Genomic DNA, 288,358 nt, shown 5'->3' with positions numbered 1-288,358 from the left:
AGATTGACAGACCAACAGGATCATCATAGAAACATCTTAAATCATGGCATTTGGGGAAAACTTATCAGGTATTCCGATCATGTGACAAAACTCAAGAAAAACTTCATTGAAATACTCTCTCTTTGATAGCCTCCAACTCTAGGGGTCATCACCAGCTTAGGCTCCGCTCAAATGAGGAAATGAAACCATGAAGGGAAAGTAATAATGCAAGCTCTAATTTAAACATCACTATCAAGATCATCTAGGGTTATTTCTTAAGCTTCAGGCATTAACAACTAGATGAAACGAAGATTAACCCATCATAACATGGCACCATTTTTTGCTATTTCAGGTTCTTACATCATAAACCTCAATGAACTTTGAATGATGCAACATATTTTATGAACAAAATAATGCACTCTAATTCTTTCACAACCAACCAACAATTATAAAGAGAAGTGCATGTTAGTGATTTGTTTTTCAATGATTGAAAGCAAGACCTTTGAGAACTCAAAATATGACATTTTATATAATTGTAGATACCAAGGACTGTAGCTGAATGATCCTATGTTATTTTCTCCTTGAAAGACTGAATTTATCCTTTATAATCATAAAAAAACACATATAAATAAAATCAAGTAAAAATATTATAACAATATTTTTTGTCTATATTATTTTAGTTTTTTTTTTAATTTCTTGATTTTAACTCAATTGAGTTTAAAATATATGTGATTAGGTTATAAATTATATTAATATAAAAAATAATTTAAATTAAAACTTGACCAAGTCAGACTCTAGATCATTAGATCAACCTTTTAGATAGAGCTCGATTTCACAAATAAACAAAAACTCCATTGTCATAGAAAAATGATGTGAATTCACATGATTTCAAGGATCATGAATCAATAAAACAAAATTTCAGGAAAAAGATAAAAAAAAAACTCACCAGAAACCACTGGCTGCTGATTGGCTATGAATCGACACATCAGGGAAAAAAAAACCACAATGAATGGTCACCAAATCATCAATTAATCGACGTAATATGGAGAATCAATTGCAAGAAAACAAATAATCGTCGAAAGATCGCCAAATCCTGTGACCTGAACGTTCAAAATGGCAATTAATCAACCGAGGCGGTAATTAGTTGGTGAAAGATGGAATGATCGGCATCCGTACCAGTACCTAAGAGTTCGCCATTAATCGTGAAAACATCGGAAATGCTCCCGAAGCTACTGCAATTAATCGGGAAAAGATAGGCAATTAATCCACTATTGATCGGCAAAACAGCGCCATCAAATTAATCAGCGGCAGTTAAATGATCGTCAACAAATAGGAATGAACTAGTTATTTGACAAGTGTGTGTTGGTTGGATAATTATTTCTAGTATATAAAAACCCGCACACAAACATTTCAGATGTGTTTTTTAATTTTAATTATAAATTATATATTATATGCATGCATTAAATTAAATACGTCGAGAATTTTTTATGTCAATAAATACATAAAACAAAATATTAACGCGTCTATTTAATTTACTTTATTGTAGTCTAAAAATAACCAAAATCAACTAGTGTGAATATTTGAAACATATGCCCATGGTTAGAATTGACCGCATAGAAGGCAAAAAAAAAAAAAAAAAATGAAGCAATTTTTTTATTTAAGGGTTGATTTGTAGATTTTTATTCTTTTTACGCTTTAGTTTTTCACTATTTTTTTTTGTCTATCATATCATCAACATGCATTCTTTTTATGCTTTAATTTTCTTCATATATTGCACATGCATTTATATATTAGATATGAATTAATGCCCCATCTATCACTAGCTCTAATTTTTGAAAGCACAAGCAAGCTTCTAGATTAGGTGGGAGATTAAAGATCTGTCCTATGGTTATTGGTTAAGTTTCAGAGACGTGAAATACCCAACTTATATTTGAGTGTTGCTTAGTAATAGTAGGCATACATACCTTAACCATTCCTTGCAACTCTTCTATACTATCTTTAGAAGACTATCATTGGGTATATCTGAGACTCTTTGAGATCAGGTAAAAAATTTACATCAAGGCAAGCTGGACCATGCCAATCCTATAATACAGGATTCTAAAATAAAATCATGAGTTCCATAAAATATCCATTATTTCAAGAGTTTGGACAAGAATATGAGTTGACACAATTAGCTAAGGGAAATTGTCAGAATCGATGCTCGTGGATTGCCATGCATTACAAAGATAAATCACTTGGTAAATGACTTGGAAAAACTGCTACCTATTATGGGGTACATTGACAAGACTATCTTTGAGAGGCAATATGGAAGGATTGAATAGCTAATGAGACTTTTAGTACAAGTAATAGCTATAAAAGCCCTACTAAATTTTTAGGATCCCAATTATAGGTGTTTTACTTTCAGGAACATCGATATGAAACTTATATTGGAGGAGTATATGAGGATCCTAGATTTCCTAAATAACAACTATAAGAATCACACCCTATACTAGGGCAGTTAAAAATTTCAAAAGTCAAATGTTGGTCCTAACTAGGATTGCACACCAGGAGGTAAGCATAATCTTAAGGTCAAAACCAAAAAGAGGTTATGAAAAAAGCCAAAGAGCCTAGAAATCCAGATACCAGGAGATATGCCTAAAAAAAAGACGATCAAGTCAAGGTCAAAACAAAATTAGGATGCCCCACCAAAGAAATTTAATAGGGAAAATCAAAGAAGCATGATGAAAGAAAAGAAAGACAAAATGAGAAGAGAAAAAAGAAAGTAGTGACTCTAAGCGAGTAAAACCTTGAAATACTCTTTGAGCCTATGAATCCCTTTTTTACGTAACCAAAAGCCGCAACTTGCATTACATGTCTTTATAAGTCCTTTTTGATCAATTAAACAAGCAATTTGGATTGATAAATGGCATCCTCAGCATGGTAAAGATTTCACACAATTATGGCATAGTGGGCAAAACTATTTGTTATTATTCATAAAGATAAAATGAGCATGAAAAAAAAAAACAAGCTTTTACCATACTAGATTTTTGGTAGCCACACTATATACCTTTGTCAATTTTCTTAAAACCCTTTAAAATATGATGAAAACAAACCTCTCCTTTCCAAGAACTCAGGGAATTGTGCAATTTAAGGCATGTTTGGGATTGTGGTAGCGGTAATGATTTAAAGTGCTTTTCGCTTAAAAATATATCAAAATAAAGTTTTTTTATTTTTAAAAAATTATTTTTGATATCAACACATCAAAACGATTTAAAAACATAAAAGAACTTTCATTTTAAGGAAAAAAATTCAAAATTTTTAGGAACGCGGTTTGCACCGCGTTCCTAAACACACCCTTAAAAATGTTTTTTTAAAACGCACATCAAAATCACTTAAGTTTTCAAAAAAAAAAAAAAGTAAAAAATCTAACAACCATTACAAATAGGGTTTATCCCCAAGAAATCAATAAGATAAATTAGGGCTTTTAAAAAATATCATTTACTTAAACAACCAACATAAATCTAAAAAGAAGAAATCAACAAGATAAGCACACTTGAAAGAAGTAAAGTTCTTCTCATGACAATCAAGAAGGTAAGGGGCAATTTTGTGTCAAACCCTTTCAAACAACTATTTTTTTTTAAGCATGAAGTGATTTTCCCATAGCTTTAAGGTCAGAAATTCTCAAAAAATCACTAAAGGCATAATGAAAATCGTGCAAATGCCCACACGTTAGCTCAAGTAGGTTAGAAGCCAAACAACTAGAAAGACTCAAGAAGTTGATAAAAATAGGGCATGTATTTCAAAATAGGTAAAATAGGTATATAAACATCATAAGCATATTAGTAAGAGTTTTGAAGAAGATTCCTCGAAAGCAATTGGAAAGATTCAAGAAATTCAAACCATCAAGAATTTAGTTTAGGGATGACTAAAAGTGTATGGACAAAGAAAATTAAAAGATAGATCATCTTGGAAGAGGGAGGCCAAAACTCCTTATAAAAAGATCTAAGACACTATAATTTGTGAAAAATCTTAAATTTTTTTTACATCATGGGCACGTCACCTAATTAGAGATCACGAGTAGGCTACCCGAACACAAGTCATGGGCAGGTCACCCAAACAAAAGCCATGGGCAGGCTACCCAAACACAAGCCAATGATAGGTTACTAGAACACATGCCATAGGCAGGTAATTGAATAAGAGACCACAAATAGGTTACCCAATCATGAACCATAGGCTAGTCGCCTCACCCAAACCTGGAAAGATTTTCTTTTCTTTACAAACTTACTTTCTAAAATCTTTTTAAAGACTTTAAACTATAAGAATTTTAAAAAGAGGACAATTGTCATAACCTAATTTTAGATCTCCCAAAATTATTTTATAAAAAATATATACATATTTTTATCCAAAAATAAAAAAAATAAAAAAATAGAAAATCCAATAATATTTTTAGGACACTAGGAGATAAGCTTTTGAGCTAAAAAGATCAAATACTAGAAGAATAGCTAGATTGGGAGAATTCAACAAGATGAGATGAAGAAAGAAATAAGATTGACGTTGAAATCCAAATTTGATGAAATTTGAAAGAATTAATTATGTTTAAGGACTTAATTAAACTTCTAAAAGGCATAGTTGACTTATTTAAAGAATTAATTAAAGTGAGAAAGTTAATTGAGAAAACAATTCGAAGAAATATTTAAGTTTAAGGACTTAATTAAACTTTTAAAGGGTTTTATAGATTTAATCAAGAGCTTAATAAAAAAAATAAGTTTTTAGGCCTAATTTAGATAAATTTGCAAAGATTAGAAGATCAGGGATATATTTGAAACTTTGAAATGGTCAAATTGGTGCAATCAGGAGTTCAAATACAAGAAATGTGAAGTTTGAAGGCTAATTAGGGGCCAAAAGGTGTGCAATATTGGGGGCTATAGTGAGTTTTTTCAAGTACTAATTTGAAGAAAATCAAAGTTTAAGGTTTAATTGGGGGCTAATTTGAACAAATTGAAAACCAAAGGCTACTTTGAAAAGAAGTCAGACTTGAGGTATCTCATTTGATTTTTGGCAAAGATTTAATTGCACAAAATTAGCCAATTTTGTCTCGATTAAGGATGTTTGAGCTTAAATTAAAACAACATGTCATTCATTTTTAATAAAGATATTGAGTGACATGCCGTCCATCCCTGTTTTATTGTCTTTTTTAGTTGAAAAGGCTGACCACATTGCCATGTTCAGGCGAATGAATGTGGCATCTCCGACTACTTTAGGGACTTCAACCACTACCATTCAATAAAAGAGGTTCTCCTCTTCAAGTTTATGCCACCCTTGTTTGATGTTTATGCTTTGCCTACCACGTGGAAGGCCTCAACATCTTGTCCCTGATCAACCACTTTGCATTGATAGATTGAAGTTAATCAAGGGCCAATCTTCCAAACAATGAATGTGGAGTTCTAAACCTCCAAATCGAGGGTGGTTTGTTTCTAAAGGTAATAAGCATCCCAATTTTTATGTAGGCCAAAGGTATGATTATCTCCTAATTTTTATGATGACTTCATCAAAATAGCACACACAGTCAACCATGACTAAAGGAAAAAAAACTCCCTTGATTGACTAACTTTGTGGCTGCCTTCTCTTGATTAAATTGAACCTACAAAATAATAAAAAGAATGAGAACCCTTTTTTCTAAGGAGGCTAAGAAAGGATGGGCATGAATCTTCTAGAAACCAACCTTTTTTGTGCAAAACCATCATGGTTTTGCAACTAATGGTTTTAATTTGATTATAAAAGAGCAGTTTCTCTTTGAGGAAAAGGGTTTTTTTTTGGAAAGGAAAAGAGTAGAGAAAAATAAATAAAACACCTAAAGAGTTGAAAAGAAATCCTATAAGTGATTTAAGAGAAACCAGAGAGTTAGTGTACCAAACTGAGAGAAATAGAATCCAGATCAGTTAGAGATGAAAAAAGGAGCTAAAAATCAAAGGGAAAGAAACCAAGGATCTAAAGGAGAAAGCTATATCTTCTTCATAAGGTATACCTTCAAGCTTTGATGGGGGATGTAGCTCATTGAGCACACCTATCCTTTTTTTGGATTCATTCAGCTTATCAATCCATGTTTATATCATTGTTTTTAAATATGTGTTGCTGTTGTTGTTGCTAACATTAGATGTAATAGAGTTTTGTGCTTAAGATATCACTATTCCATGACTCAATATATATATATAAGTTCATTATAATTTATGCATAATTTGATGTGTTATGAATGTTAATATAATGATATATTTTAGCTTAAGAGATTTTATCAAGTTTTTAACTAGTTTTATTACTTGCTTTATTGGTTAAATCATTTAGGAAGTTTAATTTTAGGTTTGCATTTTTTAGGTGTATTTCTGAGTCACAACAAGTATAGGTTTGTGTTTTCAAAATTTAAAAGATGTGGCAAATTAATGTTCTTAGATTATTATATTTCAAAAATATGTTCACTATGAAACTTGATCTAGTTACTCTTCTTTTTTTTTTTATTGATGCTTTTTTATGTTTGTGGAAGTGTACATGAGTGTGCTTGAGTGAGGGCTACTATAGTTAGGTCTCATTTCTGGGTTATATTGTATTTTTCTAGGTTTATGTTTTGTTCTTGACTTTTCGGGTTTGCAGAGTTGATGTTCATCCATTGAACATTGACTTAGGTACCTATTTTTCATGCTTTCTTGGTCGATTGATGGTTCCTACATGTGCATACATACTAGTTGCTATTTAATATATGGTTTTCATGGTTTAAAAACATTGTTTTTATGGCTTTTGATCTTTGTTTCTATCTTTTCTTCTTCTTCTTGTTTTTTTTTTTGCATGAAATTGAATAATCGTGGCTTTTGTTGGTTTATTGTGATAATTTAGTCCCAAAACCTTGTTTGAATGATGTTTGTGTATGATTCTATACCTTTAATTTTGTGTAATCTAGTATGAAATTAAATTAATGTTTTCTAGGTTTATTTTTTGTGTTCATTGTGTTCTTTGTCAAAATCAAGAAAAAAACCTGTTTGATCTATAATTTTTCTCCTTCTTGTTTTCAAACCTTATTTGTGGTATTGGGGTTTTGGGCTAGGAAGCCCAGCCTACGTGGCTGGGCTAAGCCCATTTCCTCTATAAGACAGTGTTTGGCAAGTTCAGTTTTTATAAAGGAAAAATGTTTTTTTTGTCCTTAAAACAAGTTTGCCAAACACAACCTTAAGATATTTTTTAGCTTTTGATTTTTAGTTAAGGGCATGTATGACAAACATGCCCCAACTGATTCTCAGCCAACATCTATTTTCTCAATTTTTATGTTTTCACAAAAGACCCATAAATAATTTAAAAAAAATAAAAAAATAATGGACTATTTTTAATTTATTTATGGGTCCCTCACATATTTTTCCAACCATTTTACTTAATATTGGAGCTGTAGACTTATACTGTAAGATAATGATTCTATATTTAAAATACTCGCTTTTCTTTAAAATTTTCAAACAAAAATACAAAAAAGAGTAAGAAATTCCTTATTTGAAAAAATACAAAAAATATGTTTTAATTGTGTGCATATGATGAAATATCTTAAAAATAAAAAATAAAAAAATAAAATCATATTTGGATAAATAATAAAAACAAAAAAAATATCAAGACATGATTTAACATCTTTAAAAATTATAAAAAAAATATTTTTTCTTATATTTTTACATTTATTTTTGGATTTAATAATCAGTTTATTAAAGTCATGAGAACTTGACCTACATTTCAAAAATATAAAAAAACATTTTGTTTTCTTTTAATATACGTGATTATAAACTTATTTGTAAGACTTATTCATGATATTAAATAAAAAGATGCTTTTATTTTTTTTTAATTTTATTTGACATTAGGGCAGTTAGGTTTTAACCTAATAAAATAAAAACTTCATTATTAAGAAGAACTTTTCTTAAATATTAGATAGATCAACGGTTAGAAAACATAACAACACCTTAATTTATCAAACAAATAAATAATATAGCTTACCTTATGTAAGTTGTACTGGGGGTTATATATCCTCCATACACACAACCAATTCTTTTATCCAGACTTTAAGACTAGTCAGGATTCCAAATAACCAAAATACTATGTGACGACTTCATCCTTTTTTTAATTGATAAGAAATCAGAATTCCTTGTTCTTTCCCCCAAAACCACGAAGATGCTAACCCGATAGAACGATCACTGCGACGCTGCACACGTATGACAATTTGCATCAATAACTATTGTTTATGAGCTTTAATCCTAGGGTTTTGATTTTCAACTAAAACCTTATATGACCAAATCGTGATGATTAATTGATAATCGAAGTGAGTGGACAGAAGATTATTGATCCTTGCATGATTTTCAACATGTCTATGTCTTTTTTTTCCATAGCTGGTTTGGTTTGAGAGCCACATTGTTGGATTCACGTTGAATGTTCTTCCTAAGAATAATGCCTTAGTTATGTAATTTTGACCTTTTTGTGACCAAATTATAAAGATTTAATGATAATCAAAGTGAATGAGCCCTTAATTATCGATCCTTTAATGATTTCCAACCTTTATGTGCTTTTGATGTCATGAAATCTGTTCTAGATTAGTGTTCATGTTGCTGGGTTTGAGTTGAATGTCTTCCGTGTTCTTCGTATTATTTGTTTTTCCTGTTTTGATTGAAAAATTATGAGTTTTAGTGTTTTTGGCAAGTTTAATCTGTTTTGGGTTTTGGTTTTGGTTTGTTTTCAAGTCAAACTGATGATCTTTGTATCGGTTTATGGTCGAACCAAAGATTTTTGATAAAAATCAGGTTAGAGGAGGCAAAGCCCTGTTTGGTTTGCAATCTTTTTGCTTAACTAATTTTTGGCTTAAAGATGTGTTTGACAAACATGCCTTTAGGCCTGTTTTGATAGTTTATTTCAAGAAAAAATGAGTTTTTTGCTAAAAAAAGCCAAAAATTAAAAAAAATTAAAAATATTTTCTTGTTTTTCTTCGTTGCATACAGCTAAAAATCCTAAATATTATTTGAATATTTTTTTGAAGAAAAATAAATACTTTGGAATGTTTTAAAAAAATGCTGCATGGATTTTATAACAAGTTCGTAAAATTTCAATGGATTTTGGCTTATATTTTTTTTAAAAAAAACTATTTTTAGCGAGAAAATATATTATTAACTTTTAATTTAATATAAGGAAAAAAAACCCTATATGAGGTTAATATCCAAAATATTATTTGGAATAGTACAATTCATTCACTTCCAATATAAGGATACAATAAAACTAAAGAGAATTTTATCTTAAATATTATTTGAAATGACACAAGAGCTAAAATTCCAAGTTAATCCCAAAAGAACTCTCAATGATAATTGAAGACATTTCAACCTTTTATACCAAGTTCTTGACCCAGGAAACTAGGGTTTGTTCATCGTAGCAAACCTACTATAGTAGGCTAATGAAATAGAAACATCATCAGACCATAGCAAACAAAGAAAATCAATGCAGCTTACTTCAGGTAAGGCATACTATGGGTGCCAATACCTTCCCTTTACGCAATCAGTCCATTACTTAGAATCTCTAAAAGACCAGTGATGATTCCTAGTAAATATAATACTAGGTGACGACTCATAAATCAACCAAAAACTTCTAAACTTGCTCGGGAAGGGTCGCCGTGATGTCATGCTCTCACTAGTAGGTACTATAGGATAACAACTCCTCTGCGGATCCTTGTACTGGCATTCTCTTTACATCATGTCATGCATAATATTTTAGATATGGATGAAAAGCATTCATGCATCACTAATATTATTTATAAGGGCACATATTATGAAGTTTTAGGTTAGGTGAGGGACTAGTAGCTTACTTTATGACTTTTAGTTAAGGTATATGTTTATGTAAACTCAACTCTTTGTTGAGTGCTTTGATTGACAATGATTAATACATGTACCATCCCATTCCCTACTAAGCTCTTATATTGCTTTCACAAGAGTGATCACTGGGAAAATAAGAGATATTTGTTTGAAGACCAAGTAATAAACCTACCCTTTGTCTCATGCAAAAGAATTAGAACCAGCCTTTATTTAGAAAATGGTGATCACTTACAAAGATTAGCATGGGATATTGTCATTTTCCCTTCATGCATATTTCACTACAGTTAAAACTTCAACGGGAGCTACCTGTATTCTTTAATATATAGAATGGAGGTTGTGATGTCTTTAGAAGTAGAAATCCCATCTTTGAGAGTTTTGATAGATTTTGAGTTAGAAGAGACCGAGTGGGCCAAAGTGAGAGATGGACAACTAAACTTGATAAGTGAGAAAATGGTAGCTATGATTTATCATCACCAACTTTACCAGAAAAAAAAAATGGCTAAGGCATATGACAAAAAGGTTCAACCTCAAGTGTTCTAGGAAGGAGATCTAATGGTGAAAAAAATATTGCCCTTACCAAAAAAAGACTAGAGTAAATGAGTGGCAAACTAGCCTATCTAAAATGTATGAAGAAAATCTAGCTAGACTTGTGAATTCCAATTCTATAAAGAAATACAACATACCATGTATCCATTTTCTTTCCAAATCAATAAAGTGAAGTTTGGCTATGTATTCTTTGTGTAAAAAACCTTTCTTTATAAATTGCATGATCTCACAATATTTGAAATCCTTTTCCTAAAAAAGATCTTGAAAGAACTAGCTTTGTAAATGATTACAATGAATAAATCATAATATTCTCAAGATGAGGTTTAAGTAATTCCTGATTGGTAGGTGACCAAACCAAACAAACCAAAGCTAATTATAAGATAAAAACATGTATCTAAATGGCATTTTAAATTGCGTAGATAAATTATTTGTAATGAATCTATAATCACCTGCAAGTTCTTTTAGAAAAAGACAAAGTTTGTCGTTATTAACAATGTGTGTTTGAAATAAGAAAAGAATATACCCTTGTGGTCTTTATTTTGAGCTTGAATAAGTTGTTCTTCATCAAAACCCTGACTAGGATCACACTCCATACTAGGGTAAAAAAGAAATGTGAGTAAACTGCTGAAATGTATACATGGATCTATAAAAGTCAAAACCCAACACTAGGGGGCATCATCATAACAAGGAAAAAAAAAGGACCTAAAAAAGGAAGCAAAAAAAGAAAAGCAAAGAAAAGAAAAAAAAGAAGCGAAAAAAAAAGATAAGAAAAAAAATGATACTCCAAGACTAAAGCAAGGATTCTAAAGTGAGACTATTTATTAAGAAAGAAATTATATCTAAATAAAGCCCATGAGATGACCTCATAAAAGAAAAGAGGCTAAAGAAAAGTTATCCTAAGTAATCAAACCTTTAAACACTTTTTTTAGCCTAAAAAACATCTATTTCTTTCATAGCCCATAGTCTTAAGCCTGCATTTAATGCCTTTAAAAGTCTTTTCTAATCAAGCACACACAACCTGGGTTGATAAACAATGATCTTACATTTCACACGAAGTGATAAAGGAGTAGGGACTTGCTCTTATTCAAGCAAGACAAATATAAATTCTAACACGAGGCAGACTTAATTGCTTGAAGACTAAAGTAGAAGGTCACCTCTAGTAAGAACCCCACCAAAAGATAACCCACACTCTAAAACTGATAAAACACTTGGGGAATTGCTTGAAGAACTGTTTTAATGCATACATTGAAAGTTTCAGTTTTCATGAACAAAACCAACTTTTTTAAAGATTTCTTCTTGAAAAATAATAATAATGTGATGAAACAAAACCGAAAAGCCTTTAAAATGGAAAAAGGCAAGTAAAGTGTTGACAAAAGCATGATGGAAAGCAATGTTAAATTACATGGTCAGTGGAGCAAGAAAAGGCCCCACAAGAAACAAAGCTGGAGACTTCTTTCTAAGAATGAAGTGGGTAAAAGATAGCATAAGAAACAAATCATTGGTCAAGCATACAAATTCAAACAAATAAACAAGCTCACACTAGAAAGAGGAGTTCATATGAAACTAAAGAAAGGAGGACCAATGTTTCCAAACCAGGTAAGTATGCATGCATTTAACCTTAAAACATTGCACAATGTTTTATTTTACTGGAAAAATCTTCAAAATTAGACCCTGATAAGTCGAAGGTTGATAAAGAGAGATTCTGTGAGCTGGGAAATCAAGAAGGAGGAAGTTAACCCTACAATCAGTAAAGGAACTTACTTTGTAATCAAAATGTTTTGGATTAAAAAAGAACAATTAAGACGCCCTTGGAAAGTTCTAGTTAAAGGGGATTGCTGAGACTCAGGATTTCATGTCAACTAAGCTGGAAAAAAAAAGACAGTCATGCAGAAGAATAGTTGTGAGAATACGTTTCTCCTAATAGATAGAGATTTTGGTTCTGGTTAATGGAAATTGCCAGATTGAGATTTCAAGTTAACTGAGTTGTAGATAGAGATTTTGGTTCTGATTAAAGGGAATCATCATATTAGGATTGTAGGCTAACCAAGCTGTAGACAGAGATTTTGATTTTAGTTAAAGGTAATTGTCAGATTAGAATTTAAGGTTAACCAAGCTATAGATAAAGATTTAAGTTCTAGTTAAAGAAAATTATCATATTGGGATTTCAGGTTAATTGAATTGTAGATAGAGATTTTTGTTATGGTTAAAGGGAATCACTGGATTAGGATTTCAAGTTAACTAAGCAGCAGATAGAGATTTTGGTTCTGGTTAAAAGAAATCACTAGATTAGGATTTCAGGTTAACTTAGTTGTAGACAGAGATTTTGGTTTTAGATTAAAGAGGATAGTCAGATTTAGAGTTTCAGGTCAACCAAACTAAAAGCTTTGAGAAGATTAGGTTTGAAGAACAATACATTTGTCTTTACAAACTTACTACATAAATCACTTGACAAGTTTTTACTCTGTAAGTATTGTAAAAAGAGGGTAGTTGTTTTTACCCATTTTGGAGTCTCATATAAATATACAAAAAAAATAAAAAAATAAAAGTATATATCATAATGCCCAGGAAACTGTTAAAGACTAGTTTAGGAAGATCAAAATATACAAGGTTGGAAAAATTAATAGCTCACTTTTGATGGATGAAGGCCCTATTGGTAAGGAAAATTCAATTTAAGAAGAAAAATTCAAAATTGGACATTTAAGGACTCAATTGGAATTTCTCAGGGTTTAATTGAATTTATAAAGGGCTTAATTGCAAGGAAAATTGATTTTTGAAGTCAATTTGAGCTTTAATTGAATGAAATTTAAGTGTGAGGATTGAATTTCAATTATGAAGAGCTAATTTGGTTAAATTAAGGGTATAATCATATAAATATTAAAGTTTAATGGGCAATTGGGGACTTGATTGAAGAAATTCAAAACCAATTATGAAATTAAAAAAGGCGTGTAAATGCAGGGGTTGAAATTAATGAAATCAGGGGCTAAATTAAAGAAATTAGAAGTTTGTTGATCAATTGATGGTGAAAATACACAAATTCAAAATCATGGACTAAAAATGAAACCGACACTCAACTTTGGGGTTGAAGCAGGGGTGAAATTGCATGAAATTAAAACTTGGGAGGCAATTACTGGTGCAATTAAAAGAAATTGGAAGAACAAGAACTAAACTAAAATTTGCTCTTAATTTTTAGGGATTTATCTAGACGACAAGTCTCTCAAACTTAATAAAGAAAATGAGTGACACGTTGTTCGTGAACTGGACATTTTTTATTTGACCGTGTTGGCTGATCGAGTTAAAAATATCAAATGAATGAATGTGAACTATAGACCTTCAAAAAGATCAAGGTTGGATCCAAACGACAGATGTGCACCCCCTCAACTAAATTCAGGTGGTTTCAAGTGATGATGATGTCAGAGTCGCTCCGACGAGGCTTCAAAAATGAGCAACTTAATTAGTCATGACTGCAATACCCATTATGCAGAAATTGCCCTTCTTTCCATGTGTTCACACTTAAAAGCTTCTCAATAGGTTCTTATCAAGGGATTATAACGTTTCTCTCAAGATCAAGAAGTCAGAAATGGATTTTTACCCTATAAAACCTAACAAAACCATATAAATACCCTTGACGATCAGAGCTGAAAATAAAAGGAGAAAGGGCAGGAAAATCCTAATAAGAAAGCTAAGTGTGAAGGTTCAAGAGCTTAACACAAATATTTCTTAAGCTTTGAAAAGCTAGCAAGTTTGTTAGAGGCAAAACCTTACATAGGAAGTAGTGTTGTGTTTGCCTTTTTTGTTGTTGTGATGGTTCAATGTTGTTTATGAAGCTTTTTTTATGCATTTAATGTTTTCGTTGTAATAAAGGTTTGTTAGTTTAGTTGTTTTTGATAAAATAGTTTTGTTTTAGTTTTTGTTAGCTTGAGTATACATGTTGAAGCAAGGTTGTTTACCTTGGGCTTACAAGGTCTGTCCATGACCAAAATAAGTTTAGAAAACCAATTTTAAATCCAAATTTCATGAATATATAGGCTACTTAATTTTTGTAGGTTTTGAAATAGAAACATCTTGCATGATTTTGATGATTTGAAATTGTTTGTTAGTTCTTTCGATTCATATATATATATATATATATATATATATATATATATATATATATATATATATATATTAATGGTAGTATGACTTGTTGGAATGAAGAAAGCATGTTTTAGATGTCAAAAATGTCAGTTCCAAGGCTTAACAGTGCTATGATTTGGACCAAGTTTGGTCAATTTCTTTGCATTATACACTTTTTTGGACTTGATTAGTCAATAATCTAGGGTTATTTTGCATCTACAACTGTTGTTTATGTGTTTTAATTCTAAGGTTTCAGTTTTGAACCGAAACCATCTATGACTGAATCATGATGATTAATTGATAATCGAAGTGAATGGATACCAAATTATTGATCAATGTATGATTTCTAACAAGTATGTGTCCTTTTTTTTAATCCATAACTAGTCTAGTTTAAGAGGCACGATGTTGGGTTCACTTTAAATGTTATTCGTGTTATTCCTAAGAACATAGCCTTAGCTATGTGATTTTGATTCGTTTTATTTCGTTTCTTTACATTTGCATCTTTGCATGACATTGTTAGCCAATAATCTAAGGTTAGTTTGTATTTATAACGAGTATTTCAACATTTTAATCTTAGGGTTTTGGGTTTCGGATCGAATTTTTTTATGATCAAATTGTGAAGATTTAATGATAATCAAAGTGAATGAACCCTTAATTATCAATCCTTTAAGTGCTTTTGATGTCATGAAATTTAGTCTGGATTAGTATTCATATTGCTGGGTTTGAGTTGAAATTTTTTCAGTGTTCGTCATGTTCTTCATTTTTCCTGGGTTTTGGTCCGTTTTGACCAAAATATTTTAAATTTTTGTATTTTTGACAAGTTTAATTTTTTTTGGGTTTTGGTTTTGGTTTGTTTTTAGGTCAAATTAATGATCTTTGGTTTGGTTTATGAACCAAAGGTTTTGGGTCAACTTGGTCAGGTCAAAATCAGGTCAGAGGGGGCAAGGCCCTATTTGGTTTGCAATCTTTTTGCTTAAGTAGTTTTTGGCTTAAGAGTGTGTTTGACAAGTACACACTCTTAGACTTGTTTTAGCAGTTTTATTTCAAGAAAAAAAGAGTTTTTGCCAAACAAAGCCAAAAATTAAAAATTAAAAATTAAAAATGTTTTCTTGTTTTTCTTCATTGCATAAAGCCAAAAATCCTAAAAATTATTTTAGTATTTGTTTTAAGAAAAATAAGTACTTTGGTATGTTTTAAAAATTAATGTTGCATGGATTTTACAAGTTTGTAAAATTTCAAAGGATTTTGGCTTATTTTTTTTTTTAAAAAATTGGCAATAAAATATATTATTCACTTTTAATATAAGAATAAAAAAACCTAAAAGTGGTTGATATCCAAAATATTATTAGGGATAATAATTTATTATTACTCATTTTAATATAAAGATAAAAAACCTATATAGGTTAATATCCAAAATATTATTGGAAATAATACAACTCATTCACTTCTAATATAAGGATTAAAAAACTGAAAAGAATTTTATCTGAAATATTGTTTGGAATGATGTAGCAGCCAAAATTCCAAGTTTATAAAAAAAGCCTCGATGATAATTAATGATATTTCAACCTTTTAGATCAAGTTCTTGATCCAGGAAACTAGGGTTTATTCATCATAGCAAACCCGTCATAGTAAGCTGATAGAAATGAAAACATCATCAGACCATAGCAAACAAAGAAAAAAAATGTAAGTTACTTCATGTAAGGCGTACTAGGGGTGTTAATACCTTTCTTTTACGTAACTAGCCTCTTGCCTGGAATATCTAAAAGATCAGTGAGGGTTACTAGTAACTATAATACTAAGTGACGACTTCTAAATGAACTAATGACCTCTATACCCACTTGAGAACGGTTTTCGTGATGTCGCGCTCTTGCGAGAAGGTATGGCATTCTACTTCTTACTTTCGTATCAACAAAATCATCACTACTATCTCTCATATTTTTCACAACTTACAATATAATAATCATCATCATTACTACTAATATTCCATTCATGTTTTTTTTGTCTAAAGCACCATATACAGTTTTCCTAGTAGAACCATCCCTTAACAAGTTGTCAATCCAGTCATCTTCAAGTTCATTTACAAAATCAATCCTTTCTTATCAGAAGGGATATAATCTTGATCTTCTTTCTCTTCATCATTCATATTATCACTGCACATATTAATAACAATATCACCCATAACACCATCCACATCTGCACACGTTTCAACTCTGACACAATCAACATCAACAACAGAACCACCCATATCAACATCTATTTCATGTCCAACACCATTATCATTTTCTTCAATATTATAACCTACATCAAAACCAATATCATCACCATCATAAAAAATAGAACATCAAACATCAACACATATTTGACCACCAAAACTAACACCATCACCATTACTAACATTATAACCACTCACAACGTAACCCAATTTAGACTCAATATCTACATCATCAAAATCCAAATGTTATATCCAAAAAACAACATAGCCTTATTAATTTTTTCACCTTTATCATCGTAAAAATAATATTTAGTACTGGCTGGCCTACCATTAATAGGCTTGCCTGAATAACACCTAGGAATTCTCTATGCTAGAGGCGAGAATCAATATCCTTTTCAATATACAAATGAATTTCTTCTTCTCTTTCTTCTTTATACATACTAATTACCTCTGACAAAGAGATATCATTCATAATCATATTCCCTTTTTATGTGGCATGTGGCCTAAAAAATTCTTTGATTTGACACCAACAATTGACTGTTTTTTTTTCTCTCTCTCTTCATTTTGAATTTCACATCAGCTTCTTCAAAAATTCAGACCAACCCTTGAAATTTATTTTTCCTTCACATTTGATCCATGTCCATTTGATTAATATTTTTTTTAATTTTTGAATTATCTATAAAATTACAAATGTTTTTCAATTTCTTTCTACCATTTTTTAATCTATAAATTATTTATCAAATTACAAATGTTTTTCAATTTTACCCCCTTATGGTTTTTTAATCTTTCAAATTTGATCTCAATTTTTTTATTGCTATTTGTTTTGTTTGGGATCATTTTTTTAAATTATAGTTTCTTCCTTAGATTGTTTTCTATCAAATTTTATCCTCTTTCTTTTTGTTGCTATCTTTTTTGCTTTTGCAAGTTTATTTATTTATTTTTTCTTTATGATTTTATTCTTTAAAATTAAATTGATTGGAAATTCAGTTTCTTAATTGAATCCAAGTTCAGGATTTCACAGTTTTGGATTTTATAGATTAGACTAAATTTTGGAGGTTTATTCGGGTATGCTTGTTTCCCTTCTTTTTTCAAGCTAATGTTTTCTTATTTTTTTTAATCTTTTTTTAAGTTTTTATTTTTTATTTTTTATGGTTTTCTTTTTATGGAGTTAGCCTTGGGTTTATAACTATGATAATCGGTTTTAAAGGTTAATGCTGGTTCACATTTGTTTTTTTTTAAATTGATTTAATTTAATTTCCTCATTCAAACTTTTTTTTTTAATTTTTTTCTATGAAATTATCTTAATCTTATGTTTATGGTCACGGAGTTTGTGAGTTCACATGATTTAATAGGGTTTTTTTGTTTAAATTGTTCTTTTTTTTACATTTTCACCCTTCAATATCGACTTGTTTGATAATATTGATGGGGTGAGGTTTGGTTCCATTTATTTTTGTTTCATTGTTATTTTTTTGTTAGTTTATTTTTTGTTGTTCTATTTATTTCATATTATTTAATCATCAATTGATCCATTGGCTCAAGTCTCAGTTCTTTTTACCCTAGCATTTTTTCACGTCAATTTTTTTTTCCAGCCTGCATTAGAGTGCGGGCAACAAATATAGTGAAAACTAAAACTAAAGGAATGAAATTGGTAAAATAAAATAATATATTGAAAGTAGATAGATGTTTTAATTAAAAAAAAAACAATACTACAAGAAATCCCACAAGAATCAACCCTATAATTAACTATTGACATAAAATCATAGAAGTGGTAATAATAATTTGCAGTGAATTCCTGAAATAATGATACAAAAAATAGAATAATATCCAAGGGACTGTAAGATTTACCGCTTTTGTTGACATCTTAAATTACTATTGATTTTAATTTGTTTCAATTCTTGATGGGCTCAAATTTGAATGATTTCGTAGACAAAATATTTCAGTTTGCCCAACTTCTAAGTTAAGCTGTGCCAACCTAGTTCATGTCATGGAATATCGAATGAGGCAATTACTTATCCAAAAATATTAGACATGTGTTGAGGAGTAGGAGAAATATTGTCAAGCATAGACAAATAAGAATATTTGAAAGGGTGCATGTGTTTGGAAACTCGGTGCAAACCGTGTTCCTAAAAATTTTGTTCTTTTTACTTAAAATAATGTTTTTATATATTTTCAGATTGTTTTAATGTATTAATATCAAAAATAATTTTTTTAAAATGAAAAATTTCATTTCGATACATTTTTAAGTGAAAAACACTTTAAAACATCATCGCTACCACAATTCCAAACAGTTCTTAAAGTAAGCAAAGAAGGAATTTATACCTTCAGAAGCTGCAGCTTGGCATTAGATGGAGCTGTTTTCCCAGGAGAAGGTAAGTGAAAAGCTAATATATAGACAAGCATGGCCCTCCAAAAACTAGAAATTTTGTGATGGTTAGCAATGAAAAAACAACATGGCTCGAAGCAATTTATGGCCAGAAGAAATCTAATCAGTATGGATGCAGCAACATGTCCTTTCTGCAGCAGACATTGCTCCTGGTGTTTCTGGTCTAAAATAAATCAATGGTGAGAAATCTCAACCAGTTTTTTAGAATCTCTTGAAGATTTCTACAATCTTCAAGAGATTCTTTGCATGGAAGTTAGTTTTCTTTGCAATTTTGTGGACTATTTGGTTGGCAAGGAATAACCTAGTGTTCAATGATGTGCAGCCGAATTAGCCATCTCTCTTTCAATTGTTAATGCATAGAATTTCAGTATGGATTAACAAGATAGAAGGAAATTTTAGATATATAGGAATTTCAGTATCTCTTTGCATTTTTACATATATAGGATCAGAAGGTATTAGATTATGGACCAACCTTGCCAAGAAATGGTAAGATTTCTAGCCTCAGTAAATGCAATTTTTTAGCTTCTTGTCCTGGACTTCATCTTGTTAGCCACCATCTATATGGTTAAATTTCGTCAATTAATATTAATCCCTCTCGTTAATATATATAAAAAAAAGAGTAGAAATATTGTCAAAGCTTGTTGGTTATTTTTTTATTCATGATAAAACCAATGATGCTAAATCGGTCAAAATAGATAATAATTCGTGTGATGTGGTCGAGAATCGCTTTACTTAGGTCACACCCATGCGAACTTGAAAAAAAAATTGATGCATCCATTTCGAATTGTCAAATTTGACTAATTAATCATTTGTACTCAATCCTTAACAAATTTTACTATTTATAAGTCATTGATGCTTATTTACATTTACAATAATTAATGTAGAGTGTTCACCCTAACAAAAAAAAAATTTATAACTTTTAATTTGATGAGATCGTACTTAGATTATTTCAAGAGGTTCCGAAGTCCCAATTTAAAAGAGAATAGCTGAGGTCTAGAAGGCCTTCAAATCATTCCAAGAAGGTGTTGTTCGGCCTACTTTTGTTATTTTTTCTTGTCAAAAGGTTCCAAAGACCGAGTTCAAGAAAGAAATCGAGGTCTAGAAGGTTTCCAATTATTACTAGAAGGTTCTATTCAAGCTGCTTTTGTTATCTCACAACCAAATAGCAAAACAGTACTGATGAAATATTTCATTGGTGTGTAAAACATAATTCCATTGGATGTATCGAAAAACATATTATCAATGATTTTTTATTCTATTGATAATATAATCACTTATGGATTTATAGCGCCAAACAAATAAAATTGTTAGCAATAATTCTATCAATAAATTTATTGGTAATTATGAAAAATTACATATGGATTTGATTTGTCATAGAATTACATTTATATGTATGTTACCAGAGGCAATTCATGTAATTTTTTTCAACTCTCTAGAACTCTTTAAGGGACTTAATCCGTCGGTAATTTCATTGATATTTCATATTCTGCCAGTAACTCTATTGATATTATATGTAATATTTTTTTAAAAAATAAAATAAACAATACAATTAAAAAATTAAAACAATTTTTTTAAAAAGAAAATTTGTATTATTAATTTGAAAAACATTATTAAATACAATTTATCTATTTAGTGGATAAAAGCTAGAGAAAGAGGCGAAGACGGATCTTCACCGGAACTAGGAGGGCGACGAGGTGGAGCATATGTACTAGTGAGGGTTATCAACAGCTGCTCAAAGACATTCACTTTATCCCTCAATTCTGTCATCTCAATCCTAAGTTGGGTTGTCTTAGCTTGAACATGTTCTCCTATGATTGCATGGACAACCAGTGATTATTAGCTCAATCTGAATTTTATGGTCCAAACGCACTCCTAAAAATGTAGTAATTAGCAACTAACTATTCCATTGCAAATAATACTAAAATCCGTTGTTAAAACAATTTAGCAACGGAATCAATAACGGCAAATATCGGATGCAGATTTGTCGTTGCTGATTTTTTAGCAACGGATTTATCCGTTTCTGATTTCGTAGCAATGGAAATTCCGTTGCTTACAATTAGCAACGGATAAACTGATGCTAACAAACAAGCAACGAATTTTCCGTTGCTAATTTTGTTAATCAGCATCGGATTGTTCGTTGCTGATTGATGAATTATTTACAATCAGCAACGGAGAATCCGTTGCTGATTATATTATTTTTATTAAATTAATTATTTTTATTTATTAAAATGACTTTTAATTTGTTTAATTAATTAGTTATGGATATTTTAAAAGTCGTAGAATATATATAACCAACATAAATTAATATTAAAAATAATTGTATCACTAATAAAAAATGGAATAAAAATAATATTTCATTTTATTTTTATTAATCAGCAACGGATTGTTCGTTGCTGATTGATGAATTATTTACAATCAGCAACGGAGAATCCGTTGCTGATTATATTATTTTTATTAAATTAATTATTTTTATTTATTAAAATGACTTTTAATTTGTTTAATTAATTAGTTATGGATATTTTAAAAGTCGTAGAATATATATAACCAACATAAATTAATATTAAAAATAATTGTATCACTAATAAAAAATGGAATAAAAATAATATTCATATTATAAAAATTTAGTTAAATTTGCATTAATACAAATAAGTTAAAATACAACAAAAAGAAACAACAAAAGATACAATCATGGTGCTGGTTGCGAAGACGAACCATGATATTGTAGATCGACACAAGATGGATCAGGATATAGTGGTCGAGGTGTAGGTCGATAAATTGGTTGAGATGTGGGACCCATAGGTGTCATTATCTGGGGAGCCATAGGTGGCGGCATTGATGGGGTCAAAGCTGGTGGTATACCTTGGCCAATATTTGATGTCCCACTATGGTATCCAAGATTGTTCACAAGATATTCTTTCATGGAATCCATTTGCCATTTCATTTCAAGAATAAAATCATCTTTTTTCTTTATCTCCTTTTGCAATGCTCGATACAATGAACTGGGATATGATGACTCCACCGAATAGGAATGTGATGAAGAGCTTGTACTAACTATAGATTTTGGCGTACGAGGTGCACCATATACCCTACCCTTTGTAACTTGATTAGTACTTAAAAATCTATTTTTATCAAGGTTTTATATGATGACTCTTGAGACGCATCTTAGTAAACATTTTCTAATGGTTATTTGCAATAATCATAACAAGGCCTATTAGAATACTTCTTGAAATATTCAGGTTTACAAACTCTCGCATTGTTATCACTTAATTCTGCTCATATACTCATTTAACAAGTATTCTTAAACCTTCATTTTCACACACACACTTTAACATATGATTGTGGGTTGCACATTGGATTATTACATTATTTATGTTCTTTTGTTAAAGGTAACAACTAAGGGATAGAGATAGTCTATAATTTGCAAAAAAAATAAAAAATAAAAAAAAAAGAAAAAGAAAAAGAAAATGATGATAATAAAAACGTAGATAAGTTTGATTTCGTAGCCTCCCTGACTTGGGAGCTATTGGCCCAAAGCTTGTTACATGGGTTAAGGAGAAAAGCTTAAGGGAATCAAACATTGCACTATCTACGTATCAGTATCTACAACCCGAGTTACTAAGCTCATAGGGGTGTCTCAACACCTAATACCCTAAGATCAACTGGTCTGGGAGCCATTAGCCGAAAGCTCGTTACATGGGTTAAAGATGCATTGTGTTTTAAGTTATATGTATAGATATTAAAAAAAAAGAGTAAAATAAAATAAAATAATCCCAACCCAAGGAAGTTAACCTTAAACATTAGAACAAAATATTGTTTTCTTCCAATAAAAGCCCCATCATCTATGTTTCATACATTGAGCATATAACAAGGAAGGTTTATTAATTTTTTCTTTAAGAGATATTGAGCAGATATATAAATTTAATGAGAGTTTGTTTATCTGGATAGATTAATGGAAGTTGAATGATGAATGCCTTGCTTTGTGGAATTTGCAAATTGTTTTTCTATCTTAACGCTTTAATTACTAGGGACTAGTAATAAGCTGGTTGGGGGGTGTGATTAGTACTTAAAAGTGCATTTTTATCAAGGTTTTATATCATCATTTTGCACTTGAAGTATCAATAACTCCTTAACTAAAGCATGTTTTATAATAACATATCTAATTATATAAGATACCTTTAATTTATGGTAAATGTTCATCTTAAATGCAGGCCTATCACATAAATGAAAGAATTGATTGATGAGTTGAAGTACTGAAATTGAAAGGATAAAGATATGGCCAAACTTAGAAAAGAGATGCTGGTGCAGTCCAAACTAGAACACTGTTCGGTAATTAGGTCATATCTAGAGCTGTAGATCTTGAATTTAGGTCCATTTTATATGGATGGAAAGATAAGACATAGGCCTACAACGTTCATGTGGAGCCCAAGATTTAACAAGGCTGTTTTCAAGTCCAAATTGTAGCAACAAAGAAGAAGTCTGAATCTGTCCTGCAGCCCAGACACTGTTCAGTGTTCAGCCCATATCTCAAGTTCTAGAAGTCCAAATGATCTCAAATTTTTACCCTGGAAATATGAGACAATTTCCTAGAACTTTCATGATTTAAGTTTGTTCAAATTATGACGTCATCAATGACGTTGTTTGCAGACAAGAAGATAAGAATTGTCACCAAGTCAAGATGTGGCCACCCACTCATCAATTAGTCAACAAATCAATAGTTCCGAATTTTGGCCTATAAAAGGAGGCATTTGCCATGTATTTAGGCATCTTGGTTTTCAGATCAAGATCATGCTCTTGCTCTCTATTTATATTTTGTAATGCTTAAATTTTGCTTATATTAATCTCTTGCTTATGCTTTTCATTTCCTTTCCTTGTTTATTTATGTTTCTTTCTTTCATTATGTCTAGCTAAATTAATTATGTCAAGGTGAAAAGGGTACACTAATGGTGTAAGAATAAGTATAATATAAACTTAACATGGACCTTAATGTTGGATACTAACATGCTTTATATTTGTTATCTTGTTCACTTTTAATACTTTGCTTGCTAAATGGTTAATCTAGATTTATGTTGTATAACACTTGGTACAACAAATACTTGGCACTTTCATAGCCCATACTGTATGGTATAACCGACACCTGAGCTATGAAAGGAACTTGATTTGTTGTTAACATAAGTTATAATCATGAATGCCTGAAAAATTTACAAGTATTAGCATTATTCGAATAAGATAGCTAATGTAATCATGTTAACAATTTATAATCTGATTGGAACCTCCTTGTGTGTGGTTTCCAATTGAATAATAAGGGTTTATACTATACTTGTTTGAAATACCATTAGTGGATCCTCTAACCTTGACATTTGTTGTTATCATTGTTTAATCCTTACGTTAATCTTTCATCTCAAAGTTCTCATCAACTTCTTCCTCTTCTTCTTCACTATTATTATTATCACTATTATTATTATTATTATTATTATTATTGTTACTATTGTTGTAGTATTATTGTTGCTTATAATTTATATAAGTAACCTCCCTGTGGTTCGACCCCGGTCTTGCCGGGTTATTTATTACTTCGACACTCCTGCACTTGGGAGAAGACATCAATCTTTTGGTCGTGTCATAACTCCTCATGAAGCCACACACCAAGCTGCTCCATCAAATGAAGGATGATTTTCCCGATTAGTTCCATACTTTGAAATCATCTCTATTTTATAATTTTCCTACAAATAAAATACATGCAATAATAAATTCATTTGAATGTTAAATAATATTTAAGTTATATAAAAAAATAATCAAATAAAAATACATATAACCACTTTTTTAGACTTGTTGTCGACGAAGCTACTAGATTGCTTAGTACTTTAATGCAAAGCTAAAAAGACATCATCCTATGAAGATTCTTTTCCATCAGCTTCCTTTTGCTTTCAAGATTAATAAATATTATAAAAGATAAATATAAAATTTTAATTCATTATCTTAAGCATAAAAAAAAATAATCCTTACTATGTTAGCTCGATATGATGCAAATGACACTGTTTCTTCAGAAAGAGTGCTTATTTTGCCATCTATTTTGGTTAATCGATTCCTCCTAGCAGATTCAGACCTCCTTTGAAATTCAGGGGTGGACCAAACATCTTTGATCATTTGATTCCAGTTGTCATTGTTTATCCAAGCAGGACCTTTATCAACGCAATCTATAATATTTGTAGTGTTTTCTTTTGACATGGCTTTCTTGCGAGCTCGTGTCAATTGTTGATTCAAAGCTATCCTAGCCTTATCTTCCCAAATATTACGAACAATCGACTCATCTTCCTCAGGAAATGAATATTTTTTCTACCAAATAATATATATACGAAGTAAAAAGAGTGAATAAAATTTCAAAGTATAGAAATAATTAATCATATTGTGTTATCTTGTTCAGAATTTGCAAGATGATGTAATAACTAAAGAAATTAAATGATATTAAAGAGTAAACAAGAAATAAGAACAAATTATAACACAAATCAGTCCCTGCTATTTAGTTGATAATTTATGGTTACAAATAACAAGGAAATTACAAGCACACTTCTATAGCTATTCAGTTGATAATTTTCATAATGCTACATTAAAGTGATCAAAATTGAAAAGAATATGGCAATTAGTGTTGGTTCTTACCTTAAACTCTTTAAAGAGTTCATCCCTGCATATTGAATCTACTTTTTTCCAAGAGTGCCATGCTCCCTTAAAATTGAACCTCAAAATATCTCCGATTGCACGTCCATATGATGCGTTATTGAACCTGAAAATATATAATAACAAAATTTTATTAAACAAATAATTACACAATAATAAGTAATTTTTTTCATACCTGAAAATATAACCTTAATAAGTTAGTTTTTAAAAGTTTCAACTTACTCTGTTGTTCCATACAAACAAAACTCTTTTTTTTTCTTGTAATTGGATCTATTGGTGTGTCAAATCCTTTTCTTTTAACACTTTGATCATAATTGTATGGAGAAGATGTTGAACCGTGGTTTGATGGAACACCATCTTGATCCTCATCACATACACCTCTCTCATTACTACCAGCTCTCTCATTACATACACCTATCTCATTACTACCGTCTCCCTTATCTTCATCTCTAATGTTCACATCATCATCATCACCATCATCACTATCAACTCTCTTATAACTTCTATATGAATTATGTCCTCCATAAACAAGTTGGTTATCTCGAGAGAAAACTCCTTGAGTTTGAAGCAAATCTTGGAAGCGAAAGCCCTCACAATATTGATATGCTTCAACCCTCCCATAATCATGCTGAGGAAGATGTGTACTCCCCAAAGTAGGTATATAATACTCATTTGTGTTCTGATACACAGGTTGATGAAATGTGGATCCTTTGTTATTATGCCTTGATGTCGTTTGAAATGATTTGGATGAAGTAGACCTGTCACTCCTTGAAGTGGACCTGTCACTCCTAGAATCTAATATGGATCCTCATCGAGGCATGCTAAAAACCAGAAAAAATATATACATTATCATATGAATATATACAACATAACAATAAATTAGCCATAGTTAAAGTATCAGGAACAAAAAATTCACAGATATTTTCCCAAGACTGCCATAACTAGAATGAAAACAAACAGTTAAATCTCTGTTTTTTTTTCCAATTCAAATACATGTCTTTCAATTACTGGTGATCAATTTTTTTAAACTAACTTTATCAAAAAGATCCCCAAGTCCAATTTTGAGATGTATTTTTGTAAGTGCAGCTTCATTACAAAAAATATCCAGTTTATGATGTTCAAAATCAGTGTGGATTGTCCACTTAATAGCCATCACTTCCAAAAATATTATACATCAAATAAAGTAATTACTGTAACAAAAAAAAAATATAAATAACATCAAGACCTTAAACAGTTTATTTGATTCACCAGGTTGAAAAAAAAATCAGCCATGAAGTTTAAATTGTCAAAAGCCAATTAACACAAACAATAATAATAATAAAAATTTGAATAATTAATTAAGCAGAAATCAAAATTATGAGTATGCTTACCTTAATGTTTGTTCCTATAAATAAAAACATTGAGTAGGAAGAACCCTTTTATTCATGCCTCAGCATCTATCAACAAGAAGACGAATCACAAAATAAACTATAACATCAGAATCACAATTTAAAGATTGATACTTGAAAGGTTAGAAATGGTTTCAAAGGTCAATGAAAATGATATATGTAATGTGATCCATAACACACATTTGAATAAAATAATAAAGAAATAACATTGAAAGCCTAAACTTGTCAAGTAATATGAGGAAATAATATGAAATCATCTATACATACAATAAAGATAATTCATTACATATATTATGAAATATAATTAACTTGTGCTACTCATTATTATCATCGCTCTAAACCATGTTATCATCATCACACAAAACCATGTTGTCGTCGTCACCACCACCACCACCACAACAATCATCCTCATCCTCACCACCACCAGCACCACCAGCACCATCATCAGCTTCTTCTTCTTCTTCCGCAACCTTTTCATCTTCATTTCCCCAATTTATGTCAAGTTAAAGCAATTCATGTTGATCGATTTCTTCATAATAAGATGATTCAACAAGTATATTTGGATCATCAAGTGTTTGAATAGGAAGGACACGACATGGTTGAGAAATCTCATCTGATTGATCAACATCAAATGATCTCACATTGTTGGCATCTTCAATAAATGCACCCATGTCAACATTATAACGACTTCTAGCAGTTGTCTTAATAATCGTCCACCATTTGGAGGATTTATAACTAGGTGGATATGTATAGTAGACTTGTTGACATTGTTGTGCTAACACAAAATCTTCATTTCCATGTAGTCGAGATGCATGCTTGATTTCAACCATACCATTCGAACGATGCACTCTAATCCCTCGTTTTGTATCATACCAATTACATTTAAACATAAATAACTTGCACTTGTTCCCCAAGTATTTTAGCCGAACAACTTCTTTAAGCATTCCATAATAATCATGTTCATTATCATCATAGCAACTTCCTTTCACACAAACTCCATTATTCATTGTCTTTTTAAAACGACCATAACTTTGAGTATGAAATTTAAAACCATTTTCATAATACCCATTATAACATTTCACTGAAGTTGAAGGGCCTATAGCAAGTCCAAAGAGTTGATTTTCAATTCCGTTAGATTGGTATTCCACCTAGCATAATAGTTAACTCCATAAGAAATAGTGATTTAAAAGAGATTAATAATTTTTTTTGTAACTAATTGACATAAAATATAAATTAAATTTATTAAAATACTTACATTATTTTTTAACCAATTTGAAAAGATCTCTTCGCATAATTTTTCAATTTCAACATCACTCGCATGTGGTTGTTGTGACTTTAGCTCTTGACGACATTGCCTAAAATTTTAAAATGTTAAAGTTAAGAATAAATTATTATAAATTAAGTACAAATAATATTTCATACTTACTCTAAATAAAGCTTCAGTTCTTGATAATTGAATATCATATAGTTATGCGCAATTTGCATTTCAGCATGTGACAATTGTCTTATATAAAATCATTTGGATAATTTTTTCCCTAGATAGGAAAAAATAGAGAGACGTCCATCTAGACTTTTAAGGCCACCATCATCATTCCGTGGAACTCGATTCCAAATTGTTTGCACATCATCCCTAAAATAAAGAGATGCAAAATTGGTAATTTCATCAATCAAGTATGCTTCACATATGAAACCCTCAACTTTAGCTTTATTGGTCACTTTCTTCTTCAAATAAAACATATACCTATATCATTTCTGTCAATTAGTTTATTTTTAAAATAAAAAAGGAATAAAATTAACATAGTATGAAAACATACTGTTCAAATGGATACATCCATCGATATTGAACTGGTCCACCAACTTTTGCCTTGTAAGGTAGATGTATCGTCAAGTTTTTCATGGAGTCAAAGAAGGATGGAGGAAAAATCCTTTCAAGTTTGCAAATTATTTCAATTATATTCATCTGCATTAACTCCATGTGTTGGGCATTTAAATTTGTTGTACAAATATCTCGAAAAAAAACGGATAGTTCAGTTAATGCCTCCCACAGTGACCTAGGTAAGTAAGGTCGGAAAGCGGTTGGATGAAGTCTTTGAATGAAGACAAGACAATCATGACTCTTTATCCCCGAAACCTTACATTGTGCCTCTTTCACACATCGTGAAATGCTTGAAGCATAACCATCAGGAAATGATAATTCCTTCATCCATGACAAAACTTCTTGTTGTTATTTCTTGTGTAGACAATAAGTGCCTTTAGGTTTGTAAACCCAACCACTCGTATTTTGTTGCAAATGTAAATTTGACTTCTTACAATACAATTGAATATCCAACCTAACCTTTAAATTGTCCTTGCTTCTATTAGGACAATCCATTACTATATAAAAAATATTGTCAAAGACATTTTGCTCAATATGCATGACATCAAGATTATGACGAATCAAATTAATTTGTATGCCAATATGGAATCTCCCAGAAAATACTCTTCTTCACCCAATTGTGTTTAACACCAAATCCAGGAATTTTATCATTATATGATGAACTTCCATTATGTCCCTCAGTATACTTGGACACTTCGTTTAACATTTTCAAACCAGATGGACGAGGTAAAGGAGGGAGCCTTTCGATTACTCCTTTAAAAAACTTATCAGATTGACATCTATATGAGTGGTTTATGGGTAGGAACCGTTGATGACAATAAAAAAATATAGTTTTCCCTCCATTTTTTAATCTAAAAGCCTTGCTATGCTCCATACAATAAGGACAAAACAGATTGCCATGAGTACTCCAACCCGATAACATGCCATATGCTAGAAAGTCACTAATGGTCCACATCAAAGCTGCCCTTAATTGAAAATTTTCCTTTCTATATACATCATATGTTTCAACACCAACAAACCACAAATTCTTTAACTCATCAATCAAAGGTCTTAGGAAAACATCAAGCTTTTTCCCTGGATTCTTTGGCCCAGGAATCATCATTGTCAAAAACATGAACGGTCTAGTCATGCACTTCCACAGAGGCAAATTATAAACAATCATAATTACTAGCCAATAAGAGTATGTATTTGAAGACATGTCAAAGGGACAAAACCCATCAGTGCATAACCCTAACCAAATATTTCTCGGATCTAATGCAAAGCTTAAGTGGACACGATTAAACTCCTTCCATGCCTCCTCATCAGATGGGTGCACCATAACCCCATTATCTGACTTATAAAAATGATACCATGTCATATCTTTGGCATGATACGGAGACATTAACAGTCTCTGAAGCCTTGGTATCAAGGGAAAGTATTGGAGTTACTTCTCCACCTTATTGGAACCTTTACTAGTTGGATTTCTAGGTTTGTATCGAGAACTTCCACAAAAATTGTGTCCACTTATTGGAAAATTTTCATTTAATTTATAACAAGGAACTAACTTACAGTTTTCAAAAACATAAAAACTAACTTATAAAATCATAAAAAATACATAGAATAAATTATAATTTACTCTAATTATTATCTCTTAAAACCTATAATTTAATAGGAGTTTTTATGGTTAGGACATAATTTTTCTACAAAACCAAGCCTTTGCATAAAAGGAAATTCCAATGAGATGTTTTTAGTTCAAAGAGCAAAACAACAAGGTACAAAAAGCATAGCATAAATAACTTTGCTGTAAATAAACCTAGCTAACCAAAAGTCAAATCAATAGAAAGGCAATATAGGGCCAAGAATTCACAACAAGGAGCTACTGACTTCCCAGCAACAATCAGAATAAATTTGCAATTAATTGATATATTATTCAGCCACCTCCAAGTTTCATTTTGGTCTCATAATTTCCATCCAAAAGAAACTCAATATCAGATTTATTGAAAGAAAATCATTCAATTAGTTTTCTTATACAAACTGTCATTGAATAAGGAAAGAAAAAAGACAGTTCTATGCCCAGAAAAGTTAATTGAATATAACCAGCATCATGTTCACATAAACCTCCAAAACTAGGATCTACAAGGAAAATAAATTTAAATATGCATTATCTTGTCCCAATGAAAGGCAGAGTTCCAATTAATTGAAAAGATTAGGATAAGAATGCCCAACAGACAAATTAAGCATGGTGTAATTAAGCAACCATCTAAAATTAGAGCAAAATACATGACACGACCAAAAAATTGATGTCTTCTCCCAAGTGCAGGAGTATCGAAGTAATAAATAACCCGGCAAGACCGGGGTCGAACCACAGGGAGGTTACTTGTATAAATTATAAACAACAATAATACAACAACAATAGTAACAACAACAACAATAATAATAGTAATAGTAATAGTAATAGTAATAGTAATAGTAGTAGTAGTAGTAGTAGTAGTAGTAGTAGTAGTAGTAGTAGTAGTAGTAATACCAATAATACTATTAATAATGATAATAATAAAGATGCAGAAGAAGAAGTTGATGAGAACTTTTAGATAGAAGATTAACGTAAGGATTAAACAATGATAACAACAAATGTCAAGGTTAGAGGATCCACTAATGATACTTCAAACAAGTATAGTATAAACTCTTATTATTCAATTGGAAACCACACACAAAGAAGGTTCCAATCAGATTATAAATTGTTAACATGATTACATTAGTTATCTTATTTGAATAATGCTAATACTTGTAAATGTTGTCAGGCATTCATGATTATAACTTATGTTAACAACAAATCAAGTTCCTTTCATAGCTCAGGTGTCGGTTATACCATACAGTATGGGCTATGAAAGTGCCAAGTATTTGTTGTACCAAGTGTTATACAACATAAATCTAGATTAACCATTTAACAAGCAAAGTATTAAAAGTGAACAAGAAAACAAATATAAAGCATGTTAGTATCCAACATTAAGGTCCATGTTAAGTTTATATTATACTTATTCTTACACCATTAGTGTACCCTTTTCACCTTGACATAATTAATTTAGCTAGACATAATGAAAGAAAGAAACATAAATAAACAAGATAAGAACATAAATGAGAAAGAAGTTAACTAAGTAAAGAAAAGGAAATGAAATGCATAAACAAGAGATTAATATAAAACTTAAGTATTACAAAAGAGAGAGCAAGAGCATGATCTTGATCTGAACACCAAGATACCTAAATACATGGCAAATGCCTCCTTTTATAGGCCAAAATTTGGAACTATTGATTTGTTGATTAATTGATGAGTGGGTGGCTACCTCTTGACTTGGTGACAATTCTTATCTTCTTGTCTGCCAAAAAAATCATTGATAACTTCATAATTTGAACAGACTTCAATCCTAAAAGTTCTAGGAAATTGTCTCATCTTTCCAGGGTAAAAATTTGAGATCATTTAGACTTCTAGAACTCGAGATATAGGATGAACACTGAACAGTGTCTAGGCTGCAGGACATATTCAGACTTCTTCTTTGTTGCTACAATTTGGACTTGAAAACGGCTTTTTTAAATCTTGGGCTCCACATGAAAGTTATAGGCCTATGTCTTATCTTTCCATCCATATAAAATGGACCTAAATCCAAGATCTACAGCTCCAGATATGACCCAATTACCGAACTGTGTTTCAGTTTGGACTGCACCAGCATCTCTTTGGCCATCTCTTTGGCCATCTCTTTGTCCTTTCAATTTCAGTACTTCAACTCATCAATCAATTCTTTCATTTATGTGATAGGCCTGCATTTAAGATGAACATTTACCATAAATTAAAGGTATCTTATATAATTAGATATGTTATTATAAAACATGCTTTAGTTAAGGAGTTATTGATACTTCAAGTGCAAAATGATGATATAAAACCTTGATAAAAATGCACTTTTAAGTACTAATCACACCCCCCAACCAGCTTATTACTAGTCCCTAGTAATTAAAGCGTTAAGATAGAAAAACAATTTGCAAATTCCACAAAGCAAGGCATTCATCATTCAACTTCCATTAATCTATCCAGATAAACAAACTCTCATTAAATTTATATATCTGCTCAATATCTCTTAAAGAAAAAATTAATAAACCTTCCTTGTTATATGCTCAATGTATGAAACATAGATGATGGGGCTTTTATTGGAAGAAAACAATATTTTGTTCTAATGTTTAAGGTTAACTTCCTTGGGTTGGGATTATTTTATTTTATTTTACTCTTTTTTTTTAATATCTATACATATAACTTAAAACACAATGCATCTTTAACCCATGTAACGAGCTTTCGGCTAATGGCTCCCAGACCAGTTGATCTTAGGGTATTAGGTGTTGAGACACCCCTATGAGCTTAGTAACTCGGGTTGTAGATACTGATACGTAGATAGTGCAATGTTTGATTCCCTTAAGCTTTTCTCCTTAACCCATGTAACAAGCTTTGGGCCAATAGCTCCCACGTTAGTTGACTTTAGGGTATTAGGTGTTAAAACACCCCTTCGGGCTTAATTGCTTAGGTTAGGGAGGCTACGAAACCAAACTTATCTATGTTTTTATTATCATCATTTTTATATATATATATATATATATATATTTTTCTCTCTTTTTTTTTTGAAAATTATATACTATCCCTATCCCTTAGTTGTTACCTTTAACAAAAGAACATAAATAATGTAATAATCCAATACGCAACCCACAATCATATGTTAAAGTGTGTGTGTGAAAATAAAGGTTTAAGAATACTTATTAAATGAGTATATGAGCAGAATTAAGTGATAACAATGCGAGAGTTTGTAAACCTGAATATTTCAAGAAGTATTATAATAGGCCTTGTTATGAATATTGCAAATAACCATTAGAAAATGTTTACTAAGATGCGTCTTAAGACTCATTCCCCCTTACTCTGCCATCCTAGTAATAACAGTTTTGCCAAATGGTTTTTAAAAACAAAAACAGTTAGTTGGTTAGTTTTTTTTTTTAATTACTACTACCCTCTCCCCCCAACCAACACGAGACATTGTCCTCAATGTTCTAAGGTAGAAAGATAGAGTACAGAAGACATCACCTGAAACAACGAACACTGACAAACCTGAAACACACTTAAACAAATATAAGAAATAACAGAACAAAATATTATGCTAGAAATAAAACCAAAAGACACAAGGATTCACAAACGAAGGCTCAAATCCAATCTAAGCTTTTTACGGCTTTCTGTAGTTGACCAATTTATGCGACTCATGGAAGGATCAATTACAGGGGTGAAAGATTGTAGTTTGTCGATCAACTGTTCAGCAGTAGCAGCAGAGATTATGATTTGTCGTGTCGAAGATGTTAGAAATTCCTGTTCCACAGCTTGATCAAGAAAAGACAACAAATTATCATAAAAACCATTAACATTGAGCAAACCGATAGGTTTATGGTGAATGTGAAGTTGGGCCCAAGAGGAAATATGAAAGATCTCTTCCAATGTGCCCAGACCACCTGGTAAGGCAATGAAGGCATCAGCATGGTTAAACATTGTATTCATTCGATCAAACATTGTGGAGACCTGTAGTTCCTCTCCAATTGTTCTTCCAATGATGTCCCCTTTTGTTAAAGCTTCGGGGACGACCCCCAAAACTTGACTACCTCCTAAAAATGCAGCTATTGCCACACCCCCCATTAACCCAAGGCTGCCTCCCCCATATACTAAATGAATCTTTTTCTCAGCTAGTACCTGACCAAGATGATTTGCTGCTTCTAAAAAAGCTATTTCCTTCCCAGGACTGGATCCACCGAAAACACAAATATTTTTTATGTGATAACTTGAGGAACCTGCCATTTCTACACGCTTCTATATCTGTCTAATGTAAGGGTTGAGTAGAAATGAGGGGAAGGAAGAGAAGATTTTATAGATGCGGAATTGAAAATGCAATCATATCATCTATATGTAGGCCAGCTGGAGTCTCACACTCTCTCTCTCTCTCTCTTTATTTATTTATTTTGAAAAAGCATGTGTATGTACAGGTAGTTGTGATTGTGGCTCACATCTTCCCTTGGTTTTACGTCCAAGAACGGCTTAAACACCCTCTATGGGTCGGGGATAGGCTTCCCATCCAGTTTTCTTAAAAACTGACAAACAGGGTCTTTTTTAGTTAGATTCCCAAGACTAAGTCTATCATGTTCTTTATGAAAATGGGGCCATAAATCATGAATTGCACGATGCACATCTCCACTAGGATGCGTCTCAAGGGTCAACAAAAGATTATCTAAGGACCCCTTACTCAGACCATCCTTAATAAATTGTATTTTATCTTCACGGTTTATAGATACCATTCCTAAAGAACGACATGTTGCATTGCAAGTCCATCTGACACATTTGTGACAGACTTTCAGTCGTTTTGCACGATGTTTCTTTGCAAAAGTGCTTTTACCTGTTCCAGGCATGTGTGAAATGAAAGAATTGGAGGACTCACCTGATAATTGGACCTTTGCTTCAATCAGCCAGCGAATATCTTCAGGAATTCCATGATTCATTAACAACTTCAATCTTGCACACCTAGCACGGTAAATTTTTGTAATCGCATTCTGAGGCAGAGCGGGAAAGTACTTTTTTAATTTTTCAAGAGTGGTGTCCATTTTCAAATGAGAATTGGAGAACAGAGTCAAAGAAGGGAGAAAGAGCAAAGAAGTGCACAAATATATACAGATATCAGTTATTATGGGAAACTGAAAGAACCGACTTAAGTCACAGAGTACCGTTATCCGCCTTTTGACCGGGGTGAGAGAAACTAGCAAAAGGAAACACAAAACAATGTGAGAAAATGAATCAATCTTTATATACAGGATCACTCAATTCAATAGAGTCATTTTCAACTGAAAAATTATCAAAGTAGACTTTCAAACGATGTCCATTTACCTTGAAAACATTGCCATTCTTTGGATTCTCGATATCACAGGCCCAATATGGATACACATGTTTCACAATGAAAGGACCACTCCATCTTGATCTTAGTTTTCCAGGAAATAAATGGAGTCGAGAATTATAAAGCAAGACTTTTTGACCAACATTGAATGTTTTTCTCAATATTTTCTTGTTATGAAACTCTTTGATTCTTGCTTTATGAATTCTTGAACTTTCATATGCATCATTTCTTATTTCCTCAAGCTCATTTATTTGTAATATTCGCAGTTGACCAGCATCATCAAGGTTTGAATTAAAAGCTTTAATAGCCTAATAAGCTTTATGTTCAAGTTCCACATGCAAGTGACAAGGTTTTCCATAGACTACTATATAAGGTGACATACCTAATGATGTTTTATAAGCAGTTCGATAAGCCCAAAGTGCATCATTAAGTCTTAAAGACCAGTCTTTCCTATTAGGGTTCACTGTTTTCTCCAAGATTTGTTTGATCTCCCTATTAGAAAGCTCTACCTGTCCACTAGTCTGAGGGTGATAAGGGGTGACAACTTTGTGAGTGATTCCATATTTCTTCATTAAAGACTCAAATGGCTTGTTGCAGAAATGTGTTCCACCATCACTTATCATGGCTCGAGGGATTCCAATTCGACTCAAAATATTTTCTTTCAAAAATTTTATCACTGTTTTGTGATCATTGTTTCGACTTGGAATTGCCTCTATCCATTTTGAAACATAATCTACTGCGACTAATATGTACACGAAACCAAATGATGAAGGAAATGGACCCATGAAATCTATACCCCAACAATCAAAGATCTCAATGACAAGAATAGGATTTAAAGGCATCATGTGACGTTTTGAAATAGATCCCAACTTTTGACAATTTTCACAAATCTTACAGAATGCATGTGAGTCCTTGAACATGGTGGGCCAGTAAAATCTGCATTGTAAGATTTTTGCAGTTGTCTTTCTTGATGAGAAATGGCCCTCACATGCCTCAGAATGACAAAATTTAATGACACTACTTACCTCATTGTCAGGAATGCATCTTCGAAATATTTGATCAGGACAATATTTGAATAAATAAGGGTCATCCCAATAAAAGTTCTTTACTTCATTCAAGAACTTTCTTTTACCTTGGGTACTCCAATGAGCTGGCAATTGTCCTGAAACAAGAAAATTAACAATATTAGCAAACCAAGGCATCGTAGAGACAGAAAATAAAGATTCATCAGGAAAGTAGTCATCGATTGGTGTGATGTCAGATTTTGAATCTGTTGTCAATCTTGACAAATGATCGGCGACAACATTTTCAGTGCCTTTCTTGTCTTTGATTGTGATATCAAATTCTTGAAGTAACAAAATCCACCGCACCAATCTAGCCTTAGAATCTTTCTTAGAAAGAAGATATTTCAATGCTGCATGATCACTAAAAACAACAACAGGTGAGCCAACAAGATAAGACCTGAATTTTTCACATGCAAATACTACTGCAAGTAATTCTTTTTCAGTGGTGGTGTAATTCATTTGAGCACTATTTAAAGTTTTACTTGCATAGTAAATCACATAAGGTTTCTTATCTTTTCTCTGTCCCAAGAAAGCACCCACGACGTAGTCACTAGCGTCACACATTATTTCAAAAGGTAAAGACCAATCAGGAGGTTGAATGACTGGAGCAGAAGTAAGCTGGTTTTTAAGTTTAACAAAGGCTTCTTCACAATGTTCAGTCCATTCAAAGATATTATCCTTTGTTAGAAGGTTACTTAGGGGCTTAAATATTACGCTAAAATCCTTGATGAACCTTCTATAAAAACTAGCATGTCTTAAGAATGATCTAACATCTTTAATAGATTTTGGTGTTGGCAAGTTAGCAATTAACTCGATTTTAGATTTGTTAACCTCAATTCCTTTTGATGAAACAATGTGACCAAGTACAATGCCGTCAGTTACCATAAAGTGACATTTTTTCCAATTCAGTACAAGATTCTTCTCTTCATACCTGCTCAAAACCTTTTCTAAGTTAGTCAAACAATCATCAAATGAATCACCAAAAACAGAAAAATCATCCATAAAAATCTCAAGAAAACATTCAACCATATCACTGAATATACTAAGCATGCATCTTTGAAACGTGGCTGGTGCATTACATAATCCGAAAGGCATTCTTCGATATGCAAAGGTACCAAATGGACATGTGAAAGTAGTTTTCTCTTGATCTTCCAATGCAATTTCAATTTGGTTGTAGCCTGAATAGCCATCTAGGAAACAATAAAATTCATGACTTGCAACTCTTTCTAGAATTTGATCCATGAAAGGTAAAGGAAAATGATCTTTTCTAGTTATTGAATTAAGTTTCCTATAATCAATGCACATGCGCCAACCAGTAATAGTCCTAGTTGGAATTAACTCATTTTTTTCATTTGTTATCACAGTGACTCCAGACTTCATAGGTACCACTTGAGTAGGACTTACCCATTTGCTGTCAGAAACAGGATAAATGATTCCATTATCTAGAAGCTTAATGACTTCATTTTTCACTACTTCTTTCATATTAGGATTAAACCTTCATTACATTTCTCTAGAGGGTTTAGCATTTTCCTCCAAATAAATCCTGTGAGTGCAAATCAAAGGACTAATTCCTTTTATGTCAGTTATGGTCCATCCTAATACATTTTTGTGCATTTTCAGAGTTTGTAATAACTTACCTTCTTGCTGTGCATTAAGTTTGGAAGAGATTATTACCAGAAAAGTTTCATTTTCTCCTAAAAATGAGTATTTGAGATTGAGGGGTAACGGCTTCAAATCAGGTTTTGGTGGTTGAACACTTGAAGGTATTGGCTCAATTGATCGTGGCGGAAATTCCTCAATTTGTGGTCTCCAATTACTTGCCTTTGATTCTTCCTGAAAATAGACCATTTGCAAATCATCAGATTCATCAATCTCAATTTCATTGGAAGTGGTTTGAAATTGATCATGAATTAATTTTTCAGTAAAGTCCACTTCCTGTAAATCATCATCATCTCCAGGTTGCTTACAAATGTTGAAAATATTCATCTCCAATGTCATGTTTCCAAAAGATAGCTTCATCAGTCCATTCCTACAATTAATCAATGCATTAGAAGTTGCAAGAAATGGACGCCCTAAAATAACAGGAAATGAATTACATGCTTCAACAGGTTGTGTGTCCATGACAATAAAATTCACAGGATAAATGAATTTATCAACTTGTACTAACACATCTTCAACTATTCCTCTAGGCACTTTTACAGATCTATCGACAAGTAAAAGAGTTACAGAAGTTGGTTTTAACTCACCTAGATTGAGACTTTGAAAAACTGAATATGGAAGTAAATTCACACTAGCTCCAAGATCAAGTAACGCTCTTTCAATTTTATGTTCTCCAATAAAGCATGAAATTGTAGGACAACCAGGGTCTTTATATTTCAATGCATTATTGTTCTGAAGAATGGCACTTACTTGTTCGGCTAAAAAGGCTTTCTTTTTCACATTCAGTTTTCTCTTCACAGTGCACAGATCTTTCAAAAATTTAGCATAAGAAGGAACCTGTTTAATAGCATCCAGCAAAGGTATATTGATCTTTACCTATTTGAAGGTTTCAAAGATTTCAGAGTTGTGATTGACTTTCCTTTGTTTCGTCATGACATGAGGAAATGGAAGTGCTGGCGTAGAATTAGTCTTTTCTTTGCAATGATCAGATTCAACCCCTTTCTTACCCTCAGAGATTGACTCATCATCATTCTCACAAGATTCAAGAATGGTTTTTTTAATAACCTTACCACTACGAAGAGTGATGACTGATTTGGCTTGATCCATGTGTTGGCTTCCAGAACTACTTGCATTCACATTGTATTGCCCCTTTGGATTTTGTTGTGGTTGAGATGGAAACTTACCTTTCTCTTGGAAACTGAGAGCAGATGTCAATTTTGCAAGAGTATCTTTAAAATCTGTCATGCTTTGAGCAAGTTGAGTGTTAATTGCCTCTTGCTTTTCCATAAATAAATGCAATGTTTCCTCAAGATTTCTTCTAGGAGGTGGAGCATAAGGAGGTGCGTATCCATGAGAATTTTGGAAATTATGATATGCTTGAAACGATGGCTGTGAAGTTTGAGCATTATTGTTCTCACTCTTCGAACTAAAATTTGGATGATTTCTCCAACCAGGGTTTCGAGATATAGGCTGAACACTGAACAGTGTTTGGGCTGCAGGACAGATTCAGACTTCTTCTTTGTTGCTACAATTTGGACTTGAAAATGACCTTGTTAAATCTTGGGCTCCACATGAAAGTTGTAGGCCTATGTCTTATCTTTCCATCCATATAAAATGGACCTAAATCCAAGATCTACAGCTCCAGATATGACCCAATTACCGAACTGTGTTCCAGTTTGGACTGCACCAGCATCTCTTTGGCCATCTTTTTGTCCTTTCAATTTCAGTACTTCAACTCATCAATCAATTCTTTCATTTATGTGACAGGCCTGCATTTAAGATGAACATTTATCATAAATTAAAGGTATCTTATATAATTAGATATGTTATTATAAAACATGCTTTAGTTAAGGAGTTATTGATACTTCAAGTGCAAAATGAAGATATAAAACCTTGATAAAAATACACTTTTAAGTACTAATCAATACACTTACCTACGCCCCAAAAATCAATGGCCCAAGGTAGAGGTTTTCTTATTGCAACCCAATCAGCCTTAGCCAACTCTATTGGATTATATTGTGATCCAATAAGCCATTCATATTGTTGGAAAAATAAAAAACATAAATAGTATGTTAAACCCATCCAGCTATAACCATTGCTAGCCTTTAAAACAAATCCAAGTTAAACTCAGAAAGCATATCCAAGTTAAACTATTAATTTTTAATATTTTTTTGGCACTTGTCTTCTCATAACAATTTTTTTCTTCTAAGATCTAACCTAAAAAATTTTAATCTTGAACATGATTCATTTTGAAATTTTAAAATAGCTAACATTAAATTTATAACAAGGAACTAACTTATGGTTTTAAAAAACATAATGGCTAATTTATAAAATCATAAAAAATGCATAGACTAAATTATAATTAACTCTAATTAACAATGGTAGCAGATACAGAAAATAGTAGCAGTTTGTATAAAAACAGTAAATGACATGTAGAAAAATTACATGAACAAAGGAAGTTGGATGCACGCCCAATATTCCATGTAAATGACATGTAGTATAAGAGCACAAGACCTCAAAAGGACAAAGCATTAAGGAGACCATATTAAATAATAGTAAGAACGCAACACACCGCTTTCGTGCCAAGAAGAACCCAAAGGCTGATTAATTATTGAGGAAGATAACTTGATGCCATGTTTAAAAACCTAAGCCATCATATTGAACAAAGTCATGTTAGGACCCAGAAAGTTTTTTTTAAAAAGCCAAATAACAAAGCAAGCATTAGGTACTGTAACAACAAAAGTAAATATTACAGATTTTTATCCGAAATTCAATAGCTGAAGCACACATGTAGATGAATTATATAGCCAGTTCCAAACTCCTTATTATATCTAGAATGCCTTTGAGTTGAAAAAAAATAAAATAAGAAAATAGTTAAATTAAGGGAAATTTTAAAAACAGAGAAAGAATATTAAAAAAATAAATGAAATTAAATAGTGAAATTACTATATTTCATGTACTAAAAAATCATGTCCCATTTCTTACATTATTTCTCTAACTTTTTTAAATTCTCAATGTGACAATCATATTAAAAATAATTAAGAGTATTTTAGATAAAAAAAAATTAGTTAGGGTTTGGGATCCTGCATCCTTACGGGTGGGTTGCTGGTCTAGCTAGGCAATGTGAGAATAATGGACATTAATTAGGGGGAAGGAAGGATTAAAAAGAAAAATTAGATACCATCTAATATTTTTAGCTAAACTGAATTAAAAGTCTGCCACCTAAATCATTTGGTGATCAATAACGTTTTCAAATCATGCATGTTGACCTCAAGACAGGACAATCAAGTGAAAACAGATAACATATTTAGCTAATGTGGGAAATTAACTGATCACCATGCAAGGAGGCAACCATGAATTCTAACCTCTTTCACTATCCAATTCTGCTACTTATATATATAACAAGTAAAATAGCAAGAAAAAAAAGAATGAATGAAGATACAAAAATAAATCAGCAATCTTAATAACGAAACACAACATCAACAAGCAAGTTTCCTTATATATATATATATATAAGCATATGAATACATGCAAAACACCTAGGTGTCGGCGCACAGAAGGACAAAGAGACTTGCAGACATCAAAGAACATCCAACATCAATAAGACTACTTAATAAAAATTAAATTGAGGGTTTTGATAAATTTTCAATTAAACATGCATAATTTCCATCAATCACTCTCTTCTAGACATATGAATTGCCAGCATTGGTCCAGTTGCCTAAAATCATTTAATTTATGAACTGTAACCCTAAAAATTAAATTGGGGGTTTTGATAAATTTTTAATTAAACATGCATAATTAGGTTATAAATCATGGTAAAAACATTTCATAAACCTTATATAATCGAATTAATAGCCTAAAGCTAGTATTCAAAGTATCGATAAAAAAAATTTGTTACCTGTGTTCTTGAGTTATAGGTGAGCGAGTGTAGATTATAGGTGAGCGAGATGAATCTACACGACAGAATAAAACCTGAGATTGAGAAAGTTAGGTTCAAACTTTTTCGTGTAAGTTAAATTGCCACAGAGAAAAACATAAATCCGAAATTAATTACCTGATTTGTTGAAGAAAAGAGTGCAAAACCCAACCCATTTACAAAGAGAAGGGGTAAATCAGGATGTTCGATGGTGATAATGATGGGTTTGGTGCAAAGTTGCCATGGGTTTGTGTTTTTGGTGGTTTACAGAGAAAGGTTGAAACTGTTAAGATGAAGGAGAAGAAGATGAAGAAAAAAAATTAGCGATGTTGAAGACGAATGAGACGAAGATGAAAAGTTTGGGACAAACAAAAATCAAATCGATGAAGAGAGGGTGATTTTTCTACATTTATGAATGTTATTAGGGGCGAAGAAGACTGGAAGTTAATTAATTTTTAGCTATTGGTTTCGTTGTTCTTGTTTACGTTTCTAAGGGTGTGGGGAGAGAGTACTGCAGGTGTAGGATTAACAACGACAACGAAATTAAACGGTTGAGATTTTATCATATCAAAAGTAATCAACGGTCTATATCTTAATTTTGGTTTTATATTAAGATTTAAATAATTATTTTTACAATTAGCAACGGATAATCCGTTGCAAACTTTACGTTGCTAAATCCGGTTGCTATTATTAAAAAAATAATATATGTGTAATCCGTTGCAAATCCGTTACTGAATTTAGCAATGGAATTATCCGTTGCTAAATTAAGATGCTAATACCCCTTGTTTTTAGTAGTGACGGTCAAGACATTACGGCTTGCCCGTATATCCTCGACTATAGTGTTGGAGATATAGTAAATTTGATTTCTATTGGGTCCACTGGTAGATCCAGTCTCCAAACATAAATCAAGATTGAGTTCCAGATGGGTCAAAAGATCATCCTCGTATATCTAAAGCAATTGAGTGCTATATGTTTCGGTTGGTAGTGGAAAAAATAGTTATTTTTTGTCTGTAAATGTAACCCTAATATACCAGCATAATTTTTTATCGGTATTTTTGTTTGTATTTTACAGTTTTCTGGTAGTGCTTTTACTTTCTTATTTTCAGATTTCCTAGTATTTTTTAGGATTTTTTTTTCTTTTTCATTATCTTTTAAATTTGTTAATTTCTTTAGGTTGGTTTTGGGGTTTACTTAAGGAGTTGTAAACCTTTTAAAGAGATAAATTACTTAAAAAGAAAATATTAGTGATAAAATTTTAAATTAAGATTTATGTGTGATGATCATATTTGACATGATTTTATGTAATTTGTTTTTATTATTTTTCTTGTATTGTTTTCGTCGATGTCATGTACTTATGTTTGGATTTGTAGTTTATTACAACTGTTTAACACTACATTTATTGAGTGAATTTTTCTAGATTAACAGGCCAATAACAACAATGATGTGTTTTCAATATTATAAAAAAAGCATGGATTTCATTTCCGAAGTCATTTGTTTTTTTTTTAAAAAATATTACATGAGGAAAATTAATTTCCTAAACCCAAAGAAATTAATTTTCCTGTTTATTTGTACCCGAAATTGATGGCAGTAATTGGATTTAACAAAATATAAACAGGGGCTTGATTCTAAAATGTTGGTAGGAAACACAAAAAATCATGAAATTAACACAACAGAAAAATCCTACTTGAATCTTTCCTGATCCTGCCAGGTTAGGAAAATCTAACCTGAAGAGAACCTGACAGGGACCCATTTTCTTGCTCCTAAACCCTAGCATTCCACCAAACACAATGTATTAACTTGCCACGTCAGGCTGTCATCCTGTCCAGTAGCCAATGAGACAGTGAACATTTACCTGGCAGTATCCCATCAAATGCCACAGATTCAGTGTGCCAAACAAAACCCCATGTCATACATGTATAGATTCAGAGATCTGCTCTTCTGATCATAATCTATCATCTATTTCGTTATATATCAATACAGATTTGATATATAACATCCAATTGTGGGTTCTCTTTATTTCTTTGTATATATATTTTTAAAATTTTAGTTTGTATGCGTTAGGTACAAATTCAAATGGTTTTTTCCCAAAAAAAAAATTGAGCTTAAATATATTTTGATTGGTGTTGATTTTCCAGATAATGATGATCGTAGTTTCATTTCTAGTTTTTGTGTTCTATAGCTTTCATTTTTTTATACAATTTGAAGATTACTAAGGTAGAAGACTTGTGAAAACTAATTAATATAGGGAGATATGTTTGTACCAAAAATTTAACCTATTCAAACTAACATGAAAATGAATATATTCCAGATGGACATGTCCGAGTCGGAGGAGATCAGTCAAGATCAGGAGATAAGCAGTGATGAAGAAATGATGCGTCCTGATATCACTGATGCGAGCTCAGTCAATGGTGATGGTTATAGTACTGATAGTGGTTATAGTACTGATAGTGATTATAGTGAAATTGATGATACTGAAAATACGGAGAGGTGAGTTGTTAATGGAGATGTTGCTACCTGCAATTTGATCATTTTATTTTGATGGTGAAGAGTTTTTTCTTCTTCTTCTTCTTTTTGATCAGTTCGGTTGAAGGGATAGAGGAGATGAAGGGTACGACTGAAGAGGAATTAGGGTTTGATCATGAAAAAAATCCACAGGTAACTAGTCTTGCAAGATATATATATGTGATTAATAACCTATCTGGAGATATTCATTATGACTAATTAAGATTTGCATGACATTTTCTAAAGTAACAGAAGAAAGGGTATGGCATTTTTAATGAAAAGCCCTAAAAAATCAAGCAAGTGCAATACCATTCTAAGATGAAAAACATATATATAAAGGCATCTTGTGCTGGCACTGTCATTGATTTTTCTTGTGGGGATTAATTTCTATAACATTCAATGATAGTAAATCTTGATCTCTAGCATATTTTGATGTTTTCCCCCCTTTCCTTCAAGCCCTTTCTTGGGTTGGGAGGGTTCATAAAAAGAGATGTTTTTAGGATTTCTTTAGGGTTTATATATGATGTCAAAGCTTAATTTTGTACTTTATTGATGATTTTTTTGGAGATTGATTTTAGCTTTGACTTACAGGATGATAACATGATCCAAAATAATGGATATGTTCCATTCAATTCAGATAATTGTCAGCCCCCTCAGCTTTCTCCTCGAAGTGAGGTTGAGTCCGTGTCATCCACAAACATGCCTTTGGAAATAAATGATCGAGCTAGTGACCTTTTAATGGCAGTCTCAGTTGGTTCTGATGCAAACAAGAAAAAAATCAATGAGATGGCTGTTTCAGCCATGGACGAGCTAGTAAGAAAGTGCCTTGCAGGAGAACCTCTATGGCAGCACCGACAAGATTGTGACCTTGAGATTCTAAATGAAGGAGAATATATAAGAGAATTCCGTCCATTTGATGCAAGTCTAGGAGAGCTAATGAGAATAATTGAGATGGAAGATCCTCAAAATCTTGCAAACTTATATGAGAGCAATGCAAGCACTAATGGAACTCAACACAAACCTATGTTTCAGCGAGATGCTGAAAAAGATTTCCTTCAAACTGAAGCTTCAAGACATATAGGGTTTCTTCGTATGGATGCTACCAGCCTTGTCGAGTGCCTCATGGATGTGGTAGGGTTTCTTTCCTCTCTCTCTGTTTAAGTATTTAAGCATTAACTCATTTAATCTAATGATATTGTTAACAACTTTGGAACACAAAGGATAATTGTTTTTCTTATTTTGATAAACAGAAGCAGTGGTCATCAGTTTTTTCTAGTATCGTCTCAAGAACAACTGTACTTGGAGTCTTGTCAAGAGGGGTAGCTGGGAACTACAATGAAACGTTACAAGTGGTAATTTAGTTAATCAAGCTGTTTGAGTATCATCATCATCTCCTTCGTTTTATGAAGATATTAGTGAAATGGATTCTAAATGCCAATGGAATGCAATATTGTTGATTTCATTAGTTAGAATTGAGTTCATACTTGCAATGGGAGCTTCTATACATCACCATGAAACGTAAATAATCGCAAGGAGTCTTCAAGTATCATGTCATTGGATGTTCGATGAAACTAGTAAACTATCTGGAAATTATCCTGATAGATTCAACCAAAAAAAAAAAATGTTTACAGGTACCCTTGGATGCTTTAATGTTTTTTTTAGGAATCTCAAGTAACTCAAGCATTGATTGCGAATAATACCTATATGATCTGTTTCATTGCAATTATATGTATTGGTATGTGGGGGACAGTGTAATTCTTCCAACCAACAAAATGTGCATATGAATAATCGATTTCATAAGATGTTCTCAATGCAATGCTTTACAGATGAAGGCAGAGTTTCATATGCCTACACCACTTGTTAATATTCGAGAGAGTCAGTTTGCAAGGTATTGTAAGCAGATAGGGCCTGGAACTTGGGGAGTTGTTGATGTATCCTTGGACAGTCTATTCCCTTATCCACTAGTAATTTTTCGGAGAAGACCATCAGGGTGTTTAATCGTAGAAATGCCGGATGGATACTCTAAGGTGATTACATGTGCCAATTGGAAAAGCATCCCTTCTGTAGTTTACTTGAATTAAGCCTCATATTATATTTCCATGTTCTTGTCTTCATCAAATTCTGCAGGTTATTTGGGTTGAGCATGTGGAAGTGGACAATAAATTTGTCCATAGAATGTTTTGGCCAATTGTTCTCCCTGGTTTTGCATTTAGCGCTATGCGTTGGGTTGCCAGCATAGTCCGACATTGTGAGCCAGTTGGGAATATAATCTCTACTTCCCTTGACAGTGGTAAAAACATTTCATTTTCTTCTGACTTTAAGCAACATATATATTGGTTAACCTGTTAGAGTTTTGGTTTGATATTGCACAGCAACAATACCCCAAAATGGGAAAACAAGTGTGCTGAGGCTGGCTCGTAGAATGATGAGAAGCTTTTATCATGACAACAGTGCTTCTACTGACAATTTTTGGGTCCGAATACATCTATGTCATGGTGAAGATTTTAGGTTAATGACTAAGACTATTTATGCCCTCAATGGAAGCCCTAGTTCGACTTTAGTTTTCACAACATCTCTTTGGGTTCCAGCTCCACCAAAGAGAGTCTTTGATTTTCTTCGCCATGGGGATTCTAGAAACAAGGTATCCATGATGCTTAAAATTTGAAGCATCGTTTCCCTTTGATGATGATTGTTCAATTTCTGCTTCTTTCCTTGTAAAATAAACGTATCCAAGTTAAACAAGCAGGGACTGCTATGAAATAATTAATTAGAGGAAGTTTCGAACGAGGATTCATTTATGGATACCTCTTTAGCGTGTCCGTCGATTCGTTTCTGTATTTGTTCTTTCTGAATTAGGACACTAAACAAGCACAACCTCAAAGAACATTTGAACATCACCTATGTATCTTACATAAATATTATAGTTCATGCTGAATAGCAGGAATGGTTTTTTGACATTGAATGTCTTACAGCAATGCATTCATGCTATGGCATTAGTATCTTGTTTCCTCCTCAAGTATGCTATATTTGCAAGTAGAATTGTTATCTTCGCTGGCTTTTCATGCAGTGGGATTTGCTTGCCCGTGGATACGCAGTTCAAGAGATTATGCATATCATCAAGGGAGAAAGTCCGGAAAACCGTGTGTCTATCATGCAAGTGAATGTAAGTAGCCACTTTTTTTCTTTCTTATTCAAATATGCTATAAACATATCCAAAAGTTCAACTATATGAACCACACATTAACAAAGAAAAGATTTCTTGATTATGCAGTCTGCTCCGAACCAGATAGAAATCTTGTACTTGCAAGAAAGTTACAGCCATCCAACTGGATCCTATGTTGTTTATGCTCCAATAGACATTCTTACTATGGGCACCATGCTGGGTGGTGGAAATTCAGATCTTGTTAATATTTTGCCATCAGGTTTTGTGATACATCCTGATGGGCCACTAAGGAATGGAGAGGAAACTAGAGGAAGTCTTCTCACCCTTGCTTTTCACATTATGGATGGTTCATCCACTGAGGACTATCTTCCTGCAGCTGATTCTGTTAATACCATTCAGAAAATCCTCACAGAAACTGCAACTTTGATCACGACAGCTCTTTTATCTGACCATCTATAAAACAGTTCACCATCCGGCCGGCATACATAAATCGAAATGCGTAACTATCCACACTGTTGGTAAGGCTTAATATCGCTGAGTTTTGGATAATTAACTGATCATCCAAATTTTTAATGTTTCAAGTTCTTTAAACCCCTCTTAGTGCCTAGGATGTTATGAAACTATCTATATATGGCTAGCTAGGGTTCGTCGTAATTGCAATTCTGATTCCCTAAGGATTTGCACTAATGATTAAACTGTCTAAAGAAATACATGAGGTTAAACGGCTACTGATTCTGAAAGAATATATGAACTAGGGTTTATCAAAGCAACCAAATATGATTTGGAACAGCAATGATCAGTGCACAGTTGGATTTGAATTCATGATCATTCCTCCCTTCTTGCCATTATACTGTTTCACTTGGAACAGTCAACAAATTCCTTTATGTTCGGCTTCTTTAGTGCACTTGATTGGTAATTTTCCACTACAAAGGGCATAGTTCATGGGCATATAAAAGGAACTTGTCATAAAATACGAACATCTGATGGAGTTTACAGAAAACTAGCCATGATTCTTAATCTTTGGTGCCGTTTTGCTGACCTTTCTTAGCAATTGCCACGGTGACTTTGACCGACATCGATTCTATATGCATTTGAATCAGTGTCAAAAAGTACTGAGTAACATTCTACGCATGCTACCAAAACACATTATATTCTGTTGAAATCATTCATGTCATGGTGGATGATCGATCCTAGTATATTTTCCTTCTGCCCGTTCCAACTTATTGACAAAAATGAAAATTTGATTTCTAGTATTTATACTAATTATCGTGCTCCTGTTGCAGTGGAAAAGAAAGGGAGAAAAATGTACAAGGAAAAAACACAACAGAAACGAAATGAAGGATGTGATGACATCTGCTTATGGCGGGGGATTAGGCTGTACGATATCCCCATGTATGTTGAATAAAAAGTGGGGAGTGAACATTGATGCTTTCTGAAATTTGTGTCTGTGGACCTTGATTTTGTATTGCCTAGTGTAACTCTTGGTTTTAGAACTGGAACCTGTTTTCACAATCTGCGATTTTGGAGACACTGTCTTCTGCTATTGGATGCGGTTTTCTTTAAACATGTTCATGCATTTGGTTTAGGGTTTAGGTATATTATCATAATGAAAGAAATGCTGTCCGAAACCACTGATCACTCATTAATTGCTTTAAACACATGGGAATAGACATTTATACACTAAAATGGTGTGCAAATGTAGCACTAAACCTAGGGAATATGCAGTTGCAATAATCACTCATCTTCTAGGAAGGATATCTGAAAAAGAACATTCATGGAAAGGTGGACCTGCAACACAGAGCAATGCATGAGTTAAATGACTTTGCATTTCAAAAGAGTTGTCACATGTATGGAAACTGCAACACTCCATAAATAATCCCAAAGGATATCTCTGACCACGTTATTTTAAAGCAACAGAATCGTAATTTGAAACTTTGTAAATTGGGTCCTGTTTCCATAAACTTTTCAATACATAATGGCCATTTTGACGCCTCTTGCAAAGGCAATTGATAGCTTGCCCTGAACATCTATACGGAAATTTCATTTGTAACCAATATAAGCTTCAAGGATTTACCTACAGAAGAGTAATAAAATTTGGAGATCACTGAAATGTAGTAAGCATGAACTCTACGAGCCTCTTACAAACCTGCATATATGATGATATTTTTATTATTCATTTAATTTGGTCATAAATTAATATTTCATCAATCTAAGGTATAAACTACATATGCATTTCCAGGAACAAACAAATCCTCTTTCCATCCAACATCATGATGGAAAGAGATTTTTTTGGAAGATGGATATTTTTCCTAATTAATTTTCTTTCTTTTTATTTTTTATTTTTCTATTCTTTAGTATGATATTTTTCTATTTAAATAGAATATTTCTTTTCCTAGTTTACTTTTCCTATTTAGTGTTATTAGGGTTTTCTATAAAAATTATATAGAGTTGTAATTTATCCTTTTGGCAAGTGGATACATTAAGAAATAAAATTAAATATTTTGAGAATATTTCCATATTTATATTGTTTTTGGTCTATCAAAATTTTAACATAATGAATCCTTCATACAAATATAAAAATACCAAATTATCCCTGATTAATCTTATAGGTAGCATTTGGTTACTATCCTAAAACAAAATAGACAAAGACAATGATAATAAAGGAAACAAAACAGAAAAGGAGACTGAAACATAACAATGTTTAGTAGTGATGTACAAAACAAAGTGATTGTCTTTGTATCACGTTTGTTTATGGTGGACAAGATATAATAAAATATATATAAAAAATCTATTTTATCATTAATATGTATTATTGTCAAACTTACATATTTGAAAAAAGAACTAGATATTAATTTTTTTACTTAGTTTATATTGAGTTTTGAAATTAATAATTTTATAATAATCATAGTTATAAAATTGAGATTTACCTAGCAGGTCGACCCGATACCCGGCTGACTCGAGGCTTGAATCAGTCTAAGCTTAAGGAAAAACTAGAGGAATGATTAACCCGATCTAACTCAATCAAAAACCTTGGTCGACTCGCAACCCGTTAGACTTTGGTTAAAACAAAGTCAATCAAAAACACGTTTACTTTTCTTCGAGATATTTCAGGTCAAAACAAGGTTGTCTTGATTATTTGTTTTTTGGGTAAACCCATGTTGACCCTCCTGACTTATACTTTGCCCAAATCGACTCTTAAGTTGGGTTTTAAAACTATGATAATAATCATTTTTATTCATACATTGACTCGGATCAACCCAGGTTGACCCTTCCAATCTGTGATATCAGTCTTGCTCCTAATTGACCCTCTCAACCTGTGATATCGGTCTTGCTCTTGATTGACCCTCAAGTCGGGTTTTAAAACTATAATAATAATAATAAATGTTATCTTGCTTTGACCCGGTCAACTGGGTTAACCCTCCCGACCCATGATCAAGGCTTTATCCCGGGTCAACCTCCGAATTAAGTTTTTAAACTATGATAATAATAACTTTTATCTTTATATTAACATGGGTTGATGGTTAGCACAACCAATGACACAGACCTTGACACAAGTCGACCCTTAAATCAGGTTTTAAAACTATTATAATAATTGTTTTTATCCCTCCCTACTAGTGACCTGGATGTTGTCATGGATCGACTCTCAAGTTGATTTTTAAAACTATAATAATAACATATTTTATCAATACATATCTTAGTTGAACAATTTTATAAATGAGAATTTTTTACAATGATAATTTAAGAGTAAAAAATAATAAATATTGTCTACGTAGGCATGTTTCTTTTATACCGTATATTTTAAATGTACAAAAATCACTTCAAATTATCTAGAAATAAATTTATTTTTATATTTTCTATGTTTACAACCAAATATATTTTTATTTCTATTATTTCTGTCTCTTTTGTGGCATGACATTTTGTCACATGACACTATATTATCCCCAATAGCGAATAGCAAGTTAATTGATTTATTGTTTGTCAAAATGTTAATTACACTATTGCGGTGTGATTTGTGTCTAAAGATAAAGTGAAGGAATCCTCCATGTCAATCAGGTTTTTTTTTTTTTTTAATGTACCTCATCAGGAAACATTGCGTCATTTCTTGACATAAGCAGGGGAATCAATGAACAGATTAGAGTTGCAAAGAAAAGGAACAATCTTAGATAGCACGTGCTTAATTAGAAGTAAAACTATAACCTCCTTTCCAAAAGCTAAAAGCTAATCCACAAGAAAGAAGAGTATTAACATACAATCACTGACATCACGCAATGATACAGTGAAATACACATTGAGAAGCCACGATGCCATCTTGAGTATTTGCTTTAACCTATCAGACTGAGGGGTGTTAATTGCAGCCTGTAAAGCGGCAACCATCGCAGGAGAAGTCCAGTGCTGATCCTGAAATTCAGCATTTATTATAACAAAAGCTTGTATGGGAAAATCACCAGATTTAAATAATTATTTTATTTCTAATTTTTATCTTTTCATAAGAGCATAAATGTTCTTTTTGCTTTTTTTTTTCTTTTTTAGCGAATAGGCGGCACCCGCACTATTAAAGAGACACGTATTGTCAAAGAACCATCTCAACCCAAAAGTTTAACCTGTTAAGTGAGGTCTTAGGATATGATTTATATTATTCTCTAAGACACCCCCTTAAGTGAAAGCCCTTTGGACTTGAAATTTGCACAGGCCCACATTATATTGTGCTTAATTTTTATCAAATAAATGAGGATGATGAGATTCGAACTCGTGACCGTTTGGTCATCAAGGCTCTGATACCATGTAAAAGAATCATCTCAACTCAATAGTTTAAGCTGTTAAGTGAGGTCTCAGGATATGATTTATATTATTCTCTAACACGTATGACGCTTCCCGATGGTCAAATTTGGCTATCCACCATTGAACTAGATGCGCAGCGATGCTCTCTTCCACATATTGTGGAGCATGTAGACAGATAATGGTTAGATTGCCGCCGATGATTGATTATTTGTGTTTTTTCTTTCTCTCTTCTAACAACTAAAGTGCACAATTATTCTCTTTATTTATTGTTTGTCAAATCATGCAAGGTTGTTAGGCCTAAAAACCTTCGGTCTGGCAACCATGTGCAAGTGTAGTGTGGACTAAGACACAGTTCATTGTAGACTTGCACAATGAATTTTCCAAGCTCTAAAGGCTTGAGATGGGGCTAATATTGTCTTTTCACATAAAGTTAAATTATTATTTTATCCTTTGGTTGAAAAAATGAAATCCTTGGTTGTGGGGGTACTCAGGGGTTTTTTTGACCTTTCACAAACTATTATATAGTTAAAATATATCGTTAGCCTTAGAAAGGAAAAAAAATAAGCTTTGCATATACAAGTATTTTTGTTGATATTATTTTATTATTTCTAAAGTTAAAAAGCTATGCCGGACCCACGTTTACTTAGGTCTGGCAAACATACTAAACCCAACTTACATGGGTGCCAGACCTAAGTGCCTTGGGTCTAGCAACCCTGTGCATGTGTACTATGGACCAAGACACGGTCCACTTTAGACTTTCACTGTGGATTTTTCAAGCTCTGAAGGCATGGGATGGGGCTAATGTTGTCTTTTCACATAAAGTTTAATTATCATTTTGCTCCTTGGTTGAAAAAATTAAGGCCTTGTTGTGAGGGTATTTCAATATTTTATTCTTTCGCACTATTTTTTGTTTAATTTTTTGTAATCATGGGGGACATTTTGGTATTTTTGATATTGTTTTATTATCCAAACCTAAGTAGCATAGGCCTTGCACGCTTATGAAAACCAAGATGCTTGGGCCTGACATTCACAACCTGTTAAATAGTTAAAATACATCTTTAGCCTTGAAAAAGACAAAAAATAAGCTTTGCATATCCAAGTATTTTTGTTCTTTCACACTGTTCTTTATGTAATTTTATATAATTATATGAGGCATTTTGGTATTTTCATATTGTTTTATTATTTTTAAAATAAAAAAGTTGTGTCGGACCCACGTTTACGTGGGTATAACAAACATGTCAACCCCAACTTACTTAGGTAACAGACCCAAGACGATTGGGTTTGCGCTTGGGTCTGACAAAGAGTTGATTAGAGGTTTAAAAATTAACTCATTTGGTTAAGTTTAATAACACTATTAAAATATTTTCCACACTCAATATTTTTTTATATTTAAAAAAAAAATTAATATTAACCCGCTGCAAATAATGTGCCATGCTAGAAAAGAAAAACTTAAGCAATGGCTTACACAAGGATGTCCCAAACCCTTGAACCTTTTCATGTATCAAGCCTCACATTTCAGGATGAATTATCCACCCAGTGACTGTTCTCAGGTTGCACTTTTTTGCAAAAGTTATTTTATACTGTTGTAGATTGAAGAACGTTAAGAAGATCCACATTTCTTTCCCTACTCTAAGGAAATTTTCTAATTATTATGATCCATTTTTCCCTGAATTTAGTAGATTGTGAGGTCAACGTTAGTGCAGTGGATCTCATATCCATGGAGTGCACAATTTTAGTGCAGTAGATCACTGATGGACCTCTTGCAAAAATCACAAAATCTAGAATGTCTCGAGTCTTGGCATTTTCAGCTAGGAATCTAAAGCATGAATTTAACAGATTTTCTACTTCTTATTGCAATTTTAGATTGGGAGGAAAATAAAATTTATATCTTTGTCTGATCCACGTTACATTGGACTTGATTGATTGTCAAGTTCAAGTTCTTTGAGTCTAACACGCTTGATAGATCCATGTTGCATTAGGCTTAGCTGTCTGCCAAATCCAAGTTCTTTGAGTGTGGCATGCTTGCTAGACCTAGGTTACCTTGGGCTTAGCTGACTGCCAAGCCCAAGTACTTTGAGTCTAGTATGTTTATCAGATCCACGTTACCTTGGACTTATCAGGCTTTCAAGTGCAAGTTCATTGTGTCTGGCATGGTTTCCAGACTCATGTTACCTTGAACTTGACTGACTACCAACTCTACCAGATTTAACAGTTTTACCGACAAATTTCTTTTGGTATTTACACTAGCAGTCCATCGATACTCGTATCAACGAACTCATGGATGGAAACAGTCCATCATAAAAAATCTTGTCGGTTGTCGAACGTGTGCGGCGTCGCGGCAATCATCCACCCTAAAAAAAAATTGTAAAGGTCTATCTGGGCAAAATATGGTAAGATAAGGAATTCTTATCTTTTCCATGGAAAAGAGGAATGGGAGTTGCCACCTACTATTTTAGTCACTAAGAACCCTAACTAGTCTCAAAGATGGGGTACGGAGACTGGTTGCGTAAAGTGAAGGTATTATCACCCCAAATACGACCAACCTAAGGTAAGCTGCATTGTTTTGTTGTCTGATAAAAAACTATGGTCTTATTGTATCTTCTAATTGTTGGTTTGTCTAAGGTTCAAGAAAAGCCCTCCTTAATAAGGAGGTTCTTATCTTAATGGGGTAAAACCTAACCATTCTAGAATCCGAAAAAAAAATAATTTAATATCCGGAATACGTATTACTTATAATGTCGTACCCCGGATACTAAAAGACAAACAAAATAAAATTTTTGTTGTTTTTGAAACTTTAGCCAATGTTCTCTTGACTTTAATAAACTGGTTATTAAAGCCAAAATGCATGCTAAAACATTGGTTTTTTTTTTTATGAAAAACACAAAATGATTTTTTAGCTTTGAGACACTTGGTCGTATGCACAAAAATATTTTTTTCTTTTTTCAATTTTTTTTTGTATTTTTCAAAAGTTGACAAAAATTGGGTATTTTAATACTGGATTTGTACTTTTTTAGTATAAAAATACCAACCAAATACTAAGCAAAAATTAGTAAAAAAACACTTTGAAATGGGTCAGCGCTGCCAACCCATTAAACAGTGGGCCTCTCCACTGTTCATATGCAACGTGAATGGTGGAGAAAAAGACGCAGAGGAAGAAGAAGGAGGAGGTGGAGGAGGAGAGGGAAGAAGACTGACCTGCGGTGGCTCACGCTGCTGCTGGCGGCGGTGGAGGTGGCAGGACGTAGTTGCTGGCGACGGTGGAGATGTCAGCGATGACGGTTCTCATCGTTTCTTCCCTGTTTTTTCTTCTCGTCTTATTCTTTTTTTTCCTCTCTCGGTTCTCTCCTCTCTATCCCTATTCTGCTCCTCTCTTCTTTCTCTCTATTCCTCTTTGTTGTTTTTTTTTCTTTTTTTTCAGTTTTCCTTCTCTTCTTCCTCTGTTTTTTCTTTTCTTTCTCTTTCAGTTTTTTGTTCTCTTCTCTACTTTTTACTCTTTTTTTCCGGTCCTCTACCCTTCCTTTTTTCCTGCTCTCTCTTCCCCTGTTTTTATAGGAAAAACAGGGGAGAGAGAGGCAGGGGCAACCACTATGCATCCGCCCCAAAAACAGCCCAAGGGGCACATTCCCTCCTTTTTTCACCGCCCCTTGGTAGGCCACGGGTCAGAGGTTATACAAGTGGGGTTATGGTCGGTGTCTTTTTTTTGCTTTTTGGAGAAAAAGGGAGAGAAAAGTTGGTGAAAAAATCTCCTTCTTCCCCTGCCTCGCATGTCCAGAGGAAGAAGAAGACCCACAGTGCCGTTCAAAACGACACCATTTGGGTTGTTTTTTACGTGAATAGTGCATGAAACGGCGCGCCATTTTGGACAAAACGCCGTTTCATTTAAAAGGAAAAGGAGGCAAAAAGGTGTCAGAGTTCACATTGGTCCTTAATTTGTGATTTGTTCAATCGAGTCCTTGGTTGCAATTTTGATTGTAAAAATCAATTCAAATGCATCCCTGCCAAATTCAATTGTCAGCCCTAAAGTTGGCTGCTTTTTCCACATTAGTCCTTTGTCTTGAATTTATGCAATTTGACCATCAATTTATCAATAAACTTCTAATTTCTTCAATTTGACCCTTGATTTGGTTTAATTGCAGCCCTTCTATTTACACGCGTTTTTCATTTTGGTCCTTGATTTTAAAATTAATTTTTCTTGCAATCGAACCCTCCATAAATTCAATTAAACCTTCAATAAAATATAATTGAGTCCATGAACATCTGATTTTGAACTTTTCTGCCTCAAATTGCATTTTTTTTGTCAACATGGCTCTCATCAATCAACAAAATACTGTCAAATTTTAATTTTTGTATTTTTAAACCTCTTCAACCAATTTTTAGTCATTTTCTGGGCGCTCTGGCATCCTCTTTTCACTATTATATTTTTTCATTTTATTTTTGATTTTTTTGTATTTTTTTGAAGAGAGAAAAAAATATGAATTGGGGAATAACCCAAAAATAGGTTATGACATCGGTAATTTATGGATTGTCGGTGAGTCTGTCGGTAATAAATATATCAATGGATGTACAAACAGATAAATCATTCAAAAAAAAATTACCCGCTTTATTTCGTCGGTATATCCATCAGTAAAATATAACATATCACGACAGATCAATGTGCGTTAACAATAACAATGACATATACAGTAACCCCAATAGTAATAGTGGCACTTGCAATAATTATTTTCTAACTCTCTAGAATATACCTATGGAGTTGTGTTGTCGGTAACCCCGTCAGTAATATTTTAAAATATTTTTTTAAAATATTAAACATTAGACCTTCCATTGAAAGGTCATCCTTTCATTGGGCCTTGTACTTCCAGGTAAATAGATCCTACGGTGAAGGGACCCCCCCTCGATGTTGCAGCATCTCACTTGACAAGCCTACATCGTGAGTCGATCCATATGCCTTAGGTGCCTGTTCTTGGTCGGCACCTAACGACTAATGATTGTCAGCATCGCTGCTAGAACAACTAGCAGTGATCCTATCCTCATGATGTGCAATAGACTTTTCCCTATGCATCTACACAAATTAACAGTTAAAAATATTAAACAATTCCTATTTTTTTTATAAAAAAAACATTCGACTGCATCTCTCATATATGGAAGACTACCCAAAAATTTTAAACCTGCAAATACAAAACATATATGTCACAAACTAGTTCATTTTATTCAATTTCTTCTAACAATTTAGCATAATTCAATTTCATAGAAAATTTTCATTTTCTACATAACAATATTTTTAAACATAAATTTACAACACAATTATTCTAAATTTACAAAAATTCAAAATAGTAATTAAAATTAATCGTACACATTTAATTGAAATTGTATAGCAAAATTGAAAAAAACAACTAAAAATAAACAAAATAATGGAAAAAAAACTAAAAGCCTCAATTTATCATGATTTTAGTCTTTTATTTTAGTTTTTACCGACGGGCAATTAAATATTAATATTTTTATTGGTGATTTCGTCTGTAAAGTCAAATGGAAATTTTCAACTTGCATGAGAATTTTCAGAAAGCCCCTCCAAATATTTTGTTGGTATACCTATATGTAATGAACACCGTGAATAGTGCCATGGTGAAGGAAAACTGTTTCCATGGTCTCTAGAAAATACCGACGGATATATTTTATCGATATAACCGTATTTAATATGCCACAATTTAGATTTTAAATAAAAAATTTGTGATGAAATCTCCAAATCTGAATATATGTCATGTATTGCCTCCCACACATCTTTGGCAATTGGTAAAAAAAGATGTGGTTTTCCAATAGCTGGCTGTATTGAGTTGATAAGCCAAGCAATTAACAACGAGTTATTTGACCTCCATGTTTTAAGATTAAGGTCATCTACTGCTAGTTTGCTCACTTCTCCATTTAAATGACCGAGCTTGCTTCTACCATCTATTGCTAGCTTCACAGACTGGGCCCACCCTAGGTAATTTTTTCCATTCAATTTATGAATGGTAAGTTGAAAGGAAGAATGTGATGTTGAAAAATTTGTACCACTGTTTACTATAGTAGTTTCAGACTACACATTCTCTGTAATTGCTTATGAGGAAGATGAAGTCTTGTTTGCCCCGGTCATGACAGTTTTTGCCATTAAAGCTTAAATGATAATGAACCAAAGCTCTGATACCATGTAAGTTCTTAAGAAGGAAAAGAACTTCCGTCTTATTTCTTAAAAATAATAGAAGTTGCAGGAGTTTTTTATACCTAAAGTAGTGCTGGTAGAAGTCTATCCTAATCAACCAAATTACATAAAAATAGGAAATGCCAAGAGAATAGGAACCACTAACAGACTAACTCCCTTAACAAACTTGTTCAAATCTAAATTTGAATTTGAAATAGAAACTAATTATCCTTATCTTCAACAAATATTATGAATAAATCAGGAAGATTTGAATATTGACTCAGGATGTTATATTGAAATGTAGGAGAAGTATTTGACGGGGGACCCAACTTTTCAGCAGCTTGTATAACAAGAGCTTAAGGAGGGACCACAGGAGGGGCACAACAACAACCAGGGAGCGCAAGCCGAGCTTTTACAGTAGGTAGGTGTTTTGTACCTATACTTTATACATAATGTTAATTTTGCTAACTTGTTAAATTCTTAGACCTTGCATCTATGGGTGAAACCATAAAGAGAAATGATAAAGTGAAATAAATGAGAAATTAAAATGGATTTCAGTACTTGATTGATTTAAGAATATGAATTACATTAATGGACTTCGTTGATGATCGTTCCTCGAACTTGATTAGCCGGTCCTGAATACAGAGGCTAATGATGTTAGTAAGATTTACTAACATCGGCATGATCATCTCTGAAAATGAGAGATATCGAACTTGATTAACTATTCAGGTGAGAATAGTTAATGATATCGACTAGTGACGTCTATATCGTCAATCACATGAAACTTAATTAGCTATCCCTAAAGTGAAAGTTAATAATGTCAAAAATCTTGACATTGGCATTTCCAGAAATATTCAAAGGTATTATGGAAAGAAAAATCTAATTGGCTATTTCGGATTGGAAATAATCAATGACATCAATTAGTGACATTAATGTTGGCATTTACAACGAACTTGATCAGTTGATCTTGATATAGGCGACTAATAATTCATTAGCGTCGGCATTTCCTTTCAAGTTTTGGGGGAGAGATGTTATAATGGTAGTCCCGATAGGGAATGATTAAAAGTGTTAATGAAATGAGGTTTGACATCTTGAAAGGATTAGTCATTTGGCCTAAACAATGTGGATATTGATTGGAAATTATGGAATAAGATGGGTGGAGGAACTAGTTACCCGGTAATGGGCTAGTTGCATCACTTTTTCTAATGATTGGAATATGTAAGTAGAGTTAAATTGACTTATGTGGTGTTAACATTGTCGGGATAACTGATTTGTCGGACTATAAATGGAATGTTGGATGAAACCTAATTGTTAAACAAAAGTGGTAAATTGTGTTTATGTTATGGATTATTGAAGAAATAAAAAAAATTAAAATGATGAAGATCTAATTTGTTCTGTGTATAAATAATTTATTTAAAATAAAAATAATAATATATTAAAAATAAATAAAATTAGAAGTTAACACCAACCTCAAATCTTTAAAACCATGCATCGATATAAGGTCTCTAATCAGGATGTCTGGAAACGTGACTCCATTGAAATAATGAAATCTCCATCAACGATTTAAACATCGATGTTATTACTCAGGCAACCTCAATGTTTGTGAACCTAAAAATAAATAAAATTAATGAAATATTAATTAGTTGTTCACAAATTATGTTATAATTAAAAAAAACTAAAACCAAAATATACTTACATTGAAAGGTCGTCCTTCCAATGTGCCTCGTACTTGCGGATGAATTGACCCCGCTGTGAAGGCACACTACCTCTGCATTGTGGAACCACGCTGGAAGAGGCAGCATCGTGAGTCAGCGCAGGTTTGATTGGCACGTAAGGACAAGTCATTATCGCCGCTAGAAGAATATTCTTTGAAACCATGCATTGATATAAGGTCTCTAATCAGGATGTCTGGAAACGTGACTCCATTAAAATAATGAAATCTCTATCAACGATTTAAACATCGATGTTATTACTCGGGCGGCCTCAATGTTTGTGAACCTAAAAATAAATAAAAATAAATAAATATTAATTAGTTGTTCACAAATTATGTTATAATTAAAAAAAACTAAAACCAAAATATACTTACATTGAAAGGTCGTCCTTCCAATGTGCCTCGTACTTGCAGATGAATTGACCCCGCTGTGAAGGTACACCACCTCTGCATTGTGGAACCACGCTGGAAGAGGCAGCATCGCGAGTCAGAGCAAGTGCCTCTTCTTGATTGGCACCTAAGGACAAGTCATCCTCGCCGCTAGAAAAATATGCTCAAGACGTGCTGTTGATTTCGTTCTACGTATCTACACAAATTAAACGAATAATTACATAATCAAATTCAATTATTTTAAAAAAAAATTGGCAGCACCTCCCTATACTGGAGATTACCTAAATTTTTGAAATCTCTAAATATTAACAATATATGCGATAAACCAGTTGATTTTATTTTATTTATACTTGAAATTTCATATTTTTCAATTTCATCTCATTTTCAAAATGATAATAAAATGTTTCTAACCATAAAATAAAGAAAAAAAATAAAATTTAATTCTATATATTCAACTAACATCTATATAAATTTAACAATAACAATTAAAATTCATGAAAACAATCAATAATATAGTAAAATTGAGATAAAACAATTTAATTTAATCATATATATTTACTTAACATTTACAAGGCAAATTCAATAAATTATTATGGCAATAAAAACAATAACATAGGTGAAGATAAAGATATAACTATAGATAGAGATTACAAGAAAAAAACAAGAGATGTTTTGAAACGAAGGAGAGAGAGAAAACCAATGAAACGAATGAGAGAAAAAAATGTTGAGAAGGAGTTATTGTATTTTTGCATATTCAAGTTATGGCTAACATCCATAACCAAGCTAACATCCTCTCCAAATACTCCCAATAATTGAGAGGATCTCTTACTTTAAGTATTTGGAGCTTTTTGAGACCTGAAGTCATGGCTACTGGGAAGAGACTCTTCAACTTGTTGCATTCTTTGATTTAAATTCGACACAAATTGGGGAAGCATGAAGATTGGAGATCACTTTCTGACAATATCTGATCCTTTTCATCATCATAATCCTTAGCAATGATTTGCTCCAATTCATCACAAGTTGAAATCTCTAGAACTTCTAGTTGAACTAGACTAGCAATCACGTTGTCTATGAATACATATACTAGTCTCTTACACACATACACCACCAAAGAAGTCAAATGGCTTAGCACGAGACCCTTCCATATACACCTCATGTTAGACACAGGCAGGGAGTACAAATGTAATGTTTCCAAACTTGTTAACCCCTGCATCAAAAAAAAATAAGAGCATCAATTTGTTAGATATGATTCCTAGTAATTTATGTGCACTTTTGAACTATTATATAATTTTGGTAAATAGATGAACCAATTTTCCCCAATACTTCAGCCAAATACTTGTCAGCAAAAAGATATAAATAGATAGGGCAATAGGGCATGGGAATATGAAATCATAAGTTGCAGCACTGAAACAGACAACTTAATATTCTCATGTGGAGCTTTATCGTCCTGTCCAGATACTTCCATTAATTGGCGGAAGAGCCTCAATTTCACTCAAATTGGGAAAGCATAATGATTGAAATCATAGGTCTCATTTCATAACAATTATTATTTTCTAACTTTTTAATCCCTGCATCAAGAGACAGAGAATGATATACTGAGACGACTACTTTTAAATTCAATGAATATCTAAAGTATTTAATAGCATTTATCAATTGCTTTAGTTTTAGAAATTTGGTGGAAGAAAGAAGAAATTATCACAATGTATTGAAGTTGACAATTTAAATTAGAAAAGGAAAAAAATTAGTGTAGAAATATACAGGATGTACTTGGAGCAGTGCCAACAAATTATCAAATTCTTTCGTGGCCATAGATTCTTAGATTTTACAAAGAAGGCAATTGGGCAGCAAAATTCTTTGGAACAAAGAAGCAGCAATTTGATCTGGAAAAAAAGAGACAATTTTCTTAGCTGAGGGAAGTTGATGATGTCATCTATGGTGAGTGCATCTCCTTTTCCACTGTAATATTTGCTTTAAATTGCCAGCATCTCTAATCATTATCTGTTCCAGGTTCACAAAACTTGGAGACACACAGACAGGGAAGACATTGTTCTATCTGTAGTGTTTCTAGATGAAAAAGACTTTGAGCGAGGGACGGTGTCAAGATAAATGTCAGTTTGTGAAGAGACCACAACTCCAGATGAATAAGATTTTTAAGGCTGACATGTTTGGTGGGCTCCTTCCATATACATTTGAGCTCAGGTAACCATTGCAGATGTAACCTTGTTAAAGATGACAGCAACGGCAGCTCCTTCTCGTTAATTCCTTCATCAGCCACACCCAATTCAAATACCTCTTCCAATGATTGGCAGTCTTCAATTTCCCTCTCCTTAGATTTTTCAAAGCTCGCTGCCATTTTGCGGGAAACAAAGTGCGAATATCCCCACATCCATTCACTTCTACATGTTCTAATTTTTTTAACAATTGCTCAAATGTCTTTGTATTTAAGGATGAGGCGCTTGTCTTATCCAAATATAATACTGTCAAGGTTGGGTATATTTGTACGTTTACTTTCTCACTAATATAAAATCCTTAGTTTCATCCTTACAAGCTGTTAAGAACAACGTATGGCTTCGTTACCTTCATTAATTTCCTCTTATTTCATTATCTTTTTAACAAATCCATCCAAGTTAGTACAAACAAATATTTTTTATACTAAAATTATACTATCATAAAGGCTATATATGCATATTATCATAGTAATGGTCACATCACTGTTTCGACGTCGTTATGAATTCTAAACTAAAATTTATTTTATGAAGGTTATCCTCTCTATTATACATCACATTATTGTTATTATCATAATTTATATATTTTTTTCTTTTATCCGTCTCCATCACTCATCGAGATCTAACTACTTTCAGTCTTATATTTATACGGGAGTGTACAATTACCATTATTATTATTCCTACTATTATTATTATTATTGACGCGGAGTGGGCCACAACATCGTCGTCGGCGACAAGGTTTTATCATGCCTTTTGAGGAGGTAGGGGTGTGTGTTTGGAAGAGCTTTTTGATATAATCATAAAATTATGATTAAGGTTCAGGAGTCGCCACCTAATATTATGATCACTAAGAATCTATAGTCTGCGAAAGTCTGAGTAAGGGACTGGTTGTGCAAGGGGAAGACACATCACCTCTAGTGCACCCTACCTAAGGTAAGTTGCATTGTTGTTTGATTGTTTTTCTATTTCGGGTTTTTATTCATTGATCTTTTCTAAAGTTCAAGGTAGACCTACCTTATCGGGTTTAATTCTAACCATTCTAAAGTCAAAATTTAGCATCGTATTTTTACACCTTATATCTTTAATACCTGAAGATGTACTTTATCATGTAATTTTACACCCCACATATATTAAAGTCTATATCCGGACCCTCAAAAAAGATTGGAAAAAGGTTTTTGACATTTTGATCAAACCCTAATAGATGACCAAAAACTAGTTATGATATTTATTTTTCTTGGATTTTCAAAACATGAGAAAGATGTAATTTTTTTAATTAAAATATGATTGGAAAAATTTTAAGATTTAGTCGTATGCATGAAAAAAAAATTTTCTTTCTTTTAAAAGGGGAAACAAATTTAAAAATTTTGAGTTTTTTTTTTAAAAACAATTTCGGAGATAACTGGGTATTTTAATATTGGGTTTGTATCTTACAGTGTAAAAATACAACTCAATATTAAGAATAATTAATAGAAAAACATGGAAGAAAATCACAATTTTTTTGAAAGGATTTTTAATTTTTTTTGAATTTTTCTTTAATATATAAATATATATATAATATTATAATTAAATATTATAAAATATATGGGTTGGGCCAGCCGTAGCCCAAGAATGATTGGGTTGGGCCGAAATCTTTTTTCTTTTTCTAGGGTTGGGCCAAATCAGCCTAGCCATTTCATCTGGGATGGGCCAAGTTCGGCCTGACCTAAAGCAGAGGTAATTATTTGCAGGACGTGAACTGTTCACGTCCTGCATGCAACCGAAATGGTTGCAAAAAATGGAGGTTGATGAAGGAGCGGCTCACTCAAAGCAGGAGTCTCGACAATGATCAGGAGGCTTAGTTGGTGGCTCGAGTGGCGTCACTATGAAGAATGGTGGCCGGAGTCATTCATGAGGGAGAGAAGAAGGATTTTACAGAAGTGAGAGAGAGGAAGAAATGACGGTTGTTCCAAGCATTGAGGAGGCTAGCTGGCATTTGGGGTAGCTACTTGTGGTGGAGCTGGTGGCGGACAAGCTAGTAGTAGCATCCTTCTTCTCTCAGGCCTTGACGGTGGAGAGAGAGAGGGAGAGGGTAATTTTGTCTTCACAAGGAAAACATTTTGGCCATTGATTCAACTGGGAAGGATCCCAACCGTTAGCTTAAAGTAGGCATCATGAACTGTCAAATTTGATAGTTCAAGGCTGCCTGAGTTGGTCTCTTTGGGCTGATGCCATGTCCGTTGTGGTTTTAATAAGCCAGTAAGGACCATATCGGGGCATATAGGGATGTCAGGTGATTAGTTTCATACAAGTTTTGCCAAATTTGGTGAAGGTTAGATACATTAAATACACCTGCAAAGTAGATAACCTGATTAGCTTTTCTGTGTAAAAAATGAGAAGATAATGAATAGTGACCAAACAAAACGTCGTCTTGTCTTTTTTTTTAACGCAAAACGGCGCCGTTTAGGGTTATATTTGGGATTTTTGTCAAACATTAATGTATTCCTCCAGCTTTTAATTGTGTTCACTTGCACCCCTAATTGACCTCAAACTTTTGATTTAATGCAATTAAGCCCTTGTCGAATTACAATTTCAACCTCGGATTTAAACGCCTTTTGCACCTTGATCCTTGATCTCGGATTTATACAATTTATGCCCTAATCGACCCCAAAACTCTAATTTACTTGCAATATTTCCCCTTATTTCAATTAATTAACTTGGTAAAAATTAAATTTGATCTCTTAAAATTTCAATCTTCTCAATTAAGCCCAAATTGGGCTCCCAAACTTAATTTTCCACCAAATAAAATTAATTTGACCCTTTAAAAGTATAATTAAGGACTTGCAGTTAATTAAATCCTTCAATTGGACTCAAATTAATTCTTAAACATAATTAAAATTTAATTTGGCCCATAATTAAATCAAATTGACCTACTAAAAATTTAAATATGTTCTTGGACTTAATGTTTATGCAAATTCATCCAATAACCATTTAATCTGACCTGGAATTTGCATTGTTTCTCTATTTTTTGGCATAATAGGGTACAATTAGGTCTTGAATTTTCTTCAAAATTACAATTTGATTTTTTTGTATTTTTTAAAATTCTTCCCAACCTGCTTTCTCCACGTTGTTAGCCCTTATTTTATTTTTTTATTTTGATTTTGAAAAAAAATGAATTTTGAGGGATAACCCAGAATTGGGTTATGACAATTATTATTGAAATAACAAAAATCTCAAACTTATTTCGAATGATAAAATCAAAAACCATAAAAAATTTGACAAAAGAGCAAATGAAATAAATAAGAAATCAAACGAAAAAGGACCTAACCAAAATAAGAACATCAAAACTAACACCAACTAAAAATAGGGATGAATTTAGGAGAATTGAATATAAAAGAAATAAAAATAAAATAAGATATTAAAAGAATAAGGAGGACTAAAATGGAAAACACAACATATGAGAAATTATAATTAAAGGACAAAATTGAAAACAAAAAAAAACTTCTAGAAAAGGAATAAGAACAAAATAAGAAACTCAAAAAATGACGACTGAAATTAAAAAAAAATAAACAAAGAGGACAATTATGTACTTTAATTGTTAAGAGAGAGAAAAAAAAAACAAAAACAATCTATCACTAACTGACGGCAATTCAACCACCATAAGTCTATGTGCGTGACCCATATAGAAAAGAACATGACTGTGTTTCTAAGGAGATCGAGAATAGCTAGAATTAGCTATAAGGTGGTGTCACATATAATTATAAAGTTATTTGGTGATAAGTGGTCTTAAAATGTTTATTTTTTGCATTGAGAAATACTCAAAAACATCATTTTGATTATTGATTTCCAACAAATTTTAAAAAAGCTTTTCCAATTTTACCAAGCATTTTTTTTCATTCATTTTTAGTAACAAAACATCAATTTTATTATAACGTTGTGCATGTTTAGTATCTAAAAACATTGTCCATAATAAACTTCTCCAGTAATTAACTGCCATTTATGAGTTTGCACTTTCTTTTTCTTAGGAAAACTGTAAATAAAAAAAACAAAACAAAACAAAAAAAAAAAGTTGAATGTTTCGAAACTAGCAAGTCGTAGAGCCAATAATTTGAGCAAAAAGGAGAATGCAAATCCACACATTAAACAATAAGCACCCACATGATTAAACTTTATGCCCTTGTTTTTAAAGGTTGAAGTTTCAGACACTTAAAAAGAAACGCAAATGGGCAAACAAACAGACGCCTTTGTTTATGGAAGTTCACTCATCAAACACAGATACACAAGTCAATATCTTTCTTTTGGGAGTTCTATAGCAGTTAAGACTGTTACAATGTGAAGCCAAATTGAATCTCATTGTCAATGAAACAATTGATATTACTTCCATCAATTAAAAAATATTCACAGCACCACAGCTCAAAGACATGAATCTCCATGAAATCGCCTAATGTTGAGATGATCATGTAATAGGCATATCGCATATGTTGATTTAATTCAACCATTTAGAGTTCAAGGAGAAGGAGAGAACATAAAAAACTATAGCCATATTACTTTGGTTGGGAAAAAAAATGAATTATTAGCATGTTTTTCAAATTCCAAAGCCAAACTAATCTTCTTACCCATCATCATCACCAATCCAACCATCTTCCTCTTTCGTCTACCCACCCACCTCGGGCTCACATTCTCCAAGTGCTGGTTGGCAGGGAGAAACCAGTGCTTGAATCGTCCGCTACTTGAGATACCTGGAAACCAATTTGCGGGAGAAGTTGCTTTAGTGGATACATCCTGTTATAGGCCACTTGCTTTGGGTTCCGATTTTGATTTAATTATGGGCCTAGCGGATGATGTTATAGTCTAAATTTACTGGACAAGCTCTTGCACTGCGACAAAAAGATGCTTTGTCGACTTAATCTAGTTCGTTCAGGTTTACATAGCCCAAATAGAAAGGAAGTTTCTTTTTCATTAATGCTTTTGATTTGTTATTTTATATTCAGTATAATTCTTCATTCTATTAAATTTTTTGATCCTTCTCATCATTGTTTTGAGAGAGTTCGTTTATAAATTCTAGTTGTTGTTTATTCTCATTTGTGTTACCAAAAATAAGATATTTAATAGACTTGAGAAAAAAAAAATACTACAATCAACTACAAGCTCTTAAATGGCAGACACTAATTTTTTCAATGCTAGAGGATTTATCCTTCACTCATTCACATTGTAAGTTGATTTTTTTATATACTCATTCACATATATTTATATATCTATGTAGAAACCAGATTATTGCACGGTACCAAGTTAACCAAGTGACTTGCTATATATAAAATACAAACTTCAAAAGAAAATTATTTGTTATTTTTTCCACAAAAACTTAAACTTGAGATTTAAATATACGCACACACTTGTATAAGTAAAATTAGGGGTGTTCAAAAAAACCTATAAACCGAGTAAACCGATAAAACCGACAAAAAATTAACTGAAAAAACCGAACCGAAAAATAAAACCGATTAAACCGATTAGATTATGTAGAAAAAACCCCGGTTCAGTTCGGTTTTCGGTTTTGTAGTGCAGAAACCGGGTTAACCGGACCGGACTGGTTCAAAAAAGGGTTCCTAGGCTAGGCTAGTATAAATAGAAAAAGTTGCGCTGTGCCCCTCTCTTCTCGCCAGTTTACTCTCCGCTAACCCTAAACCTTTCAATTTCAATTTTCAAACAATCTCTCCTCTCACTACTCAGAGCCACTCGCCGTCCCCCTCGCCTCCCGCCCTCTCCGACCTCCGCTAAGGCCGCCTCCGTACCAGAGCACCCGCAACGCGTCCCTTCTCGCCTCTTCGCCTCTCCCTCTCCACTCTCCTTAGACTAAGAAAACATAAACACAGATCGACCATCGACGTTTTCTCAGTCTCAACTGGACCAAAATAGTATGTGTTTTCATCAGACCGACGTTTCCTCAACATCTCAAAACCAGTGAGTTTTAATTTTTTTTCTCATTTCTAATTAATTAATTAATTCAGTTAAGGTTATTGTTATTTTTAATACAGTTAAGCTTATTGTTTATATGTTTCTTCCTCAGTCTCCACTGGATCAACAGTACTGTCGGTGACTCCGTGTTTCCATCAGACCGACGTTTCCTGATTTCCTCAACCTCTCAAAACCAGTGAGTTTTAATTTTTTTTCTCCTTTCTAATTAATTCATACAGTTAATTTTATTGTTATTTTTAAATAATTTTGTTGGGTGATGAATTTTTGTTTAGGTTTAAATTAGAATTTAGAGTTATTTGGGTGATTAAAGTGAATTTTTTTCCCTTTGTTTGAATAGAAGGGATTTAGCAGTTTAGGATGATGATTATTTTTAATCAAAATTGTCGCTCTTACTTCTTACAATGGTTTGCAGTTTAGGATTAGAGATGTCTTGTACATGTAATTTTATAGTTTATTTTGTTGTTTTGTAAATGTAATTTCAATATCTGCTACTGTAAACTTGTGTTGATTCTGTTACTGTAGCCTGTTGCTGTGTTGATTTTGTTGCTTTGTTAGTTGATTACTAAAAATAGATGAATTGTTGATTTTGTTGCTGTGTTGGTTGATTTATAAGGTCACACCAAGTAGTTTGATTAAAATCATGTTTATAAGCCTGTGTTAATTGACTTGATTCTGCAAATTAGTTTTGTTTTGATGAGTTTTTTTTATTCGGTTTTGTTTTGTCATTCTATAAAATGTATTCATTATTCTATTTTGGATGATCTTGATTGGCATTTTGTATTCATTAAAATCATGTTATTCTTGTATTCATTGTTCTGTTACTTCTGTAATTATTTTTCCTCCATTGATAGATTTTCTAAGCTTGTTTTTACACATTTTCTAAGCTTGTTTTCACATGTTACTTCTGTAATATTTGTTTCATTTTAATTTTTAAACATGATTTTAATCTTTATGTTTATTAAGTACTGAAAAGAATTGTGCAAGTGATAATGAACATATTTGCATTTGGTAATTACAGATGGAAAACCTTTAAAATCAAAATGCTTCATCCACTGGCACTACCCCAACATCAACCAATGCCCCAGCTTTAAACACTAACCCAACATCAACTATTGCAGTATCCACCACGGAAAATAAAGGTAAACAACTTCAAGTCCTTGCATCTAGGAAAAGAAATGTTGATGATAAAAAAAAGTCACAAATTTAGGATCATTTTACAAAACTTGATGGTGATCCTACAACCTCTAGAGCTGAATGTAATTATTGTGGAAAGGATTATGCATGTCATACTATTATTAATGGGACAAGTAATATGTGGAGTCATTTGAAAGTATGCAAAAAGTTTCCTTTTGTGGTTGATAAGAAGCAAAAATTTTTGGTATTAGAACCTAATAAAGTAGGGGGTGAATCAGGTGATCGAAGTGTGGGAACTCTTAAAGCAATAGGTTATGATTATGATGAATGCAGAAAGGCACTAGTAAAAATGGTTATAATTGACGAGTTGTCTTTTAATTTTGTGGAAGGTAAGGGATTTAGATTATTTTCTAGGACCTTGCAGCCTAGATTTGACATTCCTTCTCGTTTCACTGTTATGAGAGATTGTTTGAAACTTTATGTTGAAGAGAAGGAAAGATTAAAGAGAGATCTTAAGGGTCAACGATTATGCTTAACAACAGATACATGGACATCAATCCAAAACATTAACTATATGTTCTTAACGGCTCATTGGATTGATAATGAATGGAATTTGTATAAAAGAATTCTGAATTTTTGTCAAGTTTCCAATCATATGGGTGAGACAATTGGTCAAGTTATTGAGAATTGTTTGTTAGATTGGGGGATTGATAAAATTTTAACTATTACAGTAGACAATGCAAGCTCTAATAGTGTTACTATTTCATATTTAACGAATGCGATGAAAGATTGGCCAACTAATATATTGTCAAATGAACATTTGCATGTTAGATGTTGTGCACACATTGTAAATCTCATTGTATGTAATGGTTTGAAAGAGATGAATGTTTCAGTTGTTAAGATTCGAAATCCAATTAGGTTTATGAGATCTTCACCCTCTAGGCTACTTGCATTTAAGAAGTGTGCAGAAAAGTTGCATATCGAGTGTAAGAAATCATTGTGTTTGGATGTTGCAACTCGATGGAATTCAACTTATCTTATGTTAGAAGTTGCTGAAAAGTTTAAAAAGGTATTTGTGAGGTTAGGTCAAAGTGAACCTAGGTATATGAGTTACTTTTTGGAGGTTGATTCAAAGGGGAATAAAAAAAAACATAGGGCCACCTAGTTTGGAGGATTGGGAAAATGCTAGAACTTTGCTGAAGACATGGTTACATTGAAATTTTTTGGCTCATTGCATGTTACATCAAATTCTTTCTTCAATGAATTGATTTACATGCATACAAACTTGTTGCAATTGTGTAAAAGTAGAGATAATCTTTTGAGTGGAATGACGATGAACATGATGAGTAAGTTTGAGAAGTATTGGGTTTGTGGAGCAAATCAGAATTTTTTATTGTATGTGGCTAATGTTTTGGATCCACGTCTTAAGTTGAAATATGTGAAATTTTGTTTTAGTGAGTTGTATGATTATGACAAAGCATAATTGCTAACAAAAAAAGTGAGAGATAATTTGGTGAGCTTGTATAAGTTTTATTTGAAAGCTGATGAAGTGGTGGATGATAATAGGCATAAACAAGATGTTAATGATGCTATTGATGACCTGGAGGTAGATGTTAACACTTTAGCTCGGTTCAAAAGGCACTTACTAGAAGAAGATAGTGTGGAAAATAGAAATGAGGTTGAGAGGTATTTGGTTGATGGTTGTGAGGATCCTAATGATGATAAATTAGATATTTTGGGTTGGTGGAAGATTAATGCTTCAAAATATAAGATACTTTTGAAAGTTGCACAACATGTTCTGGCTATTCCTATATCCACAGTGGCTTCCGAATCAGCCTTTAGCACAGGTGGTCGTATACTCGACCAATTTCAAAGTTCTCTATCTCCAGCAACAGTTCAAGCACTTATTTGTTGTCAAAATTGGTTGCATCATGGTCCAATTCCAACTGATAATACAACCTTGATGAATGATTTTGAAACCTACGAAAACCTTGAATCAGGTAATGTTTCTTAAAAACTTACACCTTTTATTTTATGATTTATTGATTAACACATTTTTATTCTAATGTTTAATATTTTATTTTGTAGAATTTGGTGGAAAGTTGCATTTAGCAACGGATGATAATTAGTTCACAAATTGTGATGCATTTATTGAAAACATATGGTATAAATATCTTTTCTTATTTTTATATCTTCTGATTTAATTTATCATGTTATAATTCTAGATTATGAATTTCAGGAATCAAAGTGTAATGCTCTTGAAGTGCTTTTCTATTGAGACGATGTGCACTTGAAGATTAATTTTTTGTGGCTTGGAGTGTTTTATGATAATGTTATTTGTTGTTTTTTTGTTAAGCCCTTTGAAGGCAATGGTTTGTAATTTGGATTTTAACTTATTGGTGTGTGATTGTGAGAGTATGTTATTTATTTAAACTTTTCGGAAGTAGAAAAATATTAGCAAGTTAAAAAATATATTGAACACAAGATTGACATTAATAATGTCATATAAATGAATATTCATTGGCCAAAAAATTTAATAAACATAAGATTGATAATAATAATTTAATACAATTGAATATTTAGGGGTAAAAAAATTAAATATATTTGGAATCTTCAAAGAAAATGAGACAATATCAACATTAATTGTAAGCCCAATAGAAATCCATTAGAAGCCCATTAAAAAGCCTATTAAAAGCCCAAAATAAGCCTATAGGTTTGTCTGGTTTTTTATCCAAAAAACAGGACCGAAACCAGACCGGAATCGGCCGGTTTGGGCCGGTTCTATTTCAGTTTCGGGTCTCTTTTTTTTCGGTTTGGCTGTTTTTTTCGGGTGAAAACCGAACCGAACCGAAAATGATAACCCATAAGTAAAATGGGTATTGTAAACCATCTAGTAGGTGACTTAGTGGTAAGAGTTTAAGACTAAAGGGTTTGCTCCCGTTGTGGTCTCAAGTTCGAGCCTTGTGGTTGCTAATATGATGGTCATTGAAGGCTTACATGGTCGTTAACTTCAGGGCTTGTGGGATTAGTCGAGGTGCACACAAACTAACTTGAACACCCACATTAATCGGGTATTATAAGAACATAAATAGTGTTTTACAGTAACATTCATTCCAGATCTCAAGTAGCATTGCTAGGCCTATTTGAAAACCACATAAAGAATTGTAATAGAAATAGAACATCAAAATGACGGGGAAAACTTCTTTTTTTTTTTGACGGGGAAAACATGTTGATGAGGCAAATACACAAGTCGTAGAGCCATTAGTTTGAGCAGAAAGGAGAACGAAAATCCACACATTAAACAATATGCACACAAATGAGTAATATTATGCCCTTGTTTTTGAAGGTTCAGACACTTGAAAAGAAACACAAATGGGCAAGCAAACATACGCCCTTATTTCTTGAGGTTCGCACAAATAATGACTAAAGACGCAACATGACATGCATGGTTAAACAACACACATAGAAAGAGAAATCAATATCCCTCTTTTAGAAGTTCTATAAAATTACAATACAAAGCCAAAGCCAGATTGTATGCCATTGCCAATGAAACAGTTGAAATCACTTCCACAAATTAAAAAACATACGCAGCACCAACCAACCAACCTGATGCAAACATGAAGAACAATTATTAGCCATATTACCTCTATGCCTGGATATTGCATATGTTGATTTAATTTAACCATTTAAAGATAATTAATTGCAGCTATTTTACCTGCAAGAATGAATTGTTAGCATGTTTTTCAAATTCCAATGCCAAACTTATCTTCTGACTTAATTATCATGACCACCTCCATCCTCGTCTTCCTCCTCCTCCTCCTCCTCCTCCTCCTCCCATTCCTCTTCCTCTTCCCACCACCCATTATTTCGGGTCCACATTCTACTAGTGGTGGTTGGCACGGAGCAACCAGTGCTTGAATCCTCCCCTACTTGAGATACCTGCAAAACCAATTCAAGCAAGTCATACGCATTCTAACTTATAAGTTCTTATTATTGAGTGAAACAAGAAACAAAAACACTAAAAGAAAGGCAAGAAATCAGGTCCAACAAGCAGCACCTCTGATTGAGCCCGCACTGAACCATTTGATGTAGTACCAAATTTTGTGGTCAATTTTGGACGTTGACGCACCTTCAACGTCTCCAAATGAGGGAATAAGAAATCATAACATCCAAGACTGAAGCAGACAATACTCGGTAATTGTTCTAGAGACAGCTCTTGCAGATCGGGGAGTACTATCTCCTTCTCAACATTGATAGGTAAAGCATGATCATCCTGTCCAAATACTCCCAATATTTGAGAGGATTCTCTTACTTCAAGTTTTTGGAGCTTTTTGAGACTTGAAGCCATGGCTACTGGGAAGAGACTCTTCAACTTGTTGCATCCTCTGATCTTAAGTTGACACAAATTAGGAAAGCATGAAGATTGAAGATCACTCCCTAATGATAATATCTGATCCTTTTCATCATCATTATTCTTAGCAATTATTTGCTCCAATTCCTCACAAGTTAATATCTCTAGAACTTTCAGTTGAACTAGACTAGTAATCATGACGTTTGTGCATACATGTGTTAGTCTTTTACAATTCCTCACCACCAAAGAAGTCAAATGGCTTAGCACAAGACCTTTCCATATACACCTCATGTCAGGCACAGGCAGGGAGTATAAATGTAATGTTTCCAAACTTGTTAACCCCTGCATCAAAAGAAAACAAGGGTCCAAATTTGTTAGATATAATTCCTATTAACTTTTGTGCACTTTGTAACTATTATATAATGTTTCCAAACTTTTGTGCACTTTGTAACTATTAAAAAAAAAACAAATTATAACATTAACCAAAAATAAAAAAAATACAAAAGAAAATAATTTTAACTACAAATTAAATGCTTTATTGTTGATCATTTTAATCATTTTTTTCACACGAAAAGGTGAAAAAAATGTAAAGAAAAAACATGAAAAATATATAATAAATAACAAGTTTTTTAAACTAAATACAGATTTTTTATTAACTTTTTCAACTGTTTTTAATTTTTGTCATAAGTTGCAGCACTGAAACAAACAACTCGGTATTCTTAAATGAAGCTTTACCGTCCTGTCCAAATACTTCCACTAATTGACGGAAAAGCCTCAATTTCACTCAAATTAGGAAAGCATAATGACGATTGAAAATATAAGTATTGACAATTAAATTATCAATTAAATTCAGTTTTAGAAATTTGGAGGAAGAAAGAAGAAATTATTACAGTTTATTAAAGTTGACAATTTAAATTAGAAAAGAAAAAAAATTATGGAGAAATATAAAGGACGTACTTGGAGCTGTGCCAACAAATTACCCAATTCTTCGTGGCCATGAATGGTTAACGCTTGCAAAGAAGGCAACTGGGCAGCAGAATTCTTTGGACCAAAAAAACTGCAATTTGAAAGAATCAATTTTCTTAGCTGAGGGAAGTTGATGATGCCATCTCTGGTGAGTGCATCTCCTTCTCCACTGTAAAATATTTGCTTTAAATTGTCAGCTAATGTAATCTTCATCTGTTCGAGGTTCAGAAGACTTGGAGACACGGAGACAGGGAAGACATGTTCCAGTTTATCACAGCCACTTATAGAAATAATTTTTAATTTTGGGAAGCCAAGAGACTTTGGAATTATTTCCCTTTCACCATCCTGTTCTTTGATAAGACGCTTCAATTCATCGCATTGTTCTATCTGCAGTGTTTCCAGATGAATAAGACTTTGAGCGAGGGACGGTGTGAAGATAAATGTCAGTTTGTCAAGAAACAACAACTCCAGATGAATAAGACTTTGAAGGCTGACATGTCTGGTGGGCCCCTTCCATATACATTTGAGCTCGGGTAACCATTGCAGATGTAACTTTGTTAAAGATGACAGCAGCCGCAACTCCTTCTCCTCGTTAATTCCTTCATCAGCCTCACCCAATTCAAATACCTCTTCCAATGAGTCGCATAATTCAATTTCCACACTTAATAGATTTTTCAAAGCTTGCCGCCATTTTGCTTGAAACAGAGTGCGAATATCCCCACATGCAGTCACTTGTACATGTTCTAATCTTTGTAAGAAGTCCTTTTGCGACCCATGGTCATGGGTGATCATCTGATCAGAGGACAATACTATATTTTTTAAACCCTCAATGTTGCTAAAACCAATTTGAGACACAGTAGGAAACAACTGCTCAAATGTCTTTGCATTTAAGGATGTGGCGCTGATATCACCCAAATATAACCTTGTCGAGGTTGGGTATGTTTTATCGAGTGAATACCAATCCCCAAATAGTATATCATATTTGAGCAACCTGGGAAAAACAAAATCTCTGGGAATGCATTCAACCTCCGGTATCATCAATGATAATACAGCTAAATGGGACAGCGAATCGAGTTCTGTTAGGCTCGCATTCATTCCTTCTGTGCTGTCACATCCAACAACACCCCATCCCTTGAAGCTCTCATCCCCGATCAACAGTTCTTCTAACTTCTTCAAACTTCCAATCAAATTCACGGGAATCCTTCCTAGATTTCTACAACCTGTCACATCCAACAACCTCAACTCCTTGAGCTCCCCCATTTCACTAGGTAATTCTTCAACGGAAGAGAACCTCATAAAACCAAGAATCTTAAGTCTTTGCAGCTTTCTCAACCAAATGAGGCCCTTGCATTTACACCTGATCAACAACAACGATTGAAGGTTCGTTGAGAATTCAAGTGATTGCAATGACAAACACCCTCCTTCAAGAGACAAAACTTCAATTGCTTTCATCCCTTCAAAAAACCTCTCTGGAACATTCAAACCACCATCCAGTCCTAACAATAGGACTTTGAGCTGTGGACACACCAATCCTTCAGGAAGTTCTGTGAGTTTATTGCCCATTAAGGAAATTACTGTACAACCTTCAAAGCTTTTATTGCTCATTGGCCACTCCTCCAACCCAATGCTAGCCTTTACCATGAATCCGTATTTTTCTGATGATGCTATCTGAATAGCAACATCACGAACCAAGTCATGCATTTTCACATATTCTTCCCTTTTAGTTCCTAACAGCATACAACAAGCTTTGAGGTTTTTGATTGCCACATAAACTCGTTCCCTTGCATCTTCAATGGACTCCACATCTTGATGTAACCCATAGCCAACTGCGTATCTCGTCAAGTACTCAATTGGAATGTTGTAATCTTCTGGAAATAAACAGCATAGCAAGAAACATAACTTGGTTTTCTCGTGCTTCAAATAATCATAACTCAACTTAAGACATGCATATGCATTTTTTTGTTCATCAATTTGTTCCATGTGCAAACATTGAGAGTTTTTGAGCTCTTTAAACGCTACTTCCCACTCAACAGCAGATTTATCTCTTAGAGCCCTTCCCACTGTCACAAGCGCTATAGGCAATCCTTTACATTCTCTCGCAACCTTCTTTGCCACTGTGTTCAAGGTAGAGTCCTCATCATGTAAACCAGCATTGATTTTGAATAAAGCCCATGCTTCATTTTCAGATAAGAGACTTAACAACACTGTTGGCTGGCACTCCATAAAAGAACATATATCCTTAAGACGTGTTGTCAGAAGAATTTTACAACCCCTGTGAGCATCACCAAATGGGATCCCTATCTCTTCCATGTTAATAACTTTCCAGACATCATCTAGGATTATAAGCATCTTCTTTCCCTGCAGTCTCTGCCATAATCGATCTGCTCTCCCTTTTTTACTTTTCTCGTCAAAACGCAGACCTAAACTATCTGCCATTTGATCTTGAATGTCTGTGACATTTGGATTCTGGGACACCGTGGCTATCAAAACTTCATCAAAAAGATGAAACTCTTTTGCTCTCCTGCCTACTTCTTTCACTAGGGTGGTTTTACCCACCCCTCCCATGCCGTACAGTCCAATCATATCGATACTGTCATCTTTGAGAGCTTCCATAATTTGTTCAAAAGCTTTTTTTGACGATTCTGAGGGTGTGAATCCCTTTGATGGAAGAAATTCTATGTCTTGAAGAGGTGCTTTGTGGGACACTGTTGGAAACTTTTTGCTATTTTCTTCAAGGTTTCTCAAAGTCTCCGTCTTCTTTGCTAGTGCCTTGCTTAACTTGAATTGTTGTATCCAATTTGGACACCAAGTAAAGCATTTGCCATGTTTTCCTGTTTCATTTTCCAATGGATTCACAGTTTTAATTTCGTTGTTTGCATCCTCCAGCCATTTGTTGACATCTTTCTCAATTTCTTCAGCATTTCTTTCAGCAACTTCGACAGCCTTTTGCAAACGATCTAGTGTCAAAGCCAGGTTCTTCTTTTGTTCATTGAATTCTTGAACAAAATTGTTGAAACAGAACATGTAACGAAATTGCCTTATTGTTGGTTCCACCAAGAGTTCTGCTATCTTAGATACAATGGATTCACCAACACTTTCGATAGCCATTTTCCACCAGTCTGAAAATCAGAGAAATAAGGATACCGACTATAAGAGTGAGACATTACAAGTAAAATAGGAATTGAGAGAATGACAATAGGAATTTTATTACCTTAATTTTGGAAAATATGTGCGAAAAGCAATAAAATAGCGGGAGGAACAAAAGGAGAAGGCCTTTAGTATGGAATCCAGCTTCAAAAGCAACAAGGCATGGTATAAGTATACCAATGTGCAATTAATTCCTTGTACCCTCATCTATAATATCTTTAAATTAATTTGTTATTAATTTTAAATTGTCATAATGTTGTTAATAAAATATAGAATATTAATATGGTTGTATTGTCAATCAAAAAACTCCTCTCGCTCACAAAATATAGAATAGAATATTAATATTAAATTTAATTTTAATTTTAATGTAATATTAATATTTCATCAAAAGTTAAGATATAGAATATTAATATATCTTAGTTCTATTTCACTAGTTGTATATGCCACTAACTTTATTCATGCAATCAATATATTTAATATTCATTTGAGTTTGATTAATGAATCTATAAGATTATTAGGAAAAAAGATGCTTATAAAAGAAAATTATGAAGTTGTGATAATTATAAAGTTTTTTATTATATCAAGACATTGTTCATAGTGCTCCTAGTTAATGTTTTATTAATACTAGAAATTAATCAAAGTTATTGTAATGGATACATATTTTATTTTTTTTTCTTTATAAAATGAAGCAATTGTTCTACAAGGTTAAGGTGTAAAGGATACCTAAAATTAATATGTAGGTATTTATTTAATGAAAAACACACTAAATCCAATTGTAATAGGACTGTAAAGAGAATTTATTCTTGAAAGGAGTGGTGAGAGGAAAATAGAATTTGAAGAAGTTCAAGAACCATAAACTAACATCCAATTAGAACCTGAGCTCGAATATATAGCACTAGATACTCAGCTTAAAGATCAAGAAACACAATAATTCCATAGATTTAATAAGAGATGTCATACACCAATGAAATATGAATTTTTCATAGAAGCTAAAAATGATGAGGTGCTCATACCTAATAAGCCTACCAATTACATGAAAGCCAATATCTAATATTTATTCCATGAAATGACTCAAGGATATAAAATTGTAAATGGATTAAATGTAACTTGGTTGATTAACCTAAAGGAGTACAATTTATTGGATGTATGTAGATCTTTAAGAAATAGATTAGTATTAATGGCAATGTATAGATGTATAAAGCCAGACTAGTTGCCAATGGTTACAAGAAAAGACAAGAATTGGCTTTGATGAAACCTTCTTGTTGGTAGCTATGTAAAAACCTTCTTGTTATAGCTACATGCTAATATTAATAATTCTAGCAAATAGATGTTAAAAATGCATTCTTGTATAGGAATATTCATAAAGATATGTATATTACACTACCTAAAGGTTTTGAATCTAAATAATTTCCCAAAAAAGTATGCAAGTTGTAAAAATTCATTTATAGACTTAAACAAGATTTATAGACACTAATAATATGCAAATATATTTCATATGAATATCACATCCATTAAGCATGAAGAATTTCATGAAAAATCAATCAAAAAGTCAAAGAAGAAAGCAAAGTGAAGACTTAGTTTAATTTTTCATTTTAGTTCTTAATTTGTAAATCTTTATATCTTACTTCATGGTACAATTAAAATGAACACACACACATTACTCTACATGCATTAAAGGATTGATATATCAGATGATTTAAGATAGATAATTCTAAGAATTCACTTAGATTAAAATTGTTGAATATGGAATTCTACATGAGCTGGATGATCGCTTGTTCATCAGTGATAAACAATTGGAAATTCTGCATTAACCAAACAACCGCTTGTTCATTAGTGATGAACACTTAGGAATTCTACAAGAATCGATTGATTGATTGGCTTGACCAGTTTGAATTGGTCGACTGCTTTACTCATTAGTGGGCTTCCAATAGCTAGTTTTTCTTATAAACATTTATATAGCTTGTCTAATCGTAAAATTAGCAATGAATTCCAAACATATATGATAAAAAATCCACTCTAAAATCAATATAACAACAAAATTATCAATCTTTGATCATACTCTAATTAGTGCTTTTAAACTTTCATATTATAACACAAAAGAGTATATATTTTCATTCTCACTACACTTACTTTTAAATCCTAGAAGTACTACTTAGTGAGTTATAAAGATAGAACTTCATTTGTATCATCCATTATGTTGAAAGAGTTTGTTGTAAAAAAAATCATACTTGTAAAACCATAAAAGTTAGGTAAAAACTCTTGGTATTAGTAAGGGAATATCATCAGTAAAAGGCTTGGTGTGGATTCATCAGGTGGCTATTGTACTCTTGAACTTAAACTAATAAAAAAATATAATACTCAAGTACGGTTTGATATTTGAGGTGTGAATATAGCAAGTTTGCAAATTCTCTCTCTTAACTCTTTACTTTAAGTACTTTAATTATATTGTTGGTTATTATGTTTACTACAAATAATTTGAATTATTTGATATTATTAGTTGTCTTAATGCTGGAACAACAATTGGTTTCAGAGTTTAGCTCTCATATATAAGTTTACTTAGACTTTGAGTAGAATAACAACCACTAGTTAAAATCTTCAAAATAAAGGATCATCCACATCTAGAGTATCTTTTATTAATGGTAATGATTATGAATATTGAAAATGTAAGGCCTAAACTTTTGGTCTAAGCTCAAGTCAACCCAAACCCAACCTAAGTTAACCTAGAAAAAGTTGTAAGAGAATTATTTTTTTTTCTTGTGGTTGTTGTGACCCTACCCTCATCAAACCAATGATTTATTTTAGGGATCTGCATAATTGAAGACTATTAGATTAGGATTCTTGGAATCCTAATCAATCAATCAACGAGCTGGTCTAGACCAACCAACTGGTTGGTATATGATAGCAGTTAACTAGTTGGTAAATCTAATCGACCAGTTGGCCTTACAGTAGGTTTTTATCGAGTTTGTTAGGTTCAATCAGTTTAGGTTATGCACGGATTCAATTGGGTGAAACAGTTCAATGTTATATTTATGTTTTGGTCTTTAAACTTAAAGTTTTTAATCTTTTATGATACTTTGTGTTGTTACTCATTTTTTAGCCCCACGAGCTGGAGATGGTGTGTATCTCTCTTGAACCGAATGCATGAGTTTAGCTCATGGTTGCTAGAAGATTGAAAAAAACAGAGAATAAAAAAATATTTTTTGAACCCTTTTTTCTGCTCTCTTTATCCTCCCCCTTTGCTACCAAAATTGTTAGGATTCTTAAGCTAATTAGGAGTCTTCATAATGTTAAATTCATTCCTTCTTTATCTGGTCTTTAAGGTTAGATAAATCCTTCAGAATTTGTACTGAAAACTGATTCTGGTGCTATCACAATTATGTTGTAAACCAATTCTGTTTAAGCTTTATCCTTGATTCTAACTTGGTTTCGTGCAATATCTGACCATCCCAGCTATATTATTTCATTCATGACATGTTAAAGAATTGATTTACACCTTTATTAGGTCCTACGGATCACTGTTCTTATGTCAGACTCTCATTTATATTGGGATGCTCGACATAGTCAGTTTCTGAATCAGATCAGGAGACCCATTTTGACCAGCCAGTTTGTAGCCAGATTCTGTTCTTCAAAATGATTTTATCTGAATTTAAATCCCTCACTAAAGTTGTATTCCTATACGTGTAGATGAATTTGGGTTTTTGAATCATCTGATTTCGATATCAGAAGCTCAAGATATTCTCATTTGAATATTTAGTGTAAAAGTAGAGAATCTTGTCATGAGAAGGATTTTTTGGGTCGAGTTTGCAAGACACAATTGCAAGATGTTTAAAGTTTGAAAGCCAATTGCGGACCAATTTGAAGGACTTTTTTTAGACCAAAGACTGAATTGAAAAGGTGCTAAAATAACGGAGTTGATTGAAGATGAAAATAGAAGAAATTCTGCCGGATTTGAAGAAATTAAAGAATGGGGATTAGATCAAAAAATGAAAATTAGCACACGCTGGATTACATTGCTGTTTCTTTGTTTGTTTTTGCCTTTCAGTTAAAAAAACAAAACAACGTCATCCATCTATTGGACATAACTCACATTTTTCTCTCGTTTTCAAACAAAGACGACGTCGTGCAACCTTGGTCTTGACACAAACCGCACAGCCCCGTCATGGAAATATAATTAACATTGAACTTTTCATTTATATTTTGAGAATAGTACCTCCCCGTCTACAACTGCAACCGTTCCTGCTAGCTTTTAAATTCACTCGTCCTTGCATCCTCCGCAACCTGGTGTGTACCACACAGCTCCCCCTTTCATGCCATTTTTTTTAGCCACTAGTCACGATTTTGCAAGGGAAACCGTTTTGCACCTCCTCTATGCCAGCTGTGAAATGACATAAAGAGAGGAACATCACCATCATCTAATAGATGGGATTTTATCCCTAACACTGACAGCTGGGATAAAAGTGTTAATGTGAAGAATAATTATTGGAATCACAAAATAGAAATCACATAATATTTTAGTTTTCTATTTTGCTTTATTTGATTGTAAATATATATATATATATATATATATATATATATATATATATATATATAAGCCTCCTCTGCTGACCTAGATGGAGGAGAAAAGGAAAAACAGAAAAGAGAGGAAGAAAAAGAGAGGAGTGGAAAAAAACACAGAGAACATAGGAGAACAGGGGAGCTAAAAAAAACAGGAGAAGAAGAGAAAAAAAAAATAGAGAGGGTTGGATGCAAAAGAAAATGGATACAAAGTTAAGAACAGAAAAACAAAAACATGGAGGAGGCATATAAGAATACCCAGACAGAAAAACCAGTAGAGAGAGAGGGACAAAGACACAGAGATAAAACTCAAGAGACGAACGATGATAGGGAATAGAGGGGAAAAGCTAAAATAGACTAAAGCGTTGATAGACCAGCCAGCACGCCTTTGACCCCTCGTTTCAGCCTCCAGGTTTGTTCTCCTTGTCTCTGTGCATGCATTTTCATTTGTGTTTTACTGTTCAAGTGACTTATAATTCCCTTGAACAGTAACTAAGCATGCACGCGTGAGGAAACTCACACGTGCCTCTTGTTTGCTCAGCCGGGTCTAGCGTATTTATTTTAAGGTTTGTATTTTGATGTTGTCAAAATACAAATCTGGTATTAGATACTCAGTTTTCAACGAAATGTCGTGTGTGTGTGTATTTGAAAAAACAAAAAAAAATGTTTTCATACATACGACCAATATCGTAAAAAATATTTTGAAATTTTTTTAGGGAAAAAAACAAATATTCAAAGTTTTAAAAATGTGTTTTAGCATGGATTTCTTTAACATAAAAAATATTTTGTTGCATTTTGGATTTTACAACATGTTTGTAAATTCCAAAGGGTATTGACCAATATTTTAAAAATATAAAAATCTTATTTTTTTGGGAATTCGTCTTTATTCACTATTAATATTTGGAAAAAGAAACCCCAAATGGGTTAATATCCAACATATTATTGGAAATAATTTATTATTATTCACTGTTAATATGTTGGATATTAACCCAATTGGGGTTTCTTTATTCAAAATATTTTTTATATGAATAATAAGTCATTATCCCTTAATAATATAAGGGCAAAGAAACCTATGAAAGGTAAATGTCCAAAATATTATTGAGAGTAATACAACTTGTTTATGTTTAACATAAAGGTAGATTTATGCCCAAAAATGTTATTTAGAACAATTTAATTACACATCCTTGAAAAAAGCCTCAATTATAATTGGGAACATTTTAATTTTTGATTCCACGTTTTATGAGACGTGAAAGCATGAAATACTAAGGCAAAATTGAGCTTTTAAATCACTTTGAATTTCCTTAGATTTTTAATTTAGTAGTTTTTCTTCTTCTCTTTCTCCTTGTGATAACAAGTCAAGAACACTTGCTATACCAAGGAAAAAGTGAGCTTTTAAGCATATTGAATCTCCTTGAATTTTTATTTTAGCTGTCTCCTAATTCACGAGTTGCCAGAGACTCATGAGATTACCATGGAATAACAAGAACAAGAGGAAAAGTAAAAAAAAAAGTTTATCATTTAAAATCATTCATCATATTAAGGATAATGATGATGATGATAATCAAGAAAGCATTGAAGAGGATATTGCCTTAATTACAAGGCAATTCTGAGCTTTCTAAGGAAGAAACAAGGAGATAAAAGATTCTTAAATTTAAAGAAAGATGGGAATAAGGAAAAGTCTAGCAAATAACTTCTAAGGTGTTTTAAATGCAACAAGACAGGACACATCAAAGTAGATTGTTCACTTCTTCAATACAAGATGAGAAATCATCATCATAATAAGGCAATGACAACTACTGGGAGTGACAATTCTGACTCAAGTTTAAATGATGAAGAAAAGCATTTGGCAAACATGTGCTTCATGCCTATCGAAAATGAAAATGAGGTACAATCTTTAGATGATGAATCTGACCCTAACTATGAGTTGCATGATGCTCTTGAATCCTTATATGATGAATTTTAAAAATTAGGTTTAAAATATAGTTTATTGAAAAAGAATTATGCATGCTTATTTGAAGAAAAAGAAACTCTAGAAAATAAAACTTGTATTGTTATTTATGAAAATAAAAAGGTTAATCAACTTGAAAAAGAAAATAAACTTAAAAGAAAAGGTTGAAAAGTTGAATACAACATTAGCTAAATTCATACAAGGCTCCAAGATTTTAGAAAATATGCTTTCATGTCAAAGGTGTGTTTTTAACAAAAAAAAAAAAAGTTTAAGTAACCTAAAAGGAACAAAAAGTATTTGAAAAATTACATCGTTAAAGCCAAACAATCCTATAACCCTAACCATAAATGCAATTATTGTAAAGTTAGAGGTCATATTATTTATGCATGTTCTATTGAGAAGGACAAAGCTTAATATAACTTAGGTTCTAAAAGGAACCACCACTAACAATAAAGGAATGGAAAAAAAACCAACCAAGCTCAAGCAATAATCAAGAAATGGTAAGTAACTCCTTCATACCACTAAAAGAGCTAAGGTATGTAAGCTCCCATCCTCCCGGATTAATTATCGGCAATCTATTTAAAGGAACTAGAATTAGAGCTTCTCTTAGAAACATTAGAGGGCATTTTGCATTTGTTTCTCAAATAGAATCCAAGTCCTTTCTAAAAGCTGAAAATGATGAAAAATGGATTTTGGCCATACAAGATGAATTAAAGTAATTTAAAAGAAATGATATTTAGGAACTACCCCTTAAACCTAACAATCAATCCACAATAGAAACAAAATGGGTTTCTAAAAACAAAGTTGATGAATATGGGACAATAATTAGAACCAAAACTAGACTAGTTGTCACATGTTATAATCAATAAGAAGGTATTGATTATAGAGAATCATTTACATTGGTAGCTGGACTATAATCAATAAAGATACTTTTAGTCTATGCTTATCATGCTAACTTTACACTTTTTTTAAATGGATGTTAAAAATACATTTTTTTAAAAAAGGTTTTATTATGGAAGAAGTGTATGTTAAGCAATCAGAAGGTTTTGAAAACTTTCATTTTCTCAATCATATTTTCAAACATAAAAGGACCTTGTATAGTTTAAAAGAAGCACCAAGAGCATGGTATGATAGATTAAAATCCTTTCTTTTTTATAATGGTTTTAACATTGACAAAATTATCTCTTTGTAAGAATTTTACAAAATGCATGCAAGATGAATTTGAAATGAGCAAGATGGAAAAATTGAACTTCTTCCTTGTATTGAAAATCAAATACCATCTTCATTAAACAAAGCAAGTACATCAAAGATCTTCTACAAAGATTTATGATTAAACAAGTTAAAGTTGTCGATAACTCATGGGAACATCAATTAAGCTTAATATGATCAAAAATGGTAAGAATGTAAACATCACTAGATATCAAGGTATGATCAGATCTCTTTTATAATTAACTACAAGTAAACATGATATCATATTTTGTGTATGTTTATGTGCATGTTTTCAAGCTTGCCTAAAAAATCACATGTAAGTGTTATAAAACGTAGTTTTTTTCTTTTTGCATGGTACTGTAGATTTAGAGTTATGGTATCTAAAAGGAAACTAGTTAAACTTGATCAGATATTCAAATACATACTTTGTCAGATGCAAGGTTGATAGAAAAAATACTAGTGGAACATGTCATTTTTTAGGATTCTTACTAGTATCTTGGGCCAATAACAAGCAAAACTTAGTAGCCCTATCAATCACTAAAGCAGAATATATAGTGGCATATAGTTGTTGTGTAAAAAGCTTATGGATGAAATAAATCCTAGAAGACTATTGACTTAATTTTGATCGTATACTCATTAAGTGTGATAACACTAGTGCTATAAGTCTTTATAAAAATTCAATCCAACACTCACGTACAAAACATATAAAAGTAAGACTTCACTTCCCAAGGAAACACATTGTAAAAAGAGATATGATACTTAAGCTTATAAGCACAAAACACCAATTAGTAGATTTCACAAAGCCACTAAGTAAAGATCAATTTTGCAAAATACAAGGAATTTGAGTCTAAAGGTTAGACAAACTGGTTTATCATTATCATAAAATATATTTGGATGATAAAATTTTAAAAATATAGGTTTTTATGTGAACCATTCGATCGACTCATATAACTAGATTAACTGGCTGATCGGTTGAGTCAGATGATTGATAACAAGGCTATTATTCATATTTTCAATTTTTAGCTCTCGATTTCTCTGTCTTTTGGATATAATTTTTATATGGAAATGATTTATTTTTAGTGCAAAGAAAGGATATGAAGAGAATTTTAGGAAATTCTCAACTTGGAATTAATTGGCCGACCAGATGAGCTTAACACAAAACAATTAGTTGGTCGATTGCTTGGCAATATATATATTTGTTATTTCTCAAACAAAATTAGAAAATAAAACAAACCCTAAACCCGACTCTCTCTCTCAAAAACTCACCAAAATACATCCTCTTGATCATATTTTTAGCTTATTTCTTGAAGATTCAAGTATAATAGCAAGCAAGAAAAGCTCAAAAGATGTGGAATCAAAGAGCAAAAGGGCAAATGATTGAACCTCTTACCGGGTGATGATATTCAAAGATTTCAAAATTCTTCTGCAAATAGGTTTGTTGCTATAAAAAGAGGCTTGGGAAATGATCTCAATGCTTTTGATAGAGACATTATGTTTTAGGAAATGGTTGGAGCATAATATATTATTTAAAGAAACTTAGTTATCCTAAGTTAATGAAAATGTTTTTTTTGTTAATATGAGGATAACAATGGAACCAAGGATTATAAAGTCAAGATTTGATGTTAAGAACTAGATTGCTACATAGGATTATAGCACATAATATATTTCCAAAGAAAAAGTATTTTGATGAGGTAACTTTGATGGATATGTGCTTAATCGATTACATAATTAGGAGATGGCTAATAAATCTTCTGTATATTATGATTAGGAATACGATCATGCCATATGATCAAAAGCAAAAGTCTATTTCATATGGTCAAGCATTAATTTCTATTTTTTAGCATTTTAGGATTATTTTGACAGGTATGGATAGGAATCCATATTTAAAGCTCATGGAAATAGATAATAAGACCCTAACCAAAATGAAATGTCTTAAATAAGGACGATGTTTGGGTTCATGAGACTAGTAATGATGACAGAATTGAAGCTGTGTTTAGGTCACCACCACCTACTTTCTCGCCTGAAGAGGCTACATCTAGTACATGGAATTCAAGGATGAAAAGTCACCTAATGCATTGCAAAAGATAGGGGGAGACATATTTTTATATTTAAGTTAAAATATTTATTGTCATCGTAAACAAATAGGAGACTGTTTACCTTTAGATTCTTTTATAAAAGAAAATAGTTGTTCTCATAGGCTAGGATATAAGGTATATTTGAAAGTAATATGTAGGTGTTTATTTAATGATAAGTATATTGATTGCACAATGATTAAGAGATTACCTATATATATGAAAAGACTCTTTTGAGAATTTGGTAGGTGATCCTTAGACTTGAGATAACTAAATTATCTTATATAGAAAAAATTATATTTCGATCTTGACTACTCGTTTCTTAAATCAAATGTAAAAAATGATCAGGAATTGGATATAATAAAAAATTTATGAAGGTATTTAAGTGATCAAAAAATGATTCGTCACCATAGAAACTATAAAATATTTCATGTATTCTCAAATAGAATTGATTATGAAATCCTTATATAAGGTAGAATGATATTTGAAAAACATTTTAAATCTTATTCAAATAATCAATGGCTATCGTGTGGAAAATTGATATAATTTGACCACATAAACACACTTTATGATCAAATGTCTGCATCAAAACAATACAAATGAAAGAATATTAATTATATTGATATACTAGTTGTTGAAAGATTAACTCAAACTATAAATAATGTTTTTAATATGTTAAAAATCATGATAAGTTGTAATGCATTGTACATAACCTTCAAATATATATTAATCAATTATTAGATTGATGATAAATTAAGTTATTTAATATATCTAATCATATTTTAATTAGGATTATAGTTTATAATTGGGTTAATATATTAGAAACAACAAGAAATTAAAATCAAGTTTTACTTGACTATAAATAAGTTTTTAAAAATTGAGGTACTAATGTAATTCATATAAAGGATTACAATTGCAGACCTATAAAAATCAAGTAGAAACTTAATTGAATATATTTTTAATAGTTGTGCTGAAATAAAACATGTGATATTTTTTAGGGAGCAAAGTGATATTTTATTATAGTTAGAGTTATGTTTTTCCTATAAAGACAATGATATTACTCATAACTCTAATGAAGATATTTATTAAAGAGTTAATAAAGAGTTAGAAAAAAACTAGCCCTCGAGATTTAACAATCCTTCAATCCTAAAAGAGTTTAAGAGATTTTTAATTTTGTAATTCATGTGGATTATGATTAAAGATTAGATAATTGAATAACTAGTGATTTGTGACAATCTAGCCATAAAGAGTCTATCAAAAAAAAGAACTATTCTTTAACTAATCTTCACTCAAAATCTAAATGACATTTAACTGTGTAATGAGATTTATGGGACTTTGAAAAAAATCTGAAATTACAATTTTTATTGTGTTCATGCTTTATGAGAAACCTAGAAGTTCATCTATATGAACACATGGAGGGGTGTCGTTTTAAACAAAAGTATGGATAGATTTTGTAAATATTCATAAAAACTAGGTAGAAGCATAAGACCATAATACTTCTCAATTTAGTGAATCTCTCGAAGAATGTAGTTTTATATGTGAATCTCTCTCGGTTAAACATCAACCAGCCATGGTTTAAAACTTAGGCTATCACTAATTTAGTTCAAGTATTAAAAACGTAACGTAATTGAAAGTTTAAATTGAAAGATATCCTTAAAGTCAAAACTATATATGAATCTCTTAAAATAGAAATGTAGCTTAACATTATAGTCTAGATGTATTTAAAATTTTTTCCATTTGAACATGAATCATTACAATCCTACAAATAAATACAAGAGGAAAATTAAAACATTATAGTCTAGATGTATTTAAATATTAGCATCACAAAGACTTGTGAGTTAAAGAGGTAATTTCTACGAAAAATGCAATTCCATGACATATAAATTAAGGTAGCATGTGTAATATAAAGACATTAATAAACAAATAAAAGAAGAATCTGTACAAGAAATTACTTGATGGTAAGGAGATAAACGAATGAGAAATTCACGATGATTAGTTAAACACCTGCATAGATGACACAAATATAATTAATCTAATAATTTTATGCATGTAACTATATCTATGGAAGATTCACGATCACTTAGACACCCACAACCTCTCTATCAATCGATTGCAGCCACAAATATAATCCTTAATGTATGTAGTGTTACTATAATTATGATCCCTCAAGGTTTTTTTTTTTCTTTTTTTGAAAATGATGATTAGGGGAAGAAAACGAAAGGACCTGAAAATTAAGAAGACAACAATTAATTAAATGAAGAACACTCTCTGCCACTTCCAAGGATGAAACTCGAGCTATATGATTGTCCCTATATCCCACTCAAGGAATATGATTTGTCCATAAAGAAAAGAGAGGAAAAAAAAGGCATTCCTTGCTTTAAATTTGGTTTACTTATGAAGTAAGCTAATGACATCAACATTTGCAGGCTAAAGAGAGATTCTCATTTCAATTTTTTTTTTATTTTTTTGGGTGCATGCAGGCCCATGGCTTAATGGGTAAGCGAAAACATTACTGCTGCATGTACAAAACCAATTTAAGGCCTTCAATTTTCTATATTACCCTATAAAGTTTTAGATACAATAAAAAACATTTTTTTTTATGAATAAATAACAGTATTATAAAATATGACCCGGCTTGATCGATCAATTAGATAACTCATCAACTAAAAAATGATTTGTCTCTTACTATAACAATCTGGGACCAAAATAATAATAATAATAATAAAAAACATACCACAGGCTGATTAATTTTTGTGTTCCTTCATATCATTGTTTTGAGAGGGTTACATTTATAAATTTAATTTATTGTTTATTTATCAAAAATAAAAGATTTAATAGACTTAAGGGGAAAAAAACAGTACAATCCTTTACTCATTAACTTTCTATCAATAAATTTGTAAGTTGATTTTTTTTTACATATACTCATTCACATATATTTATATATCCATGTAGAAACCATAATTTTGCACGGTAACAAACACACACACAAGAAGTTAACCACGTGACTTTCTATATATAAAAATATGAACTTTAAAAAAAGATCATTTGTTATTTTTTCTCTAAAAATTAAACTTGAGATCTAAATGAACGCACATACTCGCATAAGTAGAATAGGTATTATATGATCTTAAGGGGTATAGCTCAACAAGTTAGGCCCTGAGTTTGCTTTCCAGAGAACACTAATTCGAGTCGCATAAATCTCAAGGTCACTAGAGGCTTACATGGTCGTTAACTTCAGGGCCTCGGGGGATTAGTCGAGATGCACGTAAGCTCGTCCGAACACCCACGGTTACAAAAAAAAAACAGAGAGAATGAGTATTATAAGTACATGTGTTTGTAAGAACATATATATTATTTTACAATAACATTCATTCCAGATTTCAAGCAGCATTGCTAAGGCCTATTTCAAAACCTCATAAAGAATCATAATAGAAACAGAACATCAAAATAACAGAGAAAACATGTTGACAAGGCAAATGCACAAGTCGTAGAGCCATTAGTGTGAGCAGAAGGGAGAATGAGAATCCACGCATTAAACAATAAGCACACACATGAGTAACATTATGCCCTTCACTTGTTTTTGAAGGTTCACACACTTGAAAAGAAACACAAATGGGCAAGCAAACATACGCCCTTATTTCCTGAGGTTCGCACAATAAATGACTAAAGACACAACGTGGCATACGCCCTTATTTTCTAGAAGTTCAGTATCCTTCTTTTAGGAGTTGTATGGTAAATATGACTGTTACAATGTAAAGCCAAATTGTATCTCATTGCCAATGAAACAGTTGAAATTACTTCCACGAATTAAAAGAATACTCGCAGCACCACCGCTCAAAGACATGATTCTCCGTGAAATCATCGCATGAAGAGGTAACCAGCCAACCTGATGCAAAAATGAAGAACAACGACCATTCAGGCATATCGCATATGTTAATTTATTTCAACCAGTAAGAGTTGAAGGAGAAGGATAAACATAAATAACTGCAGCCATATTACTTGGTTGGGGAAATATTGAATTATTAGCATGTTTTTCAAATCCCAATGCCAAACTAATCTTCTTACCTATCACCATCATGAAAAAAACCAATTAATCTTATTATACCCTCTTCCTCCTCCTCTTCATCTTCCTCCTCCTCTTCCTCCCACCCATTATTTCGGGTCCACATTCTACGAGTGTTGGTTGGCACGGAGCGACCAATGCTTGAAGCCCCAGCTACTTGAGATACCTGCAAAGCCAATTCAAGCATGGCATACACATTCTAACTTGTAAGTCTTATTATCGAGTGAAAACAAGAAACAAAAACACTAAAAGAGAGGCAAGAAATCATGTCAAACAAGCAGCACCTCTGATTGAGCACTCATCGAACCATTTGTTGTAGTAGCAAATTTTGTGGTCAGTTTTGGACATTGACGCACTTTCAACGTCTCCAGTCGAGGGAATAAGAATTCATAACATCCAGGACTGAAGTAGACAATCCTCGGTAATTGTTCTAGATACAGCTCCTGCAGATCAGGGAGCACCATCTCCTTCTCAACATTGACAGGTAAAGCATGATCATCATGCCCAAATACTCCCAGTAGTTGAAAGGATTGGCTTACTCTAAGTATTTGGAGCTTGGGGAGACCTGAAGCCATGGCTACTGGGAAGAGACTCGTTAACTTGTTGCATTCATTGATCTCAATTCGACACAAATTGGGGAAGCATAAAGATTGGAGATAACTTCCTGACAATATTTGATCATTTCCATCATCAATATCCTTAGCTATGATTTGCTCCAGTTCATCACAAGTTGATATCTCTAGAACTTCTAGTTGAACCAGACTAGCAATCATGTTGCCTGTAAATACATGCGTCAGTCTCTCACATTTCCTCACCACCAAAGTAGTCAAATGCCTCGGCTCGAGACCCTTCCATATACACCTCATGTCAGGCACAGGCAGGGAGGACAACTGTAATTCTTCCAAACTTGTTAAGCCCTGCATAAAAAAAAATAATAAAGGTGCCAATTTGTTAGATATAATTCCTCGTAACGTTTGTGCACTTTGGAACTATCCCCAATACTTCAGCAAAATACTTAATCAACAAAAAAGATATAAATAGAGAGGGCAATGGGTCATCGGATTATGAAATCATAATTTTTCATATTTATGATAATCTAAATATAAATTATTATTTTATATTAGTTAAATTAAAAGCAATCACGAAAAGATTACACTTATTAACTAAAAAATAGTTTTTTTAATATTTGATTTATAAAAAAAAATTATGACATTAACCAAAAAAAATATATAAGAAAAAATAATTTTAATTTTACATATTAGTAAGATTTCTTGCATATAAAGTAAAAATGCTTTATTATTGATCACTTTTTTTCTTGTATATAAATTCAGTGCATAAGAGCTTATCAATTACTTTAGTTTTAGAAATTTGGAGGAAGAAAGAAGAAATTATCACAGTGTATTGAAGCAGACAATTTAAATTAGAAAAGAAAAAAAATCATGGAGAAGTATAAAGGACGTACTTGGAGCTGTGCCAACAAATTACCCGATTCTTCTTGGCCATCAATGGTTAACTCTTGCAAAGAAGGCAACTGGGCAGCAAAATCCTTTGGACCGAAGAAGCTGCAATTTGAAAGAGACAATTTTCTTAGCCGAGGGAAGTTGATGATGCCATCTCTGGTGAGAGCATCTCCTTCTCCACTGTAAAATATTTGCTTTAAATTGCTGGTAACTATAGTCATCTGTTCCAGGTTCAGAAGACTCGGAGACACAGAGACAGGGAAGACGTATTCCAGTTGACCACAGTATTCTATATGGAGAGTTTTTAACTTTGGGAAGCTAAGAGACTCTGGAATTATTTCACTTTCATCATCATTTTCTCTGATAAGATGCTTCAATCCACGACAACTTCTTATCTTGAGTGTTTCTAGCTGTGGTAGACTTTGAGCGAGGGACGGTGTGAAGATAAATGTCAGCTTGTCTAGAGAATCCAAATTCAGATGAGCAAGACTTTGGTGGCTGACATGCCCGGTGAGCCCCTTCCATATACATCTGAGCTCAGGCAAGCAGGACAGTTGTAACTCTGTTAAAGATGACAACAACGACAGCTCCTTCTCCTCACTGCTTCCTTCATCAGCCTCACCCAATTCAAAAACCTCTTCCAATGATTTACAGTCTTTAATTTCCACACCCCTTAGATTTTTCAAAGCTTGCCGCCATTTAGCTGGAAACAGAGTGCGAATATCCCCACATCCATTCACTTTGACATGTTCTAATCTTTGCAAGAAGTCCTTTTGCGACCCATGGCCATGGGTGGTCATCTGATCAGAGGACAATACTATATTTTCTAAACCCTCCACTCTACGAAAACTAATTTGAGACACAGTAGGAAACAACTGCTCAAATGTCTTCGCATTTAAGGATGTGGCGCTGATTTCACCCAAATTTAATCTTGTCTTTGCAGTTGGGTATTCATTATCAAGTTCTGAATACCCATTCCCTAACACCCAAATATCATATTTGAGCAACCTGGGAAAAACAAAATCTCTGGGAATGCATTCAGCCTTCGGTATCCTCAATGATAATACAGCTAAATGAGACAGCGAGTTTAGTTCTGTTAGGCTCGCATTCACTCCTCCCCTGCTTGTCCCAACGACATCCCATTCCTTAAAGCTGTAACACCCGATTAGCAGTTCTTCTAACCTCTTCAAACTTCCAATCAAATTCACGGGAATCCTTCCTAGATTTCTACAACCTGTCACGTCCAACAACCTCAACTCCTTGAGCTCCCCCATTTCACCAGGTAATTCTTCAATGGAGTCGCACCCTATAAAACCAAGAATCTTAAGTCTTTGCAGCTTTCTCAACCAAATGAGGTCCTTGCATTTACACTCCATCAACAGCAACGATTGAACGTTCGTTGAGAATTGAAGTGACTGCAATGACAAACACCCTCCCTTTAGAGACAAAACTTCAATTTCTTTCATCCCTTCAAAAAACCTCTCTGGAACATTCAAACCACGATCCAGTTCTAATAATACAACTTTGAGCTGTGGACATACCAATCCTTCGGGAAGTTCTGCTACTTTATTGCCCATTAACGAAATTGCTGTGCAACCTTCAAAGCTCTTACTGCACATTGGCCACTCCTTCAACCCAATGCCTGCCTTTACCATGAATCCATATTCTTTAGATGATGCTATCTGAATAGCAACATCACGAACCAAGTCATGCATTTTCACATGCTCTTCAGTTTCAGTGCCTAACAGCATAAAACAATCTTTAAGGGTTTTTATTTCCGCATGAACTTTTTCCCTTGCATCTTCAATGGACTCCACATCTTGATGTAACCCGTAGCCAACTGCATATCTCGTCAAGTCCTCAATTGGAATGTTGTAGTCTTCTGGAAATAAACAGCATAGCAAGAAACATAACTTGGTTTTCTCGTGCTTCAAATAATCATAGCTCAACTTAAGACATGAATATGCATTTTTTTGTTCACCAATTTGTTCCATGTGCCGAAATTGAGAGTTTCTGAGCTCTTTGGACGCTACTTCCCACTCAACAGCAGATTTATCTCTTAGAGCCCTTCCCACTGTCACAAGTGCTATAGGCAGCCCTTGACATTCTCTCGCAACCTTCTTTGCCACTGTGTTCAAGGTAGAGTCCGCGTCACGTAAACCTGCATTGATTTTGAACAAAGCCCATGCTTCATTTTCTGATAAGAGACTTAAGAACACTTTTGGCCGGCACTCCATATAAGAACATATGTCTTGAAGACGTGTTGTTAGAAGAATTTTACAGCCCCTGTGAGCATCACCAAATGGGATCCCTATCTCTTTCAAGTTAATAACTTTCCAAACATCATCCAGGATTATAAGCATCTTCTTCTCTGTCTTCAGTCTCTGCCATAATCGATCTGCTCTCCCTTCTTTAGTCTTTTCGTCAAGATGCAGACCTAAACTATCTGCCATTCGATCCTGAATGTCTATGACATTTGGATTCTGGGACAGTGTAGCCATCAAAACTTCATCAAACAGCTGCGACTCTTTGGCTCTCCTGCCTACTTCTTTCACCAGGGTGGTTTTACCCACCCCTCCCATGCCGTACAGTCCAATCATATTGACGTTGTCATCTTCGAGAGCTTTCATAATCTGTTCGAAAGCTTCTTTTGACGATTCCGAGGGTGTGAGTCCCTCTGATGGAAGAAATTCTGTGTCTTGAAGAGGTGCTTTGTGGGACACTTTGGGAAACTTTTTGCTATTTTCTTCAAGGTTTCTCAAAGTCTCCGTCTTCTTTGCCAGTGCCTTGCTTAACTTGAATTGTCGTGTCCAATTTGGACACCAAGTAAAGCATTTGCCATTTTTTCCTGTTTCATTTTCCAATGGATTCACACCTTTAATTTCGTTGTTTGCATCCTCCAACCATTTGTTGACATCTTTCTCAATTTCTTCAGCATTTCTTTCAGCAACTTCGACAGCCTTTTGCAAACGATCTAGTGTCAAAGCCAGGTTCTGCTTTTGTTCATTGAATTCTTGAACAAAATTGTTGAAACAGAACATGTAACGAAATTGCCTTATTGTTGGTTCCACCAAGACTTCTGCTATCTTAGATACAATGGATCCACCAGCACTTTCGATAGCCATTTTCCACCAGTCTGAAAAATCAGAGAAATGAGAATAGTAATTTTATCACCTTAATTTGTGAAGATAAGCGGAAAGCAATCAAATAGCGGGAGGAACAAAAGGATATCAATATCTATCTATGCCAGCGAGCAATTAATCCCTTGTCCCCTCATCTAAATCTCTATTCATGCCATCTACAAAAGTTATCTTTTCTTGAACACTATAATATCTTCAAATTAATTTGTCATTAATCTTAATTGTCATAATGTTGTTAATAAAATATAGAATGTTAATATGGTTGTATTGTCAATCAAAAAAACTCTATACATTAAAAATTAAGAAATAGAATATTAATATCTTTCACTCCTTAGTTCTTTAAGATTTTTTATTCCCTTGATATCTTTAGACAGTTCTAGGAGTGTTAAGACTTTTTATGCAATGAAAAAATAAGAAAAATTACACTAGACTGGACTTGATGATAAAAGCTATCATGATTAGACTAAATATTGGGGCATGTAAATCTAAATTTTAGAGTTCATTAATAGGTTATTATTAGTGAATATGCTTTGTAGTCATTCGGTTGGTTAAATGTAGCATTGATTTTATTCATGTAAAACATATTTGTTATTAATAAAAATTTTTTTATCTTTAATATTCATTTATATTTAATTAATGAATCTATTGTTTAATTAATAAATCTAGAGTAAAGATAAAATTCATGAGACAAAAAAGCTTTGCAAAAAAATCATAAAGTTGTTATAATTATGAGATTCATATTGCATCAAAATATTGTTTTTAAATGTTCTAGGTCAATATTTTATTAAGACTGAACATTAATTAGAGCTATTGAGACTGGTGCATATTATTTTCTTTTTTTATAAAAAGAAAGATTACTTATGTCTATGGAAAGGCTCACGTATTAGTTGTGTAAGTGATCCATAAACTTGAGATAACTAAATATTATTGATTGTGAAATGATTGGCCCAAGTGGAACGAGTTTTGAAAAAGAATCAATGACTATAATGTTGAGAACGAAATGATTTAACAAAGCAAACATACTTCATGCTATAATATCTAAATCATAACATTCTTGATGAAGGGATAATAATTACACTGAGAAACTAGTCGCTAAAAGGTTAAGTCAAGTCACTTATGATTTTTATAATATTTAGGAGATCATGACAAATTGTTAGACATTATACTTCATCTTCAAATACAAATCAATCAATTATTGAATTGATAAAAAAAATTATATAATTTATTTAATCTTATTTTATTTAGAATTGTGATTTATATTTCGACCAACTTCTATAGAAACCTAATGGGTCACACACATAAGAACCATTGATCAGAAATTAAAATAGAATGATTAATCAAGTGTGACTTGATTGTAAATAAATTTTCAAAATTAAGGACTAGAATGTAATTAATACAGGGGATTATCATTCTAGACCTAGAAAAATCAAGTAGGGAATTTATTCAATAAATTTATAAAATTATCCTAAAATAATATATGCGATATTATTTAAAGAGCAAATTGATGTTTTTCTATTTATAGGGTTTTCAAGTTTTCCTATAAATAGAATGGTATGCCTATTATTTCATAAGAGAATGTGAGAAAAGTATGATATGTAAACATCTAAAACACAAAAAAGAAAGAGCTAGCACTATAAGATATATCAATATCTCTCTCCTAAAAGGGTTTGGGAGATTTCTCACTGGTCACTTGTGTGGATTACTATTAGAGATCGAATATTTGGCCAACTTATGATTTGCAACAACCCAACATTGAAGCAAATTTTCAAAGCCGAAAAGAATATATGCTCTTCAATTAATTTTTACATAAACCCTAAACAACTTTAGATTTGTCTAACGGGATCGTTAAGACCCCTAAAAATTATTAAATTTACCGTTTATACTGCGTTTATGTATTTCAAGATACCCAACAGTTATAGGTAAAGCCTAATGTTCTTATTGGAGCTTAAATATCCAGTTATGAATATGTGCTTGTAGTACTTAGAAAAGAGCATGAAGTTCATATTAGTGTGTATGCCCAACAATTATAACTTTATTTCTTTTCTAATTAGGTGGTTGTATATGCCACTAACTTTATTCATGCAATCAATATATTTAATAGTCATTTGAGTCTGATTAATAAATGTAAAGTAGAGATAAAGTTCTTAAGAAAAATGATGCCTAGAAAAGAAAGTTATAAAGTTGTGATAATTACGAGGTTTCTTAATATATCAAGACATTGTTCACAGTGCTCCTAGTTAATGCTTTATTAATAGTAGAAATTAATCAAAGTTTTTTGTCACACTCGATATCGCGGCGGCCTTCAAATTTCTAGGATAAAGAACAGATATCTAACATCTTGTTCTTAAAGAGGAAAAAGATCCGGTTTAAAAAGTCATTCTTTACTATTATGATCACCAGAAACCCTAACCGGTCAACAGAGATTTTATGATACGAGACTGGTTAAGTAAAATAAAAGATAGTATCACCTCTAAAATATCTTGCCTAAGATAGGTTGCATTGTTGGTTTTGTCTTAAATTGTTAAAGTTAAAGATTTAAGATAGGTTGCATTGTTGGTTTTGTCTTAAATTGTTAAAGTTAAAGATTTGTTGTATTATGTTTTTTATATCTACCTATAATATTCCTGATTCTAGCACCAATAAATATTCAACTACAAATACTTCCAACACTGGTGTTGATAAAAATTATGCAACAAAAGAGTATGGTATTGTTGACTTTGGTGTCATTGAATATTGGGGATTCAAAATAATTCTCAATCTTATTGTCAATATTCCTAACTCTGATGTTAGCAAACATCGAGAATATTTCTAATTCTGACATTAGTGAATACAAATATTCATGTCTCTAACTCCAATGAATAAACCAGTAAAATTTGAATTGAAAGCAAAACACATATTTTTGTTATTTTTTTAGAGAAAAAAAAGATAGATATGTATTATATACTAGGATTGCATTTCACTTATATACTAGGATTGCATTTCACACTATATGTCTACAACTCAATACTAAGTAAAGTGGTTAAAAAAACATACAGGGGATCCACAAATAAATTTAAAAGGGTCCCCGAATTTTTTTTAGAAACTTTTTATATCTTAAAAGACCTGTTTGGCTAGATATCAAAAATAAATAAGACTAAAAAAGGGAAAAGGACATAAGGGTGTGTTTTTTCAAATACACCCTTAACAGAAAGAAAATTAGGCCTGCTGAGCCTGAGGCCCAGGTCCAGCCCTATCTCAACAGCCTATGTCTCTCTTTTTTTATAGGCTAGATCTAGCCCACCCATATGGGCTGGGCTTCATCCACCGGCCCTGCTTGGTCATTGAGGATGAACAGTCCTCCTTGGAACGACGTCGCTTCTTCAACTGAAATGAGCATCTTCATTTTGCCCCCTAAATTGGAAATATCTTCTTCTTCTTTTTTCATTTCACCCCTAGATCAATGCAATTGGACCCTGGATTTTAACGTCATTTACAAAATAGTCCTTAGTTTTAAATTTAATCAATTCGGCCCTTAATTGACTCTTTAACTTCTAATTCTTTCAAAATTACCCCTGGAAAAATCAATTAACCCTCTTATAGTATCAATGCCTATTCACTTCGGTCTCTAGAATTTAATTACTTGAAATTTTAACCCAAATTGACCCTGAATTTTGATATTTCTTCAATTAAGCCCCTGGTTTCATTAACTAAACTAATTCAAAGTTTAATTAAGTCCCTAAACTTATCAATTCTCCTAAGTTTTGACCAAATTGACATCCAATACTTTCCTCCTTATCAGTCCCTTGACCTATAATTTGTGTTGTCTTGACCCAATTCTCAAATTATTTTTTCATTTATTATTATTATTTTGGAAATTCAAAAATTGAGTTATGACATTGTTGATATTGATACATATTTTGTTTTTTTCTTTATAAAATAAAACAATTGTTCTCATAAGTTGAGGTGTAAAGAATATCTAAAATTAATATGTAAGTGTTTATTTAATGAAAAACACGTTGAATTGACTTGTAAGAGGATTGTAAAGAGAATTTATTCTTGAAATGAGTAGTGAGAGGAGAATTTATTACTAGGGTTCCAACGGCTAGTTTTTCTTAGAAACATTTATATAACTTGTCTAATTACAAAATTAGCAAGGGATTCCAAACATATATGATAAACAATCTACTCTAAGATAAAAATAAACAAAATTATCAGTCATTGATCATACTCTAACTAGTTCATGGATATTTGAATACTAGATTTGTTGAAGAAAAGAATGTTTATTTTGGGGATTTACATAATTGAAGACTTGTAGATCGAGACTCTTGGAATCCTGATCAACCGATTAGCCAGTTTGGTCTAAGTTGTTTGACCGGTTTGCTTACTATTGCCAATCAACTAGTTGGTCTAAAAAGATTTGGGATCAAGAAAGTATGGGTACCAAAAACCTTATCTTGATTTTTTGTATATAGGAATCAAAATAGTATAGGAAAAGGTTTTTGGATAATGCTCAAATCATATAACTAGAGGTGACTCTTTATTTTCAAGCATTACCAAAATCAATGGTGGAAAGGTCACTTTTAGTTAAAGGTCTTCCTCATATAGCTTCTTAAAAAGAAACGTTATGTGATGAATATGGAACAATAATTAGAAACAAAACTAGACTAGTTGCCATATGTTATAATCAATAAGGATACTTTCAGTTTATAATCAAGAAGAATGTGTTGATTATGAAGAAACTTTTACACTAGTAGCTAGACTATAATCAATAAGGATACTTTTAGTCTATACTTGCCATGCTAAGTATATACTTTTTCAAATGAATGTTAAAAATGCATTTTTAAATGATTTTATCATGAAAGAAGTGTATGTTGAGCAACCTAGTTTTGAAAACTTTTATTTTTTCAATCATGTTTCCAAACTCAAAAAAACCGTGTATGGTTAAAAAGAAGCACCAAGAGCATATCCTTTCTTATTGATAATGGTTTTAACTTTGGCAAAATTATCTCTTTGTAAGAATTTTGCAAAATGCATGCAAGATGAATTTAAAATGAGCATGATGGAAACATTGAACTTCTTCTTTGTATTGAAAATGAAATAAATAAGGGATGGCAACTTCATCAACCAAAACAAGTACATCAAAGATCTTCTAGAGATTTCGGATGGAACATGTTAAAGTTGTCAATAACTTATAGGAACATCAATTAATCTTGATATAGATAAAAATGGTAAGAATGTAGATATCACTAAATATCAAGGTATGATCAGAGATCTTTTATATTAACTGCAAGTAGACCTGATATCATGTTTTGTGTATGTTTATACGCAAGTTTTCAAGCTTTCCCAAAAAAATCACATTTAAGTGTTGTAAAACAATTTTTTTTTTTTTACTTTTTGCATGGTACTGTAGATTTAGAGTTGTGGTATCTGAAAGGAAATGAGTTAACTTGATCACCTATTCGAACACAGACTTTGCTGGATACAAGGTTGATAGAAAAAATACTAGTAAAACATGTTACTTTTTAGGATTCTTACTAGTATCTTAAGCTAATAACTACAGCCATAACTTAGATATAAAAAAAAGCATGGTGATGCGGAAGAAGAGCAAGAGACTAGTAGTGATGATGAATTTAAAGTTATGTCTAGTACATGGAATTCAGGGATGAAGAATCGCCTAATACATTACAAAAGATAGGGGGAGACATATTTTTATATCTAAGTTACATATTTATTGTTATCATAAACAAATAAGAGATTGTTGACCTTTAGATTCTTTTATAAAAGAAAATAGTTATTCTTATAGGTTGTGATATAAGGTATATTTGAAACTAATATTTAGGTGTTTGTTTAATGATAAGTATATTGATTGCACAAAGATTCCATATAAAGAGATTACTTGTGTATATGAAAAGACTCTTTTGACAATTTTGAAAGTGATTTTTAGTGATGCGAACCCTAGCGGAATTGAATGGAATTCACGAACCCAATATCTATCTAATTCAAGTTTTTGCTCAAAATAGGATGAGTTTATCACAATGGAAGACCTGCTTCAAGGCAACAGGCTATAAACTAACTCAATCACAACGCCTAGACCTGGAGACGAGCAAAAGGAGTATAAATTTACAACAAAGATTTGTCAATTCTTTGAAGAGTTGAAAGTTTAATCAAGAACCAAGATTGACAACTAAAGGTAGGCAAAAACCAGAATATTATTAGCCAAAAAAAAGTTTGCTGAAAATTATTCTCAAGAGTATTTATACCCCAAGTCAAAAACCTTAGTTTCCCTAATGAGTCACATATAAACTCAATTTAAATAATAATCAACCCAAGCTAAAACTAGCCCAAACTAATTAAAATAAATAAAATAAACAAGTCCGAAACTCAAACAAGTGTTTCCTCATAAAATAAAGAAAGTCTAATAGCTCAACTAGTTTAATAAGAAAAGTTCGGTTATTCCCGCATTCTGTCTGGCAACAGCAAATCCCAACTTCACATGGGTGGTTCTCTCTCATCTTAAAGAATTAAAAGGCGTATCATGAACAGTTGGAAAGGTATGGAACATCCCAACTAGAATCACCTAAACATTCGACCTGTAGCTCCATTTATGATAAACAAAGGGTAGTGAAAGGTCAAACTGGCCGAATCTAGTCTTCTTCTCCCAATCCTTGTGTAATGGTCTTGGTTCCACCAACAAACCCTTCTTGTTAATCATGGCTTGCTCCTCATTATTTAATATCCTCTTGAAGTCCACCTTAACTCACATATCTTGAAGAAGTCCATTGAAAGCCTTTTTGAAGCTCTTAACTCTAAGCCTTGTAAGTGGACCAACTGGAACCACCTCCAATGGATCCCATGGTGCTTGGATCACATCACTTAGACTTGAGATAACTAAATTATTTTATATAGAAAATACTAAATTTCAATCTTCACTATACGTTTCTTTAATCAAATGTAAAAAATGATCAGGTATTGGATATAATAGAAACTTTATGAAGGTATTTGAGTGATCAAGAAAGGATTCATCACCATAAAAACTATAAAATATTACATGTGTTCTCAAATAGTATTGGTTTTGAAATCCTTATATAAGGTAGAATGATATTTGGAAAAAATTTCAAATCTTATTTAAATAATCAATAACTATCGTGATGAAAATTGATATGATTTATCAGTACAAACGCACTTTATGGTCAAATGTCTATATCAAAACAATACAAATGAAAGAATATTAGTTATATTGATAAACAAGTTGTTGAAAGGTCAACTCAAACCACAAATAATGTTTTTTAATATGTTGAAGGTCATGATAGATTGCATCTTCAAATATATTTTAATCAATTATTACGATTATAATTTATAATTGGGTTAACATATTAGGAACAACTAGAAATTAAAATCAAGTTTGACTTGACTATGAATAAGTTTCTAAAAATTAAGGGATTGGAATGTAATTTATATAAGGGATTGCAATTACGGGCCTGAAAAAATCAAGTAGTGACTTAATTGTAAAAAAAATTAAAAGTTGTGTTGAAATAAAACATGTGATATTTTTTAGGAAGAAAAGTGATATTTTAACATAGTTAGAGTTAGGTTTTTCCTATAAATACAATGATGTTACTCATAACTCTGATAATGATATTTATTAAAGAGTTAATAGAGAGTTAGAAAAGAGTTAGCACTCAAGGTTTACCAATCCTTCAATCTTGAAAGGGTTTATGAGATTTTTAATTTGGTAATTCATATGGATTATGGTTAAAGATCGAATAATTGAACAACTAGTGATTTGTGACAACCTAGCCACAAAGAGCTTATTAAATCCTAAAAGAAGAATTATTCTTCAAGTAATCTTCACTCAAAACCTAAATAACCCTAAAACATTATAGTCTAGATGTATTTATATTAGCATCACAAAGACTTGTGAGTTAAAGAGGCAATTTCTATGAATAACGCAATTTCATGACATATAAATTAAGGTTGTATGCGTATCATGAAAACATTAATAAACAAATAAAAGAAGAATATGTACAAGAACTTACTCGATAGTAAAGAGATAAACGAATGAGAAATTCACGATGATCAATTAAACACCTGCATAGATGACATAAATATAATTAATCTAATGAGTTGAGTTATGCATGAAACTATATCTATGGTCTCTCAAAAAAAAAATTATAGAATAAAAAGAAAAGTCTTCAAAATAAGTAAATAATTAATTGAAGTAAGGAACCTCTCTCCCACTTGCAACGACCAAACTCGAGCTAGCATCTAATTGTAACTTCCGTTTGATCAAGTTTAATTTTTTTTTCTTATATTATCATATAAGGTTAAAGGCTTCATGAATGGATGAGCAAAAACAAATATCATCATATATAAAACATATTTATAACAAAAAGAAATCAACCTTTCAAATCAAACATGAAATTTATAATAATAGTAATAAATTGTTGCAACTTGAGTAGAATAACTCCAACCTAGAAGTGTATTTGGTAAACTAGATAGAAGAACACTAAACAAGACATAATAAATAGTTATTCTATATGGATTTGACTTGAGTTTTTTTTGTTCTTTCTTAATTGAATATTTTTTTATTTCATCCTTCAATATTAGATTTATTGGAAATTTGACTTCATAATTTATTTTTTTTTATCGATTTATCTCAGTCTTAAAACTTAGGTTTGATAGGTTGACCCGAGATTTTTTTTTAATTGAATTTTTTCATTTTATTCCTTCAATATTGGATTGAATGGGAATTGAGCTTTATAATTTTTTTTATTTGCTTTCTATGGATTTATTACGGTCTCATGATTCTGGTCGATGGTTAGCCCAGTTGCCTCAGGGTTTTTTTATCCTTTTTCAATTGAATGTTTGTTTTTCAATTTTATCCTTCAATATTGGGTTGACTAAAAATTAAGCTTTATAATTTATTTCGTTTTGCTTTCTTTGAGATTATCTCGGCCTTATTGCCATAACCCATTTTTATTCACATTTTCTCTTCCAAAACAAAAAATATATATATATATATTCAAAAGAAATCCAAAAAAAATATTATTGCAGTGAGAAGAAGATGTTAGAGCGCCTAGAAAATGGCTGAAAATTGGTTAAGGAAGTTCATAAATACAAAGATTGAAATTTGACAGTATATTTGTTACTGACGAGAGCCCTCTTGACAAAGAAAATTCAATTTAAAAAAAAAATCCAAAATCAGATATTTATGAACTCAATTAAATTTTATTGAAGGTTTAATTGAATTTATGGAGGGTTCGATTGCAATAAAAATTGTTTTTTAAGTCAATTTGGACTTTAATTGGAAGAAATTAAATTCAAAATCAGATGTTTATGGACTCAATTAAATTTTATTGAAGGTTTAATTGAATTTATAGAGGGCTTGATTGCAATAACAATTAATTTTTAAGTCAATTTGGGTTTTAAATGGAAGAAATTAAAGTTCAGAAGTCAAATTATAATTTTTAAGAGTTGATTTGGTCAAATCAGAGACTTAATTGCATAAATATTGAAGTTAGATGGTCAATTAGAAACTTGATTGAAGAAATCTAAAATCAAGGACCAAACTAGAAAAGGCTCGTAAATAGAGGGACTGAAATTGTTTGAATCAAGGGCCAAATTAAAGAAATTAAAAGTTTATTGATTAATTGAGGGTCAAATTGCATAAATCAAAGACCAAGGACCGAAATAAAAAAGACATCCAACTTTAGGGCTGACATCCGATTTTTGGCAGGGACGCAATTGAATTGTTTCTTAAAATCAAAATTGCAATTGAGGACTTGATTGAACAAATCACAAACTGAGGACTGATTTGGAATTTGACATGTTTTTGGTGCCATTTCCTTTTAAATGAAACACCGTGTTTTGTACAAAACGACGTCGTTTCATACACTATTCATTAAAAAAACACAAAAATAGTGTTGTTTTGAACGACACTATGCTTCTTCTTCCCCTAGACGCGCAGCAGGGGAAGAAGAAGTTTTGTTCCCCTACCTTTTCCCTCTCCCTCTCTCTCCCTACTTGCCCAAACCCTGACATAAACCCACGCCCCTCATGGCCTGCCACCATCATGGAAGGGGCATGGGAGCCATGCCCTACGGATGGCTCTGGGAGACTGCACAAAGGCCGCCTCAACCACCCTGCCCTATCCTCGTGACTGTACAGGGTAGGGTAGCTCCTACTCCCCCTACCCCTATAAATACCTCGTTCAACAGGCGGTGAGAGGGAGGGAAAAAAACAAGTAAGGTTATAGAGAGGGGAATGAACAAGACAGTTTTGGAGGAGGAAACAGAGGAGGGGAAGGGAGGTGAAAGAAGGTGAATAGAGAGGAAAACAACAGAGACGAACATAAAGGTGAAAATTGATGGGAGATAGAAAAAAAGAATGGAGCCAAGAAGAACAAAATAAAACAGACATAGAGAGGAGAGTGAAAGAAGAACATAAGAAAAACCAAAGCAAAAACAAAATGAAACAGATAAAGGAAAACAGAAAGAAGAAAAAACACCGAGAAACAGAAGAGGGAAAAGGGAGGAACCACCGCCTGACACCACAACATCGCCACTTTGAGCCACCAGCAACGACAACGCCCCCACCGCCATGTCAGCCTCATCCTCCTCCTCCTTCTTCTGCGTCATTTGTCGCAATCTCCACTGTTTTGTAAAGTGAACAATGGAGAGTTTTCTCACTTTTCACTGGGCTGGACCAAATCAAAATGGTTGGGCCGGGTCCGGCCCTGTCCAAAAAAATATATAATTTTTTTTTCAAAAATCCTTTCAAAATTTATGATTTTCCTGCGTATTTTTCTATCAACTTTGCTTAATAGTGGTTTGTATTTTTATACTGTAAAGATACGAATCTGGTATTAAAATACCCAATTTTCTCCGAAATATTGTGAAAACTTTAAGAAAATGTCTTCTTTACATGCATACGACCAAGTCTCTCAAAGAAAAAAAAAATTATATCGTATTTTTATACAATAAAAATTCAAAAAATATGTTTTAGCATGCATTATGGACTTTAATAACCATTTTATTAAAGTCATGAGAACTATGCTAATAAGTCAAAAATACTAAAAAAACTTATTTTGTTTTCTTTTAATATCTAGGATTATGAATTTATACGTAAGATGTATTTCCAATATTAAAAAAGTAGTTCTTTTATGTATAGATATTAGAACGGTCAAGTTTTACCCAATAAAATAAGAATCTCCTTATTGAGAAGGAATTATCTTAAACTTTAGACGGACCAACAATTAGAAAACACAATAATACCTTACCATTTATCAGACAATTAAACAATATAGCTTACCTTAAGTAAAGCGTATTTGGGGTGCTAATACCTTCCCTTTACGCAACCAGTCCACGAGCCCGATCTCTGAGATCAGTTAGGGTTTCTAGCGACCAAAATTCTAGGTGACGACTACTATTCTCTCTTTACACTAATAAAAGACAAGAAATTCATGTCTCCCTCGTTTTCCAGTATCATACGAGAGTGGACACATATTCGTTGAGATGCCGCAAATGTTAAAAGGGAAGGTCTAGTGTTGGCAAAAGTGAGGGTCTGTTATTACTATGAAATTCGCGGATTATTGGGCTTTCCAGTAAAAAAAAAAACCACAAGTGATATAATAATAATAATAATAATAATAAGGAATGATGGTGTCAAGATCAAATTATGGTGGTGGAAGCTGGCCATGCACCATTAAATCCAAACATTATAGTTAATTAGAATGTTCATTATAATAAAAATCTAAACATTTTTATTTTTATTATAATAGAAAAATAAGGTTAAAAATTTAAGGGGCCGGGTCCAACTTTTAACCCTACAACGAGATAGACTTCGATATAAAATTAATTGCATACAGAAATTGAGTGAGTCTGGTAGGAGAAAATGGGGATTAAATTGAACAAATATTTCACTTTCTTTCTCCATGGATCATACTTGCAAAAATGTATGAACACATAATAATATAATATAAAGACAATAACAAATAACACAAGAATTAGTAGAAATACACACCTTGTTTGTAGTACGTATAAGAGACAGGAACGAATGGAAGATTCACGATCACTTAGACACCCACAACCTCTCTATCAATCGATTGCAGCCACAAATATAATCCTTAATGTATGTAGTGTTACTATAATTATGATCTCTCAAGGTTTTTTTAATTTTTTTGAAAATGATGATTAGGGGAAGAAAACGAAAGGACCTGAAAATTAAGAAGACAACAATTAATTAAATGAAGAACACTCTCTGCCACTTCCAAGGATGAAACTCGAGCTATATGATTGTCCCTATATCCCACTCAAGGAATATGATTTGTCCATAAAGAAAAGAGAGGAAAAAAAAGGCATTCCTTGCTTTAAATTTGGTTTACTTATGAAGTAAGCTAATGACATCAACATTTGCAGGCTAAAGAGAGATTCTCATTTCAATTTTTTTTTTATTTTTTTGGGTGCATGCAGGCCCATGGCTTAATGGGTAAGCGAAAACATTACTGCTGCATGTACAAAACCAATTTAAGGCCTTCAATTTTCTATATTACCCTATAAAGTTTTAGATACAATAAAAAACATTTTTTTTTATGAATAAATAACAGTATTATAAAATATGACCCGGCTTGATCGATCAATTAGATAACTCATCAACTAAAAAATGATTTGTCTCTTACTATAACAATCTGGGACCAAAATAATAATAATAATAAAAAAAAAAAACATACCACAGGCTGATTAATTTTTGTGTTCCTTCATATCATTGTTTTGAGAGGGTTACATTTATAAATTTAATTTATTGTTTATTTATCAAAAATAAAAGATTTAATAGACTTAAGGGGAAAAAAACAGTACAATCCTTTACTCATTAACTTTCTATCAATAAATTTGTAAGTTGATTTTTTTTTACATATACTCATTCACATATATTTATATATCCATGTAGAAACCATATTTTTGCACGTTAACAAACACACACACAAGAAGTTAACCACGTGACTTTCTATATATAAAAATATGAACTTTAAAAAAAGATCATTTGTTATTTTTTCTCTAAAAATTAAACTTGAGATCTAAATGAACGCACATACTCGCATAAGTAGAATAGGTATTATATGATCTTAAGGGGTATAGCTCAACAAGTTAGGCCCTGAGTTTGCTTTCCAGAGAACACTAATTCGAGTCGCATAAATCTCAAGGTCACTAGAGGCTTACATGGTCGTTAACTTCAGGGCCTCGGGGGATTAGTCGAGATGCACGTAAGCTCGTCCGAACACCCACGGTTACAAAAAAAAAACAGAGAGAATGAGTATTATAAGTACATGTGTTTGTAAGAACATATATATTATTTTACAATAACATTCATTCCAGATTTCAAGCAGCATTGCTAAGGCCTATTTCAAAACCTCATAAAGAATCATAATAGAAACAGAACATCAAAATAACAGAGAAAACATGTTGACAAGGCAAATGCACAAGTCGTAGAGCCATTAGTGTGAGCAGAAGGGAGAATGAGAATCCACGCATTAAACAATAAGCACACACATGAGTAACATTATGCCCTTCACTTGTTTTTGAAGGTTCACACACTTGAAAAGAAACACAAATGGGCAAGCAAACATACGCCCTTATTTCCTGAGGTTCGCACAATAAATGACTAAAGACACAACATGGCATACGCCCTTATTTTCTAGAAGTTCAGTATCCTTCTTTTAGGAGTTGTATGGTAAATATGACTGTTACAATGTAAAGCCAAATTGCATCTCATTGCCAATGAAACAGTTGAAATTACTTCCACGAATTAAAAGAATACTCGCAGCACCACCGCTCAAAGACATGATTCTCCGTGAAATCATCGCATGAAGAGGTAACCAGCCAACCTGATGCAAAAATGAAGAACAACGACCATTCAGGCATATCGCATATGTTAATTTATTTCAACCAGTAAGAGTTGAAGGAGAAGGATAAACATAAATAACTGCAGCCATATTACTTGGTTGGGGAAATATTGAATTATTAGCATGTTTTTCAAATCCCAATGCCAAACTAATCTTCTTACCTATCACCATCATGAAAAAAACCAATTAATCTTATTATACCCTCTTCCTCCACCTCTTCATCTTCCTCCTCCTCTTCCTCCCACCCATTATTTCGGGTCCACATTCTACGAGTGTTGGTTGGCACGGAGCGACCAATGCTTGAAGCCCCAGCTACTTGAGATACCTGCAAAGCCAATTCAAGCATGGCATACACATTCTAACTTGTAAGTCTTATTATCGAGTGAAAACAAGAAACAAAAACACTAAAAGAGAGGCAAGAAATCATGTCAAACAAGCAGCACCTCTGATTGAGCACTCATCGAACCATTTGTTGTAGTAGCAAATTTTGTGGTCAGTTTTGGACATTGACGCACGTTCAACGTCTCCAGTCGAGGGAATAAGAATTCATAACATCCAGGACTGAAGTAGACAATCCTCGGTAATTGTTCTAGATACAGCTCCTGCAGATCAGGGAGCACCATCTCCTTCTCAACATTGACAGGTAAAGCATGATCATCATGCCCAAATACTCCCAGTAGTTGAAAGGATTGGCTTACTCTAAGTATTTGGAGCTTGGGGAGACCTGAAGCCATGGCTACTGGGAAGAGACTCGTTAACTTGTTGCATTCATTGATCTCAATTCGACACAAATTGGGGAAGCATAAAGATTGGAGATAACTTCCTGACAATATTTGATCATTTCCATCATCAATATCCTTAGCTATGATTTGCTCCAGTTCATCACAAGTTGATATCTCTAGAACTTCTAGTTGAACCAGACTAGCAATCATGTTGCCTGTAAATACATGCGTCAGTCTCTCACATTTCCTCACCACCAAAGTAGTCAAATGCCTCGGCTCGAGACCCTTCCATATACACCTCATGTCAGGCACAGGCAGGGAGGACAACTGTAATTCTTCCAAACTTGTTAAGCCCTGCATAAAAAAAAATAATAAAGGTGCCAATTTGTTAGATATAATTCCTCGTAACGTTTGTGCACTTTGGAACTATCCCCAATACTTCAGCAAAATACTTAATCAACAAAAAAGATATAAATAGAGAGGGCAATGGGTCATCGGATTATGAAATCATAATTTTTCATATTTATGATAATCTAAATATAAATTATTATTTTATATTAGTTAAATTAAAAGCAATCACGAAAAGATTACACTTATTAACTAAAAAATAGTTTTTTAATATTTGATTTATAAAAAAAAAATTATGACATTAACCAAAAAAATATATATATAAGATAAAATAATTTTAATTTTACATATTAGTAAGATTTCTTGCATATAAAGTAAAAATGCTTTATTATTGATCACTTTTTTTCTTGTATATAAATTCAGTGCATAAGAGCTTATCAATTACTTTAGTTTTAGAAATTTGGAGGAAGAAAGAAGAAATTATCACAGTGTATTGAAGCAGACAATTTAAATTAGAAAAGAAAAAAAATCATGGAGAAGTATAGAGGACGTACTTGGAGCTGTGCCAACAAATTACCCGATTCTTCTTGGCCATCAATGGTTAACTCTTGCAAAGAAGGCAACTGGGCAGCAAAATCCTTTGGACCGAAGAAGCTGCAATTTGAAAGAGACAATTTTCTTAGCCGAGGGAAGTTGATGATGCCATCTCTGGTGAGAGCATCTCCTTCTCCACTGTAAAATATTTGCTTTAAATTGCTGGTAACTATAGTCATCTGTTCCAGGTTCAGAAGACTCGGAGACACAGAGACAGGGAAGACGTATTCCAGTTGACCACAGTATTCTACAAGGAGAGTTTTTAACTTTGGGAAGCTAAGAGACTCTGGAATTATTTCACTTTCATCATCATTTTCTCTGATAAGATGCTTCAATCCACGACAACTTCTTATCTTGAGTGTTTCTAGCTGTGGTAGACTTTGAGCGAGGGACGGTGTGAAGATAAATGTCAGCTTGTCTAGAGAATCCAAATTCAGATGAGCAAGACTTTGGTGGCTGACATGCCCGGTGAGCCCCTTCCATATACATCTGAGCTCAGGCAAGCAGGACAGTTGTAACTCTGTTAAAGATGACAACAACGACAGCTCCTTCTCCTCACTGCTTCCTTCATCAGCCTCACCCAATTCAAAAACCTCTTCCAATGATTTACAGTCTTTAATTTCCACACCCCTTAGATTTTTCAAAGCTTGCCGCCATTTAGCTGGAAACAGAGTGCGAATATCCCCACATCCATTCACTTTGACATGTTCTAATCTTTGCAAGAAGTCCTTTTGCGACCCATGGCCATGGGTGGTCATCTGATCAGAGGACAATACTATATTTTCTAAACCCTCCACTCTACGAAAACTAATTTGAGACACAGTAGGAAACAACTGCTCAAATGTCTTCGCATTTAAGGATGTGGCGCTGATTTCACCCAAATTTAATCTTGTCTTTGCAGTTGGGTATTCATTATCAAGTTCTGAATACCCATTCCCTAACACCCAAATATCATATTTGAGCAACCTGGGAAAAACAAAATCTCTGGGAATGCATTCAGCCTTCGGTATCCTCAATGATAAGACAGCTAAATGAGACAGCGAGTTCAGTTCTGTTAGGCTCGCATTCACTCCTCCCCTGCTTGTCCCAACGACATCCCATTCCTTAAAGCTGTAACACCCGATTAGCAGTTCTTCTAACCTCTTCAAACTTCCAATCAAATTCACGGGAATCCTTCCTAGATTTCTACAACCTGTCACGTCCAACAACCTCAACTCCTTGAGCTCCCCCATTTCACCAGGTAATTCTTCAATGGAGTCGCACCCTATAAAACCAAGAATCTTAAGTCTTTGCAGCTTTCTCAACCAAATGAGGTCCTTGCATTTACACTCCATCAACAGCAACGATTGAACGTTCGTTGAGAATTGAAGTGACTGCAATGACAAACACCCTCCCTTTAGAGACAAAACTTCAATTTCTTTCATCCCTTCAAAAAACCTCTCTGGAACATTCAAACCACGATCCAGTTCTAATAATACAACTTTGAGCTGTGGACATACCAATCCTTCGGGAAGTTCTGCTACTTTATTGCCCATTAACGAAATTGCTGTGCAACCTTCAAAGCTCTTACTGCACATTGGCCACTCCTTCAACCCAATGCCTGCCTTTACCATGAATCCATATTCTTTAGATGATGCTATCTGAATAGCAACATCACGAACCAAGTCATGCATTTTCACATGCTCTTCAGTTTCAGTGCCTAACAGCATAAAACAATCTTTAAGGGTTTTTATTTCCGCATGAACTTTTTCCCTTGCATCTTCAATGGACTCCACATCTTGATGTAACCCGTAGCCAACTGCATATCTCGTCAAGTCCTCAATTGGAATGTTGTAGTCTTCTGGAAATAAACAGCATAGCAAGAAACATAACTTGGTTTTCTCGTGCTTCAAATAATCATAGCTCAACTTAAGACATGAATATGCATTTTTTTGTTCACCAATTTGTTCCATGTGCCGAAATTGAGAGTTTCTGAGCTCTTTGGACGCTACTTCCCACTCAACAGCAGATTTATCTCTTAGAGCCCTTCCCACTGTCACAAGTGCTATAGGCAGCCCTTGACATTCTCTCGCAACCTTCTTTGCCACTGTGTTCAAGGTAGAGTCCGCGTCACGTAAACCTGCATTGATTTTGAACAAAGCCCATGCTTCATTTTCTGGTAAGAGACTTAAGAACACTTTTGGCTGGCACTCCATATAAGAACATATGTCTTGAAGACGTGTTGTTAGAAGAATTTTACAGCCCCTGTGAGCATCACCAAATGGGATCCCTATCTCTTTCAAGTTAATAACTTTCCAAACATCATCCAGGATTATAAGCATCTTCTTCTCTGTCTTCAGTCTCTGCCATAATCGATCTGCTCTCCCTTCTTTAGTCTTTTCGTCAAGATGCAGACCTAAACTATCTGCCATTCGATCCTGAATGTCTATGACATTTGGATTCTGGGACAGTGTAGCCATCAAAACTTCATCAAACAGCTGCGACTCTTTGGCTCTCCTGCCTACTTCTTTCACCAGGGTGGTTTTACCCACCCCTCCCATGCCGTACAGTCCAATCATATTGACGTTGTCATCTTCGAGAGCTTTCATAATCTGTTCGAAAGCTTCTTTTGACGATTCCGAGGGTGTGAGTCCCTCTGATGGAAGAAATTCTGTGTCTTGAAGAGGTGCTTTGTGGGACACTTTGGGAAACTTTTTGCTATTTTCTTCAAGGTTTCTCAAAGTCTCCGTCTTCTTTGCCAGTGCCTTGCTTAACTTGAATTGTCGTATCCAATTTGGACACCAAGTAAAGCATTTGCCATTTTTTCCTGTTTCATTTTCCAATGGATTCACACCTTTAATTTCGTTGTTTGCATCCTCCAACCATTTGTTGACATCTTTCTCAATTTCTTCAGCATTTCTTTCAGCAACTTCGACAGCCTTTTGCAAACGATCTAGTGTCAAAGCCAGGTTGTGCTTTTGTTCATTGAATTCTTGAACAAAATTGTTGAAACAGAACATGTAACGAAATTGCCTTATTGTTGGTTCCACCAAGACTTCTGCTATCTTAGATACAATGGATCCACCAGCAGTTTCGATAGCCATTTTCCACCAGTCTGAAAAATCAGAGAAATGAGAAAAGTAATTTTATCACCTTAATTTGTGAAGGTAAGCGGAAAGCAATAAAATAGCGGGAGGAACAAAAGGATATCAATATCTATCTATGCCAGCGAGCAATTAATCCCTTGTCCCCTCATCTAAATCTCTATTCATGCCATCTACAAAAGTTATCTTTTCTTGAACACTATAATATCTTCAAATTAATTTGTCATTAATCTTAATTGTCATAATGTTGTTAATAAAATATAGAATGTTAATATGGTTGTATTGTCAATCAAAAAAACTCTATACATTAAAAATTAAGAAATAGAATATTAATATCTTTCACTCCTTAGTTCTTTAAGATTTTTTATTCCCTTGATATCTTTATACAGTTCTAGGAGTGTTAAGACTTTTTATGCAATGAAAAAATAAGCAAAATTACACTAGACTGGACTTGATGATAAAAACTATCATGATTAGACTAAATATTAGGGCATGTAAATCTAAATTTTAGAGTTCATTAATAAGGTTATTATTAGTGAATATGCTTTGTAGTCATTCGGTTGGTTAAATGTAGCATTGGTTTTATTCATGTAAAACATATTTGTTATTAATAAAAGTTTTTTTATCTTTAATATTCATTTATATTTAATTAATGAATCTATTGTTTAATTAATGAATCTAGAGTAAAGATAAAGTTCATGAGACAAAAAAGCTTTGCAAAAAAATCATAAAGTTGTTATAATTATGAAATTCATATTGCATCAAACTATTGTTTTTAAATGTTCTAGGTCAATATTTTATTAAGACTGAGCATCAATTAGAGCTATTGAGACCGGTGCATATTATGTTCTTTTTTTATAAAAAGAAAGATCACTTATGTCTATGGAAAGGCTCACGTAATAGTTATGTAAGTGATCCATAAACTTGAGATAACTAGATATTATTGATTGTGAAATTATTGGGCCAAGTGGAACGAGTTTTGAAAAAAAATCAATGACTATAATGTTGAGAACAAAAATGATTTAACAAAGCAAACATACTCCATGCTATAATATCTAAATCATAACATTCTTGATGAAGGGATAATAATTACACTGAGAAACTAGTCGCTAAAAGGTTAAGTCAAGCCACTTATGATTTTTATAATATTTAGGAGATCATGACAAGTTGCTAGACATTATACTTCATCTTCAAATACAAATCAATCAATTATTGAATTGATAAAAAAAATTATATAATTTATTTAATCTTATTTTATTTAGAATTGTGATTTATATTTCGACCAACTTCTATAGAAACCTAATGGGTCACACACATAAGAACCATTGATCAGAAATTAAAAGAGAATGATTAATCAAGTATGACTTGATTGTAAATAAATTTTCAAAATTAAGGACTAGAATGTAATTAATATAGGGGATTATCATTCTAGACCTAGAAAAATCAAGTAGGGAATTTATTCAATAAATTTATAAAATTATCCTAAAATAATATATGCGATATTATTTAAAGAGCAAATTGATGTTTTTCTATTTATAGGGTTTTCAAGTTTTCCTATAAATAGAATGGTATGCCTATTGTTTCATAAGAGAATGTGAGAAAAGTATGATATTTAAACATCTAAAACACAAAAAAAAAAAAAGAGCTAGCACTATAAGGTATATCAATATCTCTCTCCTAAAAGGGTTTAGGAGATTTCTCACTGGTCACTCGTGTGGATTACTATTAGAGGTCGAATATTTGGCCAGCTTATGATTTGCAACAACCCAGCATTGAAGCAAATTTTCAAAGCCGAAAAGAATATATGCTCTTCAATTAATCTTTGCATAAACCCTAAACAACTTTAGATTTGTCTAACGGGATCGTTAAGACCCTAAAAAATTATTAAATTTACCGTTTATACTGCGTGTATGTATTTCAAGATACCCAACAGTTATAGGTAAAGCCTAATGTTCTTATTGGAGCTTAAATATTCAGTTATGAATATGTGCTTGTAGTACTTAGAAAAGAGCATCAAGTTCATATTAGTGTGTATGCCTAACAATTATAACTTTATTTCTTTTCTAATTAGGTGGTTGTATATGCCACTAACTTTATTCATGCAATCAATATATTTAATAGTCATTTGAGTCTGATTAATCAATGTAAAGTAGAGATAAAGTTCTTAAGAAAAATGATGCTTAGAAAAGAAAGTTATAAAGTTGTGATAATTACGAGGTTTCTTAATATATCAAGACATTGTTCACAGTGCTCCTAGTTAATGCTTTATTAATAGTAGAAATTAATCAAAGTTTTTTGTCACACTCGATATCGCGGCGGCCTTCAAATTTCTAGGGTAAAGAACAGATATCTAACATCTTGTTCTTAAAGAGGAAAAAGATCCGGTTTCAAAAGTCATTCTTTACTATTATGATCACCAGAAACCCTAACCGGTCAACATAGATTTTATGATACGAGACTGGTTAAGTAAAATAAAAGATAGTATCACCTCTAAAATATCTTGCCTAAGATAGGTTGCATTGTTGGTTTTGTCTTAAATTGTTAAAGTTAAAGATTTGTTGTATTATGTTTTTTATATCTACCTATAATATTCCTGATTCTAGCACCAATAAATATTCAACTACAAATACTTCCAACACTGGTGTTGATAAAAATTATGTAACAAAAGAGTATGGTATTGTTGACTTTGGTGTCATTGAACATTGGGGATTCAAAATAATTCTCAATCTTATTGTCAATATTCCTAACTCTGATTTTAGCAAACATCGAGAATATTTCTAATTCTTACATTAGTGAATACAAATATTCCTGACTTTAACTCCAATGAATAAACCAGTAAAATTTGAATTGAAAGTAAAACACATATTTTTGTTATTTTTTTAGAGAAAAAAAAGATAGATATGTATTATATACTAGGATTGCATTTCACTTATATACTAGGATTGCATTTTACACTATATGTCTACAACTCAATACTAAGTAAAGTTGTTGAAAAAACACACAGGGGATCCACAAATAAATTTAAAAGGGTCCCCGAATTTTTTTTAGAAACTTTTTATATCTTAAAAGACCTGTTTGGCTAGATATCAAAAATAAATAAGACTAAAAAAGAGAAAAGGACATAAGGGTGTGTTTTTTCAAAGACACCCTTAACAGAAAGAAAATTAGGCCTGCTGAGCCTGAGGCCCAGGTCCAGCCTTGTCTCAATAGCCTATGTCTCTCTTTTTTTATAGGCTAGATCTAGCCCACCCATATGGGCTGGGCTTCATCCACCGGCCCTGCTTGGTCATTGAGGATGAACAGTCCTCCTTGGAACGACGTCGCTTCTTCAGCTGAAATGGGCATCTTCATTTTGCCCCCTAAATTGGAAATATATTCTTCTTCTTTTTTAATTTCACCCCTGGATCAATGCAATTGGACCCTGGATTTTAGCGTCATTTACAAAATAGTCCTTAGTTTTAAATTTAATCAATTCGACCCTTAATTGACTCTTTAACTTCTAATTCTTTCAAAATTACCCCTGGAAAAATCAATTAACGCTCTTATAGTATCAACGCCTATTCACTTCGGTCTCTAGAATTTAATTACTTGAAATTTTAACCCAAATTGACCCTGAACTTTAATATTTCTTCAATTAAGCCCCTGGTTTCATTAACTAAACTACTTCAAAGTTTAATTAAGTCCCTAAACTTATCAATTCTACTAAGTTTTGACCAAATTGACATCCAATACTTTCCTCCTTATCAATCCCTGAACCTATAATTTGTGTTGTCTTGACCCAATTCTCAAATTATTTTTTCATTTATTATTATTATTTTGGAAATTCAAAAATTGAGTTATGACATTGTTGATATTGATACATATTTTGTTTTTTTCTTTATAAAATAAAACAATTGTTCTCATAAGTTGAGGTGTAAAGAATATCTAAAATTAATATGTAAGTGTTTATTTAATGAAAAACACGTTGAATTGACTTGTAAGAGGATTGTAAAGAGAATTTATTCTTGAAATGAGTAGTGAGAGGAGAATTTATTACTAGGGTTCCAACGGCTAGTTTTTCTTAGAAACATTTATATAACTTGTCTAATTACAAAATTAGCAAGGGATTCCAAACATATATGATAAACAATCTACTCTAAGATAAAAATAAACAAAATTATCAGTCATTGATCATACTCTAACTAGTTCATGGATATTTGAATACTAGATTTGTTGAAGAAAAGAAGGTTTATTTTGGGGATTTACATAATTGAAGACTTGTAGATCGAGACTCTTGGAATCCTGATCAACCGATTAGCCAGTTTGGTCTAAGTTATTTGACCGGTTTGCTTACTATTGCCAATCAACTAGTTGGTCTAAAAAGATTTGGGATCAAGAAAGTATGGGTACCAAAAACCTTATCTTGATTTTTTGTATATAGGAATCAAAATAGTATAGGAAAAGGTTTTTGGATAATGCTCAAATCATATAACTAGAGGTGACTCTTTATTTTCAAGCATTACCAAAATCAATGGTGGAAAGGTCACTTTTAGTTAAAGGTCTTCCTCATATAGCTTCTTAAAAAGAAACATTATGTGATGAATATGGAACAATAATTAGAAACAAAACTAGACTGGTTGCCATATGTTATAATCAATAAGGATACTTTCAGTTTATAATCAAGAAGAATGTATTGATTATGAAGAAACTTTTACACTAGTAGCTAGACTATAATCAATAAGGATACTTTTAGTCTATACTTGCCATGCTAAGTATATACTTTTTCAAATGAATGTTAAAAATGCATTTTTAAATGATTTTATCATGAAAGAAGTGTATGTTGAGCAACCTAGTTTTGAAAACTTTCATTTTTTCAATCATGTTTTCAAACTCAAAAAAACCGTGTATGGTTAAAAAGAAGCACCAAGAGCATATCCTTTCTTATTGATAATGGTTTTAACTTTGGCAAAATTATCTCTTTGTAAGAATTTTGCAAAATGCATGCAAGATGAATTTAAAATGAGCATGATGGAAACATTGAACTTCTTCTTTGTATTGAAAATCAAATAAATAAGGGATGGCAACTTCATCAACCAAAACAAGTACATCAAAGATCTTCTAGAGATTTCGGATGGAACATGTTAAAGTTGTCAATAACTTATAGGAACATCAATTAATCTTGATATAGATAAAAATGGTAAGAATGTAGATATCACTAAATATCAAGGTATGATCAGAGATCTTTTATATTAACTGCAAGTAGACCTGATATCATGTTTTGTGTATGTTTATACGCAAGTTTTCAAGCTTTCCCAAAAAAATCACATTTAAGTGTTGTAAAACAATTTTTTTTTTTTACTTTTTGCATGGTACTGTAGATTTAGAGTTGTGGTATCTGAAAGGAAATGAGTTAACTTGATCACCTATTCGAACACAGACTTTGCTGGATACAAGGTTGATAGAAAAAATACTAGTAAAACATGTTACTTTTTAGGATTCTTACTAGTATCTTAAGCTAATAACTGCAGCCATAACTTAGATATAAAAAAAAGCATGGTGATGCGGAAGAAGAGCAAGAGACTAGTAGTGATGATGAAATTAAAGTTATGTCTAGTACATGGAATTCAGGGATGAAGAATCGCCTAATACATTACAAAAGATAGGGGGAGACATATTTTTATATCTAAGTTACATATTTATTGTTATCATAAACAAATAAGAGATTGTTGACCTTTAGATTCTTTTATAAAAGAAAATAGTTATTCTTATAGGTTGTGATATAAGGTATATTTGAAACTAATATTTAGGTGTTTGTTTAATGATAAGTATATTGATTGCACAAAGATTCCATATAAAGAGATTACTTGTGTATATGAAAAGACTCTTTTGACAATTTTGAAAGTGATTTTTAGTGATGCGAACCCTAGCGGAATTGAATGGAATTCACGAACCCAATATCTATCTAATCCAAGTTTTTGCTCAAAATAGGATGAGTTTATCACAATGGAAGACCTGCTTCAAGGCAACAGGCTATAAACTAACTCAATCACAACGCCTAGACCTGGAGACGAGCAAAAGGAGTATAAATTTACAACAAAGATTTGTCAATTCTTTGAAGAGTTGAAAGTTTAATCAAGAACCAAGATTGACAACTAAAGGTAGGCAAAAACCAGAATATTATTAGCCAAAAAAAAAGTTTGCTGGAAATTATTCTCAAGAGTATTTATACCCCAAGTCAAAAACCTTAGTTTCCCTAATGAGTCACATATAAACTCAATTTAAATAATAATCAACCCAAGCTAAAACTAGCCCAAACTAATTAAAATAAATAAAATAAACAAGTCCGAAACTCAAACAAGTGTTTCCTCATAAAATAAAGAAAGTCTAATAGCTCAACTAGTTTAATAAGAAAAGTTCGGTTATTCCCGCATTCTGTCTGGCAGCAGCAAATCCCAACTTCACATGGGTGGTTCTCTCTCATCTTAAAGAATTAAAAGGCGTATCATGAACAGTTGGAAAGGTATGGAACATCCCAACTAGAATCACCTAAACATTCGACCTGTAGCTCCATTTATGATAAACAAAGGGTAGTGAAAGGTCAAACTGACTGAATCTAGTCTTCTTCTCCCAATCCTTGTGTAATGGTCTTGGTTCCACCAACAAACCCTTCTTGTTAATCATGGCTTGCTCCTCATTATTTAATATCCTCTTGAAGTCCACCTTAACTCACATATCTTGAAGAAGTCCATTGAAAGCCTTTTTGAAGCTCTTAACTCTAAGCCTTGTAAGTGGACCAACTGGAACCACCTCCAATGGATCCCATGGTGCTTGGATCACATCACTTAGACTTGAGATAACTAAATTATTTTATATAGAAAATACTAAATTTCAATCTTCACTACACGTTTCTTTAATCAAATGTAAAAAATGATCAGGTATTGGATATAATAGAAACTTTATGAAGGTATTTGAGTGATCAAGAAAGGATTCATCACCATAAAAACTATAAAATATTACATGTGTTCTCAAATAGTATTGGTTTTGAAATCCTTATATAAGGTAGAATGATATTTGGAAAAAATTTCAAATCTTATTTAAATAATCAATAACTATCGTGATGAAAATTGATATGATTTATCAGTACAAACGCACTTTATGGTCAAATGTCTATATCAAAACAATACAAATGAAAGAATATTAGTTATATTGATAAACAAGTTGTTGAAAGGTCAACTCAAACCACAAATAATGTTTTTTAATATGTTGAAGGTCATGATAGATTGCATCTTCAAATATATTTTAATCAATTATTACGATTATAATTTATAATTGGGTTAACATATTAGGAACAACTAGAAATTAAAATCAAGTTTGACTTGACTATGAATAAGTTTCTAAAAATTAAGGGATTGGAATGTAATTTATATAAGGGATTGCAATTACGGGCCTGAAAAAATCAAGTAGTGACTTAATTGTAAAAAAAATTAAAAGTTGTGTTGAAATAAAACATGTGATATTTTTTAGGAAGCAAAGTGATATTTTAACATAGTTAGAGTTAGGTTTTTCCTATAAATACAATGATGTTACTCATAACTCTGATAATGATATTTATTAAAGAGTTAATAGAGAGTTAGAAAAGAGTTAGCACTCAAGGTTTACCAATCCTTCAATCTTGAAAGGGTTTATGAGATTTTTAATTTGGTAATTCATATGGATTATGGTTAAAGATCGAATAATTGAACAACTAGTGATTTGTGACAACCTAGCCACAAAGAGCTTATTAAATCCTAAAAGAAGAATTATTCTTCAAGTAATCTTCACTCAAAACCTAAATAACCCTAAAACATTATAGTCTAGATGTATTTATATTAGCATCACAAAGACTTGTGAGTTAAAGAGGCAATTTCTATGAATAACGCAATTTCATGACATATAAATTAAGGTTGTATGCGTATCATGAAAACATTAATAAACAAATAAAAGAAGAATATGTACAAGAACTTACTCGATAGTAAAGAGATAAACGAATGAGAAATTCACGATGATCAATTAAACACCTGCATAGATGACATAAATATAATTAATCTAATGAGTTGAGTTATGCATGAAACTATATCTATGGTCTCTCAAAAAAAAAATTATAGAATAAAAAGAAAAGTCTTCAAAATAAGTAAATAATTAATTGAAGTAAGGAACCTCTCTCCCACTTGCAACGACCAAACTCGAGCTAGCATCTAATTGTAACTTCCGTTTGATCAAGTTTAATTTTTTTTTCTTATATTATCATATAAGGTTAAAGGCTTCATGAATGGATGAGCAAAAACAAATATCATCATATATAAAACATATTTATAACAAAAAGAAATCAACCTTTCAAATCAAACATGAAATTTATAATAATAGTAATAAATTGTTGCAACTTGAGTAGAATAACTCCAACCTAGAAGTGTATTTGGTAAACTAGATAGAAGAACACTAAACAAGACATAATAAATAGTTATTCTATATGGATTTGACTTGAGTTTTTTTTGTTCTTTCTTAATTGAATATTTTTTTATTTCATCCTTCAATATTAGATTTATTGGAAATTTGACTTCATAATTTATTTATTTTTATCGATTTATCTCAGTCTTAAAACTTAGGTTTGATAGGTTGACCCGAGATTTTTTTTTAATTGAATTTTTTCATTTTATTCCTTCAATATTGGATTGAATGGGAATTGAGCTTTATAATTTTTTTTATTTGCTTTCTATGGATTTATTACGGTCTCATGATTCTGGTCGATGGTTAGCCCAGTTGCCTCAGGGTTTTTTTATCCTTTTCAATTGAATGTTTGTTTTTCAATTTTATCCTTCAATATTAGGTTGACTAAAAATTAAGCTTTATAATTTATTTCGTTTTGCTTTCTTTGAGATTATCTCGGCCTTATTGCCATAACCCATTTTTATTCACATTTTCTCTTCCAAAACAAAAAAATATATATATATATTCAAAAGAAATCCAAAAAAAATATTATTGCAGTGAGAAGAAGATGTTAGAGCGCCTAGAAAATGGCTGAAAATTGGTTAAGGAAGTTCATAAATACAAAGATTGAAATTTGACAGTATATTTGTTACTGACGAGAGCCCTCTTGACAAAGAAAATTCAATTTAAAAAAAATCCAAAATCAGATATTTATGAACTCAATTAAATTTTATTGAAGGTTTAATTGAATTTATGGAGGGTTCGATTGCAATAAAAATTGTTTTTTAAGTCAATTTGGACTTTAATTGGAAGAAATTAAATTCAAAATCAGATGTTTATGGACTCAATTAAATTTTATTGAAGGTTTAATTGAATTTATAGAGGGCTTGATTGCAATAACAATTAATTTTTAAGTCAATTTGGGTTTTAAATGGAAGAAATTAAAGTTCAGAAGTCAAATTATAATTTTTAAGAGTTGATTTGGTCAAATCAGAGACTTAATTGCATAAATATTGAAGTTAGATGGTCAATTAGAAACTTGATTGAAGAAATCTAAAATCAAGGACCAAACTAGAAAAGGCTCGTAAATAGAGGGACTGAAATTGTTTGAATCAAGGGCCAAATTAAAGAAATTAAAAGTTTATTGATTAATTGAGGGTCAAATTGCATAAATCAAAGACCAAGGACCGAAATAAAAAAGACATCCAACTTTAGGGCTGACATCCGATTTTTGGCAGGGACGCAATTGAATTGTTTCTTAAAATCAAAATTGCAATTGAGGACTTGATTGAACAAATCACAAACTGAGGACTGATTTGGAATTTGACATGTTTTTGGTGCCATTTCCTTTTAAATGAAACACCGTGTTTTGTACAAAACGACGTCGTTTCATACACTATTCATTAAAAAAACACAAAAATAGTGTTGTTTTGAACGACACTATGCTTCTTCTTCCCCTAGACGGGCAGCAGGGGAAGAAGAAGTTTTGTTCCCCTACCTTTTCCCTCTCCCTCTCTCTCCCTACTTGCCCAAACCCTGACATAAACCCACGCCCCTCATGGCCTGCCACCATCATGGAAGGGGCATGGGAGCCATGCCCTACGGGTGGCTCTGGGAGACTGCACAAAGGCCGCCTCAACCACCCTGCCCTATCCTCGTGACTGTACAGGGTAGGGTAGCTCCTACTCCCCCTACCCCTATAAATACCTCGTTCAACAGGCGGTGAGGGGGAGGGAAAAAAACAAGTAAGGTTATTGAGAGGGGAATGAACAAGACAGTTTTGGAGGAGGAAACAGAGGAGGGGAAGGGAGGTGAAAGAAGGTGAATAGAGAGGAAAACAACAGAGACGAACATAAAGGTGAAAATTGATGGGAGATAGAAAAAAAGAATAGAGCCAAGAAGAACAAAATAAAACAGACATAGAGAGGATAGTGAAAGAAGAACATAAGAAAAACCAAAGCAAAAACAAAATGAAACAGATAAAGGAAAACAGAAAGAAGAAAAAACACCGAGAAACAGAAGAGGGAAAAGGGAGGAACCACCGCCTGACACCACAACATCGCCACTTTGAGCCACCAGCAACGACAACGCCCCCACCGCCATGTCAGCCTCATCCTCCTCCTTCTTCTTGTCTTTCTCCTTCTTCTTCTGTGTCATTTGTCGCAATCTCCACTGTTTTGTAAAGTGAACAATGGAGAGTTTTCTCACTTTTCACTGGGCTGGACCAAATCAAAATGGTTGGGCCGGGTCCGACCCTGTCCAAAAAAATATATAATTTTTTTTTTCAAAAATCCTTTCAAAATTTATGATTTTCCTGCGTATTTTTCTATCAACTTTGCTTAATAGTGGTTTGTATTTTTATACTGTAAAGATACGAATCTGGTATTAAAATACCCAATTTTCTCCGAAATATTGTGAAAACTTTAAGAAAATGTCTTCTTTACATGCATACGACCAAGTCTCTCAAAGATTAAAAAAAAAATTATATCGTATTTTTATACAATAAAAATTCAAAAAATATGTTTTAGCATGCATTATGGACTTTAATAACCATTTTATTAAAGTCATGAGAACTATGCTAATAAGTCAAAAATACTAAAAAAACTTATTTTGTTTTCTTTTAATATCTAGGATTATGAATTTATACGTAAGATGTATTTCCAATATTAAAAAAGTAGTTCTTTTATGTATAGATATTAGAACGGTCAAGTTTTCCCCAATAAAATAAGAATCTCCTTATTGAGAAGGAATTATCTTAAACTTTAGACGGACCAACAATTAGAAAACACAATAATACCTTAGCATTTATCAGACAATTAAACAATATAGCTTACCTTAAGTAAAGCGTATTTGGGGTGCTAATACCTTCCCTTTACACAACCAGTCCACGAGCCCGATCTCTGAGACCAGTTAGGGTTTCTAGCGACCAAAATATTAGGTGACGACTACTATTCTCTCTTTACACTAATAAAAAACAAGAAATTCATGTCTCCCTCGTTTTCCAGTATCATACGAGAGTGGACACATATTCGTTGAGATGCCGCAAATGTTAAAAGGGAAGGTCTAGTGTTGGCAAAAGTGAGGGTCTGTTATTACTATGAAATTCGCGGATTATTGGGCTTTCCAGTAAAAAAAAAAACCACAAGTGATATAATAATAATAATAATAATAATAATAAGGAATGATGGTGTCAAGATCAAATTATGGTGGTGGAAGCTGGCCATGCACCATTAAATCCAAACATTATAGTTAATTAGAATGTTCATTATAATAAAAATCTAAACATTTTTATTTTTATTATAATAGAAAAATAAGGTTAAAAATTTAAGGGGCCGGGTCCAACTTTTAACCCTACAACGAGATAGACTTCGATATAAAATTAATTGCATACAGAAATTGAGTGAGTCTGGTAGGAGAAAATGGGGATTAAATTGAACAAATATTTCACTTTCTTTCTCCATGGATCATACTTGCAAAAATGTATGAACACATAATAATATAATATAAAGACAATAACAAATAACACAAGAATTAGTAGAAATACACACCTTGTTTGTAGTACGTATAAGAGACAGGAACGAATGGAAGATTCACGATCACTTAGACACCCACAACCTCTCTATCAATCGATTGCAGCCACAAATATAATCCTTAATGTATGTAGTGTTACTATAATTATGATCTCTCAAGGTTTTTTTAATTTTTTTGAAAATGATGATTAGGGGAAGAAAACGAAAGGACCTGAAAATTAAGAAGACAACAATTAATTAAATGAAGAACACTCTCTGCCACTTCCAAGGATGAAACTCGAGCTATATGATTGTCCCTATATCCCACTCAAGGAATATGATTTGTCCATAAAGAAAAGAGAGGAAAAAAAAGGCATTCCTTGCTTTAAATTTGGTTTACTTATGAAGTAAGCTAATGACATCAACATTTGCAGGCTAAAGAGAGATTCTCATTTCAATTTTTTTTTTATTTTTTTGGGTGCATGCAGGCCCATGGCTTAATGGGTAAGCGAAAACATTACTGCTGCATGTACAAAACCAATTTAAGGCCTTCAATTTTCTATATTACCCTATAAAGTTTTAGATACAATAAAAAACATTTTTTTTTATGAATAAATAACAGTATTATAAAATATGACCCGGCTTGATCGATCAATTAGATAACTCATCAACTAAAAAATGATTTGTCTCTTACTATAACAATCTGGGACCAAAATAATAATAATAATAAAAAAAAAAACATACCACAGGCTGATTAATTTTTGTGTTCCTTCATATCATTGTTTTGAGAGGGTTACATTTATAAATTTAATTTATTGTTTATTTATCAAAAATAAAAGATTTAATAGACTTAAGGGGAAAAAAACAGTACAATCCTTTACTCATTAACTTTCTATCAATAAATTTGTAAGTTGATTTTTTTTTACATATACTCATTCACATATATTTATATATCCATGTAGAAACCATATTTTTGCACGTTAACAAACACACACACAAGAAGTTAACCACGTGACTTTCTATATATAAAAATATGAACTTTAAAAAAAGATCATTTGTTATTTTTTCTCTAAAAATTAAACTTGAGATCTAAATGAACGCACATACTCGCATAAGTAGAATAGGTATTATATGATCTTAAGGGGTATAGCTCAACAAGTTAGGCCCTGAGTTTGCTTTCCAGAGAACACTAATTCGAGTCGCATAAATCTCAAGGTCACTAGAGGCTTACATGGTCGTTAACTTCAGGGCCTCGGGGGATTAGTCGAGATGCACGTAAGCTCGTCCGAACACCCACGGTTACAAAAAAAAAACAGAGAGAATGAGTATTATAAGTACATGTGTTTGTAAGAACATATATATTATTTTACAATAACATTCATTCCAGATTTCAAGCAGCATTGCTAAGGCCTATTTCAAAACCTCATAAAGAATCATAATAGAAACAGAACATCAAAATAACAGAGAAAACATGTTGACAAGGCAAATGCACAAGTCGTAGAGCCATTAGTGTGAGCAGAAGGGAGAATGAGAATCCACGCATTAAACAATAAGCACACACATGAGTAACATTATGCCCTTCACTTGTTTTTGAAGGTTCACACACTTGAAAAGAAACACAAATGGGCAAGCAAACATACGCCCTTATTTCCTGAGGTTCGCACAATAAATGACTAAAGACACAACATGGCATACGCCCTTATTTTCTAGAAGTTCAGTATCCTTCTTTTAGGAGTTGTATGGTAAATATGACTGTTACAATGTAAAGCCAAATTGCATCTCATTGCCAATGAAACAGTTGAAATTACTTCCACGAATTAAAAGAATACTCGCAGCACCACCGCTCAAAGACATGATTCTCCGTGAAATCATCGCATGAAGAGGTAACCAGCCAACCTGATGCAAAAATGAAGAACAACGACCATTCAGGCATATCGCATATGTTAATTTATTTCAACCAGTAAGAGTTGAAGGAGAAGGATAAACATAAATAACTGCAGCCATATTACTTGGTTGGGGAAATATTGAATTATTAGCATGTTTTTCAAATCCCAATGCCAAACTAATCTTCTTACCTATCACCATCATGAAAAAAACCAATTAATCTTATTATACCCTCTTCCTCCTCCTCTTCATCTTCCTCCTCCTCTTCCTCCCACCCATTATTTCGGGTCCACATTCTACGAGTGTTGGTTGGCACGGAGCGACCAATGCTTGAACCCCCAGCTACTTGAGATACCTGCAAAGCCAATTCAAGCATGGCATACACATTCTAACTTGTAAGTCTTATTATCGAGTGAAAACAAGAAACAAAAACACTAAAAGAGAGGCAAGAAATCATGTCAAACAAGCAGCACCTCTGATTGAGCACTCATCGAACCATTTGTTGTAGTAGCAAATTTTGTGGTCAGTTTTGGACATTGACGCACGTTCAACGTCTCCAGTCGAGGGAATAAGAATTCATAACATCCAGGACTGAAGTAGACAATCCTCGGTAATTGTTCTAGATACAGCTCCTGCAGATCAGGGAGCACCATCTCCTTCTCAACATTGACAGGTAAAGCATGATCATCATGCCCAAATACTCCCAGTAGTTGAAAGGATTGGCTTACTCTAAGTATTTGGAGCTTGGGGAGACCTGAAGCCATGGCTACTGGGAAGAGACTCGTTAACTTGTTGCATTCATTGATCTCAATTCGACACAAATTGGGGAAGCATAAAGATTGGAGATAACTTCCTGACAATATTTGATCATTTCCATCATCAATATCCTTAGCTATGATTTGCTCCAGTTCATCACAAGTTGATATCTCTAGAACTTCTAGTTGAACCAGACTAGCAATCATGTTGCCTGTAAATACATGCGTCAGTCTCTCACATTTCCTCACCACCAAAGTAGTCAAATGCCTCGGCTCGAGACCCTTCCATATACACCTCATGTCAGGCACAGGCAGGGAGGACAACTGTAATTCTTCCAAACTTGTTAAGCCCTGCATAAAAAAAAATAATAAAGGTGCCAATTTGTTAGATATAATTCCTCGTAACGTTTGTGCACTTTGGAACTATCCCCAATACTTCAGCAAAATACTTAATCAACAAAAAAGATATAAATAGAGAGGGCAATGGGTCATCGGATTATGAAATCATAATTTTTCATATTTATGATAATCTAAATATAAATTATTATTTTATATTAGTTAAATTAAAAGCAATCACGAAAAGATTACACTTATTAACTAAAAAATAGTTTTTTAATATTTGATTTATAAAAAAAAAATTATGACATTAACCAAAAAAATATATATATAAGATAAAATAATTTTAATTTTACATATTAGTAAGATTTCTTGCATATAAAGTAAAAATGCTTTATTATTGATCACTTTTTTTCTTGTATATAAATTCAGTGCATAAGAGCTTATCAATTACTTTAGTTTTAGAAATTTGGAGGAAGAAAGAAGAAATTATCACAGTGTATTGAAGCAGACAATTTAAATTAGAAAAGAAAAAAAATCATGGAGAAGTATAGAGGACGTACTTGGAGCTGTGCCAACAAATTACCCGATTCTTCTTGGCCATCAATGGTTAACTCTTGCAAAGAAGGCAACTGGGCAGCAAAATCCTTTGGACCGAAGAAGCTGCAATTTGAAAGAGACAATTTTCTTAGCCGAGGGAAGTTGATGATGCCATCTCTGGTGAGAGCATCTCCTTCTCCACTGTAAAATATTTGCTTTAAATTGCTGGTAACTATAGTCATCTGTTCCAGGTTCAGAAGACTCGGAGACACAGAGACAGGGAAGACGTATTCCAGTTGACCACAGTATTCTACAAGGAGAGTTTTTAACTTTGGGAAGCTAAGAGACTCTGGAATTATTTCACTTTCATCATCATTTTCTCTGATAAGATGCTTCAATCCACGACAACTTCTTATCTTGAGTGTTTCTAGCTGTGGTAGACTTTGAGCGAGGGACGGTGTGAAGATAAATGTCAGCTTGTCTAGAGAATCCAAATTCAGATGAGCAAGACTTTGGTGGCTGACATGCCCGGTGAGCCCCTTCCATATACATCTGAGCTCAGGCAAGCAGGACAGTTGTAACTCTGTTAAAGATGACAACAACGACAGCTCCTTCTCCTCACTGCTTCCTTCATCAGCCTCACCCAATTCAAAAACCTCTTCCAATGATTTACAGTCTTTAATTTCCACACCCCTTAGATTTTTCAAAGCTTGCCGCCATTTAGCTGGAAACAGAGTGCGAATATCCCCACATCCATTCACTTTGACATGTTCTAATCTTTGCAAGAAGTCCTTTTGCGACCCATGGCCATGGGTGGTCATCTGATCAGAGGACAATACTATATTTTCTAAACCCTCCACTCTACGAAAACTAATTTGAGACACAGTAGGAAACAACTGCTCAAATGTCTTCGCATTTAAGGATGTGGCGCTGATTTCACCCAAATTTAATCTTGTCTTTGCAGTTGGGTATTCATTATCAAGTTCTGAATACCCATTCCCTAACACCCAAATATCATATTTGAGCAACCTGGGAAAAACAAAATCTCTGGGAATGCATTCAGCCTTCGGTATCCTCAATGATAAGACAGCTAAATGAGACAGCGAGTTCAGTTCTGTTAGGCTCGCATTCACTCCTCCCCTGCTTGTCCCAACGACATCCCATTCCTTAAAGCTGTAACACCCGATTAGCAGTTCTTCTAACCTCTTCAAACTTCCAATCAAATTCACGGGAATCCTTCCTAGATTTCTACAACCTGTCACGTCCAACAACCTCAACTCCTTGAGCTCCCCCATTTCACCAGGTAATTCTTCAATGGAGTCGCACCCTATAAAACCAAGAATCTTAAGTCTTTGCAGCTTTCTCAACCAAATGAGGTCCTTGCATTTACACTCCATCAACAGCAACGATTGAACGTGTTGGGTCATTCCCGAATTCAAACACACAAATTTACGTGGTTCGGCAACTTGCCTACTCCACGGAGCTACTGGTTTGTATTAATCAAGCTTAGAAACAATACAAACAACAAAACAAGGAGGAGGAGAAATCTTCTCTACTCAACTCAAGCTCTCTCTCTCACGTTTTTCTCTCTGTGTTTTCACTCTTCTCTGCATTCTTCACACACCAACACACCAGCTCTTCACTGAGCATACATATATATTAAGCTAGAAGAGTGAAGGGCATAAATCATGCCATGATTTATGCCCACCGCTTGTGTCCACCATGTGCCAAAGTGGGAGATTAGGTATTCCCACTTGCATATGGTGGGACATTGTTTGTCTTCCACTTGCTAACAATCTCCCACTTGGAGACAAACAATGAAATCATCTTTTATCCTTGAAGACCAACTGAAGTTTTGCACAACTTCAGTTTATCAAGTGTAACTCCTTTGGTTAACATGTCAGCTGGATTCTTGCTTCCGCAGACCTTTTCTAGCAGTAGTTGCTCCTCGTCTAGCAATTGTCGGATGAAGTGATATTTGATCTGAATATGCTTCGTCCTGGAGTGAAATGCTGGATTCTTGGCAAGGAAGATTGCACTCTGACTGTCGCTGTACAAAGTACCCTTTTCATTCATCTTGCCCAATTCTTTCAGGAAACTCTGTAGCCATACTATCTCTTTTGCAGATTCTGAAACTGCAACATATTCAGCTTCGGTTGTTGAAAGAGCGACGATCTTTTGTAAGGTCGAACTCCAGGAAACAGCAGTCCTTCCTAGAGTATATACATATCCTGTAGTGCTCTTTCTGCTATCAACATCTCCTGCTAGATCAGCGTCTACAAAACCTTCAAGTTTCAAATCACCAGCTGTGAAGGTAAGACATGTCTCTGATGAACCTTTTAAGTATCTCATGATCCATTTCACCGCCTCCCAATGTTGCTTTCCAGGATTGCTCATATATCGGCTTACAACTCCCACTGCATGGGCAATGTCTGGTCTAGTACAGACCATAGCATACATCAAAGAGCCGATAGCTGAGGCGTATGGAATCTTATCCATGTATCCACTTTCTAGCTCAGTTTTTGGTGACTGGTCTTTGCTGAGCTTGAAATGATTCCCCAGAGGTGTACTTACTGGTTTAGCATTATCCATACTAAACCTGCTGAGAACCTTCTTGACATACTCTGTTTGTGAAAGCTTTAGTATGCCTTTGTCTTGATCTCTGATGATTCTCATGCCAAGTATTTGTTTAGCAGCTCCCAGATCCTTCATTTCAAACTGTTTTGACAATTGTTGTTTCAGCTTGTCAATCTCCTCAATGTTGGATCCTGCAATCAACATATCATCCACATATAATAGTAGAATGATAAAGGAGTTGTCAAAATGTTTGACATAGCAACAGTGATCAGCCTGGCATCTTGTGTATCCCGAACTACACATGAAGTTGTCAAACTTCTTGTACCACTGTCTTGGAGCTTGCTTCAAACCGTATAGGCTTTTCTTTAGCTTGCAGACTTGGTTCTCCTTTCCTGGTATTTCAAACCCCTCTGGTTGTTGCATGTAAATGTCTTCCTCCAATTCTCCATGAAGAAAAGCTGTTTTTACATCTAATTGTTCAAGATGTAAATTCTCTGCTGCTACTATCCCCAGAACAACTCTGATTGTTGTAAGCTTCACAACTGGAGAAAATATCTCAGAGTAGTCAATCCCTTTCTTTTGTTGAAACCCTTTTACAACAAGTCTTGCCTTGAACCGTTTGCTTCCATCATGCTCAGTCTTTACTCTGTAGACCCACTTGTTTTGCAAAGCCTTCTTTCCTTCAGGTAGTGTGGTCAGCTCCCAGGTCTTGTTCTTCAGCAACGAACTCATCTCATCCTTCATGGCTAACTCCCACTTGCTTGAGTTTCCATCTTGTAAGGATTCTTCATAACTTAGCGGCTCACCACCATCTGTCAGCAAAATATAATTCAGTAGAAGTGTGAACCGTTGTGGGGGCTTTACAGTCCTTGAAGACCTGCGAACATAAACAATTGGTTCACTTGGCTCTGCATCATCTTGTGTAGTGGTGGGTACAGATGTGCTTGAATCTTCTTGTAAAGACTCTTGAGTTTTGTTTTGCTCGGTAACATCGGGAAGCCCTTCTAATCTGATGAATTCAGATTTTTGTGGACTTGTATCTGAATCAGTCATATCTGTTTCTGCACTTGATCTGTCTTTGTACAAAACTTTCTCATTGAAGATCACGTTCCTGCTTCTGATAATCTTTCTGTTCTGATCATCCCAGAACCGAAATCCAAATTCTTCATCTCCATAGCCAATGAAGAAACATTTCTTGGATTTGGCATCTAACTTGTTGCGAGCATCAGAATCTATATGCACATAGGAAACACACCCAAAGACCTTTAAATGAGAAAGTTGTACCTCTTTTCCTCTCCATACTTCCTCGGGCAATCTGAACTCCAAAGGAACTGATGGTCCACGGTTGATCAAGTAAACTGCAGTATGAACTGCGTCAGCCCAGAATGTTTGAGGTAGCCCTGAATGCAGCCTCATGCTTCTAGCTCGTTCATTGATGGTCCGGTTCATTCTTTCAGCAATGCCATTCTGTTGTGGTGTGCCTGGAATGGTCTTTTCCATTCTGATACCATTAACAGCGCAATACTCCTTGAAACCTCCATCAATGTATTCTCCTTCATTATCAGATCTTAAGCATTTCAACTTTAAACCTGATTCATTTTCAACCATAGCCTTCCACTTCTTGAATGTTTCGAACACATCAGATTTATTTTTCAGAAAGTAGACCCATACCTTTCTGCTGAAATCATCAATGAAAGTTACGTAATACCGAGAACCTCCAAGAGATGCCACTGGAGACGGTCCCCATAAATCTGTGTGCACTAGTTCTAGCTTTCTTGGTCTTAAGGCCCTGCCAACCTTTAAGAAACTAAGCTTCTTCTGTTTTCCAAGAACACAGCTTTCACAAATGTCTAGATCAACATTTTTAAGCTCTGGCAGTTTTCCCTTCGACTGAAGTATCTTCATCCCTTTTTGACTCATATGGCCGAGTCTACAGTGCCATAGCTGTGCTTGATTTTCTGCTTCAGTAGAGGCAATAATGTCTGCAAATCTTGTGGTCATATACAGGGTGCCGGTTTTCTTTCCACGAGCCAAAACCATTGCTCCCTTTGATACCTTCCACATACCTCCAGAAAAAAGGATTGAATGACCACTCTCATCAAGTTGTCCGACTGAGATCAGCTTCTTCTTTAGTCCAGGAACATGCCTTACATTTTGCAAGTTCCATGTAGATCCATTCATTGTCTTGATCTGCACTTCTCCTATACCCACAATCTTCATTAGTTGTCCATCGGCTAGATAGACTACACCGTGATCTCCAGCAACATAGTTTTGCATCATCTCATGGTGTGGTGTACAATGGAATGAAGCACCAGAATCAAGAATCCAATCATCAATTGGACTTTGTACAGCAAGAATCAAAGCGTCTTGCACCTCATCTGTGGTAGTGTTTGCAGAGTCAGCTTCAGGTTTTTTCGGTTTTGTGCAATTCCTCATGAAATGACCAGGTTTGCCACAATTCCAACATTCAACCTGCTTTCTGGGTCCGAACTTGCTTTTACTTCTGTATCTTGATTTGGATCTGCCTCTGGATAAACCTCTATCCTGTCTCCTCCCTCGAGTGTTAATGTTGAGAGCTTATCCTGAACTTGAACTTTCACCTGAGTCTTTCCTTCGCACTTCTTCAGCTAAAATCAAGTCTCGAATATCATCATATTTCAGTTTGGATTTTCCAGCTGAGTTGCTCACGGCTGTCCTCATACCTTCCCAACTGCTTGGAAGTGAAGCCAGTAAAATGAGTGCACGGATCTCATCATCAAACTCAATCTCTACAGATGACAATTGATTTGTGATAGTATTGAAGTTGTTGAGATGCTGTGTAACAGAAGTGCTTTCTGTCATCTTCAAGTTGAACAACTTCTTCATTAGGTGCACTTTGTTATTTGCTGAGGGCTTCTCATACATCCCAGACAGGGCTTCCATCAGTCTTGCAGTGGATCTTTCTTTTGTAACATTGTGAGCAACTCTTCTTGATAAAGATAACCGGATAATACCCAAAACTTGTCTATCAAGAAGCAACCAATCTTCTTCTGGCATATTTTCTGGTTTGCTCCCCAACAGAGGAAGATGAAGTTTCTTCCCATATAAATAGTCTTCAATTTGCATTTTCCAATATCCAAAATCTGATCCATCAAATTTTTCAATTCCCGCAGCCTTTATTTCATCTGCCATTTTTACTGTTTCTCTGATTTGAATTTGTCAAATCTGACCTTACAGATGTGTCCGGAACGGCCAAAACTATTGGAAACGACACTGAGATCACCCCAATCGGACTTCGGATGGCTCAGATTTTAACAATCAAAGTTTTGGATCAACGGACGGTGCAGATGAAGCCGCGTGTCAGGCCAGAATAGTGTCTGCGAAGCACTGGATCAAAACTCACTTTTGCTGACGTGTCAAGATGACGTGGCATCCACGTAGGCCAAATGGGACCCACTTTGCTGACGTGGCAAAAGCACGCGTAATTTCGGCTGACGTGGCAGTTGATGACGTGGCTGCTGACTGGACAGTTGACGTGGCGGATGACTGTGCAGGATTGCTGGCGTGGCTGCTGACTGGCTGCTGGCGTGGCGGGTCAACCCGGTTCAGTTGCAGACAATCGGGTGAAGACGACGCGTGGAGAGCGTGGCGCGAGTGGTCGCGCTGGGGCAGTGCTGTCGTCGGCGCGTGGTAGCGCGTGCGGGCATACAGGACGTCGGTTCTTCGCCGGGTTTTCACCAGTGAATTCGTCTCTTCTTCCTCTACGCGATGGTAATGTCAAAAACACGTTTTGAGAACTTTGATTTTTGAGTTTGGATCAAACACCCTCTTTTTCAAGAACAAGCTCTGATACCAGTTGTTGGGTCATTCCCGAATTCAAACACACAAATTTACGTGGTTCGGCAACTTGCCTACTCCACGGAGCTACTGGTTTGTATTAATCAAGCTTAGAAACAATACAAACAACAAAACAAGGAGGAGGAGAAATCTTCTCTACTCAACTCAAGCTCTCTCTCTCACGTTTTTCTCTCTGTGTTTTCACTCTTCTCTGCATTCTTCACACACCAACACACCAGCTCTTCACTGAGCATACATATATATTAAGCTAGAAGAGTGAAGGGCATAAATCATGCCATGATTTATGCCCACCGCTTGTGTCCACCATGTGCCAAAGTGGGAGATTAGGTATTCCCACTTGCATATGGTGGGACATTGTTTGTCTTCCACTTGCTAACAGAACGTTCGTTGAGAATTGAAGTGACTGCAATGACAAACACCCTCCCTTTAGAGACAAAACTTCAATTTCTTTCATCCCTTCAAAAAACCTCTCTGGAACATTCAAACCACGATCCAGTTCTAATAATACAACTTTGAGCTGTGGACATACCAATCCTTCGGGAAGTTCTGCTACTTTATTGCCCATTAACGAAATTGCTGTGCAACCTTCAAAGCTCTTACTGCACATTGGCCACTCCTTCAACCCAATGCCTGCCTTTACCATGAATCCATATTCTTTAGATGATGCTATCTGAATAGCAACATCACGAACCAAGTCATGCATTTTCACATGCTCTTCAGTTTCAGTGCCTAACAGCATAAAACAATCTTTAAGGGTTTTTATTTCCGCATGAACTTTTTCCCTTGCATCTTCAATGGACTCCACATCTTGATGTAACCCGTAGCCAACTGCATATCTCGTCAAGTCCTCAATTGGAATGTTGTAGTCTTCTGGAAATAAACAGCATAGCAAGAAACATAACTTGGTTTTCTCGTGCTTCAAATAATCATAGCTCAACTTAAGACATGAATATGCATTTTTTTGTTCACCAATTTGTTCCATGTGCCGAAATTGAGAGTTTCTGAGCTCTTTGGACGCTACTTCCCACTCAACAGCAGATTTATCTCTTAGAGCCCTTCCCACTGTCACAAGTGCTATAGGCAGCCCTTGACATTCTCTCGCAACCTTCTTTGCCACTGTGTTCAAGGTAGAGTCCGCGTCACGTAAACCTGCATTGATTTTGAACAAAGCCCATGCTTCATTTTCTGGTAAGAGACTTAAGAACACTTTTGGCTGGCACTCCATATAAGAACATATGTCTTGAAGACGTGTTGTTAGAAGAATTTTACAGCCCCTGTGAGCATCACCAAATGGGATCCCTATCTCTTTCAAGTTAATAACTTTCCAAACCTCATCCAGGATTATAAGCATCTTCTTCTCTGTCTTCAGTCTCTGCCATAATCGATCTGCTCTCCCTTCTTTAGTCTTTTCGTCAAGATGCAGACCTAAACTATCTGCTATTCGATCCTGAATGTCTATGACATTTGGATTCTGGGACAGTGTAGCCATCAAAACTTCATCAAACAGCTGCGACTCTTTGGCTCTCCTGCCTACTTCTTTCACCAGGGTGGTTTTACCCACCCCTCCCATGCCGTACAGTCCAATCATATTGACGTTGTCATCTTCGAGAGCTTTCATAATCTGTTCGAAAGCTTCTTTTGACGATTCCGAGGGTGTGAGTCCCTCTGATGGAAGAAATTCTGTGTCTTGAAGAGGTGCTTTGTGGGACACTTTGGGAAACTTTTTGCTATTTTCTTCAAGGTTTCTCAAAGTCTCCGTCTTCTTTGCCAGTGCCTTGCTTAACTTGAATTGTCGTATCCAATTTGGACACCAAGTAAAGCATTTGCCATTTTTTCCTGTTTCATTTTCCAATGGATTCACACCTTTAATTTCGTTGTTTGCATCCTCCAACCATTTGTTGACATCTTTCTCAATTTCTTCAGCATTTCTTTCAGCAACTTCGACAGCCTTTTGCAAACGATCTAGTGTCAAAGCCAGGTTCTGCTTTTGTTCATTGAATTCTTGAACAAAATTGTTGAAACAGAACATGTAACGAAATTGCCTTATTGTTGGTTCCACCAAGACTTCTGCTATCTTAGATACAATGGATCCACCAGCACTTTCGATAGCCATTTTCCACCAGACTGAAAAATCAGAGAAATGAGAATAGTAATTTTATCACCTTAATTTGTGAAGATAAGCGGAAAGCAATCAAATAGCGGGAGGAACAAAAGGATATCAATATCTATCTATGCCAGCGAGCAATTAATCCCTTGTCCCCTCATCTAAATCTCTATTCATGCCATCTACAAAAGTTATCTTTTCTTGAACACTATAATATCTTCAAATTAATTTGTCATTAATCTTAATTGTCATAATGTTGTTAATAAAATATAGAATGTTAATATGGTTGTATTGTCAATCAAAAAAACTCTATACATTAAAAATTAAGAAATAGAATATTAATATCTTTCACTCCTTAGTTCTTTAAGATTTTTTATTCCCTTGATATCTTTATACAGTTCTAGGAGTGTTAAGACTTTTTATGCAATGAAAAAATAAGCAAAATTACACTAGACTGGACTTGATGATAAAAACTATCATGATTAGACTAAATATTAGGGCATGTAAATCTAAATTTTAGAGTTCATTAATAAGGTTATTATTAGTGAATATGCTTTGTAGTCATTCGATTGGTTAAATGTAGCATTGATTTTATTCATGTAAAACATATTTGTTATTAATAAAAGTTTTTTTATCTTTAATATTCATTTATATTTAATTAATGAATTTATTGTTTAATTAATGAATCTAGAGTAAAGATAAAGTTCATGAGACAAAAAAGCTTTGCAAAAAAATCATAAAGTTGTTATAATTATGAGATTCATATTGCATCAAAATATTATTTTTAAATGTTCTAGGTCAATATTTTATTAAGACTGAACATTAATTAGAGCTATTGAGACTGGTGCATATTATGTTCTTTTTTTATAAAAAGAAAGATTACTTATGTCTATGGAAAGGCTCACGTAATAGCTGTGTAAGTGATTCATAAACTTGAGATAACTACATATTATTGATTGTGAAATTATTGGCCCAAGTGGAACGAGTTTTGAAAAAGAATCAATGATTATAATGTTGAGAACGAAATGATTTAACAAAGCAAACATACTCCATGCTATAATATCTAAATCATAACATTCTTGATCAAGGGATAATAATTACACTGAGAAACTAGTCGCTAAAAGGTTAAGTCAGGCCACTTATGATTTTTATAATATTTAAGAGATCATGACAAGTTGTTAGACATTATACTTCATCTTCAAATACAAATCAATCAATTATTGAATTGATAAAAAAAATTATATAATTTATTTAATCTTATTTTATTTAGAATTGTGATTTATATTTCGACCAACTTCTATAGAAACCTAATGGGTCACACACATAAGAACCATTGATCAGAAATTAAAATAGAATGATTAATCAAGTGTGACTTGATTGTAAATAAATTTTCAAAATTAAGGACTAAAATGTAATTAATACAGGGGATTATCATTCTAGACTTAGAAAAATCAAGTAGGGAATTTATTCAATAAATTTATAAAATTATCCTAAAATAATATATGCGATATTATTTAAAGAGCAAATTGATGTTTTTCTATTTATAGGTTTTCAAGTTTTCCTATAAATAGAATGGTATGCCTATTATTTCATAAGAGAATGTGAGAAAAGTATGATATGTAAACATCTAAAACACAAAAAAAAAAAAAGAGCTAGCACTATAAGGTATATCAATATCTCTCTCCTAAAAGGGTTTAGGAGATTTCTCACAGGTCACTTGTGTGGATTACTATTAGAGGTCGAATATTTGGCCAACTTATGATTTGCAACAACCCAGCATTGAAGCAAATTTTCAAAGCCGAAAAGAATATATGCTCTTCAATTAATTTTTGCATAAACCCTAAACAACTCTAGATTTGTCTAACGGGATCATTAAGACCCCCAAAAATTTTTAAATTTACCGTTTATACTGCGTGTATGTATTTCAAGATACCCAACAGTTATAGGTAAAGCCTAATGTTCTTATTGGAGCTTAAATATTCAGTTATGAATATGTGCTTGTAGTACTTAGAAAAGAGCATGAAGTTCATATTAGTGTGTATGCCTAACAATTATAACTTTATTTCTTTTCTAATTAGGTGGTTGTATATGCCACTAACTTTATTCATGCAATCAATGTATTTAATAGTCATTTGTGTCTGATTAATAAATGTAAAGTAGAGATAAAGTTCTTAAGAAAAATGATGCTTAGAAAAGAAAGTTATAAAGTTGTGATAATTACGAGGTTTCTTAATATATCAAGACATTGTTTACAATGCTCCTAGTTAATGCTTTATTAATAGTAGAAATTAATCAAAGTTTTTTGTCACACTCGATATCGCGGCGGCCTTCAAATTTTTAGGATAAAGAATAGATATCTAACATCTTGTTCTTAAAGAGGAAAAAGATCCGGTTTAAAAAGTCATTCTTTATTATTATGATCACCAGAAACCCTAACCGGTCAACAGAGATTCTATGGTACAAGACTGGTTAAGTAAAATAAAAATAGTATCACCTCTAAAATATTTTGCCTAAGATAGGTTGCATTGTTGGTTTTGTCTTAAATTGTTAAAGTTAAAGATTTGTTGTATTATGTTTTTTATATCTACCTATAATATTCCTGATTCTAGCACCAATAAATATTCAACTACAAATACTTCCAACACTGGTGTTGATAAAAATTATGTAACAAAAGAGTATGGTATTGTTGACTTTGGTGTTATTGAATATTGGGGATTCAAAATAATTCTCAATCTTATTGTCAATATTCCTAACTCTGATGTTAGCAAACATCGAGAATATTTCTAATTCTGACATTAGTGAATACAAATATTCATGTCTTTAACTCCAATGAATAAACCAGTAAAATTTGAATTGAAAGCAAAACACATATTTTTGTTATTTTTTTAGAGAAAAAAAAGATAGATATGTATTATATACTAGGATTGCATTTCACTTATATACTAGGATTGCATTTCACACTATATGTCTACAACTCAATACTAAGTAAAGTGGTTAAAAAAACATACAGGGGATCCACAAATAAATTTAAAAGGGTCCCCGAATTTTTTTTAGAAACTTTTTATATCTTAAAAGACCTGTTTGGCTAGATATCAAAAATAAATAAGACTAAAAAAGGGAAAAGGACATAAGGGTGTGTTTTTTCAAAGACACCCTTAACAGAAAGAAAATTAGGCCTGCTGAGCCTGAGGCCCAGGTCCAGCCCTATCTCAACAGCCTATGTCTCTCTTTTTTTATAGGCTAGATCTAGCCCACCCATATGGGCTGGGCTTCATCCACCGGCCCTGCTTGGTCATTGAGGATGAACAGTCCTTCTTGGAACGACGTCGCTTCTTCAACTGAAATGAGCATCTTCATTTTGCCCCCTAAATTGGAAATATCTTCTTCTTCTTTTTTAATTTCACCCCTAGATCAATGCAATTGGACCCTGGATTTTAACGTCATTTACAAAATAGTCCTTAGTTTTAAATTTAATCAATTCGGCCCTTAATTGACTCTTTAACTTCTAATTCTTTCAAAATTACCCCTGGAAAAATCAATTAACCCTCTTATAGTATCAATGCCTATTCACTTCGGTCTCTAGAATTTAATTACTTGAAATTTTAACCCAAATTGACCCTGAATTTTGATATTTCTTCAATTAAGCCCCTGGTTTCATTAACTAAACCAATTCAAAGTTTAATTAAGTCCCTAAACTTATCAATTCTCCTAAGTTTTGACCAAATTGACATCCAATACTTTCCTCCTTATCAGTCCCTGGACCTATAATTTGTGTTGTCTTGACCCAATTCTCAAATTATTTTTTCATTTATTATTATTATTTTGGAAATTCAAAAATTGAGTTATGACATTGTTGATATTGATACATATTTTGTTTTTTTCTTTATAAAATAAAACAATTGTTCTCATAAGTTGAGGTGTAAAGAATATCTAAAATTAATATGTAAGTGTTTATTTAATGAAAAACACGTTGAATTGACTTGTAAGAGGATTGTAAAGAGAATTTATTCTTGAAATGAGTAGTGAGAGGAGAATTTATTACTAGGGTTCCAACGGCTAGTTTTTCTTAGAAACATTTATATAACTTGTCTAATTACAAAATTAGCAAGGGATTCCAAACATATATGATAAACAATCTACTCTAAGATAAAAATAAACAAAATTATCAGTCATTGATCATACTCTAACTAGTTCATGGATATTTGAATACTAGATTTGTTGAAGAAAAGAATGTTTATTTTGGGGATTTACATAATTGAAGACTTGTAGATCGAGACTCTTGGAATCCTGATCAACCGATTAGCCAGTTTGGTCTAAGTTGTTTGACCGGTTTGCTTACTATTGCCAATCAACTAGTTGGTCTAAAAAGATTTGGGATCAAGAAAGTATGGGTACCAAAAACCTTATCTTGATTTTTTGTATATAGGAATCAAAATAGTATAGGAAAAGGTTTTTGGATAATGCTCAAATCATATAACTAGAGGTGACTCTTTATTTTCAAGCATTACCAAAATCAATGGTGGAAAGGTCACTTTTAGTTAAAGGTCTTCCTCATATAGCTTCTTAAAAAGAAACGTTATGTGATGAATATGGAACAATAATTAGAAACAAAACTAGACTGGTTGCCATATGTTATAATCAATAAGGATACTTTCAGTTTATAATCAAGAAGAATGTATTGATTATGAAGAAACTTTTACACTAGTAGCTAGACTATAATCAATAAGGATACTTTTAGTCTATACTTGCCATGCTAACTATATACTTTTTCAAATGAATGTTAAAAATGCATTTTTAAATGATTTTATCATGAAAGAAGTGTATGTTGAGCAACCTAGTTTTGAAAACTTTTATTTTTTCATTCATGTTTTCAAACTCAAAAAAACCGTGTATGGTTAAAAAGAAGCACCAAGAGCATATCCTTTCTTATTGATAATGGTTTTAACTTTGGCAAAATTATCTCTTTGTAAGAATTTTGCAAAATGCATGCAAGATGAATTTAAAATGAGCATGATGGAAACATTGAACTTCTTCTTTGTATTGAAAATCAAATAAATAAGGGATGGCAACTTCATCAACCAAAACAAGTACATCAAAGATCTTCTAGAGATTTCGGATGGAACATGTTAAAGTTGTCAATAACTTATAGGAACATCAATTAATCTTGATATAGATAAAAATGGTAAGAATGTAGATATCACTAAATATCAAGGTATGATCAGAGATCTTTTATATTAACTGCAAGTAGACCTGATATCATGTTTTGTGTATGTTTATACGCAAGTTTTCAAGCTTTCCCAAAAAAATCACATTTAAGTGTTGTAAAACAATTTTTTTTTTTACTTTTTGCATGGTACTGTAGATTTAGAGTTGTGGTATCTGAAAGGAAATGAGTTAACTTGATCACCTATTCGAACACAGACTTTGCTGGATACAAGGTTGATAGAAAAAATACTAGTAAAACATGTTACTTTTTAGGATTCTTACTAGTATCTTAAGCTAATAACTGCAGCCATAACTTAGATATAAAAAAAAGCATGGTGATGCGGAAGAAGAGCAAGAGACTAGTAGTGATGATGAATTTAAAGTTATGTCTAGTACATGGAATTCAGGGATGAAGAATCGCCTAATACATTACAAAAGATAGGGGGAGACATATTTTTATATCTAAGTTACATATTTATTGTTATCATAAACAAATAAGAGATTGTTGACCTTTAGATTCTTTTATAAAAGAAAATAGTTATTCTTATAGGTTGTGATATAAGGTATATTTGAAACTAATATTTAGGTGTTTGTTTAATGATAAGTATATTGATTGCACAAAGATTCCATATAAAGAGATTACTTGTGTATATGAAAAGACTCTTTTGACAATTTTGAAAGTGATTTTTAGTGATGCGAACCCTAGCGGAATTAAATGGAATTCACGAACCCAATATCTATCTAATCCAAGTTTTTGCTGAAAATAGGATGAGTTTATCACAATGGAAGACCTGCTTCAAGGCAACAGGCTATAAACTAACTCAATCACAACGCCTAGACCTGGAGACGAGCAAAAGGAGTATAAATTTACAACAAAGATTTGTCAATTCTTTGAAGAGTTGAAAGTTTAATCAAGAACCAAGATTGACAACTAAAGGTAGGCAAAAACCAGAATATTATTAGCCAAAAAAAAGTTTGCTGGAAATTATTCTCAAGAGTATTTATACCCCAAGTCAAAAACCTTAGTTTCCCTAATGAGTCACATATAAACTCAATTTAAATAATAATCAACCCAAGCTAAAACTAGCCCAAACTAATTAAAATAAATAAAATAAACAAGTCCGAAACTCAAACAAGTGTTTCCTCATAAAATAAAGAAAGTCTAATAGCTCAACTAGTTTAATAAGAAAAGTTCGGTTATTCCCGCATTCTGTCTGGCAGCAGCATATCCCAACTTCACATGGGTGGTTCTCTCTCATCTTAAAGAATTAAAAGGCGTATCATGAACAGTTGGAAAGGTATGGAACATCCCAACTAGAATCACCTAAACATTCGACCTGTAGCTCCATTTATGATAAACAAAGGGTAGTGAAAGGTCAAACTGACTGAATCTAGTCTTCTTCTCCCAATCCTTGTGTAATGGTCTTGGTTCCACCAACAAACCCTTCTTGTTAATCACGGCTTGCTCCTCATTATTTAATATCCTCTTGAAGTCCACCTTAACTCACATATCTTGAAGAAGTCCATTGAAAGCCTTTTTGAAGCTCTTAACTCTAAGCCTTGTAAGTGGACCAACTGGAACCACCTCCAATGGATCCCATGGTGCTTGGATCACATCACTTAGACTTGAGATAACTAAATTATTTTATATAGAAAATACTAAATTTCAATCTTCACTACACGTTTCTTTAATCAAATGTAAAAAATGATCAGGTATTGGATATAATAGAAACTTTATGAAGGTATTTGAGTGATCAAGAAAGGATTCATCACCATAAAAACTATAAAATATTACATGTGTTCTCAAATAGTATTGGTTTTGAAATCCTTATATAAGGTAGAATGATATTTGGAAAAAATTTCAAATCTTATTTAAATAATCAATAACTATCGTGATGAAAATTGATATGATTTATCAGTACAAACGCACTTTATGGTCAAATGTCTATATCAAAACAATACAAATGAAAGAATATTAGTTATATTGATAAACAAGTTGTTGAAAGGTCAACTCAAACCACAAATAATGTTTTTTAATATGTTGAAGGTCATGATAGATTGCATCTTCAAATATATTTTAATCAATTATTACGATTATAATTTATAATTGGGTTAACATATTAGGAACAACTAGAAATTAAAATCAAGTTTGACTTGACTATGAATAAGTTTCTAAAAATTAAGGGATTGGAATGTAATTTATATAAGGGATTGCAATTACGGGCCTGAAAAAATCAAGTAGTGACTTAATTGTAAAAAAAATTAAAAGTTGTGTTGAAATAAAACATGTGATATTTTTTAGGAAGCAAAGTGATATTTTAACATAGTTAGAGTTAGGTTTTTCCTATAAATACAATGATGTTACTCATAACTCTGATAATGATATTTATTAAAGAGTTAATAGAGAGTTAGAAAAGAGTTAGCACTCAAGGTTTACCAATCCTTCAATCTTGAAAGGGTTTATGAGATTTTTAATTTGGTAATTCATATGGATTATGGTTAAAGATCGAATAATTGAACAACTAGTGATTTGTGACAACCTAGCCACAAAGAGCTTATTAAATCCTAAAAGAAGAATTATTCTTCAAGTAATCTTCACTCAAAACCTAAATAACCCTAAAACATTATAGTCTAGATGTATTTATATTAGCATCACAAAGACTTGTGAGTTAAAGAGGCAATTTCTATGAATAACGCAATTTCATGACATATAAATTAAGGTTGTATGCGTATCATGAAAACATTAATAAACAAATAAAAGAAGAATATGTACAAGAACTTACTCGATAGTAAAGAGATAAACGAATGAGAAATTCACGATGATCAATTAAACACCTGCATAGATGACATAAATATAATTAATCTAATGAGTTGAGTTATGCATGAAACTATATCTATGGTCTCTCAAAAAAAAAATTATAGAATAAAAAGAAAAGTCTTCAAAATAAGTAAATAATTAATTGAAGTAAGGAACCTCTCTCCCACTTGTAACGACCAAACTCGAGCTAGCATCTAATTGTAACTTCCGTTTGATCAAGTTTAATTTTTTTTTCTTATATTATCATATAAGGTTAAAGGCTTCATGAATGGATGAGCAAAAACAAATATCATCATATATAAAACATATTTATAACAAAAAGAAATCAACCTTTCAAATCAAACATGAAATTTATAATAAAAGTAATAAATTGTTGCAACTTGAGTAGAATAACTCCAACCTAGAAGTGTATTTGGTAAACTAGATAGAAGAACACTAAACAAGACATAATAAATAGTTATTCTATATGGATTTGACTTGAGTTTTTTTCTCCTTTTTTAATTGAATATTTTTTTATTTCATCCTTCAATATTAGATTTATTGGAAATTTGACTTCATAATTTTTTTATTTTTTTTTATCGATTTATCTCAGTCTTAAAACTTAGGTTTGATAGGTTGACCCGAGATTTTTTTTTAATTGAATTTTTTCATTTTATTCCTTCAATATTGGATTGAATGGGAATTGAGCTTTATAATTTTTTTTATTTGCTTTCTATGGATTTATTACGGTCTCATGATTCTGGTCGATGGTTAGCCCAGTTGCCTCAGGGTTTTTTTATCCTTTTTCAATTGAATGTTTGTTTTTCAATTTTATCCTTCAATATTGGGTTGACTAAAAATTAAACTTTATAATTTATTTCGTTTTGCTTTCTTTGAGATTATCTCGGCCTTATTGCCATAACCCATTTTTATTCACATTTTCTCTTCCAAAACAAAAAAAAATATATATATATTCAAAAGAAATCCAAAAAAAATATTATTGCAGTGAGAAGAAGATGTTAGAGCGCCTAGAAAATGGCTGAAAATTGGTTAAGGAAGTTCATAAATACAAAGATTGAAATTTGACAGTATATTTGTTACTGACGAGAGCCCTCTTGACAAAGAAAATTCAATTTAAAAAAAATCCAAAATCAGATATTTATGAACTCAATTAAATTTTATTGAAGGTTTAATTGAATTTATGGAGGGTTCGATTGCAATAAAAATTGTTTTTTAAGTCAATTTGGACTTTAATTGGAAGAAATTAAATTCAAAATCAGATGTTTATGGACTCAATTAAATTTTATTGAAGGTTTAATTGAATTTATAGAGGGCTTGATTGCAATAACAATTAATTTTTAAGTCAATTTGGGTTTTAAATGGAAGAAATTAAAGTTCAGAAGTCAAATTATAATTTTTAAGAGTTGATTTGGTCAAATCAGAGACTTAATTGCATAAATATTGAAGTTAGATGGTCAATTAGAAACTTGATTGAAGAAATCTAAAATCAAGGACCAAACTAGAAAAGGCTCGTAAATAGAGGGACTGAAATTGTTTGAATCAAGGGCCAAATTAAAGAAATTAAAAGTTTATTGATTAATTGAGGGTCAAATTGCATAAATCAAAGACCAAGAACCGAAATAAAAAAGACATCCAACTTTAGGGCTGACATCCGATTTTTGGCAGGGACGCAATTGAATTGTTTCTTAAAATCAAAATTGCAATTGAGGACTTGATTGAACAAATCACAAACTGAGGACTGATTTGGAATTTGACATGTTTTTGGTGCCATTTCCTTTTAAATGAAACACCGTGTTTTGTACAAAACGACGTCGTTTCATACACTATTCATTAAAAAAACACAAAAATAGTGTTGTTTTGAACGACACTATGCTTCTTCTTCCCCTAGACGCGCAGCAGGGGAAGAAGAAGTTTTGTTCCCCTACCTTTTCCCTCTCTCTCTCTCTCCCTACTTGCCCAAACCCTGACATAAACCCACGCCCCTCATGGCCTGCCACCATCATGGAAGGGGCATGGGAGCCATGCCCTACGGGTGGCTCTGGGAGACTGCACAAAGGCCGCCTCAACCACCCTGCCCTATCCTCGTGACTGTACAGGGTAGGGTAGCTCCTACTCCCCCTACCCCTATAAATACCTCGTTCAACAGGCGGTGAGAGGGAGGGAAAAAAACAAGTAAGGTTATAGAGAGGGGAATGAACAAGACAGTTTTGGAGGAGGAAACAGAGGAGGGGAAGGGAGGTGAAAGAAGGTGAATAGAGAGGAAAACAACAGAGACGAACATAAAGGTGAAAATTGATGGGAGATAGAAAAAAAAGAATGGAGCCAAGAAGAACAAAATAAAACAGACATAGAGAGGAGAGTGAAAGAAGAACATAAGAAAAACCAAAGCAAAAACAAAATGAAACAGATAAAGGAAAACAGAAAGAAGAAAAAACACCGAGAAACAGAAGAGGGAAAAGGGAGGAACCACCGCCTGACACCACAACATCGCCACTTTGAGCCACCAGCAACGACAACGCCCCCACCGCCATGTCAGCCTCATCCTCCTCCTTCTTCTTGTCTTTCTCCTTCTTCTTCTGCGTCATTTGTCGCAATCTCCACTGTTTTGTAAAGTGAACAATGGAGAGTTTTCTCACTTTTCACTGGGCTGGACCAAATCAAAATGGTTGGGCCGGGTCCGGCCCTGTCCAAAAAAATATATAATTTTTTTTTTCAAAAATCCTTTCAAAATTTATGATTTTCCTGCGTATTTTTCTATCAACTTTGCTTAATAGTGGTTTGTATTTTTATACTGTAAAGATACGAATCTGGTATTAAAATACCCAATTTTCTCCGAAATATTGTGAAAACTTTAAGAAAATGTCTTCTTTACATGCATACGACCAAGTCTCTCAAAGATAAAAAAAAATTATATCGTATTTTTATACAATAAAAATTCAAAAAATATGTTTTAGCATGCATTATGGACTTTAATAACCATTTTATTAAAGTCATGAGAACTATGCTAATAAGTCAAAAATACTAAAAAAACTTATTTTGTTTTCTTTTAATATCTAGGATTATGAATTTATACGTAAGATGTATTTCCAATATTAAAAAAGTAGTTCTTTTATGTATAGATATTAGAACGGTCAAGTTTTACCCAATAAAATAAGAATCTCCTTATTGAGAAGGAATTATCTTAAACTTTAGACGGACCAACAATTAGAAAACACAATAATACCTTAGCATTTATCAGACAATTAAACAATATAGCTTACCTTAAGTAAAGCGTATTTGGGGTGCTAATACCTTCCCTTTACGCAACCAGTCCACGAGCCTGATCTCTGAGACCAGTTAGGGTTTCTAGCAACCAAAATATTAGGTGACGACTACTATTCTCTCTTTACACTAATAAAAGACAAGAAATTCATGTCTCCCTCGTTTTCCAGTATCATACGAGAGTGGACACATATTCGTTGAGATGCCGCAAATGTTAAAAGGGAAGGTCTAGTGTTGGCAAAAGTGAGGGTCTGTTATTACTATGAAATTCGCGGATTATTGGGCTTTCCAGTAAAAAAAAAAACCACAAGTGATATAATAATAATAATAATAATAATAATAATAATAATAAGGAATGATGGTGTCCAGATCAAATTATGGTGGTGGAAGCTGGCCATGCACCATTAAATCCAAACATTATAGTTAATTAGAATGTTCATTATAATAAAAATCTAAACATTTTTATTTTTATTATAATAGAAAAATAAGGTTAAAAATTTAAGGGGCCGGGTCCAACTTTTAACCCTACAACGAGATAGACTTCGATATAAAATTAATTGCATACAGAAATTGAGTGAGTCTGGTAGGAGAAAATGGGGATTAAATTGAACAAATATTTCACTTTCTTTCTCCATGGATCATACTTGCAAAAATGTATGAACACATAATAATATAATATAAAGACAATAACAAATAACACAAGAATTAGTAGAAATACACACCTTGTTTGTAGTACGTATAAGAGACAGGAACGAATGGAAGATTCACGATCACTTAGACACCCAAAACCTCTCTATCAATCGATTGCAACCACAAATATAATCCTTAATGTATGTAGTGTTACTAGCTATAATTATGATCTCTCAAGGTTTTTTTTATTTTTTTCTTTGAAAATGATGATTAGGGGAAGAAAACGAAAGGACCTGAAAATTAAGAAGACAACAATTAATTAAATGAAGAACACTCTCTGCCACTTCCAAGGATGAAACTCGAGCTATATGATTGTCCCTATATCCCACTCAAGGAATATGATTTGTCCATAAAGAAAAGAGAGGAAAAAAAAGGCATTCCTTGCTTTAAATTTGGTTTTACTTGTGGAGTAAGCTAATGACATCAACATTTGCAGGCTAAAGAGAGATTCTCATTTCAATTTTATTTTTTTTGGGTGCATGCAGGCCAATGGCTTCATGGGTAAGCGAAAACACTACTGCTGCATGTACAAAACCAATTTAAGGCATGTAAGATGCCATAAAGCCTTCAATTTTCTATATTACCCTATAGAGTTTTAGATACTTCTATCATAGGAAGATGATAACAATAAAAACATTTTTTGCTCTTATAATGAAAGTATTATAAGTTGGTTTGGGCTGCGATTCAACCTGTTTTTCTTTAAATTAATTTTTTTGGATTTGAAATAATTTTGATTATTTTATTATTTTATGTAATGAATTGTTTGATAATTTAATTATGTTATTATAATCTTGTTTATGTGTTATTGTAGTTGTTATAATAATTTTTATTTATATGGTTCCTATAGGGTTTAAATAAGAATAGTAACACATTTTATATCCATTATAAACGTTTAGTTCAAATTTTCAATTATTTTTATAACATTTTATTTTTTCAACTTGGTATCGTTGTTTTTTAATTGATTGAAATAGAATTTAGAAAATTCATATCCTAGAACTAAAATAAAAAAGTTGCGTAACTTTTTTTAAAAATAAATAATATATTTATTTTCTTGATGCATATCAAATTTAAAATTTTAATTAGTCGGTATATGATTTTAATTTTATATCAAATTTTAATTTAAAATTTTCTTGATGCATATCAAATTTTAATTTTATATATGATTATGTTATTATAATCTTGTTTATGTGTTATTGTAGTTGTTATAATAATTTTTATTTATATTGTTCCTATAGGGTTTAAATAAGAATAGTAACACATTTTATATCCATTATAAATGTTTAGTTCAAATTTTCAATTATTTTTATAACATTTTATTTTTTCAACTTGGTATCGTTGTTTTTTAATTGATTGAAATAGAATTTAGAAAATTCATATCCTAGAACTAAAATAAAAAAGTTGCGTAACTTTTTTAAAAAATAAATAATATATTCATTTTCTTGATGCATATCAAATTTAAAATTTTAATTAGTCGGTATATGATTTTAATTTTATATCAAATTTTAATTTAAAATTTTCTTGATGCATATCAAATTTTAATTTTATATTGATTGCACAAAGATTCCATATAAAGAGATTACTTGTGTATATGAAAAGACTCTTTTGACAATTTTGAAAGTGATTTTTAGTGATGCGAACCCTAGCGGAATTTAATGGAATTCACGAACCCAATATCTATCTAATCCAAGTTTTTGCTGAAAATAGGATGAGTTTTTGCTGAAATAGAATTTAGAAAATTCATATCCTAGAACTAAAATAAAAAAGTTGCGTAACTTTTTAAAAAAATAAATAATATATTCATTTTCTTGATGCATGTCAAATTTAAAATTTTAATTAGTGTTGAATTTTTAAAGAAATATACTAATATATCACTTGATACCCTAATCTTATTAAAAAAAGGACTTAATTAAAAATAATAAGGTTCAAATAATATAGATTCAACTCTTATGCTATCATGTACTATTAAAGAGTTCAAAAGACTTTGATGTGACAGATGTGTTTGGGATTGTGGTAGCGGTTTGGGGTCTATCTTTAATTAGATAAGGACTAGTTAAGTTATCTACGCGTTATCGCAGGCTACTTTTGAAAACGCGCGCTACTTTTAATTGTGGGACAATTGAAAGAAAAAAAGCACTTTCTAAGCATACAATCAAGAGTTGGCAGCATTAAAAGGTATATAATTTGGCTTTCAAGCAACGGATAAATAACATGTAAAAAACTTACTTAAACTGTCTTAAATTTCATATAAGAATCAAATTGTTAAATATAAAGGGAGATCAATCTAATATAGATATTGTTTGAGCAACTCAAAATAAAAAGTGGCACGGTGAACAAAAAGAGTATGAAAACCTAAGTTTTGAGTGAAAAGTGAAGTTCCAACAACTGTTAGCAAGTAAAGAGCAACAAATGCTTGTCAACTCCTTGTTATTGCAAAGACCTGAATAACTTAGTTAAGTGTTTGCAAAAACATTTGATGTATCCATCTATTTGTTTGGATCTAATGTATAAAATGAGTATGATACATATTTTAAACACTCACCTTAGAAGGTAATTTTTTTTCCTAAAAGAAAACAACCTAAGAGCGCCTAAAGCCTTTAAACCTTTTTTGGACAAGCATTGGCCAAATAGTTTCCTCCACCAGATTCTTCACACACACACGCACACATATATAAACTCCTACATGTAAATCAAAAAACTTATACATGCATCTAATTAAACAGCCAAGCGAAAAATAAAGATCAAGATATCTAATATCGCAACATAGGTAATTTACCTTGTCATGTTTAATAAATTCCCTTGTCAAAATAAATTTGTAATAAAAAAAACACATAAAATTTATAATAAAAATAGACACACATATAAAATTTATTGAACAACAATTTAAAAAAAAAAACAACACAAGGTTACACATAACATAAAATTTATTGAACAATAATTTAAAAAAAAAACAATACAAGGCTGCACATATGAAAAATCTTATAAAAAAATTAATCTATATAAATTAAGAAAAAACCACAGATGAATCATACTTACTTAAACATAAACCAAAAATTTATTTGAAAAATATACACAAATAATGCATTATTTAAAAAAAACTTAAAAATTGGAAAAAAAATATTTATAAAAAAAGAACCAGGTAAGGCACTTGTGGACCTGGTAAGCTAGGCATTTGGGTCTAGCAAACATGCATGACACACTTTAACTTAGGTTTAGCAAACATGTCAGACCCACATTACTTTAGACTTGGTTGCCCATTATGTCCATGCACTTTGGACGTGGATAATGATAAAACCCAATGCCTTGGGTCTGGTTTCAAATTCAACAGGTGCTCCTCCTTCAGCAGAGACAATGTGTGATCCCACATGTCAACAATGGCAATGTTGTGTGATTCCACGAGCTACCGGGATTACCTAGTAGCCTTGGAAGGTTTCCAACAATCCCTAGACAACCACAACAACCTTGGAACGTCAATTCCTAACTGCAAACCATTTATTTGATAAATTCTTAGTTTTAGGGACTAAATATTAATTATGTGTGTGGTTTTAACACTGTTTGATGATGATTTGTGATTGATTGAGTTATTATGAATTTACTTTTAATGCATATGGCCAAGTCTCTAAAAATTAAATTATATTTGCATATTTTAGTATATTAAAAAATCACAAAAATAGTGTTTTTATTATTATTTTACTTGTATTTTTAGATTTATGAACCAGTTTATTAAAGTCATGAGAACTTGGCCTACATTTTAAAAATACCCAAAAAATTATTTTGTTATTTCTTATATTAAAACAAAAAAATACAAAAATATGTTTTGACTCTATAATAACTATACTTTAACCTAATAAGATAAGGACCTCTTTATTAATAAAGACTTTTCTTAAACCTTAGACAGACCAACAACTAGAAAACATAACAATACCTTAGTTTATATCAGACAAACAAATATTATAGCTTACCTTAGGTAATGTGTACTAGAGATGATACATCCTTCCTATACACAACCAATTCTCTTATCCAGACTATGAGATCAGTTAGGGTTTCTAGTGACCAAATACTAGGTGGCGACTCCATCCCTTTTTTACTGATAAGAAACAAGAATTCCCCAATTGATTTTTAAATATCCAATTAACTGTTTGTTAATATGTTGCCCCTGCATTCTTCAATCCGAAAGGCATAGCTCTGTAACAATAAGTATTGGATTCAATTATAAAAGTTATTTTCTCCTCATCTTCGAGATGTATGAGGATTTAATGGTGTCCTGAGTTGGAATCCAAGAAGCTCAAGAATTCAAAACTCATCATAGCGTCTACCAGATGATCAATTCTTAAGATTGGATAATTGTCTTTTGGGTAGGCTTTGTTTAAGTTAGTGAATTTCACACACATTTGCCACTTGTCGTTACTTTTCTTGACCATAACAACATTTGCAAACCAGTTCAAGTACAACACCTCTCTAATAAAGTCAACGGCCAGAAGTTTATCTACTTTTTGAGTTATAGCCTTCTGTTTTTATCCCCTAAAATTTCTTTTTTTTCTGGCAAACTAGATGTGTAATTGGATCTACCCTCAACTGGTGGGTAGCTATTTTTGGACTGATGTTTGGCATCTTTGATGCATCTGTTATGAAATTCAACTTTTAGATCTGCAAGAGCTCCATTAATGATTGTTATTGTGATAGTGTTAAGGTGGATCCCATTTTAGTGAGTGTTTGTTCATCTCCTCTCCCCCCCCCCCAAACAAACATCCTTCAATTTCTCATTAGCCTTAGTTTTGAGTTATATTTTTTTCCTACAAGGATCCTTTTTAGTCTGATATCAGCACTTTATTGCCCTTCAAGCAAGTAGTGGCACATTGTCTTGAGGTTGTCTGATCTCCTTGTAATGTGGCTACTCCCTTCTGAGTTAGGAACTTCAAAGCCAAGTACCGGGTACTAATGACAACGTTGATTTAATATAGAAAGGGCCTTCTTAAAATGACATTAGAAGCTAATGTCATATCAATCACCATGAAGTTTTGCTGGAGTGAAACATATTTTGGAATGATGCCCATTACAACAGGTAATTCTAAGGCACCTTTTACAGGTATGCCCTAACTCTCAATACCATGAAGGGAGTTTTTATCGGCGTTAGTTTTGAAAAGGGGATTCCTATTTGGACCATAATTTTTACGGAAATGATGTTAACTGCACTGTCATCATCTACTAGTAATTGATATACTATGTGATTAGAGATAATAGTGAAAATGATGAGAACATCCTCATATGAAAAAGTCACTTCTTTTCCATCTTCAAGAGTGAAGACTATTAACTCGTGCCATTGAACCAGCGATCTAACAATTTTGAGGACTTGTTTTCCCATACTTCCTCTTTCCATCGTTAGAATCCCCCCTAGCAGAGGTTCCCTCTAAGATTACATTGATTTCAAATAAAGCTATAACGGATTGACCAGGGTCTTCTCTATTATACTCAGGACAAAAATCCTTCTTTAGAAACTAATGAAGGTAGCCCTTAGCTATCAGTCTTTCAATTTCTTTATTCAGTAGTCATGTGTCATGTCTCTTGTATTTATGAAAAAAAGTGGTACTTTTTAGATATGCATGTACTGGGATAAGACTTCATAGGTGAATGATATCTGAAAAACTTTTTTTCTTGGATGGTTATAAGGACTTCAATGACGGAGGAGTTGAATAGAGAAGCATGTGCTTCATAATAACCCAGACATTCCCTAAATAGTTTCTTCTAACTCTTCTTGAGATTGTTGTATCTTCTAGGAGAGCGATCTTGTTTGGGAGAGCGACCTCGTTTAGGGGACCTTTCTGGTTGTTTTCCCTTAGTAAAACAATGAGGGCCATAATGCAGTATACTTTCCTCCTCAACCCAAATATGGCTCTCTATGGTTTGCTTCACCTTTAGTAATCTTCTATATGGTAGAGCTTACAACTCCCTCCACAAGGTTTTTACCCTCATTCCACTAATAAGGGCTTCTGAAGCTACCATTTGATTAAGTCTTCAAATTTAAGCATTTTCTCGTTGAATCTTTTGAGGTATGTCCTTGTAGACTCGTCCTTCGCTTAGTTGATTCCAAAGAGTTTAGTGGAACTCTTTTTAGCTAGAATACTTGTATTGAAACGTGTTACTAGTTTGGCATAGAGGTCACTCAAGCTAGAGACTGAACCTGGTTCTAGGTTGTTGTACCAAGCTCTTACTGAACCTCTGAAGGTCGTAAGGAGGATCTTGCACATAGCGTGGTTGTCCTAAATGACTAGCTCCAGACTATTGTGCACATTTTGTACATGTTTCCTGGGATCTGTAAGCTTATTATAATTATCCAGGGTCATTTTAGTGGCGATGTAATCTTTAGGTATGCAGGTGTTCAGCACATGTCTGGATAGCGAAGAATCTCCAATCTAATAAGGAGTGTAGACATCCTTATGGATGAATTCTTCTTTTAGTCGTTTGCCACTTTTACACCTATCGAGCTTAGAGGAACTTGATGTCTCTGGTGTAGAATGACATGATAGACAGACAGCCTCTTTCATGCACTACCCAGATGCACGCCTAGAAAAACCACTTCACGCCCGAACATCATGAGGGCGTGTATGCTCCTTGAAATGGCTCGATGACCCCTAAGATTAAAGACCCTCTATTGAATCATTTTTTCTGTGTTTTTTTGGATAGTTGACACGACCAAAAGATTTAATGTCTTCTTCCAAATGTAGGAGTGTCGAAGTAATAAATAATCCGGCAAGACCGGGGTCGAACCACAGGGAGATTAAGTATATAAATTATAAATAATAATAATAATAACAAGAAGAAGAAGAAGAAGAAGAAGTTGAAGAGAGTTTTGAGATGTAAGATTAATGTGAGGATTAAACAATAATAAAAACAAATGTCAAGGTTAGAGGATCCACTAATGGTATTTCAAACAAGTATAGTATAAACTCTTTTTATTACCCAACTGGAAACCACACACAAAGAAGATTCCAATCGGATTATAAATTGTTAACATGATTACATTAGTTATCTTATTCAAATAATGCTAATACTTGTAAATGTTGTCAGGTATTCATGATTATAACTTATGTTAACAACAAATCAAGTTCCTTTTATCGCACAGGTGTCGGTTATACCATACGGTTGGGCTATGAAGGTACCAAGTATTTGTTGTATCAAGGGTTATACAACATAAATCTAGATTAACCATTTAACAAGCAAAGTATTAAAAATGAACAAGATAACAAATACAAAACATGTTAGTATCAAACATTAAAGTCCATGTTGAGTTTATACTATACTTATTCTTACACCATTAGTGTAACTTTTTCACCTTGACATAATAAACTTAACTAAACATAATGAAAGAGAGAAACATAAATAAACAAGATAAGAACATAAATAAGATATAAGTTAACTAAGTAAAGGAAAGAAAATGAAAGGCATAAACAAGATACTAATAAAAGCAAAACTTAAGCATTACAAAAATATAAAGAAAGAGAGCAAGAACATGATCTTAATCTGAAAATCAAGAGGCCTAAATGCATGGCAAATGCCTCCTTTTATAGGCCAAAAATTAGAACTATTGATTTGATGACTAATTGTTGAGTGGGTGGCCACATCTTGACTTGGTGACAATCCTTATCTTCTTGTCTGAACAAAACATCATTGCTTATGTCAGACTTTGAACAGACTTTCCTCATGCAAGTTCTAAAAAATTATCTCAGCTTTCCAACAAAAAACAATTCGGTGCATTTGGACTTCTAGAACTCGAGATATGGGTTGAACAGTGTCTGGGTTGCAGGATAGATTCCAACTTCTCCGTTGTTGCTAAGATTTGGACTTCCAAACAGCATAATTGAGTCTTGCATTCCTCATGAATGTTTTAGGCCTATGTTTTAGCTTTCTAACCATATAAACCAAATTGAAATCCAAGATCTACAGCTCCAGATATGACCCAATGACTGAACAGTGTTCCAGTTTGGACTGAACCAGCATCTCTTTTCTAAGCTTGGCCCTCTCTTTGTCTTCTCAATTTCAGTAGTTAAACTCATCAATCAATCCTTTGATTTATGTGATAGGCTTGTATTTAAGATAAACATTTACCATAAATTAAAGGTATCTTATAGGATCATACTTGTTATTATAAAACATGTTTTAGTTAAGGAGTTATTGATACTTCAAGTGCAAAATGATGATATAAAGACCTTGATAAAATTGTATTTTTAAGTACTAATCAATAGTGTAATCGTCTACGAACACTAGGTGGGGCTCGCTATTGTGGAGGTGAGTGGAGAGATGCAACAACTTAACTAAGGAGCTGAGATTCATGGAGGTAAATTTTCTCCAGCTTGTTGATTTTTCAGCACTGCCTAGGTGAGGAACTGTATTTTTTTCATAAGTTGTTGAAAGATTGGTTGTGTGAGGGCTAAAATATATGCTGTGGTAGAGAAATCAGTAACTAGTCCTATTTTAGGAGTGTCTTGATTACCACCTCCATGACTACCCATTCATAGCTAATTTGGGACATAATGTACAATCTCTGACTTGAGTTTTCAGGAATTTATTATCTACGACTAGTAAGGGTAATCATACTGTGTTCCCCATTTTTCCTTTGATGCTTTGGGCAAAACTACTATAAAGCATTTATGATAAGGATTGGTACTTTCAGATTCAGTTCCTAAAGAGTGGGTTAGATTGAGTTCATGCAAGTGCTTCTATGCTTAAATTAGAAAGGTGCTGTTACCGATGAAAGCAAAAGCTTGGTTTTTAGCTTTTGCATGTGCTGTCTTTCATGTGTATCATTATTTGCATATCTACTGACTCTCTTTTGTAGCAGGATCGGACCAAGAGAGGTACAGGCAACTATGGCGTCAGTAATCTCCATTGTTCAATGGCTTCAACACTTGTTTGCTTCATTGAGCTACAACGAATTAGTGAGTTGTTAACTATTCCTGCATACATCAGTGCTTGATTAGCTACCGGCATACGTATGGATCTTATCTTCTCAATGACTAAGCGAGAGCGACTAAAGGCCAGCGTAGATAGGATAAGTGATCTACCTGACGATTCTTTCCCATATGTTATCATTCCTTCCAACAAAAGATGCAGTATATTCCAGGTGGAAAGTTCTTTTCGTTCCAGTTCCTAGCCTTGATTTTGATGATTCAATGTTCTTGCATCCATCCAAAAATGGGTTAAAGAAATAGAGCAGAGTTTCATGAATTTCGTGGATCAGATGATGTTTCAATGTAATAAATCACGCATGGATAAATACCGCCTGAAATGAAATCAAGCTATCGATTCTTCAAGGATTAATTCATGGATATGTTCTGCACTAGGCCATTACATTCAAGAGCTGGATTTATGGATCAACATAAAAACTTCAGTGCCACGCCTCCTGTATATTCTGCTTGGAAAACACTGGTGGTTTTAAAATTGGGTTCTAATATTGTTCTGGATGTACCAGCTGATGTTTTCTTCCCATGTCTCAAAGTTTCTCCTTCTCAATTCTTTTCTGACAGCAATTATGTAGCAGAAAGTTACTCACTTGTCAATCTGCATTCTCTTGCCAAACCTCATATTGGCAGTGGACATAGCTCAGGGAAAATTGCGAGGATTATCCTGTTGTTATATCTCCATGTATGATAATGAAAATCCAGTGGCTCAAAAATCTCTAGAGGAATCAGATGAGTTCAATCGCTTTACATATATGTTGGTTTTCTGAAGGCCAGCTCTCTTAACTCTTTTCTTCTTATACTTTTGCTGTTCTTCCAATTTCTGGGTTAGGAACGTACAATTGGCTTATTCACCTAGTAATCATGCCATGCTTCCAACAAGTATAGAAACTTTATATATGCTTTTAAATCATAAAGGATTCTAGGAAGAGTGCAACCGATTTCAATCATTTCTTCTTTGAAGGCTCTCTTAAAATCCTGCTATCCACAGCCTAAGTTCAATAGCTTGACCTGCTTGAAACTTGAATTTTGCTAACATGTTGGGTGTGAGGCTCAAGAAAAGTTTCTTGAAAGTTCTCCTAACCTGGAAACCCTTTATATTTGAGGTAAGACTTTGCACGTCGCTAATGAATTTCTCTACAGATTCCATGGTTGGCTGACATGATCTTTTTATTTTATTATTGGCTAGCCACAGCCACTCTTGGACTATGGTTTGCCATCTGACACGGATGAGTTGGATCCACTCGATGCGGCACCTTCATGTTATCTGAATAATCTTTAGTCTATCATAATTAGATTCATCATTTAGTTCTGTAGGGGATGATTATGAATATTGCTAGAGTGATGCACCGGAAGCTGAAGACACGAAAACAAAGAAAGAATGTGGAAATATTTAATGAGTGAAAGGAGCTGCTGATGTTAACTTCATATTTTATTTTATCTAGAATAACAATAATAAAATATATCTCTTAAAAGATTTATAAAATCTTAAATGAGTGAGAAATCTTATCTCAACTAAGAAACAAAAAAATATATATAAAATTACAAAAAAAAGAGTATAAAATTAAAAAATGGCATGAAAACAAAAAATAATAAGAAAAATCACAAAAACTACAAAACCGAAGACCCGGGGTGAGATTTTTAAAATCTAAAGATCCAACGGTCAGATCAAAAGATATAATCATTTTAAATCATTACTCTAGTTTGGCGCGACCAAACCTCCTCTTAGACCTGGATTTGTCTCATTGATCCATAAATATATTTGTTAGACTATTTATATAATTTGTCTTGGAAAAATTCTCATTTAGTTATAATAGACTAGCATTTAACGGCCCAGACCGTTTATCATAAATTCAACTACTTCATAGAGATCCCCAAGGGGCGTAGCGTGGTGGTAAATACACCTCTTGTAAGAGTTTGAAACAGTCAGGGTTTTACTCATTCATCTTGATCCACAAAATATATTTTTAAGAGAATAGAGTTTTCTTGAATCCAAAAAAAAAACTTCACAGAGTCAACTAAAAAAAAAACTATGGACGCAACCAAGGGCCTCAGATAAGTTCCAGGCCAAAATCCTCTGATAGGCCACTCTGCTTCTGCTATTGAAAGTGTCATTGTTCCTTGTATAGCATTAACTTTTTTTGAACTCATTTCTTACTACTGCCATGTAGAGTTATGGTGGTTAAAATGTGAGCCCTGTAAATTGCATCAGTACTCCCATTTCTTCGACGTGAAGGAGAAGAGACTACAGGTCGATTTTTATGAAGAGGATTTTATAGAAGCTGCCGTCCTCAATTTTTCTGTGCGCTCACGTGCATCTGGTGTGATACACTTCCATAATTCTTAGATCTTCTCACAAAACTTTTTGTTTGTGTTTAACACATATAGAAAATAATTAAAATAAATTAAATTCATATAAATCAACCCTTAATAATACTTAGAAACTGAGTTACTTAAAAAAAATATCAACTAAAATAAATTTACAACAAATAAATAACATAAAAAAATAAACAACAACAAAAAAAAAATTAACTAAAAAACATTTCCACCTAACCTAAAAACCTATTCCAAAACCCATCATCCAACAACAAACAAATTAATTTAATTGAAATTGAAAAAAATTTGAAAAAAATCCAACAAAATTGATCTCATATGAAAAAAATTCTAGAAAAATTTAAAAATAAAATAACAAATATAATGTAAAAAAACACAGAAAAAAAAAATCCTACCTTAATTTAATTGTGAGTAAAGCTGAGAAGAGAAAAAAAAAATAAATTAATAAAATATGTTAATTAAAAAAAATTGAGAAGAGAAAAGAAAAAAAAAAGATATTCTTATATGTAAATTTGAAAAAACAATTAATTTAAATATGGATGGTTTATCTGATATTTGATTGTAAAATACTTAATGTCAATATGGATAGTTTGGATCTTAAGCCATCACAATTATATATATATATATATATATATATAAAAGGCACACATAATCATGAGTATGTAATCATTGAATTTATGCCACCAAGAATATGTTTAAAATTATAATAAATATTGTTTTTTTAAATATTTTTTATTTAAAAATATATTAAAATATTGTTTTTTCTTTTTTATATCAAAACATTAAAAAATCCAAAAATAACTAAAAAATTAATTTAAAAATAAAAAAAAATAAAAAACTTGTTCAACTGCACAAGCCAGCATCTCATAAAATTCAATTCCAACCCAAATCTACTTTAGCTTCAACGTTACCAAAAAGTCCTTGGTAGCCACCATCTTGCAATACGGGAGAAAGCAGTAGATGAACTTCTTTTCACAATGGTGAGTCACTATATAATTTCAACACTTAGCATATTAATTTTAGTGTGAGTTCACATTTTCTATGCATAGTACTGATTGTATAATCATATGGTATATTTTTATTTTTTTTTATCACCATTCCCTTTTTTATCCAAATCAAAATTTAAGAAATTCGAGAGAAATCAACTCTTAATTCACCCAGTATTGTGTAGAGACTTAGGTCTATTCTCTCAATCTAGTAAAAAACAAATTATGTAAATCCTTTGACCATCCTGAGAACATGGAACTCTCAAGAGAATCGAAAATCTAGGAGAAGTCATCTCTTCTTTTGCTTTGTCGAAGTTTTTGAGCCCATGTCAAACTCTTCTTGTTCATGCTTCACGCAAGCACAAAATGGTCAACACGTGTACATTGTGCAATGCTCGATTGGTTGGAACCTTGGAACCCATTCTGCTAACAACAAATCTTTGCACACAGTAACATCTGCCGCCCCCATTGACACCAAACTATTTTTTTTTTTTTTTTCCATCTACCTTTTCCAAGAGGAAAGTTGTTGAAAAGAAAGAAAATTCATTAAAACGTATAAAAGAGATCACATGAATTGTTGCCGAACGTCAGTCTTGAATTTCTATTTGGACTGAGACTTCAGAGAAAGTAAATTAAAAGCCACCTTCTTCTCTTGTCCTCTCTTTGTACCCACCCACCACCAATAAAAAAAGAGACTCTTTTTTTATTTCACACTATTTTAAAAAATATATTTCTGTTACTCCGTAGATTATAAATCAGTGATTTTTTTTTTATTTTATTCAAAAACAATTATATAACCCTTCAAGATCTTTATGTTTCACAGCTTTTTACCCTTTGGTTGATATTTTAAGAGAGTCTTAGATAAAGACATTGGTTTGTTAGAGTTTGTGTTGTTTTTGAAACTTTCTCTTGATCTTTGATCTTCACGGATTGGTATTTAGATTTTGAGTTCGTTTTTTGAGATTTTGAGATAAACCCGTTAGACCCTTTTGGATTTTGAGTCAAACGATCAAATTTTTACATCATGATTTGCAGTGTCAAGCAATCTGTTATAACGCCAACAATCAACGGATCTGACACTATTTTTCGCCGAAAAAACCCGTCGGCTATACAAAGATCTTTGATTTTGCCTTCACTTAATGGCAATAAGAGTTCAAAACCAGTTCTTTCAATTTCCAAGCCTTTGCATGTGTCCAAGGTTGAGTCTTTTGCTTTGTCAAAGCCTCAAAAGAGGAGCTTGATCGCATGCAATGCCTATGAGGCTGATCGATCAGAGCCAATTGAGGCACCTGAGGTGAAATCAGAGGCTGCAAAAAAGGTTAAGATTGGGATTTACTTTGCTGTTTGGTGGGCTTTGAATGTTGTGTTTAATATTTACAACAAGAAGGTTTTGAATGCTTTTCCATATCCATGGTTGACTTCTACACTCTCTCTCGCTTGTGGATCTCTGATGATGTTTATCTCATGGGCTACCCGGATTGCTGAGACACCAAAGACTGATTTTGAGTTTTGGAAGACTTTATTCCCTGTAAGTTTTTATTTCTGGGTTTTGTTTGGTTTGATAGAAAGGTGAGAGAATTGATGGGAAAGTGAGGTTTTTGTTTGGTTTGTCAGAAAAAAAATGATGGAAGACATGGGAAAGTGATGTTTTTAGTTTGGTTTGGGTATTAAGAAAATTTCCCTTTGTATGATTGCTGAGGAAAGTTGAGAGATTAGTGAAGGGAAATTATGATGGCTTGTTATTCGTGCTTTTATGTTGTTTTGTTTTTCTTTTTTAATTTATTTATTCTGATAAATGAAATAGCCCTTGTTTGATTGCTGATAAAGCTGAGAAAGTAAAGTTTCAATTCGCCTGTTTTAATTTTACTGGTTTCAAATGGATACAAATTAAGAATGCACTTCAGTTCAGGATGATATTTGAATTTGGTTCAATTTATGGTGGCTTTTGATGCTAGAATTCAAATTAGGGAAATTTCCAAGGTCTGGAATTCTTTTAGCAATTTTACTAGATTTTTGTTTTTCCAATTTTCTTGTCTTCAAAACAAAATTTGATGTTCGTTGGATTTGTAATCTGGTTATGATATGCTTTCATTTTCTTTTCTTTATTTTTATTTTTTTTTGCAACTATTTGTTTACTAATAATTATTTTCTCCTTTAAGGTTGCTGTGGCACATACAATTGGGCATGTAGCAGCAACTGTGAGCATGTCGAAGGTTGCAGTTTCCTTTACCCATATCATTAAGAGTGGTGAGCCTGCTTTCAGCGTATTGGTATCAAGGTTCCTATTGGGTGAGACTTTCCCTTCATCAGTTTACCTGTCCCTTGTTCCGATCATTGGTGGTTGTGCATTAGCTGCTGTTACTGAGCTCAACTTCAACATGATTGGTAAGAATATTAGCTTTCATTTGTTGAAATTTGATTTGATTATCTTAAAATATTATGTAACTTGTTTATAGTTTTGCTAAGATGCAAGGGAAAAAACCAAACAGCAGTTTTGATCTCAGAGCTTTCATTACATGGAATTTGAGATGGCAAAAAAGCCAAACACTCAATCAGCTATATTCCATTTAAATAAAAGATTGGACTGAAATTTGTGCTGTTTAAAACCAAATTCAATGCACTCTTTTTTCCTTTCTTTGTTCATGATAAGCAAACCAAAATTATGATCTGAGTTCCCATCATTCATATTAATTCTGTCGCATTGTTTCTGACTGTATTGGAGTCAAGCTGTCAGCCTGTTTTTCTTTTTATGGTGATTGGTTTCTAGCAGGTCATGTGACATGGGTTTGGCATTTTCCTTGTATTTCAGTCATTACAGGAAATTATCAGGGCTTAGAACATGATTTCAATAATTTTGCTCTTAAGGATTGTTTTCAGAATTATGAATTTGATTGGCTGTCTGTTTCAGGTTTTATGGGGGCCATGATTTCCAACTTGGCTTTTGTTTTCCGCAACATATTTTCAAAGAAGGGCATGAAGGGGAAGTCTGTTAGTGGGATGAACTACTATGCTTGTCTCTCTATGTTGTCACTCTTGATTCTCACACCTTTTGCTATAGCTGTGGAGGGACCACAGATGTGGGCTGCAGGTTGGCAGACAGCCCTCTCTGAAATTGGACCGAATTTTGTATGGTAATTGCTGGCAACTACAAACTCAGTTTTCCTTGTATTGGTTGGCTGTGCTCACTTTTCATCCACATGGATTTGTTTTTACATGGTAGAAAATTTTAAAAATCATAATGTAAATTAAATTTGCAAGAATTTGTTTGATTGACCAATAATAAGATCACCTTGTATTCTTGTCTCTTGTTGTCAAGAAAGTTGAGGTCTCTAGGTATTTTTTATATGAAAAACTTAACAGTTTATATTGCAAAACAATTTAGTAATCCTGGTAAAATTCCATGTGATGGCTCACAATTAGATTTCTATGCAGTCTTGCTTTTAATCAAATAGCTCTAATTTTACTTGTGCATGTCATGTCTGATGTACAACATATTGAATCGAGTTGGTACTAGATGTCAAGCACAATCTGAAGGCTTTAATTGCTAATTTGGTCCTGTTTGGCTTATGCTTGATGAGTGTGAAATGAATTCTGGTCATTTTGTTCCGATTAATCGACCCTGCATTTGATTGACAAGAATATTTTTTTGAATCGACCACCTTTTTGTGAATACTTCACTGCAATGTACTGCAAGTTTCTTATAATTTTCTTGTACAATAATCCAAAACATGTATTTCATCTTCTTTGGAATTCGACTTCAGATTTCTGCATGTGTTTGTGGGGTGATATTTATACCTTTTCCCGTTGCTTTTTGTTAAACGAATGCTTATGTGACTCATATTTTGCCTTGTAGGTGGATTGCAGCACAAAGTGTATTCTATCATCTTTACAATCAAGTGTCATACATGTCCCTAGATGAGATCTCTCCCTTGACCTTTAGCATTGGAAATACTATGAAGCGTATATCTGTCATAGTCTCATCCATTATCATTTTCCACACACCCGTCCAGCCTGTCAATGCTCTTGGAGCGGCCATCGCTGTCCTTGGAACCTTCTTGTATTCCCAGGTAATTTTCCCGCTTCTCTTGATGAATATAGTATGACACTTCATAATTCACCTTTTGTACCCCTGAGATCTTCAAAAAGACATGCATGCCCTTGAGACAATTCTGTCTGCTACGTACTGAAATTTTATCTGTATACATTTTTCCCCTGTCAATTGTCTGAATGTTAAAGATGCCAAATGAAAAGCTGAAAATGCTTTCGGTGGGAATAAGATGTATCGACAATCACGGGCTCATGAGAGAGTTTTCATGTTGCATCCTAAGTATAAAAAGCTGCCTCTATAAGTTTCAGAAATATCGGTCGCCTGCGTAAGAAATATACAATACACATACAATATAGCCGGACCACACTACCGAATTCATCTCAACTTCCTCTCTGGCAGTTAATGCTTTTGAATACAAAAGAAAGTTGAATATCAGATGCAAGGGTAGTTGAACTTCTGATCCAAGATTTAGGTTTAGGGAACTATGCCATGTGCTTCTCCTCTGATAAATACAGATATGGGAGATCGATCTTTTACCTACATCACGTGCACAATGTGATGATTAGCTTCAGTTCAAGGGAAATTTTACAACTTCAGTAACCGTGCTATAGTGACTTTGAGAGTAATGTAAAATTGGCAATAAATGGATCGAGATTTTACGGGATTGTGTTTGACTGTTAGATGCGGTAGAAAATGTAATTCCTGCACTTTTCTTTTCATCGTCTAATCTTGCAGCATGGTAGTCACTGACAGTAGAGACGTCAACTGACTGCAGCAAGCAAGCACTTGAACAAGTTAATGATGGGGTTAGGTGTTAACTACCAATTTTGAAAGCTGATCGCCTAGGTGACGTAATATTTTTGGAGTTAGTTGACTTCAACATTGTCTGTTAGTTAGGTTGGACCATACAGAATGCCTACCTAACATTAAGAATTTTGTAAGGTAGGTTCCTATTATTTATTTCTCTGTGAAGACCCCACGTTTTCAATCTGTTCCTAGGTACACCTACTGTTTTTGTCTTGGAACATTCTTGGTTTCTTCCTTCAGAGGAAGAGATCTCTGCTTAAGATTCTAAACCTTGTTAACCCTCTGGTAAACATGATTTATCTGTGTAATTTAATCATTTGTTTTGGTTTTTTGCAGGCTAAGCAGTGATTGCACCAGACTTGGCAATTTTAATACTCCTCATGTAATATATGATGAGAGAACAAGCATGCGGACAGCCGGAGACCTTCAGATTAGGGTAGTGGTGTGCCAATAACTATCCGCTGGTTGATAATAAAAAACAAATGATGGAAGTCATTATATATTTAGTAGTTTTAGTTCTGTATATTTTTCAAGAATAATTGGCAGTACATGGAAATTGGAATGAGTGAAGAATTTTGTTTATGAAATCTCAATCGTCATTGTTTAATTCAAGGAGACAGCCCTTCATGCCCTAGCTGATGCAAGGTTCTTGGTGACATGTCCTTTGATTTTCATTGTTGCATGAGGTCTAGGAGCAACTGTCTTGAACAAAACTTGAAGAGAGCAATGCTAGATATATTAATCGATCTTGTAGCTTATTAGCACTCTGGATTAAAATATTATCCATAGATTTGGTAATCAACTGTGCTAAGTGGTGTAAAACGATCATATCCAAATAAAGCTGAACAGCAAAACTAGAGTTGTTGGATAGCCTCTCGATTTCATCATTGATGAGATTCTTGTGAACATTTCTTTATGTGCAAAAACTTCGCAATTCTTGTTGTCGACAACATTGAGATATGGAGAGTTTATACCTGTCATCTGACTGTCCATCAGTCCATGTGCCCGAGTATAATATAGTACTGCTCAAGTCTCAAAGGTCGCGTCTCTTTCAAAGGGCATGAGTTCATATTGTCGGCTAGGAAGATTTATTAACATATCTTACTCGGATTGATGGAGGAGTGGACGAAGAGGTGGCTGCGGCTCCTTCACGCATTAAGGTGCAAATAGACTCTACTGGCAACTGGAGGCACTGTCTCTCCATGGCACTGAAAGGTCGACTTATTTCTCAGTATTTCCATTGTCAATCTACACTATAATATATACTCTCAAAGTGGTCTCATATGGGTTATGATTTTTTTGTGAATATTCTACTTCACGTATAAATCTTGAAGAAAATCATAATATTTTATATGTAAATGGCAGGATTAAATTATCTGGCTCAAGTTACCTCTCACAACTTTTTGCCTGGAAAAGAAGTGTAGTTTCTGAATTGCTCACAGATACTCACCAGCTTTTCCTATCAAGCTACCGCACATATCATTCATGTTGTTGCTCTTGCTGTCTTCATGTTTTTTTTTTTTTTGGCAGTGCTCATTCACAAAAAGAAAATGAAATATAAATTGGTTGATTGGTTTTACATGAGCTGAATTGCAAATTATGCTTGCTCTAAAACCTATGAGCGAGACACCACCAGCACTGTAAAGAGAAAAAAATAATTATTTTTTTTTGGCAGTGCTCATTCACAAAAAGAAAATGAAATATAAATTGGTTGATTGGTTTTACATGAGCTGAATTGCAAATTATGCTTGCTCTAAAACCTATGAGCGAGACACCACCAGCACTGTAAAGAGAAAAAAATAATACAATGGCCCATCATTTAAGCAAGAACAGGCCATGGTGTGTTGAGGATTTTGTGACCTTGATGGAAGAGCCTCCCTGCTCTGTGGGCTCTCCTCAAATATGAAAATCAGTAGGCATAGTTCGAAAACGCAGTTTGTGCTATTAAAAAATTTAATTTTCTTCATTAAAAATTAACTTTTTTATATGTTTTAAATAGTTTTGATATGTAAATCTAAAAAATAATTTTTAAAAAGTAAAAAAAATATTATTTTAATACATTTTAATATAAAAAACACTTTAAAAAAAATCACAACCACACTTCCAAACTACTATTTTTTCTATAACAAAGAAATGGAGTTTTGGGTATTGTTTGTGTGCTTTCAAGAACAATCTTTCTCTGCCTAAATCTAAATTGCATCTTTATTTTATAGAATGTTAAAAATAATTTCAAATAAATAATATTTTAAAAAACAATGATTATCATAATCCTAAATAACATCACAGTTATCACAGTTCTAAACAATAGCTACATCTGCTAGTTTGCTTTCACTTTCGTTTTCAAAACAAAATAGCATCGAAATATTGTTATTTTATTACTCCGAAGCATCCTACAGAATAACATCACCTCAATTATTTTGCAATATCAAATATGCATGCTTTACTCCAATTTCTGGATTGATACATGTTCTAGCACATCCCGCAAGCATTAGATGCACCAACTGTTAAGTGTGGACACAAGCTGGTGGTGGTGGCAGCCATGTCAAACATGGCTGCAAAGTTAGGCATGGTAGGTTGCCTACCATTGAAAATGGTGGCTACCATATTTGACTAAAGGAAAGTGTCTTGATTATAAATAGAGCTGCTGAGAGTGAGACGTTGTAGGGAGAACAGATTGAGAACAAGAGAGAAACACAGAGAGAGAGCTAGGGAGAGTTGAGTTGAGTTGAGAAGAATTTTCTCCTCCTCCTTGTTTTGTTGTTTGTATTGTTTCTAAGCTTGATTAATACAAACCAGTAGCTCCGTGGAGTAGGCAAGTTGCCGAACCACGTAAATTTGTGTGTGTTTGATTGCTTGAATGGCCCAACAACTGGTATCAGAGCTTGTTCTTGAAAAAGAGAGTGTTTGATCCAAACTCAAAAATCAAAGTTCTCAAAACGTGTTTTTGAACATACCATCGTGTAGAGCAAGAGGAGACGAATTCACTGGTGAAAACCCGGCGAAGAACCGACGTCCTGCATGCCCGCACGCGCCCACACGCGCCGACGAAGCCACTGCCTACGCGCGCCCACGCGCAGCACGCTCTCCACGCGTCGTCTCTACCCGGATACCTGCAACTGAACCGGGTTGACCCGCCACGTCATCAGCCACGGAAGCAAAACCGTACAGTCTCCTGCCACGTCACCTGACACATCAGCAAGTCATCAGACCAGTCAGCAGCCACGTTAGACACTGCCACGTCAGCAAGAAACGCGCGTGCAGTTGCCACGTCAGCAAAAGTGGGTCCCAGTGAACCTACGTGGAAGCCACGTCATCTTGCCACGTCATCAAAAGTGGGTTTTGATCCAGTGCTTCGCAGACGCTGTTCTGGACTGACACGCGGCTTCATCTGCACCGTCCGTTGATCCAAAACTTTGACTGTTAAGATCTGAGCCATCCGAAGTCCGATTGGGGTGATCTCAGTGTCGTTTCCAATATTTTTGGCCGTTCCGGACACATCTGTAAGGTCAGATTTGACAAATTCAAATCGGAGATACAGCAAAAATGGCAGATGAAATAAAGGCTGCGGGAATTGAAAAATTTGATGGATCAGATTTTGGATATTGGAAAATGCAAATTGAAGACTATTTATATGGAAAGAAACTTCATCTTCCTCTGTTGGGGAGCAAACCAGAAAATATGTCAGAAGAAGATTGGTTGCTTCTTGATAGACAAGTTTTGGGTATTATCCGGCTATCCTTATCAAGAAGAGTTGCGCACAATGTTACAAAAGAAAGATCCACTGCAAGACTAATGGAAGCTTTGTCTGGGATGTATGAGAAGCCCTCGGCAAATAATAAAGTGCACTTGATGAAGAAGTTGTTCAACCTGAAAATGACAGAAGGCACCTCCGTCACACAACATCTCAACAACTTTAATACCATCACAAATCAATTGTCATCTGTAGAGATTGAGTTTGATGATGAGATCCGTGCACTCATTTTGCTAGCTTCACTTCCAAGCAGTTGGGAAGGTATGAGGACAGCCGTGAGCAACTCAGCTGGAAAATCCAAACTGAAATATGATGACATCCGAGACTTGATTTTAGCTGAAGAAGTGCGAAGGAAAGACTCAGGTGAAAGTTCAAGTTCAGGATCAGCTCTCAACATTAACACTCGAGGGAGGAGACAGGATAGAGGCTTATCCAGAGGCAGATCCAAATCAAGATACAGAAGTAAAAGCAAGTCCGGACCCAGAAAGCAGGTTGAATGTTGGAATTGTGGCAAACCTGGTCATTTCATGAGGAATTGCACAAAACCGAAAAAACCTGAAGCTGACTCTGCAAACGCTACCACAGATGAGGTGCAAGACGCTTTGATTCTTGCTGTACAAAGTCCAATTGATGATTGGATTCTTGATTCTGGTGCTTCATTCCACTGTACACCACACCGTGAGATGATGCAAAATTATGTTGCTGGAGATCACGGTGTAGTCTATCTGGCCGATGGACAACCAATGAAGATTGTGGGTATAGGAGAAGTGCAGATCAAGACAATGAATGGATCTACGTGGAACTTGCAAAATGTAAGGCATGTTCCTGGACTCAAGAAGAAGTTGATCTCAGTCGGACAACTTGATGAGAGTGGTCATTCAATCCTTTTTTCTGGAGGTATGTGGAAGGTATCAAAGGGAGCAATGGTTTTGGCTCGTGGAAAGAAAACCGGCACCCTGTATATGACCACAAAATGTGAAGATATTATTGCCTCTACTGAAGCAGAAAATCAAGCGCAACTATGGCACTGTAGACTCGGCCATATGAGTCAAAAAGGGATGAAGATACTTCAGTCGAAGGGAAAACTGCCAGAGCTTAAAAATGTTGATCTAGACATTTGTGAAAGCTGTGTTCTTGGAAAACAGAAGAAGCTTAGTTTCTTAAAGGTTGGCAGGGCCTTAAGACCAAGAAAGCTAGAACTGGTGCACACAGATTTATGGGGACCTTCTCCAGTGGCATCTCTTGGAGGTTCTCGGTATTACGTAACTTTCATTGATGATTTCAGCAGAAAGGTATGGGTCTACTTTCTGAAACATAAATCTGATGTGTTCGAAACATTCAAGAAGTGGAAGGCTATGGTTGAGAATGAATCAGGTTTGAAGTTGAAATGCTTAAGATCTGATAATGGAGGAGAATACATTGATGGAGGTTTCAAGGAGTATTGTGCTGTTAATGGTATCAGAATGGAAAAGACCATTCCAGGCACACCACAACAGAATGGCATTGCTGAAAGAATGAACCGGACCATCAATGAACGAGCTAGAAGCATGAGGTTGCATTCAGGGCTACCTCAAACATTCTGGGCTGACGCAGTTCATACTGCAGTTTACTTGATCAACCGTGGACCATCAGTTCCTTTGGAGTTCAGATTGCCCGAGGAAGTATGGAGAGGAAAAGAGGTACAACTCTCTCATTTAAAGGTATTTGGGTGTGTTTCCTATGTGCATATAGATTCTGATGCTCGCAACAAGCTAGATGCCAAATCCAAGAAATGTTTCTTCATTGGCTATGGAGATGAAGAATTTGGATTTCGGTTCAGGGATGATCAGAACAGAAAGATTATCAGAAGCAGGAACATGATCTTCAATGAGAAAGTTTTGTACAAAGACAGATCAAGTGCAGAAACAGATACGACTAATTCAGATACAAGTCCATAAAAATCTGAATTCATCAGATTAGAAGGGCTTCCTGATGTTACTGAGCAGAACAAAACTCAAGAGTCTTTACAAGAAGATTCAAGCACATCTGTACCCACCACTACACAAGACGATGCAGAGCCAAGTGAACCAATTGTTTATGTTCGCAGGTCTTCAAGGACTATAAAGCCCCCACAACGGTTCACACTTTTACTGAATTATATCTTACTGACAGATGGTGGTGAGCCGTTAAGTTATGAAGAATCCTTACAAGATGGAAACTCAAGCAAGTGGGAGTTAGCCATGAAGGATGAGATGAGTTCGTTGCTGAAGAACAAGACCTGGGAGCTGACCACACTACCTGAAGGAAAGAAGGCTTTGCAAAACAAGTGGGTCTACAGAGTAAAGACTGAGCATGATGGAAGCAAACGGTTCAAGGCAAGACTTGTTGTAAAAGGGTTTCAACAAAAGAAAGGGATTGACTACTCTGAGATATTTTCTCCAGTTGTGAAGCTTACAACAATCAGAGTTGTTCTGGGGATAGTAGCAGCAGAGAATTTGCATCTTGAACAATTAGATGTAAAAACAGCTTTTCTTCATGGAGAATTGGAGGAAGACATTTACATGCAACAACCAGAGGGGTTTGAAATACCAGGAAAGGAGAACCAAGTCTGCAAGCTAAAGAAAAGCTTATACGGCTTGAAGCAAGCTCCAAGACAGTGGTACAAGAAGTTTGACAACTTCATGTGTAGTTCGGGATACACAAGATGCCAGGCTGATCACTGTTGCTATGTCAAACATTTTGACAACTCCTACATCATTCTACTATTATATGTGGATGATATGTTGATTGCAGGATCCAACATTGAGGAGATTGACAAGCTGAAACAACAATTGTCAAAGCAGTTTGAAATGAAGGATCTGGGAGCTGCTAAACAAATACTTGGCATGAGAATCATTAGAGATCAAGGCAAAGGCATACTAAAGCTTTCACAAACAGAGTATGTCAAGAAGGTTCTCAGCAGGTTTAGTATGGATAATGCTAAACCAGTAAGTACACCTCTGGGGAATCATTTCAAGCTCAGCAAAGACCAGTCACCAAAAACTGAGCTAGAAAGTGGATACATGGATAAGATTCCATACGCCTCAGCTATCGGCTCTTTGATGTATGCTATGGTCTGTACCAGACCAGACATTGCCCATGCAGTGGGAGTTGTAAGCCGATATATGAGCAATCCTGGAAAGCAACATTGGGAGGCGGTGAAATGGATCATGAGATACTTAAAAGGTTCATCAGAGACATGTCTTACTTTCACAGCTGGTGGTTTGAAACTTGAAGGTTTTGTAGACGCTGATCTAGCAGGAGATGTTGATAGTAGAAAGAGCACTACAGGATATGTATATACTCTAGGAGGGACTGCTGTTTCCTGGAGTTCTACCTTGCAAAAGATCGTCGCTCTTTCAACAACAGAAGCTGAATATGTTGCAGTCTCAGAATCTGCAAAAGAGATCGTATGGCTACAGAGTTTTCTGAAAGAGTTGGGCAAGATGAATGAAAAGGGTACTTTGTATAGCGACAGTCAGAGTGCAATCTTCCTTGCCAAGAATCCAGCATTTCACTCCAGGACGAAGCATATTCAGATCAAATATCACTTCATCCGACAATTGCTAGACGAGGAGCAACTAATGCTAGAAAAGATCTGCGGAAGCAAGAATCCAGCTGACATGTTAACCAAAGGAGTTACTCTTGATAAACTGAAGCTGTGTAAAGCTTCAGTTGGTCTCAGAGATTAAAAGACAGATCTAGCACCATTTGTGTCCAAGTGGGAGATTGTTAAGTGTGGACACAAGCTGGTGGTGGTGGCAGCCATGTCAAACATGGCTGCAAAGTTAGGCATGGTAGGTTGCCTACCATTGAAAATGGTGGCTACCATATTTGACTAAAGAAAAGTGTCTTGATTATAAATAGAGCTGCTGAGAGTGAGACGTTGTAGGGAGAACAGATTGAGAACAAGAGAGAAACACAGAGAGAGAGCTAGGGAGAGTTGAGTTGAGTTGAGAAGAATTTTCTCCTCCTCCTTGTTTTGTTGTTTGTATTGTTTCTAAGCTTGATTAATACAAACCAGTAGCTCCGTGGAGTAGGCAAGTTGCCGAACCACGTAAATTTGTGTGTGTTTGATTGCTTGAATGGCCCAACACCAACTTTGCTGATACATATATGAAGGAGTGCGTGCATGTCTGTATTTCAAGTAAATGAAAACAAAAATCCACAATTTGATTTGACGAAAAATGGAGTTCTGCCAACACATTTGACAACATCGAAGCTTTTCATACAGAAAAAAAGCTGTAAGACTTCCATGACCAAGATAGCATTTGCCTATTATTCCTCTATCGAGTAAACAAACAGCATCACAAACACCATTAAACCTGCAAATACTTTATGGCAGTTTGAACATCTTTGTCCCCTCTGCCACTGCAGTTAAGAACCACCTTTGTTCCATCTGGGAGAGTGGGGCAGAGATTCTCCAAATACGCCAGTGCATGAGATGTCTCCAAAGCAGGGATTATGCCCTCTAATCGCGATAATCTCTTGAATGCTGCACTTGAAGATTAAAAAACTGGTTAACAAGAGAGAAAGGACATGTTATAATTTTGTTGCATCACATGACAAGAAACCCAGTAATACTGAGAAAGTATAGTTTACATAGAGAATCAGAAAGCATTAATGAAAATCGATGATGTGAAATCTTGAAAGCCTGGAAATGGAGCAAACAATAAATCTTAATAGGATTTCCATACCATCCAAAGCTTCTTCATCTGTGACGCTATAGTATTCAGCACGTCCTTTATCTTTCAAGAAGCTGTGCTCGGGTCCAACTCCAGGGTAGTCCAACCTATGCAAAACAATGATATTGTATAAGCACAGGGAAGAATGTGATAGTACGAAACAAATAAAAGCAATAAAAAGAGTCAACTAGAAGTCTTACCCCGCACTAATAGAATGAGGCTCAATTATTTGTCCATCTTCATCTTGTAACAAATAGCTCATAGCTCCATGCAACACCCCCACTTCTCCTTTGGTCAGAGTGGCAGCATGCTTGCCACTATCTACACCTAAACCCGCAGCCTCCACGCCAATCAACCTAACATCCTTGTCCTTAATGAAATCATCAAAGAGTCCCATTGCGTTTGAACCACCACCAACACATGCAACCAGCACATCTGGCTTCCCACCCCATTTTTCCAGTGCCTGTTTTCTTGTTTCTATACCAATAACCCTATGGAACTCTCGCACCATCATGGGAAAAGGATGTGGCCCTGCAACAGATCCCAGAATATAATGGGTTGTCTCCACGTTAGTCACCCAATCTCGTATAGCTTCTGATGTAGCATCTTTCAAGGTTGCAGTGCCAGAATGAACTCCTCTCACTTCAGCCCCAAGAAGACGCATCCTGAAAACATTAAGCGATTGTCTTTCCATATCTTGTGCGCCCATATAAACAACACATGGAAAACCGAACCGTGCACAAACGGTAGCAGTTGCAACTCCATGCTGACCAGCTCCAGTTTCAGCAATTATCCGCTGTTTTCCCAAACGCTTTGCTAGCAAGACTTGGCCAATAGCATTATTAATCTTATGAGCACCTGTGTGGTTTAAATCTTCCCTCTTGAGATAAATATGAGGCCCTTCACCATTAGGACGCTTATAATGCTCTGTAAGCCGCTCAGCAAAATAAAGAGGGCTTTCCCTTCCAACATAATCTTTCAATATCCCATCTAGTTCTTTCTGCAATATAAAAATATTCATTCCATAAATTTTATTCAATTAATAGAAATATTCTGGCATCATTGCATTACATCCTTAGTCCTCACTCAACCAAAATTTGTCAAAACATGTTCCATCCAAATTCAGTATTTTGAAAAACACTTCAAGATTCCGAATGTTTATACACCAGAAACGCTAAATAATTGCTTCAAATTTGTAATTCTTTACTTTATTATATACATAATAGGCACCGAAAATGAAATAAACATTCTTTTCCAGAGAAATTAAGCAAGCCCACAAATGCAATATATAGAGAAAGGCCAATGTATGTGTAGGTAGGCAGAGATACCTTAAATTCAGGGTCATCTTTTAAGGAATGGAAAGCAGATTCAAGCTCAGTGAGTGCATGGATAAGGGTTTCAGGTACATATTTCCCGCCAAATTTCCCAAACCGACCAAAAGAATCGGGTCGTTGCCATTGGGCCGGGTCAGAATCCACCACGTCCTCCATTTTAACCACAGCCTCTCGGGCCAAAGTGCAAGAAATTGCCAACCTTGAAGGTGCGCGAGATGCTGTAAATTTGGAAAATTTGAAGGGTAACTGCGAAGAAGAGTAGGGTTTGAGGAAAGAGGAAGATTGAGATTTGGTGATGGTTGCGGCGGTGGACGCTGATGCTGCTGTGGTTATGGATGCGGCGGTGGTGGTGGTAGCTGCCATTAGGAATTGATTGATTTTTTTTTATAGATTTATGTCACTTTGAATTTTGATTTGAAGGATTGTTTTATAGTTTGAATATGAGTAAGTACACGTGGGATTTGTTTGGTTAGTGGGCAAGACAGATTGCAGGATTGCAGAATGCTGGTGATGTGGAAGATTGTGGACGATGTATTTTTTTATTATTATTTCTTTAAAATACTGCCTCAAAAAAAATTGAGGAGTGCTAGACAATTTTGATTTATTAATATTAAAAATAAAAATAATTATTTTAATATATTTTTAAATAAAAATTATTTTTAAAAAAATATATATATCACAATATAAAACACATACTAAGTATTTGTTAATTATTATAATAGAAAATACTAAAAAACTATTTTTTTAATATTTTTTTTAAACAAAACACATTTTTAAAATGTATTTAAATATAATTTCAAATATAAAAACAAGTATTTTTATCAGATTTAGTATGATTATTTACATTGATACTTGATTCCAAAATATCCAATTCCATAATTTTTTAATTAATATTTAACACTTATAAAATGGATCTAATTAGTAAATTTTATAGTTGATGATGTTACGAGGCTTGTTTGTTTGACTTTAATATTTTATAATCACTACGTTATTTATTAAAATATTCAGAAGTGGAAGTGTTAAAATGTTTAATAAATATTTAAGGTTGATAAGGGAAATTTTTTTTACCAATTTATATATTAAATTTATATTTGTTTTTGTATTTTAAAAATATTTAAAAAAAATAGTGGAGAAGGTTTAATTAAAGTGATATGCAATTCAGTGCATCTTTCTCTAATTCTTATGCTCTATACGACGAACAATTGAAATTTCTTAATTTGGTTAGACAAGGATTTTGGTGTGTGAGGTAGGCATAAGTTAATATAGTTAATATGGTTTGTAGAGTTTGGTAATGTGTTAAAGAGGATATTTTAAATATAATTTTTAATTAAAAATATATTAAATTTTTTTTAAAAAAAAGTATAATTTGATGTTTTTTTAAAAAAAATATATGTTTTATAATTATTTTTTTGAGTTATTCTAATTTTAGAATCTAGATCGTGGGTTTGGCTGAATATTTCAGGTTGGCTCAGCCCTGATTATCAAAGTTACAGGTTTATCATGCTAACTTAAATTAATCAGGATTTTTTTATGTCTTTTTTATCCCATTTTATTCTTTTATTTTTAATGAGTTGTTAATTGAGATGCATCAATTGTCTCCTTTTGAAAAAAATATTTATTTCTCATGTTATCTTGATCATTTTTCTTATTAAATTTGACTTATTTACTATCATTTCCTATTGTTTTCCTTTAATTAAAAAAAAATCAACTTATTTAACCAATCAAATCTAGAAGTCAAGCCACAAATTTTTTTAAAAAAAAAAAATACTTACAACACTTAATATAATTAGTATATTAACTCACGCTTCATAGCAGATCAATAATATATTTTTTTCAAATATAAAAAAAAATTATAAATAGTATATAAAATATATTAAGTATCTTGGGTCTAGTAGTCAAGTCAGAAAATAGTCTTGAATCTAGCTATAAAGATGAACTCAATAGCAATGGGTCTGATGGAAAATCCAACCCAATAGTATTGAGTATGGTTGTCAAACCAGACTCAATAGCATTGGATCTAATGGTCAAGAAGCTCAAAAGTTGTTGGGTCTGGCTTGACAACTGAACCTAATGTTATTGGGTCTTGCTGAGCAGCAGAATCTAATATTATTGAGTCATGTCAAAAGCTGTTGGGTCTAGCTAAACAGCCAAACCCAGTACCACTTGAAAGCGATTTGGATCTGGTTATCCAGTCAAACTTAACAGCTTTTAATATAGAAAACATAAAAGATAATACTCTCAGCAGCAACACTTCCAACGGTATCTTTTGATTAGAAAACAGCAAAAATAACACATTCATGGCGCTATAATATCTATCATCTACAACACAACCATTCTATATTTATAGTATAGTTCAAAATATAATAAATTTATATTCACAATGCATCCACAGTATTTTTTTCCACAGCATAATTTTTAAGAAAATAATTAGTATGGCTCCATGATGAAACGCGGACGGAGAGCCTAGTTGACTTCTAATTAAAGTGATATGCAATTCAACGCATCTTTCCCCGGTGCATATGCACTGTGGGATCAACAATTGAAGGCAGCGTTTGGGAACGCGGCTGCGGTTGTGTTTTTAAAAAATTTAATTTTTTTTGTTAAAATTTAATATACTTTGTATATTTTAAATTATTTTGATGTACTGATGTTAAAAATGATTTTTAAAAAATAAAAAAAATTATTAGCATGCATTTTGGCACGAAAAGTTATTTAAAAAGCACCTACAATCACACTGCCAAACACGTAAATTTCTGAATTTGATCAGATAAGGAGTTTGGCTAGAAAAAAAGAAAACATGGCTCGCCGTTGCCCATTTCAAGGCCAAGTGGTTAGGTATTTTGTCTTCACCCATTTTTTATTTCCCATTGATAAGGCTAACGTGGTTCGATCTTTTTCACTAGTGCATTTGCTCAATGGGATGAACAATTGAAAAATTCCAATTTCACAAGACAAGGAGCTTGGGAAGTGTGGTTGGAAGAAGTCAACATGGCTTGCCGTTCTCCATTTCAAGGCTATATAGGGTTTCTACAGACTAGACTTTCTTTATTTTTAATCATATTTTTTTAAATATTTAACATTATTTTTAATGAAATTGCCATTGTTTTATAATTTTTTTATATTTATAAGTTTGGCTTCTCCGAACAAGTTATTAGCCAATAAAACAAGACAACAACATCTAATGGCACAATCCAGCTTAGAGATGAGCTCCACTTTTCCTTTCTTTTCTTTTGTTGCAAATTGCATTTGGGATAGCATGTGCCGTGCTTTTACACAATTACGTCTCATTTAGTCCCAAACCTACATACTAATTCTTCATTGAATCCCTAACTTGTAAATTCTATCAATTAGGTCCCAAATATATTAGAAAATTCTCAATCAAGTTTCCTATCAAAATCTCTTCAAATTAATCTCATTTGACACTTTAGTGCATATATATATATGCATTGGAAATAAACTATTAAAAGAACACGATTTAGAAATAGAGAAAACATTTGGGACCTAATTGATTAAATTTATAGATTTGGCATGCAATTGAGATTGAATAAATAAATAGGTTTGGTACTAAATTTGGGTCTTCCTTATTTCTTTGTAGGAGTGATAGCTTGGGATTAACGATGAAAGCCCATTGAAGCAGATATATCGGCAATGAAAAAGGTAGGCCTAGCTTAAGCAGAATCCATGAAACCCAGGTCCAAGCCCAGGATCATGGCCCATGTAAAATAAACAAACACGTCAGCATCCGTGATCAACATCGGAGCCTTGGATAGCCGTTTTCTGCTCACAGATTGGATTCCCATTGGAGCCCCGTTTTGGGCTTCTAGCCCATTAGTGCAATTCAATCCTTCTTCTTTTCATCAAGATGCAATTAAGTCCTTGAAACATCATTAAGCCATTTTGTTTTGTTTCTTTTCCATTTTTTACAAGAAATAGAAAGGGAAAAATTAAAAAATTGATGAAAAAAGAATAAATTTTTTGAAATAAATAATATTAAATTATGCATGATGGTTTTTTAAACTAAAAAGTCTATTTAATTCATTTTGTAAAACTAGAGGGAATACTTGATAATTTACTTAGAAAATATGTGACCTTTAGTCTTGATATTACTATTGAGTTGATAAGAGATTAAACTTTGTAATTTGTTTCAATTTACTTTTTATAAGGTTATTTTAGTTTAATGGCTTGTCTCATGAGTTTGGTCGGTTAACCTAAGTTGACCCAGGTCTTTTTTTTTTTTTTAATTAAACTTTTTAAAATTTTATCATTTAATATTGGGTTGATTAAGAATTAGGGTTCATAATTTGATTCGATTTACTTTTTATAGGGCTATCCTAATCTTATGATTCAAGTTGCAGATTTAAATGGATATCTCAGATTGATCAAAGTCAATTCAGTATATTGTTATTTTAATATTTTATTAAAAAATATCATTTTAAATTTTTCTAATTAAATTATAGTTTTATTGATTATTCGTGCTGTTTTAAAATTTATAAAGTTGATTATGTCACATCGTATTAATTCTATGCAACTTATTTTTTTTAATTAGAAAACATGTTAGTAATGTTTGAATATTTTTTTATATGTTTAAATAGAATTTCATTTAATCCGCAAAATAAAATGAGTAAATAATTAAAAGAAAGTACCTCATTTTATGAAAAGCTTAACCTTTTTTTTTTATTAAGTGATTTTAACAAGAATTCTAATTAAGAAATCAAAACAATTTAAAGGTAAAATTAATATAAAAACAGTTTGAATGTAAAAATTTTACCCGTTAGTCGGAGAATATATTTTAAGATTTCCTTTTCTTAAGACCACACCCATGGTTACAAGACCGTTCTCAAGGCCTGGGTCAACTCACAGTAGATCATGGATTAATTTATAGATTAGTTGATTAATTTAATATTTTTATTAAACTAATATGGTTTTATTTTTTTTTAAATAAAATGATGCAGTTTTTATAAAAAAATCTGGTTTAAAATGAAACCCAACTTATTACTGGGTTAACTGATCGGACCGGTTCGGATTTTATAACAATGACCGAACCGGGCAAGTGGGGAAAGAAATAATCAGAAAAAAGAAAACCCTATCTTCACTTTCTCTGGAACGTGACAGTCGACTATTAGCTGTCAAGTGTTAGCTAAGTTCTTGCTTTTGATTTCTTCCCTCAAAATCTTAGGGTTTAAGTGAGGTTTATTATTATTATTATCATCATCAGTGTCCACTGGAATTGAAAAATCAGTGGCAATGGGGCGCAATTTATCCCAATCTCCACACAGGGATCGACATAGAAGCTCTCATAGAGATAGAGATAGAGATAGAGATGCTTCCCCAGTGAGAGAGAAACAACAACAACAGCAACGCTCTAGCCGCAGTAATAATAATAATAAATCTCCCAAGAAGAGGGAGATGTCTCCTCCTCTATCTCCTCCAGCAAGACACAGGAGCTCGCAAAAGGACCGCTCCCCAGTTGAAAAAGAGAGAAATTCAAATCGCGGGAGGTCTCCTTCGCCAAGAACGAAAAGATTAAGGAGATCCCAAGATGAGAAAGAGGGTGCAAAAATGAGAGATAGAGAGGTTGACAGGAATCACGACAAAAAGGGAAGCGAGAAGGGTGGCACACGAAGGGAAAGAGAGGGTGAGAGAGAAGATTATGAAAGGAGTCTTGGAAAGGGAGGCGATAAGGGTTTGCAAAAGGAGGGAGAAGCTGAGAGGAATCGTAGAGAAAGAGGAGAGAGGGAAGTTGGGAAGGAGAGAAGGTCAGAGAGGGATGAGATTGAAGGAAAGTCTTCTTCTAGAGGAAGACATAAGGGGCGGTCTACTTCACCATTGGAATCAGACCGTCGCAACAGGAGCAAGCATGGGTCTCGATCGCCGCTGCCTCAAACAGAGAGAGACCGCAATGAGGTGTCTGGTGATATTCACCCCTAACAACACTTTGGTCTAAACATCTTGTTTTTTCTTTTTCTTATTAAATTATCTTATTATTGTGTTGTTTGTGGTTAAAAATTGTCTGCTTCACAATGTTGCTGATGAAAGTAGGCTAATTTGTGTTGTTTTTCTGTTTGCAATTCGATAAAATTTCAAACTAAATGTGATTTGTGCATTAGGATTTTGATAAATTCTTTTTTCTTTTTTGTGTAATTGTTTTTGTTTGATTCAAAGGTTTGTATATGTTTTCATGAAGTCGTTGGAAACTTGGTAGTATTAAAAGCTGATAACCTTTACAAACAATCCCATTCAATTCCCATTGTTAACTTACTGGTTGCACTTTGCATATGAATTTCAAATCATTAACTTTAACATAAATCTCATCAAGAAACCCCACCAAACCCCTTAATCTCTCATTATAACCATAAAATCTCGTCTTTTGCCACTTCTCCTAACTGCTTTCACGCTGTAATGATAATCCATAGCAAAAACCAAACAAGTAGCCACTAGCCAGAAACATTATAATTAACAAAATCCCAACCCTAGAAGTTGCTAGAGTACAAAGAATCCCAATGGAAACCTATGGAATGTTTTGCTAGAAAATTAAGGCCCCAAATCATTTTGGCCTGAAGTCTACAATCTTTTCCTTGAACAGAAAATGTCTTGTGGATTATGTCTATCTTTTAAGATTTCAAACTTTGATGAATCTTTGGAATTGCTTTTCTTGAAAAGATTCTCGAATGAAACGCTGATTGGAAAAACTAATTATTTCAGGGGACAAACTCAAGGGGAGCTGAACAAAGGTAGGCTGCTTCTTAAGCTTTTCTTTTTCTCATGTTTGGACTGGAACATTGGTAACGTGCCTCTACCATGGAAATGCTATTTAGAAACACCTAAATAATAATAATAATAATAATAAATTGTCCTACTTAAATTTGCTTGGGCAGGAATAGTGATGATGACAATTATGATGATTCTGTGGCTAAGATGAAGGCTGCTGAGGAGGCTTTGGAAGTCAAGAAGAAGGTAGGAACAGCTTGTGTGGTTGCTTTACTTCCCTGTGCTTAATGCTCCTTATTTAGTTTGTAAACATACTTTTGTTTGGCTAAGAAATAGATCTTCATTGTGTCTAGCTGACCTTAGTATTGATCATTATCTTTACAAATTGCAGCAAGAACCTTCTTTTGAGCTATCTGGAAAGCTTGCTGCCGAAACCAATAGAGTTAGAGGTGGGTGATATGTACATTGCTTTTAGTTTCACTGAAGAGAATTTCCTTTTTTTTCTTATCACTAATAATTCTGTTGTACCTCTCTCTCACCTCTTTTATACAAATCTGGTGGCAAGCTAAAAGTTGTTTGGCATCTTTGGTTAGTTGGTTTAGATATAGAGGTATTTTTGTCGTGCAATTGCTTTACACATTTTGACATAAATGTATCATTTTTCTGGTCAGTTTAGTTGAATCCATGTAGAGTTACTCAGTTATTTTGTCATTTGAAAAATAATTGGGGAAGTTTAACAGCTTTTGGGAGGCAAGAAAGAAAACAGTAGATTCCCTGAAGTGACATATAGGCTATACCTTTTCAAATTACATCCGTATGAGAGGAAGAATTAGGCACGGGCACTTGAGGCTTCTTGATTGATGGTGGATTTGATCTCCATAAGCAGTTTTACAAATTGGGCCAAAACATGTTCTGTTTTTGTTTTCTTTCTTTCTTTGGTTCGTGCCTGATGTGAAAAGCTTTACCAACACATGCTGTGTGTAGTTTCCTTTTTCATATTCACTTATGCTAATTGGTTTTTTTCATTTTCTAGGTGTTACATTGCTGTTCACCGAGCCCCCAGATGCTAAGAAACCTAATGTAAGATGGCGACTTTATGTTTTTAAGGGTGGTGAGGCTCTGAATGGTAAGTCCTGCATATGACATGTTGTATATGTATATGTTTCTGGGAGACCTGGAAATCCATAAATCAGACATTATCCATTGCCTTCTCAAATCATGCATTTTTACTGTCATCAAATTAAAATGTGTCTGGCTTGCTTTGATGCTGGGTTATCAGACTGTATAGTTGAAAAGCTGCAAAATCTTAGTAGATTTCAGGGTTACATTTCAATACATGTGTAAGATGCCAGGATACAGGTCGGGAGTGGACCTTTTGGTTAAGTCTTGAAGCTTTCACTTCTTAAGGGGAAATTTTAAATATTTTTTGAAGTCTTGTGAAGAACTTACATGACTTCTTTTGTTTTCCTGACAATTTCTTTCTCTGCTTCTCAAGGACATAACTGTACTTTATTATGAGGGGGGCACCAAAGTCGTAGAAATTTTAAATTTTAGTCCTTCAAATTTGAAGATTTTTAGTTCTACTCCATTTAAGGCTTATTTAATAGGAATACATGTTTTGCACCCCCAAACAATTATGTATTATTAATATGGATTTTTCTTTGTTATTTAATTTTCAAGTCTACCCTGATTACTTTCATATTGCACCCCCTTTCCCATTCCAAAAACTCAAGTTCTGCCCCCTGCTAGCTGTCCTTGAAGAGCTCTTTAAATACTTTAATGCTCTCAAAACAAGAGTGTATAAACATTGAACAATTTAATTTTCCAATCTAAACAAAATAATTTTTTTTTCCTCTGAAAAGAGTGCACAGCCTTTAGTCCTTATCTGAAAGGAGTCAATAGTCAATTAATTTCCTTCTGTTTTTACCAGAGCTTTTCTGTACTTGGTGGTGTTGACATTGCATGTGGATTTATTTCTCTTATGGTCAGTCGTCGTTCAGGATGGAATTTCTGATTATGGAAGAAACCTGTTAACTCACCCTCTGGCTGATGTTTATGTTTCTAACAATTGTATTGGTGAACAGAACCCCTTTATATACATCGTCAGAGCTGTTACCTTTTTGGGAGAGAAAGGAGGGTGGCAGATATTCCTACAGACCATCCATCATGCAGCAAGCAACATGCTGTTATTCAATTCCGGTAGATCTAAAATTAGCAGTTTAATTTTTCTTCTTTGCTGTTTCAGGACATTTTTATGATTTCATGTTTCTGGTTGTTAGGCAAGTAGAAAAGGAGCAGCCTGATGGCATGTTAAAAAAGCAAGTAAGGTAAGAATCAGCTGTGTCACGACTATTTTCATTGATGAATGGCAATTTATCACATCTCCTAGTCAAATTTTGTATTTTCCGTATGCCATGGACAGGCCTTACGTAATGGACCTTGGAAGCACAAATAAAACTTTCATTAATGTGAGCAATCTCTCTTAATATCAAGTTAGCATATATTGAGCTTTTCTCTTATTTATTGTTGTGATTGAATCTAAAATTTCTTCTGCATTTGCAGGATAATCCCATTGAACCTCAGCGTTATTATGAACTATTTGAAAAGGACACAATAAAATTTGGTAATAGTAGGTAGGCCTCCATTCAAAATGCAACGCCCATTTTTTATTGTATGAATCATGCTAAACTTTCTTTGCCTCTCCACTGTTATTATACTGGCTGAAGTAGGTTCTTTTTCTTTGGTATTCATACAATATATGCTTTGTCTGTGATTTGATTGTGTTCATCTCTTTGGGCATTTGGGTCTGCTTTTGCATGTTCTTCAAAAGCTATTGGGAAGTTGAGTGGCATACCATTGTCTCTGATTCTAAAAGTCGAGGCTGTGATTTTTTCAGCCCATGAAGCTTATATATTTGATATAGCTTCAATCTAGTCTATTTTATCTTGACAATTTTTCTCCTATATAGGAGTATAATTTCTTCTTTTTTTCTGTTTATAGATAGAGTGCATAACTCTCATAAATTTTTGCCTTACCATTTATATACTACAAAACTCTCTTTTTTGTTAGAAGGCAAACTTTGAATATCTGAATGTTGTGCAATTTAGTAGTAGTCACGGCCTTTTTGTTTCCTGCTTTACATAACAAAAGTCGGAAGCTAATAATGCATTAGTAAGTAGCATTTTGATGTGTGAAACACTATTTCATATAGAGATTAATTCCAGTGGCAAGTTGACATTTCGAAAAATCTGTTCTATTCTTGACCAGTATGAAATGCTTCACATTGACATGAATGTTTGTAGAATTCTGAATGAGTTTTCCCAAGCTGGTTATGCTCTGCTCATTGCAAATGATTTACATGTCATGTTTTTTTTTCAGCCGAGAATATGTACTGCTGCACGAGAACTCATCTGAATGATGTTTGTTAAGCGGCTTCTCCAGTATGATTTTCTGACATCAGCATTCTGGAGAATCAAGAACATTTTGTTTATCCATCAAATCCTTATTCTGATATGTAGGAGACCTTGTAGTAGTGCTTATTTTGCTTCATCTGGGGATCGGAGAGGTCTTGTGTCAAATGTGAGAACTCAATTGGTTTAAGCTGATGGGTTTGACACTTTCATTATGCTCGCTCTTGCCTAGGCTCAAGAGGTCTTATCATGGTAGTTTTTTTTTGCCGATTGAGGTTTGTGGTCATTCCAGTCATGTGTACTGCATAACTGGCCGTTCTATTTGATCCTTTCTTGACTAATCACATTGATGGTATGGTTATTTGTTATCTTGGTTTATTTGTTTGTCCAATATACAAGTAATGGAAAGAAAATGGACCAACGCGTAGAAAAGATAAAGATTGTTCGGGAATGATATAACGGTTTACTATTTTTTTAAACGATGATTAAGCACAACTGCGCCTAATCAACTCCGAAGTAATAAAGAACCAGAAACATCATTTAATGAACTGTTACATTGAAGTGCTGTGTAAAATCATTTGCCTTTACGAACTTCGATATGCAATAATCTTCCCTCTTCTATTCCCTCTTCCAAATGCAATAATGGTCTTAGTTCTGGTATAGAATTAGTTTCTTAACCAAAGAAAGTTTTGTCAACTGAAATTATGCTCTCTAATCAAACTCAATTCAGAATTCCGAATGTATAGTTATTCTTCTGAAGAAATTGACGAGCACGTAATTTAAGTCTTCTCAACATGGAGGCGAGTACAAATAGTATAAGTGCAGCCAAACATTAGCCATTACAACACCGGTGAGGCAAGAAAAAGATTAACATGCCGATGAAGCAACAAATAATTTTTATTTTCTTGTAGTAATAAAAAATATTTACAGCAAGGTGATGATAAGTTTGGTATATAACCATGTTTAACTCATAAATGTTCTTCGGTCTTTTTCTACACCAGTTTTGGCTTACCAACTCGTGCCGACAAGGCGCCGATGAGACTTTCTTTTCTTATTTGGTAATATATTGAATTTTTTGTTTAGTGATTTTTGAGTGTTACCAATTATGAATCAAAATTGAATCACTCAAAAATAAAGGTCCAATAGTTTTTTGTTCTTTGAGAATCACATCCATAATATTTACTAGTTCCTTTTCTTTCTTGATGCAACAAAGGAGCTCGTTGTTCTTGGTTGAATGTTCTTCTCATTTTCCCAGTCCTATATTTTGCAATCCCATCTTCCTTGCTTAATTTTCCAGTGAAGGGCTGTTTTCCCTGCCCGTGTTTCAATTTTCTGAACAGAAAGACACAACCTTTCACAGGAAACAAACGTTCACAGGAAACAAACGGTCACTGTGCAAAATAACTGCATTTCTTCGCTATAAAAAACCTCTGCAACTGTCTCTTCAGATTCTCAGACAAACCCCTTCATAATCATGGACAGAAACACAGACTTGTTCTCAAACCTGCCAAGTTCTCTGCTCATAATCATTGCAAGTTTCCTGTCATTCAAAGAAGCTGCTAGAACATGCATCTTGTCCAAACAATGGCTTAACATTTGGCGCGAAGTGGAGAACGTTGATTTCGACGAAAACAACTTTGTTAAACTTGATGAATCTGAGGAGAATCAAAAAGTTCAAAGAGAAGTTTTCATCAACTTTGCACGGCAGTTTATTGCAAACCATTCACAACAGGTTATCAAAACACTTGGATTCAGATGTTCAAAGCCAGGGAATTTTCTTGTCGATATGCAAAACATTGTCATGTTTGCGACCTCGCATAACGCGACAGGATTAAGACTAGATTTCTCTGATCCTACATGGAGAGAAGACGCAATTATGAATCATGAAGCAGTATCTGAATTGCCTTCACATGTTTATGAACATGGCCAGGCTCTTGAATCCTTGAAGTTGTTTTCGTGCAGGTTTGATGCATCTAAGTTCACTAACTTTAGTGCAATAAAGAGCCTTTCTCTGGGGTGGATTAACATAAATATTGGATCTATTTTGGTTATATTGGAGAGTTGTCCATTGCTAGAGACTTTGCATCTGAAAAAGTGTTGGAACTTGGAATATTTTGAGGTATCCAAGCCAGGTTTGAGGCTACAAAACTTGGTTCTTGACAAATGTGATATTAGGCATGAATGGTTAGCAATTGAAGGACCAAGATTTCAATTCTTCAAGTACTCAGGAAAAGTGGGTCAATTTCTCTTGGAGAACCAACGTGACATGGTAGAGGCTGAACTTGATTTTGGGATGCAGACTGAATTTGAAGAAGTTGGTGCCTTCCTTTATGATCTCTTACAAGAGCTTTTTGCTGCTCGAATTCTGACTGTTTGCAGTGTCTTCTTACAGGTATAGATCCTTTCAATTTTTTTTTTTCATAATGTCTTAATTAAAACCATTTTCCTAGTGAATTTTATGGTGCCTCTCACATTTAGACAGATTTTGTCAGTTTTATGTAAGAATTCCCAGTTCTTGCAAATATTTTGTCTTAAAATTGCCTTACTTTTTTGTAGACTTGATTTAATAAGATTAATTTGTGAAATAAAAAAACAGATAGAACTTGTATATCTGATTTAATCTTATCCTATACGATCTGCTGCTTCATTTATATGTTGTGATCAAATTTTAAAGTTATTAGGGATGAGTAATGCAGTCGCCAAGAATCATAAGAGGTGACAAAATATGCTGTTGCCTAAACTCTTTGGTGACGATGTTTTCACTCTAAGAATTTAAGGATTGTTTGGTATCGTTTCTTTTTTCTATTTTCCAATTCTAAAAACTAAATATAAACATAAAAAATCAAGAGTTCATCATCAAAAATTTTACAAACCAAACGAGGTATAATTTGTCAATATCATATTTCAAACCCCCATCTCTTTTTTTTTTCTTTTTATTTCTCTTAGTATATATTACAATTTTGGAAAAAAAATCAAAAGTTTTCAAAGGCACCGATCCCATTTATCATAAATTTTTAGTTTCATACATGGATCATCTTCTCTTTCAATTTCTCTCTTAGTCTTACAATTTTGATTTATGTTTTGTACTGAAAAGGGGGCAAAAATTATATTTATGATTTGATTTTGTAAACCCTCAATTTAATCCTTAACAGTACATCACTTCAATATCATTTGAGTTACAAAACTTTTGATTTTATGCAATGTCATCCTTTCATCCATATATTATTAGTGAGGAAGTTAAAAGATTTCGTTCATAAATGTAAATTAAATGTTTTTATCCAGGGCATTAAAACAAGTCCTAATTTTCCCTAGAAGACAATTTCTTCAACCTTAAATCATTATAGATTCTGACCTAATTGACTAGTTTGTATAAAAGGAGAAGTGGGAAAATCTTGTTTTCACAGTAATTTCTTTTTTTGAGTAAATTAAAGCTTAATATTGTCGCCTATTTGGGGCTAACATACATCATTTTCTTTTGTTGGTTGTCACTCACAGATTATTCCAAGCGGAGACGAACCATTGGGTTTGCAAGCTCCACTTGATGTCCGCAAGCTGATCTTGAAAACAGCACTGCACAGTAATGAATATTGTGGTATCAAGTTCATGCTAAGGAGCTGTCCTCGTTTAGAGACGCTTACCATAGACATTGGCCCTGCAAGAATTTTCCCAGTAAGTACTCTTGCAGAAATCCGGCCAACATTTTCTGCCGCGCAGCAATGTTTTTTTTCTGAGTAGCTTGAACTTGAAGGATTAACGTTTGTTCTTTAAACTATGCTTGTTTCAGGATTATGAACCTCCCTATCCATTTGACCCTGAGGAACTTTGGTCAAGGAACTTTCAAGTTGAATTTTGCGTCATTGAGACTCTTAGGGTGGTGAATGTGAAGGGATTTAAGGGCACGAGGAATGAATTATATGTGCTGAGATACTTGCTCCACTTCGGCCGTGCAATGGAGGAACTTAATCTTTATGCCTCCAATGAAGGTGGCGATAATGGCGAGAATAGGGAGTTCTACATGGGAAGAGCACAGATAGTCTTGGGATTCTACAAGGCATCTCGGAATGTAAGCATATTAGTCTTATAAACCAGTCTTTCCAACCATTTTATTTTGGTATCAGCTTTGAAATAATACCAGCAACTTGGTGATGATTCACTAAACTTTGTGCTGAAGATGATGGAAGCTTGTGTTTTCATCTCTACTTTTATACATTATGGATTCTTTTGAATAATTATGCATTGATGGTTTCGTATGTATTACTGAAGAAGGTTCTTGAGTATGGATTTTTACATAGAAAACTCGTAATTATTAAGAAAAAAGTTTTAATTATAGCTGATCGATCTCGATTATGTTAGATAACCTTGTTGATACGTAACTTTTTTTTAAATCTTGTTTTTATCCATCCAGTTCATAATTTTTAAAAATAATGCTTAGGTCTCTTGAACCCCCCTTTTTTTTTTCCTTCTTAATGTTAACAAACGAAAGGCTTTGTTGGCATATTAGGAAAGATTATTTTTGGTTTGGTTCGGTTTTTATTTTTAAAAAACAACCAAACTGGAAAAAAAAAAACCCAAACCGAACCGGAACCGGTCCAAACCGACCGGTTGCAGTTCGGTTTTTGATGTCCAAAACCAAAAAACATGAATTCAGAAACGTCTAAACTTGGAATAAATGTGAATTAAAAAACTCGTAATTATTAAAAAAAAGTTTTAATTATAGCTGATCGATCTCGATTATGTTAGATAACCTTGTTGATACGTCTAAACTTCTTTTTAAGCCTTGTTTTTATCCATCCAGTTCATAAATTTTAAAAATAATGCTCATGTCTCTTAAACCTTTTTTTTCTTCTTCTTCTTAATGTTAACAAACGAAAGGCTTTGTTGGTCATATCAGGGGTGATTATTTTCGGTTTGATTCAATTTTTATCTTTAAAAAACAACCAAACTGGAGAAAAAAAGAACCCAAATCGAACCGGAACTGGTCCAAACCAACCGATTTAGGTTCAGTTTTTGAGGTCCAAAACCAAAAAAACCTAGGTTTTTTTTTCTCTGTGACTAAAATGTGTCTCAATTCAGCATCAAATTTACTCCCACAAAACCTCATTAACAACATAAAAGGAAAGAAAGGAAAGGAAAGGAAGTCATGTTAATTGTTATCTTCTCTGAAAAAACATGATCGCCAACATCAAATGTTGGATACATGGACAGAGAAGGAATGAATCTTGGCTCTGCTACAAAAGAACAAAATGCAAGGGAAACAACAACAACATCAAACACAGTCTTCGCATCATCAGCAGTGATTAGACATTGTCCGTGTCTCTAAACTTTTTAAGGGAGCGGGCGGGGGCAACGATTGTGGCACTGTGGATAAAAGGGTTAATGGGAGGGGAGGGGGTGACTTAGTGAAATTGAAAGTGAAAGAAATGAAAAATGGTCTGTGCTAGGGTTAATCGTTAATGCCTAATGGCTAATGGGATAGAGGAGCCGGCCCGAGGCTTGGTTTATTTTTTTTTCATTTCTAAACCGAACTGGTTTGGTTCGGGTTGGCTAGTTCAGACACATCAAAACGGAACCAAAATGGATATTTTTCTAAATATTTTAACCGGTTTAATCAGTGTTTTTTACCGGTTCGGTTTTTTCGGTTAAATTGGTTTTTCAGTTTTTTTGCTCACTCCAAGTGCTAGGTTTAATCGTTAATGCCTAATGGCTAATGAAAGGGAGGAGGCGGCCCGCGGCTTGGTTTATTATTTTTTTTATTTTTAAACCAAACCGGTTCAGTCCAGATCAATTTTCCAATTAATTTTTTTCAGTTTTTTCAATTAAATTGGTTTTTTAATTTTACTGCTCAATCCTAGAGGGGTCTTTTTCGTGGCGATGGTGGAATCTCTGTTGTTTACTTAAAGTGAAGGAATATGAATACGGGCAGGAAAAAAGATGCCGTGTGGTGGACTCAATAGATTATGATGAACAATCTGGTCCACTCATATTTTAATTTCATGTGGCAGGAAAAAAACAAGAAGAAAACTGATCATGTGAATATTTCTGTCCTGAAATTTTAAATATTTTTATGCAAGAATTGAGAAACCGATTTCCTGTGCATGAACATGGTTAGCTGACTAGTTTAGAAAATGGGAGGGAGAGAGACAGAATATTGCAATGATTTCCTTCCAGAAAGGATGTTGCTTGACAATTATTTTACATTAATGCAGTGTAAGTGGTTTTTTCGGTAGTCCAATTAACTATTCAAACACACTAAATGATGCTGCAGTGATACTCACACAATGCTAACTATTCATTGGAATAACATTTCATGTTTTTATGAATTTATTAGATTTTATGACTCAAAAGAATTTAGTAAATTATTATCCAATTAGCCAGGGTTGATTCTTTTTATATTTTAGATTTTTTTAATTAAATTTTTTTTTTAATTAAATTTTTTTTATTTGCTTTTCATGAGTTAACTCGAGCTGATTTAGTATGTTATTATCTTAATATTTTTTTTAAAATATTATCTAACATATTGCTATAACGATATTTTAAAAAGATATTCAATATATATTATATTTGTTTTAAAACAATACATTAGCAATGTTTTGATATTTTTTATGTTAAAAAGAATTAATTTAACACATAATACAACATGGGTCAATGATCTAATTATGACTAAGACACTGCTATTAAACTTGTCCATCCTGAAACCCAATCAACTCAGGACATAGCTTGAGTGGGGTTTTACAAAAAATAAAAAAAATAATCTGGTATAATCCGGTAAAAAAATTAAATTGACCCATAACTTCATTACATTAATTAAATTCATTCGACTTTTTCTTTTTTTTAAATCCAGGTCGTGCTTAATAAATATGTACTAAGTTGTTGTACTTTATCTCATTAGAACGAATATAAAGCTATTCTTAAGATGATATTTTCCCCTGAAACAAAGAATTTTTGTAGGGCATTGGGGTAGGTATGGGGGAGGGGCTGACCATTGATGGTTATAGTTTAAAGTGGAATTGGAATAAATGTGGATTCTCCTGTCTCTTTGATTCTCCATACCTAGATATGGGCTTGATTCCCTCTGTTGAAAAAACGTGAATTCAGATCTGAAAAATGGCATGCAGCAGCATGACAGTGTGTTTAGAATTCCTGAGGAAATTACCAGCTTGGATTATTTTAGTTTAAGCAGCACTGATTCCTTCTCTAACATGGAGGAGGAATATATGAGAAAAAATACATTATTTTTACACTATGTTACCATACACAAGGTAACAGCAGCTATCTCCAGTCCAGTGTAGAGTTAGAAGAAAAAACAGAGAGAACAAGGAGAACCATACAATATAAAAAAAAGGTCTGCAGAATCCATCTGCTGAGCTGCTTGAATTTGTATCTCTTGTTTACATCTTTTTCCCTCTTTCGGCTATGTACAGGAGGATCAGGGCCAAAGCGACCACCTCTAGAAGTCAATTATGGGTTCTCCAACTGTCAAGTTTCTCTCTACTGTCCATGGCAGGTTAAAGAGTTTAGCCATGATGAATTTGAAGATCTTGTTCACATTTATGTTATGTTTAGAACTTGAAAAGAAAAGGGTTGCCTTCATTGCCTTTGCATATGCCCTTGCCTGTAATAATACATCACAGTAGAGAATTCAATTTGACAGGCCTAAAGCACATTTAACCACAGTTCTTTCCAATCTTAATTAACATTCATCAATCAATGGGGAAACATGTGGCCCCTTGTGCTTCTTTTTCAACACGGAAATACAAAGAAATGTCAGTTTCTTCAATCTCTCCAGAATTTCTTTTTACCAAAACTTGACTAATTCGGACTCAAAAGTTCTTCACCTTTATCTTATCGTGTATTTGTGTTTTTTAAAATGTTTTTTTATTTGAAAATTTATTAAAATAATATTTTTTTATTTTAACACTAATAAATTAAATCGATCGAAAAATACACACAAAAAAAAATAATTTGAAGCTAAAAACAATTTAAAATTTTGTAAAAACATGGTCCTGCCACGAAGACAAACACCGCGTCGTCATCCCCACACCATTCTTCAAATTCACAGTCTAATCAATGGGGTGTCTCGTTCATGAAAATTAAGCTGCAGACATGATACTTGAATTTAAAGTTTTTGGCAGCATAATCATGAAAATTAAGTACTACTTCTTGGAGGAGGACTTTTCTAATAAATAACCTTCAAGCTTCAAAAGTAAAAGAAATACCCCAGAAATTGAATTTTATGGTGCACGGAAACCTGTGAAATTCTAATTTTTTCAGGTGTGATCCACACGAGCTCCATGAATTTGACCAAACCAATCAAATAGTTGAGGATTACAAGTAAATTACCTGAGTCACTATTGTCCACTGCAAATTTGGTGGGAGTTGGACAAAATCATCAAATTTGGTCCCTATTAGTATAGGAATTGCTGTCTGCAAACAGAGCACAGAAAACTTTGAGATACAAAAAGCATTCACATTAAAACAGTTTGGTCTCTTATTAACACCAGGGCTCCACTCTAAAAAGAAGTCTCACTGTACGATCTAGTGATGCAGACCCCATTAAATAAAAGCAAAAAAGCATACACAAACTGTTAAGAAGATCATGAACAATGAAACATTGCATTGAAAACATCATTAATTTTGTGGCTCCACTCTTTAATTGGTTTTGGTAAAGTCATAGTTTGTTTCACACATCCCTTGAACTAACAGTAGCTTTATGGTTCAGTGATTCAATTGACATCAATGCTCCTTTTCTGGGCTCATGCACAAACTTAATTAACATCAGTATACATGATGATTAACTAATCAAGGTTAATCAAGGTCACATTACTGAAGAATCACTCATCCCTTCAATGTCAATTATTGGTTTATGATGAGGCATTTGATGACTATCATTTCAGAAAGGTTAACAGAATCAATTGTTGGTCAAGAAAGGAGCTTTAAATCGGTACCTGATTCCATTTTCTTGCCTGATTGTACCATTCAACCACACTGCAAGGCCATGAAAAATCAAATCATATGCTTAGAAAAGTCTAGCAATGCCTAGAGTTTTTGCATTAAAGAAAAGGGATTAGTTCCTAACTTGTTAAGAGTACACCGGCTAGTAAGATCAAACATGAACAGTATTGCTACTGCATCTTTACATGCAATTGGAACATGATCAAGTGAACTGCTATCACCTACATCCAAAAAAACAAAAAAAAAAGAAAAAGAAAGAGAGAAGCTAATTAATTAACAAAATTCCATTCTTAAGCCTTAAATTATCAAAAAAACAAAACAAAACAAAAAACTCAGTTAAACAGTTATAAAATACCTGCTACATCCCATATACTAAATGAAATTCTTGCACCTTGAACAAATAATGTTTTGTCCATCAAACTCAATCCTGTCATCTCTAAGCATTTCTTCTCCTGCTCATCTCCCACATACTTTATCTTCATTCAAAAAAAAAAAAGGGAATGATAAAAGAAATCAATCCCAGCGCCAGTCATGCTAACCCATGACTCAATATAAAAAAAGAAAAAAAGATAAAGAAAAGGTCATATAAGCTTACCACAAAGCTTGTTTTACCAATTTGGCAATCACCCAACAAACTAATCTTCAAAGAGACTAAATCCGAATCCTTGCTAAACCCACGACAACTTGCAGCCTCCAATGACGTCTCTACACCGGCTTCGATGGCCTCCGGTGGTGGAGAGCACGATCTGTAAGTTAGCCTCCGGTACCTTGCAGGCTTGCCTATAGAGCAAGCAAGAATCTTGTCCCAGATGAAATGAAAAAACTGCTTAAACACAGTTACACGTTCAAGAATGCTCCACTTGATGCTATTCCCATGAGCAATCTTTACACAAAGTTGTGTCATCTTTTCATGAACGATCTTGGACATGAAAATACAACTTTACTTCAGGTTTTTTCATAGTACTTATTTCTGTTAATGTTGTACAGTATGTTTTCTTTTTTTTTGGTATGTCTGGTTCTTTCTTTTTTTATTTAACTAACCTCAGCTAAAAGAAGAAGGTGTCGTCTCTGTATCATACATGGGATAGACAGTTGACCGGTATTTGGTGTATGCCCAAACAGTCCAAGATGCCGCCTTCTTGGGTTTTACGCATGGGCATTTGGGGTCAACATTGAGGTCTTGACTCTTCAAGTGTGAAGGGTGTTTTGGTCATTTAGCGAAAAGGGTATTTTGGAGATAAAACAAAGTTCAAAGGGATAGAATTTCGTCTGCGTAGACCTATCACAGGCAGCTTGTGATGGACAAGAAATCTAGATTTAAGAATGTGATGCTTGTAATTATAATTTAGAGGTTTTACGGGGTATAATGGCGGTATTGGGAAATAGTCACAGCATAAACAATGGTAGGAAAAAGTAAAAAAAATATATATATTTTTTTACTCTTGAAAATTAAAATAGAAAGCAATAATGATGGTGGAAATTATATATAATCCTAAATTGTTCTTTGTAGGGTTTTTTTTCTCTTCCAAAACGGGGTCTTGAATTGTGAGACCAGCACACTCTCTATTTTAATGAAAATGCTACGTGAATAGAATCTCAACTTTTTTTTAAAAAAAAAAATCATTTTTCTAAAAATGTTTAATTTCAATGTTTCAAATCTTGGCTATTTTTCATTTCAAAAAGATAGGCATTAATCATAGAGAATTACTTGAAAACAACTAGATTTCGTAATACATACGTGTTTTTGTTTTATTTTTTGTGTTGTTGTTCTATCAATAAAGTTATTTGTTCTTTTATTTTTATTTCTTATAATTAGGCTGAGGTTTAGGTTACAATTTGTGTAGCTGAAGCTTTGCTCTCTTTATTCTAATTTTTTTCTTTATATTTTATATATATTCTTGATTTTAACAAAAAAAAACAAATATATTTAAATAATTCTAGCTTATTTCTTGTACACAGAAATTAAAAGCCAATTAATGATGAACTAATTAACAAAAACAAACAATTAGAATATTCACTTTCTCAGCACTATAACAAAGTATAGATTCAACAATACATCCATCATTACATATCTGGTTTTCTGAGAGATGGACTGTACTTGAGCATAAGATAGGGCAAAAAAAACTCAAGCCACGATCCATGTCTAATGAATAAAAAGTCGAAAGAGTTCAAGAAAGCTGAGACATGGCATGATCGATGGCATAAACCCTAGCAAAATGTTTCCCTTTCATTGGTGGATCTAGATCACGGGGCTTTACGCCTTTTGGAATAAAGCAAAAGTTTCTTATGCCACAAGGCTCAGTTCTTCACCAAAAAAAAAAAAGAAAAAAAAAAAAACCTTTTCTCCTTCACCAAAGCAAAAGTTGCTCATACCATCATGCACAATGATTCGCAAAAACCCCTTTCTCCATCACCAAAACCATGAGGATATGGTTAAAAAACGAAAAAAAACTTCTTGTAATTTAGTTGGGTTGGTGGTAGTGGCCCTGAGTCTTCCTCTTTAATCAACCTTGCATTATAAAAAAGCTTTCTCTTTGGCGAGATGTGCACTCCATGGATCGTCAAGAAAACTTGACTAAGTTCCAATGGCACCCTCACAAGAATTGCTGTGTATAAATTTCACTTTTTTTCACCTAGTTGATATGAACAACATGATGATAACCCACAGAAAATCATTCATATCTCCTGCTTGTCGCAGAGCTGATTAAGAATTACAGGAATAAAATACGTAATGAAGTTATCATGTTCACCCAATCCAAGTATCCTTGCAAGGGTGGAATGCAACATGTAACAAGATCTAAACAAAAACTACCTAATAACATTTATAATAAAGTATTTATATATATTTTTGAAAAAACTGAAGTTTTAACTTCACGAATATGGAACCTTACCCTGTTAAATATTTTATCATGCCTGGGTTAATTTTTCAACCAAAAAAGTAATATTTTTTTTTAAAATAAAACACAAAGTAAAAATAATAATTATTTACACATTTTTTTTGAAAAAAAACAAAGTTATATTTTTAGACAACAAAATTCAACTTCACGATAACAAAATCCTTTTAAAGATTATACTATCTAAATGTTGATTCTTTGATAAAAAGAAACCAAGCTTAATTTGTTTAATATTTTGAAATTAATTTCATATTTTTTATGGAGAAATTAAAATAGCCTAGCATACCCTATATATGATATTGTTAAATAATATTTATATAGTCTTATTTTTTAAAAATAGAAAAGTAATTTTTGTTTAACTTATATATATCTTATTTGTATTTAGGTTAAAACCAAGTACTTATAATAGACAAATCATTCAGAATTTTAGTTTTCTTTTTGTGTTTCATCTTAATTATTTTAAGAGGTATAACAACAAAAACATTAATGAATATACATATCACCACCTAAAAACAACTATCATTAGCCTAAAAACAAATACACAATTAAAGCACAACAATTCAAAATCTAGATAGCTCGTTTTCTAAAAACAATTTCCTTTTTCATCAACTTAACCACCCATTCTCACTTCTAAACCCTCATTGCTCAATCTGCTACCAAACCAATTACATTGTATAAAAAGATATTTAAGCATACAAATACAAGAGACAAAATCTTAAATTGAAGATTTGATATAAAGGGAAATTAAATCTTGGTGGGATGTAACTCATGTTGAGCAACAATGAAGAAGGGATGTTCTTGTTCTTGGTGGGATGTAACTCATGTTGAGGTAGAGGAGTGATGATTAAGATGATTTTAGGGGGGGGGGGGGAATCATGGTTGTTATGCTAGTTTAGTATTGCTGAGAATCAGGAAAATGAAAGTAGGTTGCGATCGGGTTGTGTAGGGACTGTTAGGGCATCTATCTATGGCATAAGTTGTGGGTGTTACTGTTACTAATCAGTAGTGATGAGGCACAATTTTAAAATGGAGTTTTTATTTGTGATAATCCTGAAAATCTCTTCATTTCCTTATTTAATCACAAAAAAATATTATCATTAAGTTCACACATCTCTACTATTTCTTTTTTTCTTTTTTTTTGTAAGTTTATCAAATTCACCAATAATAGAATATTTTACAATCTTCTGCAAATGCTATTCCATCATATAATATTTTTTTAATTTATATAATGTTATTAAATAATATTAAATACTATTTTTTGGAATAAAATATAATTAAAAATAAAAAATTAAACTTATTTTTTCTAGATCGGACCTAGTCTAATACATTTATGTTCGAACCGGACCTGGTCCAATCATGAACAATAAAGACTATTCATAGTACATGTAGAGCAAAATTCACTCTGTACTTCTCGCTACAGTAGCTAAGAAGTAGTTTGGAGTAGCTTTTCCTTCACCTGCGTTTTCAACAAAAATTTAACTAGGATACACAAACAATAAGCAATTATTTATATATTACCAAACATATATAGAAACAATCATGGAAATAAACATACACAGAAACAAGCTTAAATTGCTATCTCATTGCATTAAAAATTAAACAATAGATGTATCTTTTTCATTTAAGATACGTGGATTCTTTCCATATGTTGTGAAGAAAATATTTACGTGAATACAATAGTCTGGTTATAAATAATATGTTTAAAACATAAATAAAAAGACTTAATTAATTAGTCTTGATGAAAAAAAAGAATATATATTCTCATGACTCAGCCATAAGATATGAATATATACATGACAACCGGGCTAGTTGTTAATTTTTTTTTTAGTTTAACATTGGTGTTTGGGTCAGCTTGCGTGTACTTCGACTAATCTCATGGGCTCTGAAGTTAACAACTATGTAAGCTTCCAGTGACTATCATATAAGCAATCACAGAGGTCGAATTTGAAACCATAAAAAGAGTAAATTTCTTGGTCTCAAACTTTTATCACTGAGCCTAAATAATTTGCTGATTGTTATTTTTATTTGCATGGGCGGTGAGGATGTATTAATAAGTTTAATTAACCTTCCTTGAACTCATGTTAATAAGTTTTATATATATATATATATATATATATATATATATATATATATATATATATATATATTGGTGGTGCACTTGTGGTTGAGGATACCTCGTAGAGGTCCACGGTGGACACCAAGACAAAAACCACCCAACTACCTTACATGTACCATGTTGTTTGCTACGTAGGCCATATATAGGTGGTGGTGTTTAGGATATAAAAATTAAACACCAAACTTCAACTATTGTAGTTTGTTCAACTATTAAAGAATGTAGTTTGTTCTTATAAAGCTACATGATGTGCAATAATGTCAATTCTCTTGAGTCCTATGCATGTTTTTTAAACAAATTTCTTAACCAAATCACACTAAAAGAGTGATTAGATGTGTAATACTAATTGCAGTTTAAAATATTCTTCATTTGAAAATATATTAAAATAATATTTTTATTTTTAAAAAATTATTTTTAACATCATTATATTAAAACGATATAAAAACAAAAAAAAATTTAAACAAGAAAATTTTTAATTTTTAAAAATATAATTTCAATCACATTCTCAAACAATACCAGAATATCATTGGATATGGTTTCTTAATTCCTTTTTGAATGAATATGTTTTGAGTTTTTGTTGCCAAACTTAGCCACCGTTTGAGAATATGGTACAATTAAATCACGTTTTATAAAAATTTAATTTTTTTGTTAAAAGTTATTTTTTTTTATATTTTGGATAGTTTTGATGCACTAATTTTAAAAATAATTTAAAAAATAATTATTTTAATACATTTTAGTATAAAAAACTTTTTAAAAAACAACCGAAACTATATTTTTAAAAGAGTTTAACCCTGTAGGTGTTGCCACACCGAATTCAATCATGGCGGGCACAAGAAATGCGATTGAGTGATGGATCTCTTAAGGTTACTAAGAAGAGTTTGCTTCATGTCAAAATCAATTTGTTGAAATTAGTGTGCCTTTTCTTGGCTTTTCTCTTGGACAATTCTTGCGTTCATCTATCAACCTCCTAACCTTGAAGAAATCCCATCACCATGCCGAATATTCGTGCTACAATTGGATATATAGCTTTTTATTCTCTCTGTTTAAGCGTTTTATCTTATTTTTTATTATTTGATTTCTCAATAAAATCTTTAATTCACATGCACACACCAAGCTTCGTGAAAACCTTATACTTATTTTAGTTTTTTTATTCGTAGTTTTGAAATCCGGCCCGGCCCGGTAGATCGACCTGGAGCTGGAACCAAGTGTGACCCGACAGGTTGACACGGCGACTCGGTCAAAAACCTGATTGTAACCTGTTGATTTTTTTTTTACTAAAACGACGTCGTTTTGATTTTTTTAAAAAAAATTAACCTGAGCAACCCGGTGACCCGGTCAAAACCCGAAACCTGGGCCTTGAACCGGACCGGGTCTAAAAACTATGCTTTTATTGCTTTTTTAACCCACAAAGCTTCATCAAAACTCTATATTTTCTTATTTTTTATTGATCTTTTATATTTTATTTTCTTAGTCGAATGTGGACTCCGTTAAATTAAATGCACTCAACATTCAAATAGATAAAAGAAATGTGTACATTTAAATAGAAAAAAAAATCAAATGTGTATAGACACTTGAGAAATAAAGTGAAATGTTTATGCAATTTAACAGCCATGTCAGCATGATGACATGATGACATTTCAATTTAACAGCCATGTCAACATGTAATTAATAGAATCTAATAAAAATAGTTGCATAGAAATAATTTGAAAATTCACACATTCAAATAGTGAAAATAAAAGTTAGAATACTTGAATAAAAAAATAAAAATGTTTAAATACGAAATTTGTAATGATCTCTTCAAAATACTTGTACAGTTGTACTCTTTTATTTTTTTATTTGAGTAATTATACTTGTGAAATCTGATCAATTTAGTCCCTGTCAGGTGGCCTAGATTAATTTTTTAAAAAATCTCAAAATATCGTAAAAAATAAGATCAAAAATAAAAAATACTCAACCATTAAATTCTTGAGAAATTGTTTATTTGAATAAGTAAAATCATATTCTTGTACAGGTTAAGGGCATTTTTAGAATAAAAAATTAATTATATTAAATTTTAGAATAAAATAATATTAATCTGAATCCATTTAATGAAAAGTTAACTACCACTTTAACATTTCAATAACAAAACTAATAAAACTACTTGATTTATCAAATTTTATAAATATAAGTATTTAAAGAGAAACAATTCAGTATAAATACTCAAATAAAAACAAATGAGAGAATGCAATTACTCAAATGTCATTATCCCTAAAAAAAATAAAAAATAATATTAACTTGAATCCATGTAACGAAAAATTAACAACCACATTAATATTTCGATAAATATAAATATTTAAATAAAAAAATAGTACAATCACTCAAATAAAAATAAATGAAAGAATGCAATTGCTGCAAATGTCATCATCCATATTGATCAAATCTATGGCTGTGTAGCACCGCCCCTTTTGTCCACAAAGAAAGAATCCCCATCGCTAGAGGACATTGTATTACCCTCTTTAAAACGTTACTCTTTTACCTGTGTCACTTATCCACTGTTTGAAAACGCGGTTTATATCGTGTTTTTTATTTTATTTTATTTTTTTATTAAAAATTATTTTTTACTTTTTAAATTATTTTGATATACGATCTTAAAACTAATTTTTAAAAAAATATTATTTTGATATATTTATAAATGAAAAGCACTTACACCGCAACCACTATCACAATCCCAAACAAGTAATAAGTTGTGTAGAACTTTTTTTTTTAAAGTGTGGTATAAATTGTTAGATGATTATATAAATTTTATCTTGGGATCTCATCTAATAATTTAAGTTATTGATTTGAATTGATTTTTTAATATGGTATCAAGGCATTGTTGATTAAATGGTCACGATTTCAAATCTCACCACTCTTATTCTATTTGATAAAAAACAAATAAGCACAAGGTAATGTGTGTTTGTGCAAGTTTCAAGTCCAAAAAAATTATATAAATCATATATTTAAATCTCACCTAATAATTTAAGTTATTAAATTAAATTAATTTTTTTCTAACAAAAATTAAGTCTTGAATTATTTTGAAAATATGATATGGGATAAAAAAGCAAACAATTATTGCTGGTACATCAATGTGATAAAAATTACGTTTGAAATTATTTTTAATTTAAAAATATATTAAAATAATATATTTTTTATTTTTTAAAATTTATTTTTAACATCACTATATTAATATAACCTAAAATTACTAAAAAATAATTTAAAATAAAAAATAAAAAAAATAACAATTAAACCGCATCAGAAAACAGACATTGACTAAGGCAAAGCTTTTTCCCAGTATCTTTCTAGATTTGTTGGAGCATGAAAGTGACCGTACAGGCAGTATCCATTTGGCTTGGGAACAATCTCAATCAACTGATGAATGGGTCTAGACAGTAGCTACCTAGCTAGCCAGTGCATGCTTAAGAAATATATTAATTAATCAAGTTCAGAGGTAAAAAGGAACAAGTCTTAATTTATTTGTGTTCAAATCGTAAAACTAAATCTAATTAGCAGCAATCATGCTGATTAAGAGGCTCTAGCCGACAAGCATTAATCTCTTAATATGCCATGCAGGGTTAGGAGAAAAGTCATTAGAAATGACTAACATGATTTTACAGGCCAACCACTCTCTATTTGTATAGATTAACCATGCTCTTAGGCTCTTTTAATCGTATTGTTAATTGGGTTCAAAATCAAACTTTGATTTTCTTTTTAAAAAAAAATTAAAATAAGGAATTATCTTTCTTCACAACTCGAAGGGGCATTAATATTTCAGAAATAATCAAGTACATAGGATAATATAGATAATCTTCTCGTATACAATAATCAAATATCTATATTTTTTATTTGAAAATGAAGAATATATTTATATTAATTCTTCACAGCTCGAAGGGGCATTAAACCCCTTTTCAAATAATTTTAAAAACTCTTTCTTATATTAATTAATATATTTAATTAAGAGAATAAATTTATATGAAAACTAGTATTAAGATTATATTCTAAACCATTAAAATTAAAAAACACTAGCCATACTAACAAATTATTATTCATTGAAATAATATTTTGTGTTTTTTTTTTTAGTTTTTTTATTTCATATTTCAACAACCCAGTCTTTTTATATTAATTAATATATTTTAAAAAATAAATTTATTTGAATACTAGTATCAAGATTCTAACTACATAGGAGCAACATTCTTAACCATCAAAATCTATCCCTTGCGGTTACAATAAGATGAATTGCATGAGAAATCTTAATTTAATTACACTATATGAATTGAATGCTTGACAATACCTATTAGTATCACCACCAGCTGTTTGATAAGCTTCCTGAAACAAATAAACAATATTATAGCAAAATAAAATACATGTAACACTAATAGAGTTTTTAGATTTATTAATAAAAAATTTTATCAGGATTTATACTTTTAGTATTTATGAAACCACATATGGGTTTATTGACAGTATTTCTATCGATGAATATTATATATATATCACCAATATAAAAATAATATGTAATTTCATATGTGAGTATAGAGTGATAGTGACATTTGCAATACTAAGATATATTATTCTAGCTTGAACTTGTTATCTCAAACTTTGAAGTTTGAGTGCTCAGAACTGATTGTAAGCATCCAATAGTTGAAACATTGCAAGACATTCGCAAGTTCTTGACTGTAGTGTTAGATGGATTGTACACCCAATTTCTATCGGTTCCATCAAATGATCCTACCTTCAACAATAAATCCAAATCGAGATCCAGATGGGTCGAAAGATCATTCTCGTATCTCTCCTTCAACCTGGTGTTATACATATCCTAAAAACAAAAAGTCAACAAATTCAAAAATAATAATAACTTAATGAAAAAATGGTTGAAAACCAACATACCATAAAGTGTTGAGATTGGTTATCCATGACCTGTTGCACCTTTTTTTATGGTCATCAATTAACACGTGCGTTTTCACAAAAAGCTTCATCTGGCTTGACTCACATCCAAAAACCTTAGCCTGCAAGAGAAAACTATTGTTAGTTAAAAATATTTATAAAAAAATTAAAAAATTGATCTAATAAAAAAAGAATCATACCAACCGCTTCGCATATGAAATGAACAAAATAGAACCGCTGATGTGCATGGTAATGAAACTATGAACGCATCGATTTCGGTTCTCTGCATCAGATTATGATCGTCACATGAAACACTCGGACATCACTTACTGAATATATTCTATCCATACATCATCTGAGACGTACAACAGTCTAAAATCCTTCCAAACTTTCACGTCTTTCAGTCTGAAAGCTCTCTTTCTTTCATATATTTTTTGGCTTTTCTTTGTGCCTTGTGCCAAAAATCACATGTTGACAATTTAGGATGTTTAAAAACCTGATTCCATTAAAACAATGAAATTTCCATCAATGATTTCATCGCCAATATTATGATTCTAGAAGCCTTAAAATTTATAAACCTGAAATTGCATTCGTTAATTATATTTTTTTCAAAAATTATTGACATGTCGTTGTGAAAGGAAAACAAACTTATATTAAAAGGTCGATCTTCCATTAAGCCTAGTACTTCCAAGTAAGTGCATCCCGTTATGAAGGAACCTTCCCTCAACTAGGGGTGAGCATTTTTTATTCGGTTCGGTTTTTACTTGAAAAAACCAACCAAATCGAATTTTTATTTTTTCTTAATTCAAAACCGAAACCGGTTCAAACCAATCATTTTCGGTTCGGTTCAATTTGGTTAATTAAGGAAAAAATTTTAGAAAAACCGATATTATCAAGTTATGTTTCATGTGAAAGGCAAGTCGATGCCAAAAAATGGAGAAGATCGATGATGAATTGATTGGTCTAAATGGCAAGGATTTCAGCCATTTACAAAGTACAAAATAATGATCTAAATAACAAGAGGACCAATTCATAAAAAACTCAAAACAATCCTGTAAAATCCATGAAACTGAGGGGAAAATATCCCTAATGCACATCTCTTTTATGCATAAACAGACAATAAAAAACGTTTTCTATCTCTTCATCTTTTGTTTATAAATAATAATGATGGAGTATACTGTATGAAAAAGGGAAAGATAGAAATTTAGGACAAACATTTTCTATCCCTTCATCTTCTGTTTATAAGGGCTTGAGTTTTGAATCTTTTGATCCAAAGAATTAGAGAAGGAGAGTGGTGAGAGAGGGAAGACATTTGGGAGAGAGGGGCTGCTGGGAGCTGAAGGATTGAGAATTTTAGTTTTAGGGTTTCCTTTTATAGTGGGTTTAAATGTTGGTTAAACCGATTCAATCGGTTTAATATTTCAAAAACCAAAACTGAACCGAATCAGTTTTTTCTTAGGCTTTTTAATTGGTTTATTCGATTATTTTTTTAATTTGGTTTTTTCAGTTAAATTTTTTTCAGTTTTTCTGGTTTAATCAGTTTTTCGGTTTTTTTACACACTCCTACCCTCAACGATTGATAGTTGTCCGGAAAATACCAAAGGACATCAACCGTCGATGATCTCGTATGTAATGGACAACATGAATAGTAAAATTGAGAAGTGAACAGTTCGAAAGCTCTATCATAATTGGCCTCACTTAACCTATTATCAGACTTGATGGTGAACACATGTGCAATAACTGATAATTTACTATGATTTGTTCAACCGTCTCATTATGGTTTATCATAATCTTTTAAAAGATCAAAAAACCTAGTTGCGTCTGTATTGGATTCTTCATCTATGATTGAAAATTTATCAGTATAATTCTGATTCATTCTCATCACATCCATAACTGTATTCCTATAAGAATTATGATTGTCATCTACAACTCCATGCACATTGCTAGAACTAGAAATTGACTTAAGTATCCTTTCAGTTATGGTCTTGTGAGGAACATATGGTTCTCTGTGTGCAAAATAACACATATATTTATCCATGAACCCTTTTGTAGAAGATGAATCGTTACAATATCTGGATTGAGAAATTTTTTATTCTTACACCTCTTCTATGGACATTTAATACCACCTCCACTAATATTTATTGAATTAGAAAGTATATAATTAATAAAACTTGAATCTCATTACAATAATTCATCATATACAATCCTTTAAGTTAATTTCGATACATCCATGAATGATCATCCATTACTTATATCAAACCTATATAGAATATTGATGACAACATTTATTAATTAATTGTATAAACTAAATAAATTTATAAATATTGGTTTAACTCAAACTTATTCAATCTATTTTAATAGTACTCTTAATTCATTATTAATTATCTACATAAACTTAAATTTCTATACATTAACAAAAAAGTTTAACTCAACAATAAATTTAAAATTGACAAAATATAAAATGGACCTATTAAGGCCATGTTTGTTTCCCGGAATTCATTTTTCGGGAAACCACTTTCCAAACTTTCCTGTGTTTGTTTGCCATTAGGAAAGTTGGTCAACGGAAAACACTTTCCGGTCAACGAAAAACACTTTCCGGTCAACGGAAACACTTTTCAGTCAACGGAAAACACTTTCCAGTCAAAGAAAAATTTGGTTTGATTTCTAGGAAAGTGTTTTCCCTTTTGGCTGTGTTTGTTTTCCGGAAAGTGGTTTCCGGGAAATCACTTTCCAAACTTTCTTGTGTTTGTTTGCTATTGGAAAAGTTGGTCAACGGAAAACACTTTCCAGTCAAAGGAAAATTTGGCTTGGTTTTCAGGAAAGTGTTTTCCTGAAAAATTTGGGCGGAAAACACTTTCCGGAAGTTGTGAAAAATTTAGAAATGTCATTATTTGCTAATTATATTAAATTTGATCCTCAAACTTTTGATTGCTATATATAATTTGTTTTGAATATTTATTTTTCAATTTCATCTCTTAAAATTTAATTTTTATATTAATTTTGGTCCTTATTTTTATAATTGCTATTTGCTTTTTTCTTATCATTTTTTTATTGAAATTTTTTATCTATCAAATTTGGTCCTCATTCTTTTGATTTTTACTTATTTTATTTGAAATAATTTATGAAATGTTAATTATTATTATTTTAATTTCTTCACCTTTCATTTTTTTTAATTTTTTAGATTTGATCTCTATTATTTTGATTATTATTTATTTTATTTGAGATAATTTATGAAATTATATTTTTTTTCAATTTCATTCTCATTCAATTTTTTAATTTGTAAGATTTGTTCCTCATTATTTTAATAAACTTGAAAAAATAAAACATTAATAAGTTATTTTCCAGCTCATTTTCCATAACATAACCAAACACTGGAAAGTGTTTTCCAACTTATTTTCCATTACACTACCAAACATCGGAAAATACTTTCCCGGAATTCACTTTCCCGGAATTCACTTTCCAAAAGGAAACTACTTTCCTGCAAACAAACGGGGCCTAAATAAGACATTATTTATTTCATCACAAAACACCTAAATCACAAATTCAAAATAAATTTCATCAATTTACAAACAAATACGATTTTATAAAATCTCAAACAAACCTTAACATGTACAAATCATACATTCATACAATAAGTTTCTATATAAAAAAATGCTATAAAACAAGTAAACACCCAAACAAAATACATATACTACAAAAATATGCAATAAAAATTAACATTTTAAAATTGAGTTCAAATAAAAAAGGGGTAATTTTTCTTACTTGAAATGAAAAATCTTCAATAAAATTTAAATAAGAACAAGGATGCTGACAAACTAAGTGTTGGAGTGATCGAATTTGTAACGGGAGGTTGATTTGTGATAAAATTAGAAAGGGTGTTGTTTATTGTAGAGAAAAATAAAGGAGGAGGAAGAAGAAATAGGGGAGAGGAAGAGGATGGTTGCTCACCAGGTTATAAGTTAAATATTGTAGACAGATTTACTGATGAGCTAATGCCATTGATAATTATGTCTGTAAAGATAACATGTCATCACACTTTTTTGTTTTTTTTTTTCACTGTAATTCTCTTGATATATATCAAAAGAATAATTATGTTGGTAGTTACTGATAAATACAGTAGGAAATAATCTATTAGTAAAGTTCATCGCAATCTATTGATAGAAAAATTCCATCAATATTTTCATTTATATTAACCATTTTTCTAGTAGAGTAACTAACAACATTGTCATTAACAAAACAAAACAAAAAAAAAAAACAAAAAACAAGTGATCAATGAATATCAAGCAATTAACCAAGGTCTAGCTTGAATAATAGCAAGGCAACAAAAATTGCACGCTGGAGGTAGGGATTGCGCATCATGAGAATCTTCAGGCCTTGGTGAAATCATGGAACATAAGACTAGTAGCAGGTGCTGTAGCTCCCTCGCATCCAATGCATGTGAGGGAGGTTATTGTTGATACTCAAATGTATCTCTCATTAATTTGTGGAGCATCTACACTGCATTGGTGGTTTATATTGGATTATACTAATTTTTAATACAAGAATAATATTAAAATTAAACTTTTTATTTGTACGAGGGAAGGGGAGAGCACGATCACTCATCATATTATAAATTAAATATTATGAAAGAATTTATTGACGGGTTAATGTTGTTGATAATTTTGTTTATAAAAATAACATGTTATTGTATTTTTTTTTCCATTATAATTCTCTCAGTATATATCAAAAAAATAATTTTATGGGTAGTTACTGATGGATACAATGAAAAATAATTTGTTGATAAAGTTCACCACAATTTACCGATAAAAAAATAATATTTTTATTTTTATTTGTATTCATCAATTCTATAAGTAGTGTAACTATCAATATTAACGTTAACAAAACAAAAAACAAGTGACCAATATATCAAGCTATTAACCAAGGTCTAGCCTGACTAATAGCAAGGCAACAAAAATTGCGCGTTGGAGGCAGGCATTGCGCATTATGAGAATCTTTAGCCCTTAGTGAAATTATGGAACGTAAGACTAGTAGCAAGTGCTGTAGCTCCCTCGCATCCAATGTGAGTGAGGTTCTTGTTGTGACTCAAATGTATCTCTCTTTAATTTGTGGAGCATCTACACTGCATTGGTGGTTTGTATTGGATTATACTAATTTTCAATACAAGAATGATATCTTTCAGCTTTTCCTTATGGGTTATATTTTTAATATTTCTTATGTTTCATTTGTCACAGTTTGAAAATGCGAGTCTGGAACACCTGATTTTATGGAGCGACTTCTAGGAGCTGCACGCTTCCTGTCACAGGTAAAGAACTATGGTTTTCTGGTTTTATTGTGATTTCACTTATTTTCCTACACATATTTTGCAGTTGATATTTTCTTCATCTCTTGATAGCAAAGGCATTTTGATATATCTCAACGTACAAAAACTGAGAGTAATGTTTTAGAGCTGCATTGTATCCGTAAGTGTAGTTCTTGGATGGTGGAGCCAATGTTGAAAGCAGCGCTGTGTATCCTTTTTATTTCGTTGGTTAATGTATAGCCATGGTCTTATCAATTTGGAGTTTCAAGCATACAGTAATTAGAAAATTAGCCCATCTTCCTAGATGTGTTCCTGAATCCAATAATGCAAATGGTTAGCTTTGTACAGTAGTCGTACGTTATATGCTTCTTTCGCATAGAAAAACCATGCATTCAAGCCACAAGATTAAAATAGGAGGTAAGAATATGCAGAGCAAGTTCTTGTTTCTGTTTCTTTTCATTTCTCTCGCCCTACACTTCCCGACCTCTTCGTATCCTCCTCCCCAATAACCACCCTGCAGTCAGTTATGTTAGTGTATTGTTTCGTTCGGGAAAGGGTCAGCTGTGAGTTCTATGATGCGTTATTGCACAATTATCCTACAGCCTTCCTTGTTTGCTAATTTCCTCTTACTGTTGTCATTTGGATTTCATGTTTCTTTGTTTATCTTAGTCTCGGATAATGCAATATATTGCCGCTACGCTGATCATGATTCATAATGCTGTATCTGCTAATTTGTGCTATGCCAAGGCTGTGCAGTCAGCTAAAATGCGAGGCCGATGAATTTTTTTAGGCGCAGTTTGCAGCAAGGTAGGCTAACCCAAAGGCCCAGACTGCCAAAACAAAACATGATACACATTTCAACGACTCATTTTTTTAATTTGCTCACTGGTGATAATCTCAAAGACGGTCTGTTATAAGCGAATCACATGGAAAGTTTTCTGAATTGCAAGATGTCTTCTGTACCATTAATTTTTGCAACAGTTGGAGCACCTATCCCCCTGCAGAATCTTTGCCTAGGATCATGCCAGATTTACAAATGAAAGATTCATGAAGGTTTAACGTAGGAAAACTTCAATTTCTGTTCCTTACACGAAGATTTTATAGGATGCAAGAAAATGATTAAAAACACGTTTCAACCTCTATGTTAGCACTCAAATCTATCCATAAAAAAACAGATTAATAAATTAAATTACCAAAATTTTTGTTGTGATTTTGGTCATCTAATGTGGTTTATTCTTAAATTTTACTTAGAAAGAGATTATTTTGTTTCTTGAAACTAATATTTTGCTATATATCTATACACAGACACATCGAGAGAGAATTTTATCTTAAAAAAACAGATGAAAAATCTGAAATCAAGTACCCAATTGCAAGCAAATATTGAGATGCAAGGACTGAATTTAAGAATTAGAAAACTACATTGAAAATCTGCTGCCGCCCCCCCTCCCCTGTCTCGTAAGGGATCCACCACTGGGTTTGGGCACGCATCCATCTGCGGATTATTCAGTGGAAAAAGCCACCCTGAGCCCCTGTAATTTTAACTTTTAGAGATGTTGGACACTCTTTTTTTTCTTTTCTTTTTGGGTTCTGTCAAGCCTTTTACTTGAATGTGAGACTTTGTAACCCTTCAAATCATGGAAGCCTGTAAGTTTGATTAATTACGAACAGGTGATCATTCTGAAAATATCAGATACCCTAATTAACCATGGTGGTGAGACTCCATATAATTCCCATGATGAGTCGTGAGAGCCAAGTATATTTCATAATCTCTCATTCATTTGTTGCTTTCTCATTAAATGATTCGGACCTTATTTTCCTTACAGACAAGTGTGTATAGCACGATTGGATAACCTGTGACTGTGAGAGACGGAATCTGCATGCTCATATGATTGAGCTGCAAATTCATATAATAAATTTGATTTTTGTTGTTACCAATTCCGAATTCGAATGGAAAAGTACTTGTGGAATGCTTTGCTAGCTAACATTTACTGATTTGGCATTTAGCATGCAATAATGCGAAAGTTCATGGCATTTTAATTAGCTGTTCATGAATAAATAAAACAGGTTATTTTAGTTTCGGAATCTATTTTGACTCACCAAATGATTTCTATACAAGTAAAATTCGCATGCAACCAAAATGTATTTAAAGGGTGTTTGAAAATATAGTAATAATTGTTTTTTAAAATATCTTTTATTTAAAAATATATTAAAATAATATTTTAAAAAAATTAGTTTTAGTATTAACACGTTAAAACCATCTAAAAACACCAGAAAAATTTAAGTATTTTTTTATATAAAACATAAAAACAATATGGATCTAAGAAAAATGAAAATGAGGTCAGCTGTGGTGGGCTTATCCGTAATCTGATAAGGTGTTTTTGTGACCACTGACACAATATTCCTCGAAATCAAGTAGTGACTAATTAAATTAACCCAAGTGGAAGCATGACAGTTCATGCCGATGGCTGCTTGACCTGATCATGAGGTATATATATATATATAGACGACATGCCTCTTAGGATATGGAAAATTAAGGTTATTATGAGATGAGATCCTTGCATTTCATGAATATATATGATTATTAAACGCAGGTTATGCTTCAGGTTAAATTAATATTAGCTTTTTCACCGTGCATTCTCAAAATCTTTTTTATTTTATTTAATTTTACAATAATATATAATTTAGATTCTAGAGTAAAACAAATTGTATTTTTTTATGCAAGAAAATTGTTCAAATAATTTTGCAACTACTGAAACAAAAGATTCTAATCTGTCTAGAAAAAATAAGCATTTATTGGTATATATCTGGATTGAATTTATTTATTTATTGGTTAATTAATTATTAACATATTAATCAGACGGATGGTTATGAAATGAGATTGATGAGTTAATAAACAAATACATATAATATTCAAAAGAATTTATTTAATTCATTTAAATGCTTCGGTTTATTAATTAATTAATTACCAGTATTTATTAAGCATGCATGAGTCGTGTTCATTGATTAATTATATGTGACAATAGAAATGTAATTTTATTTATAGTCAATAGTTTTTATAATTTTATTAATGAATTTATTTTTACTTCAATACTTTTATACATAAATTAGTGCTTTTTTTTCTTGCTTTTTAATATAAATCAATGCATTATTTGGTTTATTAGAGTGGGCTTATACGTGGACTTGTTGCGCTTATAGTTATTTACACTCTTTTCTACAGAATTAGAATTACAAATGATTTTTAAAAACAACTAAAAAGTGTTTGGTTCTATTTATATTAAGAATATTGTTGAAAATTAAAATGAAAAGTAAGAGTATAAGTAACTTTTCATCTATTGAAATATATATATTTTTAAAAAAAACTAATATGTATAACTAAATTAAAAATATATATTTATTTATTTGATCATTTAATCAAGACATCTCGTCTAATAAAAATATTATATATAGAAGCATAGCTATGTTTAAATTATTGTTAGTATTGTTTTTACTAAAACAAATTAATGGATTTCATATTGAATAATAATATCTGAAAGTTTGAAAGATAGCTTTGTCATATAAAAATAAAAAATTAATTGTGATAACAAGTCTCACTTTTTTAAAAAGCTCGTAATTAATCTCATGCTTCTAAAAGTTCAAGTTTTTAAGTGGTTATTGCTTAAAACATTAATTAACGAAAAATAAGAAGCTTGATTTTACCAAAAACTTGTGTTATAATAGTTGATTATGGATTAAAAAAAATTCTATTGTTATATGTTTTCGATTTATAGAGCTTGATATTAAGAGCTTGTTTTATTATAGAGATAACAGTTATTTTTTAAAGTATTTTTTATTTAAAAATATATTAAAATAATATTTTTTATTTTTTAAAATTTATTTTTAATATTAATATTTCTGAACGATCTAAAAATACAAAAATAATAATTTAAAATAAAAAAAATCAAGTTTCAAATAAATCAGAAATCAACCGAAAAAATATAACATAATTGAAAGCTTGTTAAAATAATTCCATGAAAACTTGATAATACTATATAATATAATTATATATCAAGTTTTGTGTTCTATCATTCCAAAATATGGAACGACAATGGTTTAGAATTTTCCAAGTGTATGCATAAATCTCATCATATTTTAATCTCTAATTAATTCTTATGTGAATATTTAAATTTAACTTAAATACTCTAAATTTAATTATATGAAAATGTGCTGGGCATCGAAACCATTTGGGAATGCGGTATAAACTGTATTTTTAAAAAATTCAAAATTTTTTTTATTAAAATTTAATATGATTTGAATGTTTTGAATCGTTTTGATGTGCTGATATCAAAAATAATTTTTAAAAAATAAAAAAACAATATTAATATACATTTCAACACAAAAAGTTATTTGAAAAGTAACTATTACCACACTACTAAATACCCTAGAAGTCCCTAAAGATAACTGAAAAATAAACCAGAGATTTATTTTCAAGGGAGACACGGCAAGTGCAATGCATTTTAGGTGTATTTAAAAAGATAATAATGATTGTTTTTTTAAGTTTTTTTTAATTATATATTAAAATAATATTTTTTTATTTAAAAATTATTTTTAATATAAACATATTAAAACAGTTTAAAAATATTGAAAAATATATTTAAAAAATTAAATATTTTTAAAATACAAAAACAAATTGAATTGTAAAATAATGATGAATAACTTTTATTAAAACGATTTTTGAGTATTAAGCACCCAACAGAGGAATTGGACGGTGTCGTTTGAAGGACAGGTGTAGCACCTTCTACAAATGATATCTTGCTGGTATTGTCGGCAATGAGTTGTTTGGAGGGACAAGGGTTAAGAATTTGGGTCATTGAGATTGAGTTATAAGGTCACACTCTTGATGAATAATTTTAATTAAAACGATTTTTTTATAAAAATATTAATGTTAATACGGTCATGGTTAATTATATCATTAAAAATTTAGTTTCGTCAAATGTATTTTATCAAGTTAATATTTTATTTAATTTAATTTAAATTTTAAATTGAGATTTTATTTGGTATTATAATGTGATGTCGTGAGTTTTATATTTTACTTTAATTATATATTTAATTAATATATATATATATATATATATTATATAAATTTTATAAATTTTTTTAAACTCTAGCTAAATAAAATCTATAATTTATATAAAAAAAAGTTAAATCGCAACCTTAAAAGCCAATATACTGCCAAGTTTATACTAGAAATCTTTTTATTTTTTTAAATTGTTTTGATGGGTTAATATTAAAAATAAATTTATTTTAAAAAATACAAAATAAAATGCTACCGGTACTGGATCATCGAAAAGTCATGAGTGAACACCGCTAATAGAAACAGAAAGACTACTTTTATCACCAGAAGAAACTGTGAAGTACATACTACAGACAGAGAGAAAGAAATGGTAAATGCTGTAAATGTTTATCATCATCATCGAAGACCGCCAATTCTTCCACTTCAATGTCGCTCCTCTGCTCCTCCTCATTTCACCAGGTACATGAAGGTCACACACCCTCTTTTCATTTCACTTTCTTTTTAATCTTTCTATGTTTTTTTTTTTTTGAGGTTCTATTTCTTGTTGAATTTTGATGAGTATCATAAAATGTATTATATTCCGGCAAGGATGGATGGATTTTTTTTTAAAGAAAATATGCTTGTGGTGAATTCACTTTTAATCCAGTTCAAAATATCATTTTCGATTCTTTGGTGTCTGGTTAATTTACAACTATGCATGTTTGGTTGCTGAGAAAGCTCGAGAAAATTAATTGAGGAGAATTCGGTTAAGATTGAGAAGTTTGTAGTTTGAAATAAAAGATCAGTACCCAAATTGAGATTTAAATTAGAGATTTGAGCATGTTATTGAATCACGTTTTAGGAGCTTTCGAAAGAAAAACACTGCTACAATCTTTAGTTTCTTGGAATTGTGGATTCTTCTGAGTTATGGAAAGTTATATTTCAATTGTTTGGCTTTATAAAATGTGATTCCTTATTTAATCGTTCTTCTTCTGTAGGGGAGTGCCTGGAAAGCTTTTGTTAAAATGTTCATTTGAGAACACTACATCAAGTGATGTTGCAGTAAGGCATGTGCTATCTGGATTTGCAGCCTCATTAATATTTCTTTCCCAGACAAATCAGGTTGGCTGATTTATTTTTCTAGCATTTACTATCGGATTTTTCAATCATAATTGCAGTCCTAATTCTTACGAAATGAAGATCAATAAGCTCGTAGGGATTTACAATGTAACGAACATTTTTAGTTGCATGGAACATAGGCTAGTGATCAAGTGTTAGAAGCTTATAGGTCAACCATTGAGAAAAAAAGAGGTGCTAAGAGCATCTCAATTTTCTCCAGCACCTCAATCGTTCAGAGAGCTTCTAAAGAAAAGGTGTCGGGGATTCAGTTCTTAGTTATGAGGTTACAATTAAGCTTGCCAAATTGTTTCTTCACAGAAAATTTGGATCCAGCAAGTGGTATTCCAAGGAAGTCGATGGAAGAAGTAGAATTCCATGTGCAGTTTTTGGATTCATAAGATTTTTGCTTAATTTAACTAGAACATATCTCTGCATGATGAGCAGGAGTATTCTGGTTTCTAAGTAATCTCTCATTGTTCTTGTTAGGTTCTTGCAGCAGATGTGTTTCAATCCCACAATATCTGCCAGCTTGCAAGCGCTGCAGAAAATAAAATAACCCCCCTTCCACTTGATGACAGTTCTGGTGGAGGAATGGGAAAACTAATGATGATGAGAGCTATGACAGTCAAGGATTTTGATCCTGTCAGATATTCTGGAAGGTGGTTTGAAGTAGCTTCACTAAAAGGTGGATTTGCTGGGCAAGGTCAAGGAGACTGCCATTGCACGCAGGTAAATTGCGAAGGGTATGTCTGACGACATCCGATTATTGTTAAGAGTCATACTTGCACGAGTTGTTTTCTGTGAAAATTTTAGGCCATCCCTCCTATCTTTCCTTCTTGTTGTTAGACATATCAGGCTTGCAAGCGCTTGTGGTCAACTCAACACTATCTTGAAAGTCTCATCTTTATTTAATTTGAGGTTTTCTCAGTCAAATATTCATAGCTTCTATTGCATGATTGCTTATGTAAATTGATAATCTGCAGGGCGTGTATACATTAGATTTGGAAACACCAGCTATCCAGGTAGATACCTTTTGTGTTCATGGTGGCCCTAGTGGTTACATCACAGGTATAAGGGGGAAGGTTCAGTGCTTGTCAGGGGATGATTTAGAGAAGCAAGCTACTGAGCTAGAAAAGCAAGAAATGATTGCAGAGAAGTGTTTCCTCCGTTTTCCAACCTTGCCATTTATCCCCAAGGAGCCTTATGATGTGATTGCTACTGACTATGATAACTTTGCTCTTGTTTCGGGAGCAAAAGACAAAAGTTTTATTCAGGTAATCACCCATTTAACGAAGAGCTCTGCACATATTAGATGGAAATTTATGTTTGCTATACATGATAAAGTTGTACAAAGCAGTATAGTTTTCAGATAGAAAAAAAATGGACGTCAAAATCTCTCTTTTGTATCATGCTCATCTGAACTGAACCTCATTAAACAACTATGCTCAAGAAAATGCAACTATCTTTGTCATTGCCATTGCTACAGCTAGAGCACGACCATTGATTACATTATCTGTTGTATTGAAGAACATTGGTTTGTGGACTTGAAGTTAGGGTATCTGTGGCATCATTTATGAAAATTAACTTTTGACTTTAAGTCATAATTTAAAGTAACTTTTGATTCAAGTCTGAATTTTGATTATATTTGGTTCAAGTTTTGCAAATTAAATTAAGTTGTTTTTTGACTTTTTACTCAAGAAAAAATTTCTAATTTTATTTTTTTATTAAAGTAAAGTTTTGACTCAATTTCATAACAAATTTTGACTTAAGTCAAAATTTAGATTATATTTGGTACGAGTTTTGACTAGAATTAACTTTTGATTTAAATCAAAGCTTATTACAAAGTCAAGTCAAAATTTTGATTTAATAAAAAGTTAAAATTTTTAAATATAACTTATATTACATTCTTTCTTAAAAAAAAAGGTTGGATTTGAGACATTTTTATCAAACATGTTTCTAAATTAAAGTCATTTGTTAACCCTTTTTCGTCACAAGTTATCTATGAAAAATTAACTTTTGAAATATATTTGAAAGTCAAAACTCATAATTCAAAAAATATGCCAAACATATTCTTATTTCTTATCAAATACATACTTATGATTTTTTTTAATTAAAAAACAACTTAAATTAATTTGTAAATGTCATACCATATAGAACCTTAGTTTATGAATTTGTAACAGCTAAATATCTCATATTATTTGCACGAGGAACTATACTTTGACTTGATTGGGGTTGTTACATGTATTCTTCTACTCTTTAGCTGCCGTTTGAGCTCTGAGATGCAGCAACCGGGCTTGCATCAAGTTATTTATATGATTGATCACTTAAAGCTTTATGTTTTGGCATCAATGTTACAGATATACTCAAGAACACCTAACCCTGGACCTGCATTCATTGAGAAATACAAAGCTTATTTGGCTAACTTTGGGTATGATCCAAGCAAAATCAAGGACACCCCACAAGATTGTGAAGTTATGTCCAACAGTAAGCTTGCCGCCATGATGTCCATGTCTGGGATGCAAAAGGCACTTACAAATGAATTTCCTGATCTAGAATTAAGGAGCTCTGTCCAATTTAATCCCTTCACAAGCGTGTTTGATACTTTGAAGAAGCTACTGGAGCTTTATTTCAAATAGAAAAATGAAGTTTGTGTACATTATAACCCTGCTTCTGTGCTCCACGTAGAGCAACAGATACATAACTCTTTCCCAATACTGTTAATCTTCTCTACCGTTTGTGAACTCTTCCTGGTAATTTCTCAATCAAGATCAACTACAAAGTCCAAACTATCAAACATGTGTAAGTTGTTGATGGCTAACTCTATCTCGTTCTCAGATTGAAGTATTTGTTTTCAGTTTTCTATGCTTTCTTCCCATTTTAGATGGTAGAAGGTAATATATTTCAAATGTAAAAATGGAGGTCTGAAATATAGTAAAAATGTGAGTGATGTCTACTTAGTGACTTTAGGTTATATTTTTCGTTTCAGCAATCTCAGGAACCGCTGATTCGAGTTTGTCATGTTTTTTTTTATAACATTGTTGAATCTTTATTGTATTTTGCCTTATGATTCTTTAATAGGAAAAACTTATGGTGGCTCGTATGATTTCTTAATGGCTTCTTCTGATGAATATGGAACATCAATTGTTTTCGGTTCTTCCTGTGGTATTTCCTTCAAAATATGGCAATAACATTAGTCTTTCGAGCTAGAACACTAGGCGTGTGCCAGTAATCTTTTTCCAGCTCTTTTTATCATCAACTTGATCAATTGCCACCTCAAAGTACTTCTCATCTACGTTTTGCCTCCTTGCTAGCTGAGAAAGTTAAATGAAAGGCAAGTAATAGCTATACTTGGTATGTAATCTATACATAATCATTGTGTATAAACTTTAAAATTAATAATTTTCACATAGTTTGTTGAATTACGAGCTTATAAGTATTAACTTTATCTTCTAAAACACCATACATAAATTTGCATCTTGCAAATCCTACCTTTAGATAACATGGAATCTTCTTAAGTAGAAAATGCAATTCCAACTTTCATCTAATAGATTATTTTTTTCGAAACAATTTCATCAAGAATAAGAATTTCATTGAAATTGAGAATAAATCTACAAATAAATTAACTACAAATTAAGTATCCAGTATTTTGCCCATCGTAAAGACATGATGTCTATACGAGTTTGTGAATAGATTTTGAATTTGGCTTGCTTCAATATAAGTCTCTAGGTCTTCTTGTTATAATTTCTTTTTTTTTATTAATATAGATGTTCGAACCAGCTTGCGCACACCTCGACTAACTCCACGGACCCTGAAATTAACGATCATATAAGCCTCCAGTGATCCTGAGGTTTATAAAATTCAATCTAATAACTTCTAGAGAACAAATTTAAAATCTGACCAGTTGAACTCAAACCTATTTGTTTCATTGGTACAATTCTTATATGAGCCTTTCCTTGATAATTAATCCAACTAATCAAATCTTTGCAATAGGGTTCTTTGCGCTGACTCTCGATCCCTCACAATCCTTTGTCTTCACTCTTTCATTGCAAAGTGGGAAAATATTGCTAATATCTCTGTCTATTGAACATGGCTAAAAAAAAAGGGGGAGGGGGGGGGGGGGGGGGGGTGGATCTTATAACTATGATACCGGCCGTCTAATAAAAAAAATCCATGGCTACATGAAAACTTTTGTTGCAAAATAAAACAGCCAAATCGACATGTTACAGTAACAGTCAAGGAAGGGAGCACATTTATCTAAATCACGCCTTGCGAACAGATAAACCGAGGATGAAATCCTTGGTTTCTTCATTGGCTCTATCAAGTGCAGTTCGTCCATCTGCATCCTTGATATCGTAACCTGCTCCAGCTCTCAAAAGCTCTTCAATCTTCGGCTTGTCACCTTCTGAAGCAGCCAGCATTAATAAGATGTCCACTGGATGGATGTTTTGACTCAGAAGAGCCTCCATCTTGTCATATGTACCTTCAACGGCAAGCATCCCCATATAGTTAAAGTACTGCAAATTAGAACAGATTTTTTAGCCAAGACAACATTTCCACGGTCATAATAGTTACACACGCTGAGTTAATTAAAGCAAAGAGTTGTTAGAACATTGAAAAGAAGAAAAAAGAACGAAACAACCTTATTTTGACATAAAAAAAAATGGATCCGGTTTGACAGGTAACCCGCGGGTTGAGCTAGCAACCCAATGACCCTAGCCCTCTACCAGGTCGGACTATGCCGGGTCTTACAACTATGTCAATAACTCCAAGGAAAAAAGAACATGAGAATATTCAGAATTCCCAGATGAAATACAAAGAAAATGATGCAAATGCATTATAATTCAGAATCCTCAAATGAAATAGAAAGAGAGTTACAATGGAGTAACATCAGTATTAACTTCACATACACAAGCCTGACAGTTATCTTTTATTAGCCAATTGAAGCAGTTAGGCAAGCCCGGGCATGAGTGACGACAATGTTCAAGCTCTTGTACAAGCAGAAATGTTAGGAGATGATAACTATTGTTGGAACTCTGCTGGCACTTAACCTTTGCTTGATCGCTAAACCTTAAGGAAACTCAAGTTTTAACTTGTAATTTGATATGAGGTTCTCATTTAATCTGTCTACAACTTCTCTAAGCTTCGTGATTTTTGCTCCCAGAAATGCTGAAGACTCCAAGAGTCTAAGTTTTATTACAAATAAAACCGACAATATTAATAGTTTAGTGTTCCAGATATAAAAAAGAGAGACCGAAACAGAAATATAAAATAGATCTGTTTCTTCTAAATAATTTTAGATTATCAGAAAAAGCGACACTAACAAGCAAGAAACTTGTCATTCCAAACCCACCAGAGAGAAGTTGCCCATAATCTCACAACTCCAATCTCAATTATAATCTAGAAACTGTTAAATTTAGTACTAGAATGTCATTAAGCCTGAGAGCACAACATGATTAGTCCACACCAGCTCTTTGACAAATTGCCATTAACAAACCAGGGAAACTACATACAGCATAAAGTAACAAACAATGCGATGAATTCATGGCAGCTAAAGTGTCAAAAGAGAGAGAAGGAAAGAGGACCTGCTCAACATCATCTCTGTCAAAGTCATCACGCGTCTGGCTGCCATAAATGCCAGCACCTTCAGCATCAACACCATTTTTACCAAATTTGAACCAGCACTTTGCTCTTGACCCATTGGAGGGTCCAATTCTACAGGGTCTTAACCAACCAACATTACTTTGAAGACCCAGAAACTGAGAGTTGAGTTTAGGCAAAAAAGGTTGAGAACTTTGAGGATTGGAAGCGAGAGTAAGATGGGTTGTACTTAGGATTGAAGCCATAACAAACTAAACTGTGTTTTCTAAAAACTCAAAAAAGGACCGTGGAACTGATGTTATCAACTTCACTTTCTATCCACACATGTCTTGTCTTGTCTTTTCATTTTTTTTTTATTTTTTCATCTTTTTTGGCACAAGTGAAGTGGAGGCTAGGATTGAGTGTTTTCCTTACATGGTGGGAATCCAAAAATCAGCCTTTATTTATAGTATGCTGATCAGGTGGCTAACAATGATCCTCAATCTTCTTATCTCCTGGATTCGTTTGCTACTTTGCTAGATAGCTAGTGGGCTGTTTTTATGGGCCATGAGTTTCTAATGACCCAACTCAAAAATTAAATTCATAAATATATAAGAAAGTTACTAATTCCGTCGAAAATTCGACAAAAATATCCTTAGATTTTAGTAATTATTATATGTATTAAGATAATTATATTAATAAATATCACATATATTATTTTATTTTAAGAAATTCTACAAGCTAAAATTAAAAAGACTTCTACTATATAAATAATTTTTAATATCACAATATAAAATATATATCAATATTAATATAAGAAATAAACTCTATCTCTAATTGATAATTAAAAGAAAAGGAGTGAAATATTAATATAATTTCTATAAAATATGTTAATCATGTTTTTCTCATTTATATCTATTTATAAATCACATAAAATTTTAAATAATATAGAGTAAACTTCTTAAATCTCTTAAATTATATAGTTACTTATTGACACTCTAGCTATCTATCTTGACATTTAAAACTTTGAAAATGCTTTAAAATAGGGGAAAAATAAATCTAATAATTATAATAAAAAATTTATCAAACTATTAAGTTAGATTCTTGAATTACACACCCAAACGAGATTCTTTGTTATTTTTTTCATCCCCATTTACTCTTTTAGATGAAAAGATTCATAAAAGTTGTCGTAAGGGGCTACTAACTCGTCAGAGATGGTTGTTGTGTGGTTTAAAACCTATTTATTTTTGCATTTACAAAGTAATTTTGAAAAAATATGATTTCTTTTTAAATTAATTTTTTTGAAGTATTTACATATTATTTTGAAATGATAATATTAAAAATTTTAAAAATAATATTATTTTAAAAAAAATTTAGATAAAAATCACTTTCAAATATAACTGCTAATATAATATTAAACAAACTTTATATTTGAAAGTGTGATTGTGGTTAGTTTTCAAAATATTTTTTATTTAGAAATTTATTAAAATAATATTTTTTTATTTTTAAAAATTATTTTTGATATTAACAAATTAAAATGATATAAAAATATTAAAAAAATATTAATTTAAAATTAAAAAATTAAAAAAAAAATAAATTTATTTAAAATCTCTTTTAAAATATTAAAAAATCAGGGCCTAAAAATCGATGTGGTGGTTGTAGCCATTAATCTGGGCTATGCGCGGTGGTTTGTTGATTTGAATTTGGTCAATTTGGGTGAAGACAGCCAGCGAGCTTGTTTTGGAGGAGATCTCTTAGATAGGCTAGGTTTTTTTTTTTTTTTTTTCTGGTAAATATTTTTTCTTGTTTCTTTTCTCTAAAAATTTTCGATCTTCTCCCTTGATTTTTTGTTAATCTCCTCTCCTTTTTTTGCTATTTTATTCACTTCAAATTTTCTCCTCCCGTTTTATTGTGTACATATTTTTAAAAATTTAAATTTTAAAATCTTTTCAAATTTTAAACTTCTTTAATTTAAATTTAAGTTTTAAATTCTTTTATTTTGAATTTTAATTTCAAATCTTTTTTATTTTAAAATTTTAAAGCCTTTAATAACTCCTAATCTTATAAATTTTATTTTGATCCCTTTTTTTTTCCTCACTTATCTTTTGATCTCTGATCTTTTAAGAATTTTTATTTTAAAAAATATTTTCAAAAATAAGATTAAAATTAAATTATGAAAAAAGTTTTGTTATTTCTTGTTACCACTACCAATATTTAAACTCCTTTAAACAATAAAAAATCATAAATCATGTCCATGTTTTTAATTTTTATACATTTTATATGTAATTAAATTAAATCTCTTATAAGTGATCCTTGATTATTTTCTTATATTATCTCTTACTCGTTTTAAAAAAAGGATTTATACATTTTGAAAACTCTAAAAATATTAAAAAAAAAAACTTCTTGGTCCAACAACAAATCAGCATTTTTATTTGTATTTTTAATACTTGGCTCGTGTATATTAAACAAAATTCTTAAAAAAAAAATTACAAGCTAATATAATAATCACATTAAAATTTAGTGGTTTTGAATAAATTTTTTATTCATGTTTATACCTTATGTATTTTCTTCTATGTGAATGGTTTTATTCAGAATATATTCTTACATTTTCATGGACAACAAACAAGAAGATACAGCATTGCAAAGGTGAAATGGAGCCAGTCCAAAACTAATAATGCAGTGGTGGTTCCCTTAACTTGTGCTGACAAAGTTTTCTGGGTAGGAAAGCGGGTTTCTATTTGTTCTGCAAAATTAAAGAGGTGTCAGTGAATTTAGCCACAAAAACTACTCCAACAGTCAACTTTGATTTGCAGGCATACCAAATTGTGAGGTGGTTTCTTTAATGCCATTTACTCTCTCACCGAGCAAGTAAAGAACAAGCAGCTGAGGAAATCAACCGTCACATGTACAATCGGTGATGGATGAGGAACGCCACTGTTATCTTTCCCATGCCCTTCCACGATGAGCAGAACAAGCAACGACTGCCCCCCATCCCTCAAAAGCACTCAAGTTGATGCACCAAACTACAATCCTTCCTTTACCCTTTCTTCACTTACCATTCAAGACAAGAAGAAAATAACAACCTTCTAAAAATGGAGAAGAAAGAAGTGTCATCTTTCCCTTTGAGTCTCTCACATAATCATTTTGACAAGGACCAGGGAGCTAAGTTGGATTGTTGGGTCTTGGATGGCATGTAATGGCCCTGTTATGCAGCTGTTATCAGATAATTTAGTGCTGTTGCCAATCTAATCTAAGGTCAGCCAAAACATGGAGAGATCAACATGTGAAAGAGAGCCAATAAAAAAAAAGTACAGTGGTTAGCAAATTAAATGTTTTAACTGCAAGCACATGAATACAATGACAATGTCACCATCTAATCTATAAAATGTAATGCTGTTCACTTCAGATAAAGAAGAATTCAAGTGATAGCACCGAGTATAAGGGCAATCACTAGATGGCACGGCCTCAAAGCAATTTGCCCACCAAGACAGAGACCATCAACCAACTCTCTTCATCTGCAAGCCTCCTTCAACTGAACAAACACAACATGCATAAATCCAGCATCATTCCCACAAGAGTCTCCGAAGACATGGCTGCACAAAACCCAGTACAAATAGGCACTAGAGGCACTGTTGGGTCCCTCGTAATGCAAGAAATCAAGTACTTCAGCCAGCTTGAAATAAGCTGCCGAGAAAGCTCAAAGAAGCCCCAGCCTCATGTTACTTCCCTGGCTTCAACTAGTAATCAATCCAAAACCACTCTTGGATCTGTAATAACAACCCCGAAAAAGAAAACGAAAGGAGGCAGCAGGCGTCTACCGAGAATTTGTTCTATGGTGGAAGTGTCTGATAGCAGTCGGCCAAATGCGATTTCAAGATTCAGTTATAGAAACCTGAAATCTGATGTCAAGAAGTTGCAAGCTTAGTCAATGCTCTCAGATAGCTTTGAGAAACCGAGCTTCTTCAGTTTATTTGTTATAGGGTTAGCCCATGCTCTATCTGGGTTACCACATTTTATGTCCACAATTTCCACAATATGAGTTGCTTTCTTGTCAGATTTCTCCCTACTAGGAGTTCTATCCAAAGTACTACTATCAGAGCCAAGCATTGGCATTCGATGGGTGCTTTTATTGAAGCTTTTCACTTTCCGAGTAGTTTCAGGGCTTCTATGACCAATGCCGCTGCGACAGCCACTGCTGCTTGCTTCATCTAATGATTTTCTTGCTTGTAGTTTTCTAGGAGTAGTAGCACTACAGGGCATCAAAACAGGAATAGTTCTAGGCTTACCTTGACCAGATGCTGATGCTTGTGGGGATGGTTTTATTGATTCCATCTCCCTTGTCATCAGATCACCAATGGTTCCAGTGGTACCCACCCTGATAGATCCTCCACCCCCTTTGATAGCTTCTAGTTTCTGAACCATGTTTCTATATCCGTTCAATCAAAAGTGTGAGTTCGATCTTCTAGTATTATAGTTATTAACCTTCAGAGCTTCTTGAGATAATTTCAGCCAAAAAAGTTCAATAGCCTGTTCGCAATGGACACCTGCATGTACATGGAACTTCTTAGTTGAAATCTGCATGTATGGTTTTGAGTCTATGCCAACAAGAGGAGAGCTAAACACACACACACACACAAACATCAAAATTTAAAATAAACTAGCTGGGACATTTAGAGGCAGAATACTTTACAGAATGGTAGCATCCCAAATTGAAAATGAAGACCTTTTTTTTTTTTAAATCGCACCGTGTAAAAAACAAAGGATTAACAACAGATTAGTGAACATCTTCCCTGAAGAGTTGCAAGGAAGAAAGGGAAAGTGTTTATTTGGATCCTAAGGAAACGAGAGGTATAATCTAGCAACTGATTCCAAGCAAACATTCATCAAACATGAGCTAGGTAAAGAAATGAGAAAACATCCAGCAACTTGTGACAATAGTAATAATCTCATAAGAGTTCCTATTAACATCAATTAGGTTCCAGAAATTGCAGGGTTCAAAACATGGTCAACAATAGATCTTGAATCCACATTTGTATATAAAATGCAGAAAGCAAAATGAACCCCAAAACGATACCCTAAGTTCCAGATACTCTACGACCATTGGAATCAGAGCTATCAATTACAATGAGAAAACATAAGATAGATAGATTTATCCAGATTTCAGAAACCATTAATGTCATTTAAGTAGACCTAAAAGATATCAGGGAGTCATCAATCGCACTAAGAACATCAGATATACACCAACAGCAACAACTACCAGTAATTAATGGACATAAAAGAAGGCCATAAATTGCTTATTTTTCTAACATCAAATATATAAACAAAAGAACCCCAACAACCTTAAATCAAACCACGAACAATCAAATGCAATGTCATAAAAGAAGGAGATAAAAAGATGATCATACCCTAGATCAAAAGCAAGCCAGTGACACTAATTTTTTTTTAGCCAAGCCAAATTCGAAGATGACAACAAAAATCAAGAATCTGACCTCAACCGAGAAAATGAAACAAAACCCAGAAATGAGAACTTTTTTGTTTGTGTGAAACTGAGATCTTTTCACTTAAAAGTGTTTGCTTATACCACGTGTGACGATGTCGCATTCAAAGACATATCTAAAGTCTTGACTTTTGTTATGAAATCTGACTTCTTGAGGTGGTGTTTCTTGTCTTTTTCTGCGTTTTGTCGAGGACTGCTCGAAAAGCACGGCGACCAATCACGTCGCAGTGAATTCTGACTCTTGCGGTGACCACCAAACAGTAATAGTTGTGACCGTTGGGGTAGTTTACCAATCGCTAGCTAACAAAATTTTGGCTGTGTTTTGGAGTGTACCGGATTCTCAAAAACTTTTAAAAGTATATTAAATTATTTTTTTATTTCTTTTAAATTATTTTATATATTAATACCAAAAATAATTTTTTTAACAAAAAAAAATAATAATTAAAATAACCATTAAACGTTACGAAAACATGCACTTTGTCGTGAACTGAAGCAAAAAGAATTTCATATGCTAAAATAAACCATCAATTTTCATGGAACAAAATAGAATAATTCTTTTTGCTTACTAAAAATGGGATGATTAGTTTGTTACTATTTATATAATGACATTTTATCCATTTATAATTAAAGTCATTTCGTCCACTTTCATTAGCGAACTCCTAAAAAACTTGAAATATAAATAATAAACATATAATTATCTATCAAGTAATCAATGATACGAGTTTGAAATTAAAGAATTTGTTTCCCTGTAATTTCAGGTTCGAACCCTGTGATTGCTGATATGATGGTTACTAGAGACTTGCATAGTCGTTAACTTCAGAATTCGTGAAATTAGTTAAGATATACGCAAACTAACCGAACACACATTAATTAAAAAAAAAAACATATACTTGATGCATATGAATAGTCCTCCTCAAATCCTCGTGAAGTGCTAGGCTCATTGGGCATTTGCCAGACTAAATGCAGCCCAAAATAGAAGCCCACACTGGAAGTCCAACAGAGAAGAAAAAGGTAGAGCTATCTTGGGTAGAAGTGGGATGTTCCGAAAATTAAAAAAATTAACAGTTATTTTTTAAACTAATTTTTATTAAAAGAATATATTTTTATTATTATTTAATATTAATATATTAAAATAATTTAAAAATATAAAAAATACTAATATTTTTCAAAAACAATAGAAGCCACTGTTTTCGTGTATTGGTATTTGGTGCACCTCAGATAGGTTTTGGTGATAAGGAGTTTTGCTAAAAAAAAATTATTTGGTAAGTTTAAATCGTAAAAAATAATTTATTTATTAAATAGATTAAATCGATATATTTATTTATGGAAAAATGAGGTATTTAATCTATACACAAAATGGTTAAAGAAGAGCAATCTGGATTCTAATTTTATAACAAGTATATAGAAGAATTTAATATTATCTGAAAGGAAGATTTAATATAAATTGAGAAATTAATTTGTTCAAGAAATAGGATAAATTCTCTGCTCAGCGCAGAGACTCCCTTTTATTAAGCTAGATTACGAAGGAGATTATTATGGCAATGGATTTCCAACTCAGCTTGTAATAAATTATTGAATTTATCATTAAATTAAACTTATTTGCATCCAGCAGGTCAAAGTTAACTCCTCGTTGTGATGGTTAAATTAATCTGCACTCAATTAGTATTAAGCTTGCTTGATACCCTTTCCCTCTAATATTAATAACTAAGTCACTAATCATGCATATATAATTAAAAGAGTATTAATAGTCATTCAGAAATATTTTAAAATAGTATTTTATTTTTATTTTGTAAGAATTGTTATTTACATTAGCATATTAAAACCATAAAAAAATCAATTTTTTAGAAAACATAGTTTTAACCATGTTCCCAACGCTACCTGAAAATACAATTATTTCTAAATGTGTTTTATAATCTGATGTATAATGTTTTTGTAAAAATACTATTTAATTAATTTTAGGTTAAGTTTCAACATCATTATATGAAAATCATTGGAAAAAACGCTTAATAAAAAATATTTTAAAAAACATTTTAAAAAATAAGTTTAACTACATTACCTATTATTCAATGGAGCTTAACTCTAAGAATTAAGAGCTCGTTTGTTTTTTATTTTAAAAGTGTTTTTTATTTTAAAAGTGTTTTAAAAATATATTTTTTTATTTGCTTCAAATTAATTTTTTTGTGTTTTTAGATCATTTGATATGATGATATCAAAAATAAATTTTTAAATAAAAAATATTTTAAAACATAAATTTTATCACAATATCAAATAAGCTCTAAGACGATATTAACAGTAGCCTGCCACTAATCATAACTATAATAAAAGAAATGCAACCATCAAAATCATAACTTAAATGAGAATATTTGTGTTTGAAAGTATGATAATAGTTATTTTGTGCATTTTTACTTAGAAATATATTAAAATAATATATATTTTTATTTTTTAAAAAATTATTTTTGATACTAATAATCCTGTTTGTTTTTGCGTTTCAAAAGTACTTTTGAAAAAATTTAAAAATTTTTATTTTTTTCTTTGCTTTAAATTAATATTTTTTAGTGTTTTTAAATCATTTTGATGTGTTGATGTCAAAAATAATTTTTAAAAAATAAAAAATTTTATTTTGATACATTTCTAAATAAAAACACTTTAAAAATCAATCGCAACCACACTCCTAAATGCTAATTATTACATATAAAAAATAATAAATAAATAATTTAAAATAAAAATAAATAAATTTTAACCACTCTCCGTAAGTCACGGTAGAACATGGAAATGGGCTTTTATCTAAAAGTCACAATAAACAACTTATAATTGGTGTTTCCTTTTGCAAGAACATTGGTAGTGCAAGTTACAACATCCTCGTCAATCCTAAAACGTGGACGCCACCTTTCTTTTCATCAACTCCTCAGGCAATTCATTATTTAAGAATTCATTTTAAGGACTTGTTCTTCTTACGATCTTTCCTTCCAAACAAATCTAAATATACAGTAAAGAACTCAGGCAAAAGGGTCCCACCCATATCATTGGACTCTCACAGCCGATTAGATGTTGACTTCTTAACTAGTCATACAAATCAAGGGTCAAAATCATCTGATCAGACCGTTGTGTTACCCCACCATGATGAACCCAAAGAGACAACTTGGAAAAAAACAAAGGTTGAAGGCTCCTCCTGGTTTCCCATCTCAATGGTGATTATTGTGATCTAATCTGATCTGTAACTAGCAATTTAAAGTCTTATTTGATTTTCAAACAAACAGAATCCCTTTTGTTTTCCCTCACTCTCACACCTCACAAAGATCTCACCTTTTTCTGGCCTTCTCTTCAACAGTTCACATGTCCTCTCCCCAACAAATGCAATCATCTCCAGACCTCACTGCCTTGCCTTAGCTCTCTCTCTCTCTCTCTCTCTCTCTCTCTCTGTGTAAAGGTTCCTGTTTACTCTCTCTATAAAGCCAGAATCTTTTTTCTAAAAACCTCCATTTCCTTCAAAACCCATTTTGCATTTCCTTAAAAAAATTCCATTATCAATGGGTTCACAAGCACCCAAATCAAGTAAACCAACAAAACCCCAAAACCAAAACCAACCCACATCAAGATCCTCTTCCTTGTCAACCCATTTAGCCATGGTTGAACTCAAGCAAAGAATCATAACTTGTCTCTCTAAACTTGCAGACCGTGACACTCACCAGATCGCCCTTGAAGAACTTCACACAATAACACAAACAATCTCTCCTGACGCGTTGCCAATGTTGCTAAACTCTCACTATGACTCCCTTTCTGAAACCTCCAATTCAAAACCCTCGGTTAAGAAAGAATCTTTACATCTTCTTTCACTTGCTTGCCAATCTCATAGAGATTTGACATTGCCCCATTTGGCAAAAATCATTTCTTGCATTGTTAAAAGGCTTAAAGATTCAGATTCTAGTGTTAGAGATGCTTGTAGGGAAGCTATTGGGGTTTTATCAGGGTTGTATTTGAAGGGTAATGGCGGTGGTGGAGAAGGAGGTGGTGGTGGGGATGGTAATGGTGCGGGGCCTATGGTGGGGTTGTTTGTGAGACCTTTGTTTGAAGCAATGGGAGAGCAAAATAAAGTTGTGCAATCTGGAGCTGCTATATGTATGGCGAAAATGGTGGAGTGTGCTGCTGCAGAAGGGGATGATAGTGGTGGTAATGTGCCCATTGGGGCATTTCATAAGCTGTGTCCAAGGATTTGTAAGTTGCTGAATGGACAGAGTTTCCAGGCGAAAGCGGCTTTGTTGGGGGTAGTAACGAGTTTGTCTCAGGTTTGTGAAATGTGGTTGTTTGATTTTATTATTCATTTTAGCAATGTGTGTAAATTGTGTTGCTTTTTATTATAATTTGGTTGGTGTGTATTTTGTTAATTATGTGAGTCTGTTTGGTTTATGAGAAGTTGTGGATGAAATGAGATTCTGTTTGCGGCTTTGTTTTTGGGTTTCGTACTGATGCGTTTTCGATTATATTTTGTTGGGAAAGAGAATGAACAATGGATTGTTCTGATGATGCGTGATTGAATTTAAGCTCTGTGGTGATTATGGTGAATGATGATTTGTAGGATATGCGTTTGCCAAGTTTGATAGTGTGGTTGTTTCATGTGTGATTTATATGGGTTTTTATCATTGTGCATCGATCAATCTTTGGTGAAGGCTTAAAAGGAATTGAAAGAGAAGGAATGGAAATTTGGGATTTTGGCATTTGGTTATGTTCCATGATGCACTGTGTTTATTAATCTTGACAATCAGCATTAAAGAAAAAAGGCATCAGTTGTGGCCGGTTTTTTTTTTTTTGTTATTTTTTTCCTCTGATCTGTAAACTAAAAGTTGCCAAAAGAGAAGCGCCACCTCTTGTTTGTCAAGATGCTTGGATTAGGTAGTCTAAATTTATGACTTGCTTGAATGGCTAAAAATTGCGAGGAAAGAGAAGAAAAGGTTGAATTTTATAGCGTTACTTGTGAAGGTTTCAGGTCTCATTTGATAATTTATAAATCGTGGATAGACAATTTGGAACATTGGCGTAGGTTTTCCACAATCTGTCTCTCTCTACAATCCCATTCTTAATTGAAATCTCTCTCTCTCTCTCTCTCTCTCTCTCTCTCTCTCTTTTTCTTTCTCTGGCTCAGACTCTCTTTCCTCTTTTAAAATGCCACCCATTTCTCTGCAAACCATGCAAGATGAGCACACAAGCTTTCAAATCCCGTAAACCTGTGAAATGCTTAAACCAATCTCCACCCCATCCTCCTCTACATCATTTTCTCTTTCCAAGCAATTAGCAAATATTGCACTCAAGCAACAAATCTTACTCTCTCTTTGTAAACTTGCTGACCATGACACCCATCAGGTTGCTTTGGAAGATCTCCATTCCATTACCCAATCCCTGCCCCCCTATGCAGTCCCTGTGCTTCTTAACTCCCTCTATCAATCCTCTTCTGACCCCACCAATAAACCCATTATTAAAAGGGTATCTCTCCACTTACTCTCTCTCTACTGTCAATGTCATCATGATTTAAAATTACCCCGTTTAACCAAAATCATTTCCCACATTATCAAAAGGTTGAGAGATTCAGATTCAAGTGTTAGGACTGCTTGTTGTGATGCCATTGGGGTTTTGTCAGGGTCATATTTGAAGGATAGAGTGGGGCTGTTCACTGAGCCATTGTTTGATGCAATGCGGGCACCAAACAAAGGAGTGCAATTGGGTGCAGCTATGTGTATGGTGAAGATGGTTGAATGTGCTCAACTAGATAGCATACTAGTTGGGGAATTTCAGAAGCTGTGTCCTAGGATTTCTAGGTTGTTGAATTGTAAGAATTTCTTGGCCAAGGCTGATCTTTTGGGAGTTGTGAAAAGTTTGTCACAGGTTTGGGCAATGTCGTCCAGTTATCTTTATGTTTTTGAAATGTACAATGTTTTCTTTTGGTGATAATGCTACCTTTCACGATTGAAACATTTGTTACCTTTCATGACTTGGTTTAGATTCATAATTTGTCAGACTCCTCCAAATTGTAGTGCTTGAGAGAGAACAAATTCCAAACTTCTATAATTTCCAAATAGTTTTCTTGATAATTATTAAATAGCTTTCTTTGTTTCCTGATTATTTCAATTCAATATTTTCTAGGCAGTTTAAAGTTTCTCTCAGTTCACTAAACTAGCTTACTAGTGTTTGTTGAAGTAACTATAATTGTCTCATAATTATAAATTAGCAACTCAAATTGGATATTTGTAAATTCTAGTAGCAAAGAGGCAAAATCCAGGAGTTTTATTGAATTTGTTTTTACAGGTGGGAGCAATTGCACCACAAGGTTTGGAATCATTGTTACAAAACATTCATGACTGCCTTGGGAGCACAGATTGGGCTACACGTAAAGCTGCAGCTGATGCTTTAAGTGCTATAGCATTGCATTCAAGCCGCTTGATTGCAGATGGAGCTGCAAATTCCACACTGACAGTGCTTGAAGCTTGTCGTTTTGACAAGGTACCTTCTTCGAACCATTTTTTTTTCTCTATTTTTTTTTAAAATTTTATTTACAGGATTAATGCCTCCTCTTGATTATCTCATTTCAATCATTTTCAAGATCAGTGAGCTTCCCTCGGTTTTTATGATTGTATTGCTGAATTCATGATGGATGTGTGATGCATGCATTTTATTTATTACTTTTTATAACCTTGTTAAAGCTTTAAATTTACTTGTGTTTCACACGTGTCATTTCTCACCTTGTGAAACAAATGCTGCAACTATTAAAAGATGAAAAAACAAAAGAAGCTACTCCAAAATTTTGTTTCTCGAGATATAAAAAAACTCATTTTCTATTCTGTTAAAGTGACATTGATTTGGAAAAAAAATTAAGTTGCTTGATAATAGGTATAATATTTATCCTTTTCAAGCAAGTATCCAACTGCTCCTCATTTGGTGAAGATGGGCCCTTCTTGTTTGCTCTTTTTTTGAATCCCCTTCCAACAAAAAATTGATTGCATTTTGGTGATAGAGAAGAACATTCAGCTAGAAAGTCCAATCAAATCTGTTGTGCATTATCTGGGATGACATGATGAATCTATGGAAGGAAAAGAAGGCACTTCTAAACTGCCTAGCTTTTCTCAACTGTTCTACAAGCTCCCAATTAACAAAAATATATTATTCTTGTGATTCTTATATGGTAGATATGCTGTAGTCTTTACAGGTGCATGTTAAATTCTATAGTTTTAAGGATTATCTCGTTTCTAATTTTGAACTTAAGGATATGGAAAATAGGTTCAAGTTACCTGTTTCTGCCTTTTGAACTACCATTCATTCATTACCATTTATTGGCATAACAGATAAAACCCGTCAGAGATAGTATGACAGACGCATTGCAATTATGGAAGAAAATTGCTGGTAAAGGAGAAGGTGTTCCTGATGACCAGAAAAGTTCCTCTTTGGGTGGGTATCCGTGCAATATTTTTCTATTTGTTTGTCTTACCTCATCACAGGGGCGTGACGTCACGGCGACACTGTTAATGAACCTTCAATTTCAATTATCTAATCATTGCTTCTTCACCTTTTTCTTTATATTTAATGTTTAGATGGAGAGCGTCATGAACAAGCTGAGTTGTCAGATAAAAATCTAAATCCTAATGACCAAAGAAAGGAGTCATCGGCAAGGGATGCATCCAATGGTACTTCCCCAACCAAAGATTCAGCATCAAAAAGCAAATACGGAAGCATTCATGACAAAGCAGTTGTAATATTGAAGAAGAAAACTCCTGCTTTAACAGATAAAGAGTTAAACCTAGAATTCTTCCAGAAACTTGAAAAAAGGGGTTCTGGTGATTTGCCAGTAGAAGTAGTTGTTCCTCGTAGATGTCTCGATTCTTCCAATTTGAACAACGAGGAAGAATCAGAACCAAATGATTCAGAATCAAGGGGGAGGCCAAACCGCATGGGAAACAGCCTATCAGATGATATTCATGGAGCTTTCAACAACAAATTCCGCAATATAGAAAGAGGAATTACTGGAAAAGATTTAAGAACCAGAACATTTGATGATGAGAGGATTGACATAAACCATAGGGAGTCTTCTGGCAGTCGTGCAGGTTTCTCCAAATCTGATGGTCAATCTGAGGGATCCTTCATAAATAATAAAGGAAATTGGTTTGCCATCCAGAGACAGTTATTACAGCTGGAGAGACAACAGGCTCATCTCATGAACATGCTTCAGGTCTGCATATAATTTTACATTAAGGAAATTGTTATTATGCATGTTTTTATTTTGCTAATGAAATGCTTTACATTGTAGGATTTTATGGGGGGGTCTCACAACAGCATGGTAACATTGGAAAACAGAGTTAGGGGTCTTGAGAGAGTTGTTGAAGACCTGGCACATGATTTGACAATATCATCAGGCCGCAGAGGCAATAACTTTGCTATGGGTTTTGAGGGATCTTCTAATAGACCTTTAGGGAAGTATAATGGCTTCTCTGACTACTCTAGTTCAAAGTACAATGGGTGGGTTCCCCATGGGGAAAGATTTTCCCAATCGGATGTTACAGCTTCAGGCATGAGGGGAAGGGGCTCTCATTGGAGATCAGACACATCTGATGCTTGGGAATTCCCCACATATGGAGCTTCCAGGAATGGACAGGCTGTCTCAAGGAGAGCTCCAGGCAGTGGTTCTTTGAATGTTAGATCACCTAAATCTGAACATGAAGGTGATCAGTTAGGCAACAGGAGAGCTTGGGAGAAAGGGGCAGGACCTGTTAGGCATGGTGAGGGACCTTCTGCTAGAAGTGTCTGGCAAGCCTCAAAGGATGAAGCTACCTTAGAAGCCATTCGGGTGGCTGGGGAGGACAGTGGGTTAGCTCGAACAGCAAGAGTGACCATCCCTGAGATGACCGCAGAAGCTATGGGAGATGATAATGCTGGGCAAGAAAGGGACCCTATCTGGACATCTTGGAGTAATGCAATGGATGCCCTTAAAATGGGTGACATGGATACAGCTTATGCTGAAGTTGTATCCACAGGGGATGATCTCTTGCTTGTGAAGCTTATGGACAGATCAGGTCCTGTGGTTGACCAACTTTCCAATGAGACTGCATGCGAAGTCTTGAATGCTATTGGACAGTTTCTAATGGAGCAGAACTTGCTTGACATATGTTTGTCTTGGATTCAGCAGGTATGCTTGTCTCTCCACTGAATATTATGAGTTGCATGATTTGAGTAATTCTTTACGCAAACTCTATGTAATAATAACATTTGGAACGCCCTCACCCCCAAACCTAGATTATATCAGGTTGAGGAATGTTTATAACTTCCACCTAGAGTTGCTTCTGGAAATTGCTTGGAGTGCATTATAAAATCAGCAGGTGTCGTAGAAGTGCCTATAACCTATTATGTCGGTTGTCACAAAGCACAAAAGCCCCAACTCACTTGAATTATGCATTTCATAAAATACATATGTAGGGCATAGGTGTGATTTAACGGAAAAGAGAGAAAAATGGCTGCTGCTATATTCCAACGTCAGTTTTCGATTGTTCAATAGCCAAGCCATATGAACAAATTTCTTCTAGGCATATTTGGAGCTTGATGGATAAGGTTTTGAACTTTTCTTATTGTTTATTGTTTGGCATTGCAGCGAACCCTCTATAAATACCCTATATGTCCTTTCTCCCCCCAGCCCCTGTGTAAATGAGTTCTTATATTTATCTCATTTCCCATACTAATGGTTTGAATTTGCTTGTTTAGTTGGCAGAAATAGTGTTAGAAAATGGATCCCATGTTTTTGGCATTCCCATGGAACTGAAGAAAGATATTTTGCTGAATTTGCATGAAGCTTCTACCTCCATGGAGCCCCCAGAGGACTGGGAAGGTGCAGCACCCGACCAACTTTTGTTGCAACTGGCATCTGCCTGGGGAATTGAAATACAACAGTTTGAGAAGTAATCAATAGTTGAAGCGCCTATTTTACGCTCGGATTCTGTATTTTATAAACAGATTGATTGTGGCATGTGGTTATACGTCCTGAATTGTGGAAATTAAATGTAAATTGAAAGACACGGTTTTTCAAACAAATATATGATCACATGGATTTACTTGAGTTTCACACTGGAATGTTTTGAACTTACAATGCGATGCGTAAGGGGTCATTGGCCACATTAATTGCTGAAAACTAGCAAAACTCTTGCAAAAAATGAGGAACAATTTCTTTTACATGCTTCTTGATACAATTGCATGGCGCCAACTCCCAAACTCACCAGAAAATTTACAGGAAACAGTTGCATAAAATAACATCAATATGCAGAGGGCGTCCGTACATGTCCTCACCATGGATATGAGATTAGAAGACCATCAAAGCAGGGCAGCAAACTCCCTTGCCTATTCATGGCCAAAACAGTGCAGCTACATCATCAAGTGCAACAATTTGATATCAAGGTTGCTGTATCGAGAATGGCTCCCAAAGCAAAATAGCCTCAAGGATGGAATTTGCCTCGACATAGACAATGTGGACGGTGCGAGAATATAACTCCATTCTCAAGGTAGGAGAAACCTCAAATGAGATTTCAGCCCATGTCGACATCCAATTGTGGCAATGGAGCCATATACCTATTTAGCAGCATACCAGTTTTGAGCACACTTTGAATCAACAGCCAGGTCCACATTAAGAAAATTCTTGCCACCAAAGGGTTTAGACATGCACCCAACAACTATTGCCTTGGCAACCTCAGCTGACTCAGTTGGTCCTTCCAGGATCACTTCATCATGAACCTGTGTTTTAGATATTGTTAATTCAAACAAATTGTCGGTTATGAATTTTTCTTGGAAGACTTAAAATTACTCGCATGTAATTATGCATTCCCGGAGACTAAAATGTGCAAGAGTAACATTATTGAAAAACCACTCAATTAACAAAGTTGCATGGCATCCTGTTATATATGGCATGCAAAATCGATGGAAGAAGGATTCTAAAGACTACAACTATGACAACTTGGTTCCAATCAAAGATACAAATTAAGACACGAGTGAACGAATGCAGCTTGCAATCTCATGCCAGAGCAGAATCATCAGAGGCAAACATCAAATTTTAACGACAAAAAAAATATGTACCTGTAAAAGCAGCTTCCATCCAAGTTCCTGCAGACGTGTGTTCTTTGATATTTCTAGCATAGCACACATAGCAACATCTGCAGCACTACCCTGTAGCAGTCACTCACATGAGATAAGAGAGACAGAGAGAGCAGGAAAGGGAAAACTTAAGTGAAAAGGAAAGAATGGAAGAACCTGCACTGGGGTATTGATAGCAGCCCGCTCAACATGACCTCTTAGAGAAGAACTAGCATCAGTCAATGAAGGAAAGACACGAGCCCGTCCCAGCAATGTGTAAACACGTCCATTTTCTCTGGCTTCTTTCTTACGAGCTTGTTGCCATTTAAGCACTTCTTTTCTTTCTTTATACCAGAGATTAACAGTTTCCTTTGCTTCCGCCACAGAAACCTGGAAACAAAGATGATAAAGACCACACCTATGGATCAACATGATTCGATTCAAATCAGGACGAATCACCAATTATTTTAGGTTTATCCGGTAAAGTTACCTTCCAATCCCTGGAAAGCCCCACAGGAGTCTTTCCATAAGCAATAGAAAAGTTAAGCATTTTAGCTTTTCTTCTTTCAGAAGCAAAGGCATCCTGAAAAATAAGTTTCATTCAGTAACACTAGGTAAACTGAATTCTATAATTCTACTTCTTGATCATATCATAATGCACAAACAAAAGGAGAAACATTGCCAAATCTTTAAAATCAGAAAAATGCAAATAAAATAAAATAAATGATTTGACTACACTTGTGAGATACATTCACAAGCAAATTGGAAGAATAATAAACCATTCACCTTAAGTAATGGAACGGGGGGTTTGTCTTCACCAGGTTGAGGATACCACTCAAGAAGCACTTGCTTTTTCTCAATGGCCTCACGAATATGCGGATACATGTTCATAGCTGTTCTTGAATGGAAATCTCCACCAGCTTTAAAGGCATCCAACATGCTCTTACAGTTGGCAAGATGTGCAAGAATCCTAAGTTCCAGCTACGATACGAATACATATTTCAATCACCCTTCACTCACACTGATTTATTTATGTATATAAACTCAAACGCTTACTTGCCCATAATCAGCAACAATAAGTGAATTTCCAGGTGCAGCTATAAATGCCTGACGGATCTTATACCGGTCTTTCTCCAAAGCAGGCTGATTCTGATTTATAGAAGACAAGATGTTAGCACTCTTTAATCTCTACTGCATTCAGAAGGAAAACAATATTCAAGTTTCTTTTCTTGTCTTAAGATTTCATAAAATCAACTGATAAACCACCATGAAAACTCCATGGTGCATTCTAACACCATCCTGACTGACTATCCTACAAAATGCCTTAGTAATTGATACCTCCAAGAAAGAAAAATTAAAGCCTTTGCAGTTGCAATTGGAATAATGGATGCAATACATAGATGCTTCGACGTGCAAGTAAAAGGCTCAGGCAAACAATTGGTTTCACAGTTGTTATGATTAACTGAAGCAGCCAAACAGATATTTGATAGAAGCAGCAAACATATTTCACGGGCAATAGAAATCATATTCCATTCAGCACATAAAAATTAGAAAGATTTTCAACTAAAGCACCAGGGCATCTTTGTTGAAACATTGAAGTCATATTAATTCAGTTAATTCTAAGATGTTAAAATAAGAGTGAAAAGACCTGCAAATTTGGTCTCCTAGCTGATAAGCGCCCGGTTTCTGTATTGATATTCAGAGAACAGTGAACACGCCCATCCTTGCCTGATATGTCGCTGCTCTGTGGTAGAAAGACACCAATATCAGTATGAACTAGTCTGAAGAATGCATGGACAGCAAACTTGCTTAAACTGAGAAAGCACTGAAATCGAAATGCTTACAGTACCATTGGAAGATAAATACATGTATTAATAACAACAACAACAACAACAATAATAACAATAATAACAATAATAACAATAATAATAATAATAATAATAATAATAATATACTTGGGATTGGGTGCTCTGGGAAGAACCAGGAATGGATATTGGAGTTCCATTTTTTGTCTTATCCATTATTTTGTTTGAACCTTAGAGCTGGTTTGAGTTTTCCAGGCTGTTTTCAGTATCTGCTGAGGTTGCTTTCTAGTTAGTAGAGTTAGGGGGAAATCGTTATTTACAGATTGTTGACAATTTCACTAGCAGGGGGTAGACATTTATTTTCTTAGGTAGATTTATGATTTAGGAATCCAAGTCCTATTAGTAGAAGGAATAACTCAGCCTATAAATATGCTTACAGTCTTTCAATTTCAGTATAAAACTTACTATGACTAAAGTGCAGTCTTTTAGCTTAATATGTTGACAGTGCGATGCTTTCGTTAAAGGAGCGATTCCTTAAACCCTAGGTCAGTCCCCCCCTTTTCTTTTTTCTTTTTTCCTTTTCCAGCTTTTATCAAAATCTCGAACTAAATATCCATTGCACACAGAAATCTTAGACCTCAACAATGGCCCCAATACAGTGAGGCAACTGCAATACCACGGCGGCACAGAATAAATGCATCTAATCAGGCACAGAGTTAGTTCACGTACAAACACAACGATCAAAAGGAATAGCTCATCAAAATAGCAGTAAAAATCACCTGCAGGGGGAGGATGAAGTTGGATATCAAAGAATCAATAGAGCAAACTTCACATAAAGAAGCAATAGCATGACAGGCCTCAATCCCTTCTTCTGGTGTTTGAAACCTACGCAAACCTGCTACATACTCAGATTCTACTTTATTCTCAACATAGGATCCTTCGGAATTTGAATCTTCATCTGTCATTGTCCCAGAATCATCCAAGACAGCATCATCTAACTGCAAGCCAGCAGCATCATTGGCATCGCTAACAGCATCAGAAATCTTCCCAGCCAAGGCCTTCAAAGCAACTCCACTGACTGAAGGCCAACCACTTGCGGTATATGTCTCAATAGGCAGATCAACTCCAATGCTACATAACTTAATGTTGCGATATTTTGTGGGAGTCTTCTTGCCTTCTTCAATCACTTTATCAACATTTGGAACTTTGAATGTTTTATCTTCTGGAAGAGTAAGGAGAGGATCCTTACTGAAATGAAAATAATTAAAACAAATGAGGTGTTTTTTTCCATCCACCCTTGGTTTAGATGAAACTCAGTACTAACTAGTGCGCATTGTCACTGGATTTTATGCAAGAAAACTTGACCCGAATAATTTCCGAATTTAGGAATTCCATGGTACAAATACTGTTGTTCAAATTGCAATGAAAATTAACTTTCAAGAGGAATGTGTCCCCTTCCCAGGACAGGCCTCAAATTTACACTTAGAAAGCACATTCAACAAAAAAACTGATTCATGGCACAAATATTTCGATATTTTTAAATAAAGGATGGAAGTTTAACTTTTACCTGTTCGGAACACCACCAAAAAGTAATTGGCGCAGTTGTGTATCACTTCCCACATTCATGTACTTGGCATCAGGGCAATACTTACAAGCCCAATTACGAAATCTGTTAGCAGCAACCTCCTGTTCTGCTTTGGCAACCTTCTCCACCTCAGCAAGATATGCCCGGTCAACCAGCATGCCCTCGGTTTCCATTCTAACTAGAATCTCCCCAAATGGTTGCCAGTATTCCTGGTAGAAGTCAAACATAGATTTTTGAAAAACACGTTTTCCATCCAAATTCCAAGGCATTTTAGATAGTTCGCTTTCCATGCTCTTATAAAGCTGCAAAGTGCTTATTGCATCCAAAGCAGAATAACAAATCCACGGTTCTCGCTCTTCTCTTTGTAACTCTTCAACAGGGGCAATGATGGTCATTTTGCCTTCAGATCCATCTTTTTTCAACTTTTTCTTGCCAAAGATGGTTTTCATTGACACTTTACCAATCAATTCTTTATAGCATGATCCTGCCCCACGCATGACTTTTTGATCACCTGTAAGAGCTTCAAGAGAATACCCACCCTTTAATCTTCTTGATGAATCCCATAATCGTGCCATGTGCATTGTATCAGCATGAAAACCAGAAACAGAAAACCCGTAGTTCTCGATGACGTGGTTATCAAAGCTGTAGTTGTGCCACACCTGCAGAAAGGATAAGCAACTTCAATGTTGGTTCAATTTCTTTTGTGGACTGTGAATGCAGCCTAGTAAAACAACATGGCATGAGCAGTTGAATTCTCTAAAGTACAGACAAGGCTGTGGACTGTTTAACATAGTAAAAAATGATCATTGCTTTACAAGGAAAAAGAAAGAGCATGCCTCTTCCAAGGGGGGAAAAACAATGTCGGAGTCCAAATCTCTGCCCAGGCCAAATATATATAAAGGTGAAAAATAATTGCAACGGCAAGCTTATTCACATCAGCAACCTCCCACTATGCTGATGTTACATCAATTATCTAAATGACCATCAAGCTATGTTAAAGGAGCTGTAGATCAAGAGAGCAACAACAAATTAAAACTGACAAAATTTACCTTTTTTATGTCCGGGTCTTCAAAAAACAGAGCAAATTCATTCAAAAGATCCCTGCCTCCACCATCAAGAACATCTACCCAGATACAAGATTTCCCGTGTCCAAAATCTGCCTCTGGTCCACAATAAATACTGAGACATGTTATCTCTCCATGGTCAATGGGTGTTTCCTCTTTCACATCAATTCTGGCAACCTATAAAGATACTTTATCAGAAATTTAAATTATAAATACATGGGAGTTCCAATTAACTCCGAGACATGCATATCCTTTAACATTCATGTACATAGAAAATGAGGTTGTAGTATAAATGTATGTGATGTGGAATTTATCAGAATCAGAAATGATGAGTTTTAAATATCATGGTATACTAAGATTAAGCTTGACATTCATAGCAGGGCCATCTAGGACCATTACATACATGTAAAGGTGAAAGCTAAAAAACAAAGAAAAATTAATTTAAAACAAACCAAATATAACCAAATAAATCTTAAAATTAAGCTTGAAACGTGTATCTCTGCATAACTAGGTAATATCCCTTTCACATTAAATATGTGTCTGTAGTGTTTTGCTCCGGAATAAAGATTAATTTTACAGAAGTTTTAGAAACTTTTACCTCTCTAGGATTATTGAGCTTTGACGCAACTATATCATCTTGCTGCTGACAGGAACTTCAATATGAAGCCTGAGTAATATTCTATATTTTGAGATTAGAATTTGGTTTAATAATTTCTTTAATTTTTGAAAACAATTTGAACAGTTTTAACCCACCTGATTTCCAGCTTTCAAACCCTAGAAATTGTCCTTTTTAAAACCTTAATCCACTGCACAATCAACTTCAAAAATTAAACTTAAGCTAAAATTACTGCTCACATTAAAAAACTTGCACTGTGAACAGCTCAATATTCATGTATTCTCCTCTTAAGGTGGATTCTAAATCTGAGAGTGCAATTTTGGCCTTAGTTTGCTTCCATTGAATCCTCAAAGAGCTACTTATCTAACTTTTTATGTTAATGTCTACATCAGTTTAGGGCATTCCTGCAGTCCTACACCAGCATGCCTCTCTATTGTCTGAGCAATTATATCTTAAAAGAAAATAGCAGAAAGAACTTGATTTGATGTAAGTGCATACCTCAGTATCGCAAGCATGGATAAGATGCCTATACTGATTTGTAAGCTTACTAACAACCTCCTTTGCCATAGTGACATTATCAACAACCAGTACACTCTCATATATACTGGTAAGCCTCTCACGAATGTCTAGCTTGTGAGGCCTTCCATTGGTCTGGACTTGCTCATTTGAACCAATACCTGTGTGTCCAAGTTCACTAGACTGGAACTGCTTTTCATTCTCCATTCTCTGCATGAATGATCCATTATTCCACGCACTCTCTTTTAAAATGTCATCCAAAGATGAACCATTTGGCCTTTTGTTATCAACCAGCTGACCAACATTCCTGGAAATTAGTTGTTTCTGACTCTTAGGTTTATCTTGTGTTTGTATTGCATTAATATCCATCCTTTCATATTTAAATGAATAAACACTACCATCATATTCACATTTCTGCTTCAACAGTTCATTACTCTCCTGTTTCCATAAAGCTCTAGTACCATCACGAAGGATCGTAGTGAACTCAAGACCAGGAGGCGCATTAGAATTTCTTGAAACCACCCTCCTCTTCTCATCTCTCTTTTGCATGTCATCAATCACTTGCAAAGGGATTTTCCCCCAAAACCTAACAAATACAAGGAACACAAATTTTATTCTATACATGTGAAGCATCAAATACCAAAATCTTAATCAGAAAGTGTAATTTTTACATGGATTGACTCTCTTTAGTTAAGACCAATAAGAGGTCTACATAAACCGATTCTATACAACTTTTTAATGGTTTACTTGCAAACACATTTAGCATGTTCCAAACACCAGATTATCAGAACACCCAGATAGCAAAAACTATGAAGTCTAAACAACATCTTAAACACATAGTACAAAATGAAGCTTTCTATACTCATAATCACGCAAGCCATAAATGGAACGGTAGGAACAAATAAAAATGTGAGTATCAACTAAACTGAAAAGACTACAAAAATCACGTTGTTCAGTACAAAACATCAAATTCTATCAACACAAAACTTTACTACACTACATTACACTGCACTGCACTCAAAACCCAAACAAAGAAAAAAAAAACTGGGTGTTAATTAATTTCCAAAGCCCAGGTAGAAAAACTTTAAAAACAACAAATGAAGGTCTTGACATGAATAATAAAAGTGAAGAAACCTGTGAAGGGCAACAGAGAAAGGCCTAGAAGAACCTTCCCTGGAGGCAAAACAAGGACAAGAGCGAGATAACTTGAAATAAGAAGGGCATATTGGTCTAAAAGGACTGATTTGAGTGGTGGTGGAGGTGATTCCCATGGCTAAAACGTCAGCAAACCTCCCCAGCTTAGCAGCCCTACTTCTACTATATAAGAGAGCCGTTTTGTGAGGGTTTTGGTGGCAAAGAAAGTAAAAAGAAGGAACTTTGAGGGTGTGGTTTGTGTTATCTGAGGGGGGTTGCAAGTGGGACTGTGAAAGATACAGAAGCAGAGGGAGAGGGAGAAGACAAATACGAGGGAAGGTCAGGAGGTCTAAACTAAAACCCTTTTGTGTCTTTTTTTTCTTTTTTTTAAGGAAAAGCTCAATTATTATTATTATTATTATTATATCTTTTTTATTGGCTGGCAAATATTTGTCTTTGTGTATAATTTTGACATTTTATAATTTTTTGTTTGGGAATTAAGGCTTGGAAAACTTGTTTATTACAGATATGCCATTATTGGTGGGGTGCATGCAGAGTCTGGTGGTCTAGTAGTGCAGTGGATTCATATCTTATTTCTTATTCTTTTTAAAAAATCATTAATTTGTTTTTTACAAGTTAACTTTTCAATATTTAATTTAAATTTTTTTTAAAAAAAATCAAAATAATTTTTGTTTTAGCTTTTTTTTCTAAAATAATTATTAAAATTATTAAAATCTTGATAAGAACGCTTGCTAGTATGAAATTGGCTTGGCCATTGGCAGCAAGAAGAGCCTGAAATTCACAAATAATATTTCAACGAGGATGAGACATTAGTCTGGCACCAGTGCTTAAAGAGAGAAATAATTTACGTGTATTTTAATTAACCTAATTGACCTAATTGTAAGTAGTTTTTTTTTTTAATGTGGATGTCTAGATTAATTTACGTGTATTTTAATTAATTTCACGGGTTCTAAATTAATAAAAGATTTTACTTTTAATATTAATTGAAATGGAGAGGGGAATTTAAAATCTACTATTTGACATGATTTATGAGTAATTATTCAAATTATTTTTTTGTGCAAGAATGGTCTCCCACCATGCTTCTCTTCCTACTTGTTCCTCTAATTGTTTCCAGCATAAATTACACAGGTTATTGTTCCAGCTTTCTTCCGACTAGAAACAAAACCTCACGTCTTTATATTTATACACTCATGGAGGCTAATGTGTGACGCAAGGGAGGTTGTGTGGAATGCTTTAATGGAGTTGCCTATAAAATATTACTAATGGTTGGTTCCATGCAGTCCAAAACATCGAAAGCTCTTGAGTTAGATAATTAGTTATTTGATTGGTTCTAATAATTTCATTCATTCTTTTTAATTAAAGTAATTAATAGCTTATACCTGAAGTTTAATAGATTAATATAGTTTATGATTAATATATGCAAAAAGTTTTATTTGGTAGTGGTGAGGACTCTTCAATGCTTAAATAAATATTTTTTTAGAGAGAAAAAATACAAGAATATCCTAGAAAGAGATGCTCTGAAAATATATATACAATAGAGAATGAAGAAAGTGAATATTTATTCTGAAGATTTCATGGTATATTTATAACCTATAAGTCTTGTTATTTTGTGAAGAAGAAAGTCTGGAGTGTAATCTTACCTTGATAGTATTTAATAAGGGATAAATATTATTTATATCTATATTAATATTTGATGAGAATATGGTGGGTTCTTGAAGGACTTTTATATACTTGAAAGGTATAAGACGATTAAGGTCCAAGACGTCAAAAGTAGATAAGTCCTTAGAAACTGAATTCTTCCTCGAGGTAAGATCCAAAAAAGATTGGTCATTTCCTTGGGCGTGTCAATGGAGGATAGTCATTCCTTTGGGAATGTCAAGTTCAAGTATCTTGGATCTGATATGTTTATCTGACTCACATTATCTTGGACTTGATGAACTGCCATGTGCCTTGGGTCTGGTATACTTATCAAACATATGTTGTCTTGGACTTGATTGATTGTCAAATCCATATGTCTATATACTTAATAGTAAATTCAACATGAAATATTAATTTATTGAAAACAAATTATAAATAAATAATGACAAGTTTGTAAACTCAAAAACTCTTAATCTAACATTTAAAAATTATAGAATTTTATATAATGAGAAATTAAAAAGTCAAAATTAAACTTATAAAGTACAATAGCCTTTAAATAAAAGAGCTCCTAAATTAAATGGAGTTTAGGCTTTTGCCACACATGGGCTCAAAGATGAATCTTGAGTTTATAAATTAAAATATTTTTTTGGCACTTAAAAAATTATTTTTTTACCGGTGCATGAATAAACAATTAAAATAATAACCTTTTTTGTATTGAATAAACTATTTTTAATAAAAAAACATTTTGTTTTTAAAGTAAAAAAAGTAATAGGTGTTTTTTTATTTTTTAATTGCGGGTAATTAAGGTAAAACAACAAGAATTTATGTTAGTTTTGATTTCAAAAACCAATATAAAAAAGTGTTAAATGGAAGATGTTCTATATAATTAATAGTAAATCTTATGTCTTTCTCTCCTTTTGTTTTTCTAGCATTTCTCTATTTTTCTTTGTATCAGGTGATTGATGAGTAATAAAGTTCTAAAAATAAATGATATAATTCTTGACAGCAACATAATTTATATATATTTTATATATGTGCTTCAACAAAAAGGTAAACTAAACAATTTATTTAAAATATTTTATATAATATTCTTTTGTGTATGTTTTGTCTATAAGATTGTAGTTTTGATCTTTAAACCTATAAATTTATTTTACTATTTTATGTTTGTGCTTGGATATATTTACATATCTTTGTTGCATCCTTAGAGTGTGTTTGGTATTGTGGTAGCTTTTGTGGTTGCGGTTTGTAAAAAGCAGTTTCATAAAAAGTACTTTTTGTGAGGTTGATTTTTTAAAAAATTGGTGTTTGGTAAAAACTGTGGTTGAAGTTGTGGTTTTAAAAAAAGCAGTTTTAGGTGTTTGGTTACAAAACTGTGGTTCAACAATTGTGGTTGAAAAAAAGCAGTTTTGTGTTTGGTAAAAACTGTGGTTCAAAAAAAATTTTCTTGTATTTTGTTAATATGGTTTGTGTTTTATATTTGATTGGAATTAATTAAAATGACATGTATAGACACATATATATAATTCCAAAACATAGGTGTTTTGTAATTATGATTACATAACAAAATGAAAAATTGTCGTACATTAATGCACTCTTTTATTGTTCCATCAAACTATTGGCAATTCCATCGTGTACAAAATCCATACGTGAAGGCCTCTGTGAGCCTTGAACGGCCGAAGCCTGAACAGTATCAGGCAAAAAGTCATCTGGAATCAAATTGGGGTTGCGATCATACTCAGAAAAAACTGCATCATCTTGTGATCTCCTTCTAATATAATTATGTAGTGCCATTGATGCAACTACAATTTCAACTTGTGTTTTGTATGGATAAGCAGGCATGTTTTGCAAAATTCTCCACCTCTGTTTCCATACCCCAAAAGAACGTTCGATCACGTTACGTAGTGACGAGTGTGCACGATTAAACACTTCTTTCCGACCACTTGGTTGTCCACGACGTCTAAATTCTTGGAAGTGATACCTCTCGCCTTTGTAGGGACCCAAATATCCATACTCGTTTGGATATCCAGCATCAACCAAATAGTATTTTCCTGAAAAAAATAACATTGTAATTTTAAACAAAACTAAAAAAAATAATTATATTCCTTCAATTACCCAATCTTCAATTTAGTCAAAATCACAACCTTCTGGAGGTTTTGGAAAGTTGATAGTGCTATTGTCAATAGCCTCCAGAAAAATACGAGTATCGTGTGCACTGCCTTCCCATCCTGCCCACATGAACATGAATTGCATGTCGAAACTACAAGCGGCCATTACATTTTGTGTTGGTACACCTTTTCTTCCAATAAATGGAATTTGATTTGCAGCTGGTACGCATGCACGAACATGTGTTCCATCAATTGCACCAACACAATTCTACATGCCACAAAAACATTTATAGTACTCATATAAACATTTATAATATATTTCATACTCCTCCGAACAACTTAATTAAACTACTTAATTATATATAAAAAAAAATTAATCTTACCTTGAAATGTGGCATAAATCTTGGATTTATAGCAATTTCTCTTGGTGTGCTCGTAAATTGTGGATCTACTGGTTTTATGATTTCTACAGCAAACAAACGTAATGATTTAAGCACTTCTTTAAAACATCTACTAACAGTTTCACCTTAATGCTGGAATCTTTCCTGCACTTGTCTATTTGACGCCCCAACTGCTATTGTAAATAGAAACATTGCCACCTTTTCAATAACGCTCATTCTTCTTGACGGTTTTAAGCCATGGTGCGTTTCCAAGTCGGTGCACAAACTCAACAAAGTTGTTGCGTCCATCTTGAACATGTTAACACTTTGTTTCCAATGACCTCTTAAAACCTTCGTCAACCAACGCATCCCTGTGTTATAGGAAATCATACATGGTTCTTTATACATATAATTAATATAATACGCGTTTATAGCTCCAGCTGTGCATAAATTTAATTTTTTCCTATCAAAATGCCTCCTTATAATAAATGCATCGTCATCATCACTATCACCGTCAATGTCGGCATCATCATCATCGTCGTCATCATCATCGTCGTCGTCATTACTGTCGTCGGAGTCGTTTCCATTACTATCATCTCCGGCACCATCAACTGAAGCACCACTAACTCCACAACTAGGATAATTAATTTGATCTACAATCCGGTTCATTACATCATCATAATTACCATCGAAATCTTCATTAAATATGTTATTAAATCGTGGATCATCCATAACTTCAATTACATGGAAACAAAAACAAAATTATATGTTGTTAATAAAAATATTTAAATAATTAAATAACATTCAATAAAAATACTATCATAGAGTTGGTGCGACATAAGTTTTTTTCCATACCTGTAAAGCCAGCAAAAAAGAAGTATTCTACTTGCTTGTATTTGGTGCAATTGAAAGGTTTTAGAAGTTTGTTATAGAAAGCTATGTCATTGTAAAATATGATGTACACATTCCTCTTTATATAGAAAATTTCAATCCTTTTTACGTATATTTTACAATTTTTCAGCTTTCAAAATCAGTACATTCACATGTATGCATGTGCTGTAAAAGTAGCATATAAATCATCTTTTACAGCTCATATAATCATCTTTTACAGCACATGCATGTACACCATCCTGACATGTTTAAAGGAAAAAAAACAGAGCTAAAACTCACTGAACCAGTAGGAAGACAAGCAACACAGAAAAGGAAGAAAAAGCAACAATATTAGTCCCATCACAGCTCACGGCAACCATGAAAAAAACACAAACAATTACTCAAAAGATGTTGTTGTTTCAAACCTCACATTCTAACAGTAGCTGCCTATTCCTAACAATTACAAGTCATTGAACCAGTAGGAAGACCATCAACACAGAAAAGGAAGAAAAAGCAACAACATTAGTCCCATCACAGCTCACGGCAACAATGAAAAAAACACAAACAGTTTGCAAAAGATGTTGTTGTTTCAGACCTCACAAGCTAACACTAGACAGCCAAGGCAAAAACAGTATGCAACACGTCAATCTCTAGCTAACCAATTGAAAAAATTACTGCAAATGAAAGATACACAGCAGCATGTATTATGAAACCTCATGGCAGCAAAGAAAGAAGGATCAACAGTAAAGGTAAATTATAAGCAACAATCTGTCATTTTTTATTTGCCTTGGTTCATTTTTATCCCCCCCTCTCCCATTTGGACAATGAATCCTAAAGGGGTAAACAATGCAGCAAATATCATCAAATATTCCCTCCTTCAGCACACATAAATGCTGCCTATTGATTCTTTATTATTATTACTCTCTCCATCTCATACAAAGCATATATCTTGGTTTCTCCTTTCATGCCTAATCTAACAGTTGCTAACAAATTGAAAAAAGTACAGCTAAGGAAAGAAACACAGCAGCATGTATTATTATTCCCAGCAGACCTCACGACAGCAAATACAAATATATAGTTAACAAATCAGTTAAGGTAAATTACCAACCAATTCCATTAAAATGTCAACCATTGAACATTAACCATTGAACATTAACCATTGAACATTGTAATTCATTGATAAAATACAACATTACAACCAACAATTTCTCATACAAGTCTGTTAAATCCCGTAAAGCAGTTTAATAAATATAACAGTACATCAATTACCGCAAATACAATGCCTCGAACAAACTTCGGCAAATGGAAACTACTCTTTTAAAAACCGGCATCCCATTACTCTGCAACAATAAAACAAAACATCTATAAATATTGTAAGCACTTGAACATACTTAATTGATTAACAGTTAATATACTTTAATAATACCTTGTCAGCTAAGCACGTTTACTTCGTTCATACATTCGCTGCAACCATCGCAACTTCTGTTGCATATCGCCCATACTGGACCACATTTCTCTTTTCCTTCTTAGACTAAGATACTCCGTAGCGAAGTCATGAAAATCATCGTCAACTGAAACTCCAGGAATGGAGTGCAGCTCAGCCATGACCTCGGGAATACTACAGCCTTCACGATCCATATTAACAGACGTCGAATCACTCTTAGTTGACATACTCTCAAGTAGATGATTGCACCTTGTCAGCAACTTAACACCAATTCCAGATGTTTTCTTCTTTCTACCTCGCACATCATAATGATCTCGTTCTTTTCTTTTCTCGCCGTTTTTTGTATTGGTGCTGCTAGACATATGTATCCCTCCAACCATTCGAGCCATATCAGTCTGGAAATCTGGAATCACATCTTCCTCCGAATCACCGCTGCCCTCTTCCAAACCATCATCAGCAATGTCGGCATTGCTTGTACCAGGATCAACACCACTGCCAGCAGGTACACCTGATGAAGGAGCCCATGCAAACGCTCCAGTTGCGACAATGTTGGAATACATTCGGTCAAATTTATTCTTTAAAGACGGCTCAATACTGACATGTCTGAATTTTTTGGCTCCTCTAATTTCCTGCATATAAATTAAATAAAGTAATGAAGGATCAAGACTAGTAAAATTTTAGGGCTGGAATTTGAAAATAATAAAATAAATTGTGCCGATGACAAGGAATGTACCTGAATTTTTTGTTTCCACCACTCATCACTAGCTGCAATTATGTCTAATTCACTATTCCAGCCAACACCGGTTTCAGAAACCAGCTTATTCCATATCCTCCAATCCTTTTTGCATCCATCCCATTTGTTTTTCAATTGTGTTTTAGTAAATGCATGCCCAGTTTGTTCTTTGAATGATGTTATAAGAAATTTCCACCCCGGTTTATCGAAATGAGTATTAGGTCTCATTCCCATATCAATTGCCTTAATGCATATATCACAAAATATATGCAACATTTCCTTTGTCCAAGCAGCCTTATCAGAAGATTCAAGACCTTCCATGATATCTTTTAAAACATTTAACAAAAGTTTGAAATGAATAAAAATGATATCAATTAAATTGTGGCACATAAATAAACCGTGGACTAATACAATAATAAAGCACTCAATGTTTAGCATTTACAAAAGCTGTGTGTTTGGCAAAAAACATTAACCGTGCATGTATGTCAATGAGAATGTTCATGTTAATTTGTAATGAAATGTAATTGCAACCCATAAATTTTCAACTGTTCAGAAACTCAGTTTCAGCCATAATATTTGAATGATCATGCAAAACTTCATTGCCAGCATGCTGTTATTTTTTCAAAAATAGAGGGAAAAAACAAACAGAACAGAATTTATTTATACATTCAAGGAAACCCAGCTTTCTTTCGCAGCATGCAAACACACAAAACTAAACAAAAAATTTTGATTTATAAATAAAAGTAGTCCTACACGACATGCTAATAGGAACTCATTACGATAATTGTCAATTGACGAACACACGGTAATTGATCATGCAAGTACACAGACATGTAATTTTTCATCTAAAACAAAAGAAAATGAAGATGGAGATAAGGCAGAAACTTACCTCAGTCTAGCTCGTTTGGTGATCAAAAAATTTCTGTTCAAAATAGCTTTAAAAAGTTACTGTAAATATAAATTTCAGTATAACATGGGAATTTTTGCAAAAAAGAGAGGAGTAGAACAACTAATCTGCTGGCTACCGTAAAGGAATCAAGCAAACACACATAAAATTAATTTTTTTCCCGGTTAAGGAATCAGCACAGATGAATTAGCCAGGGATAACTGTTATTTTTTATGTTTCTCATCATGCACAAAACAGAGTCCAGAGCAAGTTTTTAGCCTTCGAACAAGAAGATAGAAAACAAAATCTTGAAAAACAAAAAAAAAAAACTAAAACCATTCAAGCCTCAGACCGTCTTAGTTCATGAATTAACAACAGTTTAGGCAGATCGATAGCCCTGATTTCAGTGAAAATCAGGGTTTGCATCATTGGCTGGCAGCACAGTAATTAAAAAAAACAATGAAAGCTGAGACTTGAAGACATAAAAGCAGAAAGATAGAGAGCATCAGATCGGTTTTTTTTTCAAGCATATAAATCATAAGAACCCAAGAGTCTGAGCATTCAACAATTAAAAAGATTCGTCATTTGCCTCTCCAGATTGAAAAAAATAAATTCAAAGAATTGTTTAAATCAATGCAATAATTAGAAAAGGGGAAGATAGAGGGGGTTTTTGGAGAAGGTTCACGGCGGTTTAGGGCTGGGTTTTTCATAAAGCCATTAGTGTCCCTTTTATAAAGATTTACAAATCAAAAATTTGTAATCGAGCATGCAGCAGCAATGAAATTTTTCATCTAAAATACTGAAAAAGAAGATGGAGATGAGGGAGGAACTTACCTCAGTCTCTGCGTTTTTGTGCTGCAAACCCCAGCGGTGTTGCAGCTGTGTTCTGCAAAATAAAAAAACCCATTACAGAAATTAGATTTTGAGAAACATAAAAGAAATTGACAAAGGGAACGGACAGTACCTGGTATCTCGCTCGTGGACCTTTCCCGGGACCAATCTCTTGGTTTTTTTCTGCAATTGTAACAATGGAGGGACGGATCGGTGACGGGTTGTGTTTGAATGGACAGAGGGGAAGAAAAGCTTGTCTGGCGTTGGTGGTTAGGGCAAGTTTGGTGGTGAGAGAGAAAACCGCATGAAGGAAACTGGTAGATCAACACAACACTGCTTTCCAGTGAATTTTTTGGGTTTTTTTTTTACCGTTGGGAAGAGTTTATTGCAAATTGATGAGGGTCTGAGAGAGAACAGTTGGGAAGCAATTGGAAATCGTCGATGATGAGAGAGAGCAGAAAAGCATGAAAAGCAAAAGATAATTGCTTTTCATTTTTTGTATTTGAAACGCAGTTTCTAATGGGACCCACGCCAAATTAACCTGCGGTTTGTAGTTAACCAAACAGGTGTAATACCGCTTTTTTATTAACCGCAGCCGCAGAAGCATTGCCAAACACTATCTTAATATTAAACTTATCCTTAGTCTTATAACATGCATTTTATATTTATTTAAACCAAGCATTTATTATATAATAATATAAATCATATCTTGAGATTTTATTTAATAATTTAAGATATTAAATTAAATTAATTATTTGATATAGTATCAGAGTTTTAATAAACAAGTAGTTGTGTTTAAATTTCACAATTTTCATTTTAAAGTAATTTAGATGCATACAAATTTAAAGTTTATAAAATTTTTATTTTAAAAAATATATTAAAAAGTAATATAAAATTATTTTTTAAATATCTATTATAACAACTTACTTTTTTGGATCAAAATGGTTGTTGTGGTACCAACATAATCGAAAACAAGAAGTTCATTCCTTCCTAAATTCGAGGCCAGCAGAATACGATCCCTATTATTTCTGTGTTTCTTTAGAGGTGATGTTGGTGTTTATATATATAATTTTTCAATATTTAATTAATCCATGCATCACTTCAGATTTTACATCCCTGTTCGTCAGTTAGCTGAGCTATGAAGCACAATTGGATCTTAATCACTATCACTATCAGGAGAAGGTTTCTTGATATCATCATCATCTACTGCCCTCTCCTCAGCAGCATCATTATGTACTGCTAAAAATTCTAGAGCTGTTACAACATCACTCATTAATGGTCTAGTAGAAGCTTCCTCTTGGAGACACATGGCTGCAACTGCAAGAGCTTGATACAGACCTTTTAAAGGGTAGTTGCCTTGTAGCAAAGGGTCTGCCATTAGTGTAAACTTTCTTCTGTCTTTAAATAATGGCGTTGCCTGCACAGAGAAATGTAAGTCAAGATAAGGCCTTAGTTGTTAGGTTCTAGCAGTCATATGTTTTAGTCATTGAGCATTGGAAAATCACATAGAACAGTTCAGGATCAGAAAAAAAGCAGGATGGAAAGTTATGCCAATACATAATCTGGTGTCGTCACGACGAAATCTCATCAGAGGAAGAATTTAATGGAGAATCAAAAGAATTCTACACGTACCCAAGAAACTAGATTCTGCTCTTCAGTTGGTCTTGAATTGTCGATGACTCGTCTTCCGGTGATTAGCTCCAAAAACACAACTCCAAAGCTATAGACATCGGATTTCGCTGTCAGTTGTCCTGTCAAAGCATATTCAGGAGCACAATAGCCATAAGTCCCCATCACCCTGGTGGATACATGTGTCTTGTCCCCGGTCGGTCCGAGCTTTGCCAGCCCGAAATCTGAGAGCTTAGGGTTGAAATTCTCATCTAATAATACGTTTGATGCTTTGAAGTCACGGTATATTACTGGAGGATTTGCTGATTCATGCAAGTATTCAAGCCCTCTTGCAGCCCCTTCAGCTATTTTCATCCTTGTATTCCAATCCAATGGCTTTTTATCTGGTGCCAACTCTGAAAGAAAAATCCAGCTGATTAGAGTAAAAAACTAGCAAGAAAAACCTATTCTCTAACAATGACAGAAATGCTCCACTACAGGAATCGAATCTGCTTTAACCTGTAACCATTTATGCAATGAAATCTATCTTGTATGCAAAAGTGCGGCATATCCAAATGAAGTTACTTCATGCATACCAAGAAGGTGATCCTCAAGGGAGCCATTAATCATGTACTCGTACACTAAAATCCTCTGGTCACCATCGGCACAGTATCCAACCAAGCTGACAAGGTTAGGGTGGTGAAGAAGACTCAGCATTAAAACTTCTACAAGAAATTCTCTGTTTCCCTGAAATCCATTTCTGTCTAGTTGCTTAACAGCAACAACCTAATTGAAACAGCAATAACACGAGAACTTTTAACTCATTCTCAGTCTCTTGCAAAGTAAAAACAATGAAAGAACGCTAAAATAATACTGCAAGAGTAGTAGTACTTGTTTTGTTTTCTGTATAATCCCTTTGTACACCCTCCCGAAACCACCCTCGCCTATCAGATTTTCATGGTTGAAGTTCTTTGTTGCCGTAGTTAGATCGCGGAAAGTGAAAATATCAGCAGATATATTTCCCTTCCCAATTTGCCTGATTTCTTCCGCAATGTACCTTTTTCTGCTGCTATCTGTTTAGAAATTATGTTCAATTTGAATTAGACACTATCAAGTTCCAAATGGGCTTCAGAATTATAACTTGGAGAGTTGAGCAACATGTTCTGATTTGCTGATGCCAAAATATTAATTATGAGATCCTTGAATGTCTTCAAGAAATGACAATTACATTCTGAGGAAATCAAGAGCAAGGAAAAACAACATTAACATGAAACTTGGCTTGCCATATTCAGTTTGTAATTTCGTCCCCTGAGAAAAAAAAAAACGGAACTCTTACAACATGGATAGATTATATCAGGAGCACAAGCACACAAAATACCATTCAAAAGGGACACAATTGTTCTTCAGATATGAGATGTATCGATTGACTGCAATCAGATCTAGGCTGTGATACAGACAAATTACAACCTTTCAAAATTATGATTGACAATTCATGGCTTCGTGAAACTTAATGATTGATCATTAGAACAGAACAGTTTACCTGTCTTAAATGAGATGTTAGCAAATGAGGCTAAAGTTCTGGCATCATGGTATTCCTTAATGCTTTTTTTCAGTGACTTTTTGCATAATCTTTCCTTCGATATGCAACATTTAAAGCAGCCCATCATGCCTCCCTTGTAATTCTTCAACCAGCATAAGAATATGAGTGGAATTCTTAGAAGGGTAGTACCAATCTCAAAAGCTTAGCCTAGGTGCACAAGAAAACAATACGTCTGGTCTTGTCAGAAAAACAGAAGAAAGTTTTTGCCACCATGTTTGTTTTTAGTTCATCATCTATCTCAAAATCCATGGAGCTAGGAAAAGGGAAAGACTAGGTCAAAATTCTGCTAATTATAGCAACAGTTGCCATGTCTTTTGCATGGCAACTGCCTCATTTGCAAAATGGGCTTTTTGACCTGCTTTTTTCTGGCACCAAGCCTCTATTTGCTCGACAAATTTCATGAAATAACTAAAAGGGAGTATTTACCAGAAGGGATTGTGAGCTATTTTTTCTCCAAGTCTTACAAACTCACCAAAATCCCTTAGAATATACAATTTTTTTAAGCCATTGCTGGCCTAAATGGATGGGCTCTAACCATGGCCTAAACAAGATTATTTTTTTTTCTTTTTGAAATAACAAGAAATGGAGACAGCATTTGGAGTAGAATTATAATAATCTTAAGTTACAAATTATTAAATATTTTTACTTATGGATAAAAAAAAATATTAATTTGAAGTAAAAAAAATAAATAAAATTTTTTAAATTTATTTAAAAATACTTTGAAATACAAACACAAATATAATTAGTGAGTCTCCTCTCAAATCCTTAATTTTCCATGATTTTCTTCCTAAGAATTCTCTTCAATTTTATTAGTTTTTCTCTTTTCTTTTCTTCTTTCTTCTGGCGGGCCTTAACGAGTGAAAGGGAGAGAGTTTTTAGAGTCAATTTTCTTGACTAATTACATATTAACCCCTCCTCTTCATTTAACTCTAAATTTGTCCCATATTTTTCTAATTGATTTCATCTCTTATTCAACTTTACCCTTGAAATTAGGTTTTAATTCCCTCAATTAAATTTCAATTTTTTTTTTGGAGAATTTAGCCGGGGTTTACAGAAATAGAATGGCATTTTGTTTTCTTGACTCTATCTAGCTATATCCCATGGGCTTGCGAGCATTATCCATGGAGAAGGGTCTTGTAAAAGGTCACAAAACCCATAAATTGAAATTGGAAATCTTATGGTCGAGCTCTTGCTTTTGAGAAGGATTCACAAAAATAAAAAATACAACAGAGAATATGAATAAATTATAAATTAATCCCTTTAGTTTTGTAAATTGATTGATTAGTCCTTATATTCTTACACCTATTTATAATTTAATCCTTTTTCTAATTTTTTTTATATAAAGGTGGATAGTAATTCTATACATGTTAGGAAGGGGATTTTTTTATATAAAAAAAACTTTAAAGCTTGATGATCTTTATGGATACATTGCTCCCTTTTTTTTTTATTATTAATTTTGAACTTCTTTATTTATTTTCCTTTTATTATTTTTCCCTCTCTCCTCTTTTTATTTTAAATTGTGTCAGCTTTATGGAAAGAGCGCTAAAAACAAAAACAAAAAAAAACTCCGTTTTCCCCCTCTGTTCATCTCTGGCAACGACAACCTCTCATGGTCTATTTAAGCCCACGAACAGGGAAATTACATTTCTCTCCTCTCCTTTCGTCTTCACCACAGCAAATGTCAAAACCCTCTCTCATTAGAACCCAACTCAAAAAAATTTCTAATCAAGTACTAAAAATGGCTGAACCATCTTCAAGTAACACAATCTTGGAAGAAAGGAAAGATGTCATGGTTTCACCTTTTGGTGATACTAAACCAACTTTAAGAACAGCCTATTTCTTGAAACCTACCGCAACCTCCATGGAGGAACCTGACCTTCCTTCAGACTCTATCTCTCCACTACCACCACAAACATCGCAACGCAATGACTTTCCACTGAAGGTCTCATCCATATCTTGGACACGCCCCCAAGAAAATTGGATCACATGGGTATCTCGCATGCAATCTAAGCACCAAGCTGCTTGGAGGAAATCCGGTATTGATCAAGCAATATTGAGTTCTACTTATCATATTAAAAAATGTTTTGAGTTAATTATTGGTTTATCAGAGAAATGGTGTACTGACACCAATACGTTTGTTTTCCCATGGGGAGAAGCTACTATTACTTTAGAGGATGTGATTGTTTTAGGGGGTTACTCTGTTTTGGGATCCCCTGTTTCATGCTCTGTTGAAAACAGAGAATGGAAGGTAATTGAAGAGAAGTTGATGGATGCTAGAAAGGAAGTGGTAAGAAGTAGAGCTAGGAAAGCATGCCAGCTTTCATGGATGAAGATGTTCAATAACGGTGGGAGTGAAATCGAACATGAAGCATTTCTTGCTTTGTGGTTATCAAGATTAGTGTTTCAAAATTCATCTCACGTAATTAGGAAAGAGGTTTTCCCTATAGCAATCCGCCTAGCAAGAGGGATTCCAATAGCTCTTGCACCAGCAGTTCTCGCTAGTATTTACAGGGATTTGAGTCAACTGAAAAGGGCAATTGTTGCGGGTAATATTGAATCTAGACTTGAACTTTTCTCGCCGTTTCAGCTGGTGCAACTTTGGGCTTGGGAGAGATTTCCGATCCTGCAGCCAAAGCCTGATGTGCTTAACTTTGGCGATCCAAGATCAGCTCGATGGGACAAAGCCAAAATTCCCAAAGTCGATAATGTGAGGTTGGCTTTGGATTCGGCCGCAGAGAGTTTTCTTTGGCGGCCATACGCAAAAAATTTACAGAATTGGAGTTTCCCGAAGTTCTATAGAGAAAACGAAGAGTTGGTGCTGGCTGATTCAGGATTTGATAGGCATTTGGAGTCATTTATTCGTTGTTTGAGGGTCTCCAAGATTTTTGGGTTGGACTATATGGAAAACTATTTTCCGCATCGAGTCGCCATGCAATTTGGAATGGATCAGGATCTTCCTGGTCGTGTTACTCTTGATAAGACACGAGAAATTGCATGGATAAACTATAGCAAGCCTACTAGTGATACAAAATTTCATATCCCATCACGGCTCTATGAATCAGATGTTACCACTCGATACTTGAAGTGGTGGAAACAAATGGTTTTATGCCAGAACAAGAAGGTGAGTGGTTCTGCCCAACAGCAAAGAAGTGCAAAGAGATCAAAACCGGATTTGCAGACTTCAAAGGGAAAGCAAACTAAAATTGATCCTGATGTCCCGCCGCCTGGTTTTAGTCCCAAAAGTAACATGAACGAATCAAGAATTTCAGCTGAGAAAGACAGACCAGCAGCTGTGGAAATGTTTACTGGTAAAAATCAGCAGAGTTTTGGCAATGATGTAATTGCTAATGGTGAGTTGCCTTGTCAATTTCGAAGTAATTCTGCTTCAAATATACATGATGGAACTGACAGGAAAATGGGACCAGCGTCACAATCAGCACAAAAGATAGCAGGTAGCGAGGCTACCACGGGGGCATCAGGAAGAGCCATGGATCAGATGGAAGTTGCCCAAGAGAATAGAGCAGGCAATATGACTTCTTATAGAGTAGGCATCAATGCCAAAGCAGGAGAAGCTAATGCTTACAAACTTGATATAGCCGAGCTCGAAAATTGGATTGGATTGCTTGAAAGAAAGGTTGCTAAGCTGAAAGCAGCAAGAAGACTTGGGGCACAGGTTTGATTAAACCTACACAAGAATGCTGATCTTCTCCAACTACTTTTTCATTTAATTGCGTTTCTTATTCCATATCATTGACGCATTGTTAAATTGGATGAGATCAAAGCATCAACTATTTTGACGGCTCATGTTTTAGGCTTGCTAGAGAAGAACGTCTTTGATATTAGAAATTATATGAATGCTAGCTATAGTCTAGCATGTCACTAGGCAATTGTATCAAGCTATTAGAGACCTAATTTCACCGGAAAAGCCATGGTAGTCTAGTCCGGTCAGTCACTACGGATGAACTATATGAACGCATGAACTTCGATCATCTTCATCCTCCCCGTTATTGTCATCAAACAAGCTATGTTTATAATTTCCAAAGAAACTTGGATTTCTAGATTTCCTTCCTTCATTTTAAAAAGTCAAGCAGCCATTGAACAAGCTTCAAAATAATACAAAACCTTTGCCCTCTCAGTCCATCAACAATGTTAAAGGCGGACCAATCTCTGCATTTATTCTGGCCTCTTTTATATTTAACAAATAAGTCTTAGTTATAAAGATTTAAAATATTATGTAAAATAGATACGAGTGGAAAACTTGACTTCAGGAACATAAACAGTGCAATGCTTTTAAAGAAGAAAATAATTGTCGTGGGCTGGGTTTTTATTATACAGTCATAGTGGAAAAACTAGAGAGACAGGATTATAGGTGTTGTTTGTTTGTGTCGGCGCATCACACCGAAAACATAAAATATTATAACAATATCTAAATGATAGGAGGAGAATCATTATTTTCATGTATCTAAATTATTGAATTACAACAATAATTCATAATTTTTTTAAAAAAAGATTACTTTTTTTTTTCTAACTTTGCTTTTTTTTTTTCATTTAATTTTTTTTAAAATTATCTTTGTTGATTTTACTTTTTAAATATTGAGCTGGTTAAAAATTCCGCTTTGTAATTTTTTTCCTTTCAAATACTGTGGATTGCTATGGTGTTTTTCAACATAATTTTTCTATTTTATTTTTTTATTTTTTCAAAATTATATTTATCAATTTTTTTTTATATTGAACTGATTGAGAATTTAGTTTTGTAATTTTTTTCTTTAAAACATTGTTGATTGCTACAGTGTTTCTTCACATGTTTTTTTTGTTTTTGTTTTTTTTATTATTTCCTTCAAAATTATTTTTTTAATTTTATTTTTTAATATTGAGCTAGTTAAAAATTACAATTACAATATGTGAGGAAAACACTATAACTTTCCTCGCAAATTACTGTGAATTGCTACAGTGTTTTTTCTCATATGGTTTTTTTCTGTTTTGTTATGTTTTTTTTCTAAAATTGTCTTTGTCAATTTTATTTTTTTAAATATTAAGCTGATTAAGAATTGCAATTACAAGTAAATACAAGTTTTTCCTCACATGATTTTTTTCCAGTTTCTTTTGTGTTTTCTTTTTTTGTAATATTTTTTTTCAAATTATCTTCGTCGATTTTATTTTTTTTTAATATTGAGTTGGTTAGAATTTAACTTTATAGTAAAACTTAATCATGTGGAGAAATCATTGTAGCTTTCCTCACAAAACATTGTTAAAAATTACAATTACAAGTCATTACAAATAAGATTAAATCATGTGGAGAAGCACTGTAGCTTTCATCACAAAACACTATGAATTGCTATAGTGTTTCTAACATGATTTTTTTTCTTTTTTTAATGTTTTTATTAATATTTTTTTTCTAAAATTATCTCTGTCGATTTGATTTTTTTAATATTGAGCTGATTAATAATTTAGCTTTATAATTTTTTTTAAAAAACACTATGAATTATTGCAGTGTTTTCCTATATGATTTTATTATTATTTTTTCCAAAATTATCTTTATCTATTTTTTTTAATATTAAATTGGTTAAGAATTATAATTACAATAAAACTAAATCATATGGGGAAAGCGTTGTAGTTTTTCTCACAAAACACTATAGATTGCTACAGTATTTCTCTAAATGGTTTTTTATTTTATTTTATTGAGAAAAACACTGTAGTTTTCTTTACAAAACATTGTCAATTGCTACAACATTTTTCCTCATAGGTTTTTTTCCTTCCAAAATTATCTTTTTTAGTTTTTTTTTTAATATTAAGTTGGTAGAGAATTTAGCTTTGTAATTTTTTTTACTTTTTATTAACAGAAAAGCTAAATCATGTGGCGAAAGCACTGTATCTTTCCTCTCAAAACACTATAGATTGCTACAAATCATTTTATTCACTCTCTAAGTTTTGATCACCAATACAACTTTTTTTTCCGTCATGAAATATTGGCTCCATCATACCTTTAGTTTCTATTACTTATCTAGCGCTGGTTTACAATTATAACACTATTAAATATATTTGTTTTATGCGAGCGGACATGCATCTCAGTATAATTTTAAAAGATGTTGAAAATGTGATAATAATTATAGAATATATTAAAATAATATTTTTTTTATTTTTTAAAAATTATTTTTAAAATTATTATATTAAAATTATTTTAAAATAATAAAAAAAATGAAATTTTTTTTTTTTTAAATATAATTTCTATCTTTAAGTTCTGATTGCGAAGAAGAAAAGATGTAGCAGCCTGTAACATTGGCAAGGTACATCTTGCAAAGCTCTATGTTACTGCATAGGCATAAAGCAGCCTGGAACATGGACATCTAGCAAAGCTCTATGTTACTGCATAAACGAAAACCCAGAAAGCCAAAAGGGTTTACGCAAAATAGAAAACTTTATAATAATAAAAAATACAGGATTTGAGGTGGAATTAGAAGGAGAAACCTGCGTAAAAGAAAGTGAACAAAGCCCACCAGCTTCTTCTCCTTGATCACCACCACCTCGCTGCTCAAGAACCCAATCCAAACAGCCCCAACTCATCTCAACACAGCCCCACGCCGCCGTATCAGCCATCACCATGGACTGAGCAGCAACCAAAACAGTAACTAGAAGCAGCAGCTAATGGCAAGAAGAGCACTGCTGCAGCCCTCCACTCCTTCCTTTCCCACGAATCATTTCCTTCTCCCGCTACTGTCACCCTCCACGCAAATTGAAGAGTGCTACAGTAGTACTCACTATATGTAGCGGTGTTCACAAAACTTGGATAGGGAGTTCATTTGAGGAGCAACAATGCCATGGATGGAAAAAAAATACCTGCGAGTTACTATAGCTAAAGAGCCTCAATTGAGAGCATGGACGTGGATGCTCTAAGAAAAGATAAGATTTAATTATGAAATCCATTGAATTTCAGGCTAAAAGGCTATAGAAGAGGATTATCCTTCTCTCTCTAATCCTTTATCCTTTGTGTGATTGGAATTAGATCTATACTAATTAGCACCTTGCTAGAACTGACTTCACAGTGCAAACATCAAGCTTCCATCTTTTCTATTCATTCCAAACAAGATCATGACCTTGTGAACCAAAAACAGCAAAAGAGTCTGCCTAACATTTCCAATTTCAAATTTAATGGGTCAAGTCCAGTGACCTCACAGGACTTGACCCTAGCCTTTTCCACGAATAATTCTAACAAGCCTATGCGATTGCTTGTAGTTTGTTAACTGATCCTATATCCACTGATAATGGCTAAGCAAGCAAAGATTCTCACCATCAGTTTGCTTCATTCACACAGAGAAACTCAGCTAAGAACTGACTAAAAAATGAAACATTGCACAATGCTGGTACAATTTGTTTCATGCAACAAGGTAACTACAAAAAAAGCCAAAAGAGCTGTAGAACTCTATATATCGACCTGACTCGGCATGTTAATTCTATTTGTATTAACTACAAGTTCATATTGTTGGTCAGACAAACCTTCTTCTGGCTAAATTTAGCAGCCTTTAGCCCATCAATTTCTTTCCTAAGCTTGTCGATCCGAGCTTCAAGTTCTAATCCATCTGTGTGAATATCAAAACGACTCCTACTTCCTCTTTCATCATCTTTAAGAAAACCAGCACCATGACGTTCTGGACTAGGGCTATCTAATTTGTTTTTGCTGGTGTTTTCCGTGGTTGTGCTTTCTTTTCCACTCCTAGGTTCCTTCTGAAAGCTGTTTTCCTTCAATTTCATCTCTGCATCTACATTTGTAACATCATTGTTTTCTGCGGAAGAATATAACAGACTATGCGTAGTTGCCAGAGAAGACTTGCGATCACCATACATTCTATGATCAACAATTTTGAGCTTTTTATGAGTAAACAACTCCTTCAATGTTAGATTATCCTCCTCATCAGAGTCCAAGACTTCAACATGTTGACATCCAGGAGGGAAACCAGGAGGGCACAGAGGATCATGATCTGACTTCTTCCCTTTGAAACTTGGCGCCGAAATCTCTGCACTTTTTGGATTTCCATTTCCATCTTTCGCACCAACCACTGATTGCTTCCACCATTCCAAGTATCTCAAAGTAACATCTGGCTTACAATGTCTTGATGGAATATATAGCATTCCATTCTTGATTTGCTTATCAAAACGCTTCCAGGAAAGTTCTTGAGTTTCATTCCTTCTCTTTACAGGACCTGGAAGATCTTGATCCATACCAAACTGCATTGCCACTCGATGTGGGCTGTACTGCTCTACACACCCTATTCCAACTAGTTCACATGCTCGCAAGTATCGAGTAAAGGACTTCAATTCCTCATCAACATCAACATCAACAAGCACCCACTTCTCTTCATCACCATAAATTTTGTAGCACAAACTCTCCACGGCTGTGGCATAAGGGCGCCACTGGAAACTTCCTTCAGAATCTAGGGCCAAACTTACATTCCTAACGGTTGAACTATTCACATTATGCCATCTAGCTAATCTCGGCACTTCAAAGTCAGTCACATTAGGCTTTGGTTGCAATTTTGGAAACCTCTCCCAGGCCCAAACCTGAACTATATGAAATGGTGACCAAATGGTGAGTTCTAACTTTTGATCATCATTGTCATCCTCAAAAGACTCTAAATTGGACAAAGCTAGAATCTTTTTCTTCAACAACCTCAAGTCTCGGTAAATGCTTGCAAGAAGGGCAGGTCCAAGTGCAATTTTGATACCTCTAGCTAGACAAACAGCAATTGGATAAAGATGTATGGAAATTCCCATAAATGGGAGACTGGGAAAAACAAACCTTGACAACCATAGTGATAGAAAAGCCTCGTGCTCTACTTCGCTGTTGTTTTCCATGAGATATTTAATCCAGGAATGTTGGTTCACTTTTTTTGCTTTAGACCGCCTCAACTGTTTTCTGATTTCCATTAGCTTTTGTTCAGCTTCTTTCAATTCCTCTGTTTCAGGAGGGCTAAAAACAGGGGACCCCAAAACAGCGTACCCTGCAACCAAAATATCTTCCAAGGTGATTGTTGCTTCACCCCAAGGAAAAATGAATGTGTTAGTTTCGAAACACCATTTCTCTGCTAACCCAAGAAGCAAATCATCGTTTCTTCCGATTTGGTAAAGAGAACTCATGACTGCTTGATAGATTCCAACTTTTCTCCATGTTGTTTCATGCAAAGCAGCCATTTTATCAACCCATTCTTTCCACTTCCTTTGAGGATATCTCCACCCATGGAATGTGATTCTTAAAGGCCACTTTTTGGGTTCAAATTTAGAGGGCAATGAGTTGTAGTGTGAAGGGTGTTTGGGCGTGTTTTCATCAATGGAGGAGGTAATTGAGGGTTTGATAAAATGGGCTGTTCTAAGTGTTGGCTGTGCATCACCAGAGAGTGAAACCATAAGTTCCTTTCTTGTTTCAACAATGGATCCTTCTGATTTCTCCATAAAAAAAAATGGTAAAGTTTCTTGCAGAGAAAAGAGCAGAGGTTAGGGCCTAGGGGGAGCCAAAGATAGCGACATGATTGTTTTAAATTAGCAACAGTAAGTTGATATTACCATACAATTTCAAGGACTCGCTTCATCTAGAAGCAACCTCCACAAACCAGTCCCTAGTAACTACGTGTTATTGAATATGACTATATAGATGGCATGTGCGTTGTTTCTGGATGGATTGGTAAATAATATAAATTATTATTTTAATAGTAATTAAAAGTTATATTTATTAATATTTTGATATTTAAAAATTATGTAAGTCGCCTGTACTTTTAAACAGTAATAATGGCCTACTAAGTGGCTGTTTGGCAACGAGGTAGAGGTTGCGTTTCTTTAAAAACGCACTGGCTTAGTGTTTGGTTAAGGAAAAAAAAATTGTTCACTGTATATGGGTCCCACAACAAATTGCGTGCGAAACACAGGCAATTTGAAAGCAGAAAAATGCTGCTTTTTTGCGCGGCTCTTTGAGAACAACCATGCTACACTGTTCAAACAGTGTAGCATGATACATTGTTCATTGAACAGTGTATCATGCCTCCACTGTTCACTGAACAGTGGAGCATGTGAACAGTGCGAATTGCACTGTTCACGTGAAATTCCTTCTTTTTTTTTTCAGCCAAATAATTTTTTTTAACATTTGTATTTAAAAAAAACACTAGTATAAAATGAATTAATTAAATTCACTCGCACTATAATATCAATTTTATACCTGATAATATTTATCTACGCTAAAAAAATTATGAAAACTGTAATTCTTATCGGATGAATTTTGTATGTAATGGAATTATAAATAGTTTAATGAAATAATAAAAAGTATTTTTTATAAAGTATTTTTTATTTCATGATGTAATAGGAGTAATTAATTCTAAAATATTTAAATTTAAAACCATCAATATTAATATATATTTTTTTAAATTATTTTATAACCTCAATTTCAAAAGCATTTTTAACCAAACACATTAAACTACTTTTTCTTCAATCTCAATTTCAACCATAGTTTTAACCAAACACCAATTTTTTTCAAACCAACCTCAACTAAAAGTACTTTTTATAAAACAACTTTTTTCAAACCACAACCACAACCGCTACCGCAATACCAAACACACTCTAAAATGATAAATTCTAGTGTTTGCGTTTGAGAAGGATACCACATTCATGTTTATGAAATTTGACATGGTTGTCAAATCTCAGGTGATTGAGTCTAGCAATATTATCAAACTACAAGCACCTTGGGTCTTGAATAATTATCATACTCAAATATTTTAGGTTTAGCATTGACAAGACATTATCATATCCTAATGCCTGAGGTATATCGCCTTGCCACACCCAAGCATCCTGGATCTGATAGTCATTTGAGACTTAAGGTATCTGGGTCTGACACCAATATCACACCCCAGGTGCCTGTGTTTGGCACCAATGCCATAATAAAGATTGTGGGTCTGGCATCGTTGTCAGACTCACGATGTCTGGATCTAGCGTCTCTGCCAGACTTGAGACCAGACCTAAGGCTTTTAGGTCTGACAGTCAGGCGTTGGGGTATGGCAGCCATATGAAAACAATAAAAACACTCCTACATGAACCCAGCGCCTTGAGTCTAGCAGCCAGACCTGAGCGTCTCGGGTCTGACAGTCATACCAAACCCCGATATCTTTGGTTTGACAGTCATGTAAAACCCTAGTGCTTGGCTATCAAACTCAAGATGCTTGGGTCTGACAGCCATATGAAAATGACAAAAAGACCCCTACATGCAACCTTGTTTTTGTTGAAACTCAAGGGTAACTTCGTATTTGAATTGTTTCAATAAAAGAAAAGGGATGATGGAGACCCTTAACACATGCATATTTCCTCCCCTTTCAGAAGCATAGCTGTATCTTTAATATTTATTTTTTATATAAAAAAAAGACAAAAGAAGCTTCAATTCAAAGCTTAAAATTTTGTGCCCTGAAAAACAAATCAATATCTATATTATAGCTAAAAAAACTCGAATAAATCATTTTATCCTCAATCATTCTTTCAATGTCAAATATATCTCATTAAAAAGATAATCATACCCCCATTGCATGCTTAGCAAGTTTCTTTGGCAAAAATAATTTTGTTATTATACTACTCCAATCCACAATAATTTATGTCTAGGTGAACAGTGAAACACTGATCTCTTTTAGTATTTGTTGTAATAAAAGTTATGTTATTTTTTACAGTTATTTTTATTTAAAATTAAAAATATTTAGATAATATTTTTTGTTTTTTAAACAATATATCAAAACTATTCAAAAATACATAAAAATATTAATTTGAAATAAAAAATAATAATTTTTTAAAAAAGATACAACCACAATCTCAAACACCTTTTAAAAGTATAAACAAATTTGAAAAACAAATCATATTTATAAAACTTGAACTAACCTAATAGGTTAACTAGTGACTCAAATGACTTCAAACTTGAATTAATCCTATATTAATCAATCTAGGTTGAGAAAAAATAAAAATAACCCGACATCATATTTAGTACATGTTTGGTATTGTGATATAAAATATTTTTTACAAATATTTTTTTCCTGAAAATATATTAAAATATTTTTTTTAAAGATTTTTTTTATTTTATAATAGCACATCAAAATTATCAGAAAAAACACTAAAAATATATCAATTTGATGTTTTTAAAGATAAATACACTTTTAAAAAACACTTAAACTTAAAAATAAAAACTATCACACTTCTATACGAGCTCTTTAAAAAGTAAGGAGTGAACTTTTGAAATGAATACAATCAAGAATTGCAATTGCTTTAAATATTTGCATGTGTTTTTAACGTGGAACACATAATAAAAGTCTTATCTAAAAATAAGTCAAGTGTATCAAATGATATATTCAATAAAATCAGACCATAACTTTTAATTCAATAATTAAATCTAGATAAAAAAAACTTCTAGAACGTTTTAAAAGCCTTATTCTTTATAGAAATATCAACACAACATCATTAGTGTTTGATGATGTATAGAGGTATCAACTATAACTTTCTGCTTTATGATGTAGAAATGAAGGTCTTCTAGGGCACTATAAGAGTTTTAAAGGTAGTGCAAATAACCCTAATATAGATATTTGATTAGCAAGAGCATTCCATAGCAAACTTAATTCAGGGGATGGATCAACTACTAGGAGGGCGCAAATAAGAAACCTGGAGAAGAGAGGGACATACTTAAAGACTTATCTCAAGCGAACCAAACCCTAGATCTATTTTTGCAAACTCATAAAGACATCATGTCTATTTAGAGAGTAGTTTGTACGATAAACAATGAACTAAAAACTTCGTTTATGGCTAAACTTTCATAGACACGTTTCTAATTTCGATGAAATTCCTTTTGTTGATGAGAATTTTTTTTTAAAAAAAAGATTTGTTAGATGATTGTCAAAGTTAGAAACTTATTTTATTTGAATAAGATTTTTATTATCAAAAAGTAAGATTTTCCATACATAAATTTACTTATTACGTTGAAGATTGATGGTTCAATCTTGTGGTTGATGGAGCTTGTATTGATAAATTTGTAATTTTATTATAAAAAACTTTTAAAAAATACTAATTTTGGAGTTTGTACAAGATGAATAAGAAGATATTTTATTTTAGGCATATAATCGCAATCAAGTTATTATTATTTACCTTATATTCAACTTTCAACAATAACACATAAACAAAACATGGAGGAGAAGTAACTTAAAGCGAAAATTATTTGAGTCAATAATAAGAAATAGTTGACAAACAATTCAATTTCTAACTTAAACATACTTATTGTTCTTGCTTTATTGGTCAATGTTGTTAATGGTGAATTAATTGTTTATAGTTAATTTTTTAAAAAGTAGAAGAACCACAATTATCACCATCGTAGAGGTAACATTTCAAGGAATAATATGAAGATAGTGAATATGTTGAAATTAAACCAACGAATGAAAATGTAGAAAAATTACTAATTTACTCAGGAATTGGAGTTAAAATTAAAAAAGATAGAAAAATATTATCTTTTTGAAATCACAAGAAAGTTTTCTCTAAAGGATTAAAAGAAAGAGATTCAAAGAATTTATTTTGTTGACATTTCAGTAAATGAGGTTCAATTTGTGAATATGATAATTATAATATTAAGAATTTTTTTTTTGGAATAGAAGATTTCAATTTCTAACTGTGAAACTCGTGAATGAGTTCTTCTCAAGTAAAAAAGCTTGACAGGGGATGTGCAACAAAAGTCTTAACTTAAGAAGAAGTTTGGACGTGTTAAATGACATTTTTTATATAAAAAAATAAATAGTCATAATGTTTGATTCAATTGTTGAATCAAACTAAAATTTTAGAGAATGTTCTAAAAACCTTGTTTTTTAATAGGAATATGAAGGCAACATCATCCAAGTTTGGGAACATGCCCAAATTAGATCCAAAAATAACTGACCAAGATTTTTTTATTTTTCTAGTTGTTTTAGGATTGGTTTTTATGTTAAGTTTTAGAATATTATTTGATTCATATTTCTATACCTAATAAGTTGGTGTTATCTCTTCTTTAAACATGTTAAACAATCGAAATATACAAAGAGAAATATAAAGATAAGAGAGGATGAGACTAAGATTTCATTGATGATTACTATAATTTAAAGGAATAAGTTTAATCTAAATACAAAGAGATTATATATAAATTAAATTGAAAAGAAAATTAAAATATTATTCTATTTTTAACAAATAAAATAACTTATATTTATTAACAAAACAGCCTTATGTGGTACTTTTTATTTGAGAAGATATTGGTTATTGAAAAATTTATTTAGAATTTATAAGTTTTAGAGTTTTTTTATAATTTAGAGATGTTATTTTAAGACTTGAAAAAATTTAGTTTATTTTTTTAAAAAATAGTTCATGGATGTAATTTTTAATACTTGAGAAACATTCTTCTCGAGAAGAAAAAAAGTTAAGGGCTTAGACTGATTGTGTTCTGGTGCTAAAGTCTAAAGTTTGGGGGTTGTGGGGAAAGGGTTTTGCCGAGGTTCGAGGTTCAGGCGGAAATGGGCACAGCAAGGACAAAAGAGAGCAAACTGCATGTAGCTGGGAATCGTGAAAAGGCACAACTTTCCTGGCACACCGGAAAATCAATAATAAATTAATACAGGTTAGCTACTAGCAATTTTCGAAATGCTCTCTAGTAATTCGAAACCTTTTTATTGCAAAATCGTCCTTAGCCCACAGGAAATGTATTTCAGTTTGGTGGTTTCTTGGTGATTAAAATGGTAACAAGAAGAAGCAACCGCCGACAACAAGAACACTGCTGCTGCCCTCCACTTTCCTTTTTCCCGCGAATCCCTTTCGCTGTATCTAGTGTACTGTTCACAAGCTAGGACAGGGGAGGCACTTGAGAAGCAACAATGCTACATGCCTGATAGCTACTAGGTAAAGGATGCTCTTACAGATGATGCCATTTGAATAGAAAGTTCTTATTGTATTTAAGATAAGATTTGATTAAGAAATCCTTTGAATTTCAGGCTAGAAGGCTAGAGAATAGGATTATCCTTTTCTCTCTAATCCTTTTTCCTGTGTGTGATTGGAATTAGATCTATACTAATTAGTACCTTGCTAGAACCGACTTCACAGTGTAAACTGCAAGCTTCCATCTTTTCTATTCATTCCAAACAAGACCATGACCTTGTGAACAAAAAACAGCTAAAGAGTCTGCCTAGTATTTCCAATTTCACAATTTAATGGGTCCAGTGACCTCACAGGATCCTTCTAGCCTTTTCCACGAATAATTCTAACAAGCCTATGCGATTGCTTGTAGTTTGTTAACTGATCCTATATCCACTGATAATGGCTAAGCAAGCAAAGATTTTCACCATCAGTTTGCTTCATTCACACAGAGAAACTCAGCTAAGAACTGACTGAAACATGAACCATTGCACAATGCTGGTACACTTTACATGTATCATTACAGACATACCAGCTATAAAACATACAATTATTTCTGCAATGAGACAAGTTGGCTCCAAGCAATTTTTGCTACTTAGTTCGTGCAAAAAGTAACTAAAACATATGCCAAAAGACCTGTAGAACTCTATATATCGACCTGACTCGGCATGTTAATTCTATTTGTATTAACTACAAGTTGATATTGTTGGTCAGACAAACCTTCTTCTGGCTAAATTTAGCAGCCTTTAGCCCATCAATTTCTTTCCTAAGCTTGTCGATCCGAGCTTCAAGTTCTAATCCATCTGTGTGAATATCAAAACGACTCCTACTTCCTCTTTCATCATCTTTAAGAAAACCAGCACCATGGAGTACTGGACTAGGGCTATCTAATTTGTTTTTGCTGGAGTTTTCCGTGGTTGTGCTTTCTTTTCCACTCCTAGGTTCCTTCTGAAAGCTGTTTTCCTTCAATTTCATCTCTGCATCAACATTTGTAACATCATTGTTTTCTGCGGAAGAAGATAATAGATTATGTGCAGTAGCCGGCAAAGACTTGTGATAACCATATATTCTATGATCAACAATTTTGAGCTTTTTATGAGTAAACAACTCCTTCAATGTTAGATCATCCTCCTCATCAGAGTTCAAGCCTTCAACATGTTGACATTCAGGAGGGAAACCAGGAGGATACAGAGGATCATGATCTGACTTCTTCCCTTTGAAACATGGAACCGAAATTTCTGAACTTTTTGGATTTCCACTTCCATCTTTCCCACCAAACACTGATTGCTTCCACCATTCCAAGTATCTCAAAGTAACATCTGGCTTGCAATGTCTTGATGGAATATATAGCATTGCATTCTTGATTTGCTTATCAAAACGCTTCCAGGAAAGTTCTTGAGTTTCATTTCTTCTCTTTACAGGACCTGGAAGATCTTGATCCATGCCAAACTGCATTGCCACTCGATGGGGGCTGTACTGTTCTACACACCCTATTCCAACTAGTTCACATGCTCTCAAGCATCGAGTAAAGGACTTCAATTCCTCATCAACATCAACATCAACAAGCACCCACTTCTCTTCATCACCATAAATTTTGTAGCACAAACTCTCCACGGCTGTGGCATAAGGGCGCCACTGGAAACTTCCTTCAGAATCTAGGGCCAATCTTACATTCCTAACGGTTGAACTATTCACATTATGCCATCTAGCTAATCTCGGCACTTCCAAGTCAGTCACATTAGGCTTTGGTTGCAATTTTGGAAACCTCTCCCAGGCCCAAACCTGAACTATATGAAATGGTGACCAAATGGTGAGTTCTACCTTTTGATCATCATTGTCATCCTCAAAAGACTCTAAATTGGACAAAGCTAGAATCTTTTTCTTCAACAACCTCATGTCTCGGTAAATGCTTGCAAGAAGGGCAGGTCCTAGTGCAATTTTGATACCTCTAGCTAGACGAACAGCAATTGGAAAAACATGTTTGGGAATGCTCATATTTGGGAGAGTGGGAAAAACAAACCTTGACAACCATAGTGACAGAAAAGCCTCGTGCTCGACTTCGCTGTTGTTTTCCATGAGATATTTAATCCAGGAAGAATGGTCCACTTTTTTGCTTTTTGACCGCCTCAACAGTTCTCCGATTTCCATAAGCTTTTGTTCAGCTTCTTTCAATTCCTCTGTTTCAAGAGGGGTAAAAACAGGGGACCCCAAAACAGAGTACCCTGCAACCAAAATATCTTCCAAGGTGATTGTTGCTTCACCCCAAGGAAAAATGAATGTGTTAGTTTCAAAACACCATTTCTCTGCTAACCCAATAAGGAAATCATCGTCTCTTCCGATTTGGTAAAGAGAACTCATGACTGCTTGATAGATTCCAACTTTTCTCCATGTTGCTTCATGCAAAGCAGCCATTTTATCAACCCATTCTTTCCACCTCCTTTGTGCATTTCTCCAACCATGGAATGTTATTCTTAAAGGCCACTTTTTGGGTTCAAATTTAAAGGGCAAGGAGAAGTTGTAGTGTGATGGGTGTTTGGGAGTGTTTTCATCAATGGAGGAGGTAATTGAGGGTTTGATAAAATGGGCCGTTCTAAGTGTTGGCTTCGCATCACCAGAGAGTGAAACCATGAGTTCCTTTCTCGTTTCAACAATGGGTCCTTCTGATTTCTCCATAGAAAAAAATGGTGAAGTTCCTTGCAGAGAAAGAGAAGGAGAGGTTCGGGCTTAGGGAGAGCCGAAGGTTGCTGACATGATTGTTTCGAACTAGCAAAGGAAGTTGAAGTGACGATACAACTTCGAGTATTCAAAGCTTCCTCTGGAATCTATACCTCCACTACACCTCTTCCAAACAATGTATTAAAAAGAATAAAAATAAAGGCAGAAGAAATGTCAATATAAAGTCATAGATCATGATTGCATAAGATAATTAATTTAATTTTTGGATGCGTAAGAAGTGGGGAGAGAACTTTTGAAAATGGATAAAAAGAGATTCTGTTTATTTTTTTTAATAATATTTTTTACTTTAAATAATTTTTTTTGTGTTTTTACTTCATTTTTAATATATTAGTATTAAAAATAATTTTTTAAAATAAAAAAATATTATTTAAATATATTTTTAAATACATGCTACCGGGGTTGGAATCTACAGAACGTTTCTCAATTACCAATAGAGCCTTTCTGTGGCGTGGCTTTGTAAGAGGGTGTTTTTTTTTTATTTAAAATTGTATTTATATGTATTTTAAAAATATATGTGGTTTAAAAAATATTAAATTGATATTTTTTAGTTTTTTTATAATTTTAATATTAAAAAAATCTAAAAATAAATTATTTTAATATATTTTAAAAAAATACTTTGAAAAAATATCCTACATCAAAATACTAAAAACTCATTTAATACATTGGAAAAGAAATTTACAATAAAGCCAATAGCTCCCAGTCAAAAAATGGCCTCCTGGCTACTATAGCCTTTCTTTGATTCGAGAAAAACATTCATTGCGAAGAAAAAAAAGGAGCTAAAAAGTTTAGGGCTTGGACTCTCTGTTTCGGTGCGAAAGTCAAAGTTCAAGGTTTTTGTGGCAAGGGTTTTGGACTGAAGAAAGCAAAGGTGGATGCAGCTGGTAATCGTGAAAAGGCATAACTTTTCTGGCACACCGGAAAATCAATAATAAATTAATACAGGCTAGCTACTATTAATACAGGTTAGCCCATTTATTTGATGTTTGAACTAGTAATTTGAAACCTTTTTATTGCAAAATCGTCCTTCACCCATGGTGTAAGCTGTGGTCAAAATTGTATTTGAGAGTGTTTAATTTGAAAAAGCATCTTGATGTTGTTTGGTGTTTCAACTTGTTTTTATTAAAATTTGGTTTTTGTTTTTAAAATTAATCTTTTTAATGTTTTTGAATCGTTTTCAAGTATTGATGTTAAAAATAAATTTAAAAATAAAAAAAATATTATTTTGATTTATTTTCAAATGAAAATTACTTTAAAAAACAATCACTATCACACTTTCAAACACCTTCTAAGTGTCTGTTTGAGAATGTTTCAATATGTGTTTGAATGAATTTCAAAAATATATTTGCCTTGAAAAATATTAAATTGATATTTTTTTAATGCTTTTCAATAGTTTTCATATATTGATATTAAAAATAAATAATAATCTGAATAGATATTTTTTAATGTTTTTTGATAATTTTGATATGTTGATATCAAAAATAAATAAAATATTTTCATTCATTTTAAAATAGAAAACACTTTTAAAAAGAATATCATCAAATGTGTACTAAATTGATGTTTTTTTTAATAATTTTGAAATACTAATATTAAAAATAAAAAAATTATTTTATTATTAAAAAAAAACTCTTAAAAAATACAGGACAAACACATAAAAATGGATTGCAGCTTTGTTACAGAAAGACTGCTCATCCTTGCAGCACATACGGTTTAGGAAACGACCATTTTCTGATCCTCACACTGGCAGAAGTAAATAAAAACTTCAGACACTCTCTCCATAGTTGTTGTCTTTATTCTTTTTAACATTTCAGTGTCTATCAATTTCTCGATCCCAAGAACAAAACCTAACTCCTTGCCTTTCCTTTGTGGAAAACGCCTTGAAGAGTTTCTGCAATAATCGGTTTCCTTCATTCTCCCACGACACAAACTTTTGGGATTCTTATCAATACATAATAGGTCCCCTCACCACTTTGGAAACCTCTTGAAACCCAGGAATGGAAGAGGTGAAAGAAACTATGCTTGATGTTAGAGAAGAGCAAATGGTGTCATTCACTGGTGACAGCATACCAACTCTAAGAACAGCCCATTTCCTCAAACCTACTTTGGCCACCAGTACAAGGTCAGTCCCCAAGCCCCCTACATGTTCTCTTTCTTCTCTACCTTCAACTTTTGAGCCTAAAGAATGGCCTCTGAAGATAAACTTCAGTGGTTGGCAGAAGCCTAAACTGAACTGGGCAACATGGGTTCATAAGTTGAAATTCAAGTATCAGTCTTTATGGAAGAAGGCTGGAATTTATGAAGCCATCATGCATTCTACATTCATTGTTGTAAGAGACTATGATTTTATCATTGGACTTGCAGAGAAATGGTGTCCTAAAACCAACACATTTGTATTTCCTTGGGGAGAAGCAACCATCACCTTAGAGGACATGATCATTTTGGGAGGGTACTCTGTTTTAGGCTCCCCCGTTTCTTCATGCTCTGATTATGAAAGCAGAGAATTGAAGGAAATTGAAGATAAACTAGCTGAAGCTGGGAGGAATATCAGCAGGGGTAAGGTTATTAAGCCTTGCCAATCTAAATGGATGGAGAAGTTCATGGACAGCGGGAGTGAAATCGAGCACGAAGCTTTTCTTTCACTTTGGCTGGCAAGGTATGTTTTTCGAGATTCTGATATTGCACTCAAGGACCATTTTTTTCCAATAGCAATTCAAATGGCAAGAGGGGAACGTATTGCACTTGCTCCAGCAGTTCTGGCTAGCATTTATAGAGACTTGAGTTTGTTGAAAGAAACAATTGTTTTTACCACCAAGTTAGAGACTTTTGAGGATGGTGTATTGGCACTAACAATTTGGTCACCGTTTCTGTTAGTCCAGATTTGGGGTTGGGAGAGGTTTCCGATGTTCCAACGGAAGCCCCTTTTCCTCAATAATGGTGATCCCAGATGTGCTTTATGGGATAGTGTGAATGGTGTCAAAGTTGAGAATGCAAGGCTGGCTTTGGATTCAGCTGGGGAGACTTTTCGATGGCGGCCTTATGCTAACCCAGGAGTAAGAGGTTGGCACTTCCCGGAGTTTTACAGAGAGAAAGGAGAATGGCTAGACCTAGGATCTAATGAAGATTTGTTGTCATTTTCCCTATGCTTGACAGTATCCAAGATGGATGGTCTAGGCTGTTCAGAACTGTATCTTCCTCATCGAGTGGCAATGCAATTCGGAATGGATCAAGATGTTCCTGCTCTTGTAGCTCGATCAAATGAAAGCTGCAAATGTGCTTCGAAAAATTACATAAGGTCATTGTCCAATTCCAAATTCTATTTTCCACCTCGGTTATTCGAGTCTGATGTTACGATTAGATACTTGAACTGGTGGAGAGGGTCGGTGCAAGAGGTGACTAAGGATGTGACTGAAGGTGTTGTGCGAAGGAAACGAAGTTTCAGAAAGAGATCAAATCGAGTTCCATGGGTTTCAATAAAGAATGAAGGCAATGATTTAAATGTCCCCCCTGGTTTTCCTCCCAAATCTGGCAGGATGAAAGAAGGGGATGCGGCTGAGAATGAAAAAACAACTTTGGAAGATATATTAAGACACTGTAGCCTTCATAACAGTTTAGACAGAAGGGAAGGTACATCTGTTTATACTTATGGTCTCGCTCACAGTCCTTCAATTGTAAAAACAGGCGGTGCAGGTTTTCGAAAGATCGAGTCGCTAACAGAACCGGAAGGAAAAACCACGCAGGTTAAAGCTGGAAAGGATGGTTTGCAAAGAGCCTTAGAAGACGCAGACGTGTGCATAGTTGAGACTTCTACTAACAACATGGCGAGCACCAACAAAGATGCAGAAGAAAGCAACGGCTCAGTCTTTCAGATCCCAGTAAATGAACTAGATGCTCGGGTTGCTAGGCTTGAGATAGTAATGGTCAAGTTAAAAGCAGCAAGATCATGTTTGTCAAAAACCCCACAGAAGAATCTGCTCCCCTGATGAACTAAGCAGTATCATAGTAGTATTTGATGAATTACAAAAGCCAAACGTATGAGATGTGCTGCGCCATTTTCAGCTACTCTTTCGTCTATATGATTTCATTTAAGCGCATGTTTCCTTTGATGCTTGCTAGGCTCGTAACACTTGTAATCCTTAAATAGTTCTGCATTTCTGTGTAAATTGCTTGCTTGAATTACAAACCTTCTCTGGCTGTATTACCCAGCCTCGAGTGTAATCAGTGAAAAGTAAAATCATGGAATATTTTCAGTATAAAGTATAAACAGGATGATATTAGGTCTCCACCCTAAAATCTTTTATTTGTTTACGGGTCATTGGAGACAAATGATAGGCACGTTTCCGTAAGATAGCTAGCTTGTTTAATGTTTAGTAATATATTATAAGATATATTTTTTTTGAAAATATATTAAAATAATTTGTTATATATTTTTTTATTTTTATATTAATATATTAAAATTATATAAAAAAAATTAATTTAATATATTTTTAAAATAAATACTTTTAAAAACATCTAAAACAAATGCTACCATAGCGGTTGAAATCCCTTCTTATTTGATAATTTAGGTTCTGAAATCTGAAATGTGTTATGCATGCGGAAAGGGGTTTATGGGGTTCAAAACCATACTACTTGTCCTCATTCTTTTTTTTTTAATTAATATTTTTTTATATATTTTTTTTACATAATTGTTAAGTTTATGTGTAAATTAATATCCTTTTTCAGTGAACCTTTTTTTTTTTTAACTTATTTAGCATTTTTAAAATGACAATAAGTTTTTAATTATATTGGGTGTATTTCATTTTTGAGGATGTTAGTATGACTCATTTGTACTTAATTATATATATATATATATATATATATATATATATATATATATATATATATATATATTTTGCATAGATTAAATTTATTTTTAAATATTAAAAATGTTTTATATTTTTTATATTTTTAATATGTGTAGTCTTGCATAATATGTTTTCTATTTATTTTATTTAATAAATTTTATATGTGTGTTGATTTCAGTTATAAATTGATTTTAATAGACAAATTCATTAAATACAACTGAGTAAATAATTTGAATTGTAATATTAAATATCTTGATTTATATTTATCTTTTAATTTTTTTCGTTGTTTTATTTATCATTAATTGTTTTTCTATTGAATTATCTCAATTTCATGACTTAAGATGCACAATAAACATATAATCTGGACATATATATCTCATGTTGCGATTAGCATGTGACTTTTTGTTTTTTAATTAAGTATTGTTATGTGTTAAGGACTTGGTATTGACAAAAACAAGGGGCTAGATAAAGATTTTTTTAAAAAAATTAACATGATTTTTTAAAACACTTGAAAAAATAATATATTTTGAAAAATAATTAGCAAAAATAACATAATTTGGTATATTTCACAATTGAAAATTGCCATATTTTAAAGTTGTCACTCAAAGAAAATGTGACATTTCAAACAAATTGTTAATTAAATGGCTTCACAAATTACAATAAGGAGAGATGAAAAAATAAAATAAAATAAAGACTTTGAAACACATCGAAATTTTGATTAAAATACTACCGGTATTATTAGAAAAAACTCGTTGAAAAAAATCAAATAACACTAAGAAAGATCATCAATAGTGCAAGTGAGCAATTATAATGAGAAAACAACATAAAGAAAAAGAAAGACAGAGACATGGAGGTACATCGAAATCATAATTATGACACCATTGGTACCATTAAAAAGATATCGATGATAAGAATCCAATAATACTAAGAAAGGTCACAAACGGTGACTAGAGTGAGTCGCACGTGGTGGGTGGCTTACTTGTCTTTGGATAGAAACTGGAACTCACTCTGATCATTTTTTGTGACTTTTCTTGGTGTTATTGAATTCTTCTCATTAAGATTTTTCTAATGGACCTGCTGGTGTTATAATTAGAATTTTGATATGTCTTCATGGTCTTTTTTTTCCCCTCTACTCATTGTAATTTGTGCAATTCATTTAACAATTTCTTTTTTAAAATGATGCATTTCTTATTAGAGGCAACTTTAAATGTCACTTTTTTTCCAATCAAGACATATATCAACCATGTTATTTCTTTTCTTTTATTTTCTTTTCAAGTTGTGTTATTTTACTAATTTTTTTTAAAAAAATATGTTGTTTTTTCCAATTATAAAATGTATTAACTGTGATATTTTATATATAAAAAATTCAAACTATTTTATTTTACTATTTTTTTAAAAAAACTATGCTAATAAGAAAAATATGTTAGATAAAAGGACTTAGTGAGTGTTTGCTTTTGTTTTGCATTTCAACATGTTTGTTTTTTAAAGTATTTTTGAATTGTTTTTTTTTTAAAAAAAAGATTAAATTAAAGTATTTTTTAAAATTTTTTTGGATAATTTTGATATGTTGATATGTAAAATAAATTAAAAAAATCTACAATAAATTATTTTGATATATTTTAAATTAAAAAACATTTTACAATATCCCAATACTAAAATAACACTTAATTTATATCGTAATTAACGTTGGCACCCGCACAATTCTCTTTGTGGAGTAATAAAATCTATTATATTAAATTATATATCTCTTAAAATGTATGTAAAAGTAATGAATACAGTTACAAAATGGTTTTCTCAATATTATAAAAACAAGTCCCATATGAAGCATATCTACTATTTCTGGTGCTTCTCTTCGATAACTATCTTTTTTCAAGGAAAATATGGTGAAATCTAGGGTTAAGAATAAAAAAAGAAGATGGAAGGGAAGATGAAGTACAATAATCAGATTAGCGAGAAGAACAAGCATCATAGGTCTGGATGGAGAAATATCGTATTTTAATAAGAAGTTCCAGTTTTCCAGACAGCAACGGTAGATATGACAAAGATCACTGCCAAGAAGGCCAGTAAACTGTCGTGAATGAAGAAATTCATGGATAGTGGCAGCGAGATTTAGCATGAAGCATTTCAAGGTATATTCTCCCATATACTTGTGATTCCATCAGGAAGCTTGTTTTCTCTATTGTAATTCATGTCGCTAGAGGCAATAGAATTGCACTGCACTTGCACCTGCTGTTCTTGCCTGCATTTACAGAGATAGATATGACGTTGTTGAAAGGGAAAATCGCAGAGTCAACCTTGTTGGGGATTCCATAGGGAAAATATGATGGTTTAACAGTTAAGCTTTGGTCATCAACGCAATCATCAGTTCAGGTTTGGGTTTGGAAGAGGTTCAATGAACTGCAGCCGAAGCCTAATCTGATGAAGAGTGGGTACCCTAGGTTGGCTCGGTGGGACAAATTGAAACAGAAAGTTGAGAATGTTTCGTTGATTTTAGACTCGGCAAAAGAGAGTTTTAGCTCTGGAAAACTGGGATTTCCCCAAGTTTCATGGAGAAAAACAAATGTGGGCGACTGCTGGTTCTAGTTTGAATGAAGATTTAATGGCGTTTGCTCGATGAGTCAGGATTTCAATGCAATTCGGAAGTGATGAAGATCTCTCAGGTTGTGTTGGTCAATGCTCCAACAGACCTGAGATTTGCATGGGCTGCTGCTTACAGCAGAGGACACTTTACACCTATTATACTGAAAAACACCCCAGAAATAGTCACAGTGTGCAGTTACCAATTGACGTGTGCTGACCCAACACGCAGTCTACTCGGTGCTGTCTGTTCAGCCGAACCAAAAGCTGAAGTGAAGTATAAATGATATGTTTTTTATTTTTTAAAGTTTATAAATATAAATATAAAAATTAATTTGAAGTAAATAATTTTTTTATAAATACCTTTAAATTGTAAAAACAAATATGCTCTAAAACAATCTGGGATAATAGTAAAAAAATGTTGTTTGATTTTAATCTTTTTAAAAAGATCTTTTTGTAAAATAAAAAAAACAATAAATTAAAAACAAATTCAAGTTTTGCAACTTAACTCATTAAATACACAAATCTTATAATTAACTTCATTTATTCAACCTTCTTCCGTTTGCTCTCCTCTCCTGTTGAAGCAGAATGAAAACCTAAAAGCTACTGGATTTTGGGTGTGTTTAAAGATACGATTGAAACCATGTTTTTTAAAATTTTTAAAATTATTTTTTTATTTAAAATTAATTTTTTTATATTTTTAGATACTGATATTAAAAATAATTTTTTAAAATAAAAAAAATATTATTTTAAAATATTAAAAAAAAAACACTTTAAACAATTACCCGGTATAAACTCCCAATCATATCATAATGGTAGACCCATAATATTTGCTGGAGAGAAACAATGAGGCCCTTCTTGGCTCTCCCCAATCTATGCCCGAAGGTCGATGTGCATGTGATGTGTCCTTAATAATTTGATTAATTGTTGTTAATCTTTGATGTTTTTATTCACAATTTTTCCACAATGAGACACTGCCATGTTCTAATTTAATAGCATATAGTAATAAAAATAAATACGTGTAAAAATTAAATACCAACTAGAGTGTTAAAAAACAAAATATGGCTAATTAATATAAAAAACATATAAAATATTGAATATTGAAATTGAAAAAAAAAATATTAAAGGTAGAATTAAAATAAAAAGAAAAAGAAAATTGAGGTTGTTCATTGTTTATATGATGATCAAGCACCGTAATATGCTTCAATCCTAAAGAGAGTAATATATAATTCTTGAATGGATATTTTTTTTTAAAACAAGCATTTATGGCGTTATCGTGCGATATCGAAAAGATAAGTGCGAGAAATCAACAAAGCTCGAGCGGAACACATGATACCTTCGTAGATTCATTTATACAGATCTGTATAAATGATCGGATATTGTGAAGAGCCGATGTCATTGCAAACACAACCTTTCAATTTCAATAGAAAGGAGGAAGTCAGTCAATACGGGTGTCTGCAACTATGGATTCGATCAAGCCTTTAGCCCCGAGCCGCAGTGTTTCCAAGTCCAAACACAGGAAACAATATTGGGTACGAACCAAATCTAGTTATATTTCTATGTTTTTCTTAAAAAAAGATTATTCTTTATGCTTGTTTCTTGACTGGTTGTTGCTATATATCATGTTATTATCCCCAGAAATTAAAAATAATAATTATTCTTATACATGTTAAGAAGAACAGAGAGAGGAGGGAAACGATGGAACGATTGAAAACAGATATGATCGAGATCGGTGAGGGACAGAAACGCATCAGAGAAGGGCAACGAGAAATAAGACAAAAGTTTGAAGAGATAGGATCTGAATGCCGCAGGCTCAAAGAGGAGACGATGAACATAGCCAAGCAGAGTGATTACAACCAAACCAGGATCAACCTAATGTTTAGCATCTTGAAAGCCCGTGAAGACAACAACTTTGCCCATGCTGATCACCTTACTGGGCTCCTCCGGTTGGTTAAATCCCTTCGCCATTTCTTTTCTTAATTTTTGGGATATCGGATTTCATAATTAATCTTGCTAATTCTAGCTATTACAAGGAGGGAAACATAAGTTAACGAACTCAAAATAAAATAATCAAGATGCACTGTTGATAATTATTTTTCTCTCCATCATTGTGTTTCCTATTCGTTGTGTTGCCAGCGAGGAAATGGAAAAGCAGGAACAAGGGAAGGCAGGCCTGGTTGGCTGACTAATGATCATGGAAAACAACGAGCAGTTTGCCTTTGCAGTGACTCCTGATCGTCTTTTCTTATTAAAATGAAATCATCAGTCCTAAATCTAGATGTGTTGCCATTAGTCTTCCCTTAATATCCTTCTTCCTTTGATGAAGTTTCCATTTGATAAAGGGTTTGCGTTCTCTGTTCCGAATTGAATGTTTTGAGTTACATTACATTCTAGGTGAATTTCCCGGGCGATGCCGCCGGTTGTTATATAAACGATGTAAGCATTCGGTTGGGTATAACCTGCGGTAATCGAAGAAGAAGAAGAAGATAGGCAGACAGAATTAAACAAAATGAAAAAAAAAATACCTGAAGTATTGAGGTTAAACAAAGTAACCAGATGCTTTATGTTAAAGAAACGTGAAGTCTAAACTAGTCTGTTTATCTTTGCTTATCTGTTATTCTTTGCTTTTTAATATTAATATATTAAAATAATTCATGAATAAAAAAATTAATTTTTAAAAAACAATGATGTAGCCACAGTACCAAGACAACTCAGACTTTTTTACCACCGTCTTTTCTCATTTCACTTTGAATTTATACCAAGACAATTCAGGAAAGTGTTTTCCACCCAAATTTTCTAGGAAAACACTTTCCTGAAAACCAAGCCAAATTTTCCTTTGACTGGAAAGTGTTTTCCATTGA

General features: G+C 33.1%; 21 protein-coding genes, 5 long non-coding RNA genes and 2 other non-coding genes across 36 annotated transcripts; 10 read left to right on the top strand and 18 right to left on the bottom strand.

The window, feature by feature from the left end:
* The first annotated feature begins 44,872 nt into the window (after positions 1-44,872).
* LOC133677739 (homeobox-leucine zipper protein MERISTEM L1-like) lies at positions 44,873-48,703 on the top strand. The gene is made up of 9 exons (XM_062099869.1): positions 44,873-45,066; positions 45,159-45,234; positions 45,673-46,212; positions 46,332-46,433; positions 46,908-47,108; positions 47,209-47,371; positions 47,454-47,722; positions 48,149-48,244; positions 48,353-48,703. The coding sequence occupies exons 1-9, from the start codon at positions 44,873-44,875 to the stop codon at positions 48,701-48,703; spliced, it is 1,992 nt and encodes a 663-aa protein (XP_061955853.1).
* Positions 48,704-73,882: 25,179 nt separating this feature from the next.
* On the bottom strand, positions 73,883-79,067 carry LOC133704293 (probable disease resistance protein At4g27220). The gene is made up of 4 exons (XM_062129092.1): positions 75,913-79,067; positions 74,662-75,297; positions 74,320-74,543; positions 73,883-74,210 (listed from the first exon to the last, which is right to left on the bottom strand). The coding sequence occupies exons 1-3, from the start codon at positions 79,027-79,029 to the stop codon at positions 74,379-74,381; spliced, it is 3,918 nt and encodes a 1,305-aa protein (XP_061985076.1). The 5' UTR covers positions 79,030-79,067; the 3' UTR covers positions 73,883-74,210; positions 74,320-74,378.
* Positions 79,068-82,996: 3,929 nt separating this feature from the next.
* On the bottom strand, positions 82,997-89,062 carry LOC133699484 (uncharacterized). The gene is made up of 2 exons (XR_009843281.1): positions 86,090-89,062; positions 82,997-83,443 (listed from the first exon to the last, which is right to left on the bottom strand). It is a non-coding gene; the product is annotated as an uncharacterized LOC133699484 (long non-coding RNA).
* Positions 89,063-92,353: 3,291 nt separating this feature from the next.
* Positions 92,354-109,834, bottom strand: LOC133699477 (probable disease resistance protein At4g27220). The gene is made up of 6 exons (XM_062122721.1): positions 109,515-109,834; positions 105,530-105,581; positions 94,377-97,510; positions 93,199-93,831; positions 92,917-93,080; positions 92,354-92,737 (listed from the first exon to the last, which is right to left on the bottom strand). The coding sequence occupies exons 3-6, from the start codon at positions 97,497-97,499 to the stop codon at positions 92,710-92,712; spliced, it is 3,948 nt and encodes a 1,315-aa protein (XP_061978705.1). The 5' UTR covers positions 97,500-97,510; positions 105,530-105,581; positions 109,515-109,834; the 3' UTR covers positions 92,354-92,709.
* Positions 109,835-110,988: 1,154 nt separating this feature from the next.
* LOC133703089 (probable disease resistance protein At4g27220) lies at positions 110,989-116,137 on the bottom strand. The gene is made up of 4 exons (XM_062127509.1): positions 113,015-116,137; positions 111,834-112,466; positions 111,552-111,715; positions 110,989-111,372 (listed from the first exon to the last, which is right to left on the bottom strand). Exons 1-4 carry the CDS (start codon positions 116,135-116,137, stop codon positions 111,345-111,347), a joined length of 3,948 nt encoding a protein of 1,315 aa, XP_061983493.1. The 3' UTR covers positions 110,989-111,344.
* Positions 116,138-122,413: 6,276 nt separating this feature from the next.
* LOC133704410 (uncharacterized) lies at positions 122,414-128,459 on the bottom strand. Of its 2 annotated transcripts, XR_009844065.1 has the most exons (3): positions 128,128-128,450; positions 124,122-124,173; positions 122,414-122,973 (listed from the first exon to the last, which is right to left on the bottom strand). It is a non-coding gene; the product is annotated as an uncharacterized LOC133704410 (long non-coding RNA). The 2 variants fall into 2 exon arrangements; XR_009844063.1 differs by having other exon boundaries at positions 122,414-124,173; positions 128,128-128,459.
* Positions 128,460-129,600: 1,141 nt separating this feature from the next.
* LOC133698460 (probable disease resistance protein At4g27220) lies at positions 129,601-140,133 on the bottom strand. Its single transcript, XM_062121384.1, has 5 exons — positions 138,402-140,133; positions 131,627-133,020; positions 130,446-131,078; positions 130,164-130,327; positions 129,601-129,984 (listed from the first exon to the last, which is right to left on the bottom strand). The coding sequence occupies exons 1-5, from the start codon at positions 140,128-140,130 to the stop codon at positions 129,957-129,959; spliced, it is 3,948 nt and encodes a 1,315-aa protein (XP_061977368.1). The 5' UTR covers positions 140,131-140,133; the 3' UTR covers positions 129,601-129,956.
* Positions 140,134-146,401: 6,268 nt separating this feature from the next.
* LOC133704467 (uncharacterized) lies at positions 146,402-152,428 on the bottom strand. 2 transcript variants are annotated; one of them, XR_009844073.1, is made up of 3 exons: positions 152,128-152,428; positions 148,110-148,161; positions 146,402-146,961 (listed from the first exon to the last, which is right to left on the bottom strand). It is a non-coding gene; the product is annotated as an uncharacterized LOC133704467 (long non-coding RNA). The 2 variants fall into 2 exon arrangements; XR_009844072.1 differs by having other exon boundaries at positions 146,402-148,161.
* Positions 152,429-164,948: 12,520 nt separating this feature from the next.
* Positions 164,949-169,808, top strand: LOC133670263 (glucose-6-phosphate/phosphate translocator 1, chloroplastic-like). Of its 2 annotated transcripts, XM_062090801.1 has the most exons (5): positions 164,951-165,894; positions 166,526-166,751; positions 167,275-167,497; positions 168,220-168,433; positions 169,558-169,808. In XM_062090801.1, the coding sequence occupies exons 1-5, from the start codon at positions 165,391-165,393 to the stop codon at positions 169,567-169,569; spliced, it is 1,179 nt and encodes a 392-aa protein (XP_061946785.1). In that variant the 5' UTR covers positions 164,951-165,390; the 3' UTR covers positions 169,570-169,808. The 2 variants fall into 2 exon arrangements, with proteins under 2 accessions (XP_061946778.1, XP_061946785.1); XM_062090794.1 differs by lacking the exon at positions 169,558-169,808 and having other exon boundaries at positions 164,949-165,894; positions 168,220-168,585.
* Positions 169,809-177,142: 7,334 nt separating this feature from the next.
* On the bottom strand, positions 177,143-179,480 carry LOC133680894 (tryptophan synthase beta chain 1). Its single transcript, XM_062103921.1, has 4 exons — positions 179,004-179,480; positions 177,876-178,675; positions 177,688-177,782; positions 177,143-177,485 (listed from the first exon to the last, which is right to left on the bottom strand). The coding sequence occupies exons 1-4, from the start codon at positions 179,370-179,372 to the stop codon at positions 177,310-177,312; spliced, it is 1,440 nt and encodes a 479-aa protein (XP_061959905.1). The 5' UTR covers positions 179,373-179,480; the 3' UTR covers positions 177,143-177,309.
* A 4,614-nt stretch (positions 179,481-184,094) lies between these two features.
* Positions 184,095-189,505, top strand: LOC133677007 (FHA domain-containing protein DDL). Of its 2 annotated transcripts, none has more exons than XM_062098831.1 (10): positions 184,095-184,913; positions 185,712-185,740; positions 185,885-185,963; positions 186,109-186,166; positions 186,751-186,843; positions 187,802-187,916; positions 187,997-188,044; positions 188,140-188,185; positions 188,280-188,350; positions 189,096-189,505. In XM_062098831.1, exons 1-10 carry the CDS (start codon positions 184,254-184,256, stop codon positions 189,133-189,135), a joined length of 1,239 nt encoding a protein of 412 aa, XP_061954815.1. In that variant the 5' UTR covers positions 184,095-184,253; the 3' UTR covers positions 189,136-189,505. The 2 variants fall into 2 exon arrangements, with proteins under 2 accessions (XP_061954815.1, XP_061954820.1); XM_062098836.1 differs by having other exon boundaries at positions 184,523-184,920.
* Positions 189,506-190,601: 1,096 nt separating this feature from the next.
* On the top strand, positions 190,602-193,360 carry LOC133688451 (F-box protein At3g62230-like). Its single transcript, XM_062107938.1, has 3 exons — positions 190,602-191,519; positions 192,623-192,796; positions 192,912-193,360. The coding sequence occupies exons 1-3, from the start codon at positions 190,602-190,604 to the stop codon at positions 193,209-193,211; spliced, it is 1,392 nt and encodes a 463-aa protein (XP_061963922.1). The 3' UTR covers positions 193,212-193,360.
* A 2,908-nt stretch (positions 193,361-196,268) lies between these two features.
* Positions 196,269-199,171, bottom strand: LOC133691120 (septum-promoting GTP-binding protein 1-like). Its single transcript, XM_062111464.1, has 6 exons — positions 198,675-199,171; positions 198,435-198,555; positions 198,204-198,300; positions 198,073-198,112; positions 197,468-197,551; positions 196,269-196,739 (listed from the first exon to the last, which is right to left on the bottom strand). Exons 1-6 carry the CDS (start codon positions 199,005-199,007, stop codon positions 196,575-196,577), a joined length of 840 nt encoding a protein of 279 aa, XP_061967448.1. The 5' UTR covers positions 199,008-199,171; the 3' UTR covers positions 196,269-196,574.
* Positions 199,172-212,875: 13,704 nt separating this feature from the next.
* On the top strand, positions 212,876-214,417 carry LOC133681016 (uncharacterized). Its single transcript, XR_009836411.1, has 3 exons — positions 212,876-213,112; positions 213,214-213,284; positions 213,375-214,417. It is a non-coding gene; the product is annotated as an uncharacterized LOC133681016 (long non-coding RNA).
* A 4,172-nt stretch (positions 214,418-218,589) lies between these two features.
* LOC133686249 (chloroplastic lipocalin) lies at positions 218,590-222,291 on the top strand. The gene is made up of 5 exons (XM_062106959.1): positions 218,590-218,790; positions 219,309-219,432; positions 219,916-220,158; positions 220,413-220,703; positions 221,787-222,291. The coding sequence occupies exons 1-5, from the start codon at positions 218,699-218,701 to the stop codon at positions 222,063-222,065; spliced, it is 1,029 nt and encodes a 342-aa protein (XP_061962943.1). The 5' UTR covers positions 218,590-218,698; the 3' UTR covers positions 222,066-222,291.
* Positions 222,292-223,561: 1,270 nt separating this feature from the next.
* LOC133694235 (protein LHCP TRANSLOCATION DEFECT) lies at positions 223,562-225,418 on the bottom strand. Its single transcript, XM_062115722.1, has 2 exons — positions 225,012-225,418; positions 223,562-223,943 (listed from the first exon to the last, which is right to left on the bottom strand). Exons 1-2 carry the CDS (start codon positions 225,270-225,272, stop codon positions 223,689-223,691), a joined length of 516 nt encoding a protein of 171 aa, XP_061971706.1. The 5' UTR covers positions 225,273-225,418; the 3' UTR covers positions 223,562-223,688.
* Positions 225,419-228,304: 2,886 nt separating this feature from the next.
* Positions 228,305-230,790, bottom strand: LOC133698222 (uncharacterized). Of its 3 annotated transcripts, none has more exons than XM_062121079.1 (2): positions 230,412-230,790; positions 228,305-229,550 (listed from the first exon to the last, which is right to left on the bottom strand). In XM_062121079.1, the coding sequence occupies exon 2, from the start codon at positions 229,426-229,428 to the stop codon at positions 228,928-228,930; it is 501 nt and encodes a 166-aa protein (XP_061977063.1). In that variant the 5' UTR covers positions 229,429-229,550; positions 230,412-230,790; the 3' UTR covers positions 228,305-228,927. The 3 variants fall into 3 exon arrangements, with proteins under 3 accessions (XP_061977063.1, XP_061977071.1, XP_061977079.1); XM_062121087.1 differs by having other exon boundaries at positions 230,496-230,790; XM_062121095.1 differs by having other exon boundaries at positions 230,588-230,790.
* A 2,710-nt stretch (positions 230,791-233,500) lies between these two features.
* LOC133675793 (microtubule-associated protein TORTIFOLIA1-like) lies at positions 233,501-240,593 on the top strand. Its single transcript, XM_062097275.1, has 6 exons — positions 233,501-234,786; positions 236,798-236,992; positions 237,832-237,934; positions 238,078-238,712; positions 238,791-239,666; positions 240,236-240,593. The coding sequence occupies exons 1-6, from the start codon at positions 234,031-234,033 to the stop codon at positions 240,431-240,433; spliced, it is 2,763 nt and encodes a 920-aa protein (XP_061953259.1). The 5' UTR covers positions 233,501-234,030; the 3' UTR covers positions 240,434-240,593.
* LOC133675788 (DNA polymerase I A, chloroplastic/mitochondrial-like) lies at positions 240,550-248,636 on the bottom strand. The gene is made up of 12 exons (XM_062097272.1): positions 248,312-248,636; positions 247,160-247,763; positions 246,031-246,222; positions 244,964-245,640; positions 244,176-244,644; positions 243,240-243,335; positions 242,648-242,740; positions 242,378-242,572; positions 242,082-242,174; positions 241,769-241,981; positions 241,595-241,684; positions 240,550-241,255 (listed from the first exon to the last, which is right to left on the bottom strand). Exons 1-12 carry the CDS (start codon positions 248,446-248,448, stop codon positions 241,094-241,096), a joined length of 3,021 nt encoding a protein of 1,006 aa, XP_061953256.1. The 5' UTR covers positions 248,449-248,636; the 3' UTR covers positions 240,550-241,093.
* Positions 248,637-254,759: 6,123 nt separating this feature from the next.
* LOC133677534 (uncharacterized) lies at positions 254,760-255,823 on the bottom strand. The gene is made up of 2 exons (XM_062099615.1): positions 255,503-255,823; positions 254,760-255,398 (listed from the first exon to the last, which is right to left on the bottom strand). The coding sequence occupies exons 1-2, from the start codon at positions 255,821-255,823 to the stop codon at positions 254,760-254,762; spliced, it is 960 nt and encodes a 319-aa protein (XP_061955599.1).
* Positions 255,824-256,731: 908 nt separating this feature from the next.
* LOC133681205 (small nucleolar RNA snoR20a) lies at positions 256,732-256,821 on the bottom strand. The gene has a single exon (XR_009836455.1). It is a non-coding gene; the product is annotated as a small nucleolar RNA snoR20a (small nucleolar RNA).
* Positions 256,822-256,890: 69 nt separating this feature from the next.
* LOC133681201 (small nucleolar RNA snoR64a) lies at positions 256,891-256,966 on the bottom strand. Its single transcript, XR_009836451.1, has one exon. It is a non-coding gene; the product is annotated as a small nucleolar RNA snoR64a (small nucleolar RNA).
* Positions 256,967-258,375: 1,409 nt separating this feature from the next.
* Positions 258,376-260,491, bottom strand: LOC133685749 (probable serine/threonine-protein kinase PBL23). The gene is made up of 5 exons (XM_062106926.1): positions 260,368-260,491; positions 259,719-259,900; positions 259,424-259,613; positions 258,852-259,243; positions 258,376-258,636 (listed from the first exon to the last, which is right to left on the bottom strand). The coding sequence occupies exons 1-5, from the start codon at positions 260,489-260,491 to the stop codon at positions 258,376-258,378; spliced, it is 1,149 nt and encodes a 382-aa protein (XP_061962910.1).
* A 6,227-nt stretch (positions 260,492-266,718) lies between these two features.
* LOC133702680 (uncharacterized) lies at positions 266,719-269,938 on the bottom strand. Of its 2 annotated transcripts, none has more exons than XR_009843781.1 (2): positions 266,893-269,938; positions 266,719-266,790 (listed from the first exon to the last, which is right to left on the bottom strand). XR_009843781.1 is itself a non-coding variant. In XM_062127009.1 (2 exons), exons 1-2 carry the CDS (start codon positions 269,866-269,868, stop codon positions 267,269-267,271), a joined length of 1,953 nt encoding a protein of 650 aa, XP_061982993.1. In that variant the 5' UTR covers positions 269,869-269,938; the 3' UTR covers positions 266,719-267,268. The 2 variants fall into 2 exon arrangements, 1 of the variants encoding a protein (XP_061982993.1); XM_062127009.1 differs by having other exon boundaries at positions 266,719-267,271; positions 267,919-269,938.
* A 4,920-nt stretch (positions 269,939-274,858) lies between these two features.
* LOC133703688 (uncharacterized) lies at positions 274,859-275,523 on the top strand. Its single transcript, XR_009843916.1, has 2 exons — positions 274,859-275,056; positions 275,148-275,523. It is a non-coding gene; the product is annotated as an uncharacterized LOC133703688 (long non-coding RNA).
* Positions 275,524-275,793: 270 nt separating this feature from the next.
* On the bottom strand, positions 275,794-278,175 carry LOC133703680 (protein MAINTENANCE OF MERISTEMS-like). The gene has a single exon (XM_062128289.1). The coding sequence runs from the start codon at positions 278,017-278,019 to the stop codon at positions 276,037-276,039; it is 1,983 nt and encodes a 660-aa protein (XP_061984273.1). The 5' UTR covers positions 278,020-278,175; the 3' UTR covers positions 275,794-276,036.
* A 1,898-nt stretch (positions 278,176-280,073) lies between these two features.
* LOC133677494 (uncharacterized) lies at positions 280,074-282,310 on the top strand. The gene has a single exon (XM_062099582.1). The coding sequence runs from the start codon at positions 280,074-280,076 to the stop codon at positions 282,057-282,059; it is 1,986 nt and encodes a 661-aa protein (XP_061955566.1). The 3' UTR covers positions 282,060-282,310.
* Positions 282,311-286,809: 4,499 nt separating this feature from the next.
* LOC133688319 (uncharacterized) lies at positions 286,810-287,857 on the top strand. Of its 2 annotated transcripts, none has more exons than XM_062107769.1 (3): positions 286,810-287,029; positions 287,175-287,443; positions 287,634-287,857. In XM_062107769.1, exons 1-3 carry the CDS (start codon positions 286,961-286,963, stop codon positions 287,680-287,682), a joined length of 387 nt encoding a protein of 128 aa, XP_061963753.1. In that variant the 5' UTR covers positions 286,810-286,960; the 3' UTR covers positions 287,683-287,857. The 2 variants fall into 2 exon arrangements, with proteins under 2 accessions (XP_061963753.1, XP_061963743.1); XM_062107759.1 differs by having other exon boundaries at positions 287,172-287,443.
* The last annotated feature ends 501 nt before the right edge of the window (positions 287,858-288,358 follow it).

This window comes from Populus nigra, chromosome 1 (assembly GCF_951802175.1).
Source record: "Populus nigra chromosome 1, ddPopNigr1.1, whole genome shotgun sequence".
NCBI lineage: Eukaryota > Viridiplantae > Streptophyta > Magnoliopsida > Malpighiales > Salicaceae > Populus > Populus nigra.
Note: the sequence above shows the minus strand (reverse complement) of the source record. Positions and strands in the feature narration are given on the sequence as shown.

What these genes read in the sequence shown, in the direction of transcription:
- LOC133677739 (XM_062099869.1), top strand. Translation starts at nt 44,873, where the DNA reads ATGAATATATTCCAGATGGACATGTCCGAGTCGGAGGAGATCAGTCAA. An exon ending in TCGAGTGCCTCATGGATGTG is followed by an intron (nt 46,213 to 46,331) that starts GTAGGGTTTCTT and finishes TTTGATAAACAG; the next exon opens with AAGCAGTGGTCATCAGTTTT. An exon ending in ATGGGGATTCTAGAAACAAG is followed by an intron (nt 47,723 to 48,148) that starts GTATCCATGATG and finishes CTTTTCATGCAG; the next exon opens with TGGGATTTGCTTGCCCGTGG.
- LOC133704293 (XM_062129092.1), bottom strand. Translation starts at nt 79,029, where the DNA reads ATGGCTATCGAAAGTGTTGGTGAATCCATTGTATCTAAGATAGCAGAA. An exon ending in ATTTGTTGGCACAGCTCCAA is followed by an intron (nt 75,298 to 75,912) that starts GTACGTCCTTTA and finishes CTTTTGATGCAG; the next exon opens with GGGTTAACAAGTTTGGAAAC. An exon ending in CAGTGCGGGCTCAATCAGAG is followed by an intron (nt 74,544 to 74,661) that starts GTGCTGCTTGTT and finishes TTGGTTTTGCAG; the next exon opens with GTATCTCAAGTAGGGGAGGA.
- LOC133699477 (XM_062122721.1), bottom strand. Translation starts at nt 97,499, where the DNA reads ATGGCTATCGAAAGTGCTGGTGGATCCATTGTATCTAAGATAGCAGAA. An exon ending in ATTTGTTGGCACAGCTCCAA is followed by an intron (nt 93,832 to 94,376) that starts GTACGTCCTTTA and finishes TTTTTTATGCAG; the next exon opens with GGCTTAACAAGTTTGGAAGA. An exon ending in TTTTTTCATGATGGTGATAG is followed by an intron (nt 92,738 to 92,916) that starts GTAAGAAGATTA and finishes TTTTTGCATCAG; the next exon opens with GTTGGCTGGTTACCTCTTCA.
- LOC133703089 (XM_062127509.1), bottom strand. Translation starts at nt 116,137, where the DNA reads ATGGCTATCGAAACTGCTGGTGGATCCATTGTATCTAAGATAGCAGAA. An exon ending in CGATGAGTGCTCAATCAGAG is followed by an intron (nt 111,716 to 111,833) that starts GTGCTGCTTGTT and finishes TTGGCTTTGCAG; the next exon opens with GTATCTCAAGTAGCTGGGGC. An exon ending in TTTTTTCATGATGGTGATAG is followed by an intron (nt 111,373 to 111,551) that starts GTAAGAAGATTA and finishes TTTTTGCATCAG; the next exon opens with GTTGGCTGGTTACCTCTTCA.
- LOC133698460 (XM_062121384.1), bottom strand. Translation starts at nt 140,130, where the DNA reads ATGGCTATCGAAAGTGCTGGTGGATCCATTGTATCTAAGATAGCAGAA. An exon ending in GTCACTTCAATTCTCAACGA is followed by an intron (nt 133,021 to 138,401) that starts ACGTTCTGTTAG and finishes GAATGACCCAAC; the next exon opens with ACGTTCAATCGTTGCTGTTG. An exon ending in TTTTTTCATGATGGTGATAG is followed by an intron (nt 129,985 to 130,163) that starts GTAAGAAGATTA and finishes TTTTTGCATCAG; the next exon opens with GTTGGCTGGTTACCTCTTCA.
- LOC133670263 (XM_062090794.1), top strand. Translation starts at nt 165,391, where the DNA reads ATGATTTGCAGTGTCAAGCAATCTGTTATAACGCCAACAATCAACGGA. An exon ending in GCTCAACTTCAACATGATTG is followed by an intron (nt 166,752 to 167,274) that starts GTAAGAATATTA and finishes TGTCTGTTTCAG; the next exon opens with GTTTTATGGGGGCCATGATT. An exon ending in ATTGGACCGAATTTTGTATG is followed by an intron (nt 167,498 to 168,219) that starts GTAATTGCTGGC and finishes TTTGCCTTGTAG; the next exon opens with GTGGATTGCAGCACAAAGTG.
- LOC133680894 (XM_062103921.1), bottom strand. Translation starts at nt 179,372, where the DNA reads ATGGCAGCTACCACCACCACCGCCGCATCCATAACCACAGCAGCATCA. An exon ending in AAGATGACCCTGAATTTAAG is followed by an intron (nt 178,676 to 179,003) that starts GTATCTCTGCCT and finishes TTTATATTGCAG; the next exon opens with AAAGAACTAGATGGGATATT. An exon ending in AGATGAAGAAGCTTTGGATG is followed by an intron (nt 177,486 to 177,687) that starts GTATGGAAATCC and finishes CTTCAAGTGCAG; the next exon opens with CATTCAAGAGATTATCGCGA.
- LOC133677007 (XM_062098831.1), top strand. Translation starts at nt 184,254, where the DNA reads ATGGGGCGCAATTTATCCCAATCTCCACACAGGGATCGACATAGAAGC. An exon ending in CAGAGAGAGACCGCAATGAG is followed by an intron (nt 184,914 to 185,711) that starts GTGTCTGGTGAT and finishes TAATTATTTCAG; the next exon opens with GGGACAAACTCAAGGGGAGC. An exon ending in ATAAAATTTGGTAATAGTAG is followed by an intron (nt 188,351 to 189,095) that starts GTAGGCCTCCAT and finishes TTTTTTTTTCAG; the next exon opens with CCGAGAATATGTACTGCTGC.
- LOC133688451 (XM_062107938.1), top strand. Translation starts at nt 190,602, where the DNA reads ATGGACAGAAACACAGACTTGTTCTCAAACCTGCCAAGTTCTCTGCTC. An exon ending in TTTGCAGTGTCTTCTTACAG is followed by an intron (nt 191,520 to 192,622) that starts GTATAGATCCTT and finishes TGTCACTCACAG; the next exon opens with ATTATTCCAAGCGGAGACGA. An exon ending in GCCCTGCAAGAATTTTCCCA is followed by an intron (nt 192,797 to 192,911) that starts GTAAGTACTCTT and finishes TGCTTGTTTCAG; the next exon opens with GATTATGAACCTCCCTATCC.
- LOC133691120 (XM_062111464.1), bottom strand. Translation starts at nt 199,007, where the DNA reads ATGTCCAAGATCGTTCATGAAAAGATGACACAACTTTGTGTAAAGATT. An exon ending in TAGTATATGGGATGTAGCAG is followed by an intron (nt 198,301 to 198,434) that starts GTATTTTATAAC and finishes TTTTGGATGTAG; the next exon opens with GTGATAGCAGTTCACTTGAT. An exon ending in AGGCAAGAAAATGGAATCAG is followed by an intron (nt 197,552 to 198,072) that starts GTACCGATTTAA and finishes CTCTGTTTGCAG; the next exon opens with ACAGCAATTCCTATACTAAT.
- LOC133686249 (XM_062106959.1), top strand. Translation starts at nt 218,699, where the DNA reads ATGGTAAATGCTGTAAATGTTTATCATCATCATCGAAGACCGCCAATT. An exon ending in TTCTTTCCCAGACAAATCAG is followed by an intron (nt 219,433 to 219,915) that starts GTTGGCTGATTT and finishes TGTTCTTGTTAG; the next exon opens with GTTCTTGCAGCAGATGTGTT. An exon ending in GAGACTGCCATTGCACGCAG is followed by an intron (nt 220,159 to 220,412) that starts GTAAATTGCGAA and finishes GATAATCTGCAG; the next exon opens with GGCGTGTATACATTAGATTT.
- LOC133694235 (XM_062115722.1), bottom strand. Translation starts at nt 225,272, where the DNA reads ATGGCTTCAATCCTAAGTACAACCCATCTTACTCTCGCTTCCAATCCT. An exon ending in ACAGAGATGATGTTGAGCAG is followed by an intron (nt 223,944 to 225,011) that starts GTCCTCTTTCCT and finishes TCTAATTTGCAG; the next exon opens with TACTTTAACTATATGGGGAT.
- LOC133698222 (XM_062121079.1), bottom strand. Translation starts at nt 229,428, where the DNA reads ATGGTTCAGAAACTAGAAGCTATCAAAGGGGGTGGAGGATCTATCAGG.
- LOC133675793 (XM_062097275.1), top strand. Translation starts at nt 234,031, where the DNA reads ATGGGTTCACAAGCACCCAAATCAAGTAAACCAACAAAACCCCAAAAC. An exon ending in CCAGAAAAGTTCCTCTTTGG is followed by an intron (nt 237,935 to 238,077) that starts GTGGGTATCCGT and finishes TTTAATGTTTAG; the next exon opens with ATGGAGAGCGTCATGAACAA. An exon ending in GTTTGTCTTGGATTCAGCAG is followed by an intron (nt 239,667 to 240,235) that starts GTATGCTTGTCT and finishes TTGCTTGTTTAG; the next exon opens with TTGGCAGAAATAGTGTTAGA.
- LOC133675788 (XM_062097272.1), bottom strand. Translation starts at nt 248,448, where the DNA reads ATGGGAATCACCTCCACCACCACTCAAATCAGTCCTTTTAGACCAATA. An exon ending in ACTTCATCCTCCCCCTGCAG is followed by an intron (nt 243,336 to 244,175) that starts GTGATTTTTACT and finishes TTTCTACCACAG; the next exon opens with AGCAGCGACATATCAGGCAA. An exon ending in GATGGAAGCTGCTTTTACAG is followed by an intron (nt 241,256 to 241,594) that starts GTACATATTTTT and finishes TCTAAAACACAG; the next exon opens with GTTCATGATGAAGTGATCCT.
- LOC133677534 (XM_062099615.1), bottom strand. Translation starts at nt 255,823, where the DNA reads ATGGAAGGTCTTGAATCTTCTGATAAGGCTGCTTGGACAAAGGAAATG. An exon ending in GGTGGAAACAAAAAATTCAG is followed by an intron (nt 255,399 to 255,502) that starts GTACATTCCTTG and finishes ATTTATATGCAG; the next exon opens with GAAATTAGAGGAGCCAAAAA.
- LOC133685749 (XM_062106926.1), bottom strand. Translation starts at nt 260,491, where the DNA reads ATGGGCTGCTTTAAATGTTGCATATCGAAGGAAAGATTATGCAAAAAG. An exon ending in CCTTGAGGATCACCTTCTTG is followed by an intron (nt 259,244 to 259,423) that starts GTATGCATGAAG and finishes TTTTTCTTTCAG; the next exon opens with AGTTGGCACCAGATAAAAAG. An exon ending in AGCAGAATCTAGTTTCTTGG is followed by an intron (nt 258,637 to 258,851) that starts GTACGTGTAGAA and finishes TTCTCTGTGCAG; the next exon opens with GCAACGCCATTATTTAAAGA.
- LOC133702680 (XM_062127009.1), bottom strand. Translation starts at nt 269,868, where the DNA reads ATGGAGAAATCAGAAGGATCCATTGTTGAAACAAGAAAGGAACTTATG.
- LOC133703680 (XM_062128289.1), bottom strand. Translation starts at nt 278,019, where the DNA reads ATGGAGAAATCAGAAGGACCCATTGTTGAAACGAGAAAGGAACTCATG.
- LOC133677494 (XM_062099582.1), top strand. Translation starts at nt 280,074, where the DNA reads ATGGAAGAGGTGAAAGAAACTATGCTTGATGTTAGAGAAGAGCAAATG.
- LOC133688319 (XM_062107759.1), top strand. Translation starts at nt 286,961, where the DNA reads ATGGATTCGATCAAGCCTTTAGCCCCGAGCCGCAGTGTTTCCAAGTCC. An exon ending in AACACAGGAAACAATATTGG is followed by an intron (nt 287,030 to 287,171) that starts GTACGAACCAAA and finishes ATACATGTTAAG; the next exon opens with AAGAACAGAGAGAGGAGGGA. An exon ending in CACCTTACTGGGCTCCTCCG is followed by an intron (nt 287,444 to 287,633) that starts GTTGGTTAAATC and finishes TTGTGTTGCCAG; the next exon opens with CGAGGAAATGGAAAAGCAGG.